Source organism: Nyctereutes procyonoides, unplaced genomic scaffold (genome assembly GCF_905146905.1).
Source record: "Nyctereutes procyonoides isolate TBG_1078 unplaced genomic scaffold, NYPRO_anot_genome, whole genome shotgun sequence".
NCBI lineage: Eukaryota > Metazoa > Chordata > Mammalia > Carnivora > Canidae > Nyctereutes > Nyctereutes procyonoides.
Window position 1 is genome coordinate 39,553,793 of NW_026575048.1, and position 238,708 is coordinate 39,792,500.

At 45.3% G+C, this 238,708-nt stretch overlaps 2 protein-coding genes, 1 long non-coding RNA gene, 1 other non-coding gene and 1 pseudogene across 4 annotated transcripts; 2 read left to right on the top strand and 3 right to left on the bottom strand.

Moving 5' to 3' along the window:
* Nucleotides 1–433: 433 nt before the first annotated feature.
* Nucleotides 434–10,052, bottom strand: TGOLN2 (trans-golgi network protein 2). Its single transcript, XM_055327012.1, has 4 exons — nucleotides 9,807–10,052; nucleotides 8,226–9,586; nucleotides 6,604–6,687; nucleotides 434–5,120 (listed from the first exon to the last, which is right to left on the bottom strand). The coding sequence occupies exons 1-4, from the start codon at nucleotides 9,850–9,852 to the stop codon at nucleotides 5,115–5,117; spliced, it is 1,497 nt and encodes a 498-aa protein (XP_055182987.1). The 5' UTR covers nucleotides 9,853–10,052; the 3' UTR covers nucleotides 434–5,114.
* Nucleotides 10,053–18,361: 8,309 nt separating this feature from the next.
* On the bottom strand, nucleotides 18,362–179,136 carry TCF7L1 (transcription factor 7 like 1). Its single transcript, XM_055327240.1, has 12 exons — nucleotides 178,876–179,136; nucleotides 178,729–178,792; nucleotides 178,389–178,516; nucleotides 38,386–38,469; nucleotides 24,579–24,711; nucleotides 23,465–23,567; nucleotides 23,120–23,203; nucleotides 22,282–22,425; nucleotides 21,391–21,550; nucleotides 21,198–21,305; nucleotides 20,336–20,411; nucleotides 18,362–19,739 (listed from the first exon to the last, which is right to left on the bottom strand). The coding sequence occupies exons 1-12, from the start codon at nucleotides 179,134–179,136 to the stop codon at nucleotides 19,306–19,308; spliced, it is 1,779 nt and encodes a 592-aa protein (XP_055183215.1). The 3' UTR covers nucleotides 18,362–19,305.
* On the top strand, nucleotides 110,703–126,187 carry LOC129510911 (uncharacterized). Its single transcript, XR_008664716.1, has 3 exons — nucleotides 110,703–110,888; nucleotides 112,819–112,955; nucleotides 126,029–126,187. It is a non-coding gene; the product is annotated as an uncharacterized LOC129510911 (long non-coding RNA).
* TRNAR-CCU (transfer RNA arginine (anticodon CCU)) lies at nucleotides 116,749–116,821 on the bottom strand. Its single transcript has one exon. It is a non-coding gene; the product is annotated as a tRNA-Arg (tRNA).
* A 10,845-nt stretch (nucleotides 179,137–189,981) lies between the features above and the next one.
* Nucleotides 189,982–191,738, top strand: LOC129511163 (G2/mitotic-specific cyclin-B1-like; annotated as a pseudogene).
* Nucleotides 191,739–238,708: the final 46,970 nt, after the last annotated feature.

Sequence of the window (238,708 nt, forward strand, 5' to 3'; positions counted from 1 at the left end):
TCACAGAGGTAACTGGAAGACAAGCCATCTACATGCTAGACATAGAACATGGCTACCTGGTAGGGAGGAATGGGGCTGGAAATCAGACAGGATCAGAATGTAGAAAGCTACAGAATGTGTGCAAGGGCCAGGGACAGTGTTCCTGGTTATTGATACATGCAAGGGGATTAGATGGGAAGGTGAACAAAGGCTGAAAAAAAAAGTGGCCTTTCACTTCTATTAGGCCTTATTTCTATCAGTTTTATTACCATTTTAATAAATTTAATGATATTAGAGCTTTAATATTTGAAATTTATTTTGGTTTCTGTGCAATGATACAAAACTACATTGAAATGGCATTCAAAGCAGCTCAGTAAAACATTATGTACTGAAAAATACTTATCATTAGACCAAATAAGCTTTAAAAAAATAATTATATAGTTAAATTAAAGCTGAAAATATAAAACACTGCAAAAACAGTGGCACTCTAATTGGGTAAACAAAAAGGGAAACAACTTCAACAATCATTTAACATGAGAAACTTCTGAATTAAAGGAACATCAAAGAGTGTGAGGAAGCTGGCTTTGTTGGCAGCTTGAAACTACACAGCTCAGAACCAACACTGTTACAGAGGAGTTTCTCAACTGGGACATATTAAGGAAATTCATGTGTGACTTGTGGGACTAGCTGAGGTGAGATTTAGTCTTTCTCTGGATGAACAGTTAAATGGAACCTGGAAATCTCTTCCTGGGATTATTCCTTAAGCAAAGCAGTGTCAAAGGCAACCCTCCCAGCAAGACTTCAGAAAACAGCTGGCAGAACTATAGGATCTGGTGTCTGGTGTGTAAAATACTCTCCTCCCTGTTCAAATGATTCAGAACATGTGCAAAGTGTGCTAGCTTTCATCACATATACATAACAGCATTATGTATCAAGTTACCCTGTTAAAACAAGGAGCAGGCTTCCTCTTTTTGACTTAAATGACATGAAGTGAGAAAAAAATGAGAATAACCATCAGGGGAATTATAGAGGTTTATAATTCTATCACCAACTATTTCAATAAAAGCCATCACGGGAAAAGAAATGTCAGCATATATATAGTTACTTGTCAGAGCTTTCCGAGCCTTTCTAGATAGACTGGCTTTCACTACACTACCCCCAAGTCCAGAAGTGGATTCTTTCAATAATTTACTCAGTAACCTGTAGCAAGAAAACCAACACCTCTAATGACATCCATGACTGAAGCCTAGACTCCTATTAGAAATCACCCTTCAACCAAAAGGGGTGATTTCCTGGGGCAGGAAAGCCCATAGCTGTATAGATATAGGGGTGCCTCTCATGGCTCCATGTGCTTCACTGCCTACCTCTACCCTTCTCCCTGGTTGGAGAGGCCTTAGCCAAATTCTCCTCCTATACACCATCTCTAGAAAAACATGCTTCTGATTGTTTATTTTCAAAAGGACAACTATTGAGAAAACAACTTTTTTTTCTTAATCTTAAAGATTTTATTTATTTATTCATGAGAGACAGAGAGAGAGGCAGAGACACAGGGAGACGGAGAAGCAGGCTCCATGCACAGAGCCCGATGCAGGACTTGATCCCGGGACTCCAGGATCACGCCCTGGGCTGAAGGCAGGCGCTAAAACATTCAGTGTAATTTCTAAAGTGAAACTTAAATTCTATAGTCTTCCTTTAACACAATATTATTCAGATGCTCAAAAAATGGAACTATGTGGACTCCACAGAATACTTATTTTGCATCCACTTAGTGCCAACCTTGGTTTCTGAAACCAATCTCTGCTCTCCTCAAAAGCAAAATCCATCAAAAAGGGATGGCGAGCAGTAGCCAGGAAGAGCTTTATGAGACCTCAGTTAAGTCACATGCAGACTTCCTGAACAATGTCTCCTTTGCAAGACCCTGAACTAAGAGTATCTAGGGAATGTCACTACACTGTACGCAGATATGCAGATCGTGCCAAAGGCGCACCTACAAGTAGCTGCACTTTGGGGAAACAATCAGATATAGACATCAGAAAACATCTGCCCTGTTTTTTTTTCTTTTTTTTCTGGAGTTCCAAAATTTGTGATTGGCATTAGTACTTTTTAGAATAGAATGGAAAGAGCAAATCCTGTGAAGTGGGAGCAGTTAAGAAGGTGCATGGGAAAACTTGAGGTGGGCCCTGAAGGAACATTTGGAGAGGCAAGCAAAAGAAGAGAAGGGAGTACACCCTAATCAAAGAACAGCTGCGGGAAGCCAGGAAATGGAGGACACAGTAAGAACAAAAAGCCTAGATGGGCCTGACAAGAGGAGCCTTTGGCCTAGACAAAGGTAGATGCTCTACATCTCCTATCGAAAGGTACGAAAGTGCAGATCTACAGAGTCCTGAACACTAGGGTCTATAAAAGCTTGATTCTCTAAGTCACAAGAGGTAGATAATAGCTTTAGATCAGGGTAAGGATTTTGGAAAGATGTATCTGGTCTCATTATGCACACAAGAGAAGGTAGATAACTTATGATGGCTCTGGGTGGGTGTAGGCGGAGGTGGAGAAATTCAGGAGAGAAGTGAAATGGTGGGGGGGTGTGTGGCAGGAAAGTAAGGAAAATGGAAAGAAAGACTATATGGGAGACATTTTGTTTTAAATGGATAGGTCTTTTATAACAATAAAAATGATAAAAGACTATAGGCTGGAGCTGAGACAATTAAAGAAAATGGGCAGCTTGGGATGCCTGAGTGGCTCAGTGGTTGAGCATCTGCCTTTGGTTCAAGGCATGATCCCGGATTCCCGGGATTGAGTCCAGCATTGGGCTTCCCTCAGGGAGCCTGCTTCTCCCTCTGCCTATGTCTCTGCCTGTGTCTCTCATGAATAAATAAATATTTTTTAAAAAAATGGGCAGTGTAGTAGGTAGAAGAGAGAACTTTAGTTTTAGTGCCAATAGAACAAGCGAGCTGAAATATTTAGCACACCACAGGATTTGGTTCTTTGGGAACTAGGCCAAGGATAAACACTTGGGAGTCACTCGGTTGGAGGATGAAGAATAGATGAATTTCTGACAAGATGAAGGAAGACAGAAACCTGCCTTTAAGGGCTCTGTCCTCCACCAGCACAGGGTAAAGCAAAGTTCTTAGAAACCAAGTCAGTCAGAGAAACCAAAAGAAGGGGATTTCAATTTGGATGATCAATAGTGTCCTTTTCTATCAAGGTCAAGACTAAGCGGGCAGCGTACGTGGCTCTGCGGTTTAGCGCTGCCTTCAGCCCAGGGCGTGATCCTGGAGACCCAGGATCGAGTCCCACGTCAGGCTCACTACAGGGAGACTGCCTCTGCCTGTGCCTCTCTCTTTCTCATGATTAAATAAATAAAATCTTTAAAAAAAAAATGGTCAAGACTAAGCTCTGAGAACAAGTCATTAGATTTGACAATCTGAACCTCTGGAAAAACACTACCGGTAGGAAGATAAGGACCAAAGTGAGTGTGTAAAGGTTATGAAAGGAAGGAGTAAGAAGTAGAATGGATGGCAGCAGGGAAAATCTAGGCATGCATGAAGGTAGAAGGAAAAGTGCTAGTGTAGACAAGCAAACAGAAAACATTAGGAGGAGGAAAGGCAGGCAAAGGGGAACCATGGTTTTATGGAATGCTAGGAGAGCCTGAGAGAAGATTCCTTAGATAGAGGAAAGTATTATAAGATTGGTGTACAGGTAGAGAGAATGATGCCAGAAGCATTCATTCATTCCTTGTCTCCACCAATCTCAACTCAAAGCCATGCTCTGTTTTAAGCAAAGTGCCAGATATTGTGGCAACAGGATGGTCCCTTCTGCAGACTGACTTCTCAACAGCACAGAATTCATCCCACTGTCCTCATATCTCACATTATTTGTATTTCCCTGAGATCAGCTATTTCCGTTTTTTCTTTACAGAAACAGCTCTCTTTAATAGGTTAACACAACTAGACCAGATTTAAGGAAAACTTCAAACCACAGCATGATCTGAGACACTAACCTCAGTTACTGCAGAGGAACTCTGAATTTCTTAAATTTTAATAACCCCTGACATGGGTTACTAATTACCCTTGGCATTTTATATCAAATGAGAGAACCATTAACTAGATTAAGGTGGAAGAGAGTACAGTTGGATTCTGATTACAAGTCTATTTTTTCTACTTTAGGCAACAAAGGCAAAACAGAGTTTATGGGAAACCATTCATGAAAGCCTTTTGAAAATAATGTAGATCAAATCCAAAACGCAAAGCATGAGCTTACCCTATTTTAAAAAATTTCTGTGACGATTGTTGAGTATAGAAGAACACAGCATTGTAATAATCGTAACTGTATTTTAAAAATCTCTGATGGGAACCATGGCTTTACAGCTCTACTCCCAGAATCCCCAAGTTCAGTCAGTACAACCAAATGGAAACTGACTGACTTTGTCTTAAGTGATATGAAAATATTGGAAAAATGGGAAGAACTTTTTAGTCTTCTTTAAGAAGAAGACTAAAAGACTAAAGAACTTTAGTCTCTTTAAGAGTCTGGACTCTTTAGTCTAGTTTAGTACACTAGACAGGTTGGACTTGCAGGCAAAAAGCACTTTTTAAAAGTTGTTTTGGTTTGCTGCTGGAGCCTTTAAAAAGAGTCATGTGTTCCAGGTAGCCCTTTACCTGTCAGCATTCACCTCATCTTTTGTAGGGCACATCTCCCCAAAGTAAAAGGGCTTGGTACAAGAGCACCTCAACCTGCAGAGTGTTCTCCTAGGTCTGCCAACATAAATAGTGGTGGACACAATGCTATTTTCGAAGGGTAACACTAAATGGCCCACGCCCAAGGGAAGGCAGCCAGTGGCAGTAGCCTGCCTGGGGCTGAGATCTCCCTTTGGTCACAACTGGCTTCCCACATGCTTGCTCTACTCACACTCAGAGGAGGAAAGGATGGAAGACACCAGCATAGATAATGGGGACACAGGAGTACAAGGTTACCAAAGTGCAGGTGCAAAAATCAAAGCAATCCCCCCACCTCTGCCAGCCCAGACTTGCCACCAAACCCTAGAGGAGGGGGTGTCTCTTAGGTCACAGTATTTTTTTCTTCATTTCTCTTGATTTAAAAACAAATCAGCAGGGAGGACACGGTTCTCAAGAACGGGAAAATCAAATCTGAAATGAGAGCAACACAATTCATTGGCAACATTAATCTCCTTCTAGAGGAATATACCTCACTGCTATGATTCTAGGGGGAAAAAAGAACTTATCAGAGTTGCAGTTCGGGAAGAAATTCAGAATTAAGACAAGCTTCCCTCCAACATACAAAAAGCAACTGATAAAATAAAAGCACATAAAATTATTTTAAAAATCAGTTTGAAATTGGGGTGCCTGGGTGGCTCAGTCTTTTAAGTGTCTGCCAGGGTTCTGGGATCAAGACCCGTGTCAGGCTTCCTGCTGAGCCTCCCTCTCCCTCTCCCTCTGCCCCCCTCTGCCCCCTGCTCATACGCTCTCTTAAATTAAAAAAAAAAAAAAAATTAAAAAAAATTATGAAATCAAACATACTAAAACATGCACACTTGGTGAAAGGAATATGGGAATCTTAGTTTCTGTTTTGTATGATTCTACATTGTTTTGAATTGTTTACATGTGTATTTTTTTTAATTAGAAAAAAAGTGAAAGGGAAATAAATCCTTAAAGTCCATTATTGGGAAAGGTACTAGGCCAGGGCTAAATTGTGAAGCTGACCTACTGGGCTAGTTAGCAAAGGTGTTCTGAGCTGAGTGGCTTATTTTTGCCAGTGTGAGCTATACACATGAACAGTGTTCCCTGTAGGAAGTCCTGGAAATATTCACAGTTGAGTCACCAACTACTTTTTACCAATGTCCTGCCTGTCCCTACACAGAAGGCAAAAGGAGGGGGTGCATGATGGCAGCAAGGCAGTGGAAGTACCCTGTTCCCATTTAGACAGGATGCCCTTTAGGGAGAGCCTTGCTCCGATCCTGCACTGTGAGGTGGAAACAGGCTCTGCTTTCTGGTAGGCCTGCACTGGCCCCACTCAGGAAATCTAGTCCACAGTACTTGATAGAGCCAATCTGGGGAGTTGGAGGCCTTTATGTTTCTGGTCATTTGTGTTCAGGAAGTGTAGTCTAATGCTTTGCTACCTAAAGCCTGGTTCCTCAGCATTTGGCGTCACCTACAAACTTCCTAGAAATGTAGAAGCACAGATTTCACCCTATATGTAATGAATCAGATTTTGCTTTTTCATCACAATTCCCAGGGTGATTAACATGTCTACTAAAATTTGTGAAGTGCTGGTTCAGTGCAAAAAGTATAGGATAGGTGTCTATGGAGTTGCCATCAGGTCTTGATTTTGGCACAAACTTGTAGGAGGAACTTTGGGGAAAATCATGTTTCTGGGCCTCAGTTTCCTCCTCTGTCAAGAGATAGAGCTGATGTAGAACACATGAAGGCTTCTTCTAGTTCTCATATTGCAGACATGCATACATATGGATGTCTCTGCTTTGTGGTCCACAAAGGGCAGGGCAATGGCAGTGGCACCCAGAATCAGCTGCCACCACCAGTGCAAATCAAGTGCACTGCTGGGCCTACATGAGACTGCATATCCCTCCCACACACCTGGGGCTCCCTTCCTTACCTTCTGGTCCAAACGCTGGTAATCACTGGCTTTTGGCCGCCGAGTGACTTTAGATCTTTTTCCTTCTAGGACAAAAGCAATAATCTGGGGAAAGGAAAAAGAAATTAACAGATGATTCTACAATGGCTTATTTCAGTCTCTGAAATCAGAGGTCATCACCTGGTAGTACATTTTTTTTTTTAGATTTTATTTATTTATTCATGAGAGGGAGGGGGTGGGTTGGGCAGAGAAGCAGGCAGAGGGAGAAGCAAGCTCCATGCAGGGAGCCCAACGTGTGACTCAATCCTGGTCTCCAGGATCACACCCTGGGCTGAAGGCGGTGTTAAACTGCAGAGCCACCCGGGCTGCCCTGGTAGTACATTTGTTAATGACCCCGGCAGTGAAAGAGCCACAAACTCACAAGAGGCATCTTTAAATTATAACAGTTTTCAGGAGGACAGGGCCTCCAGTTACATCAGAATCTTTTATACTGCTAAACAGGAAATGGCAGATGAAGGAAAACTATTCTGGCCTTTAGCCTGTGGGAGTCTGGATGATTTACTCAAGAGCACAAAGATCTGCCAGCTGTGCCCCACACAGCTCTAGGATCAGACATTCCTTTTCTCTCACAAGCAATAATTATTTATCTGCAAATGTACTTTTCCTCCCCACACCTTGCTTCATTTTAACCTTACTGCTTTCACATCTAAGATTACTCTGTGGGACAAGCACTTGGATGTAGAATAAACAACTATTTTTATTAAATATCTTCCCTCATTCCTCATAGCCATAGACATACTGATATCATAAACTGAACTCTCCAATTTTAACCAGGCTATAGAAACTACTAAATTCTTAGAGCTAGGGGGATCCCTGGGTGGCTCAGCGATTTAGTGCTGCCTTCACCCTGGGGCGTGATCCTGGAGTCCAGGGATGGAGCCTGCTTTTCCCTCTGCCTGTATCTCTGCCTCTCTGTGTGTGTCTCTCATGAATAAATAAAATCTTTAAAAAAATAAATTCTTAGAGCTCAATAAGAAATGCAATCATTTTGTCATCAGAGTGGTTGCTAAGCAACACAGATATTACTCCACACCAAATCTGCTGTTAACAGTAAAAGACGATTATATCCATGCAATTTTTGGTCATTCTTCTAATCAGAAACTCAACCGATTGTAGAAGATAGTCCCTGGGCTCTCTGCTGCTGATGTCAAAGACTATGTAACCACTATTTCTGCCATTGCAGATGCAAGATAAAAGTGTGGGAAAGGAAACTAGAAATGATGCACTATCTTCAGAGTGGAAATAGGAAGTACTCTACTTACAAACTGTCAGGTACTCAGATTCTCGGAGGCAGTAAAATGATCTAAATTTAAGATTGTGGGAGAAGACCCCAATTCAGGTCAGATCATAAAAATGTCCTCACTTGGCACCTAATACAGCAGCAGAGGGCACTCAAAAGAATCGGACATGAAAGAAAATGATTTATAAAATGAGAGTAAAGAGACCTAGCAGAATCTGAGGAAAAACTGAAGTTTGACTTGAAATCTCCAGTGCTCACAGGCAGATGAATGACAGATATTGGCCCACACACCAAGCTTTCAAGGTGGAGGAAATCTCATTCCTCAAGACAGTTCTTGACTTACCTTCCGTTTATTGTGATAGGCAATATAGAGGACAGCAACAAGAATGGCTGCAGTCACCAGATAAGCAAAGAAGTGGCTGCTCTCTGCACTAGCACTTCCAAGACTGTCCTTATAAAGGTTATCATTCTGCCTACCCACAGAATCCAAAAGTGTCCCTTCACGGTTCTCACTGGAGGCAAGGCCAGGCATTTCTTTCTCTCCTTGGAGTGGTGAACCTTCTTCAGGCTCCGTATCCCCTTCCTCAGCCTTCTTGGGTTCCACATCTTCGGTAAGCTCTATAGACTTGCCTTCTCCCTCCTGCTGTGAAGTGGGGTCAGAGTCCAGTAATACTCTCTCCTCAGATTCATTTTTATAAGCATTCAGAGTGGGATCTTTGTCGGCTGGTATGTTTAAGTGAGGCTTCGTGGGCTTCTTGTTATCAGAAGAGGGGTTAGAGACCAGCTTGTTGGAGTGGTCATTCAAGGACTGCATCTGGGACTTCACCTTGCTAGTGCCATCTCCTGTGGCCTCAGACTTGGGCTTCTTGTCAGGGTCGTCTCCTGTGGCCTCAGGCTTGGGCTTCTTGTCAGGGTCGTCTCCTGTGGCCTCAGGCTTGGGCTTCTTGTCAGGGTCGTCTCCTGTGGCCTCAGGCTTGGGCTTCTTGTCAGGGTCGTCTCCTGTGGCCTCAGGCTTGGGCTTCTTGTCAGGGTCGTCTCCTGTGGCCTCAGGCTTGGGCTTCTTGTCAGGGTCGTCTCCTGTGGCCTCAGGCTTGGGCTTCTTGTCAGGGTCGTCTCCTGTGGCCTCAGGCTTGGGCTTCTTGTCAGGGTCGTCTTCTGTGGCCTCAGACTTGGGCTTGTCAGGGTCGTCTCCTGTGGCCTCAGACTTGGGCTTCTTGTCAGGGTCGTCTCCTGTGGCCTCAGACTTGGGCTTGTCAGGGTCGTCTCCTGTGGCCTCAGACTTGGGCTTCTTGTCAGGGTCGTCTCCTGTGGCCTCAGACTTGGGCTTCTTGTCAGGGTCGTCTCCTGTGGCCTCAGGCTTGGGCTTCTTGTCAGGGTCGTCTCCTGTGGCCTCAGGCTTGGGCTTCTTGTCAGGGTCGTCTCCTGTGGCCTCAGACTTGGGCTTCTTGTCAGGGTCGTCTCCTGTGGCCTCAGGCTTGGGCTTCTTGTCAGGGTCGTCTCCTGTGGCCTCAGACTTGGGCTTCTTGTCAGGGTCGTCTCCTGTGGCCTCAGACTTGGGCTTCTTGTCAGGGTCGTCTCCTGTGGCCTCAGGCTTGGGCTTCTCGTCAGGGTCGTCTCCTGTGGCCTCAGAATTGGGCTTCTTGCTAGGGCCGTCGTCTCTGGGCTGTGGCTGCAGCTCTCTAGGCTCTCCTTGTGGTGGGGCCACTGAAATAGAGAAACCAGTTCGCTCTGAAGAGAGGAAGTCCGGGAGAAGGGAGCCCTGAGAGCTAGAAGAGACGGAGGCAACAGGCAAACGGGGGAGGTGGGTGATGGCAAGCGGAGGGGTGGCTCCGGCAGGGAAGAAGCGGGTTCAGAGAGCGACCCGGCCGCGGTGAGGGCGGTGGACCTAGGGATGATAGTAGGATTATTGGGGGTGGGGTCTTACCCGCCACTGCGAGGCTCAGCAGGGCCAACGCAATCAGGAACCGCATCCTGCACTTACTACTCTTCCGCTCTCTACTGCTCTCGCGACATCCGCGCGCTCACTCTGGGCGCCCCTAGCCCCGCCCCTTCCTGCGCTCGTCCTTCCGCCGCACGCCCAGGCGAGGGGAGGGGCCTCGGAAAGGCGGGAGAGGACGGTGTTTCTACTCTAGCTGGGGCCGGCGCAGCGTCCGTCGGCGCAGGCAGCTTACCCCTTCTTCCTTTCCCAGGTCCACCACAAACGTCAGTCCCCTTTTTCTTCTTTGCCCTTGTATTTCCGAGACAATTTTGGCAGAGCCAGAGCTCCCTAGCCTGCGGATGGCCCCGTGGGGACTGACGTCGCTGGGACCCGGCGCCTGGGCTTCAGACTGCTCACATTTCTAACTTCTCTCTTTTCTCATGGTTCTTTGCTCGTAGCACACAAACGTGTTGGGCTCAGGTCTCTCCCATCTGGAAACAGAAACTGATCCCGTCACCTTTGTAGCGGGAACCTTCCCAGTCCAGTTCCTCTCTTTCCTGACCCCGCGGAAACTGCTCTCCGAGGTCTCCCCAAAGGTACATCTTTTTTCTGGTCATGAAAGTTCTTCACAGTCATTATAGAAGATTTAGTGAGCGTATTTATAGAAATAGAAGACAAAATCTTTGTCCCATTCTTCCGGGATAATCACTATTAAAGTTTTAGTGTGTTTTCTGCCTTGCAGACATTAAAAAAAAAAAGATTTTATTCATTCATGAGAGACAGAGAGAGAGAGAGAGAGGCAGAGACATAGGTAGAGGGGGAAGCAGGCTCTTCACAGGTAGCGCGATGGGGGACTCAATCCCTCAACCCAGGATCACGCCCTGAGCCCTGAGCCCTGAGCCCTGAGCTGAAGGCAGACGCTCAGTTGCTGAGCCACCCAGGCGTCCCTGTCTTGCAAACATTTTAATATATTTGATTTGGTAATACATTCTAATGGTTCAGTAAAAAAAAGCTATACATGAGAAAGTTCTTGCTCCCTACCATTCTACAGTTACCACTTAGTTTATTGTGTTTCTATGTAGTGTTTTATTTTCTAGTGTTTTTTTTTGACACTTACAGATGTACTTATTTTTTCCTCCATCTTATATTGGTGTATTTTTTGTTCTTTTCTATACATACTCATTTTCCTCCAAATTGGTATCATTGGGTAAATAGTTTTGTATCATACTGTTTTTTTTTAATTTTTTTAAAAGATTTTATTTATTCATGAGAGACACAGAGAGAGAAAGAGAGAGAGAGGCTGAGACACAGGCAGAGGAAGAAGCAGGTCCATGCAGGGAGCCTGATATGGGACTTGATCCTGGGTCTCCAGGATCAGGCCCTGGGCCAGGGGTGGTGCTAAACCGCTGAGCCACCAAGGGATCCCCATATCATACTGTTTAAAGTACTGTTATGTTTATACATTAATGGCTGCTTGAAATCGTTTTATAAACATTTGCCAGGTTAGGTGCTTCGTAGAGAGTAGTTTTAAAAATGATAGATCCTAACTTAAGAGTGTAGATATCTCCCAGGTGAAGTTGAAGAGAAGAGGATGAGTTCTCCCTTCAGCATGTGCGAAGGCCTGGAAGCAGGTGGGAGCCTAATATTTTGTGGAAGTCTAAAGATGAGAACAAGATTGCTAGATAACAGAGAATAAGGAAAATGGCAAAGGATGGGGCTGGAGCAAAGCCAGATTTAGGAGCAAATGATCTGGGAGTTGTCCAGAACATAAGTCTTTGTGTGACAGAAAACTACATCAGAAAATATTCCAGTTAACTCAGGTCAAAATGTAATCCCACCAAAAAGGACTACAGCCACCAAGGGAAATACTCCTCCTCTGTAGTCTGTTGAGTACAATATTTAGGTTACATGTCATGCAGTTCCAGTCAGTTGAAATTCTTCAGAATTTCAAGCAACGGGTACATGGCATAGAATGTTTTCAGGACCAGGTACTTTGTTATTTACAAACCCTTCAATATACTTCCCAGTGTTCTTCTGTTGTAAGAAAATCTCACACACACTCTCATTATTGAGGAGAGAATAAGAATCACATAGAAGTGGGGTCCCTGGGTGGTGCAGTGGGTTAAGCAACCAACTCTTGATTTCAGCTCAGGTTGTGATCTTAGAGTCCTAGGATCCAGCTCAGAGTCAGGCTCTATGCTCAGCAGGTAGTCTGCTCAAACTTCTCTCTCCCTCTGCCTCTTCCCTCTGCTTGTGTGCATGTGCGTGAGCTCTTTCTCTCTCAAATAATGTTAAAAAAAAAAAGAATCAGAGAAATTTTTTTATGAAATTATTTCAGAAATGTGACTCTGCTCTGGCTAAAGGATGTGAACTGGTAAATCAATCTGTTTCTAAAAGAAAATTCTCTCCACCTCCCTTAAATAAATATTTGGCTAACATGACAGGATATTGGCTTGGCATGTGTGTAAGGAAGGGAATGGAATTGTTCAGCTTTACCTGGCTCTATATTACTAGGCAGGAGAGTAGAGAAGTGCCCAAATCATGCAGTATATCTGGCATATAATTAAGACTCCCCAAAGTTATTATTATATAATTAATTACATGTTTATTATATGAAATTTTTAAGTATAAAGATAAATGAAAGTAAGAAAATAAAAATATCTTATAATCCAGAGCTATTGTCATGAATATTTTAATGGTTTTCCTTTCTTTATAGGCATTTATGTGCATATAATAGATTATTAACTGAAAATAAAGCCAGTTACAAAACATACGTACAATTCTTACCTTACAGGTCCTCTTTATAGTTTTAGTGCTACAAACAGTCATGCCACTTATCTTCTGGGACACAATCATCTTGTTTCCCACTTTCTTTACTCAACATCCTTTGAGAGTTCCCAGTTGTCCCAATTGTCATAGAACTGAGTGTTTCTTTCTTTTTTAAAAAAATATTTATTTATTTGAAAGAGAGCAAGCACACGTGCAAGAACATGAGCTGAGCAGGGAGCCTGATGTGGGGATCGATCCCAGTAACTTGGGACTGTGACCTGAGCTGAAAGCAGATGCTTAAGCGACTGAACTACCCAGATGCCCCAACCTGAGTGTTTCTATGAGGAAAGTGAAATCAACAAAATAAAATACAGCATAGAGTTGAAGATAAGGATTTAAAATTAGATTTTTTTTTTTTTTTTAGATTTTATTTATTTATTCATGAGGGACACAGAGAGAGGCAGAGACACAGGCTGAAGGTAGAAGCAGGCTCCTGGTAGGGAGCCCTATGTGGGACTCAATCCCAGGACCCCAGGATCACGACCTGAGCTGAAGGCAGACGCTCATCCACTGAGCCACCCAGGTGCCCCAGAATTAGATATTTCAGTAGAGTGTTGAGGGCAAACCTGGCTGCGATGGGATAAGAAGTGAATGGACGGTAAAGTGTAACTACACTTTTCTGGAAGTTTGCATGTGAAACAGTTTCAAGTTATGTAAATTGACTGAAGGGAAGAGGTCATTTAGAGTGACCAAGATTACAAGGTACAGAGACGAAGGTTTGAGTCTAGGGTGCAGCAGAGCAGTTGACTTTGGCTTGAACCAAAGTCAAACAGGTTGACTTTGAGACCTGTGGAAAGGCAGTTAAAATGGTTAGAGGGTGAGTGGAGATGGAGGTGGGGATATGAGGGTTCAAAAAAAGAGTATTTCAGTTGGCCTCAATTTTCTTGATAGTCTAAGAGGCAATGCAGTCTTCAAGACTGGGAAGGTAGGGTTTGAGATGGTGACATGGAGTTGTTGAGGGGATTTGAAGAGCTGCTGACAAAGGTCAAGTGTCATAACCAATGAGTGGCACAGGAGGCTTGGATGATCTTAGGCATCACAAATCAAGTGTGGTACCAATCAAGTTATATGGTTCTTCTTCAGGCAGAGCTTCTAACTGGAATAGGATTAGAGAAGGCAGATTTCAGCACTAACCCCTAACGCACACCAATTTTAGTTTAAGAGAGTGGTAGCAGGGATTTTTAATAAATCTTAAATTTTCCTTGCACCCTTTCATGATAAAGACACAACAAACTAGGAAAAGAAGGGAACTTTCTTAACCTGAAAGAGGGCATTGTACAAAATCTCACAACTAACATTATACTTAATGGTAAAAGAATGGAAGCTTTCCCTTTAAGATAAGGAACAGTCATTTCTGCTCTTACCCAACTCTGTGCTAGAAGTAGCCAGGACAATTTGGCAAGAAAATGAAATAAAAAGTGTCCAGATTGGAAAAGAAGTAGTAAAACTATATTTGCAAATGATGTGATGTAAAAATCCTGAGGATGGGCAGCCCAGGTGGCTCAGCGATTTAGCGCCATCTTCAGCCCAGGGTGTGATCCTGGAGACCTGGTATTGAGTCCCACGTCAGGCTCCCTGATGGAGTCTGCTTCTCCCTCTGCCTGTGTCTCTGCCTCTCTCTCTGTCTCTGTCTCTCATGAATAAATAAAATCTTTAAAAAAATAAAATAAAAATCCTGAGGATTTTCTAAAAGTTTATTAAAATAAGTTTAGCAATAGGGTGCCTCACTGGCTTAGTTGGTAGGGCATGTGACTCTTGATCTCAGGGTCATGAGTTCAAGCCCCATGTTGGACATGAAGCCTACTTAAACACACACACACAAAACTTCAGCAAGGTTATAAGATATGACCCCAATATACAAAACTCAATTTTATTTCAATACATTTGAAATAGGCAACCTAAAAATGTAAATTGTTTAAGAAGCAATTCCATTTACTATCAAAAAAAGAACAAAAGAAGTGCAAACTTGGGGCACCTGCCTGGCTCAGTATGCAACTCTTGATCTCAGAGTTGTGAGTTCAAGCCCCATGTTGGGCATAGAGCTTACATTAAAATAAAAAAAATAAAAAATAAAAAAATAAAAAGGTAAGAATTTTTTTAAAATGAAAAACCTATACTCTGCAAACTATAAAACATGGTTTCCAACTTTATTTTTTTTATTTTATTTTTTTAAATTTTTATTTATTTATGATAGTCACAGAGAGAGAGAGAGAGAGAGAGAGAGGTAAAGACACAGGCAGAGGGAGAAGCAGGCTCCAGGACCATCAGGCACCAGGAGCCCGATGTGGGACTCGACCCCGGGTCTCCAGGACCGCGCCCTGGGCCAAAGGCAGGCACCAAACCGCTGGGCCACCCAGGGATCCCCGCTTTCCAACTTTAAAACTTACTACGAAGCTATAGTATTTAGTAAAGTGTGGTACTGACATAAAGACATATAGATGAATTTTTTTTTAAGATTTTATTTATTCATTCATTCATTCATTCATTCATTCATTCATGGCAGACACAGAGAGAGAGAGGCAGAGACACAGGCAGAGGGAGAAGCAGGCTCCATGCAGGGAGCCTGATGTGGGACTCGATCCCAGGTTTCCAGGATCACACCCCGTACTGAAGGCGGCGCTAAACCACTGGGCCATCGGGGCTGCCCCATATAGATGAATTGAATAAAATTCAAATTCCAGAAATAAGCCTCTACATTTCTTTTTTAAAAAAAGGGCAGCCCTGGTGGCTAAGTGGTTTAGCACCGTCTTTTGTCCAGGGCGTGATCCTGGAGACCCGGGATTGAGTCCCACGTCAGGCTCCCTGCATGGAGCCTGCTTCTCCCTCTGCCTGTGTCTCTGCCCCCCCCCCATGAATAAAGAAATAAAATCTTAAAAAAATAATAAGCCTCTACATTTATGGTCAGCTGATTTTCAACAAGGGTGCTAAGACCATTCACTGGGGGAAAGAATAGTCTTCTCAATATATAGTCTGGGACAACTGTCTAATAAGCATATGAAGAAATGCTCAACATCACTGGTGTTAGGTAAATACAAATCAAAATCACACTGAGGACCACTTTACACCTACCGGAATAAAAAACAGAAAAAAATGTGTTGGTGAGGATGTGGAGAAATTGGACCCTCACATGTTGCCAGCTGGAATGTAAAATAGTACAGCTGCTATGGAAAACAGTTTGGCAATTCCTCAGAAATTTAAAACAAATAATTACCATATGACCCAGCAATTTGACTCCTAGGTATATACCCCGAAGAATTGAGTACAGAAACTCAAACATTATACTTACATGTGACATTCAAGGCACTATTATTCACAATAGCCAAAAGGTATAAGCAACCCATGTATTTATCAATAGATGAATGGATAAACAAAATGTGGTTTATATATACAATGGATTATTCAGTTATAAAAGGGAATGAAATTCTGACACATGCTACAATGTAGATGAACCTTGAAAGTATTATGCTGTGAAATAAGCCAAACACAAAAGGACACATACTGTAGGATTCTACTTATATGAAGGTAGCCAAAATAGGCAAATTCATAAATAGAAAGTAGAAGTAGATTAGAGGATCCTAAGGTGCATGGGGAGTTAATGTTTAACAGGTAGTTTGTTTGGGATGATGAAATCATTTTGGAAATTGACAGTAGTTAGGATTGCGTGATATTGTGAATGGACTGAATACCACTAGATTGTCCATTTTAAAATAGTTAAAACTCAATTTTATATTATGTACATTTTACCACAATAAAAAGAAGCCATGTCTGAGTAGGGTAAAAAAAACAAACAAAAAACTGGCAAGTATTCATAAAAAGGCAAAGGAAGACTTAAGTATTTTATCAAGTCTTAAAAAAAAAAGCGATGAAATGCTAATCCATGCAAGAACATGTATGAACATGGAGAACAGTGGGCTAAGTCACATAGGCCAGGCATAAAAGGACAGATGCTTTAGGATTTCACTTAAATGGACTCTTTGGAATAAGCAAGTTCATGGAAACAGCAAGGGGATGAGGTCACCGGCTGGAGGAAGTGGGACTGAGGGGGTTATGACTCCATGGTTATATAGAATCTGTTCAGGGGGGTTGAGAAGTTTTGGAAATGGTGGTGGTGATACAACACTGTCAGTGGAATGAGTGCCACTGAGCTGTACATTTACAGAGAGTTAAGATGGCACATTTTATGTTACAGATATTTTACCATCAAAAATGGAAAAGGGGTGCCTGGGTGCTCAGTTGGTAAGCATCCGACTCTTGGTTTCAGTTCAGGCCTGATCTCAGGGTTGTGAGATCAAGCCCCACATGGGGCTCTGCCCTGGGTGTGGAGCCTGCTAAGATTTTCTCTCCATCTCCCTCTGCACCCGCCTCTCCTCCCCATCTCCCTTTCTAAAAATAAATAAATAAAAAAGGGACTGAAATACTGATACATGCTACATCATGGGTGAAGCTTGAAAATAGTAGGTTGAAAGAAGTCAGTGAGATAGGACCACATATGGGGCACCTGACTGGCTCAGTCAGTAAAGCATGTGCCTCTCAATCTCAGGATCATGAGTTCAAGCATCACATTGGGCAAGGAGCCTACTAGTAACAAAAAAACCCCAATACACACACACACACACACACACACGCACACAGAGGAAAAAGTACCATATGATGTATCATCCCATATTATTTTTTTAAAAGTTTTATTTATTTGTCATCTCTACACCCAACATGGGGCTTGAACTTACCACCCGGAGAGCAGGAGTCGCATGCTCTTCTGACCCAGCCAGATAGGCAACCCCTGCACGATCCCATTCAAATCATGTGTCCAGGAGAGACAAATCCAGAGACAGAAAACAGATAGTGGTTGCTGGGACTGGTGTGTAAGGGCAAGATATGGGGGTGAATTCTAAAGGGTCTGGGTTCCTTTTTGAGGTGATTAAAATGTTCTAAGATTGTGATGATGGATACACAACTTTGTACATAAGAAAACCCATTGGGCAGCCTGGGTGGCTCAGTGGTTTAGCGTCGCCTTCCGCCCAGGGTGTGTGTGATCCTGGAGACCTGGGATCGAGTCCTACGTCAGGCTCCCTGCATGGAGCTTGCTTCTTTCTCTGTGTCTACTTCTCTCTCACTCTGTGTCTCTCATAAATAAATAAATAAATAAATAAATAAATAAATAAATAAATAAATAAATAAATAAATTTAAAAAAACTAATTGAATTGTACACTTTAAATGGATAAATTGCATGTTATGTGAATTATAGCTCAAAGAAGCTGTTTTAAAATTGCAGTGGTAGGGCGCCTGGGTGGCTTAGTGGTCGAGCGTCTGCCTTTGGCTCAGGATGTGATCCTGGGGTCCTGGAATTGAGTCCTGTATTGGGTTCCCTGCAGGGAGCCTGCTTCTCCTTCTGCCCATGTCTCTGCCTCTCTCTGTGTGTCTATCATGAATAAATAAGTAAAATCTTAAGAAAAAAAAGAGTTGCGATGCTAGGTACCATGCAAAACAACCAAAGGATGCCCTTACCTCTTGGCAATTATGAGAAGACAAAGGAAAATAAAGATGACTGTCTTTAGATCTCAGTTACTAATACTGACTGGTCTGTACATTTCAGGCTGGAAGTTCAGCTGAATTTTTCTGTCAGGCATGTTTTTGTATTCTCCCCGCCAACCCCCTGCAAAAATCTAGCACAGGGCTTGCTATGAAGATGGGAGGCCTGATTCAACAAAAGAACTAAAATACTCTGGAAAGGTCTTGCAACTGCAATTTTATTTTCTTTTGTGAAAATAAACTGGAAGTTTAAAATGCTCCAAAAATTCCCCATAAAAACAAAAAGAAATACACACAGAAGAAGCATGTGAGGTGATGGGGGGAGGGAGGAGGGAGTTTAGACTTTTGGCGGATTGTTTTAGCACTGACCCAGGGGACGGGAGCCAGGCCTTGGGGCCAGGTCCCATCTGCCACTCTGGGACTGTGACGGGAGGTCTTGACTGGTGAGGGGGTGGCACAGAGACTTCTTCACCAAGGAAGTGGCAGGCACCTTGAATCCCTTTCAGTGTGGGGAAGAACCATTTCAGAGGACCTCTTTGCCCACCAAAAGCTGGAGGCTGTTGTGTTAGGGCCCGCTGAGGGGAAGGGGATGCTGGTGGAGACCAATCAGGCAAAAGGTGGCTTCTGACATGATGACAGTCTTACACTGGGCAGAGGACGAAGATGAAGGCAAGAACCGACGGAGTTGAGTGAAGGAGAAAAACTTGGTGAGGTAAAAGGGAACGTCCAGGAATGGAATCTAGGTGAAGAGGCAGCAGGTTAGAAGGCCAGCCATGGCCGACGTGTGGCCTTGGAAGGGGGCACGTGGGAGCCACGAGAAGAGGGAGCGGGGCAGAGAGCAAGAGAGGTAGAGAGAAAGGGGTCTTCTGCCCAGGTCCATCCACCACTGTACGTACAGGTAGAATAACACACTACTTTTCAGTCCTCTTTCTTGTGAAGTTTTTTTTTTTGTTTTGTTTTGTTTTTTAAAAAAGCCTTAAGATCAGCTACTGGTTACATCTACAAAATGTAAAGTGCTGCTGTTACCAGTCACTTTACAGAACAGTCCAGAGGTCAAATATTGACCAATAAAGTTTCCTTTTTTTTTTTCTTCTGAATCATTACTACTCGACGAGTCACTTGACAGCCTGCATAGGTCGGGGCAGCTCAGTGGGCAGACTTGGTGACCAAGGAAAGAGGCTGGGCCTGGAGCACGGGGAGGGCCTGGTGGGCATGGAGTGTGGCTGGGAAGGAGGGGGGAGAGGTCAGCAGAGCTGTGGGCAGGGACCCAAGGGGGAGGGGCCGGGAGAGAAGGGGGGGCTGGCTGCCCATCTGGCCAGAGGAGGTGGCTGTTGCCTTAGCTGACAGGAAGGCAGCCGAGTGTAAAGCCAGCTGGGCCCGGCTCTCTGGCTTGGTGGTGAGGGAGAGGGGCTGGGCTTGCTCCGAGTGAGTTGCCGCGGGGGCAGCTGGTGACGCCAAGGCTGCGGAGGGAGTGGCCGGGGAATCCAGCATGCTGCCATGGGAAGAGGCAGGGCTGTCACAGGACTTCTCAGGGGGCAGGTACTGAACACATGGCTTCTTGCTTTTGGAGGCCAGAGCACCTACAGGGACAAAACACAAGAAAGACTCAGCAGCCAGTAGCCGTGGGTGAGGGGAAACTCAAGAATGCCTACTGGGAGGGAAGGAGGGGCCTGAAATCTAGGCTTTCAAGGTTAGGAAGCCGCATTGAGGCACACCTAGAGCATGGAGAAGGGGCAATGCCAAAATGGCAAAGACCGATTCAGTATCTGATAGGAGGGAAAAGAACTCAGGCTAGATCTTTATCATCACCTTTCCTGCCTAAATCTCACCACTTTTGGAGACAGATCTCCATTCAATCTGCTTAGCCACCAGGGCTGCCTTTTTTTTTTTTTTTTAAAGAAATGTAGAGGCTTATTTCTGGAATTTGAATTTTATTCAATTCATCTATATGGGGCAGCCCCGGTGGCCCAGTGGTTTAGCGCCGCCTTCAGCCCGGGGTGTGATCCTGGAGTCCTGGGATCGAGTCCCACATCGGGCTCCCTGCATGAAGCCTGCTTCACCCTCTGCCTGTGTCTCTGCCTGTTATCACTGTACTCTACAGACACCTGGGAGCGGTGAGGGGGCTGCCCCCACTGTGATGGTGGGAAGAAGAGCCAGTGCCCTCCTCAGGACTCACCCTCTGCCTCTTGGACTTGCTGCTGGGACTGTGTCTGTGACAGCTGCTTTTCTCTCTTCCTCTTCTTTTTCTTACCCTGAAAGTTATGGCCAAAGAAAGGGTAACCAGAGTCAGAATAGTTGGCTTTTCAGGGGAACTCCCAGCTACGAAGTGGAGGAGACAGGATATTGCCCATACTGCCCTTGACCCTCCCTGAGTGAGGAAGCTGGGGGTGGAGGGCAGCCACTCAGGTCACCCTCCCCACAGAAGCCTCTGAGGAGCCAGAATGAGCCTTCCTGGAACATGCCCTTGATTCTTCCCTCCAGCCTGGTGTCCTGGTTTTCTTAGAAGGCCTTATCCCTTCAGTGCCCTCAGGCTTATTTTTCCATTTCTCTCCCTGGAAGAGTGTGGTTCTTGATCTCTTGAGAGGCGACTCAGGCCCCACAGAAAATCTAAGAGCTCTGAAGTCTCTTACCAGAAAAAATGGCAAATGAGGACATATAAAAATCTGCCTAGAGATTACTGGAAAGAGTTACTGGAAATGCCAGGTGAAGCTCATACATTGTTCGCTGAGCCCCTGATTCAGAACCCCTGGCCCTCAACAGTCTCACCACCAGAGCCAGAACAGCTCCCGCTGCATCCTAAATTATGGAATCAAAGGCTGAGTCCACTCCAAATGACAGGGGTACAAATTTACATTGGTCCTTAGGACACCAGAGCCATGTTCTTGTTGGCCTCCTGAGCATTAAAATGCCTTCCTTATTTCTAGAGAAATACAGCCTCCTCCCTGGCCTCAGGAGTCCTCTGTCAATGTAGCCACTTTTCTTTTCCTGCTTGGTGTCACTGACAGATGCCACTCTTGGGGCCTGAGGGCAGCACTTACGTAGTTGTCCCGGGCTGACCAGGTTGGGTAGAGCTGGGAGTGAAGCTGCCGCTCCTTCCGGGCCAGTTCATAGTACTTGGCCTGTTCTTCTCGGGACAGGTTGTGCCACTGTGGAGAGAGGGTCAGAGATGACAAAGAATGAGGAACACAGGGGACATTGCCCCACACAGCCCGGGACGAGGGCAGATCTTACCTTTCTTCCCAGGATTTGGTTAATGGCTGCACTTTCCTTCAGGGTGCACTCAGCCACCACCTTGGCCCTCATCTCCTTCATATATAACATGAAGGCATTAAGAGGCTTCTTCACATGGGGTTTCTTTTCTTCCTCCTTTTTCACCGTGACTGGTGATTTCCTGGGGAGTCACAAAGCTGTAGGTTAGCACGCGTCAGTGGTCACCCAGCCCGCAATCCCTGCCTCTCTCGGAGGCTCAGGGCCGACCGCCCCTGGGGAACAGGGATGAGCTGCTTGGGCGTTCATCCATTCAAGCTGCCATGGCTTCTTGCAGCACCTGAGCATCTTCCACAAGTAGTTCCCAGCCTTGGAATGAGCTGAGGCCATATCCTATGAAAGGCTAGCTTCCCGAGGAAGGAGTAGAGGGTGGTGGTGGTGGTGAGGGGCGCTGGCCCCAGGGACAGAGAGGCCAGGGGACTGGGCACTCTGGGCAGAAGCAAGGGGGTGGGTCTTCTCCACCAGGAGGCACTGACTTTAGCTTTCCTGCTGTTTTATGGCTCAGAGGACAAAACATGGGCCTTGGGGACACTCTCCACTCTGCCACCAACAGCCAATTGTGACCTGGAGAAAATCCTCCCTTCAGGGCTCATACTTTCATGTGTATGGGGAGGGGAAGCAAGTCAAAAGCATTCTCAGGCTCTTTCAGCCTCCAATTCCTGATTGTAAAACTTTCCTTACTGTGAGAAAAGAAAGAGGTCTCCCTGAGAGGTTAGGAACACAGAGAGTCCAGGGAGAGAGAATATGGCTGAGGGAGGCTGCTGGCTGCCTGCTAAACGCCACCAGGAGAGAAAAATAAATGGCATGTGCTGCTCAGAGACTGGCTGCCGCCCATCCAGGCTGCCTGATACTCACGCGCTCACGGCTGGGCTCAGGCTGGGGGGCGCTGGCTCTTGCTTGACAATGGGGGAGACGATGGCGGGGTGGGGAATCCCTGAGGTGGGCAGACCAGGATGGGCGGGAGCCACCATGTGAGGAGAGAACCGACTGGAAACCAGGCTGTGTACCATGTGGAAACAAGCAACAGAGGGGTTCAGGCTGGTGCTTGTCACCTAGACATGGCAGGGCTGTGTAAATGCCTCTGCCATGGTGGACTTTGAGAGCTGGATGCCCATTCACAGACCTGACAGAACCAGGTTGGCAAACACCCAGCAATCCTCCCCTTCCCCCACAAATGCACGGGGTTCCTGTATCTGATGCTGGAAGCAGGTAGGATGAAACATGCAAAAGAAGGTATAGCAGGTCAGAGACCAGGGTCCACAATGGGGAAATAAGGGCATATGCTGTGGGTCGCACTTTGTTGTCACCAGAGGTGTCACTGTCAGAAGGATCCAGCCCCTGGGATAGGAGCCCCCTTTACTGTTCCCTCTCCTGACATCATTTCAGGAGAAACTAGTCTTCTCCCAGTCTCTGGCTTCAGTGCACAAAGCCTCGCATGTGGGGAGGATGTGGTGGGAGGCTAAGTGCTGGAGCCTTAAAATTCTTCCCTTAGGGTGATGGGAAGAGTGAGCCGAGTCTGTGGTCTCCATTCTGACCATGGGGCATGAGGGTGAGTGGGGAGGAAAGGTGGGCCTGTACCTCCTTGTTTAGGGCCAAGAGAAAGCTTTCAGTGGTCAGAAATGGCAAGCCTACTCGTAGAGGACCATTCCCTGCAAAGGCCGCTTCATGCTCACACCCCAGTCCTGGGACTCACCTGGACATTGAGGCGTTCATGGCGAGGGCAGGGTAGGGATGCCGGAAACCACCAGGAGGAAGAGAGTACATGGGCTGTCCTTGCCTATAAGAGCCAGGAGCAAGGCAAACTAGTCAGCAGGCTAGTTTGGGATGGTTCAGAACAGGGAAGGAGAGAGGGCTGGGAAGAAAGGATGATAAAGGGCAGGAAGGCAGAAGTAAGAGGAAGCTATGGGCTTTGGAGAGAGGATGCCAATGTGGGGTTGGAGGTGCTGCATACAGACCCCCCAGGGCTCACGGCAGGTACCGGAGGCAGAGCACAGCATACAGAAGGAAGGAGGGTGAGAAAGGCTATGAGTTTCCTTACTGTGGGACGAGCCAGCCAAGGGGATGGGGAATTTGTCCAACAGCTCCAGGAGACAGTGGGTAATATGGAGACAGCTCAGATGGGTGAGGAGGCCGAGGGATTCCTGCTTCAAAGAGAGATGTGTCAGACTGCTTCCTGGCCCTACCACGTGCCTGAAAATCACACCAAACCAGAAGTCCCTTCTTTCATTATCCTTGCCTGTCACCTCCCTAGCTCTGCTGGGGTCAAGGGCATATTCAGGGAAGGCAGGACTAACACGGCTTCTCTCTGGCTACATGGATCCCTCCTCTGTCATCAGGACTAATTTCCAGTTGCTTATACAGGAGTCATCCAAGAAAGGGACCAGAAATCCTAGACTGAGAGACCCAAGATATTCCCCAGAGTCATCTAACTATTCTTCTAGATAACCTGCCCCATTCATGGAGAAGTCAACTTTGGATTTCTATTCCATGTTTGTCCTCTTCGTTATCTGTTACTTATAGTAACTGTGATTTCTCTTAAGAGGGGTTCCAAAAATGCTTTGAGCCATGACAACTCTGGGAATTTGATGAGGCTGTGTCTCCCTGAGGTGGACAGTTCTGGTGAACAAGTTAAAAAAACAAACAAAAAAAAGCCAGCTCAGCCTTGCTGCTTTGTAGCTACACTTATAAGTCTGGCTAGACTGGTTACTCTATTTGAAAATGTTCAGTATATAAAAGGCAAAGGTCTTGGTTAAGGGAGGCACAACCCACAGCTGGGCTAGACTCAAGGCCAACGCAGACTTCCCCTCACTTCCAGCTCATTGCACTGCCAAAGTATTAAGAGATTCTAAACTAGAGAAACAATGGCAGAGCAACACCACCTCCTTAGTGGGGAGCCAGGCCTTGAGCCTTGCCTCATATAATTTCCTCTTATCTTCACAATGCCTCTGTGATGTGAAAGGGACACACAGGGAAGCACGGACGAAAAATCAGAAAAGGCTAAGGTTAATGGGCAAGGTTATGGGCTCTCGGGAATTGGAGACATGACCTGCACCCAGGGCTGCCTGATTCCAGGGCCATTATGTTCCCCGAGAAGACAAGCCTGCCCCATTGGAGTTCTGCATGGGGGCCAGCCTGAGCTTTGGATGACTCACCTGTCTTTGGATCGATCTCTGGGGAGAGGTGTGTGGGAGGGGAGCCAGGGGAAAAGTGGTCGTTGCTGTAGGTGATGAGGGGCGTCAACGGGTGCATGTGATGCGGGGGCTGAACAACAGGAACTTTATTAGACTGAAAGAGAGAGAAAAAGACCAGGCACAGTTGCCAAGGAGACAGAGAATACAATCTGCTGTTATTTACTGTGTTCAATATGTGCCAGGTATTTTCCAAGCACCAGCCCATCCAGCCCGGGAGAGAAAGGAGCAGTCTACGCAGCAGGGAAAAAACCCACAGAATCAGAGGAGAGATTACACCCGCCCTCCAACATACCCTCTTCCAAACAACATACACTCGATTCATGTATGCCATGCAGCCCTAAATGCTATAGGCTATTGAATTATTAACTATGCTCTGTGTAATCTCAGTGAGTTTTTTTTTTTTAAGATTTATTTATTTGAGAGAGTGCGAGCAGAGTGAGAGGGAGAAGCAGACTCTCTGCTGAGCAGAGTCACCTGATGGGGGGGTTTGATCCCAGGATCCCGGGATTGTGACCTGAGCCATAGGCAAATGCTTAACTGACTGAGCCACCCAGGTGCCCCTCAGTGAGGTTTAAAATATTCAACACACTCTTTCCAAATAAATATTTTTCATAGAAATAGGAGCTCACAAGTTCAAGTCTGAGACTGGGAACAGACCAGTGGGGAACTGTCACCATCAGACCTCATGGAACCAGCTGTCATGTTTAGTCTCTACAGACACAATCCAAGAGCACTTAAAACAGGTCTGTCTTCCTATAGCACTTCAAACACTGCTAACCTAATTACCACACTTCCTTTAAAACACCAGCAAATGTAAGAAGTACCGTTATTTTATAAAACTATTAAGAAGGAAAAAAATACACTGGCTTGCCATTGACACATTCTGACTTCAGAGATACTAAAATGGGAAAAACCTGTGTGTCCTAGAATTGGTAAACTGAATTGTTTTAATCTAGTCTGACTTAACAAGGAGTTTTATTATAAAAAGATAAGATATGTAAAAAGTTTTTTTTTTAAAGATTTTATTTATTTGTTCATGAGAGGCACACACACACACACAGAGTGTGCGAGCGAGCAGAGACACAGGCAGAGGGAGAAGCAGGTTCCATGCAGGGAGCCCGACGTGGGACTCGATCCCAGGTCTCCAGGACCACGCCCTGGGCCAAAGGTGGGCACCAAACCACTGGGCCACCAGGGCTGCCCAAAATATACAGTTTTTTACAAAGTTTTTATTTATTTGAGAAAGAGAGAGAGCAAGCTAGTGCACAATAGGGGTGGGGTGGGGAGGGACACAAGGAGGAGAAACAGCCTCCCTGCTGAGCAGAGAGCCCCGACGTGGGCTCCATCCTAGGACCCTGAGATCATGACCTGAGCCTAAGGCAGATGCTTAATCGACTGAGCCACCCAGGCACCCCAAAAAGAGCTACGCTTTATTGAGCACCCCACTAAAAGCAAAGCGCTAGGCAATACATCAACTCCTTATTATAACTTAGCAAAGAGGGGGATCCCTGGGTGGCTCAGTGGTTTAGCGCCTGTCTTTGGCCCAGGGCGTGATCCTGGAGTCCCAGGATTGAGTCCCATATCGGGCTCCCGGCATGGAGCCCGCTTCTCCCTCTGCCTGTGTCTCTCATAAATAAATAAAAAATAAATAAATAACTTAGCAAAGAAGCCATGATCATCCCCATTTGAGGAGAAAACTGAGCTCAGAATGACTAAGTGGCTCAGCCTAGGACCCAGAACTGGATTCGTATCAGCCCTTTATGGCTCTAACAAAGCAGAGTGTTTTCTCTGGTACTACCTGCCTCCCCAAGAGCCCAATCAAAATACATCTGTCAGGGAGAAAAGACTGACATTTTTCTGTATAATAAGGTAAATGCGTTTACAAGTGGAGAAGAGGTTTGCTCTAAAAAGAGGTCTGCAAAATGGATAATGGATTGGAGGCAGCTCAAGAGACGGAATACCGACCAAACTGCTGTCTTTCAATCTGAATTTTTTGTTTCATAGATTCTGGGAGCCATTTTTTCCTTTCTTATGGTGCCCATTTGGTGCTCATAATGCAAACTCCAATATTTATGTCTATGTATCCGTGCTGACAGTAGTCTTGCTCAATTTTCAGCAGGCTAAGCAGAGACCAGCGTCAGGGTACTGGAGCAAGGTCCCCGACCAGGAGTCCTTCAGCTCCCAGACCCGCAGATGCAGAGAATTCAGACTGTTCCCAACCACAACCACTAGGTGGCGCTGGCACATGACGAGGCGCTGTAACCCCGCCTGCAACAGCCCCCTATCACCTTCCAACCACAGTGGGCTTCTTTGACATTGTCTATTAATTCTAAAATTATTTCCTTTTCATTTTCTCACCGGTTCCCTTACTGGCTTTTGAAGATGTCTCCCTTTACACGAACATATCGCACAATCAAGAGTATAAACATTATTTTAAGGTCAGATTTCTTGGAACCTAACGTACCTAAATGATGCATTGGGGTTTCCTGGAAATAGCTTTGTCCAAAGGATGATTTTTTAGTATCATAAAAGCAACAGAATTATTACTAAAGTGATAGTAAGTGATAAAAGAGTTACACAGAATGATTGCGGGGTTTGTTTGTTTTTTTTTTTAAAGATTTTATCTGTGTGAGAGAGTGGGCAGGGAGAGGTGCTGAGTGCAGAGCCTGAGGTGGGGCTTGATCTCACAAACCTGAGATCATGACCTGAGCGCAAATCAAGAGTCAGTTGTTTAACTGATTGAGCCACATAGGCGCCCCCAGAATGATTATGAGTTTTAAAAGATACATAAATATTTATGTTTAGAAAAAAAAAAAAAAGACTAGATGCCAACAACACCGAAAAAGACTAGAAGCACACCAAACTGTAAATAGCAGGTATGTCTGAGTGGTGGAACTATGGGTGATTTTGTTTTTCTTCTTTCTATTTCTATATTTTCCAATTTTAGTTATTGTTTATATTAAAAAGTATACTTATGATGAATACAAAAGAAAGAAATACAAATTGTATTATAAAGCATTTAGAAAACACAATCAGGGCGCCTGGGATGGCTCAGTGGGTTAAGCGTCCCAGTCTTGGTCTTGGCTCAGGTAGGTCATGATCTCCTGGTGGTGTGATGGAGCCCAGCTTCCGGCTCTGCTTGAGATTCTTCTCCTTCCCTGTCCCTCCTCCTTTGCTCTTCCCCCGGGCTCATACTCTCTCTCTCTAAAATAAATAAATAAGATCTTTAAAAAAAAAGAAAAACAGAAAAGACAATCATACTAGTCTAAACCAGCTCCTATTCTCACTTTGGTATATCTCCTTCATTCCTACTTCTTGTAGATCTGTTTCTTTTTTTTTAAGATTTTATTTATTTATTCAGAGAGAGAGAGGGGGGGGGGGGCAGAGGGAGAAACAGGCTCCATGCAGGGAGCCCGACGTGGGACTCGATCCTGGGTCTCCAGGATCACACCCGGGCTGCAGGCAGTGCCAAACCACTGCGCCACCGGGGCTGCCCTAGATCTGGTTTTTAAATTTATATTGATTTACATCATTTATAGCCATCTTTTAAAAAATGATTTTCCAGCTTTATTGAAGGATAATTGACAAAATTGTAAAATAGTTGCAGTGTACAATGTGATTCTTTAATATATGTACATATAGCCATCTAAAAATATTTAATAGTATAATGAAATCCTGACTGCCCATGTGCTGTTGAGTCTGGCCTCATCAGAAGAAGATGGCAAACAGCACTGACTGGGTAGCAAAGTATAAAGCAGGGAAATATTGAGTTCTATTTAAAAGTGTATTATCCTCACTTAAATGCTCTATGAGTTATTATTGGTTCCCATTAGATGGCATCATTGTCCAGAGAATGGACTGAGAGGTGGTGGGTTTACAGAGAAAGGAGGGTAAACCTTTCCTTGCTAAGTCTGGGAAGACGTGGCCTCTGGGACAGATAATCGAGAATTGCTCTCTGGAGCTGACCTGAGGACGGCTCTCCTTGGAGTAATAGTCACAGCTCTTTTCTCTCTTCAGCTGCCCTCAGTAGCAGGATGTTCCTGGCATAAATTCAGGCCCAAGGGGAGGCATGTTGGGAACCACCCTACCCGTCCCAGTGGAAAACCCCAGCACCAACAGCATGCCCAGGCAAAGGTAGGGGGTTCACTCAGGACAGGAGCTAAGTCCAGATTCATCTAAGAAGGGCATCTCAGAGCCAGCTCAGACCTGAATCCTTCTGCAGTCATGCTGACCCAAGCTTCTCCAGTTCGAGTGTTTCTCGAATGTTGTGGTCTGCTTCTAGAGTTGCTCCAAGCCAAAGTTCTTTTAATTCCTTGTCCCCAAGGAAGCACTGCCTCCTCTCTCACTGTTTAGGATTTAAATTCAAGCCAAAGTAAAGCTAGTGCCACACAGCTCCAGCACAGCAGGACAAGCCACCTCCCTGCAAGTCATCCCTCCACCAGGCCTCTCTCTTCTAGCTGCTGGTCTCAGGAACTTGTGGAGGCATCCACAGAACCTCCTGGTCCCCTCAGTTCATGCACTATTCTCTTTGCTTCCTGATCCTGATTTTGGGGATCAGGAGAGGTTGTGTAGATTAAACACAGATGAGCTTTAACTTTGCGGTATCACTCAAAAGTAGCCACAGATGCGCCAACACACTGCCCAGAAAAGATACAGAGAGTTCCTTCAGCTTGTTGCTATATCTGATTTTTTTTTAAGATTTTATTTATTCATGAGAGACACAGAGAGAAACAGAGAGGCAGAGAAACAGGCAGAGGGAGAAGCAGGCTCCATGCAGGGAGCCGATGTGGGACTTGATCCCGGGTCTCCAGGATCACACCCTGGGCTGAAGGCGGCGCTAAACCGCTGAACCACCCGTGCTGACTGCATCTGATTTTATGCATTTAAGAACTCTCTTTTGTCTACATCCATTTGTCTGTTTAGTGATGGAGGTGACCTTCTCTGTGGGTGATCCTCTCAGAAGGGAACCTGATCCCCCCAAGACAGGGCTACCTGGAGGGGGGGGGTGTCTCCAAATCTTTTTTGACCATATAACTTAATCAATAAAAAGTGTCAGTTCTGCCGTGTTTGTTTGGTTGACTGGGGCTCTTAGTAGTAGCATTTCCAATCTAAGGATATCGCAGGAATCTTTTGAAGCTACTTGTACATTTCCTTGTGGGTTATTTTAGTTAAAACTCAGTAAGGTGTGGGACACCTGGGTGGCTCAGGGGTTGAGTGCTTGCCTTCACACCCAGGGCGTGATCCTGGGGTCCCAGGATTGAGATCGAGTCCCACATTGAGCTCCCTGCATGGAGCCTGCTTCTCTCTCTGCCTGTGTCTCTGAACCCCCCCCCCCGGTGTCTCTCATGAATAAATAAATGAAATCTTAAAAAAAACCAAACCTTAGTAAGGTGTAAATCCATGCAGATGGGCTCATGTGAACTGCAGTATGCTGAAAATCAACAAGTACGTCAAGTCCCTGCTATCGATCCCCTCATATCTTGTACAGCAACGATGAACTTCTTCCTAATGATTTTAGATGAAGACATAAGGGATAGTGTTTTCACCCCCAACCAGTACCTCAATGGAACATCCTGTATCTGCACAACTTTTTGGAGATAACCAATTGAATTCACTGCCCAAGCTTGGATAGAGAACAACTTTCTTTACACGCATCCCACTGTAGGTCCTAGGAGATCTCTCTGTGCATTGGCATATCACTCAGATAAGTAGTTCCTCAACCTAATGAGAGTTCATCAAGTGTTGGAAGATAAATACCTTGTTCTCTGAGACCTTCTCTTTGCTTCCCTCATTCGCCATAGTCTCTGGACTCACTATTTTCCGGCCACCTGTCTCTAATTTACCCCCATGTCTTTCTTAAAATTAGTAAAATATTTCAGAAGGAGATGGCTGGTTGGTAGTGTAGAAAATAAGATTGAAAGATTTACATATAATAGAACCAGGGCCATATAGGAACTGAATTTAAGTTGGGGGGGAAAAGTCTCAATTCTCTTTCTCTGTACACACACACACACATCACTCCGACAAATACTACTTGAAAGGCAAAATGTAACCTCTTTGGCACTCTATCATTGTATTCTATTAAGGAAAGGAAGTCTGAATGTATGTCTCCTATACAGAATTTTCCTCCACTGAGAGAAATGGCAATCCACATTTTCAGTTATTGGATGTTTATGGAGACTGTCTACACAGCAGGGACTGAGTTGGGCAGCCTAAGGGTTAGAGGTCGACAGAGCAGAAATGTAAAGAATCTGGACCTCTGATGACGTAGATGAATTGGTGGACTAACTGGCCCTACAGAAAACACCAATCATAACAATAAGAGCAACAAGATAAATTTCTTTCTTGTTTCACTACAGGGGGTGGGGAGGGGGCAACAGGGGGGCAACAGGTATTTCTGTTGTATCTACTATATGCCAGGTACCGGTCCAGGTCTTGTGAATGCATTACAGACTCATCTATTTAGACAAAAATATCTATTCTCATGGTACTTATATTATAATTGGAGATATAGAAAAGTAGGCAAAATTAAAAGGGAACGATAGATTAGATATTGAGAAATACTGCATACGAAGAAACACTAAGTTGGGGCAAAGGGATAGGGGATTGTGACACAGGTTGAACAAGGGAAGTCTCGAGGATAAAATGACTTTTAAAAGATGCCTGAAGGAAGCAGGGAGCTGGACCTGTGGACAGGTGGGGGAGAACATTTTGGTAGAAGGAACATCAGAGTGGTGTCTTTGAGATGGGTGGTCTGTTAGGCATGTTTGAAGAACCACAAGGAGGCCAGTGGACTGGAGCAGAGAGAAGAAAATGAGGATGGAGAGTCTATATTACCGTATTAAATGCTTTCTGAGCTCTTCACCTGTGGCAAGCCACGGAGGATGTAAAGACAAAGCAAGGCAATGGGTGAGAGATAATATTTAGGGAACTAGAATGGGTTTCAGGCCCTTCTAAGCAGTGTTACGTCTTTGAGGTCCTCGCAAATAGGGCTGCACATAAAATTCTTGGGATAAATCTTTCCTTATCAATACTCTCCTTGTCCCAGTGTTTGCTGGCATTGCAAGTGGCAAAAGTAAACCCTGATGTTACCTTTACTTTTGTTTCTTTGACACTGGCCCTTTTTTTCCCCTGCATAAATGCTTGTAGGAAAAAAAGTTTAAACCCTCGCAATTCAAATCGGTACCAAGATATACACAGGTGAATGTCAATTTTCATTTACTTTCTAGAATTTGGGTGAGCTCTTCCAACCTATAAATTCAAGTGCTTGTTTTTAAAGCCCAGTTTCCCTTTTATTTACTGCCTTTTGTTGTTTTCATTGGCTTGGTCTCTCTCTCCCAGGAACACTACTTGTTGATTGGCTTCTTAGTTTCTCTCTTCTATCCGTTGCCACCTTTCCAGGAGGGATACCAATACAGAGATATCAATACAGAGATTGGACCTTCCACAATGTCCATTCTGCTCTACAGTAAGATTCATGAGTGGGAAGAGTAGGAAGTCTCCAAAGCTAAATTCTCAGTAGTGGAAACTAACAAGGGGATGGAGGTAGGTAATCAAAGTTTGATGAAAACAGGACACTTAGACAACTTCAAAGCCCCCCTGCCCCCAAGGGCGCTTAGGAGTTACAAGCGGAAAGAGAGCAACACCACAGTGGAGACACATGACAGACCACCTTACCCAAATGATCGAAGCTGACATCCCGATATGGGCACAAACAGGATATGGTAGGCCTGCCTCCCAATGGGGTCCTTCACCGAAAAGGACAGGGCATCAGTGCGGTAGCATTCTTGCCAAAAATACATGAGCGGAGTCTGACCATGAGGAAACAGACAAACCCAAATGGTCTATAAAACACCTGCTCTGGACTTCTCAAATAACTTCAAGGTCAGAAAGGACAATGGCTGAGGAACTCTGCTACATCCAAGGAGAGAAGGGGCATGGCAAGTAAATGCCATGTGTGATCCTGGACTGAGCTCTCATTACATGGCTGTAATGGACATTATTGGGGACATTAGCCAAAATCATAATCTCTATTGTGGGTTAGAAAGTAATACGAAATGTTCATTTCTTGATTTTGATAAGTGTACTGTAGTCATTCTAAGATAGTATCTCTGTTCTTAGGAAATATATCCAAAGTATTCAGGGAGTAGAGGGGCACAATAGCTCCAATTTACTTTCAAGTTGTTAAAAAAACATATAAATATATGTAGATGTATACACACACACATACACACAGAGAGAGAGAAAGAGAGAGGGCAAAGCATGAGGCAACATTCCTGAATCTAGATAAAGAGAAGATGGGAGTTCCTTGTATTATTCTCATAATTTTTCTGCAAGTTTAAAATAATGTAAAAATAAAAAAGTTAATACTGTGTAATAAGAATTGAAATCAGTATTGGAGGCAGACCAGAGTGGCAAAGGGCTATGTGATGAGTTTTGAACTGTTTTGGGTCCCCAACAGGTGCTGTTGAGAAAATGGAGAAACCAGGTATATATATATATATATATATATATATATATATATATATATATATTTTTATTTCATGAGAGACAGAGAAGGGGGGGGGTGCAGAGAGACACAGGCAGAGGGAGAAGCAGGCTTCATGCAGGGAGCCTAACGTGGGACTCGATCCCAGGTCTCCAGGATAATACCCTGGGGTGAAGGCGGCACTAAACCGCTGAGCCACCCGGGCTGCCCCAGGTACAGTTTTAAAAAGAAAACCTCAATAAATGTTTTCAATTGAGAACTTGCATGCTAAGCAAAGCCAGACTAATAGGCCCAAAGGCAGAGCAACAAGGTGGCCATTCTTCAGAAGGGTTTCCAAGGCACTGGCTTGACAATCAGACCTTGGACATGAGGCTAAGCAAGTTGCTTCTCAGAGTGGCCCAATATTTAACAGCAAAATGAGGTGTCTGCTATTTAAAGGAATCATTTTGGCCATCTTCTAGAAAGCACGTCAGAGGGGCATGCACAAGCAGACAAATACAGAAGAGAATGAAGTTCCATATAACAAAACTGCAGGATTACAGGTCTTTTTCTGTGTGCATTCGCATCTTCCCAAGTGTTTTACGCAGCACAAACATTACTTTCACAATTTCAAAAAAGACTCAGAAAAAGTCCTGTATGAAAAGAAGGAATGGAGCAATAGGGAGAGAAGGGTTTACAAGGGGTACCACCTTTCCCCTGATCAGTTAGGCTTCCATTCATCCACAGATGCTCTGTGAGCACCTACTCTGTACTAGGTGTTAGAACAGGTGCAGGAAGAACAAACATGAGCAAAATAGACGTTGACTCCTCTCTGAGTTGGTTATATTCTGGAAGTGCATGAATTGGTTTTGTGCACTCGGCACAGTCCTCCAGGGACAGAGGAGGAAAAGACCGGGACAGGCACATGGGGCCACAGTGAGGGGTCTGGGTAACAGTCTACACGCAAGGAGATTACAGTGATCAGATACGACAAGTTGTTACATAAAAAATATCACAGCGATTCAGTTTTTAGAGCTTGTTTTTAAAGCATAAAATCCAAGCAGTAATAACACTTAACTCCATCTCCACCCTGGCCCAGTTACGGCTTGTTTATACACATTTCCTTGACAGGCAGCTTTGACGTGACTCACTAAATCCCTGCCAAGTATGCAGGCTGTTTCCTTCATTTGCCCTTCTCCCAGGGCAAACCCCATCTTAAAATATTTCGCTCGTGATTCTAAATGAAGCCCATAATTGAGTGTTTTCAATTTTCTAATAAAAACGCCAGGGTCCAAACCTTCAAGTCCTACTTATACCTCCAGCCCAGAGAAGGCAGCACCTGGTAAACTGCATTCTCATCTCTAGCTCCTTCTTCTCATTTGCCTCTGATTTACAATTAGGGCAAAGATTCTCCATTCTGGCTACCCCTTAGAATCTTTTAGGGGGCTTAAAAAACAAGGATACCAACTCTACCCCAGACCAATTAAATCATATCCTTGGAACAGTAGATGTGAGATTCTATAGGTTCATTATCTCTATTACCTTTGCGATCTGTCCACTTGAGCTGGCACCTAATGCAGGCCCTCATCACCTCAGTCTGCTAATTAAACGGTATTTTAATCGTTCTTTCCTTGTTTTAAAGAGTATTGGTGGTGGTGGTGGCAAACAGCAGAGAGCTGATAGTCATCGAGGGCTCACCTCATACTGGGCATAATTCTAAAATCATTATAATGCATTGGCTCATTTGGACACAATTCTTGAGATCAAGTCCTCTTCTGATTCCCATTTTAGAGACAAGAAAACCAAAGCAATGCAAGATGAAGTAATTTGGCTAAAGCTGCACCAATAGGAAGAGGCCGGGTTGGATTCAAACCCATGGTGTTAAAACACCCTCTGACACATAGATGGTTCTCCTCGGTGTCAGGTTTTGCTCCTACACACACATAATGTGTCTCAGAAGTCAGAATGAAATGCTCTGACATGAAAACTGAGAAGGGTGGTCTTCTCCCAATCTGTAGCAGCGCAAGTTAATGTTAAGGTCTTCTCCCATAAATATTTCTTAAGCTTTTGAGGGCTGTTTCTGCCCTTTAAAAAAAAATTTTTTTAAAGTAATCTCTAATACCCAATGTGGGGCTCAAACTTATAACCCGAGATCAGGAGTCACACACTCCACTAAGCCAGCCCTGCTTTTCTATATTAGAATATAGAATGTGATCATACACAATTTGCTAGAAAATTAGCCATTTTGTTATCTGGTGCAATGTGTCAACTGTTCAAACTTCTCTGCTCTGACAAAATAGGGAGCCCCTGCTCCACCACCATGCTGAATTAGTGTCTGCAGAGCACGTATTTGCACTGGATGAATGACTGGCTGTTGGAGATACAGGCATGGAACCTCGAGAGTTTAGGGATTTCATATTTTACGGGAAATAGTAAGTGAGAATGACAACCCTAATTTATCTAAAGAAAAGAGTCTATGGGGATCCTCGGGTGGCTCAGCGGTTTAGCACCTGCCTTCAGCCCTGGGCGTGATCCTGTAGTCCTGGGATCGAGTCCCACATCGGGCTCCCTGCATGGAGCCTGCTTCACCCACTGCCAATCTCTCTCTCTCTGGTCTCTCATGAATGAATAAATAAAATCTTAAAAAAAAATAAAAAGAAAGAAAGAAAGAAAAGTCTAGAAAGAATGGAAGCTTAGAGAAGGCAAAGAACTGTTAGTGTCTCAGAGTACAGGTTTCTGAAGCCATGAAAGGAGGATTCCAGGAAGCAGAGGGCTGAAAACACTGCCTGATGCCACCTGTGTTGAGAAAAAGCAGGAGCAGTGCTTGGACTCAGGCATGAGATGGCAGTTGCCAAGCTGAGCCAGGCTGCAGGGGATTACCAGGACAAATGATGTAGTGATGGAGGTGGGAGTCCTGCTCTTGTGGGAGAAACCAGGGATGAACACCACAAGGGAAATAAGATAATGCTTGCAGGAGGAGGAGGGCTGGACACAGGGCTTTTATTTTATTTTTCAGAGACGGATGGCTCTGTGCGATAGGAAGGATGGGAAGCTCAACAAGTAGCTGTGCTAGTTTTAAAGGGAACTTACTTCCTCTAATAGTAGATGGAGATTTCATTTCATTTATTTATTTTTTAAATATTTTATTTATTTATTCATGAGAGACACAGAGAGAGAGAGAGGCAGAGATGCAGGCAGAGGGAGAAGCAGGCTCCATGCAGGGAGCCCAACATGGGACTCGATCCCGGGTCTCCAGGATCACACCCCGGGCTGCAGGAGGCGCCAAACCGCTGCGCCACCGGGGCTGCCCTCATTTTATTTTTAAAATCTATTTATTTGACAGAGAGAGAGAGAGAGAGAGAGAGAGAGAGTTGAGAGAGTGAGCACAAGCAGGCAGGGCAGCAGACAGAGGGAGAGGGTGAAGCAGGCTCCCTGACGAGCAGGGAACCTGATGTGGGACTCAATCCCAGGACCCCGGGATCATGAGTCGAGCAAAAGCAGATACCCAACTGACTGAGCCACCCAGGCACCCCTAGATAGAGATTTTAGACAACATGCAGAGAGACAGTTATGTGGAGGGAGGAGAAGAGGGAGGGCCATGCTGTCTCAGGGTCCACTGGAGTGGGCTGGAAGATGCCACAGGATGGGTGGGAGGTGAACAAAGACTTGAAACAGTTAAAGAGAGATAGCTGTGCCAGGAGGGGACAGGCCAGGTTTGTGGCAGAGAGGATGTGGGATGCCAGGTCCTCCACCGTGACTGACCACTAGAGGGCATCAAGACCTCAGGCTGGGCCACGCCAAATGGGACTCTTGGGGACCAGAGAGATACCACCCGGGCCTGCTGCTGGGGCTGCTCAGGCCTTGGTGATTGACCACAGAGCCTCCCAGAGGCAGCCTGCAAGGGACAGCTGCCTGGTCACTGTTCCCTACACCGTCACTGGTCTCTCCTCGAGACGGTGAGAGATGGCTCTCCCCACCTGTCTCACCAGTGGATGACAGCGACAGTCACCTGAGAACTACACATGACATTATAAACTTCCAAGGGCTCTGCCTCCATAAGCTGCTCTCATAATTACTGGAAATCATATGGGCTCATCGAGCCTTTATTCATCTTCTATGTAGATCTTCTTTCAACTAGACTCTAAGTTTTTAATGAAAAAAGGCTGTCAGAGTATCTTAAAATGAGATGAAATAATATGTCTGGGATTAACTTTAAAGCAACCCAGGGTAGTAGGAGGGGGAGTGTGGGTAAAGGGATCAGGTGAAATTTTCCATAACAATATTTTAAACAACACCACATTGGAGCACTGGGGTGGCTCAGTCGGTTAAGCATCTGCCTTCGGCTCAGGTCGTGATCTCAGGGTCCTGGGATCAAGTCCCATGCTCCTCCCTCTGCCCTTCCTCCCTGCTCATGCTCTCTCTTTCTATCTCAAATAAACAGATAAAATCTATCTATCTATCTATCTATCTATCTATCTATCTATCTATCTATCTATCGCCATGTTTTCCCAGGTCTCCTTGTCTGTAGAATGTGTAGGTCATGCCAGTGGGGTTCCTTTTAGCTGCACCCTCTATGATTCTGAGGCTCACCATACAGTGTGTACCACCAGTTACCTTAGGGGTGTGTGGGTCTTAAAGCTAGGGATGAGGATGCCCGAGCTCCTAAGAAACGCCCTGGAAGGCAATGTCCTGGGACCATCTCATGGACATCAGTCCACTCTAAGTCCTGAGGAGGGGAGACCTGCTCGGACCCCATTGCTCCTGCCTCCCAGGACCAGCCAGATCTTCCTCCGGGGCTTAGCTGCTGCAGTGCTTGACACAAAGGCCTGAGCTGCCCTGAGCTACCCTGCTGGGGTTTTTGTTTGCACGTGTTTTAATTAATTCTTTCCTATGACATCCTATATAAAAGAGCCTCTTCAACTGCTGTTGCCTGTAGCTAGGAGGAGAAGTGGCAAGGCAGAAGGAGCTCCAGCAGAGAGAAAGGACACCACCGCTGCCCAGGTGGAAGGGCGGAAGGATTCTGAAGGCAGCGGGAAGGACCAGGGGCACCAGTCAGGGTCAGGCCAGGCGTTTCTAATCACACAGCATCCTGGTGGTACGTGTGTGTGTTCAGGTGGAAGGGGTGGAAGAGCACACAGGTAACATCACTACACCCCTGCCTGCTCAGCTCTTCACCCGAGGCACACCCCTGGGGCAACACTGCTAGACCCCATCGGCTTCGGGAAGGTGGAGGGGACGCCTGGACACCAGGTGAGGCGAGGGAGAGTATCCCTCTGGCACTTGAAGGGGAAACAGACTTACCAAGTGTGCTGGGGATGGTGACCTGGTGTCCTTGACCGTGGCACTGGAGGGGACATCGAGGAGGGGCCATTTCATCTGCAGGTACTGCACAGGGGACAGAAGACACAAGGCATCTGGTGAGCTGAGGTCCGCGAGCACTCCGAGAGGGCAGAGGAGGCCTCTGCAGTTACTACTGTTGGTTTACTGCTCCTGCACACACTCCTTCCTGGGCAGCGCCCAAATGACCATCTCTGGGGAGGGCACATGCTTATAATCACCCCCACCCCCACTAGCCCCCCCCCCTCCATCATTTTGTGGGGGACACTCACAGCAGCTCACCAACCATTGTATCCCAAGAGCCCATCGCTAAGGTCAGGTTCCCCTTGCTCCAGTCATGGGACAAGCAGGGCTCATCAAGGGACCAAGAACTCCCAGATGGTGATCTTGTCCCATTCCCATCGCTTCTAGCATCACACACAATACTACCTAAGAAATGGCCTCCAGGAGTAGCTGGGGGAGTGAATGGATAAAAACCATCTGCCCAACACTCGAAGAGTCATGAGTCATATCTATCCTTACTCAAAGATGCGGATTTAACTTCAAGCTACAGCGTTTCTTAACCTTGAAAAGATGACCCCGTACCTTACCCTGTATTATTGCAGAAAATCCAAAGCAAACAGTAAACCCTCAACATTACACACACATGCAAACACACTTTCTTGGAATAAAACGCCTCTCCTCAACCTTGGCGTGGCAGTCTTTGGCAAGGGCCTGGAAGAGAATGAGTGGGGAGGAAGTGAGGGGCCCTGGGTGAGCTCGTTTGGGGTCTGGAATCAAATGCTCATGGGTTTAGGGTCTCACTATGTCCAATGGAGGCTGTGCAACCCTGTACAAGTGTCTTAACAACTCTGAGTCTCGGTTTCTTCATCTGTAAAGCAAGGCTAGGTCAATGACTTTACTTGTTGTGAGAAGGATTAGGGACAATGTCAAGTATGGAACACAGCGCTTCACACGTGGGAGACATTTGATAAACGGCAGCTATCATTTCCATAAGCAAACCATTAGTCTTTGCCAGGGGCTAAAGCACACATGTTGTCTTAGTGTCAACACTGATACAGTGCTTCTGGGCAGCAGACCAGCTATGCAGCCTCTTCACAGAATTCTTGAGGTTACTTTGAAAATTACACCTCCAATGAGAAATGATGGCTCCAGGAAGAGTTTCAGAGAGACAGAAGTAAGTCTCTGAGTTATCCCTTGCTCTGGTCATTCAATTTCAGGGAAAAAAGAAATTGTGATTTGGTCTGGAGCTACGTATGCAGGATTGGAAAAGTAGGATGGGCAGCGCCCCTTTGCTCTTCATCAGCCACAAAAAAATGGGCTGAGAGGGGCAGGCTCTGGGCTTTCAAAACAATGTCCACAGGCAAGGATAGTAGCCATAGAACACACCTACAGAAGGCCAGTGAGTCACACACACTGCAGGTGGGATGTGCCAAGTGGGCCTGGGCCTGGCTGTGGGAGGCGTGGGAAGTGGGAAGCCTATAAAGAACAGTCTCCACTCCGGGCCCTCGGGTATGTACCCCTCTCCCGCTCCCCGCTGCCATATTGACTACAATTCTGTTCCTGCCTCTGCTGACCCTTTCCACCCCCACTCATCCCTTACCCTGCCCAGAGCCAACACTTCCTAGATGAATTAACTGGGATTTCAATGCCTTTGGCAAGTTAAAAGGACTGGGCAAACACTGGAATCATTAGTTAAAACTCATTTCCTCAGTGAATAACCTGTGTGCCACGCGAGCAGTTTCCAAAGCCTTTTCACATATGTAAACTGGTTTCATCTTCACAGCAACCCTGCTGTTACAAGTAGGGGTAACTGTCCCAAGTTTTCAGAGGAGCTAATGGAGGTAAACACAGGGTGACTAGCCCAACTTTATGGGAGTGCTGCCGCTGAGGTCCCTTGACTTCAAACCTCACACCGTTCACTGCAACATGAGTCAGAACGCTTCCCTCTTGAAACCGTGTCCCCACCCCAGCTTTTTCTTTGCTCGAATGGATTTTTCTCTCTCCCTTTCTGGCTTGCACAGGGCTGGCCACCTCAGAGCTGAAGGAATATATACACATCAACATTCTCCTATAGGGATGTTTCTCTAGAAGCAACAACCTGCACATTTGTTTATTTTTGGAAGTTGAACTACAATCACGAATACCACATGCTCAAGTGTTCCAAATCCACCCCCAACATGAAACAGAGTAGGAGGGTTCCCGAAACCCACCAACTCTACCAGCATCTGGTTTCCTAGTTGGGAGTCCTAAAGACACACGCTGAACATCTTCAGCCTTGTTGGCTTACCAGAGATGTTCTCAGATAAGAACCCATCTGAATCCTAGTTTGGGAAAGAACATTATCTGCTGACCTCTGGGGTCGTGAGCCAGAGCTGGCTTATGGAGTCTAGTGCAGGGTTTCTCAGCTGTGACACTACTGGCATTTTGGGCTGAGTATTGTGCGGGCTGTCCTGTGCACTGCAGGATGTGTAGTAGCTTCCCTAGCCTCTACCTACCAAATGCCAGTAGCTCCCATTCTCCTGCCTATTTGTGAAAACCAAAAATGTCCCCAGACTGCCAAACGTCCCTCAGTGAGAATCACTGCTCTAGAGGCTGGAGAGCTGGTACTCCTAGACTATGAGCTGCATGAGGGTTTGCCTTCGGGCTGGGGCTCTTGAGGTGTAAACATGCAGAGACACACATACTCAGAGCAAGTGCTTTTAGTAATAGCTACTTGTTTTCGATTGTCTATCACACACTTGATGTCTGATCTACCCACTGCCCGGAATTCCAGTGGGTGGAAGAGACAACACTGTCCTCTTTTCTCTGTAGGGTTCCCTCTCACTCAATGACTTTAACTGAGACTTGGAAGCTTAGAGGTAGGTGAAAACCTTTAGCCTTATCCAGCACTGAAGCCTGGCTCCACAGAGATCCGTCAGACATTTGGAGAGAGCAGTTCTGGTCCAGAACTGTTCCTGCTGCAGCCAATGGGGGTGGGGTGGAAGGCACCAAGGTGCAGGTGTGCTTGTGCACAAGTAAGGATTCATTCTGGGAGGCGGGAAGATGAAGGATTGTCTCCTTCCTCTTTCTACTTTCCTGCCTTTTTAAGATTTTGAAACAAGTGATGAGGGGGGGAGGGGTAGACCTATAAAAAGACATTGGAGCCCACTGTAGCTTAACTATCAAATGACTCTGGATCGCAATTCTGAAGAAAGGAGCATTCAAAACAGATAGCTGAGCTTCCCAGAACCATGAATCCAGACAGCAGGAGCCAGCAGCACCCCTGTAATCCTCTCCCACCTCAGCACCAGAAATGTGGAGGTGGCTGGGCAATTCAGAATTCCCGGGTCGGGCCTAACCCAATGTTTAGTGGCAATAAAATTCTCTTTGTCTGCACTTTTTATCTGAAGCCAGCCCCACAAATTACCATGGGGCCAGCTATCAGTGGGATCATGTCCTTGGGGATTAAGACAGGTGTGGTTAAGCCTACAGTCTTCACATGGTAGTGCCATGTGGGCAAATTAAAAATTCAGGTTTCTCCAAGCTTAGTATAGGTTCCATCCCACTGATTATACCTGGCTCCTGACCAGTGCATCATGCTCAGGCTGCAGCATAGTGGAGATGGTCTGGCTACCTCCCTGCCTTATGTAAAATACAGAACCTGTGTGGCATCAATGCAACTGATGGCCAAGCAATAGCAATGGCTGGCGCTCATGAGATGCTGTCTATAAGTACTCTCTTCTGATGCTCAGAAACAGAAAGAAAAAACCAGTCCTCAGGCACCTGGGTGGTTCAGTCGGTTAAGTATCTGTCTTTGGCTCAGGCCATGATCCCAGGGTTCTGGGATCCAGCCTCCAAACAGGCTCTGCTCAGTGGAATCTTCTTCTTCCTCTCACTCCGCCCCCCCCCCATCTCTGTCTCTCAAATAAATAAATAAAATCTTTTTTTAAAAAAAGAAAGAAAGAACCAGATCCAAATGGCGAGTATTACCACTCTTGATTTACATATGCTGCTTATTATGCTACTGTATGACTGAGACCTGACAGAGACACAGTTCCCTACTCTTATGGGATCTAGAAAACTCTTTCTGGGGATTGGCGTTCCATAGAACACAATTGGGGAGCTGACACTATTGTAGTTCCCAGTTAAGTAGACTGAGGCTATGGTTTAGAACCTGTCTTTATTAAGGAAGGACGGTTCTGTTCATACTTTTAAATCGTTTTCCTTGAACAGTTGTTGAACTCTCCCAGAGCCACCAAAATGGTCATGTGCTCTCTCTTATTTGACTCAGCTGTAATGTGTATACAGTGATGGATTTTTCTTACACGAAAGCACTCTTGCATTTCCCAGGTAAACCTTGGTTTGGTGATGGTTGCCTGTTCATTCTTGCTCTGTATTGTGGAATGCTAACCACGAGTGTCTTAAGACTTTTAGTTTTCCATTCATTCCTAAGGAAGAGTGAACAAAGGTTTTCCTTTTTGTGATATCTTTATCAAGTGTTGCTATCCGTGTTATCTTGGCTTTATGATTTATAAGGGGGGGGTGCACCTCTTTTCCTTCATGCTCTGGCTCCCTTTCTGCTTCTTGGCCCCTCCTCAGTGGCCTCCTTGGGGTGAATGCTTGGCCAGGTGGGCTATTTCCATTCGACTCGGGCCCAGGGAAGGGTGCCTCTGAAGGGTGCTCTAACCAGACAGGCAGAACCCCCTTTCCTGCAGGGCGGTGGAGAATCGTTCCTACAGGATCCCTGCTTAGCTTGAAGACTCTGCAGCAGATTAATTGCAGCTGTGCCCTGGAATTTCCCCAACATACAAATCTTCATGATGTAAAACAGCTGGGAGGAAATCCCAGCATGCCCCGTACAGAGGCAGAACTGCCAATGAGCTACGGAGATTAACCCTCCACCTCCCAGAAGGCAGCAACGCGCCCCCCCCTCCCACCCACCCCTGGGCCAAATCTGCCCCTTCCAAGCTTGCAGTGGTGCGGACAGGACTCTACAGGACTCTGGGTAACGCCCACATTCTCCCCATTCACATGTTCTCACAGAAAACCCTTTAGGCAGGGCCCAGGCAAGAGAGGAAGCAAAGCTTCATGTTACAGAATCAACAGCGGTGCTCCCAGAAGGGGTGCACTACATTTAGAAGGATGGAAACTAGTCATCTCCAAAAGCTTCCCAGGTGAGAACATCCCACCCCACAGAATTCCTTCCGTTTCTTGGTGATAGCGACAGGCCAGCAGCACAAGGAAGGGCCTTTCCTCAAACTTTCCTGTCCCGCGGTTTCTGTGCTACCACAGCAGAAGCCTCTCAGTTTAGATGACCACTCTTTCCTGCCTCTCAGGTCCCCAGTGATAAACAGACACTCTGGAACCCCAAAGCCAGAGCCCCTCGAATAGAGAAGAGGGGTCCCCCAGACCTCCATCTTAGGAAATCATATGGTGCATGCAGCCACCCAGGAAGACAGGATAGAAACCCAAGCCCACAGGCAGACAGCTATCCACCACACAGTGACAAGGACATTGGGCAAAATGCAATATTTTAACACAAAGAATCGTATTATAAATGAAAACTTACGAACCAGTGATCAATTGCTCTTTACATTCTGCCACAGTTGGGGATGTAATCATTCCTCATCGGGACTACTGCAAGGGCTCCCCAAATTCTCTAAGAGTTTAGCTTCTAAAAACTAACTCATGGGACACCTGGGTGGCTCAGTGGTTGAGCATCTGCCTTCGGCTCAGGGCGTGATCCTGGGTCCCGGGATCGAGTCCCATATCGAGCTCCCTGCAAGGAGCCTCCTTCTCCCTCTGCCTCTGTCCCTCTCTCTCTCTGTGGGTTTCTCATGAATAAAATCTTTTAAAAAATTTAAAAATAATAAAAACTAACTCATCAGGGGGTGCCTGGATGGCTCAGTCAGTAGGGCAAGCGATCCTTCATCTCAGGGTCATGAGTTTGAGTCCCACTTTGGGCATGAAGCCTGCTTAAACAAAACACCAAAACAAAATCCAACTAACTCATCAGATCTCCTCCTTGCTTAAAATCTTTTCCTGGTTGGCTGCTGGGGGCCAAGGGATAAAGTCCTCAACTCCCCAGGAATTTGGGGCCAACCTATACCTTCTAGTTTCAACCCTCCCGGCTCCCCTATCCATCTACCCCCTAGCACCCTCTCAACCTCCCTTCCCCCACCTCGACACCAACTGCACTTCAGTTTCTACTACTACACTCTGTGCCATTTGCTCGGCTGCTCTCCAGCCTGGAGTATCCTTTACTCAAAGGAAACTCTAACCCCTTCTTCAAAACCCTGTCCCAAGGTCACCTTCCCAGCTCCCCACAAAGTGCCAGTCACTCTCACCTCTGGGCTTCAGCTGTTCCCATGGCACTCGTCATGCTGTGTTGTTGTTATCCATTTACAAATGCTTTCTATCCTTTGGACCATAAGGTCCTCAAGGGTCACATCCACATCCCCACTTTCTCGCCGAGGAGACAGCATTCATGATGCATCCAGCCCCTGTCCCATGTTAAACCTTAAGTACTTATCAACCTCCTAAGCCCTAGGTTCCACATCTCTAACACTGGGTTGTCCAGTCTTTTCTGAATCCTTTAGAGATGTGGAACACACATAACAGAGCTCCTTTCACTCTTGAGTGATTGGCTCTCCGGTTAATTGGCCTACTATCGCCAAGAATTTGTAAATGCAGCTTGGAGGCTGTGACACCCAACCCTGCCAGTTCCTGGAGGCCTGTTAAAGATCCTCTATCTTCTGTCAAAATGGACAGAAGTTGATCTAAATTTGAAAGTCTACCAACATTGAGCAATGGGCTCATTAGTGGGGAGACAGAAATGCTCTCCCAACTAAGAACAAATGTTTCGTTTCAGGAAATCACTGAAGATAAAGTGAAAGTATTTAGAACTGGTTTCCAAACATGATGAATTAGACAATGTTCTGGGAGAAGTATAAAAAGCAAAGTTTATACTCTTATGCCTTATTTTCTTTGCTAAAGATGAGTAGTTTCTACACTCGCTTAGTTTTGTGGGTGGCACTAAATCCCAAACACACAATCACCTTCTTTGTTTTGCTCATGTGTAGAAGGTGGAGTTCCTTCTTAAGTTTTTGTTAATAGGTGAGTTGTTACAAATAAATCCAAAATGTCTTAATACAAGCTACTTTTCATGAAATAAGACATATATAATTTTCCTTGGAAAAGTTATTTAGAACCACATTTCTGCAGTGTTTTAAACCAACAAAATAACTTTTTCTCTGAAGCACCTGTCACAGCATTTAGGTCAGCAAATATTTTTGGAGCCCCTCCTTTGCATTGGCAGTGGAGGGGCTCTAAAAATATTTCATGACTGAAGAGTAAACTCAAAAATAAGAGTGGATTGGTTAAGTTTCAGTGTTCCCATAAACACCTATTCCCTGCCCATTCTGTCAAATAATTCCCTTCTTTCCTGGATGTTCTTCAACTATTCTCTTCCTCTTCCAACTCGGAGAATCTGGCAATTCTGCAAACCAGACTTGACCAAAAGTTGGTTTTGCATTTGCCTTTGGCTCAGGTCATGACCCCAGGCTCCTAGGATCGGGTGCCTGTGGGGAGCCTGCTTCTCCCTCTGCCTATGTCTCTTTTATTTGAAAGAGAGAGAAACAGCTCGGAGGGTGGGAGGCAGAGGGAGAGAATCTTTAAGCAGACTCCCTGGAGCCTAACAGAGGGCTTGATCCCATGACCTGAGATCATGCCCTGAGCCAAGACCAAGAGTCAGATGCCCAACCGACTGACCCACCAGGGTGCCGCTTGATCATTTCACCTTTAAAATGGGGGTATTTTACTTCAGTGGCCTGCAGGCAGGGGCCTGGACCAGATGGCCTCCCATGGAAGAAAAACATGAAATGTCTGTCTAAACCACAGTGGGTTCCCAAGAGTGGAGACTGCATGGAGGTACTGAAGAAACAGACTCTGGAGTCCTCACTGGCCTCTGCTCACAAGCTGGACCTGAGGAGGCTACCCATCTTTCAGCATCTCTAGTTTCTCATTTGTAACATGGGAATAATAGCAGCTACCATCTGGAAGAATTTTTTTTATCTAGTGCAGAAGTCACTTGGGAAAGGACCAGGCACAGGGCTGAGCACCCGATGAGCTCTCAGGAAATATGTGTGTAGTCATTAAAATTTAAAGTTACTTTTCTCAAAGAGCCTATTACCTGCACATTCCCCAGGGACAGGGAAGAGCTAATTAAGAGAGTCGACCACTCACTCATCTCTGGGTGCTACATGTGGAGAAGTCCTGCTCAGTGGTTTGCTAGTGAATGTGTGATGACCAGCTCTCCAAGCAAAAACCCAAACACAAACCCCGCTCTGCAGCAGTTGCCGGTATCGCAGTGCAAATATTCCCACCACAGCTGATTCCAAGCTACCACAGTGAGTCCCTGACAGCAGGGTTGGGGAGAGGAGCTGATGATTGGTGGGGTAGCAACTGGCTCTGGCACACATTGCCCACAGGCAGGGGCTGAGGGGGGCTCTGGCTTGCTGGGGCTGTTGGCTCTGTTCACAGACCCTGGAAGGCCGATGCATGCGGTCCTTGGCTAACGTGGGCCCAGCCCAAGGTCTGGATGCAGGGTTGGGCCCTCTAGCAAGGCAGATCTCTCTGTGTGCTCTTTTCAGAAGGCACAGGGAAACTCTGCCCCTAGAGCACTGGGCATCCAAAACAAAGTCAAAGCTACACAAATCGCTACTGGGTCCTCATTTCTGAAGCTTAGAACTACAGGCCTTCTCCATCTAGGCAGCCTCTCACACTGGCTGTGATCTTGGGGTCGGCTTGGCCTGGGCAGTTTCTGTTCTCACTGCTGGACACATATGGTGACATAGTCACCATAGGGCAGCTTTGTAGGAAGTGGCCTTGGACACCTGGCCCTCCTTTCCCTCAGCTGAACCCAGCCTGCTCCCTCTTCCTCTCCCTTCTGCCTTGGGCCGTGTCATGGCCATGTCTGGTCTATACTGACAACACTCCCCTTTTCAGGTACGATCATCTATCCCGGCCCCCACTGTGGGCTCAGACTTGGCCAAAGAGCCTAGGCCCCTGCACAGAGCTTTGTGCCCTATTCTCTGGCCTGCACATATGCACCCCCACCTTGCTCACCTAGCACCATACTAGAGCGGATTTATTCTGTGGAATGGCTCCATGGTATCCACTGTACAGAAATGCTGTAATCTACAAAACAGTCCATATTCACAGACATGTAAGTGCTTCCCAGTCTTTGCTGCAGTGAATATCCTCGAACACTCATCATATGCTCACGTATTAACACAGCTGTAGATTACTTTCGCAGCTGGGAGAAGAGCTGCCAGGTCAAAGGTTTAGGTTTTGAGAAGTATTATCAAATTTCTCAGTCTACACTGTTACCAGTAACATAAAAAAGAGCTTATAGCCTTGCCCACAGGGTCATCAAACATACTGATCTTTGCCAAACTGACAGGTGAAAAACGGTAGCTCCTTATACCAATTTGCATTTCTCCTGCTGTGAGTGAGGCTGGGAATTGTCACATGTATAGGTAATGATCTGAAGGACAGGCAAAAGATGTATGTGGCCAAGAGGAAGTAGACTTACCACCTCCGGAGCGGGGGTGGGGGTGGGGGTGGGGGTGGGGGGGTGGGGAGGAGGGAAGGTATGGCAACTGCCAGGGCAATGGCAGCCTTGGTGAGCTGTGCAGGAGAAGGATCTCCGTGGCTCCTCAAGAGTTACAAAGCATGGTGCAACCTCTACTGCATTGCCCATCTGAAGAAGGGCTGATCTGAGGGCATAGCCTGTGGGGTGGATGACTGTGGAAGTGGGGGGCAGGAAGCTGCCACTGCTGCTTGGAGCTTAGTGGGCAGGGGAGCTGGTGCATGGCCATCTCCCTGCTTCCCTTCCAGTCCTTCTGCTGGCTGGCTGCTCCCCTTCCTCACCACCTTCCCATCCATGCCTCAGCACTCAGTGGTCTGGCTTTTGTTCCAGTCTCTATCACTGCAAGGGCATTGAGGACTTGAGAAAGAGAGGTAGCTTTGTATCTACCAAACCCTGCAGGCCTCCTGCAGACCCCATATTATTTGGCAGATCTAGGGGAACATGTTTCCCACCCGGAAGCCCTCCCCTCCCTTACCTCCTATGGTCTCGAGCTCTGTGTACCCTAAGGTTGATTCACCTGTATCGACCTGAATAAAAGTCTCCCATGAACTGTTTAGGGAGAAAAGCCAGTTAAAGAACCTGGAAGGACAGTTACCAAAATGGCATCACTGGGTTTTAGAATTTCGGGCAACTTCCTTACTTTCTTCTTTGCATTTTTCTTATCCCTTTGAAATTTTTACAATGACCATGTGCTGTATCATAGCAAGAGTAAGCAAAGCTACTAAAATGTGTCCTAGATTTAATTTTCTTTCCCCAGCCCGTCTTCAAGATTCCCCAACTACAAACCTCAAAATCTGCCTTCATGTCTTTGCTTCTCCACCTTCTGTTAGCCAACAGCTTCCATGGGTTCTAGACCTCTTTCTAGACTGTAGGGATTCAAGACCTCCTTATCTCATGGCTGGGCTACTGCAGCAGCCTTTTTTCTGCTTCTGGTCTCCTGGCTCTGAGTCCGTTCTGCTCCAGACTCCATCTAGGGAGCACTAGGAGGTAGCCAGACAGTCTGAAGGGGGAGGTGGTGCACAAAGGTTACTATGCCCCGGACTGACACAATGTCCAGTGTCCAGCTCAAAGAATAGGGTGCTAGATCAACACCCTAATCCTCCTCCATAATGTCACTACTGCTTCTGTCTCCCCATCTCTAGTTCATCCATCACTTGCCCCTAGAGATATCTTTCTTCATTTTTAAAAAATATTTTATTTATTTAGTTGAGAGAGCATGCTCACAGAGGGAAGAGAAGCAGATGCCCTGTTGAGCAGGGAGCCCAGTGTGGGGCTCCATCCCAGGACCCTGGGATCATGACCTGAGCTGAAGGCAGACACTTAACTGAGCCACCAGGCACCCCTAGAAATACCTTTCTAAAATACAAAAACTAAGGTATTTAAAGGTAGCAGGTGGCTTCCTATTCTTATAGAACTGCCAACTTACGCAACGGATTGCAATGGAGTGAAAGCTCTGCCTGGAGCACCCCATTAATATGATGTGGGCACCTCCTACAAAAGGTATCTGTTTCTGTGCATGATATGCAATGGGAGATTTTTTTTAAGTGCTTAAATAACTAGAATGTAAGTCAGCAAATGATAGGCTCATAGAAGAGAGGGGTTGTGGCAGACAGGATTCTCACAGAAAAACTGGAAAACTTCATGCAGGAGGTGGCACGAGAGTTGGGTCACATGGGCAAGATACACTTCTGTAATCATTTTAGTTTTTAAAGCATTTTATATTAATTATCTCATGACATTTTAATGACCTCTAGATAAAGATAAGGCAGGTATCATCAACCTCACTTAAAAAAAGGGGGAAAACGAGCCTACTGGAAGCTTCTGGATTTAGAATTTCCCATGATCATAAACCAGTTGATGCCCAGTCGGCACTAAGAAACAGACCTTTGGACTTTTATGGTATGACTCAAAGGGTACAAGAGCATGCTTTTGGTCTTCTAGAAGCTCCAATCTCACCTTGGAATTTTGGGGTAGCAAATACAGAGCATGAAGGCTGCCCATGGTGGACATGGCTAACAGATCATAGCATTCTTCATTATATTTGTTATGTGAAGACCTCAGAATCCTTAACCTAATACACCAGGCAGCCACTAACAGTTGATTAAAGTTGATCTTGGAGGTGCAGTCTATTTATTTGGTCTGACTTATGCTTCAAGGTAGATATAGATATTTTGACTATTACGAAGAGAGGGTAAGACCAGGCCTCAGGAATATTTGTCTCTAGGCTGGCATAATGAGGAACAAAGTTTCCAGAGAGAGGTGAAGGAGCCACAAAGAATGTGACCAGACAGTAAAAAGAATAATGGCTTGCATGAAGCCCATTGACCAAAAAGCAGGCCTGGGAATTCTGAAGTTTATGGATTTCCCCCCGTGGGAGGAGAAGCTGGAAATCATCCCAGGTATTGAGGAGAAAGGAAGCAGGATCTGTGTATAATCAATGGGGAACAGGAAGTGCTTATCGAGGGCCAGTAAAATACACAACACAAAAGAACAGCCAGGCGGCCTGGAGCGGCTTGGAGCGGCCTGGAGCTGCCTCCCGGGGCACAGAGCTGTGAAAGCCTCCCTCCAGAACCCTTCTCCAGCACTCCGGCGGCCAGGGGCTGGCCAAAGTCAACAACTCCAGAGCACCAGGAAGTGGGAAATGTCTGGGGAGGTCCCTCCATCGGTGAGCAGTTCTAGGAGAGCTCTCTGGCCCCACAGGCAATAAAGGATGCTAAGAATAAGGCCACACCAGCCACGTCGACATAGGGCCATCACTGCTGATAAGGGAGCCTGAGGTATAGAATCCTGTGTCCCATCCTTGTGTGCATGTGTGCGTGCAGCGTGTGGACACAAGTGGGTTAGTCACCTAGGGGGCACCACCCAGTGATTGTGCGGTTGTCCTGAAGTGAGGGCAAAGAAACTAGGATAGGACAGTAGAAGGGCTATAGGAACATTTATTGTGGGTACTCTTTGCATATAGATACTCTATACACACCATCACATCACCCACTCACACGTCTACTCCTCACTTCCCGAGATGTGTTTGCACCTCATTCTCAGTTCCCATTTCAATTCTATTAAATAACATCAATTTGTTAATCAACTTAAACTATTCATTTTAATAGGCATTCAAATATACATATACTGTAGATGTAAAAAACGAAAAGTGATTTCTTGAATGCTTTTAACAAAGCATTATTTACTTATAAATAAATAAATAAATAAATAAATATTTTTTAAAAAATTTATTTATGAGAGACACAGAGACACTGGCAGAGGGAGAAACAGGCTCCCTGCAGGGAGCCTAATGTGGGATTCCATCCTGGGACCCCAGGGTCACAGCCTGAGCCAAAGGCAGATGCTCAACCACTGAGCCACCCAGGTGCCCAATGAAGCTCCTTTTTTAAGTTTTTATGTTTTTTTTTTTTTAATTTATGATGGTCATACAGAGAGAGAGAGAGAGGCAGAGACATAGGCAGAGGGAGAAGCAGGCTCCATGCACCGGGAGCCTGACGTAGGATTCGATCCCGGGTCTCCAGGATCGCGCCCTGGGCCAAAGGCAGGCGCCAAACCGCTGCGCCACCCAGGGATCCCTCCTGTTTTTAAAAAAAAGTGAGTCAACTCAGAGAAAAATATTAGGTAAATAATGTAGGTGCTATGTGGCCAAGATTATGCAGCTAGGTGCCATTACAGAAACACTGTCACAGAATCACCTGTTATGGCCATCCAGAGGCTACAGCAAATTATGAGGATATCCTCAGGAACCAGAAAAGGTTCTGCACACGAACCCAAAAGTCAGTGTGTCCCAAGACACAACACTTTTTCCCAAATGCTTCTCACTCAGACCCACCACTCTCCAGTGCTCTCCCAAGTAAAGACCTTAGAAATCTTTCCCTTCACCTTCTCCCTCACTGTCTGCTGGCCAGTAAGGAAGGAGTCACTAAGTCCTGTCCACCAACTTCCACAGTATATTTTTCCCATTTCTAACACCCTTGATCTTGCAATGGTTTCCTAACCACCCCTTGCCTTGGCTCAGTCCCTCTTCCTGGTCACACATTGTGCTGCTCCACTGACTTCCTAGCCCATAGCCACACTCATGGATCCTGCATCACCTCCACCTAAGCATTTTGGGCACAGGAATCAAAACTTATTTGTGCCTTGGATCCTCACAGCCTGTGGCACAGCACCTCATTTGTGTGAGCTGCTTGGTAACTATAGCACTGCATTTTAGAGTTAATTAGAGACACAACTGCTTCTACCTCCAAGTGTTGCTTCTCAGCCAGTTCCAGGGAAGAGGGTGGGGGAGGGGATGTATTCAAAAGCCAAAGGCCATCTGTGACCATGCTCCTGGGGGTGTTGCCAGAAACCTTAATCTTGTTGGTCTAGGGTGAGGGCGGTGATAACCACAACCTTTTTGGGAAGACGACGGATTGGGTGAATGGCTGTCCATGCACCCTAGTGCACTGGCTAATCAAGACTCCATTTACTTAAATACAGTAAGACTGATGAAATCAAACATTCACTGCAATCATATCTGCTTCCAATTGTTTTCATATGTACCTTCTTAATATATATGTTGATTATAAAACATAACGTGATATATCTTACCTCTTCTGTAGAGGGGGCCACAATGGTGGGAGTGTGTTGCTCAGTGCTGCTATGGGATATAATATTTCTGAAATCATATTGTCTGACACTAGTATCATTTCAGGTAAGCAGATAAGTAGGTGCAAGAGCCAAGGACACCAAACTGTCTGTGTAGAAGAGTAAACAGATTTCTCTAAAGATAATATTTACTGGCAAGTTAACTTGTGCCAGGCACTGTCCCAAGCTATTTCCATGTATTTCATTTGACCCTCTCAGCCTTATAAGTTGATGCCATTTTCCCCATTGAACAGATGTAGAGACTAAGGTATCAAGAGTTTAATAAGTCCTGCCCAAGTCCTGTCTCATCCCTAAAGCCACATTCTTTTTTTTTTAAAAGATTCCATTTATTTATTCATGAGAGAAAGAGAGAGAGAGAGAGAGAGAGAGGCAGAGACACAGGCAGAGGGAGGAGCAGGCTCCATGAGGGAGCCTGATGTGGGACTCGATCCCAAGGCTCCAGGATCACACCCTGGGCTGAAGGCAGGAGCTAAACCGCTGAGCCACCCAGGGATCCCCGCAAAGCCACACTCTTAATAACTCTTTCATTTGTACTTGTGTTGGAAGAGGAAAAAAAAAAAAACTACATCACCCTTCTAGCCCATCCTGGCATTTGTCAGATTAAGGGCAGTCGGGCCACTGGCAGAGTTGGGATTAGAATAACCCAGGTTTTTTTTTTTTTTAATTTTTTAAAATTTTTTTATTCATTTATGATAGTCACACAGAGCGAGAGAGAGAGAGAGAGAGAGAGAGAGAGAGAGAGAGAGAGAGGGGCAGAGACACAGGCAGAGGGAGAAGCAGGCTCCATGCACCGGGAGCCCGACGTGGGATTCGATCCCGGGTCTCCAGGATCGCGCCCTGGGCCAAAGGCAGGCGCCAAACCGCTGCGCCACCCAGGGATCCCAGAATAACCCAGGTTTGAGGGCTTTTATGGATCAAGTTATTTTTTGCCATATAAACTATAGGGTAAATATAAAAATAATTAGGAGATAAAATATTACTCTAAGCAAATCAACATTATGATTGCCAACCAGCAGAAGTCATGTAACACAACAAAGGAATGACTGTTATTAAAGATTTCACTATGGAGAGTGTGGTCAAAGCTCCACACTGCCCCCTGGTGGCTCCCATGCAAACACCGGAAGCAGGCTGGAGCAAGGAGTAGTGGGAGCAAAGGCTCTGGATAAGGATACCTGCCATACAGTGAGGGTGATAAAACATAAGAGACACCTAACCCTGGGAAATGAACAAGGGGTAGGTAGTGGAAGGGGAGGTGGGCAGGGGGTTGGGGTGACTGGGTGACGGGCACTGAGGGGGGAACTTGGCGGGATGAGCACTGGGTGTTATGCTCTATGTTGGCAAATTGAATTCCAATAAAAAATTTTTTTTTAAATGAATAAAAGGTTTACACACACACACACACACACACACACACACACAAAAGGATACCTGCCATATTGAAAACCACATCAGGGAAAGGCCTTGGGAAACCTAGTGGGTTGGACAAACAAGATCCTTCAGGGCCAGGCACGTATCCAAGCACTCAAGGAAAATCTCTGGGTTCCACTTCCATTCGTGTGCAGAATTTGAGATAAAGAAGTTATGAACTCACTAAGGAGTTAAATACTTTTAGTCTGTCAGATTGGCAAAGGCTTTTCTCCTTTTTAATTACCATGGGCACTTTTCAAACCTCGTCGGTGGGAGAGTAAATTAGTAAACCTTTCTTGTGCAATTTGGAGGCATGTATCAAGTCTTCCAAAGGCGTACCACCCGTAGGAATGTATCCTAAGGAAATAATTAAGGATGTGAGCAAAATGTAGCTGGGAGAAGGCTCGTTGAAGTGCTGTTTATCACAGCCCAAAGATATTAAGTACACTGTGTTGCAATGATGATATCTGAATTTATGAAGTAGATGAGTATTTACAGACACGGAGAGGTGTTTACTGTTAGGTGAAAGAGCAAGATACAGAACATGTATAGATCCTACTTTTTAAAAATATATATCTTGATATATGTGTTGAGAGATCTGGAGAGAGATACACTAAAGGGTGAATTGAACTCATCTCTGAATGACAAAATTATGGGTTATTTTTATTTTTCTCTCTCTCCTTTTCTAAGATTTTATTTATTTATTCATAAAAGACAGAGAGGCAGAGACATAGGCAGAGGGAGAAGCAGGCTCCCCATGGGGAGCCTGATGCAGAACTCAATCCCAGGACCCTGAGATCACGACCTGAGCCAAAGGCAGATGCTCAACCAGAGTCACCCAGGCGTCCCTTATTTTCTCTTTTGACTAAACATGTATTGCTTTTCAAATGCTAGAAAAAATACATGCAACGAAAATAACTTTTTTTTTTGCGTAGAAATCTTAGATAAAACCAATCAGAAAAAAACAGTAGAATCTATACCCAAATCTCCAGTCTCACATTTCTGAACTAAGTGCTATTTTCCCTTCAATGGCATCCGGCCCCTGACAATTCTTTCTAACCATCCGCATTAAGGGCCTGAAAAAGGGTGATCTCAGCCACTTAGGAATCTCTGCCGGTCCCTGGACAAGATGTGCTGGGCTAGCGGTGCTGTGACCGCCAGCTGCACACGCCCTTCTTTGGTTGGGGAAGGGTCCACTCTGCAGGCCCTGTGCTTTGGCACTCTCCTCTTGCTCCTTCCTTTCCCAGAACATAGGAGGGGGCCCCAAAGGGGGAAGATCTGAGTGCCATTCTGCTCAGAGGAGAAGCACTGTAGAGCTGGTCTAGTGTACTGGAGAGTCTGGACCTTGCTGGGCATCAGAGCTGCTGGGAGGGGCACTGAAAAACTGATTCTTGTCCCTTGTCCCCATTATGGTCTAACTGTTCTTGGATAGGGCTTAAGCATCCGTGTTTTTAAAAGTTCTCCAGGTGATGCTAATATGGGCTCTCTTCCAGATGCTAACAACCTCTCCTCCCCACCTCCCCAACAACTTTCTGTAGTTCTACACACTGTTTGGGCTTCTCTTCCAAAGATGGCCTTCATGGATCTGTGGTTCTGTCCCTTGTACATTCTCCTTATCCCCCAGAGCAAGCATCCACCCACCTACCCACTCAACGTTTTTTTGTGCTAGTGTAATACCTGGTCTCACGCCTGCTTCCATCCTTGCGCAGAATACTATCTTTATTACAGAGGAACGATTACATGGATAAGGCTCAAAGTGGACGTTTCTGGTAAATATGGAGAATACAAAATCCTCCCTTGCTTGGGAGGTTAGAGGGGAAATGCCCACAGCCATGATTCTTGCTGATGTTACTGAGCAAATTCACTGTATTCCTTTAGCATTCCTGATGGCGTTAGCACATTACATGCCTCCTTTCTGGATTGGGAGAAGAACCGTGTCACATTCCCCAACCTCTCCAACCAAATTGAGGGCTTGGTCTTTATGGAATTTCAAATATCTGGGGTTGGGCTAGTTGGGTTGGGGAAGGGGGTACATTTCAGAAGCCCCTAAAACATTTCTCAAATCTCATGTCATTTCCCAAGTGACTGGTACTACACCAAATCTAGGCACAGCCGGTGCATGAAGCTGCTTACAGAACTTGATTTTCTCGCAGCTGTTTGGGGAGCAGGGCTGGGAGGTGGTCAGGCCGTGTTCAGGGCCTGCATCTGACGACCCCGAGATTTCACATCTCTGCCACTTCCTTCCTGAGGCCCTGCTCCCTATACACTGGCTCTGAAAGGCAAACCCTAAACTGAGTGACAATGATATCTCTGTGTCCCAAGATCCATGATGCATACAGAGCCAGGCTAGGTAAGTGTGGCTCATGCGAATGCTTTTTTCTAAGTTAATTGGCCAAATTCTCTAGATGATCCATCTTGATTTTCTCTGTCACATTCTTAAATGTCCCACGCTACTTAACAATTCCTTGGAATCAGGCAGACTCAGAGTCACTCAAACACATGCTGAATTAAACTCAAGAGTCATGGTTTGAGTGGGTCATTAAATTTCTTCCTCCTCAATTTCCATTTGTCCTCCCAAAGAAGGAAAACCAGTGCAGGTGGCCAGAGTCCCACTACTGGGTAGTCCTCTGTGGTGCTGCTACCGCTCCCTTGTAGTGTTTTTATAAAAACCAAAGACACATATTCTTGCCCCTTCCACTCCTGATGCCTTGACCCAGGGCAGTCTGACTTCCGTAACACTGACACTGTTCTTTTTAAGATTGCTGCTGTTAGCCTCCTAACTACCAAATCCAATGTCATTTCTCATGTCTCATCCCTAACAAGCTCCTATCTTGTGGGACCCCTGCTTTCTGCTAGTTTTTACTCACCTCCTCCTACCGTTTTTAGGTGTCTTGGCCTAACCCTTCAAATGCTGGTGTTCTCAGACCTCACTGTGTCATCTCACCTATCCCCGGGCTGGCCAGCAGACACATGGTGGTCACGCTCATCTCTGTGGTTGCTCCCAACCTTTTGCCTGCACCCCTCACCCTTCATTTCCAGCTGCCCACTCTACATCTTCCCACAGGCAGCGTAATCCCACACGTATTCATCAAAACCCAGCATTGATCCAGTTTCTAATATCCTACAAACCAGCCTTCTTTTTAAGTAAGGGGAAACATTTGTTTTTAAAACTTTATTTATTCATTCATGAGAGATAGAGAGAGAGAGAGAGAGACAGAGAGAGAGAGGCAGAGACACAGGCAGAGGGAGAAGCAGGCTCCAAGCAGGGAGCCCGATGTGGGACTCAATCCCGGGACTTCAGGATCATGCCCAGGCCCGAAGGCAGGCGCTAAACCACTGAGCCACCCAGGGATCCCCAGGGGGAACATTTCTAACCACTACATTGGATGGTTAATTTTAAGTGTCAACTTCACCGGGACATCCGCTTCCCAGATATTTGCCCAACATTATTCTGGGTATTTTGGAATGCAGTTAACATTTCAATTGGTAGACTAAGTAGAGCAGATTGCCTTCCCTCAATTAGGCGGGCCCTATCCAATCAGTTGAAGGCCTGAATAGAACTAAAAGTCTGACCCTCCCCTGTATGAGATAAATCATTCCTGCCTCATGACCTGAAGTGAGACATGGGCTCTTTTTCCTTAAGATTTTTAAATTTATTCATTCAAGAGAGAAAGAGAGAGGGAGCATGTGCAAGAGCTAGAACACGAGCATAGGGAGAGAGAGAAGCCGATTCTGCTGAGCAGGGAGCCCGATATGGGGCTTGATCCCAGGACCCCAAGATCATGACCTGAGCCAAAGGCAGACTTAACCACTTAGCCACCAAAGCATCCTGGGACATGGGCTTTCTTCCTGTGTTTGGACTCAAAACGTATTAGCTCTCCTTGGGTCTGGAGTCCATTGGTCTTTGGATGGAAACCACAGCCATGGCTCATCTGCTTCCCAGGTCTTTGGCCTCAGAATGGACTTAAACCATTGGCTTCCCTGGGTCTCTGTTGACTCACCCTGCAGACCTTGGGGCTCCAATCTCCATAATTGCATGTATGCATTTGCGCGCACACACACACACACTTGTTTCTCTGGAGAACGCTGACTATTATACCAAACAACCAACACAGACCACAGATACAGTCACCCTGACCAATGTACAAACTTGGGCATAGTATTGGTTTCTTCTTTCCCTCCCTCACCCTCACATCCGATGGAGGACCAAGTCCTGTCATTCTAACTCTGGCTCATCTCTCAAATCATTCTCCTCCTCTATTCTCCTCTCTGCTGCTTCAAACCTTGGCAGAGACTCCTAACTGACCTCCTGCCTCAATCCTTCCTCGGACCAGGCAATGTTCATGCTGCTGATGGAGTCATCAAAAGCTCTGGTGACTCCGATGTTGCAAAACAAAATGCTCGGTGGGTATGAAGGCCCCAGTCTGCTCTTGGAATCTCCAGCTATTTGACCCCAGCCTCCAGGGATGTCCTCCTTCCATGTTCTAGTTGCCACACATTATCTGATTCTCTGAGTGTCTTACTGTTCCTGGCCCTGAGCTTTTGGCAAAAAAGCTGCCCTGCTGTTAGCAGAGGCTGGACCACCATCCCGGGCATCTTTGGCGAGTGGCCCAAATGCTGGTGAGGCAGTCCTAAGGGACCTATGCTCTCCCCAGGTGCATCTGAAGGATGTGCAGACAGACAGACAGACCCTTATAGTGGCCTCTGTTATTTCTGGAGATCCAGAGCAAAGCTAGGGCACAGCAGAAGCAAAGGATCAAGTTACTCCCCAGTTCCCGCCCTCAGCAGTAAGGCTCCCTCCTCAGTCCTCAAGTGGTATCCACAGGGACCGTGTTTGAGGGCTTGCTCATGTTCGAGGGCTTGCTTGAGCGCAACCTCAGGCACCTCTCCACACTCTTGCTCTCTGTCTCCTGAGGTCCTAGGAAACCAGAAGGTGGCCACACATCCCCCATACATGTTAATGGCTCATCCTTCTACTGTTTGTTCTCTTTCCCTTTTTTTAAAAAAATATTTTATTTATTTATTCGTGAGAGACACAGGAAGAGGGAGAAGCTGGGTCCATACAGGGAGCCCAATGCGGGACTTGATCCCAGTACCCTGGGATCACAACCTGAGCCAAAGGCAAGTGCTCAACCACTGAGCCACCCCGGTGCCTCTGTTCTCTTTCCCTGTTGGCAACATCTTGGGGGAGACATCCTCCTGGGAGAGACTTCGAACCTAGACCTTTACCAAGTCCTTGAGGGAAGAGCCTGGAACCTGCCACATCTGCACTGGAGACCTGAGGCACACGATGGCTTCCAAGCTTCATCCCTCACTGCATGTGGCCCTTCAGAGCTGCTCAGTAGAGGAAGCCCCAAGCCCACAGCACAGTCTTCGCAACTTTAACAACTATTTCTACTGGCCCTGATCACTTAGGCTGGATTCTGGGTACAGTGGAAGCCTATATTCTGGTCCTTATGACCTCTGTCAAGACACATGGGTACGGGTGGAGTCATCTATCCCCCACTTCACCGCGTCCTCTCATGCCAATCAGGGAGGTGTCAACAGCAGACTCTTCAGTGCGTTGGTTCTGTGGCCCAAGCTCGTGTGCTCCATAATCACAAACCCCACTGAAATGCCTGCAGTGAGTGGCCACTGGCATGGGGAATTCAGAGGTTTTGCCTGAGGGCATTCTAGTATTATTACAGTTAACTTTTATGGTGGGTTTTAGGGGCTTAAATAATTGTACTGATATTATTAAAAGTAAATTTTATAAGCTCTGGCTTTGGAACACACACACACATATACACACACCCCAGAAATAATTCTGTAAGTAGTTGGAAACCATAATAATACTCTTGAGTATATGTTCAACTACTACACAGTAACTGTAAACTACAAAGATACTGATTAGAAATGGCAGAAAGGTTGTTGGCAAGAAGGATCTCAGCAGACCTCTGTGGGGCCTTTCACAGTAGATGTGATCATCAAGGGTGAGCAAATGTGAGGTGATTATAATAAAACCCCCAGAGGGGGGTAGATTACTTCTACATCCCAAAGTGGAGGACAATCTGCCATTTGGATGGACCTGTTCTACACTGTAAGGGTTGAGGTGATCCTGAGTTTCCTGAAGGCAAGAAAGATGACGATCATTTTTACTTTTGTATCCACAGAACAAACCATAGCACGGTGCTAAATGGCCACTGAAACATCTTTCAAACAGGTGTTAACAAACAGCTAAGAAGACCTCATCTGAACTTCACAAACAAGGTTTCTTTCTTTTTTCTTTCCTTTTTTTTTTTTAAGATTATCTTAAAGAGAGAGAAGGTGAACACAAGCGAGGGGAGGGATGGGGAGAGGGAGAGAGAGAATCTCCAGCAGACTCTGCGCTGAGCACCAAGCCTGATGTCAGGCTCGATCCCACGACCCTGGGATCCTGACCTGAGTGGAAACCAAGAGTAAGAATGCTTAACCCAACTGCGCCTTCCAGGCGCCACTCCCCCAAGGTTTCTTTCATGATGATCAGAAACATCAATCTCTTCCTCAGTTTAAATTCCAGCCTCCTTGGCCATGAGACGGGTGGCAACAGGGCCTAGGACAGCACCTGGTGGGGCTGAATGAAATGGGGAAATGCACTTGAAGTGCTGGTTCCTTGTAGGCACCGGGTAGCTGGCCATTCAGCCTTACCAATCACTTCTTCCTGTGGGTGTCATTCTAGCGTGGGGGACAGAGCACAGTCTGTCTTAATGAACGAGGGGAGTTTGCAAGGTATGCCCTCTGGGGAGGTCTTAGTTCCAGGTGTAAGAACATGAGGTCCAGAATTGAAGCAGTGGGAGAACCCCAAGGTTTGGGCGAGCCCCGAGTGGTCTGCTGGGGGCCTGCGGGCCCTCCATGAGCTCCAGGCCTGGTGTCTGGAGTCCCCGGCCTACGCTCAGGATCCCCTTGGCGCCTCCGATCCACCCACTCCTATTTCTCAGGTCTCCACTGGCCCTGCTTGTCACTGAACTGTTCAACGGAAAAAAAAAAAAAAAAAGGCATCGGGTCATGGCTTGGGGCTGGAGTCCATCTTTAAAAAATTGTGTGGTTCTAAGGGTGTCCATTCAAGTTTTTTTCCAAAACACTATATTCCCCAAGGAAAAAAGAAAACAAAATGGCTAAGTCTCACAAATTTTTAGTCTCCATTATCCCATGGCTCTCTTTACTCCTCGAGACCCAGTTTTCAGTAGTAAACTGGGCTGAAGTTGGAGGGCAAGGCCTAGAGAAGCTGTTTAATTTCTACCACCAAAGACAAATTCGGATTCTTTCACAATTTCCCCTCAGGCCGGCTTCATGGGGCCAAACCACTGAAAGGATACATGAATGCAAAAAATTCGCCTCCCAGCAGCAAACACTAAGATTTTCTACAGATGCAAACCCGCCCCAGAGATAATAAAAATGAGCGTTGGGTTTACTGGGCTTGTTAAGGGGCTGGCTGCCTGATTTTCTTTAGGGTCTGAAAAGGTTTACATGGAAGGGAGGGGGGAGGGAGGGGCTCTTACTGACACAGCAGTTTAGGAAAATCAGCACAGGCCCACAGGACGCTAATTAGTCTGCAGTGAGCTCACCCCTCATTCCACAAATATTCCGGGTGCATCTAGTGCGCTCAAGCACTGCATGAGGTGATATGGGGGGCAGAAAGCCAGTGCGCCTTGGGAGGCAGGCTTAACCCAGCAGGGAAGACTGGCCTGGTGTCTCGATTGATACATGCCACGGAATGTGTTGAGTGAGGACTGAATGCTAAGATGTGGGATTTGACCTAGACCTTTGAAGAATGGAGAGTCCAAGGTGCCACCTGGACCATTTACACAGAGCAGGGCTCTGTTCTAGAACTAATGTTATTAATAAATAAGCAAAAGTTCTAAACTAAAAGGATACGGGGCAATGGAGGAAGTCTCAGATGTCAGTGGTTGTCAGCCTCTGGAGAAGGAAGGGTTCACAGGGAGGCCTACCCCTACTATCTGTGGGGCCCAGGGCAAGAGTATAGACAAAAGCCCATATGCTGACAAATTTAAAAGTTATACCTTAAGCTAACAGATCATCAAAAACACTTTACCTTCTTACTTAGTCCGATCTACCTTCCCAATGTATTTGAGCGCCTAGTCTCAAATTCAGGATTCCTAGAGTTCTGAGTTCTGGACCAGAATGTGGTGCCAGTGGGAGAGTCTGACCTGGCACCCATTCTGTTCTCCCCCATCCCCAGTTCCATCCTGTGCCATGAGGTCTCGGGACCACACGTGGGAACACCCAGGACACCTCGGCCTCCATTTCTAAGGGTGTGCACACCAGGGGCTCACCCCACACACCCAGGAAGGTGGACCGGAAGGAGTCTCAGAAATCTTACTTCTTGGCTCCTGGGCCTCACGGCTGCTCTAGTCTGAAGAGAAGGTAGGGAATGAGGGTGAAAGGGCAGGCTTAGTAAAGAGAGGGTCCAAGGCAGAGGCCCCTCCAGCGCAAGCCTAATGGTGGCAGAGTCCTCTGTGGGCAGAGAAGGACTGGGTTTGCCAGACCATGATGCATAGTGTTGTGTGGTTTTGATTATGATGGGGCTGAAGGCTAACCTTTATCCCAGATAAGAATACAACATTAGATTCATTTCCACTTAATCCTCTCATTAAGCCTTGGAGTGCAGTATTGTTATTATTCCCATTTCACATGTGAGGAAACTGAGATTAGAGAGATTTTAATTTAACCAAGGCCACATAGCCAGAAGGGGTAGAGTCAGGATTTGAATGTTATTCTGAATGTTGTGGCTGAAAAATACTCAGGAAAATCATTTCCTTATCTTGAATCATGGAACCAGAAGCAGAAGGAGCCATGGAGATTCATTATGTCAAATCCTCCCAATGGTGATGTGCTGGTGGACACTGGCTGAGGAGGAGTCAGGGTCCTGTCTGCCTGCCTGCAGAGCCATCTCCACTGTGCAGGGAATGCAGGCTCCCGGGGTGGGGGTGGGGGTGTTATAGACAGAGAAGCTACTTGGGGTTGGGCATATGGCCAGGGCATGTGTGGCTGGGAAGGTGACCTCACTCCAAACAGCCCTGGGAGTATTTCCTAAAGCTGCCACCTTTGGTGTTTTCTTCAAGTCCCAAGAGCAAAGTGGTGGGCTATAGCGGGGAAGCCCCAGAATCTGGCTGAGTGCAACTTCATTCTGTTTCCAAACAATGGGGTAGGAGCTTAGACACCCACACCACTCAGAGCTCTCAGAGATGTCCACAGCTATCTCTGGAAGGGGATTTTTTTTTTCTCTTTAAAAAAAAAAATGGTTAAAAAAAAACCCTTTAGAATAGAGGTATAAAATTTATATAGGGAAATGAAAATTTAGGACAAATCTTGTATACAGCTCAGTGAATTTTTATCAGGTACATATTATGTAACTACCACCCAGAGCAAGATAGAGATTTTTTTTTTTAAAGCCTACACCCAGCACATGGGGCTCTACCTCATGACCAAGAGATCAGGAGTCCCCTGCTCTACCGATTGAGCCTTACAGCCAGGCGCCCCAAGATAGAGAATGTTTCCAAAATTGATTGTAAATTGAAGAAGTTAACACATGAACACATTCTCTTTGTAATGCATTAACACAGGACATGTGAGCTGACCTCTCTTCGGACCCCCCTACTAGCGACCCCCATACATACACAAGGCCCCACTGTTACAATTCAGTGTGTCCGGAAGCAGGGGCTTCCTCCCCAGCATTCCCAGGCCTTCAGGCATGGAAGCAGCCCAACCAAACAGGTTTGGGGTCTTTCTCCTCCAACATTGTCCTCTGCCCACTCCCTCCCCCGCACACAATTCCTGCACCAGATAAAGAACCCGTAGCTTCCCCTGCCACAGATAGTACCCTTCCTCCTGAGCAGTGGGGAAGGGTAGGGCTGCAGGAAGTTTTCCCCATCCTCCCAACCTAAGCTGTTGAATTCTCGCCCCCAGAGTTTGGCTGCCCAAATAAAGAGTGACCTTCTGGTGCCTGGGCTGCTGGGCCTACACAAGGTGGAGGGGCTGTGGGGACGCCCAGCTCCAAGAGGCAGGGGCACACTGAAGCCAGAAACTGCCCAAACTGGTTACATTCCAGCAAGATTAGCTAGCACAAGGCCTGGGCCTGCTCCCCAGCCCACCCCTCCCTCCTCTCCTGGACCATGAATAGGATTTTAACTATTTCCCTCCCACTTGCTGTCCAGCTTCACTTGCTGACAATGCTCCCCGCTGTTTGCACATTAACCTCCCATTTGCCAGGCAGCAGCTCAGGGGCTGTGGATTAACACCCACCAACCTGGACAATGGTCTCCGGGGAGGGATGCAAGGGGCTCAGACAAAAGCTCCAGGCGCCAGGCAGCCAGGCCCAGTCAATCACGGCGTGGTAAGCACTGCCCACAGGGGCAGGGGCTCCCAGACTCTGCCCTATGTGGGACCACGGAGGGCTCGGTGTGTTTCCCTAAGGAGGGCCTAAGAAATGGGGAAGTGATCCCCTCTGGGTCCAATCTGGATGTTCTGGCCCTTAGGCCTGCCTGCAGGGACCAGGGGTGGGTGCTGGGATGGGGAGCCCTTGGGTAGGCCTGGCCGACCCAGCCCCCCGTGTTATGTTTTCTCCTTTCTCCATGCAACCTTGATTTTCAGGAGCTACCTTAGGACAAAGATGACTCTGGTCCCACACCCCAAGGCTTCCCAGGAGAGCTGACCATTCCCTTGGCAAGTCCTGACTGAAACAACTTGTAGATATATTATTTCATGTCAATGCCATTTTCTTAGCCTCTTGTATTCAGGTGTGCACGCACCAGCATGAATCTGGAAAGGCTGCAGCAGCAGGCAGAGGGAGAGGAAGGGAAGAGAACCAGGGTATCCGGCATGGAGATGGTCCTTAAACATCCTACCGTACCAGTTTCTCAGCCCAGCTAGGCTGCAGGATAAAGGTCTGGCATAAGGATTTTAAAAACCTCCTCCAAGTGATTCTGATACAACTTTGTCAGAAGGCAGCAGAGCCTCTCAAAGCTAAAGTTCCTAGAAATCAGCCTGGATCTTGTTGAAATGCAGATTCTGGGTCAAGAGGTCTGGGGTGATGTACCTCTAGCAAGCTCAGGGATGCTGCAGGGCTGCTGGTTGAGGATCACCTTTGTGCACAAGGCACTGAACCCAGCACGTTCACCAGGAGGCTGAACCCTCTCAGTACTCTTCCACCCAACACTTGTCTAGCTTCAGTGTCAACCCTTCCCCTCAAGGCAGCTGGTCCTAGCTGTTCACAGCTCTGTTGGAGTCCTTCCTTATATTGATAAGACCATCCACTGACAATCCCTCTTCTTCCTCTAGGGCCCTCTTCTCTTGACCTGGAAGTTCTCATGAGCACACTTTCTGGGTTTGCCCTCCTGTTTTCCCCACATGTCTGGCCTCCTAGTCTAGGCTGATACAACCATTTCGACCATTTCTCTGATCCTTATTCTGTTCAGAGTACTAATACCAAACGGGCAGTGGGGGCAGGGTGCAGACTGGTGAAGCTCTTGGGGGTAGGGGTGGGAAGAGAGCCTCTAGTGGAAACAGAAACCAGAATTCAAGCCCTGAGGTAGTTAACATCCAAGAAACGTTAGGACAATTAAAAAAGCAACAACCACAATTAATATGGTTTACACAAGCAAAACTCATTAGTGTGGGTTGAGGTCTTAGAGTTTACCTTTACTGGGCAAACCCTTTCCTTACAGATAGCACAAATTAATTGCCAACAAGAACTACAAAGCTGGCGGGGTTGGGGGGTGGGCGCCTAGGCGGCTCAGTTGGTTAAGCAGTTGGGTTAAGCAGTTGAGTGGCTGACTCTTGGTTTCGGCTCAGGATCTCAGGATCATGGGATGAAGCCCAACTCATACCTGGGAGGGAGCCTGCTTGAGAGTCTCTTCCTCGGCCGCTCCCCCTGGGCACTCTCACTCTCTCTCTCTCAAGTAAGTAAATAAAAAAAAAAAAAAAAAAAAAAAAAAAAAAAAAGACCTGCAATGGGGATACTTAAAAGGCTGTACACGATTTTTGAGCGCTCCAGATGTAGGTGACAGACAATACAACGAACGTGTAATGGACACACACAGGTCCTTGATCAGAGAGCCTTGGCCAGCTTGGCTTTAACTCCTGGTGAAGTTCAGATGCAACCAACCTGAACTCCTTCAGGAGGTTTTTACAATTCAGAAGACTCCCACACTTAACAGACACATACCCTGAGTCTGAGTTAACTGTTTCCAGGCAGTCCCCAGGGCCCCTGTACCCTGCTCTCAGAATCACTTCGTGGTCATTGCTGCAGAGATTGGAGCAGGGCTCATGGTCTGCAGTGGCAGCAAGTCTACAAATGATTATCCCCCATGAGATGATATAAGAGCAACCTCAAATCAAGCACTCATCTGGCTGCCCTGTTCTCAGCAGGGCTTTCTGCCCTTCCACAAGCTACATGCCACAAGCCCTTCACTGCCTAGGGCTTCTAAAGTCTAAATTGTCCAAAAGACCCAGGGTTCCTACTGTTGCTCCTGGTTCCTAACCCCTGTAAGGTCACAGATCATAGAGAGGGTCCGGCCAAGCTAGGATTGAATCCTGTCCACATCTCTTATTAGTTGTGTTACTCTGGTCTACAGTTACTCTTTTGGGGTGCTTGGCTGGCTCAGTCAATAGAGCATGTAAGTCTAATCTCACAGTGTTGAGTTCGAGTGCCACATTGGGCATGGAGCCTATCTCTTACCCTTTCTGAGTGTTGGCTCCTTCTTGCTAAAAAGGTATTAGTATCACTTAGGTTTAACTGAACTAATAATTAGCAAGGATAGGGCCTGGACTTGGTAAGCTCTTCCAGCGGTAACAAAAAGAGGAATTTTCCTAAGGTAATAGAGATGGTCTACCACCTCTCCTCTTTGAGGCTCCAAAGCATCAGTCTTCTCTTGAGATGCTGACCTTTTTCTGCCTGAGAGTCGGCTCAGCCACTAGTCTTGTTGCCCTGATATCTGCCTGGCAGATAGAAAGCTCTCGCATAAGATCACAGTCTTACTTATCTTCAAATCTCCTGCAATGCTCAACCCAATGCTTGTAAGCTGTAGGAACCTGGTCGGCACGAGCCCAGATTTTCCATGTGAACCAGCAAACATGGGACAAAGCATGGACGCCACCACCAGGTGGGTCCAGTGGCAGCACAAGCCAGGCCTCCCACCCATCGTAAGCAGGTTCCGTGTCTGTCCTTAGGAACAATGGTAAAACAGGAATTGCATTTCCGACCTGGTGCCAAACTCTTCATGAAAATGACCACCAACACCTTTTTCTTTTTTTTTTTTTTTAAAATGAAACCCTACACGGTATGTCTGCCACACAACAGGTAATCACAAACCTCTGTGGTTTCGGGAGCCTTCAGATTCTTCTCCAGAAACCTGATCCCCAAGGTTTATACTCAGTGTGACACAGGCTCAGACAACAGTCTTATTCCACCGTCCATATGTCCTACTTTGTTTTCAAGGAAATGGGTCATGAGGTCAGGGACCACCTCTTCCAGGCCATGACATACTTGGGTTGGACAGTATTGACCTCTTTTGGGGGTGGCGTAGGTCTAATTTCAGGCCTTCTACAAAAATGCTGTGCTGTTTCCCCAGGCTTCCTTTCCTATAGTTATGTAATGAAGATCAAGTTTTTCTGAGGTTTTAAAATCAGAAAGCACTGTTCCCTTGAGCTCTTATCTCTTCAACCCTAGAGGGTTGAGCCTGCACTTTGGGGCCTAGAGAGGGGTGGGACTAGCCCTGGGGAGATCCTCCCAGGGGAGCTGGGTACTAGTGGCTGAGTAGGGACTGGGGCTCCCCAGGTAGAGGTGGGTCTAGGCAGAGAGGCTTGGGGTCCTGGCAGAGCTTATGGTGTGGGCTGCTCAGAAGATGACACTGTGTATAGCTGTCTCTGGAAATCTTCTCCATTACACATAACACTCTTCTGTGGACTTTTCATCCTCTCTCTAGGTTCTGTTCAGCCTGTTCCTCCCTGCAACCAGGGACTCCCCAAACTCCCAGGAAACCACAGTGCTCAGCATGGGCCTCTTTAGGAGGGCTTGTGCCAAGGGGCCACACTCAGGCTCTGATCAGGGTGTAACGGGAAGCAGAATGATAACACACACTCATTTTATGTTGCCTGCCTGGAGAGCTGCCTGCATGTTATAAAAAGGTGTAACTGCCTGCAGTAGTGTATACAAATTATCTATAGAAGTCCTGACACTGCACAGGAGCCCATCCCCATAGCTGCCAATTCAGGCCCATTGGCTATGGCCTCAACAGAAGGCGTAAGTGTTTCTCAGTTGAGAACCACTGGGAAACCACAGGTGCAGGGGAACATGCGTATTTTGTCTCCTTCGGCCTTCCTGCTTTCCCCTCCTTTCTCCCCTCCTAACACATACACACTATCTCCAACAAGGGAGATGCTAGAGTCTCTCTCAACTGCAACCTGAACAAGAATGAGAAACAGTCAGCTAGTTTAAGGCGCAAGCAGAACATAGCTCCTTATCATAACATTTTCTGAAACAGGCATCAGCCACATGGAGCAAGCAAGCAGCAGAGACTTCCAAGAGTGATCCTAGACGAGGGATGAGAAGCTAACACACACCTGCTGTCTGGTCCTCTCCTGCTTAGCCCTTCTGACCAGCTGGTCCCTTGTGGGGTGCTGAGGCCAGAGCCAGAGACGCAGCTTGCAGCTCGCCCAATCAGCAGTGTGACCTTAGGCAGGTCCTGCCCCTCACTGAGTACAGCTGCTGAGAAAAGTCTTTACTGAAACAATTATGTATTGAGCACCCACTGTTTTTTTTTTTTTTAAATCTTTTTTTTTTATTTATTTATTTATGATAGGCACACAGTGAGAGAGAGAGAGGCAAAGACACAGGCAGAGGGAGAAGCAGGCTCCATGCACCGGGAGCCCGATGTGGGATTCGATCCCGGGTCTCCAGGATCGCGCCCTGGGCCAAAGGCAGGCGCCAAACCGCTGCGCCACCCAGGGATCCCGAGCACCCACTGTTTACACTATACACTATGTATAATAAAACTCAGAGACTTTTTATTTCTTTTCTACAAGCCTTCTCTTTGTGTGTACTGAGAACGGTACTGGTTATCACTCTAGACAATAATACTAGCCGGATATGGGTCATTAAGGGGGGGCAGTGACCTACCCACTTGGTACACTGACCTATTCCTAGTTATTCCAAAACATTATTCAGGCAGCATGATAATTGCTTAATTTTTCTTTCCACTCCTAAATTGTTAAATTAGACCAAAACCCCAGAACAAACAAACCACACAAACCTCCTAAACACAAAGTAGGACCTTGATGCTAACATCTGTTTGACTCCTACAAAGGGGCTGGTGGAGCTCTCTCCCCCTACCGGTGGCCTCAGGCCATGTTCTCGGCCTTTGGCCCCTAACTTAACAGCTCTTGAGAATCAGGCTGTTAATTCTTTCTTCACCGCCTTTCCAAGGCTCCATCTGAACATCAAGTATCCTCTAGAGACTCTAGTCTCTCCTTTCCTTTTTCTGAAAACTGTTTCAAAGGTTCTTTTCCTGTCCCCCAGATGTGCCTAATTCCCCCTATTCAGGACCTCCCTTGGAGTGGACAACACAATGTGGGTAGTTACACAAAATTCTGTAATACAAAGTTACAAAGGCTTATTAAAAATCCCACTTTTGAACCAGTCTATGTTCAAGATCTTACCGTTGAGTTCTTTTTAAAAAGCCCAAATTACCAGTTCCTATGTGAGGTGGAGGGAGAAGGCCAGGGGAGGTGAGAGCTGTCTGCTTTCTGCTATCACAGATGCCTCCCATCTGCCCACCACTACCACCACACCACCACCACCACTACCACCACCACCCCGCCCCCCGCCTCCTGTTTGGGCAGGGCCAGCTGGGTCTGGTTCATGAGCACCTTCCTAATTTAGTGTGCAGGGCTGCCACCATAGCTTGAAATTGGTCATGTGTGAGTATTGACACTGTGGAAAATAAACACTACAAGTCAGGGCACCCTCCACCACATAAAAACACAGTAACATTGAATTTTGTCTGTCTGGCACTACCCTTTCTTTCCATATGCAAACTCACTTAATCCTCATAACCAACAGTGTGGGTATTATCATCTCCTTTTCACTGATGAGGAAACTGAGGGCTCTTGCCCAATCCAGGAGTTTCCTACTGTCTCATAAAAAGGCCCGGGTGGAGGCCCACATGCAAAATACTCAAGAAAATGCTCCAGCAATGCTCAGACTCAGGAGCCAATCATTTCAGGGAGGCTTTGTTCCAGGCAAGGTTCTTGCAGGTGGCAACAGTTATGTAAGCTCTGAGGAGGGTTATGGAGACCCCAGGGAACACTCAGTTGAGTGGCAGTTTGGGCCAGCTAGCAAAGAGGGGTTTTGCATACAACAGGCTCCTTGTAACAAACCCCCTTCTCTTGGCACACTTTGTCAAGCCAGGGAAAACCCTTCCACTTCTGGAGGAGAGAAAAAGAAGGAGGCAGAGTATGCAATTCTGAGAACAAATGCATCCTTAGATTCTCACAGCAGAACAACCAGGGAGAAACCCAACCCTTATAGCATCAAGAACCTGGGTGTCGCTGGAGCACATACCCAGAAGGCCTCGGCTCACTGTTGCAAGGGTAACACTGCACAAGAAACAGGCCCCACACCATCAGGGGACAGACCAGGGCCACTTTTTCCAGGCTGCCATTGCTGGCTCAACAGCTGGTTCTCCCACTGGATTCCCAGTTGGAAACTCTGGAGGGAATAGCTTTCTGCCTTCAGCATCCAAAGAAAGAAACGGCAATTAATGAATAACAAAAATTTAATTTCTTAATGCTACTTCTTAAGACCAAAATAGCCATATCCTGCAAACAATCAGACATTAGGCTGGGCCTTTCCTTAGGATACTTAGAAGAGTATCGTAAGTCCACTCCCCTTCTCCCTACTTCCTCTTTTTTTCTGCCCAGAGAATGAGTCAAGTCAGTCAACAAATATTTATGGAGCGCCCACAGGATTGCAGAGTCTGGGAGGAGACACGGGTTGCTGGATGAAGCCCAGGATAGTTCTCCCTTGAGACAGTAAAAGGAAATGTCAATCCTCAGGCCAGGTCTAAACAGGGCAGTAAGAATCGACTGCCACCCTGGGTGGGTTTATTCTGGGCTAATCACTCATTTCTGGCAGAGTGGCCTCTGTTATCCTAATGCCAAAGTGGGTGGATCCATCATGATCATGCACATTTTTGGAAAAATACAAGCTGCAATGCTAACAATCTTGATGGTTTTGGGGGTGGGAATTGGAGGTTGGCTGAGATGCTCTTCCTTCAACTCCCAAAGGGCCCCAAAACAATCAAAATTGGTTAAACAAACGTCAGATGTTCACCATTTTCTCTTTTGCAAATGTAAATGTGTGTGAACTAGAAGGGGAGGCTAGGAAAACCTAGGACCAATGGAAAGTCTTTGGGGCGCCTGACCCTGATCTAGTTTGGAAACTGGATCCCATTGGCTTAGCACCAGAGCCTTGCTACTCAAAGTGTGCTCCACGGGCAAACGGCATCAGCGTCACCTGGCGTATGCTAGAAATGCAGAGTCTCAGGCCCTGTCCTGACCTATTAAATCAGAATCTGCATTTCAGTACGCTCCTCAGGTCACTTCCATGCACCTGCAAGTTTGACAAGCAACAGTCCGGGAACTAGGCAACTGTTTGTTATTAAACCCCACAAAATCCCCCAAAGTCACATTTGGGGAACACCTGTCCTCCATATTGCAGGAGCCAGTTAGCAGGTTCCCAAGATTTTCTGTTCCCAAAAACCAAATATGACTAAAGCCTACAGATTTCTAACTATATTATGATTCCTGGTTTAAAAATAAGTCACCTGGAAAGATCCAGGTCAATTACACATTCATTTAATCAACGGAGGAAGCCAGATTGTTAGAGCCTAAAAGAACTGAATGCTACGTGCCACAAGGCGTCCTTCCATTTCCATTTCATTCAGCTAACTGCGCGCTGGCCTAGATTCTCTTCTGTTTTAAATAACCAAGTATGTTTGAATAACCTGTATGGTTACAATTAGGGTCAGCACATCTGGGGAAGTCACCGCAAACCCCCACACATAAATATGGTGATTTTAATAACAAATAACACATTTGGAGACTGGTATATAAGTATGCAGGCGGAGGGAGCCACTGAAGATGTTAATTTGCATATTCACAAAGGAATAGAATCCAGCTGCAACATTAATGCTTAATTCTACAGAGCCATAGGACACATGAACAACCTCACCACGGGCTTGCTCTAAATTTGAAGCCGATTTTCAAACCCTCATGATTTTGGCTTAAACTTAAATTTAGCTGCTTGAAAAGGAGACTGGATCTTATTTTGTTTTACTTTTTCTGTGAATCCTGAAACAGTGAAATTGAAAAAGTCCATTTGTTTAAGTTTTTGCAAGTTAAATACAAAATATCTGAAGAGATTTGATGCAAAGTTTCTCAAAATATCCATGTTGGCACAGAAAAGAAGATCTCATCATTGGAAGAGATTTCTTCGAATAAGACACTGGAATTTCAGGACTAAATTGGAGCTTAGCTGTTGGATTCTGGTGTTCTATACAGGTTTTCAGTCTTAAGTAAAATGCACAGGTATATTAGCTTTTAAAAAGATAAATCATCAGGGGGTGCCTGGGTGGCTCAGTAGGTTGAGTGTCTGATTCTTGATTTCAGTTCAGGGTGGTGAGATTGAGCCCAGGGTTGGGCTCCAGGCTGAGTGCAAAGTCGGCTTGGGTTTGTTTTCTCCCTCTCCCTTTGTCCCGCCTCTCTGTGTTCACACATGTGTGAGTGCATTCTCTGTCTCTAATAAATAAATCTTTAAAACAGAATTAAAAAGAAATAAATCTTCTGAAATAGGGTATATAGGGAGCAAATGTGCGCATAGGAGGGAGGGGCTATTACTAACAGAGGTCATATTACTATACTCTGGTAATTTTCTACTTATACTAGAATATATGTCATATACTATAATAATAACAGGTATTGTGTAAATTTGGCCATTCTGGGGCGAAACAAGATCCTAGGAAGCTTTGTTCACTTTTATCAGTTTCTCCAGGAATATGGAGCCTGTGGAACTGCTCACAGCATGTGTACTCACTCAAGCATCTGCATAAAGCCAGAAGAGGCCCCCTGTAGCGATACAAACCTGGTAGGGACAAACAAACAGAACTCGGTAATAGCATAATTAATCGTTCCAGTTATGAAGGCAACAGCTACAAAATCCTCCCACTCAAATGGCATATACCTCCTTGAACGTTGGTGGCATTTACACCTTACAGAGAATGGTGGGTAGCCAGGACTTATGGAGACGAGAGCCACTCTGGTCCTACAAGCGACCAAGAGGGAAGGAAGGTTGTTAGTCACCCTCACCCCCATGCTGATGCACATCAAACCCTTCTTGGGGGGGGGTACGTATCAGATAATGACTACCCGGAATGATTTCACGAGATTAAAAAATGTTTTGAGAGTCACATGCTCGGGAGTCCTCAGAACCGCAATTCTGCAGAATCCTTGGCCCATCTGTTATTAATAAATGCCAGTGGCGATATCCGAGAATACACTTGCCAAGGGGGCTACTTCGTCATTCCCTCCCCCACCCGGCAATGGACAACGAGGCAATGGGAAGGCCTGGGTCAACAGCCGGGTCCTGCCAGGGGCAATTCTGTCGCCTTGATAAAGCCTCACTTCATCACCTTATTAAACAGCGGTGATTATACTAGCTTCACTTAATTCTTAGAACTATTTTGAGGCTCAAATGAGATAATGGGTGTCAGTCCCCAGGTATGTCAATCAGCCAATAACCCAAGCATATGGGATGTAATCTGGGACATCCGTGGGCGAGAGGCTGGGTATGTTAGGGGCTGAGCTTTCCTCTTTGCTGTCATAAAAGGCATGTGACCATCCTCCTAGTACTTTCCTGTCTCTGGCCCCCAAACAAGCTTGCCTTTAAATTTTAACATATTTAGAATTCATTAAGCAATTAAATCCATTTTGATCTAATTGAGTTTCCTCTGAGAGCAGCTTAAGGTTCCTTTAAGCCTGTGAAGCTTATGAGTAATTGGAAGGTGGAGACCCCACCCTGCTCACTTGGATTGAGATGTCCATCATTTTTCTTCCAGTGTAAGATTTAAGCTCCCTAGATGGCTCTGTTACATCTGGAGACCAGAACCAAGCCAGCCTCCACCTCAAGCGGCAGCAATAAATAACACCATTGCATCGAGTCAGCACTGGATGTGGATGGTTCTGCCCTAAGCCACTAGTCAAAAGGAACACCTGGCTGCCATTTAGATGCAGACTGTCCTGTGGGAAGGACAGCTGGCCAGTCATTTGATAACCATGCAGGGCATGGCCATCCTCTAACAGCTTCTATCAGAGAAACCACCTTCAGTATATGGACAACAGGGAGCCCTGGGCTTGATCTCAGAGCTCCAGGACACACTACATGGTTCCTGGTCCCCAGTCTGGGGCTCCATGTTTGCATTGTGGCCAGTGCAAGCCTCTTCACCCAGCTGCCCCACCAAAGATGGCAGAGGGAATGGAGGCTGAGGCCCATGAGGAAGACCTGTCCTCTGCTTTCCACTCTAGGGAGGAATTCCCTAGATCACACGCTCTGAAGCCAGTCCTGGGCCCGACTCAGCCTCACCATGGGAACGTGCAGCGCAGATTCCAAGGACTCTCCTGAGGCTCCTCAGTGGCCTGGCATGCCTGGAATTTTGGAGAGAAGCCTCCTTTGCCCAGTATCTGCCTTGACTCCCTGCTCTGGAATCCATCCTGCTACCCAGCAGAGTGCCAAGTCCATCTCAGGAACTCCATGACCATAGCTCTTTTGAGGACAGCAATGACTTCCATTTGTTAAAACTCCCACCTTACTTGGCTCTTCAGCAGTACCTGACTCAGGTGATCCCTCGCTCTTCCATCATACACTTTCTCTTCCTTGGATCCGGGTCTCTGAACCTGCTAGGTCCTCCTCCTACCTCTCTCTGGCTGCTCCTTCTCAATCTCCTTTGCCAGGTGCTGCTCTTCTCTCCCATGTGCGAAAGCTGCAGGGCCCAGGACTTGGCCCTGAATTACCAGGATCTCCTCCAGTCTCACGCTTTAGGTGCCATCGACATGGGAATGACCTTAAAGTCTCTCTCTCCAACCTGGACCCCTTCCCTGAAATCTAGACTCAAATTACTCATTACTCCTCACCTTCCCCAATGGATGGCAAAAAACCTTAAATGCAACATGTCCTAAACAAAGCTCTGTTATTTCACCCCAAGATCTGCTTGTCCCAGGCTTCCCCGTTTTAGTTAATGGCCTTTCCATCCTTCCTGTTGCTCAGGAGATATTCTTGACTCTTTTCTTCCTCTTACATCCCATCAAGAAAATCTTGCCACTTCCCCTTCAAAATGGATCTAGAATCAGACATTTCTCACTCCCATTTCTTCGGCCACCATTTAAACTACATTGACACCCTATAACTAGACTCTGATTTTCTATGCTTGCCCCACCTCTAATCTACTTTAAAAAAAAAAAGATTTTATTTACTTAATCATGAGAGACACAGAGAGAGGCAGAGACAGAGGCAGAGGCAGAAGCAGGCCTGATGTAGAACTCAATCCCAGGGCCCCAGGACCATGCCCTGAGCCAAAGGCAGATACTCAACCACTGAGCCACCCAGGCATCCCACCTGCAGTCTACTTTTATCACAGCAGCCTGAGAACTTTGTTAAGACCTAGGTGAGGGCAGCCTGGGTGGCTCAGCGGTTTAGCGCCGCCTTCGGCCCAGGGCCTGATCCTGGAGACCCGGGATGGAGTCCCATGTCAGGCTCCCTGCATGGAACCTGCTTCTCCCTCTCCCTCTCCCTCTGCCTATGTCTCTGCCTCTCTCTCTCTCTCTCTCTCTCTGTGTGTGTGTGTTTCTCATGAATAAATAAAATCTTTTTTTTTTTTTTTTATGATAGTCACACACAGAGAGAGAGGCAGAGACATAGGCAGAGGGAGAGGCAGGCTCCATGCACCGGGAGCCTGACGTGGGATTCGATCCCGGGTCTCCAGGATCACGCCCTGGGCCAAAGGCAGGCGCCAAACCGCTGCGCCACCCAGGGATCCCAATAAATAAAATCTTAAAAAAAAAAAAAAGATCTAGGTGAGATCATGGCACCTCACTGCTTAAACCTCAAAAGCTTTGCATCTTGCTCACAGTAAATGATCCAAGTCCTCACTGTGTTCTACAAAATCCCACAACTGCCCTTCTGTTCCCTTTCTGACTCTGCCTCCTTCAGTGCCCTCTCTGCCCACTCTGCACCAGCCACACCGGTTCCCTTGCTTTCTCAAACAAATTCTGCCTGAGGACCTTCACACTTGCCATTCCCTCTGCCTGGAATGCTTTTCCCCCCTGTGTCTAGACAAGGGGCTCCTTTCTGTCTTTACTGAAAAGTCTTCCTCCAGCCCTCCAGTGAGGTCTTCAATAAATATTTGTTAAATGAATGAATGAATAAACTGGTGGCTTCTCCCTGAACTCTCACTAGTGTGCTGGGACTCTAATATGCCTCCTCTGCCTACCACATCGCACACTTCCAGGGGGTGCTTTTCACAGTGTGGCCCATGACTGGCCAGGGTCTGACACTGAAGGCCAACTCTGCTATCCTGCACTGTCCATGAGAACAGGCACCATTTATCTTATGTATCATGAGACACATATTTGGCTCCTCACACAGTGCAGGACACAGAGAGGAGGTGGCTCAATATGTACCTACTGGATGAATGAGTGACCTGAACCATGCCTCGCCTTTCACACTAAACAAGAATCCAGTCCACTTAGACCCCTACACCTGTGCCCTGGACCTGCCTCTTTGGCAAAATAGCTCTCCTCTCCCTACCTCACATCCCAGGTATCTCATGACCTTCCTTTTCCTTGCTGACCTTTCAATGCCTCTTATGCTGTTCAGATGCAGACAGAGGCTTCACAGGAGAAATGGGTTATCTCTCCATTTAGTTTAAAAAAACTGTGTCTGTAAATAATGCACACATACATACACAGATTACATATTCTCCATGTAGAGTCATTGGGCATGTCTCCACAATTCTTTTCTCCTCAAACATAGTATAGAGGTAGGCATGATGTCACATAATGCCTCCCCATGGATAAGGTACAAAATGGCCCTGTAGGGATTCAAACAAAGTGTGAAACCCCATCAGAGTTACTGAAAGCCTCCATTCAGCTTCACCATTCCTGTCAATAAGCTAACATAGCCCAATTCTCTGTTTTTACTACTGGGTGATAGCTAGGGATACCAAAGTACTCCATCTCATCAAAAATACTTAAGACAGCAAGGGAATCTCAAGCACTTAATGATGCCAATGAGTAGCCATAACACATTACAGAATTAGATCTTTTGAAATACCACACCAAATGATTATTAATAAGCTACGAAAATACTCTGAGGGTGGAGAAACTGCAGCTGAATGCATACCAATCTTGCACACACTATAACCAAGATACATGAGGTTCAGGTAGAAGCTAATTCAAGTAACTCATTATTGAATAACCACTAAGTGCTGACACTCGGCTGCGGTGAGGTCTGTAAGACTTGTAGGAGGCTTCACCTGAGAGGTCTGTAATCCAAATGGGAAAAGGGGGAAAAATGCATGTCCTTTCACTAGAGAGTTTAAAAAAGAATTGCAGCAGCATACTAGGGAAGTCTGATGCAAAATAGCTGCTTCTAACAATAGGGAAGCAGAGAAAGAAGGGAGAGAGAAGTGTCAGGGGAGACTTCTTGAAGAAGACAGAAAACTAGAGATTTGCAAATAGAAGGAATGGAAAGAAGCAACACATTCTGCTCAGGAAAGAAGACTGAGTAGAAGGGATCCCGCAAGCAAGAGGCTCACAGTAAAATGTATTCAAGTAGTGTGAGCCTGGGAACAAATGGTGCCCTTAATGCTTACCACAGACGGTCACAGTGACCGCCCCCTAGAGGAAGAGTGGACATAGAGCCCACAGAGCGCAGCTTCTGAGGTCTTAAGAGACAGGGTTTGTCCTCATATTGTTATAATGGCCGTGGTCAGGTTTGGATGAGAAAGTGAAGCTGCCAAAACCTCAAGGCGATGTAGGACCATTCTTGGCATTATTTGAGGTATCCCACAGAAAAAGAAGTGGAGGAAATTCTTGAGTGCCATGTGTTAACAAATGGATAAGTGTGGATCTGGTTGGATGTTAAAATTTTCTCAGGCTGGGGCTTTACCTAACATGGGCTCCACGTTGGCAACTGGTAGCCAAGGGCTAGCAAAAATGCCCTGGGGAAGCCAGCGGCCATAAGGTTTCCAGCCTCATGGTACCCATGGAAGAATTATGGGATCACAAATATCAGAGATGGGAGAAGCTTGCTGGGTGACATCTGAATCTCCCTCCTGCTGGGGTCCTGTAGGTAAATGCATGGCTGGATTTGAAGTGATCCAGATAGAAGTTCTCATCAGCTTCTTAAAGCTCCATGTTTTTGGATTCTGTATAATTCAAAAATGCCCTTCGCCATAAAAAACGAAAGAAAGCAAAAAGAAACTTGAAAGGAAAATTTACAGAGAAATAGAAACAAGCAACTCCTAGACCCATGCAGCTGTCTAGGTCCTAAAGCACAAATAAAGTCCTCATAGAGACTTTTTGTTAAAATACTAAAAATAAACAGGGCCTGTGTTTAATTTCTTTTTAAAAGTTTCTAAGGGATCCAATTAATTAAAAATATCTTAATTATTTCACAGGAATGAGGACTCCTTAAAAATGCATCCTGTCTTCTGGGCCTGTTCCTCAAGTCTCATTCTGTGAGTCGGTCAACAAACTTTTATCGCGTGCTATCATGTAGAAGGCACTGAGGACTGAGCACTCGTAGAGTCCAACCAGAAAACCTAGTGTTCCAATTTCTGTTCCCACACTGAAAAATGCTGAGTTCAGAAAGGCATGCTGTATAAAAATGTTGAAAAGGAAGACAAACCCTTTAAAGGGTGACCTTGGGCGTGCCCTTCCCAATGGAGTTAAATGTCACTGCTCTGAGAACTTGTACTTTCTGATTTCCTGATTTTGCAAAATCCAAAGCTAGCATAACGAATTTAAACCCTCCAGCTTCCTTCCTTTCTCCATTTCCTTAAAAACAAAAACAAAAGCCACAGACTTAATATTTCTGTTAAAATACAACAAAAAGCATCACTAATTTTTACTGTTGCCATGGTTTATAGAAAAAATATGTTTCCCCCCTCCTGTTTTTTGCTCCAAGATTACTTTTTCAAATTTCGGCGAGACACTAAATCCTGCCCCTGCATAGTTTAGTCCATAAGCATACACACCATTTTAGGCCACTTATGGTTTTCTCAGTTTGTTTCTCAGTTATCTCTCTTAGTTGTAACATGGCAACTGTGAGAATCAGCAGGGAAATTCCCACAGGATCCTGAGTCTCCTTCTCAGGTTTTACCCATCCACACCTTCAGAGGTGACAGCCTAAGGTTTATAACATCCTCCATGTCCACTGTCCCCTCAGGCTCCCTCTTGTTTGTATTCCAGAAGAAGGGAGGTGAAGGGACATTATCTCCTCTATCCCACCCCCGAGGAAGGGCAGGCTCCCAGGGCCCTCCTGTGTAGCCACACGTGGCTCAAGCTCTTCAAAAAAAAAAAAAAAGATCAAAAACAAAAAACATGATAAAAAACATGATAAAAAAAGTGTTTTTATATTGATTATATGTTGAAATGATAATACTGTAGACAAACTGGGTTAAATAAATATATGATTAAGAATAATTTACTAGTTTCCTTTTAATTCTTTTTTAAGGTGGCTCCTAGAAAATTTTAAATTACCTCTACAGCTCACGTTATGTTTTTTGTTTTTGTCGGACAGCATTGCCCTACAGGGGTTGATGCGAAGTCACCTAGAGGGCCAGGGATAGACCTGGGCTAAATTCACTGCTCCTACTGCATTTGGGAGACACAGCTTTCCAGGGCTTGAGAAATGGGGGAGAGCTTTGCATACAGATGAGAAACAGTCTGCGTTGTGCCCAGGAATGAGGGGAAGAACGCTGCCTGTCCAGCTGTGTACATGGCAGAGTGGGGCTCCAACCCTCATAGCAGCAGGGGGAAGAGGATACAGGGACCCCAAGGGGGAGCCAGGCTCCCACTACCTGCCTGGATGGGAGCCGGCACAGGAGTGGCAGGGGGTCCTCAGCCTGTCGGCTGGGCCAATGAAAGAGGTAGGGTGCCCACAACCTCCAAAGAGGCATCCTCTATGGACCCAAGTCCTTTTCCATCCTTCCAATCCTTTTCTTTCTTTCTTTTCTTTAAAGATTTTATTGATTTGTTCATGAAAGACACAGAGAAAGGCAAAGGCACAGGCAGAGAGAGAGAATCAGGCCCCCTGCAGGGATCCCAGGACCCTGGGATCGTGACCTGAACTAAATGCAGACACCTAACTGACTGAGTCTCCTTCCTCCCTTTTCCACACAGTAGAGAATTATTTTAAAGTTTATATCAGGGCAGCCCGGGTGGCTCGGCGGTTTAGCACTGCCTTTGGCCCAGGGCGTGATCCTGGAGACCAGGGATTGAGTCCCGCATCGGGCTCCCTGCATGGAGCCTGCTTCTCCTTCTGCCTGTGTCTCTGCCTCTCTCTTTCTCTCTCTCTCTCTCTCCTGTGTATTCTCATGAATAAATAAAATCTTAAAAAAAAAGTTTATATCAGATGAAGTCATATCCCCTGCTTAAAATCCTCCAATCAATTCCTCTGCACTTAGAATAACATCCAAACTCTCCAGTTTGACCCGGGCTCTACCCTCCTTTCTAACTCTATCCCCTATTCCCACCCCCATGGCCTGGCCTCTATCGCTATTCCCTCTGCCAGGGACACCCTCAGCCCAGGAGCTCCTCCCAGCCGGTTCCTTGTTACTCCTGTCTCCCCCTCACCGGCCTGAGTCAGCCCACTTAATGTAGCCCCCGGACCACTAGCATGCCACCATCCAGTCATCTGCATAGCACATCGTCGCTGTCTGGGGCTGTTTAATCTGTTCACTGTCTCCCCACAGTAGAAAGCGATGTCCCCTAGGCAGCCCCTGGACTGTCTGGTTTTCCGCCCGACCTCAGATCTGACGACAGCGGCTGACTCACACGAGGCAATCTGTAGATGAGTGCTGAATGAAGGGTGAGCAAAGGAACCCGAGTGGCCACCTGGCGACCAAGGACCTACGTTGTATGCAGCATGCAGCTCTGAGAGCTCCCCCACCCTTGGAGCTGTCAAGGTTATCGGCATTTCAGAGGAAACAGAGGTGTCCAGTGCACACAGGGTCTGGCTCCAGAGCAGCTCTCATCCCTCTACTGTCTCCCTTTCTAGCCAGTTTGCCCTGGCCCCTCCCTCAGGACCTGGAAGACCTGCCCCAGCTGAGCCTCCTCAGCCTTCCTCCAAAAGCCCTCAAGGGACACAGGTGTGGGCGGGGGTGGGGGGGAGAGGCTGGAGTAAGCTGTGTTTTGGCCTTTCTTCTCCACCTGCTTAGGGACTCTGTGAATAGGACCCAGGTCAAACAATTGAGTCTCCACACCTGAGTCAAGGAGAGCCTCTCCTCATGTTGACCCCAGGAGTGTGGACCCTGTCCAGGGGAAAGAAGCTCTCATCTGGAATGCGACCCCCTGCCCCAGCCTTCCGACATCACTTTCTTCTCATTCCTCTTTGCTTAGGTCAGTATGGCCCAGACCGTTCCCACTTTCCATCACTTGGCATCATCATCCCTACTTTTGTGACACCCTCTGCATGTGAAAAATTGGGGAGCCCGTGCACCCTCTATGGGTCCTGCTTGTGCCCACTCCTCCCCCACGCAACTCAGAATCCTGGAGGGACCGCCATGGAGGCCCCCTGATTGGGTAGTCCCTGCACACAGCACCACTCCCTCCTCCCCCATTATCCTTAGCTTCAGGCTGTCTCCCCCTGGACTGTTTACACAGCTGCAGATTGAAGGGACTTTCATTTCTCCCCCACCCCCCACCCCCCAACCCCAGCTCAGGGTTAATGTATGTGTATTTCCGGCTCCCTACAACTTGGGGCAATGAGAATGCTAACCCAACCCAATCTCCTGTAAATAGTCCATACACACTGATAATGTTACTTTCTGGGGATGGCAAAGCAGTGCTGAACTGCTTACTTACAGCAGACCGGCTCATGGGTGCCTACATGGGCTGCAGGGAGCCTTTCTGCAGTCCGAGGCAGGGCTGCTATTCCACACCATGGAGGCCCCACAAGTTAGGGACAGAGAGGTGACCATACGGCAGACCTCCAGGTGAACAGGTTCCAAACGGGAACCAGGAATGGGCATCCTTGAGTTGGGTATGGTTGAGTCCAAGACTTGACCAACTATGGTAGGCAAGTTGCAAGGTGGGAAAAAAAAGCGCCCCCTAGACAAGCTATCTAGTTCTTTTAAATATCTGAGAGCTGTAAAGACCCTGAGGGTCTTTTAGGCCTCTCCATCCTAAGAATGTCCCCAAATAATTACCTCCCCAACCACACTCCAGGCAAGATGGGAGAAACAACCAGACACGAAATGCATCACTTACTAGCCTCTGGCTAAAGGTGTAAGGGTGGTTTCCTCAACTACTGTGGATTATACAAGATCTGAGTTCTAATACAAGAACTCAAGACAATGAATCAAGGTCTTAAGAATAACATATAGGATGAAGCTGCTGCTTCGATGCCCCCACAGTGGTTGATAGGTTTAGGGGATAGAGCATAGGGAAATCTGTCCCCTGCAGACCTTCTTCTCCTTCTGCCCCCACTCCCCGCCTCTATAATTCTTGGAAAATCATGGAGCTTTTGAGGCTTCTGTCTCTAAAGAAGGAATTGTCACTTGCACTCTAACCTTCTTCAAGGAACTCAGACTGGGCTGTTACCTCATGTTCCCATTCTCCTGCCAGGATGACACACTGTCCTATGGATAGATGCCTACCACCAGCAGCCCCCAGTATAGGAATTCCAACTGTATGAACCGAAGGGCACTTACCTTTCCCACTTACAGAATGGAACATTTTCCTTTTCAAGAGACAACCTGACTTGTGGGGTAGCTTAGTCACAAACCTGACAAGCCCAGTACCTCCCTGTCTCTTGACACACTTTCTCCTGAAACACTCACTCTTAGACTCTGGGCTCCAGGGACACAGCAGCATGTTTACACCATCCCATCGAGGCATCCAACCATACCTAGGAGAGGAGCCATCAGGGTCTGACACAGGTCAGAGGCCCCTCTCCAAGGACACCTGGGGCTGGCAAATCTGATTCTGTCTGTGATGTCTTCATGGGGTCCCGGATAACCACAATGACCCAAGTTAGCTCAGAGCAAAGTATGGAGCCCAAGAAAAATCTGCTTATATGCAGTGTCACAGGGACTAAAATACAGACGGGCCTGCGCTGTGTTACTTCAAGTCTGCTAAGTCATTTTGGCCTGACCCATCAGGTTGTTGTGTGGCCAAGTTTTTGTGTTCATCACCACCAAAAAGGTGCATGGTTTACTTGCCCTTGAGATCCTAGTGCCTTCCCTGGCTAATGGAAAGCCTACGGTTGTGTAGGGCTTGAGTCACATCTTCTCAGCTGAGTTCCTCAAGGGTCTCGGTTGTGTGTAGAGCATTAGCTCTATTGTACAGATGAGGAAATCTGTCCACGGCCACAACACAGTGACTCCCTGTATAGGGACCTGCCTCCTTTCCACACTGCCTCTTAGGAACTAGACTTGTGGGCATCTCCAGAGAGTGATGATAAACCAATCCTGCCACACATGTTTGAGTTCTGCATTGTAGGGGAAGTAAAAAGCTTGGGGGAGAGTCGGGGGAGGAAATAGACAGAATCTATAAGTAAATTAAAGTCATAATATCCAAGCACTTTGGACTAATATTGGTGTGTTATTTCTACTTAGTGTGGGTCCAGGCTTAAACTAAAGGAAAAGGAAAACAACTTTGACAGCCTTTTCCTTGCTTTCTTTCTCCACCCAAGAGGCACCAGTGGTTAACAGTATGGTGGCAACAAGTGGGTCAAAGGTCAGCCCCTCAGCCAGCACTGGTTTCCATGGAGACGGGGGCTATTCATCCAGCACACAGAGCCTCTTCACAGTCACTTACACACAATTGAGCTATTACTGAGAGCCCAGGAGAGCAGTGTCTGGAGCACAGTGCACTAGACAGGGCAGGGTTTAATGGAGCTGATTAAATGGTAGTTGGGGAATTATTCCAGAGCAGGATTTAGGAATGCCCTTCAGAAACAAGTTAAATCCCCAGGTCTCATCCCATTCCCAACACTCTTTCCTTGTACTAGAATAATGCCAGTGTCTACACACTCTGGCTCACTTCACCCTTCTTCCCACATGTCCAAAGTTGAAGGGATAAACCCTCGTTCCCAGGTTCTTGGACTTTTGGCATCCATGTCATTTGCTCAGCACTGTGGTACATTTGTGACTTAAAAAGATTATCAACTCAAAAACAAAGAAGGAAAATTTAAGCACACAATCGATTTCAGGCATAAAATAAATTCCAGTGGACGGTGAATGTGGTTTAAAACCAGTACCTCTTAGAGATGGATTCTTTGGCATCTGTTAGGGAATACTTGAAATCTCTCTCTTTTTTTTAAAGAATAGACACATTCCTTCGAAAGTTGCATTGCCATCTGTAATTTATCAGACATTCTACTAAAATTCCTGCAGCCCTTAAAATCAGGGTAGAGCATGAGAAGTAAAAGTAAAATCAGTAGAGAAACAAAAAGTCTTATTAAAAAATTATTTTCTCGCATAAAAACTTCAGGTGAGTGTTTTATACATACCACCCCAAACTAGAAAGTATACAAATGTCCTTCACAGGTGAGTGGATCAGCAAATACTGGCTCATCCATACAACAGAATAGTACCTGGTAATGAACAGGAGCTACTGATACAAGCAGGAAGGTGAATGAATCTCAAATACATCTTTTTAAAGATTTTATCTATTTATTTAAGAGGGTGTGGTGTGTGTGTGTGTGTGCGCGCGCGCGTGCACATGAGAACAAGCATGGGCTGGGGAGAGTGGCAGGCACAGAGGGAAAGGGAGAGACCCTCAAGCAGACTCCCTGCTAAGTAAGCATGAAGCAGGGACCCATCTCAGGACCCTGAGATCATGACCTAACCAAAGTCAAAAGTCAGATGTTCGATTGACTGAGCCATCTAGGTACCCCTCAAATACATTTTCTTATGTGAACGAAGCCAGACTCAAAAGGCTACACACTGTATGAATCCACTTATATGTCATTCCGGAAGAGGCAATACTATAGAGTCAGAGATCAGATCAGGAGTTGCCAGAGTTTGAGACTGACTATAAGGACAGTGTTGACTGAACGGGGATGCCAATGGGGACTTAGGGGGTGGGGTGGATTTGCTCTAGATCATGAATGTGGTGATACAGTTTGTTAAAGCCTATAGAAATGTGGGCAGCCCCGGTGGCTCAGCAGTTTAGCGTCGCCTTCAGCCCAGGGCGTGATCCTGGAGACCCGGGATCGAGTCCCACATCGGGCTCCCTGAATGGAGCCTGCTTCTCCCTCTGCCTGTGTCACTGCCTCTCTCTCTCTCTGTGTGTGTCTCTCATGAATAAATAAATAAAATATTAAAAAAAACTATAGAAATGTACTCCACAAAGAGTGAATTTTATGGTATGTTAAAAAAAAAGTCTAAACTTAGTTCTTTAGAGAACAGGCAGGAAAACAGTGTGCTGATTCTGCAGGCCAGGATAAAATAATCAATCTGCTTAATTCCCTTAAATTACACCTGCCAAACTCTAAGTGCAACCCACTCTTAGTTAAATCTCTGTTGCTGTCATCTGTAACCAGGCTGAGGTGAAGATAAATATATTGAAGAATTGAAGCACCAGATGGATGATGACAACTATTCTAATGACACCCATGAATGGGTGGGGAACATCAATATTTATCTTTTCTGAAATGTTGTTCTTTGTGAGTATGACAACAGAAGAAAAACCAGTGGAGATGTTCCTTAAAGAAGAGGAGAGAAAACAGTGTTAAGAAGGCTGAGAAGACAACAGTTATGATCTCAAGTGGGTTCATGACCATATGTTGAACAGGAGTGAGCAAATTCAAGGTCTTCATGCAAAGGATGAACGCAACCTCACAGAAGCCATCCAGACTGGAGGCAGAGACATACAGATGCTATCCGTATCCCTGGAATGACAGCTTCCCCCAGAAACTCAGATCACTCCTCTGGCCCATGTCCAGAACAACAAGGTGCCCATTGGAGGTGCACAGTCAGTACCAACTGAGTGATGAGTAAGTGAAGGCAGAAGCTCAGAGGAGAAAACCTGATTCAAGAGAAATGGCAAAGAATTACATGGAGGATTTATACAGATCACTTGGTCAAGCTCAGTATCATGAAGCATTCTGAGATTTAAAATAACATTTACAGAACACACAAAAAAGCAAAAAACAAAAACAAAATAAACCTCAAAATAAAAGAGGGCAGGCTGGAAGGAATGGCGCGGGAGCCTTACTTCTCAGCTTTAGAGCTGCTCAAGCCCAGGTGCATGTGCCACATTGGCTGCTGATCTAGGAGGTTCCCTGGTTGGCTTTCGAGGGAACACCGTAGAAACACCAAAGAATTTCAAAAGGGCAACAACAACAAATGTTAACTAACTTTTCTATTGTCTTTTGATGTCCAGGCACTGTTCTAGGTACTGTGCTAATATTAACTCAATCTTCACAACAGCCATTGCGTGAGGAGGGGGTGGCGTTGGAGTACCACTGTAGGCATGAGAAAACAGGCACGGGGAAGCTATATGACTACCTCAGGGCGGATCTAAACCGACCCTGACCTAAGGGTCTGTGCACGTACCTCTTATGATTATGGAAAATGTGAGGCAGGGACGCCTGAGTGGCTCAGCGGTTGAGTGCCTGCCTTTGACTCAGGGCGTGATCCCACATTCCCAGGTTTGAGTCCCACATTGGGCTCCCTGCATGGAGCCTGCTTCTCCCTCTGCCTATGTCTCTGCCTCTCTCTCTCTCTCTCTCTGTGTCTCATGAATTAATAAATAAAATCTTAAAAAAAAATAGAAAATATGGGGCAAACCCATGGTAACAGGAATTAACAGAGATGAAGTACAATAACCATAGACATCCTACCACTGCGGGCATGGAAGGGGGACACGACTGAACCAACAGCTACACATGTGACAATAATGCTGAAGGTGGGGAGAGGTGTATGTGTGTCAATTCTGTCCCATGCGTGCCTGAAACAGGAAGCTCCTTCAGTGGCTGACATCCTCCAGTGGTGCCCAGGGAATGGTGTTCTGCTCTTGCATACACCCCCTTCCAGAAGGTCCAGATTGGAGCAGCGGGCTAAGGACATTCAAAACTAAATTGTCTGGAGATGTTTGGTATGAAGAGAAGACAACAAGAGAAGGCTGTACCACGTGGATAAGGAGGAATTCAATTTGCTCTAGGCTGCCCCCATCACTGCAGGTGTCCAGGCAGAGGCCAGACAACAAATTGTTGGACCAGATAGCCCTGTGATCTCAGCCAGTGATTAATTATTCTCAGATGCGAAGTGATTCTCAGGTCTCCAAGAGCCATTTAGGAATGGAAAAACCCACTTCCAACTCAAAGAAGAAATACAAACAAGGCTGCTGGGAGGAAGCATCAGCTAGCGGAGAAGAGATGCTCTTCTGTCATTGGGCCAGGACTGCAGCCCTGGAGCCCAGGGCATCCTAACAGACCTGATTTCCCCAGGACACTGACCATCAGTTAACAGCAAGAGCTGTTCCTTCGCGTTAGCTTCGCAACCTCTTCTGTCAACAAGATTCCTGCAGGCTTTCAAAGTATTTTCAACATACCCTATAATGTTTCTGGGAACATTTATATGTTCTTCCCTCCCTGAAGAGAGCAATCCTGAGGGAACCGTTATTTCAAAAGTCAAGGGATCTATCCAAGCTTAGACTATGTTTTGGAAAGCTTAAGACTTTTGTTCCTTTACCACAAACTAACAGCTAATTAAAAGGCTATATCCACCCATCCCCTCAGGCTTTTCCTCTGGCAACACAATTAAGCCAACTTTACACTGTGTAGGGCCAAGGAAAAACAGTGAAAACTTGAAGCTATTTTTTTAAAGGACTTGTAATCCTCTTGACTCTGCACCACAAGAGTGCCTTGAAATGGGGTGCAGAAGGAATGGGTACTCTACAGTGACCCTAGGTCTAAACTGGTTCACTACACTGCAAGGAAATTTGACAATGGAGAGTTTTTAAAATGTTCCAAGCTTTTTATGTAGTGAGCCCTAGGAATCCACTCTAGGGTAATAATCCTAAATTCAGAAAAGGCTTTGGAAATAATAGATGTACACTGCACTAATATTTGTGAGAGTAAAATGTCAGAAAAACCTGAATTTCCAAAAATAAGGGGATTGTTAAGTGTGCCAGTTGAAGATGATGCTTACAGTAGAATGTTGCATGAAAAAGGCAAAACTCCAAATAACACCTCAGTATGAAGACACTGATGTTTGAAAAGAAAGAAGTACAAAACTTATACACCACCAGAAAGGTCTGCCAGGAATAGGACCAGTATATTTGAATGGCTATGTTTGGGTACAGGATTATTAAGTGACATTTAAAAAGGTGGGCAGGGGGGTGGATGGATGGCGCAACAAGTTAGGTGTCCAACTCTTGGTTTTGGCTCAGGTTGTGATCTCAGGGCTATGGGATCGAGTCCCGAGTAGGGTTCCACGCTCAACCTAAAGTCTTCTTGAGGGATGCCCGGGTGGCTCGGTAGTTGAGCATCTGCCTTTGGCCCATGGTGTGATCCCAGAGTCCCGGGATCGAGTACCACATTGGGCTCCCTGCATGGAACCTGCTTTTCCCTCTGCCTATGTCTCTCTCTCGGAGTCTCTCATGAATAAATAAATAAAATCTTTAAAAAAAGACAATCAAATATCTATTTATTGAGAAGCTTCTCAATCAAGATAAATTCCAAGAACCCAAAACCTTTCAATAAGATTGGGAAATAAGACACAGATGCATTGAGAAATGTGGCAAACACCAGTGGTACCTGTCAAAATGGTAGAAATAAGGACTAAGAGAAAGTTATTTCTAAAGCTAATAAGTTCACACAACTTTAAGGACTGTCCAGTACTTCTGGGTCAATTTCTTTTCTCTCTCCTTTTTTTTTGATTATTATTAAGATGTTCTTTTCAAAATGAAATTATGGAGATAGTACAGGGTAGTTTTTTCTATTAATATCTTTACTTGGTAATGATACAAACTGGTATTTTTCTGCTAATTCCTCTCCTTACCCAAGTTTTCTGAAATCCGAATGGTCCAAGAGACTTAGAAATGGGGTCCACATGGGCAATTGCTCTCGTAGTTTGTGGAAAGAATAAGATCCCCATTGCCTCAGAGGGGAGACACTCTTTGAGTTGAGTCCTAAGGATGGGTTTGACTTCATAAGCAGAGGGGAGACCAAACCAGTAATGAAAGCTGAAAGTACACTGGCATTGGGCAAGTTTTTGTAGTTAGCTCTTATGGCAGATATTGAAAAATAGTAAAACCACTTAGGAGAGGAAATTCAGTGCAAATCCACTCCAAGACCAAACACTTGTCTTGTCCCAGGCACGTTTTGCAAAATTTTCCCCCACATCTGCCCATCTCAAAGCCCCTGTCTTGCAGAGGACACCATGCATTAGTCTCAGGGTAAGAAACTGGCAGAGGCAGTATTCGAACCCAAGCACCCTTTCTGCTCACCACCTTAGAAGTGAGACCCTGTGTTCATTCCAGTTGGTGCAGATGCTTTGGAGGTTCACCGGCAGGACAGTGATCTGAAGAAAGTAGTGCAGGAGTAGGTTTAAAACCAATGAGATAAAGAGAAAAGGGAATAGCTGGTGTCAGTTCTGATTGGAGGACGGTTTTAGAGACTCAGCAGGACCTGGGGACCAAATGATGATTACGGAACACAAGGGAAAGAGGAACCGAAGACACTGACATGGATGATCAGAAGGAGAACTGAAGTGCAATACAGAAGCTGGGAAGACAAACATTTATAGTCTCAGATTTCCACCAAAATATAGAAGTGGCATGGACATTAAGGAGGGTAGCAGGGGGCGCCTGGGTGACTCAGTTTGTTAAGCATCTGCCTTCAGCTCAGGTCATGATCCCAGAGTCCTGAGATTAAGGAGCTTACTTCTCCCTCTCCTCCTGCTCGTGTTATTTCTCTCTTACTTGCTCACTCTCTCAAATAAATTTAAAAAAAAATCTTTAAATATCCCCCTCCCCCAGCCAAAAAAGGACAGTGGAGCACAGAGGTTAAGTAAGAACCCTGTCTCTAGGTCTGCCCAGTTTCAAATCCTGCCCTTGCCACCTAAGAATAGGCAACCTTGGGAAACTAAATTATCCGCGCTTCAGTCACATCAAGTGTAAAACAGAGATGAAGACCAGCACACACCTCGCAGGGGGCCAGCTTTGAGGACCAAAAGATATGTTAGTTGCAAAGAACTGGAAAAGCACAGGCCATGCAGTGTTAAGTTGCAATCTGCCATATTTCACTGTCAGTGGTCGTCCCCTGCGCACTTTTCCCTGGGCTTAGCTTCCTTCTCCCGCCTTTAGATTCTCAGCACACCCACATCCAGTCTGAGCTGAGGAAGCCCACACCCTCACATCTGCTTCCTGGAGACCCTCCTGCAGCTCTCCTGACCAGGCCACTGATGCTCACTGGGCTCTTCTCACTTCTCCCTCCCCCTTAACTGGTCCTGAGGGGTCCTTCTTCAAACACTCAACGATCCAGCAAGAACTTCAACTCCTATCATGGATTATTCCAGGGGAATACAAATGAGACATTTAAAACCTTTTATTTTGGTGATTTTCAAGCATATACAAAAGCATAATAATACAGTGAACCTGGTTAAACCATCGCTCATGTTCCATGGCTAGCTCGTGGCCTGGGTCACCTATCCCCCCAACCACTTCCTGACGACTCTACTCTGAACCCCAAACTATACAATATCATTTCGTTGGTATGTATCTGTAGGAGACAGAAATTTTTTAAACTTCCAATAAAGTAATTATCACTTTTTAAAGAGTTAACAATAATTCTCTAGTATTATGAAATACCTAGTTATCCTTTATACTGTCCTGTTTGTCTTATAAATTATTTTTTTCCCTTACAGTTTATTTCAACCAGGATCCAAATGTGGCCCATGCGTTGTGATAGCTAAAGTATAGCTCTCTTTTTCATAGCCTTTAATCTTTTTTTAGCCCTTTCATCTTTACGGGATCTCTCCTTTTCCTTCTTTCTCTCTCTCTCTTTCCTTTTCTTTTCTTTCTTCTTCCTTTCCTTTCCTTTCCTTTCCTTTCCTTTCCTTTCCTTTCCTTTCCTTTCCTTTCCTTTCCTTTCCTTTCCTTTCCTTTCCTTTCCCTCTTTCCTTTCCCTCTGTATCACTTCTGGAAAAAAACAGGTTATTGATCCTGTAGAGTTTTCTACAGTCTGGACTTTGCTATGCATACCCACATGTTGTCATTTAACATGTTTCCCTGAACCATGTATTTCTTGTAAACTAATAATTAGATCTAGAGGCTTGACCAAATTCAGGTAGAGTCTTAGTTTGTTCAGGGGAGAAGGAACAAGGCTATTTCTTCTTTATTAGCTGGGATACTTCTGTAAAGAAAAACTTTCCTGGTTACTACTTGGTGGTCCAGTGGCAAAGAACACATATCACAGGCAAAACAAATGTCTGATCTTTTCCCTTTACCGTTTTAAAATAAGGACTTAGTTCACTCTTCTCCAAAAGAGACCACCGTGTTGCTGTTTGTTTAGTTTGTTTATTTGAGAGTCATTGTGAACTTAAGGGTTTAAATAAATATGATGTTACTGATGCTCAAATTATTTCATCTTTTTCTTCTTCAGGTTGGCTCCTGGGTCTTTTCAACCTAGTAGTCCTACCACCTGAATCCCTAACAGTGGACCAGGAAGCTCAAGTCTCTAGTGGTCTTTGACAGCTTTCACACTTTCTTACATAACAACATGTTCAGGGTTCATCTTGCACAACAAATCATCCATTTCTTGTAGGGTCCATGTTTTAAGTGGGAAATGATAGTAAGATAACACAATCTGAGCACTAGAGTTGCTCACTGCTGCTGATTGTTTGTAGGCCTTTTCAGTGGACAGAATGACGAAAGGTGTTTTCTATATATAAATTTGAAAATAGGAGTTTACATTGGTCCTTCCAATTCGCATTCAAAATTCTAAGATCTTTTCTTCACCTCCTTGATCTTTCATTAGTACCTCCTTTCCTCCACACTGAAAATTCCTTTTCTCAGTAACATCAACATAATTACTCATTTACTCCTTACACAATACATACAGTACACAACAGACTCAGAATAACACCAACATCCTCCTCATCATCATCATCATGGTTAATGAAACTGGTATAGGATTTTTGCTTTTTGGCACTTCTTTTGGTCTTTATTTTATATCCACTAGGGACAGACAAATAACAGTGTTTGTATAACTGGGTTCTGCCTACGTCTGCTGATTTCCAGTCTGGCTCTGTCCTTGGGACTTAAGCCTGCCCAGCTTTTAGCTGAAGGTGTGACATCCTGCCTACTCATAGCCAACTCTACCCCAGAGTTGGACCCAGTGCAAAGCAGAGAAGCCCAAACCACTGTAGAAATCTGACTTTAGACTTTGCTCCTCTAGAATTCCATGCACTCAGACAGGCTTAGATTTGGGGTGGGGTAGAGCCTGAATGTGCTTTGCCTTTTTGACACCGATTTTGGTGAAAGGCTGTCTCCCGCATGGGGATCTGGTCTAAAGTTGACCAGTCTCCCTGCAGTCCTGTTTACTCCCATCTGGTTCTGGGAACCTATAAAATAACACCCATGGGGACATCTGACAGGTGTGTATATCAGAGAGAAATATTTATTCAGAGAAGTATCTATTCAAATATCTATTCATATCTTCCCATTTTAATTTTTTAAAGATGTTATTTATCATTCATTCATTCATTCATTCATGAGAGACAGAGAGAGGCAGAGACATAGGCAGAGGGAGAAGCAGGCTTCCTGCGGGGAGCCCAACGTGAGACTCGATCCCAGGACCCGGGGATCATGGCCTAAGCTGAAGGCAGACAGACGCTCAACTGCTGAGCCACCCAAGGAGTCCCATATCTGACCATTTTTTAAAACTGGACTGTTAACCTTGCAGCTGAGCCATAGGAATTATCAGATATGTGTTTGTAAATATTTTCTCCCACTTAGTAAGTTGCCTTTCCATTTTGTTGGTTTCTTTTGCAGTGCAGAAACTCTTTAGTATAAAGTATCTATTTTATTTACTTACTTATTTTTGCTTTTGTTGCTTTTGCTTTGTCTGATGCAAAAAGTCATCACCAAGACCTGTGTCAAAGACCTTACTGCCTATGTATTTTATGATTTCAGGTTTTGCATTCATGTCTTTGATCCACTTTGAGTTAATTTTTGTGCATGGTATAAGATAGCAATCCAGTTTCATTCTTTGCATGTGGCTGTCCACTTTTCTGAACACCATTTATCAAAGAGAAAGCCTTTTCCCCCTGTAAATTCTTGGATCCTTTGTTATAGAATTGACCATATATACATGGTTTATTTCTGGGCTCTTTATTCTGTTCCATTGATCTATGTTTCTGTATTTATGCCATACCATGTTGTTTTAATTATAATAGCTTTGTAATATAGTTTGAAATCAGGGAGCATGATGTCTCCAGATCTTTCTCTTTGTTCTTTCTCAAGATTGCTTTAGCTACTTGGGGTTTATGGTGGTTCCATACAAATTCAAGGATTATTTGCTGTATTTCTAAAATGCCATTGGAATCTTCATAGAAATTGCACTGAATCTGTAGATGATTTTGGGTAGTGTGCACATTTTAAAAATATTGATTCTTCCAATTCATGTACAAAGAATAGATTTCCATTTATTTGGGTCTTCAATTTCTTTCATTCATGTCTTATGGTTTTCAGCATACAGGTCCTTTCACCTCTTTGGTTAAATTTACTCAAATATTTTATTTTCTTTGATGCAACTGTGTATGAGATTTTTTTTAAGATTTTTTTAAAGATTTATTTATTTATTCAGAGAGAGAGGGGGGGGGGAGAGAGGGAGGGAGAAAGGCAGAGACACAGACAGAGGGAGAAGCAGGCACCATGCAGAGAGCCTGACATGGGACTCGATCCAGGGTCTCCAGGATCACACCCTAGGCTGCAGGCGGCGCTAAACCGCTGCGCCACCAGGGCTGCCCTGTGTATGAGATTTAAAGCATTTTTTCCTTCTGATAGTTCATCATTGCTATTTAGAAATGCAAACAGATTTTTTGTGTTGATTTTATTGAATTTGTTTATTAGTTCTAACAGATTTTTATTTATTTATTTATTATAGTCAGAGAGAGAGAGAGAGAGAGAGAGAGAGAGAGAGAGGCAGAGACACAGGCAGAGGGAGAAGCAGGCTCCATGCACCAGGAGCCTGATGTGGGATTCGATCCCGGGTCTCCAGGATCGCGCCCCGGGCCAAAGGCAGGCGCCAAACCGCTGCGCCACCCAGGAATCCCAGTTCTAACAGATTTTTAATGGAATTTTTAGGTTTTTTTTTTTTAAGATTTTATTTATTTATTCTTGAGAGACAGAGACATAAGCAGAGGGAGAAGCGGGCTCCCTGCAGGGAGCCCGATGTGGGACTGGATCCCAGACCCCAGGATCACAGGACCTGAGTCAAAGGCAGATGCTCAACTTCTGATCTACCCAGGCACCTTAGGGTTTTCTATATATAATGTCATTTGCAAACAGTGACAGTTTTACTTCTTCCTTTCCAATTTAGATTCCTTTTATTTCTCTACTCTTGGTTTTTTGTTGTTGTTGTTGTTGTTGTTTTTTTTTTTACTCTTGGTTAGTTGCTCTAGCTAGATGTTCCATACTATGTTGAATAAATGTGATGAGAGTGGGTATCCTTGTCTTGCTCCTGATCTTAGTGGAAATGCTTTCAGCTTTTTACCATTCAGTATAATGTTAGGTGTGGGCTTGTCATATATGGCCTTTATTGTATTGAGGTATGTTCCTCTATACCCAGAGAGGCTTTTTAAAAATCAAACATGGGGCAGCCCTGGTGGTTCAGCGGTTTACTGCCGCCTACAGCCCGGGGCGTGATCCTGGAGACCCGGGATCAAGTCCCACATCAGGTTCCCTGTATGGAGCCTGCTTCTCCCTCTGTCTGTGTCTCTGCCTCTATCTCTCTCTGTGTATTCTCATGAATAAATAAATAAAATCTTAAAATAAATAAATAAAAATCAGAAATGGATATTGAATTTTGACAAATGTTTTTTCTGTATTTATTGAGATAATCACATGATTTTTTATTCTTTCTTTTGTTAATGTAGTCTATTACACTGACTGATTTGCAAATATTGAACCACCCTTGCATTCCTGGAATAAATCCCACTTGACCCAGAGTGTATGACCCTTTTAATGTATCATTGAATTTGGTTTTGCTAACATTTTGTTGAAGATTTCTGCATCTATGTTCATCAAGAATACTGGCCTGAAATTTTCTTCCCTTATGGCGCCCTTGTCTGGTATCAGGGTTTTGGTACCAGTTATCTAACAATAACATTTACTTATTTTATTTTATTTTAAAAGATTTTATTTATTTATTCATGAGAGACACAGAGAGAGAGAGGCAGAGACATAGGCAGAGGGAGAAGCAAGCTCCCTGAGGGAAGCCTGATGCTGGACTCAATCCCAGGAACCGGGATCACGCCCCGAGCCAAAGGCAGACGCTCAACCACTGAGCCACCCCGGCATCCCTAACAGTAACTTTTAAAAATGAAACTAACTCTTCTACCTTCTTTTTTGTAGTTTTTAAAAACATTATTTTTAGTTATGGAACTATCTATAAATAAAACTATATTTAATGTAAAGAAACAAACAAGTAACACTAATATATTCCTTATCCATATTAAACAGTGTAACATTTTCCCATATTGATCTTAGAACTTTCACCTGACTTTTTTTAACAAAAAGAAATAAAGTGATATTAATACAGCTGAAGTCCCCAAACTCAGCCATCCATTTCCCCAGAAGCAACTATTGTCCAAACATGCTGGTTGGCATGCCTCTGCATTGTTTTAATACTTTAATTATGTATGAATTATCTATAATTTACAGGCTCAATTTGGGTGTTTTCTCCAACTTCTTATTTTGAAAAACTCCAAATTTACAGGGAAGTTGTAGGAGTACAATGACAACCCATCCTTCCTTTAACCAGATTTACCATCATTAACAGGTTCTCAAATTTGCCCTAGGTTTTACCTCTCTCCCCTATATATGTACACATACACACACAATTTTATTTTGCTGAGCCAGTTTAATGTAATTTGTAGATACCACGACACCTTATCCTCCAACATACATCATCATGGATCTCCTAAGCACCGGGACATTCTCCTACATAGCCACAATATGATTATCATTCTTTTGTGAGTTTTAAACATTCATATAAATGGCACCACGATTTAAGTAAGCTTTAGCAACTTGCTTTTTACAGTTAACATTAGGCTTTGGACTTTGTGCTAGTATACGTAGATCTGGTTAATTCCCTGTATTCTACTATATGGCTGTGTTTACTTATCTATTTATTTTATGTATCGATGGCTACTATGTTCTAGTTTAAACTCCTACGTACAATGAACAGTGGCCGTTCTTATTTATGTCTCTTGCGCCACATGTGAGAGGTCTGCTAGGTCATAAGATCTATGCATCTTCAATTTTACTAGATAGTACCAAGTCATTCCTCAAAGTATTTATACTAATTCAAGCATCATTTATTAATGTATAGCCTCACTGGCACCTGCATTCTCCTATTTTAATATTTGCCATCTCATTATGGTTTTAATTTGCCTTTCTCTGATTCTGCCTCTTTCTTTAAATGGAAAGCAAAGAACAGATTTAACCTTTTCTGAACATCTTATATACCCTCATCACGGTCCTCCATTACAATATACCCTTCTGTATTATTACTCCAGTTTTTTCCTTTGCCTAGATGGTCAGCTGCCACTTAATCTGCAAATGATCAGGCTGTCCAAGAACCAAGTACTGTTCCTAAATCACGTCAGTAAACCCTAGATAAAGGTCCAGGGGCCCCTTCTACAGACAAAAGAGCAAGAACTATACAAAAGGACAAAATGACCAGTTTTCCAATGAAACTAAGCACTTCTCGGTTCTTGGTTATATAATAGATGTTTAACCCACTAACAGTGTAATATTTAGATGAGTAGCAAAAACTCTCAACTCTGGGAATTAGCAAAAAATGGACAAGTCAGAGGTTAGAGATCTCATTGCCTCACCTCAGCAGAAAGGTGTGTAGCCTCCCAGCCAGAGGCAGTCAACAGCACATAACACAGAGCAGCCTCATTTCAATTACTCAGGGTGGGGGCGGGGGGCAGAGAGGAGAGATGGAAGGAGGTGTGGGATGATGGGAAATAACCCAGCTAGGAAGTAAGACATGGTTGCTGGCTCCAACTCATTTTCCTAGTCTGTAAAAGAAGATAAAATAGATGGCTTAAAGTTTTTGTTCTTGCAATTCAAACATTTAATGGGTTTACAATACCATAAAAGCCCGAGAAAAATTCATTTCACTTCAGCCTTCCACAAAACTGGGGTTCATAAAGCTGATCCTGAGTCATCGAAAACAAAACAAAATGCAACAGAAAAGATTCTCTCTTCATTCTTTTAGAAGTTAGAAAACTGCAGGATGAGTTTTAGAATACTTTCACCAAAATCGCTAAAGTTAATTTTAGCATTTTGACAAGAGAGCATTTGTTGCCTGGAAAACCAAATTTCTTAAGGGATAAAAGACATTTATGTGAAAATTTTACCCCTTAAATATACACAGTAAACACCTCTCAGGTACTCTAATAGGCCTGGGAGAGAAGAACACTATTTTTTACCCCAAGGAATTCATTATCTAATGAAGGAGGCAAACAGGAAAACAACAGTTTTAATATAAACTGGTGCTAGTATAATGTTAGTATATAGGCTACTGGGGGAAAGAGTACAGAAGTCAATCATGGGCAAGGAATTTCTAAGTCAATGGTGAGTAGAGGTGTCAAGAAACTGTTCCAAGAATAAACGATGCCAACAGAACCCCAAGCACAGTGTCAGAGACTAATAAGGGGTGTTACATTGCAAGTCCATGTGGCTTCAGAGCATGATGCTCACCAGGACAAGCAGGGACACAGGCCAAGGAGCTCTGAAGCCCTGATACCAGTAGTGACACCAAGGGTAAACAGAAAATGGCTTCCCTCCTTTAGACCCATTCACTTTAAATGAGGATCTTGGAGGTGCACCTGGGTGGCTCAGTGGTTGAGCATCTGCCTTTGGCTTAGGTTGCGATCCTGGGATCCTGGGATCAAGTCCCACATTGGGCTCCCCAAGGGGAGCTTGCCTCTTTCTCTGCCTCTCTGTGTCTCTCATGAATAAATAAATCTTAAAAAAAAAAAATTAGGATCTTGGAAATGAAGAGTATAGAAACCCTTTCACTTTCCTCTCCCGTGAACAATTAGTTATGTGAAGATTAAATATCTCATGAACACAGCAGGTTAAGTTTTTCAAGTGAAAATCAGTATAATGCACCTGGTTTGTTTCAATCCTACCTATTTTGTAATGATCAAGAATAGTAAATTCATGGGGCACCCGGGTGGCTCAGTCATGATCCCAGGGTCCTGGGATGGAGCCCCACAAAGGGCTCCCTGCTCAGTGGAGAGTCTGCTTCTCCCTCTCCCTCTGCTCCTGCCCCTGCTCATGCTTTTTCTCTCTTTCTCTCAAATAAATAAATAAAATCTTAAAAAACGAAAAAAGAATACTAAGTTCAATGGGTGATTTGGTCAAGTCATTTATGAACATGTAGGCTGAGTGAAAATGCCCATAATGCAGAAGCATGCTCTAAGTTGAAGAAGTTAATATCTAGACACAATAATGGCAGGAGGTGTCTACACCATGAGTCATGCTCAACACACAAGCAATTCACCTTATGAATGGAAGATAGTTAGCCTCTGAAAACTTGTGGTGAATCACCAGCATTCTAGGGACAATGGGGTCATGAAAAAGACATCTCTCTCCCCTCCCCAGGGAGCTTCCAGCCACTGGGCAGAGGGAAGGAAGGCTAGTGGGCCCCAGGCTGCTATGAAAGCCAGTGCTTGGTGTTCTCTTACAAAGCATGGCTCTGAATACCTCCTCACCAGGACCTCCCCTCGCTTCTCTAGGCTTGAGTATTTCTTTTTCAGGTATTCCAGGTAACATTCCACTCTGTTTTGCCGGCCGCTTGTCACCTGTATTGTAAAGACTGGTTTTCTTGTTTGTTCTCCGCATTTTAAGCTCCTGAGGGCCAGGACCCTATCATATTCTACTTGGTAACCACAGAAGGTGTTCAGTAATTGTTAAATGGATGGACGGATGCGTGCACACCAGGCATTCTTCCAAGACAGGCAGGCAGGGAGGGAGGGAGGAAGGGGGTCAGTAATGTTGGCCTGATTAATTTCTCAACATGTACACATTCTAGAAGCAAAAGAAAGCATGGAAAATGTGGATTGGTAATGTTTGCTTTGCTTTGTTTTGAGGCAAAATGAAGAGGGTAGGATGAACTGAGTTCACATCGCTAACCACTCCCTGGAAATTGTTTGGAATCCATTATCTGGGAAAAGTCTGAGCACAGCAGGGTGCGAAGTTCCCAGATGGCAAGAGGGGTGGTGGGTCCTCACAGACAACAACAAGGGGCAAATTGCATTTCGCAGAGTTACATACCTTCTCATCAGATCTCAACTATTATTTCCCCACCGGTCCAGTAATTCAGGGGTGGGAGTGGGAGACGATAAAAGGTGCCTGGAGCTTAGGGCCAGGAAAAGGCTGGGCACAGAGGGGCCAAACTTGCCCACACTTTGTGAGCTCCCTTTCATCCCGTTTGAATACAATCTGCATTCCTTTTCTCAGAGAAGGCAGCCCTGCTCCCCACCTAACAGCCCTGAATGTGGTCGTAGACTCAGTACCCCCAAGCCAAGCTTCGCAAGGCAGCTGAACCCAGGCCAGCGTTAGCACAGAGGAGAAAGGGAGATTGTCCCCCTGGCCCAGCTCAAACATTTCATTCTCTTCCTAGGCCTCAAAACCCTAATTTGACCACAAAAACCTGGCCTCTGGTGTTTCTGTTATGAGTATCGGATTCCTTCGGCTGAACTTGGCTGTTCACTGCCTGAACAAATTACATTAACAATACAGAGAAATGTATACAGGGCCTTAAAAACACTGCTGAGCAGAGACCAAAACAAAGACGGTGGTGTCCTAGCAACAAACCTCACCCCCCAGCAGCCTCTGGCCCTGCCAGGGATTGTGAGCCATTGAGCTCCTCTCTTCTCTGCAAACAATTAGGGACAGAGAAGTCACAATTAGAGATGGGATTTACAGCCAGAGGAGCAATCTATAAATCACGGAGCTCCCACCCCCAGCCATTCCCAGCCAGATAATCAGAGCCAGATGTTCGCCACAGCTGCTTCGACGTGGGTACACTGTCGTCCAACTCGACCACGCTCCTACTCTGAGAACCAGCAGAGGCTCCAGCCAGAGAATCCTGCCAAGCCAGAGGGGGCCTCTGCACCCTGGAGCAGTCTCAACTGTAGGAAAAGTTGGGTCATGTGGGAAGTGTTTGGTGGAGCGACTACAGAGGTTTGCAGCATGGCTCCCGGAGTCCCCTCCGGTCCCACACAATTCAGTGGCGCTGGCAGCATTAACTAGTCACTGGTTTTTTGTGAAGTACTAAGCACTGAACTGAGTACTTTACAGCTACTCCTTTGCTGAAGAACACTTAGTTCACAGATGGAGAAATGGAACCTTCGAGGGGGGCAACACTTTTCTAGAAAGTCCCTAATGCTACTGAGTAGCAGAGTCACAAGTTAAAGCTGGGTCAGCGTGACCGTGATGCCCCAATAGCCTCAATAAACTGTGGGATGATGGAGAGACTAATTCAGGATGCAGGGCTGGCAGTTTCCAAGTCATTCTCCTGACTGTCAAATTTGGAAAGGGACTTGTTGTTATTTTATTTCTCCATAGGTGGCTGGTGTTTTCAATTTTGGGGCTGAACCATGCCAGATTTTTAGGAACCGAGGGCCATGAAACAGCAAACTCTAAGTGTGGTAAAAGCTAGACTATTCAAACGTCACCAGGGTGTTTCTCTTCACGGACCTCCTTCTTATGCACATACTTTTCTTCATATTCTTATTTATTTAATTGAGATGTACATATAGTAATGTATGCATATCTTAAATATACAGCTTAATTTATTTTTCTCCATGTATAAGCCCATGTAACCACCACCAGATGAAGATATGGAACCTTCTAGGATCCATTTTACAAGGTTCTCTCACATGTCTGCCAGTCAACATTCCTCTGCCCCCTGTAGCCACTGTTCTAAGCTTTATCACCAAATAGAATTTTGCTGGTTTTCGAACCCATAGAATCACACACTGTGCCTCTGGTGTAAAGACAGGTCTTTTGTGGAGCTTTGGTTAGTCTTGGGGTCAAAGCAAGGTTCCCAATTCAAAATTCCCACCGATGAAAGCAGCGATAACATTTCTAGTTCTGTCTGCTCCATAAGCTGTGTGAGAATATTCCATGACACTTGCAGCTAGCTCCTCCTCCCAGAATCCTGCTGGTGGTGGCTAAGACGCCCTGTCCTCCAGGGCTGCACAAGCCCCTGGCCATTGAGCTTTGAGCACCGTCGTCAGTAACTGAATCTGGTAGTAACAAGCTGTGTTTACCCCACTTGTCACCCTCCCGTCCTTTACACGCTGACAGCCACCACCTTTCATTCCTCAGGAAGGGCGGCAGGGCATGGAGGATGTGGCTGAGGCCCTTCCCGGGAGTGGAAGGATTAAATGGTCTGGAATGTCTGGGCTCCAAGTGCTCTCCAGGTTCGGGCTGCTGAGGCAAAGCGCCCCCCCCAGACACCCTCACACTGCTCAGCACCCCCGGGGAGCCTCAGGGGTGGCACTCGAGCAAAAAGAAGCCACCCACTCACCGTCCCCACACAAGAGGAGCCCCTGTCCGGTTGGGCCTTTCACTGGGAAATTCAGACAGAAAAGCTAGGTTTGGGGGTGGGGATGGGGAATGCATGAAGCTTCAGTTCAGAGGATGAAAACAGCCAGTACAACGGAAAAGAGATTCTGAGAAAGGCAGACAGCCCTGAGGGCTCAGGACCCTTCTCTTCTTGCCTTACTCCCCACAGTCTTGACCACCTCCTGAAGCACAGTGCGCTCACCTCAACTCCTTGGCCTGGCCCCAATTTCACTTCCCAGGGTAGTTATTTTTAGCTGCATCGAGCACCTGTTTGTTTCCATGACTGCTTAAAATTCTAAATCTGTTGGTCTATTACGACATAGGACACTTCCCGAGGATCTAATACTATTAGCCGGAAGTGGCAGACTCTTAGGAATTCAAACTCTCATCCAAGTATTTATGGCTGACACATAAATACTGTGACCCTACCTTCCAAATAAAACATCAGGGCATGGGATTTCACTAAGGATATTTTTGGAGGTGTCACTTGGATGTAGAAGTGGGTAAAATCGCAGCATATTCTTGATTTATGGGGATTTGACTGTGAGGAAGACTGTTTGATAATTTCAGAACTGGAAATTGAGGTAGACAAAGGCTACTCCCAGATTCAGCATATTGAAGCCCAAAGTGGGCTCCTATCGACGCTGCTAGGGTCCAAAAAGAGCTAGAGTGCATCCCCCACATCCAGTCCTACAAGCCCTCTCTTGACTCCCGCACACAGAACTCTCAGAGATTTTTCCATCCTTCTCTTTGTTCTCCTCTTCTTCTGGGCCACCCTTGGGTTGCCTTGTTTCCCCCCAACCCACCCCCATTTCAGCCTGTGCACCTCCCTTCCCCCCACTGCCTACTCCACCAACTGCCAGGACTCCTCCATTCAAAGTCTCTTCTGCTAGGGCGAATGAGTCGTATCTTGTTCTAGTCCCGGAGGGGGAGGAGGGTGGATTCTAAGGCTTCCTAGTCCTGTAACTGACCCAGGCAGGTCTTCTGACCCTCCGTATGACGCCATCTGGACCCCGCAGTGACCCTGACCATAGCCTGCTCAGTGGGTTGGTGCTCTAGTCTCGAATACTGGGCATACCCAGCCTGGGAACAAGCACATCCTTCCTCAGGGGCTGACGATACTGACCTGCACCCAGGCCCAAGCCTATTGCAGTTCACATGGAAACGCGAGAAAACACTCAACAGTCATAAGAAGAGTGCATGCATCTGCCACCACTTCAGTAACGCACACTTTCCCATCTCCCAACTTTTATTCTTACAGGTCCCCCTGCCCAGTCTTCTCTCCTCCCCCTTCCAGGTCAGGCTCGTCAATCCATAGATCCTTGGAAAACACCATCAAGACCCCAGGCTTCGATGAGCCTTCCTTCCTCAGAACTACAGGTCAAACATGGGAAGCCTTCCCAGAGGCAGGTAGAGCATAGTCATGAAAATAACAGTAGCCACAATAGTAATCATCTGTGTACCAAAGGAGGCGGGCCCTATGCCTTTTCCATGGACTAACCCATTGAATCCTCACAACAAGACTAGGTGGGAGGCACCATCACTGCCTGAATGTACAGACAGGACAGGTAACCAGCTCAAGGTCATGCCCACTGCTAAGTGGTGGGGCCAGGGTTTGAGCTCAGCCTGGCCTTTAGCCCAGACAATGTGGCTCTGCTGGAGGGGTAGGCACAGCTCATCGGAGGGAATGCTGTTGGCTGGTACCATGCAGCAGCTTGCACCCGGCATCGCTACACCTGTGAGAACCCCTATACCTCTTTTGTTTTTTTCCAAGAGGTGCTGCATTTTTACATCACATTTTTTAACTTTGTAAGATCAGCGTTCCAGTTCTAAGCCACATCTGAAAGGAGATTGGGACAGTGGGCACAGGACATGCATGCACTCAAGAGTGCATCATGCATCTGACCAGGCATTGTAATGTGAGGTCTTTCCTTCCACACCTGGAATTAGGACTTAAATGTCTGTGGTTTCAGACAGCCCTTCCTACCTAAATTATAAGCTAATGGAAGACAGGGAGCAAGTCCTATGAGTCATCAGGTTTTGTGAAGCCCTTCACAGCCTCATGTCCTCCTGGTAGAACAGGGAGAGACTTACAAAGGAAGTCTTTGCAAAGACCCTACTATGTGCCAGCACTGTTCTAGACCCTTCCACGTACTGCTTTGTTCAAACCTCACAATGACCTGTTGAGTTCAGTACTATCGACCTGGCCTCTTCTATTTAAATGAACGAAGATGGTGACATTCAGAGGGGTTTAGTCTCTTACTTAAGTCACAGACTTTAGTGGTAGCTCCTTGTACAACCCCTGCCAGTTCATGGAACAGCTGTAACTAACTGTCGATAGCTCTAACTCAGTGGTTCCGGGCAGGGAAATCAATCCCTAAATTAATTAATTAATGAAGGGACTGTTTAGGTTTCAAAGGCTCTCAGAAAATAATAAAGCACTTGGGTCCTTAGATAACTAAACTCTCTGAGCTCCTAGGGCCATACTGGCTGCTCTGAAGCCTGAACACTGCACTAGAAATACAGGTTTATTCAGCAATGTTTAGCAAACCCCAACTATGTGTAGGGGTTGTCCTTAAAATGAAGGAACAAAGCTGAGTCTGGGAGCAGACTCACCATGCTGTGTGGCAGGAGGCAGTACTGTGGGTAAAGCCTTGTGTAGAATCCTCGATCCTACGACTTCTCAGCCATGAGACCCTTGGCACAGTTTCCTCGCTTTTCCAGACTTTGGTTTCCCTACCTAAAAATGGGGAAGATGAGGGTAGTAGTCACTAGTAGTCCCTGCCTCCCAGGGCTGGTGTGAGGATTACTTTTGTTGAATTGTATGTTTAGAACCTAATCTGGTATATGGCAGGCCCTCCAGAAGTGATGTCATTGTATAAGACCCCAAGGTAGTGCTCCTTTATCATCCACCATGGAAACAAAAGGTCCTACTAGACATGGATAGGGGTCGGGAACAACCTGGATGAAGTCAGCCCTCCACACTGTCATCTGACACTTTCTTCAATGGCTTACCAGAAACTTTTCCTGCCTTGACTATGTCTCATTGTTTATGGTGGGTTTTTCCTTGATCCTCTAGGGTTTTCCAGGCAGACATTCTGCAAAGAGTGGTTGTTTTCTAATCTTTATTTTCTTCCCTACTGTACCAATGCAGCCCTGCTTTCTCCCTCCCTAGCCCTTTGCACTTCTAGTCCATCTTGTCAACCTGACAATGACCCTGAGGCACTGCTAGAGATCCCTGCTGTCAGCAGAAATGTTAGGGTGCTGGCGAGGAACTGCAGCTGCGCTAGGCTCAAGGCCTCCCCAGCAGAGCAGACAGTTCCCAGGAGAAGCTAGAATGATGATGGGGACACTAAGCATTGTGTGGGGAAGGGGCAGGTGAGAGAGGAGGCCCCGAGGTAAGGAGGAGGCAAGGTGGAGGTCACTATGAGCCGATAACGGCCATATCACGGGGAATGTCCCCCATGAGGCCTGATACAGGGCTGGAACTCAAGAAGAACTGGTGAAATCAACATGACCTGTGAAGATTATGTCCTGTCCCCATGGGTACAACCTAGGACAGGCCCTTCCATATCCCTTCAACCTCCAGGACCTCAGGTATATGGAGACCCAAATGCTGTCTTTTCTTAGCAAGAGATATCCACATCTCAAAGACAGATCCCTTCAACGAAGGTAGACAGTTTTCTAATTCATGAACCTTCTAACTGACTTCCCTGTCTGCTCAACTGCACTCCTTGGGAATGTGCATGTAGGACACATTTTGTGGAAGAAGTCATCTTATAACTTGAAAATGCGGTAATTGCAGAACTAAGTTTCCAGGCAAAGATGTTGCTCCCCATTACCCAGACCAACTTCCTGAGTCAGCCGTCAGAGACATTCCTTCAATGCAGCAGCTTGGGGTGAGGAGGTATGTGCATCTCCACAAGCACCCAGGAGGATTCTGAAGCAGAGGCCCAGAGACCATACTTTGAGAATCACTGTCCTGATGGTTCTGCAGGTTGGATGCCTCTGAGCATCCTTCCCATATCTCCCCCACTCCCTCTTCTGATCCAAGAAGCCCCTCCAGATATTCACGTAGATCCTTCTAGTACCACAAGCAATGGGCAGATCACAGGAAAAGAAGCAGGCCCACCAGCAACTCCTGGAATGGCAGCCTCCACCCTCAAACTATGGGAGATAGATCATCCAACAGGGCCCTCCTGTCTCATTCACATACTCAAACAGGACAAGTGCCAGTGGCCTCATAGTAACTGTGTTCACACTCTTGAGCAAAGGGAGGTGAAGATGCCACCTGCATTTCCATGCCCCAGTAGGCTCTACATTAGACTCTCGAACCACCCCCAGGGCCTTACGGCCTTATTCACAATCCAGGCCTTTCCTGCTTGGCTCACCTGCTTTTTCATTAGATGCATACATTCATCTGTCCCACCTGGAGAAAACTCTCATAACTAGACACTGTTTTAAGGGGGTGCTTTTTAGATTAAGAGAAATATTTGACCCTGTTATTTAATGACTACTGTAAAATTCTATAAAAGATGTGGAGGAAAAAGAAATCAATGACCTGCAAAGCCCAGAATACATTTTTTTTTAGCCCAGAATATTTTGAAAAGTAACCTTGCTCTTAATAAATTTCATATTGACTCCCAAGGGGAAAAAGGGGGGGGGATCAGAATTTTATGATCCGTCACTTCCTCAAGATAATAAAAAATGAACTGAAGATAAAAAAAAAAAGTAGACCATAAACAGTTTTTTTTTTTTTCCTTTCTGGAACTATCTCTTCCACAAAAAAAGGCAGCTCCTATCATTCCAGAGGCTCCCTCCCCACTGGACTGGAGTATTCAGCTTCAGACTTGTGGCAAAATTAAAACCGCTTGTGTGACAAGATAAACACATACCTAGAAATCACTCTGAAAACATGGAATGGTAAGAATTTAGCTTTTTGCAATGATTTAGATATGGCTCACTCCCTCACTTCCTTCATGTCTCTCCTCAAACACCTCACTTCTGTGAGACCTTTCCTGACACTCACGTGCAAGGCATCCTGACCTTCACTCTCCATGTGCCTCCCTCTGCTTTATTTTCTTTATCACCACCTGACACACTGTGTATTTGTTCACTGTCTCTCCCCTCATCCAGAAAGTAAGCAAGTGGAGAACTGACATTTTATTCATTGCTACATGCCCAGTACCTTGAAAATGCCTGCCTCGTCATTGCACTCAAGTGGCTGTTTGGGCAAGAAACCCATCCACCTGCCAATCTGCCCATCAGGCCACCCATTCACCCAGATACCTACCCATTTAATAACTGCCAGCCATGATCTAGATGCCATGATGGATGTTCTGTAAATGGAAGTAGAGACTAGACATGGTTTTTGCTCTCGGAGAGACAGATACGTGGCAGATGTGTATATACAAAATACCTGATAAGATGGGTGTATGTTTGAGACAAGTGCTTGAGCAGAATAGGTAGGAGTTATAAGAAAGAAAAAGGTAAGAGCTATTTAAGATTAGGGGGCCAGGGAAGTCCTCCAGAGGAAGGGACATGGAGGCTGAGAGGGGGTTATCCAGATGGAAGAATGGGGTGAACGGGAAGCACAAGGGAAGGTCCAAGGTGGGAAGAGCTTGGTGACTATGAGTGAGGAAGAAAATGGCAGAGGAGACAAGGAATCAGACCATACCTGGCCTCTTATCACCAAAGTGCTATGCACATGGCAGGCAGGCAGGCAGGTGGTAACCTGGACCTGCATCAACCAGTGATGATGGAGCGTCAACTCTGCTTACTAGATTTACAGAAGCAAGGAATAAACAATCCTGAAATGTTTCTTCGCATACTAATTATAAAAGAGTACTAAAATTAATTTTAAAATACAGGTTGAAATCCCCATTTGTTTCTGCATCAGTGAGGATGCTTCTTAAATATCTGAGAAAAACCTTGGTATGAGTTATCAACGTAGCCAACGCATTTTTTTGGTGATAGAATACCATGCAGCTCCTTCACACTGTCACTCCATGAGGCATTTCTTTTTTTTTTTTAAGACTTTATTTATTTATTCATGAGAGACACAGAGAGAGGGGCAGAGACACAGGCAGAGGAAGAAGCAGGCTCCCTGCAGGGAGCCCGACATCAGAATCAATCCTGGGACTCCAGGATCACACCCTGGGCTGAAGGCGGCGCTAAACCGCTGAGCCACCACCAGGGCTGCCGCCATATGGCCTCACTGACTGGAGAGCGGAGCAATTGTTTATCGTCAGGAGACTGATTTAATGTATATTGTCTTGAAGACAAATCTTTAAAAGTCTGTGTTTTCTTTTCTGCCAGAACAAAATATCTTACATCAGATTGTGTTCTGGGTTTATTTTCGCCTACTAAAATTATAATACATGCAACCATTTTATGTTGTGTAAGATAAATTAAGGCCTCCTTACTGAATTATAAGCTCCTTGAAGTGAGGCATTATCTCTGGATCCCCAGCACCAAGAACAGTTCTCAGCTCATAAAGTTCCTTTAAAACAAGTTTAATGAGGGGATCCCTGGGTGGCTCAGAGGTTTAGCGCCTCCCTTCGGCCCGGAACGTGATCCTGGGGTCCCCGGATCCAGTCCCACATTGGGCTCCCTGCATGGAGCCTCCTTCTCTCTCTAGGTCTCTGCCTCTCTGTGTCTCTCATGAATAAATAAATAAAATATTTTAAAAAATAAAACAAGTTTAATGAGATGAAAGGGCCTCAGTTGGCCAAGATTTTGCTAGTCTGATTTACCATAAATCCCGCTCTCAATCCAATATCTGCCACATGCTAGCTGAAGGATTAAAGGCTCTGGAACTGACTTTTTCAGAAATTAAATGCAACAGTAACTTATGAAGAATACCCATGCAGAAGCCCAGGACTTGGCAGTTATTAAGTGCGTTAATCAGTAAGAGAGATTATTGTTTGGTCCCTAAAACGGAAGCAAAACCAAGATTGTTCATAGAGGTTTTGCATTAATACCTTAACCATCTTCTATCAGAATCTGAACTTGGCACAAAACCACTAACCCAATGACACATTCTGAGGTCACACAGCCCACAGGGCCAAAGAGGACTGCAAAGCCTGTCTGGTCAAAAACAAACATAAGGGATCCCTGGGTGGCGCAGTGGTTTAGCGCCTGCCTTTGGCTCAGGGCGCGATCCTGGAGACCCAGGATCGAATCCCACGTCGGGCTCCCGGTGCATGGAGCCTGCTTCTCCCTCTGCCTATGTCTCTGCCTGTGTGTGTGTGTGTGTGTGTGTGTGACTATCATAAATTAAAAAAAAATTTAAAAAAATTAAAAAAACAAACAAACATAAAAGGTCTCAGGGATAAAAGGGCTACTAACAAGGCAGGTTCAGTGTTGTAGGGCTAGAAGAAGGGCATGCATTGTGTGACTCCATTTATATGAAATGTTCAGAATTGGCAACTCCACGGAGACAAAAAGTAGATTAGTGGTCACCAGAGTTGGGGAAAGAAGATGAGAGAGAGGGAATGCTAACAGGTAAGAGTTTCTTTTGGGGATGATAAAAATGTTCTGGAGCGAAGTGGTGGTGATGACTGCACAATTCTGTGAGTGTACTAAAACCACTGAATTGTTCGCTTTCATAAAGGAGTGAATTTTATATTATGTGAATTATATCTCAATTAAATAAATAAATAAATAAAATTTTTAAGCCATAACAGAAAGAAAGAAAAGGAAAAATGAGCTGGCCCAGCATTTCTGGAAATAAAGCCTGAAATCTTTACATCTAACTGGCATACCCCAAACGATGGGTCCTAACCCTGGCTGCCCATTAGAAGAATCACTCAGAGAGAACTTTTAAAAACACATTTGAAAAAAAATAAATAAATAAAAAATAAAAACATAGTTGATGCTTGGGTGGTTCAGTCAGTGAAGTGTCTGCCTTTGGCTCAGGTCATGATCCTGCGATCCTGAGATCAAGCTCCACATCGGGCTCACTGCTCAGTGGACAGCCTTCTTGTCCCTCTCCCTCTGCCTGCCACTCCCCCTGCGTCTCTCTCTCAAATAAATAAGTAGAATCTTAAAACACACACACACACAAAGTTAATGCTAATATGGAGCCAGAACTGAGAACTTCTGCCCTAGAATTTGAGCTTTTAAAAGGGTCCCTAGTGTTGGTTTAGATATCTGTTATTTTATCCTTTCTCATAAACATGAGACAGACAAAATTTTAAATGGCTTGCAGTTTCTGGCTGCTAGAACAGGGATTTTATTTTATTGTCTCTCTCACATTGAAAAAAAAAAGAAAAGAAAAGAAAAGATCAGCAGGTTGCCATTTTATAGACCAAAAATTTGAAGTACAAAATGTCTAAGACACATACCAAGGTCACCAGAGTTGGGGTGGGGATCGGATTACAATTTTGTCCTTGGGACTCCAACTTGAACCAGTAGGAACAGCCACTGGGCACGGGTGGCAGGGACAGGCAGCAGGCGGCAGGGATGAAGCCTTAGTCTGGGAAAACTGCAAACCCTCAAGGCCACCGTCTTCACCTTCTGACTTGGTCAAATGGAATCACCCCTCTACGGCCCGCCACCTGGCCTCCCCCAAACAAACCTCTTCTCCTTCCGGGGCTGGAAAGAAGAGGTTCATTTCACCTCCTCATCTCAGGTAAGCTACCCCCAAGTGTTCACTTATCTGGAACACTGCTTATCTGATATTCATTATATTCCCAGAAGCTGGTGAACCCCCCATCAGGTCTGCATTAGGCTCCACACTCGTGTTGGGGCCCCAAAGCTGTTTCCAATTGGCAAAGTCATGGCCGGTGCGTGCTGTTCATTAGTATGTTTGTGGGAGGCTGTCGGGGCCCCAACCCAGCACTGGCCGTGGGAACTTCTTCCTAGATCAGAGGACCCTCCAGCCTGAGAGCAGAAAGGAGGGAGCCACCTCCACCTCTCCCGGGGCTCGGGCTCGCAGCTCCTTCACTACCAGCCAGGAACACCCACAGATGGCGCTTGTTGGGGTTCTGATTTGGGGGAGTGACCCCTCTGTGCCATTCCCTGGCTTCTCCATCCCACTCTCCCTCTCCCAGCTGTTTTATGAGTGGAATTCTAATCTGAGTTTCTTCACAATGTCGCCTTTGACTACAAGCTAATAAAACCCCAAATGGGAAATTCAGGAGTAATAGGCCACGTGACTGTAACCTAAGGTTGCTGGTCAACTTGCTTTGGTTTTCAGGCTTGTACCCCATCTGGGGGTTTCAGCCCCCCACACACCTCGGTGGCAATAAAGAGGGTCTTTGTCTTTCATCACGCTGAACACGGGGCCCGAACTTTTCTGAGGAGTCCCGTGGATGGCCTCACCTCGTGCCAGGACCTCTGCCCACCACCCTGCACGTCGGCGACCATGCCCGGTGCTCACGCGGCACTTGCCTCTCCAAGGAGCCGGGGGGGGGGGGCACCACCCCCCCTGCCCCCACCCGGCCACAGGCAGGCTCCCAAGCAGAGCCCTTACCTGCCACCTAACCTGCCAGGACTCACGACGGGGGGCTGCTCAAACCCTCAGCAGAGGAAACTCTTGTTGTACGAGCACACAAATCCTGAACATAAGAATCAGATAAGTCAATGAGAAGGACAAAGGTGTTTCGCAGCGCACCCTGAAATCCACAGCTGTAGAGGAGCGTTGTCTTGTAAAAGCCACATCATATTGTACTTTTTTACTGAATTTTGTATTTAATTGCAGAGAACTGGGAAAAATCTTGATTTCCACAGGTAAGTGGTAGCAAATGCTAACAGGCTTTCAGGAGAATGCCTTGTGATCTTAGGAGAGTCTTTCGTTAAATCAGGGTTTCTCAACCTTTCCTTCATTATTGCCCCCACCTTGGTAGACATTTTTGTCTATTGTGCTCTCCCCCTCCGTGAAATTTTAATACCATAGATACGCTGTGTATTTCTTTTTTTAAAAAAAAGATTTTATTTGTTCATGAGAAACACACACACAGAGAGAGAGAGAGAGAGAGGGAGGGAGAGAGGGAGAGAGGGAGAGAGGCAGAAACATAGGCAGAGGGAGAAGCAGGCTCCATGAAGGGAGCCTGATGTGGGACTCGATCCCAGGACTCCAGGATCATGCACTGAGCCAAAGGCAAACGCTCAACCACTGAGCCACCCAGGTGTCCCACACTGTGTATTTCTTTAAGTGCAGTGACCCTCTGGAGGGCCGTGCACCACTACCATAGCTAGAATTTTTTGTCCCCTTGGAGGCAATATTAGTCTGGTTGAGAATGCATGAGTTCAATCTGTCCAAGGCTTGAAATAGTGGTAGACTATTTTGGTGTCAGAGGGCAATCATTAGAATGACAGCAAGACTAGAAACAACAGAAAATTCTTAGATGATAATTATTATTTGCTAGACACTGTTCTAAGCACTTTACCTGCACTTATATAAACTCGTGATATTATCATTTAATAGATGACAAAAAGGAGGCACAGAGAGGTTAGGTGACTTACCCAAGGCCACACAGGTAGCACGTGGTAGAGCTGGGAATCATGCCCAGGCTCCATACCCTGAACCTGCCTTGCTTGTTTCTTTATCACAAATACAGAATTCAAACAAGATGCATCTAAACCCTGCAATGAAACCACCCATCATGAGACACTTCCACAAAGTGACACATCATATGTTATTAAACTGGCCACTGAGCTATGAAGATACCCCAAGCCAGGCCCACCAAGAGCATGGGTGAGTACCTGCAAAAAGGCATGAGAGGAGACTACGCATGCCTGAATATTTAACACACCTGAGGTATCGCTACAAGCTTCCTAACCAATACCACACTTATTATAAGAATTCCAACACAGACATAGGCAGGGGACTTCTCTGCCCCAATGTGGGGTATTTTGGCAGCATCATTAGTCTCTAGTATGTTGAAATGTGGGTTATTTAATTGGTCATATTTTATTTTGGTTGCACATTTTTACACGGTGAAAAGAGAATTTAAAAAAAAAAAATCGGGATCCCTGGGTGGCGCAGCAGTTTAGCGCCTGCCTTTGGCCCAGGACGCGATCCTGGAGACCCGGGATCAAATCCCACGTCGGGCTCCCAGTGCATGGAGCCTGCTTCTCCCTCTGCCTGTGTCTCTGCCTCTCTCTCTCTCTCTCTGTGGACTATCATAAATAAATAAATAAATAAATAAATAAATAAATAAATAAATAAATAAATAAATAAATAAATAAATTTTAAAAAAATCAAGCTCAACATTTGAGAAACCCCCAAAGCACTGACCCAGGGCAGAGACTTGGAAATCACCTGATAACCTTCCAGGGCTCTCTGGCTGAGGGTGTCTGCTTGCACAAGCTGGGGCAGATTCAACCCAGCCCTGCACCCAGGTCCTGCTAGGGCATCCCACCTCACCTCCCTCTGACCTTCTAGCCCATGTCACTCAGCCCTACTGCCTGTCATTCCCCACTTTCAGAAGGTGACTCTAAGTCTGAGCAAGATCACAGCCAACTGGTCCAAGCCCCTCACCTGCCTCTGAAAAACAGGTCACTTTCATATCTGTTCTTATGCCCTATCAGAGTGAGAGCAGGGAATTCTCTTGACTTTCCACCTGTGTGTGCACTGCTTTCTTCCCATTCATTCATCTCTAACTTATTGCATGCCAGCAACTGGGGAATCGAAACAGGCAAATACATCATCACACAGTGTTTCTAGCATTATGAAGGAGAAAGAACAGGGGGCCTCATTCAGCATGGGGGCAGGTGAGTGGAAATCATCTCAGGAGAGAGGGTAACAACAGGAACTGCCTTCCTGGCTGTGTAATACTGTCTCAGACCTGGTTTTCTATCAGTAAATTAGTAATAATCCTAATCCCTGTCCCAGATGGGGGTGTTGACTAAGTGCAGTTATCTTCTAGAGCAGGGGTTCTTGACCACGCCTGCACACTGAAATCACTTGGAGCCTTATGAAGTCCTGATAATGAGGCCCATCACCAGACCTGGCCCAGACATCCCGATTGTCAAAGTTCCGATGGTGGCGATTGTGGGGCATGGCTGCAGCAGGAAGCACTACACGAGCGGGGCAGGAAGCCAGGCACACTGGAAGTGCTCAAAAAATCTGAACTATTACCGAGGGTGGTGTCTCTGCTTCTCACTCCCACCCTCTTCAAAGATGCTCACGTTCTCAAATCAAAATCATCCCTTAGCCCTCCAGCAATCACTCCCATGTGGATGACTTTTGTGATAAAACTATAACAACTGCTTGACAGCCAAATTCATAAAGACACAAAGTAGAAAGGGAGTTGCCATGGGGAGGAGGAATAGGAAGCTGTTCACTGGGGAAAGAATTTCTGATTGGGAAGACGAAAAAAGTCCTGGAGACAGATGGTGGTGATGGCTACACATTGTAGGGTGGTATTTAACTACACACTTATGAGAGGCTAAGAGAGTAAATTTTATGTTATGTGTATTTTACCACAACTTTTTTTTAAGACTTATTTCTTTATTCATGAGAGACACAGAGAGAGGTAGAGACACAGGCAGAGAGAGAAGCATGTTCCCTGCAGGGAGCCTGATGTGGGACTTGATCCCTAAATCCTGGGATCACATCACGAGCCAAAAGCAGATACTCAATCACTGAGCCACCCAGGTCTCCTTACCACAATTTTTACTTGTATTCAAAATGTCTTTTGATGTCCACAGAATGTAAGAAATGTTACCTTGAACAATAACGAAAATACATGTATACTTTTTCATCTCTAAGAATCTATCCAACAGAAGAACCACTTTGCTGTCAAGATATATGTAACAAGTGTGTTCAGTGGGACATGGTGGGATAGGGCAAGAAGCATCAACAGCCTACAAGTTCAGCACTACAGGAGTGCAGGAATAAGTCAAGTCCATTTTGGGAATACTATACAACCGTGAAAAAGACTGAGATGTAGGTGGGTCTCCATGGACTCCAGCAGCTCAGGCAAATAATACACTATTCGGGGAGACGCTGGGCCCCTGGCATCTGAATCCCCCTCCCCATATCTAGGAATCCTTGCCCCCTTCAAGTCCTGGTGGGAGACAGGGTCCACCCCCCACACCCTGGGGGCCACATGCCAGCACATTAACTGTAGCAGTGGCATCAGTCCGGTTTTGTGGCATAATGGTGGCCGTGGTCTGGGCTGCTGCCTGGTCTCCACAGACTGAGCCCATAGCCTCCTCAGCAAGTCTGGGAAGCACCCTGATGTCTTTGAAAGAAATTCCTTCTCCACTGCTCTCAGCCAGCTGAGAGCTGCTGCTTGTAACTAAGAACCCTAGTGATGAAAATAGAATAGGACTTGTTTTTTAACAACCACCAAAAAATAGGTCTTTATTATGTCAATAGATGAGGGCAACGAACATTTCTCGAACAGTTACTACATGCCAGGCCCTGTTCTAGATACTTTTCATGTGCCAACTCACTTAGTGTCCACAACACACCTATTTGGTCTGTATGATTAATCTCATTGTACAGATGAGGGAATGCCGGCTTCGATGAGGGTAGGTAACGTGCCCAAAGTTACAAAGTTTGTAGGTAGTGGAGTGGTTGTGTGAACCCAGGAAGTCTGGCTCCAGAGCCCATAAGCCCAACCCTTCTGCAAACATGACACCGCAGAGATCTGAAGAGGGACCATAAGGAGCTGTCCACACCTGTTACTTCTGGGATGGGACAGGGGTGGGGCTGGAGGAGGCCACTGGCATGTTCCTTCTGTTTGGTTTGAATCTTTTGCAACAAGAACCATTCGTGTGCTATTTTCAAATAAAGTAGCACTGTGGAGTGGATAAACTTGAAGTAGGGGGGTCTGCACACCACCAGGCCTCACAACAGACTCCACAGGCTGCAACAGCTTCCTGCTGCCATCTCCATGGACCTGACGAGGATTCAGCCTCAAGTCTCATGCCAGGGGTTCCTCCTGTTCTGTGACAACCCACTCCCAAGGTGTCTACTGTGATGTGGCACTCCAGGAGATGCTAGTTGTGTAAATCACACAGGTTCTTTGCCCTGGGTTCAAGGGCACCTCGGAGCCCATATTCTACACCCCACCCTTCAAGTCTGACTAGTCTTAAAGCACCATGTGGTCCTAGGCACCCTTCTAGGATCTTCTCACCTACCCATCCACTACCCTGTACATCAGAAAGAACCTGCCTGGTTCTCCTACAGTTTCACTCTCCAAGGCCCAAGTTAGAGCTAATTCTCCTATTCTCTACCCACACCACTGCCCTCCGTTTCTGGTAGAAAGGTATCACGTTCGCAGGCTACTTCTTTCTCAGTTTATCCACCCTCTCCTCCTTTCCTCACTCAGATGGCCTTTCCCACTCCACTCCTAGGGGCCACTGTACCCCCACCCTTTCACACGAATGCCCTACTACCACACAAGGGTTGGAGTCACTAGAAACATCATCTTGATCATGGGTCTATTTTGCAATGACTCGGACACCCAAGTGCGATCATTTCATGTGAGCCCTAACCAGATGAGGGCTGGTTTGTTTGTTTGATGTAGGCTCTATGCCCAACGTGGAACTTGAACTCATGGCCCTGAGATCAGGAGTCTCATGCTCTACCAACTGAGCCAGCCAGGCACCCTGAGATGAGGTGTTTTTTGTTTTGTTTTGTTTTTTAAATAATTTTAGCCCTACTGACATGTTCGAGAGTAAAATGGATTCCATCCACCTAAATACCCCAAATGTTAACATTTAATCTGTCCTTTCTCTCTCCCCATGTAGTTTATTCTCTGAACATTTAAGACTAAGTTACACAAGATACCCCCTTACCTCTAAATACTTCAGCATACATCTCCTAAAAAAGACATTTTCTTACATTACCAGTTTATTTGCCTAATCAGGAAGTTCACATTGATAACAACACTATCATCTCATCTACATACTTTATTCAACTCTTGCCAATTGTCCAAATGATGTCCTTCAGAGACAGAGAGAGGGAAAAAAAGAAAAAGAAAGAAAAAACCCATGGTCTGGGATTCAGTCTGGGCTGAACACTGCTTAGAATGAACTTCCCAGTTTCTAGACATGTCCATCCAGATTGGACAAGTCACTGTCCTCCCCAGGCTCCACCCTCCATCACCCATGAGGATATAAGGGCAGAAAAACCAAGGCTATTGTAGCCCAACTGCTCTATATATATTTAAGGCGGCCAGCCAGTGGTGTCACAGCTACTGTAATAACCATCAGCTTCCCCCAGGCCTAGACACAATCCATTCGACTGAAAAAACTGAACTCATTTCACTAAGTCTTTACTAGGTGTCAGAGCACTACATGTGTCATCTCAGCGAAGCCTCCCCATTTCTACAGTCATTCCCATTTTGCAGATGAAACAACCAAGTGTGCAGTGGTGGAGTCATTTGCTCAAGGTCTTTCCAAGGCTTACAGAATGAGAAACAAGGATGGCAGAAAACATGCCTTGTCCCTGGCAGTCTGACCCACCTTATCTAGGCTGAAATAGTCCCATAGGTGCAAGGGAAGCAGAATCTCTGCAGAGAGACCACCAAGGCCTCAGCAGCAGGGCCCACACAGTTGCCTGGCAGTGGAACACTCCAGTCAAATGCAGCACACAGTCCCTGAGGCAGAGGAGAAAGGGGTTCTGGGACCACAGTAAAAAAACAAAACTATGCCAAGTTCCATGCTGCAAAATGATTTCGCTTGTGGCCTGGGGGTAAATCTTTGTCCCCTCCCTGTGCATGGCTTCGCCCTATGCAGTTGAATATGAAGTCTCCTCCCCTTGTAGGACATTGATCGTAGCCGGTGAAGAACTCAACTTCTGATGCTCACGACAGAAGAGCACCAAGCACACACTGCCTCAAGTGCTGACTATACCTACGGGAGCACTATCCCATCTCACAGCCAGTCCGGTGACTCACCCCGGTCTGAGCTAGCACGGAGCACTCGTCTCTGAGTCCTTATGTCGTGCCAGTGCTTTGCAGGAGAAGCTGTGGGGGCTGATGTCTTGAAGCTGGTATCATGTTAAGTGGAGCCACATCCTTCCATTCACCCTGGAGCAAATCAATTCCTTTCTCAGGAGGAAAGGCCATGCATTTGTCCCAATGGGCTTGTGACCACCTCCCCAGGGGATGTGGGAAAGCTCTTTCCTTCCTGTCCTCAGCACAGATGCCACCACCCCTCCAGCTGCCAGCAGTTTGGAAAGTTTCTGGGTTGAAACATTTCCCCAGCTAAATTGTGAGGCTCTGAAAGCCTTGGTAGGATTCATATATTTTTTAATGCCATGGCTCAAAAAAAGGTATGTGCTTCCCTTTCTCCTCTTTTTTTTTTTTTTAATTTAGTTTCTACTGGGGGAGCCTGAGTGGTTCAGTGGGTTAAGCGTCTGACTTGGTTTCAGCTCAGGTCATGATCTTGGGGTCCAGAAATCGAGCCCTGCGTCAGGCTCTGTGCTCAGAGAAAGCCGGCTTCTCCTCTTCCTCTCCCTCTGCCTCTCTCCCCACTCGTGCTCTTAGTTTTTACTAAGGTAGAAATTATGACAATCACTTGTTTCTCTGCACCAGAGTACTGCTTACCACAGCCCTCACCCTAACTGCTAAGAGCTGAGCCCTTGTCTCCACTGAATCTCTGCCACAAGCCTTAGGAAGCCACTTAATGTTTTTGACCCTCAGCTATTCCATCTGTAAATGGGAATAATAATCTTTCCTACCTCAAAGTGCTTAAAGCACTTTATGCATATATTTTTACAAGTGTGTGTGTGCATGTGTGTATGTAAAACAGCTTAACAGCTTAATTAAGTCAAATGAAGTATTACATAGAAATCACTTAACCCAGTAAACTCCCAACAAATGGAAGATTCTATTTCTTCTGTTCATACCACTACTGCTACTATGATCACCAAATACAACTTTGCAATGCTGGGGAACACCAGGGCCCCTTGGCATTTTGGTCTGTGCTTTTCAATCCCCACTGCTCACAGTATGATCCCAGGGTGCCCGAGCCACAGAAAGGACACAAGCCAGAGCTGAAAGCCAGAGGTTTCCAGGGTGCTGGCTGCCAAATGGCACAAGCCTCGGGGAGTCAATTAAGTCCATGCTCCCAAATCCGCATCTACCACCAACTAGTTCCAAGCCAGCCCAAGGTACTGCCCCTTCCTGCAAACCAGCCTCTGGTTGATCTTTCAGATTCCAGAGGCAGGTCCCTGGCCTCCTCAAGATCCTTCTCTATGGCCACTTGCCGCCTTGAAAATACTCTTTCGTCCCTTCAGGGTCTCAATTCTACTGTCCCTCCAAAACTGAGGCAACCCCAGTTGAGGAGACTGCCTGCAACGCAAGCAGTACAGCCTCTTCCAAGAACAGTAAAGTGCGTCTACATCTGTGCCCTCTCGGCCTACATGGAAGGAGCACCGACCCCGTTCACCCATCCAAGAAGCACTTCCTGAGAGCCTAGGGGACAGAGGACTGTGAATTAAAAAAAGGCAAGGTCTACATTCTCAAGCAGGGGGTCAGATGGATGATACACAAAGATAAAAGCTGAAGGTCAGAGCCAAAGATAAGCGTAAGCAGGTCCATGCTGGCACATTCCTCCTTTGGTGCAAGGTATTCCCACCCCTCCCCTCCCAAGCCCCCGAGCGCACAAAATGAATGTGCCCCAAACGGCTGTCGGGCGTCACCCCTCCGGGCTCACTCGCGGGCCCGGGCTCCGCCGAACAATCGGGGCTTCTGGAGGCAGGCCGAGCAGGCGCATTCTCATGTGCAGAGCCCACAGCGCCCTTCTCAGCTGATTGTGTCCAAGCGGCCGGGGTCTCCGAGGCGCATGAATGCCCTTGAATGGACCCATTCAGACTGACAGACAGGAGCTGAAAGCTGCACACACACAAAAGCCACTGGGCAGCCGAGAGGACTCCAGCCCACTCCACAAAGAGCGGGGTGCAGACTTCTCTACAGCTTCAACGGCATCTCTGGGCACCAACTACACAGTACCCCTGACTCCGAGTGGGTGACAGCAGCCGACCGTGGCCGAGCATGGAGGAGGCCAGGGGGTAGAGGCAGAAATTAAAAGCCAACCAACAATAAATAAACAGAATACCCTTTTCTTGACCAGTGAGATGGGGCTCCGGGCCAGAGGAGCCGAAGGGCGCCTCCGTGTGCCTATCCTGTACACTGGTTAGGGCTGCATTCCTGACACCCACGGTGACCTTTAAGGACTCCGGCTGACCTGAGATTGTTTAACATGTCACTAAGAAAAATGATCTCGAAAGGGCGCAGCCACTATTTAAATGACGATTGGAAAAACCTGGCCCCATTCTTGTGCCACTCGGTATTTTCCAGGGGGAGAAAAATCTCTGAACCGACATTTGTAGTTTGAAATAGGACTTGGAAGGGGAGAGAACCACCCACCTGGAATTCTTTTAATTGCTTCAAGGGGAGGGCAGCCTCTGCCAGTCAGAGGAGCAGAGAAGTCTGTTTACACTGTTGCGCACAAATATTGTACGTTCACAGTCAGGTGGCTACTCTTGGAAACGCTGATTCTCAGCTCCCAAGATCACATTACTTTAGAAACAACCCCCCAAAAAGATAATTAAAGATAGTTCCTCCTCATAATGCAATACTATAAAGAGCAATTAAAATTAAATTAGCTTGTCATAGTAAAAAAGATGGATGATATTCTTAGGCTTCCCGACCCAGAGCTGGTAATTCATGGAGAGAAGGAAGAAGTCTATGAGTGAGTAGCAGTTTTACTACAGAAATATTAAATGTTCAGATAAATTCTGTGAACAAATCAAGATAACAGGAGACAGGTATGTACCCTGGCACAATTATTGGTTTTCTTACATTTATTTCATTTTTTAAATAAAGCAATAATTCAAACATATAAAAAGAAAGGACAGAGAAAAACCTAAAAACCAATAAACTCATCAACCCAAATTCACAAATGGTAACATTTTGTCATATTTGCTGTTTTCCTGGGGTTTTTTTAAAGAAATAAAATGTTATAGAACCAGAAGCCACTTGCCCTCCTTCTGCAGAGGCAACACGTCCAGATTTTTATAGGTTTGCCATTATTGATGCAACATAAACAGACCATAACATTGTTTTCTTTGAGGTTTTTTTTTGACTTTTCAGTGTGAAATAATTATAGACAGGAAACTGAAAAGCAATGAATAGGGAGTCCCACGCATTCTTCACCCCACACTCCCCTGATGTGAATACACTGCATAAATAACTATAGTACACTATCAAAACTAGGGTAGTGACACCGGCACGACCCACAAAGCTTATTCAAATTTTACTAGGGTTTTTTTTTTCAGGTTTTATTTATTTATTGGAGGGAGGGATAGCAGGGGGAGGGGCAGAGGGACAAGCAGATTCCCTGTTGAGTGGGGAGCCCAACCCCAAAACCTCTAGATCCATGACCTGAGCCAAAGTCAGAGGCTTAACCAAGCCAGCCAGGCACCACAAGATTTTATCAGTTTCACAAGCACTCATGTGTGTGGGAACCCATGCAACTTTATTACATGTGTAACTTTGTATAACCACCACAATCAAGACACTAAACTGTACTATCCCTACAGGACTCCCTTGTGCTACTCCCTCCTTCATGGGGAGGATGCCAATCACCTATCCCACCTCTAGCTCCTGACAACCACTAACCTGTTCCCATTTCTAATTTTATTATTTCAAGAATGTTATATAAATGGAATAGTGCAGTATGTAGGCTTTGAAGATTGGCATCATTTCCTTGAGGTCCATCCACATTGTTTCTGCGTTGGTTATTTGTTCCCTTCTACTGCTAAGTAGTGTTCCATGGTGTAGATGCACTGGTTTGTTGTTGAATCACTCATCATTGAAGGACATCTGGGTAGGTTCTAGTTTGTGGCTATTTTGAGTAATGGTGCTATGAACATTCATATATGTTTCTTTGTGAACATAATAGGAAGGCCCTAAAAGAGTATAAATAATTTTGAAAAAGAATAAAGGAATCTTTATTCCCAATGTGAATTATGAATTACTATGTAACTAGAGTAATTGTGACAGCATGGTAGTGGTAGAGGAATAAACACATAGGTCAATGGAACAGAACAGGAAACATACAATCAGCCCCCACACAAATATGTCCAGGTGACTTTTAATAACACTGCAATGAATTCATTGGGGAACCTATAGCCTTTTCAACAAACGGTGCTGGAGTGACTGGACATGAAATAACATCAACTTCAATTTCATACTTTACACAAAAGGTAACTCAAAATGGATCACAGACAAACATAAAGTATTAAACTTTTACGGAAGAAAAATCAGGACACATGGAGATAACTCGAGTTCTGTTATTCACAGGATACCAGGAAGAACCTCTTAACACATCTCTGGTGTGTCCCAGATGACTGAAATTCCACTATTAGACAGTCATACCTTTTGCATAGGAGCTCATCCAGAAAATTCCTTTGGGAGAGATAAGATATGAGCTTTAAATCCTGAGGTGAATCAAATTTCAAGAACTCTCCAGCTAACAGCCAAGAGGACATTCTAAAAGGAAGTAAAATGAAAAAAAAAGCACTATATACTTGGGAGAAAAGAGATGGTTAGAGAGGAGTCAGAGGGATAAAGATGACCTTCTGAAAAGTTCCACCTACTTGACAATGCCAAAGTCAGTTCTTCCAAAATCTCTCTCTGGTCCACAATCATTGGTGGTGGTGATGCTGGTGATGAGTTTCCACCAAACTAAATTTGCCCAACATGAGCAGATATTCATACAGGGTGTGCACCAACTTACACACAAAGAAGAGTGCGTACATAAGTGTAAAAGGATGGAGTTGCTGATGTTTCTTCAGTTTAGTATAAATCTAGCTCAAAATAAATAATTTCCATTCAAACAGGGGAATAATATGGAAGATCTATTTACTGCCTATCTAGCATCTTCCTTCCTGAGTTTCCTATTTCTTTTACATGGCTGTCTTATGGAATTACTCAGGTAAATGCCTTGGGGGGCACTTGTTTCTGGAGTTTCCTAATTTCACCAACTTCAAAAGAATCAAGAACAATCAAGAGCTTTTAACCCTACAACTCTGTAGAAGCAAAATTTTCACCTATGGTAATTTAGGAGGCACGACAGACGCCATATGGTCATGTAATCATATTTACCAAACCATAAATCTGTGTCGTATAATCTGAGGGATAAGAATCCTAGAAACAACAGAAATGAAAATTTTAAATCCAGGAAATGTGGTCCCATGAGATCTCAGGCTACCGTTGCTTGTTTTTCCAGTCCACGCAGGAAGAGTGTTCAGAGAGGAGGCATCCAGTCTCCGCAGCGCCCCCTAGGGCAAGGAGGAGTCACAGCAGGCTGGAGCAAGCCCTCAGCTTTTCCGTTTCACTTTGAAGGGGCCCTGAAAACATTTCCCCCCACCGGGGATCCTCTCCTGACTGGAGTAAACCCTTATCTCCCAGCCAGGCAGCTCGGAGAACATGACGCTCAAATTAAAATGAGCAGCAGAGCATACAAACAGACCAGGAGGCTAAGTCTATGAGCACCACACGGAAAATGAGGCCCTCTCAGTTCTGACCATGAGCTTTTCTACCAGTTAGCCACAAAGAGCCGCCACCGGCCAGGAGCTGCCACAGTCCTAGTGCAGCGTGGCACCTCAGGCTTGGATACAGTCATTCTCTTGCTCAAGGCAGTCTCTTGAGAAAACTCGCGAGCACAGACCATACAACCCTCATGGAACCAAAGGCCACCAGGAGCCAAGTGAGCTTCTGTGAGGTGCCTGTGCTGCCCTGGGGTTAAGTGTGAGGGCTCTAATGTCTGACACCTGCTCAGGACTGGGCAACCCACTTAGCTTTCCTGTGCCTCAGCAGTCTCATCTGTTAACTGCTGTGGTGTGGATTCATGCGTCAATCCATGGGCCTGGCAGAGTAGGTCCTCAGTGCAGGCTGCTTATTATGACCTCACTTCTTGTTCCTAGAGCACACTCACCTAAAGCTGATTCCCCAGGCGTTCCTTAGGCCCTGCCTAGGCAGTCACGCAAAACTAAGAAGGATCCCGAAGGCTGGAATGAGCTCCAGATGTGGAGCTGGAGAACTGAGACACAGGCAGACCCTGTCACTCAACTTTGCTGTGACATCTTAGGGCAGGGCCTTGACCTCTCTGAGATGGTAAGAGTCTTCACCTTGCTGTGAGGATCAGAAGGGAGGGCTGCCGTGAGAGACCTCACACCTGGCCAGAACAGGAGCTCTTGAGCCGAATCAACTGGGAAAGGCCCGCTTCCTGACACGGGAAGGCCCAGGCAGAGCAGCAGAGGGCTGGGCGTTGAAACAGAGGGAAATACAGTCACTGAGAGCCTGCCTTGCCCTGGCCGACCCCCAAACCAAGGGCAGGGAGCATCATCAGTGGGGCCACCCTCTCGGTCCACACACAATGGCATCTGCTGTGAGAAATTCAGTGCTGCAGTCTTGTGCTTGTACCTGGCAAGGATGCACCAGGAGAGGGTGGACTGTTGATAACATCCTCCACTGGGCTCTCCAGGTAAGGAGGCCTCTTCGTAATCACCATCACAAAGATGCCAGAACTACCAAAGACTAGAAGACCTTTCTCCTGCAAGTTGACTCTTATATGTATGTGCCCCTTGTCCCTTCATTCCCTCATCATCAAACTTTTTTTTTTAAGATTTTATTTATTTATTCATGAGAGACACACAGAGAGAGAGAGAGAGAGAGAGAGAGAGAGAGAGAGGCAGAAACACAGGCAGAGGGAGAAGCAGGCTCCATGCAGGGAGTCTGATGTGGGACTCGATCCTGGGTCTCCAGGATCACACCCTGGGCTGAAGGCGGCGCTAAACCGCTGAGCCACTGGGGCTGCCAATAAACTTCTAAAGTCACCTTCAGGTGACCTTTCCCCTTGAATATCCCACAGTCCTCAGCCAGACTCTACTTTCCATAACTTTGCCTGTCAGGCCTAGTCCAGCCCCTCTTCCTGGTTGTCAAAGCCATCGGGCCATTCCTTAGGCCCTTTCTTGTGCCCTACCCTACCCTCAGGGTCCCTCTGCTGACTGGAATGGCTTCCCCCCCCCCCCATTTTTTCCAGATTCATTGAGATAGAATTGACATAATATGTTGTTAAGTTTAAGGTGTACAACATAATGATTTGATTGTGTGTTTGCTGTGAACCCCTGTCCTCCTTCTATCTACCTAGGTCTTGCCTGGGTCCTCCCCTTGTCCTCCCCCTGGAACCACTTGTTATATAACACCCCTGCCCATGACTTGACAACATCATGGTGGCCAACATGCCCCATCACCTTCCACTTTCTCCAGACCTGGGCCTCTGTTTGTCTCACTATCACCTGTTTGTCTAAGACTTGCTAAAACTGCAGCTCCCAGAGCTAAGCCTGAAGCTCCAGAACTGAGGTTGAGCAGCACAGAGTTTTTAGGGCCATTCTCTGCCTTGAGCTGAGCTCTCTCATTCAACCATTGGCCGACACACTTACCATCCCCCCTTAACACTCACTTCTTTTATTTGGATTACAATGGCCTCTATGCCTAGGTAAGCTCACTGAAAATGGCCTGGAGGTGTGTCTTCCTGAATCCTCTAGAGTACGAGGCACAGGCAGGTGTACAACTACCCACTGATTCACCCACTAATTTTACCCCAAATCAGGTCTGAACTAAATGACATGCCTATGCAACATGGCTAGGATTCAGACTACCAAACACCTCTTGCCCTATACAAGTATAGGTCTGAGAGTCAGCAGGCAACAGAGATGAAGAAAGACACTGAGAAGGAGCCAGGAACAGCTAAAATAAAGTCCACCATGTACAATAATGAATTGACTACTGTTTGCAGTGTTTTCCCCAGGCCTGAGACAGAAGTTGGACTGCGGACACCATGGACCATCCATCACAGGAACCTGAGACTCAAGTGACTCAGATTTGTACTAACATGGAGAGACAAGTTGGAAATTCAATAATGACCTCTGTTAATGTTCTGCCTTCCAGAAAGGCCTTTGTACCATGAGTAAATACAAATCTTGGTTGATTTTGTCCACACGTTTGAAATGATTTCTGTAATCTATTATTTCAGGTGTAATCAGGATGCTTTTTAAAAAAGATTTTACTGGGATGCCTGTGTGGCTCAGTGGTTGAGCATCTGTCTTTGGCTCACGGCATGATCACGGAGTCCCAGGATTGAGTCCCACATCGGGCTCTCTGTGGGGAGCCTGCTTCTGTCTCTACCTCTCTCTCTCATGAATAAATAATAAAATGTTTAAAAAGAGAGAGAGAGGGATCCCTGGGTGGCTCAGCGGTTTAGTGCCTGCCTTCAGCCCAGGGGCGTGATCCTGGAGACCCGGGATTGAGTCCCACATCAGGCTCCCTGCATAGAGCCTGCTTCTCTCATTGCCTGTGTCTCTGCCTCTCACTCTCTCTCTGTGTGTCTCTCATGAATAAATAAAAAGAGAGAGAGAGAGAAAGCACGAGCAGCAGGAGGAAGAGAGGGACAAGCAGACTCCCCATTGAGCAGGGAGCCTGACCTGGGGCTCGATTCCAGGACCCTGAGGTCATGACCTGAGGTGAAGGCAGATGCTTAACCAACTGAGCCACCCAGGCATCCCCAGGATGCTTTTTAATCATGGCAAGACACCATCATTTTACTTTCGTCCTGGGACGACAAAAAAAAACTACATTTCTCAGGCTCTCTAGGGGTTTTAAGTGGAAGCACTTTGCCTGACTTCTGCTCTCTCATCCCTCCTCCCCTGACTGGATGTAGAAACTTCAGTGGAGAACCATGAAGCCCTAGAAGGGCTGTTTTCCAAATGCAATCCCCAGACTGGACCGGCGGCAGCAGCAGGTGGAACTTGTTAGAAATGCAGGCTCTGGGATCCCTGGGTGGCACAGCGGTTTGGCGCCTGCCTTTGGCCCAGGGCGCGATCCTGGAGACCCGGGATCGAATCCCACGTCGGGCTCCCGGTGCATGGAGCCTGCTTCTCCCTCTGCCTGTGTCTCTGCCTCTCTCTCTCTCATTCTATGTGACTGTCATAAATAAATAAAAATTAAAAAAAAAAAAGAAATGCAGGCTCTGTGGAAATGGGCCCAGCAATCTGTCCTATTACAGTGATTCTGACACATACTCAAACTTGGGAACCACTGCTCCAAAAGATGGCAGAACCTTTATATGGAAAGATCTAGGTCCCAGAAGGAAGTGCAGGGCTACCGACTGCAGTGGAGATAGAAATTAACTTGTCTTGGGCAGCCTGGGGGGCTCAGTGGTTTAGCGCCGCCTTCGGCCCAGGGCCTGATCCTGAAGACCAGAGATCGAGTCCCACATGGGGCTCCCTGCATGGAGCCTGCTTCTCCCTCTGCCTGTGTCTTTGCCTCTCTCTGTGTCTCTCATGAATAAATAAATAAAATCTTTTTAAAAAATAAAAGGAATTAACTTGTCTTGGTTAAGCCATTTGAGGGGGGCCCCTGGGTGGCGTAGTCGCTTAAGCATCTGCCTTCAGCTCAGGTCGTGATCCCAGGATACTGGATAGGGCCCTGTTGTCTGGCTCTCTGCTCAAGTGGGGAGCCTGCCTCCCCTTCTCCCTCTGCCTGCTGCTCCCCCTACTCTCTCTGCCAAGTAAATAAATACAATCTTTAAAAAAAATTAATAATTGAGGGGTTGTTTTGTAAAATAGGTGTTCTATCCCAACAAAAACACCACTGATCACTGGGCTTCCACTCATTAGGGCCATTTCCCAGCTGGGGTTTCCCAATGTCAAAGGCTGGCAGGGCAAGCTCTCTGGAGAGCAGTGAGCTGGGGTTATTTTATCCCGGCTGTGATAGCCCACACAGGGACCCTTTCTACCCACTCATTCATTCGTTCACAGTTGGGTTGGTATGTTAACAATGGGGAAAGCGGAAGTCACCCAGAGCCAGGATCAGATAGCAGCCAGCTGCTGGTGTTAACACATTCCTGCCACCCTCCAGCCCTCCTGCCTGGCACCCCAGGCCAGCAGCAGCCCATTTTGTCTTTTCAGGGCTTCCAGAGCCCGAATCTTGGCCCCCCCATTCACAGACGGCCAGTGTTGGGAAGCCTGTGCCGGCAGCGCCTGCAGGTGCCAGGCTGGCCTGAGACGCTTGGAGGTCCACCTTTCCATCCGTGACATTCAAGTTCAGGTTTGAGGGCCTTGTCTCTCCTTGCCATCTTTGCCTTTCCTCTTCAAACGAAATCCCACTTAACCCCTCAAGCTCTGCCTCACATCCTGCCTCCTCCATGAGTCCATGGACTGACTGCTCCCTTCTCCTGTGTCCTTAGGCATTCTATGTCTGAGACTCTGGGTGTAACCTGACATCACAGGGATCACCCAATGCCATATAACTGTGACACAGAGTTCCATGTCTCCCCAATAAAAGACAATTTTTGAGGGTAGGGGCTATGTTTGCATGCCTTCCCTGTACCCCCCAGTCCTGGCACCAGACAAAGGGCACTCATTACACTCATTAAATAAATGCCTGCTTAGTGATCAGTGACTGAGGTACTGGGGAGACCAGTGGCACCCAGGTGAGTGCCCTGAGGATACTGTACATAAAACCACAAGACCAATAAACCTAGATTTAAGATGCAGACCGGTGGGGGGGGGGGGGAATGAGGTAGCTGGGTGATGGGCATTAAGGAGGGCCCTTAATGTAACGAGCCTGGGTGTTATATGCAACTGATGAATCACTAAACTCTAAACTCTACCACTGAAATAACAGTATATGTTAACTAAATTGAATTTAAATTAAAAAACAAAACAAAACAAAAAGATGCAGACCAGTTTTCTTTGCTGGAGGTACATGCTGGCCTCAGACTTTCTCTTCCAAGCAGAGTCCCCTACCCTCTGCGCCAGCCAACCTCTTGCTCCTCTCTGATTATTCCATCACTAGAGAGTTAATGCTTCTCCTTGGCTCCAGGGGCTGCCCTGGATTCTCTCACTATGCTAAACTCTCTCCCTATCACATATTCTTTGCTCCCATGGGCTATCTGTTCCCTCTGCTGCCATTGGCAGCAAGCAGGGCCTGGGCCCAGCATGGACGCACACGTTCTTCTGAGAGCCTCCCAGACCTTCTCCAGCCTTCCAGAGCAGTCTCTCTCTCTCTCTCTCTCTCTCTCTCTCTCTCTCTCTCTCGGCACTTTTCTTTGTTTTAAGATTTTATTTATTTATTCATGAAAGATACACAAAGAGGGGCAGAGACACAGGTAAAGGGAGAAGCAAGCTCCTCGCAGGGAGCCCGATGTGGGACTCAATCCCGAGACCAGGATCACACCCTGAGCAAAAGGCAGACGCTCAACCGCTAAGCCACCCAGGCGTCCCTCTCTCGGCACTTTTAAAGGATGTGGCTTCCTTACTTAATACTTCATTTTTGGCCACACACCAAACTGGACAAGGAATGCATTCCCTCCACACTTTCCCCGCCCCCAAGGCACGTTGGCCACTCTTGTTAGGCAGGTCTGCTCACCAGGTGATCTAGCCCTTTCGCAGGTACCCCCTGCTCACCAGACTTCCATCTTTTCTAAGTCTCTTCCCCAGTCCCCTGAAAGGACCTCAAGCCAGGCGGGGCCCCAGGGCAGCTTGCCTCATAAATTTATGAAACCTGAATCTACCAGCCGCCCCCTCTCTTTTTCTATCAGGAGAAACAGTTGATGGCCCCAGTCCAGGGGCAGCTATTCTGTATGAGCCCTTGGCAAAGTGGGACTTACGGCCAGGCCTGGGAATCATGTGCTTCAGACCTGCAAGGGAGGAGGCAGTCTAACTATTTGTTTTTTGCTGGCCATGTGGCGTTAAGCAAGTCACAAAACGTCAGAGCACCTCGGCCTCCCTACCTGTAAAACGGGGCTAATAGGGCTGATAGGTACTAACCTCCTAAGGCTGTTATAGAGATTAAGTGAGGGAATAAACAGAGGCACCTGGAACAGTGCCGGATGCATAGGGAACACTCCAGAGAGGTCAGCTCTTAACTCTTATTATGGTTATTATTTCCTCAAGCCTCACCTTAGGAGGTCACTAACCTCTTTAGAATATGAAAGTCTAGGAGGAGAGACCCCCCCCCCCCCCCCCCCCCCCGTGAGCTCCATAAAGGCAAAGGGATGCTCAAGACCACAGAACCCTCTAGAACCCATATCCTCCATAGAAGAGCATCCCAAAAAACTTCAGGATTATGATGCTAGATGCATCTCAATCCTTTTAAATCCCTTATCTAGGAGCTGAGTAATTGAGACCATTTAACTAAACATTAAACTCAACAGATTGGGATCCCTGGGTGGCGCAGCGGTTTGGCGCCTGCCTTTGGCCCAGGGCGCGATCCTGGAGACCCGGGATCGAGTCCCACGTCGGGCTCCCGGTGCATGGAGCCTGCTTCTCCCTCTGCCTGTGTCTCTGCCCCCTCTCTCTGTGACTATCGTAAATAATAAAATAAACTCAACAGATTGATTTCAATTTTGTAAATTTGTTTTGGAAAAAAATACGTGTATGTGTGTGTATATGTATTCATATACATAGATTTTTTTCAATAAATTTTTATTTATTTATGATAGTCACACACACACAGAGAGAGAGGCAGAGACACAGGCAGAGGGAGAAGTAGGCTCCATGCACTGGGAGCCCGATGTGGGATTCGATCCCGGGTCTCCAGGATCGCGCCCTGGGCCAAAGGCAGGCGCCAAACCGCTGCGCCACCCAGGGATCCCCTAGATTTTTGAGCTTGAAAATATTCTCTACTGATAAACACCGTGGGGGGTGGGGGGAGGCACCTACATGGTATCAAGAATGTTACGGGGGGGGACGCCTGGGTGGCTCAGCAGTTGAGCATCTGCCTTCAGCCCAGGGTGTGATCCTGGGGTCCCGGGATTGAGTCTCACATCGGTCTTCCTGCATGGAGCCTGCTTCTCCCTCTGCCTATGTTTCTCATGAATAAATAATTAAAATCTTAAAAAAAAAATGTTACAGGGGGCACCCGTGTGGCTGTTAGTTAAGTGTCCAACTTGTGATTTCCACTCAGGTCATGATCTCATAGGTCATGGGATGAAGCAACACATCGGGCTCCATGCTGAGCAGGGAGTCTGCTTGTCCCCCTCCCTCCCTCCCACTTGTACTCACTCTCTCTAAAATAATAAGGGATCCCTGGGTGGCGCAGCGGTTTGGCGCCTGCCTTTGGCCCAGGGCGCGATCCTGGAGACCCGGGATCAAATCCCACGTCGGGCTCCCAGTGCATGGAGCCTGCTTCTCCCTCTGCCTGTGTCTCTGCGCCTCTCTTTCTCTCTCTGTGTGTGACTATCATAAATGAATAAAAAAATTTAAAATAATAAATAAGTTTAAAAAAAAAAAGGAATGCTACATTCTGAGAGAAACTCAAAGGACCTCTCTCCTTTGTGGAAACACAGGAGAAAAGGTTGAGGATGTAATGGGCTGGCTTAAAGGGTCAGCAATATCTAGCATAGGGCCTGCCATACTGTCACCATGCAACAAAAACAGGGGACTTGTGTAGCAGAAGAGGTAGAGGAGCGATCCACCTTGAGGAAGTGGTGTAAGCAAAGGCTGGGCAGAGTGAACACATGCAGCGTGTTTAAAGAGTAGGAAGGAGTCTGGCATGGCCACACTGCAGACAACGAGGAAGGCAGCAGGCGAGATCAAGGTAATCATGTCGGCAAATATCAGCACATGGACTCAGCAAACGTTTGTCGAGCCCCTACTGTGTGGCAGGCACTGGGTGGGGATCCAGTAGTGAACTTGACAGGCAGGCGTCCCTGCCACGTGTGGTGGACATTGTCCTATGGATGTTGGGCAGACCAACCAGCTGCCTGAACCCAATGGATATTTCTGGGCCCCTCCCCCACAGATGCCAATGCACCAGGTCTCCCCAAACCCCAAGATACTGATTTTTTGTTTTTGTTTTACTGCCGGGCCTATGTTTTTGTTTCTCCAGTTTCTTCTAAGAGATCTTTTTCTTCCATGCAACCTCCTCTTCTGGTTTAGGAACAATGTGCTCTCTTTCAGTAAGAGTCATCCCAACATTGAAGGAAGAGCTTGCGTGTGCGTGAACCCAACTGTGAGCCTGTGAAGTTCTATGCCACATCTTGGGGGTTTTATTCACCTGGATGTGCTCAATGACCAGAAAATCTACCTCAAAACTCTTTTAAATTTTTTTTAAATTTATTTATGATAGTCACAGAGAGAGAGAGAGAGAAAGAGAGAGAGAGGCAGAGACACAGGCAGAGGGAGAAGCAGGCTCCATGCACCGGAAGCCTGATGTGGTATTCGATCTCGGGTCGCCAGAATCGCGCCCTGGGCCAAAGGCAGGCGCCAAACCGCTGCGCCACCCAGGGATCCCTACCTCAAAACTCTTTAAGTTCAGGATTACTCTCTGCATTTTTAAGCATGTACAGAGAAAATTCAGCACTTTTTTTTGGCCACCGACCCTATGTCCAGCAGCACCATTGGCCTGTGCACTCCTACCAGCTCCACCATTGCAATGATGGAATGGCACACAAAGAGACATCCTCCAGAGTTGGTGCTTTTTGGATATGCATACCCCGGATGGCCTGGGCCGGTTCAAGTATGTTCTTAAAGTGACCTCGAAGATTTGAACCTCTTGATTTGCATGATTTTTGCAGGGTTTTCTGGGTCAAGTGAATAGTAACCATTTTCAGAGATCACCTCCGGCCACATACAGAAAGAGGAAGGATACTGAATATTTTGAAAGCAGAATTCTGATACACATTTGGGAAACACCCATCTGGATCCATCTAACTCTCAAGAGGGCCTGAATCCCCTCAACAACATCTCTCCCTGGACTTGAATCTCTCCAGAGAAGGGAAGGGAGCCTGCCACCTCCCATGTGAATGCTTTGCAAACTATAAAGTGTCCCATAAAAAATATAAGCTATTATTATGATTGATGCTGGGTTGTCATTCCACCTTTGGACAGATCTGACTTTCTAAAGAGACAAATTTGCAGCCTGTGACACTCTTCAGCTGTCTGAAGCATAGCTCCCATCACCTCTTCTCTCTTCTTTCCCTCCAGAGCTCAACAAGTGCCTTCTCCTCTGGTAAGACTCAGGACTTCATGGCACACTGACCACCACCACCACCCCTTACCACACCCAGGGCAAGCTCCAGTAGTTCTAGCTCCCTCTTAACATCTGAGTCATGGCAGTGACCCAACATTCACCCCAGTGCTCAGATAGGGCAGGAGAACACTCTGGCAGCCCCTTCAACAGGCCTCCTAGACACAGACCACGTTCCCCTCTCTGTTGTTTTCCATTTCCCTCCTTAACAGAGGTGAGATAGGCTTTGAGAAGCTCCTATTTTCTCTATCAAGATGACATTATGGGGGTGCCTGGCTGGCTCAGTCAGAAGAGCATGTGGCTCTTGATCTCAGGGTCATGAGTTCAAGCCCCACATTGGGTGTAGAGATTACTAAAAAAAATAAACTTAAAAAAAATTTTAAAAACAACACAAAAACCCTCAAGTTAACTTAAAAAAAAAAAGATACCATGGATCCTAAGCATCGGGAACACTGACTTTCTACTTACTCAAAACGAAACTAAAAAGCCCATCTATTTTCTTCAGCAAAAGTTTCTCAAGCTCCAGCTCCTTCTGGAACCTCATCTTGTCGGCCTGGCGGTCAGCAGTCTGGGCCTGCCCTTCTAAGGGTTAGCATCTCAGAATGCTCGAAGGGGCCTGGAACAAGCACCATCAAAACCAGATGCTGGAAGTTCCCCAGGCCTCCTTAGCTGTCCCCAGGGAGAGCCGACTGCACGGCATGGAGTCTTTCTTAGCCAGCCTCCTTCAATACTAGGCCCTTCTCCCTGGCTTTCTCCCACTGCCTGTGACATGGCCTCTTCCCCTGCCCCCTGCTGTGCCAATATCTCCTTCCCCCTCCTACTTGGGTCCAAAACAGCAAATCTTCTCACTGTGGGCTCTCCTCTAAGTCATCAGCTTGCCAAACATACTTTCAGGAGCTGTTGAGACTGTCAAGGGCTTCACAAGCATCCTCGCTCTTACTCTGGCCAGACACAATGGGCCCAGATGGGAAAGCTCAGAAGCCAAGAAAATGAAAGTTTTCTCATGGGCCATGGGAAACTGTCAAGGGTTTGAGGGAGCAGCCTGGGCCCCAGCAGGCGATATGATGATATGGCAGTGGTAGGAAGAATGGACTGGGAAGGGGATAGACCAGAGACAGGCTGGGAACTACTGTAATTGTCTAGCTGAGAAACAAGAGCAACCCGGTGGTGGCAGAAGCATTAACAGAAACGGTGACCTCGAGGTACCTGGATGGCTCGGTGGTTGAGCATCATGATCCTGGGGTCCTGGGATCGAATCCCACAAGCTCCACAGAGAGTCTGCTTCTCCCTCTGCCTATGTCTCTGCCTCTTTCCCTGTGTCTATCATGAATAAAATCTTGAAAGAAAAAGAAAGAAAGAAAGAAAGAAAGAAAGAAAGAAAGAAAGAAAGAAAGAAAAAGAAAGGAAGGAAGGAAGGAAGGAAGGAAGGAAGGAAGGAAGGAAGGAAGGAAGAAACAGTGACCTCAAGAGGGTAAGGAGTCACTGGTACGAGGACCAAGGGGGAAGGAAGTGTGGACAACTGAGGATTCACCAGGATGGGGATTACAAGGCACACTTGAGGCAGATTATGACAAGGTGGGTCTGGCCACAGGAGGCTGAGATGGCCACAGGTCTCACAAGAGCACACACAGCCAGGTCCTTGGCTGACGTGTTGCTGGCCCAAAGTTAACCAAAAAAAAGCACTTTGCAGATCGAGAGCCTCGCAACTCAAATCAGATTCCCAGCCCCACATCTCTCCTCCCCTGCCCCCCACTGGGGTCTTCTCACTGACCCTCTCTCCGGTGGGTGCCCCTCTGCCCCACCTGGCCAATCACCGGCTTGGAGCTGGGTTGGAGCTGTGCCCGGAGCCTCACTGAGCTGCAACCTAGGCAGGAGAGTGAGACTCCCCCACATCCTTGAGACCCTTAAAAATTAACTCTAGAGGTCTTCTAGTGCTAGAGAATTTGTTTAGAAGAACAGAACATTAACTGCTTTTTCTTCATTCGGCATCTAACAATAGTTATGACTCAAGTGAAAGGTCATATTTCTTCCTTACGAAAAAGGATAAGAAATCTTTTTTATGCACTTACCATGGAAAATGCTTAGCTTGTCAAATTCCACATGCTGAAAGGAGGAGAGCCACACTGCACCAGAGCCCTCTCTCCACACCAGGGCAGCTCACTGAGCTCTGTCCTAATCCCTGCTTTGGGTGGCAGGTGATGGAGGGGTTCAGCGGGGGGTAGGGGTGGGTGAAGGGCAGGGCCAGGGGGACAGTTTAGCTCTGGGACTTAGCCAAAGTCTCAGAATTACTCTACACTGAACAGCAAATAAATCCTCTTTTAGAAAATGGCTCTCTACCACACTCACTGTGTTGGTTTTGTAGGAAAGGACTGGAGGTAAGAGATGCTCTAGTACAGAGGTTCTCAAAGGTCCAGATCCTGGACCATCAACATCATCCTCGCTGGAGAACTTGTCAGAAATACAACTTCTCAAGGCCCCAGTCCAGACCTACGGAGTCACACACTCTGGGGGCAAGACCCAGTAACATGTCACAAGCCCTGCAGCTGATCTGGATGCCTTTGAGAACCATTATTCCAGCCTTTAGACTGTTTCATTCCAAGGAAAGCCAGAAACTGTTCTGGACCCAACTGGGAGGAAACAAACTTCAGGTGTTCCCAATTTCACTGGAAAGGTCAACACCAGGTTGAGTTCAAGGTAAGTGGCTCCACTGATTTTAACAGGCAGGAAAGGCAACTAACGTTATAAAGTGAAAGAAGACAATGTCCAAAGAACGCAGGTGGCTCTGGAGGGAATTTGGCCCCAAAATGTCTGGCTAACATTAGTTCGACCTTCTGGGAGCCACACTCTTCTCAGCAGGGGACTCTGCAAGGCCTCACCACCATTAGTGGCCACTTTTTCTCCTCTTGGGTTGACAACCCCTTTCTCCTCCTGCACACCCTCTTCTTGAATGGCCTCCTCCACCTACACTCCACTCATCCACATCAGGCTGCAGTCAGGAGGCCCACACCCCAGCACGGCTGGCTGAGGCTCCACCATGACCCCCAACATGAGACACCTAAGACAATTGTGTTTTGAAATGCCACCCTGACTGGGTCTGTGATTCTCAAAACTCAAACAGGATAGGCGGCCACCACAGCTAAGCCAGAGCTTTAGTTGAGGCCATGCTAATCTTTGATTCTAGTGATTCAACTAGACCTCAATTTCCCTATATGTAAAATGGACAAAAACTATCTAGTAAGTGTTCATTAAATATCAGCATTTCTGGCCTGGACAGAGTGAGCCCTCAGAGAGGGTAGGTGGAAGCATCTAGATGTTGGGATTCCAGCACCCACTGCCCTCCTACATCCCCCCTCCCAACCACAACCCCTTCTGGAATCTTTAGTGCATAGCAGGAGCTCAATAAATGGAGTGAATTGAATGGTGAGAGGTGGAAGGAGAGACCCGTGAATGTGTGACTTAGGCAAAGGCAGAATTGATCAGTGATGGTATTTGAGGGGGAAGGAAATTGCTAAACAAAACAGTGTTTACTACCATGAAAGGAAGCCAAAACAGTAACCAGCTAATATGAAACACAGGAAATTCTAGAAAGTATGTAAAAAGGGCACTGTTTTCTTTTTTCTTCTGAAAGATTAAAACAGTTTAAAAAGTTATTCCTTCCCGGTCTAAAGAGCTCATGGTCCTACACATGGAGATGTTCCTGGGACACCAGAATGTGGTGCTACCTCCCATAGACTTCCCCTCCCACCAAGGTCTGGCCACAGGAGGCTGAGATGGGCACAGGGATAGGGGACACAACATCACTGATCTGTCCAGTCAGAACTAGTTAGTATCACTGGTTAATAAATTATTCTCTATCTGTTCCATAGAATGAGGTGCCGTCATCCCAATGCTTATTGTGACCACAAGATGTTTGTGTTCTTCAGCCTTCCTAGGACTGTGGGGCAAACTGTTGTACTGTGAATTGAGAAACCACCAAAATCCTGTGTATATACTCTTGAGTATAACTATTAATATGGACTCATCAGAATAAAGACAAAGGAAACATTCAAAGGAGAACAGGTTTGTTAGGCGAGTGGATTATCACTGTTTTTCCTTTTTTTATATAATGTGATGGATATTGACTTTGGACTTCAAATTTTTATTTTTATTTTTATTTTTATTTATTTATTTATTTATTTTTGGACTTCAAATTTTTAAAAAAATATATGGTAAACATATATTTTGGAACATGTAACTTATAGAAATTTGTTACTTTTGCCAGGGTGTGTAAAGGTAAGAAGGGCACAGCCACAAAAGGACCAGTTACTCTAAGGCTTGATAGCCAAGGATATGGAAGACAATGAGACCTACCATGGGGGACTCTGGGAGCAGAATGGAGAAGATAATAGGTTAACGGAAGGCGGAAATCACCCCACAAATGGAGCTGTATAACATGGGAAGAAATTGCCCAGCCCCATATCCCCTGACCATGCAGATTCAGGGGAGGGAGGTACTGAGCAATCATCCACCTGCAGGGACTGGTGGGCTCAGGTGCTTCCAGGTATCACTTTCTTACCACTATGTGCTTCAAGACAGGATGGGAGACTCGGACCTAGATCTTAAAACTCAGACTGCTACATCACAGCCTCCTATCCAGTTGTTGCGTCTTGGCCCCACAATGGGGTACGATACACCTGAAGCAGTCAGGAAGACCCTACTCCTAGTGCCTCTGAGGTTGGCTGCCTCCGCCAGTCTTTCCACCCACCCTAATAAGCCCTACAGATATCACCATTTCGCACCCTTGCCATAAAGGGGAAAGGCTGACAGCACCTCTCATCACAGCCAAGAGGAAGAGATGGCTTCCTACCAAAGCTACTAAATATTTTATCAGAAGGAAGTTGACATTGTCCCTTCCAGTCTCTAACTCTGATTCTAAGAGATCCATCTGGTTCTTTTTCTTCAGGAACAATAGCCAAATAAGAAAGGGAAAAGAAGACTGACCTAATAAACATGTCTGATAACAGTGAGGCAGGGAGACAAGCCAACCAACACGAAAATGTGGAGGGCCAGCTCTGAGGTGGTCAGAAGTACCTGGTCACACTGCCATATCCTGGCTCAGATTACAGCCAATGTTTGTTTACCAGGCCTACAGATTCTCTTCCTGGCCTTCCCAGCTTCCTATTTTAATTTTCTTCTTTCTCTGCAGAGAAGAATATCTCTCAGCAGACAATGAATACAGACAACTGAGAAGCAGTGAAAACACTCATCTGAGTTACCTGCTAATGTCAGATTACCTGATCCTCTGGGAAAACAGAGAGTGATAAATCCAGTAAGAATGGGGCCTCACCTCATCGTTCCTGATTTCATTATCTCAAGTCACACCCTACCCCACCCCAAGCCAAACTGCAAATGCTCAGGTCTGTGACCAGGAGGAAGGAGAACAGGAGAGTCAGCAAAAGTTCCACTGAAGGGTGGCCGGATACCAACTGTTATTCTGTGAAATATATATAGATACACATGGTCAGAAAGAAAATGCACAGTTCAAGTTTTGACCAAACTTCAGGTTACTTTTCCACTAGTTCAGCCATGCACTTTGAAGAATCCACAATGAGAGATTAAAGCAGGATTCAAAATGATTTAAACCCGATCCCTGCTCCAAAGACCATTATACAGCTGAGCAGGTGCCTCCATTCACACCTTCCACCTCTCGAGTTACATGGCAAAGGGCTCATAACTCCCAGACACCAAAGCAGGCAGCATTCACAGAGAGCCCACTGTGAGTTGCTCTGGGCACACCCAGGGACAGGAGCGTTACATGACATTGTCTGTGCCATCCTGTAGTTATGGCTTGGTCGAGGCCGAAAGGCAAGGCGACAACGTCAAAGGAGAAAATAATCACATGTAGAAACGAGAAAACACACATTTAAAGACAGGTAACAGTTCGAGGCAGTAATGTCAAAAGGGCCTGAGCAGCTAAGGGTCCCGAGGAGGAGAGCTGGGTCCGGACTAGGAACTAAAGTGGCTGCTGCAGAATCCGTTGGCCCAGCAAAGGAGAACACACAAGAAGCTGGGGGAGGCTGGAGGTGCTCATTAGGAGGCTGTGAAGAACCCAGCTGGGCAGGCATGGAAAATGGAAAGACACTGAGGAGGCTAATGAATTCAGATCTGACTCACACGTTGAAGGAAAGGAACACTCTGGTCATCCTACCCACTGTACACCAGCACAGAAAGGCCACTGAAGTGGAGAAGGTCTACTTTTGGAGTGGACAACACCCAGCTAGATGAAATGTCTGTACCACTGTGGATCCTCATATCCATATGGGCAACACCACCTTGGTTTTATTTTTTTAAATATTTCATTTATTTATTCATGAGAGGGAGAGGCAGAGACATAGGCAGAGGGAGAAGCAGGCTCCCTGCAGGGAGCATGATGCAGGACTCAATCCCAGGACCCCAGTATCACGCCCTGAGCTGAAGGCAGATGCTTAACCACTGAGCCACCCAGGAATCCCATCACCTTGGTCTTAGGAGCCAGTAAAGTCCATTCCGATCAAGCCTTTCATTACATTTCAAAACGGCTCAGTGGTAGCCAAACACTAAGAAAGACCCAAATGTTCAAAATGCAGCCTATCCATACAATGGAATATTATTCAGCCATAAAAAGGAATGAAGCACTGACATAACTACATGGATGAACCTTGAAGACAGTATGCTAAGTGAAGGAAGGCAGTCACGATGATGCATATCGAATTATTCCACTTATATGAAATGTTAAAACACAGAGAAAGAATGCAGATTAATGGTTGCCAAGGGCTGGGGGGGATAGGAAGAAGGGTGATGAAAACATCCTACACTTAGTGGTAATGGTCCCACAACTCTGTGACTATACTAAAATCCACTGAGTCGTACCCTTAAAAGGATGAATTCTATGGTATGAGATTTATATCTCAAAAAAGCTGTTATTTTAAAAACTGGCTTGACAGGACTCTTTCTAATCCCCTATCTTCATATACAGGCATATTTGATTCAATATAATCTTTATTAATAAGTCAAAGTCATTCTTTCAACAATCAGTCAATGGGCACCATGTGCTTTACTAAAAATAATATGCCCTCACCAAAGTGCTTCTCAAAATCCTTGGATGATGCCCCCTTTTTAGTTTCTGTCTCCTGCCTCCAATGTTCACTGTCAGGCTGTCAGCCAACACCTCACCGCTGTTGGGGCACCTCCTCCCCCTGCACCTCAGCTGTTGCAAGTGCAGGTTCGTGCTTGTGTCAATGTCGGAGTGGACCGTTTCAATCAGGCACCTGGGTGAGGCTCCCCTCTGCTGAGACTGAGCAGGAAAAGGCGCCAAGAAGATCGCCTTATTAGCTTCATTCTTTTAATTTTTTAAAAGATTTTATTTATTTATTCATGAGATACACGGGGGGGGGGGGCAGAGACACAGGCAGAGGGAGAAGTAGGCTCCCTGCAGGGAGCCCGACATGGGACTGGATCCCGGGTCTCCAGGATCACGCCGTGGGCTGAAGGCAGCGCTAAACCACTGAGCCACCCGGGCTGCGCTTCATTCTCCTTTTAAAATGGCAATTTATGTGATAAGTTTAATTTTTCTCTGGAAACAAGGTTTGTGTGAGAGTGGTAGGTGAGTTTGAATATTTTAAAATACCACTGCTACTTATTTATTAAATATTATTTATCTGGGGGTGCCTAGGTGGCTCAGTCACTTAAGCATCTGCCTTCAACTCAGGTCATGATCCCAGAGTCCTAGTATGGAACCTCATGTCAGGCTCCTTGCTCAGGGGGGAGCCTGATTCTCCTTCTCCCTCTGCCTGCTGCTCCCCCTGCTTGTGCTCTTTCTCTATTTCTCTAATAAATAAATAAAATATTTTTTAAAAATTGTTTATTGAGCACCTACTCTGTACCCAGCACTGTTCAAGGTGGAGGAGGCCAAATGGTGGTAGATGTTAGGGCAGATAAAGCAGGGGAGGAAGAGAAAGAAGGCTGGTGGATGGGTACTGCAGTTTGAAAGAGGTGGTCAGGGAATTGTGGAGGTTACTATTACCAGAGCCACACAGTTATGGCAAAACATGTTCTTAGTGAAGGGAACACAAAACGGAGGCTCTGAGCAAGAAAGTGCCAAGCAGGTTGGGAACAGAAGTATGGATCGAATAAAGAATGTGAAGGGGGGGGGGGGCTCATGGTTACCTGAATGTCCCTTCATTACCAGAACATTGTCATTTGGTACCTGTCATACCACCCTACTGGGTGCACTGAGCTGGACATACACAGAATGTGACTTGAGGTGGGAAGTACCATGGTGGTCTCACAGTAGGTGACTAAAATCTGCCTTCTGGAGGGAACATCAAAGAGATGTTTCAAACAGGCCCTGAGGGATGGCACTGTCCATCTCACTGGACAGTCCAGAAGCCACAGGAGTGGTGAGGACCAAGAAACTAGTCTCCCCAAGGTGACAGCAGGACTCAAGCACCAACAAAGGATGTGTTTTAGAGCCAGAAGTGAGGTGGGGGGGAGTTGGGGAAGGTTATTCCAACAGGATAAAAACAGCAGTTACTGAGCAACATAGACACTTGACGTGTGTCATCTCCACGCTTTATGATAATCAGGCAAAGGTGATATCACAATCCCCTTCCTACAGATGACAAGATAGAGACTTGAAAGGCCACATGGCTTGGCCAAAGCTGCAAAGCTAGCAGATAGGAGAGCTCCATTATGACCCATGGGTCTTTCCACCAGTCCCAGTGTATGGAACTGTTGTTTACCAACAATTTTTGAGCTAGAAGAATGGCTGTTTCCTGTGGATCAGACGGAGATGCCTGGCACTCTCAATATTTACCTACAACAGAAGCTCTGAAGGTTCCTGAGAGGGGCAGAACTTCTCATGAGTCTCCTGTAGGGCCCCATGAGTCGGAGCATACATTCGTAAGCTTTCCAAGCCTGGCTGTTGTCAGAATCCCCCTAGGAATCCTTAGATATCCCTAGTCCTGGCCTATCTGGATCAGAACATCCAAGGGTGAAGTCCAGGAATCTACATTTTATTTTTTCTTAAGATTTTATTTATTTATTCATGAGACACACACACACACACACACAGAGGCAGAGACACAGGCAGAGGGAGAAACGGGCTCCATGCAGGGAGCCCAATGTGGGACTCGATCCCGGGACTCCAGGATCATGCCCTGGGCTGAAGGCAGGCGCGCTAAACCGCTGAGCCATCCAGGGATCCCCGGAATCTACATTTTAAAACAGAATCCCCACCCATCACCCTGCATTATTCTGACACAATCCTTTCCCAAAGTGTGAAAAACCACCGCCTTGCTATTCTTCTGGCCAAGTGTAAACAAAAAATTTCAAGGAGTGCATTTTCTGAGATATTTCATTGGGAAGACCCAAGGGAATTCTGCCCACAGGCTGCCTGCCCATCCTCCTGCTAAGGCTCCAGTCCGGAATCAACTATGGGGAGAGAAGAGAGAGTCCTTTCACACCTACTGGGGAGCTGGCTTCCTGAGCAGGTAGGAAAAACTAATTCTTAAAACTCCACTCTGTGTGAGGTTCCTGGGCCCTGTTTTTCTTTCTTGAGATGTTCAGTACTAAGATTTGTATGAGAGAGAAGCTGCTCAAATTAGCAAAGAGGTCAAGAAAAATCAGAGAGAACTCGAGCGCTTTACAATAAGGGAAGTCTTTGGATAGCAACAGGGCGGCAGTGGCAAAAATGACCAAGAAGGAGCTACTGAAAGTAACTGGAAAGTCTGGCTTGTCTTAGAGCAGTATTATGGCAGCCAGGAACGCCCCATGATTTGGTACTCTATACTATGAGCAGGGTTATTTGCTCCTTACAATTTTTTTATCTCTATTTTCCATATTGCTCAATTTTCTTTTGATGAAAATATAGGACGTGTCCCCTCCTGCCCCAACTGACTTAATCCTATAGGCAGAGACTGCTCACTTTGTTGAAAATGCCAGGCTTGATGCTTCTGAAAATGACGCCCACCTAGGGAACACATGGTCTCTGCCCCAAACCTAAGATGGCACAGGACAGCAAAATTAGTTCTTGTCTGCACGCTGTAGGGAAGGCCATATGGAGCATCTCCACTTGCTGGGCTGGGGGAGCCCTTCCACAGAGTTAGTGAGCTGTCGGTTGGCCCTTGGAACCTCATCTTTCTCCCTCCAAGATACTTACCCCTTTCAAATCTACCTTGCCATGTTCTAGACTCAAGTGTGCAGAAAGGTTTCAGCTACCTCAACTTTTAATTACAAGAAAATACTGTTCTTTTTTTTCAATTCTGATCTTTAACAGTTATCTCAAACTAAGTTTAACTATCTCATGCTCAAGTAGAACCAAGCCATTTGGTAAAATATCCTGATTGCCAGTCCCTTGCATTCCAGACTAGCGACTACCAAACAGGGAGCCTATAGTTATACATCCCAGTCTCCTTTGGAAGAGCCAATGGAATAAGAACCCAGACCAGAGCCATCTGGCACTTCATGATGGGAGTTGGCTGTATCCCTCTGTCAGCAAGCACGGATGGAGAATGCACACTTGGTTCCCAGGGCAAACCAAAACTATAGCACAGGGGCCCTGTCCTCCCCCTAGTTAGAGAGACAGCCGAAGCACAGAAACAACTAGAGATTCACTCATCCCATACAGATAAAACCACAGATGTCATAAAGCAATACAATGACATAACGTACAAACCAACTGTGTTGGACTTTGAGGTACATAGGAGGAAATGTGACAGCAGGCCAATCTGGACTTCAGGTCATCAAAGCCAATACTGTTAGAAAAGGGGCCAAGGGCAGCCCCAGTGGGTCAGCAGTTTAGTGCCGCCTTCGGCCTAGGGCGTGATCCTGGAGACCCAGGATCAAGTCCCACGTCAGGTTCCCTGCATGGAGCCTGTTTATCCCTCTGCCTGTGTCTCTGCCTCTCTCTCTGTGTCTCTCATGAATAAATAAATAAAATTAAAAAAAAAACTAAAATGAAAAGGGACCAAATGTTGTGGGATAGCATCCGAAAGGGAAGGAGGAGCACGCTAATTGTGGAGAGGGGCTAGAGTTCATTTGGGACTGATTAGAAGTGAGATATGAAGGCAGCCTGGGTGGCTCAGTGGTTTAGCGCCGCCTTCAGCCCAGGGCATGATCCTGGGGACCTGGGATGGAGTCCCATGACGGGTTCCCTGCATGGAGCCCGCTTCTCCCTCTACCTGTGTCTCTGCCTCTCTCTCTCTCTCTCTCTGTCTCTCTCATGAATAAATAAATAAAATCTTAAAAAAAAAAAGGAAGTGGGATATGAGAGGCCTGGAGAATCAGGCAGGGGAGTTCAGAGTCGGTACATATGAAGCCACTTTCCCAAAAATGAAGTCACAAAGCGATGGCATCTTTGGAAGATGATACTAATATGAATGGGCAGGGTAAGGTGAGTGAAGGAAACAAGAGACAGGATGTTATCTCAATTCGATTTCTATCCCAGGATAGTTGGCAACCTTGGCCTCCTGCCACAAGCTGTTTCAAAGAGTATGTTTAAAGCAGCCGGACTGGCTCAGATGTTGAGCGCCTGCCTTCGGCCCAGGGTATGATCCTGGAGACCCAGGATCAAATCCCATGTCGGGCTCCCTGCATGGAGCCTGCTTCTCCCTCTGCCTGTGTCTCTGCCTCTGTGTGTGTGTGTGTGTGTGTGTGCGTGCATGTGTGTGTCTCATGAATAAATAAATAAAATCTTTAAAAAAAAAAAAGTATGTTTAGGGCAGCCCAGGTGGTTCAGTGGTTTAGCACCTGCCTTCAGCCTAGGGCGTGATCCTGGAGATCTAGGATCAGGTCCCACGTTGGGCTCCCTGCATGGATCCTGCGTTTCTCTCTGCCTATGTCTCTGCCTCTCTCTCTCTCTCTCTCTCTCTGTGTGTCTCTCATGAGTAAATAAATAAAGTCTTTATAAAAAAAAAAACAGAAGTATTTTTACAGGGGCACCTGGGTGGCTCAGTCAGTTAAGCGTCCAACTCTTGATTTCAGCTCAGTCATGATCTCAGAGTCATGGGATCAAACCCTGAGTCAGGCTCTGTGCTCAGCACGGAGTCTGCTTAAATTTCTCTCCCCCCGCCCTTCTGCTTGTGTGTGCGTGCATGCGTGCACTCTTTCTCTATCTCTCTCTCAAATAAATAGATCTAAAAAAAAATTTAAGTATATTTACAAATGGGTTTGAGATCCTCCTCTGCTAACCTGCCTGGGCCAGGGCCGTAGCTCCTACACCTTACCTACACTCAGTCAGTGGATGGTGCTCATACTTGGCAGCACTGGCCCCATATCTACTTGGATTCATGGAGTCCCAACAGGGACTAGGGGCCTACCTAACCAGGCCATCCTTCCCCATACTGCTCTGTATCTTAGCCTAGTGTCCCAACACTTGCTGAAGGGAGCTGGTCTTGTACCAGGTACTAGCTTTTAGTAATCCAACAACCCCACGTTGCTGGCATCAGCCAGACGATAAGGAGGGTGGGATGCGTGACTACAGGTATGGAGCAGAGTGTTATCTCTAACTGTAAAGGTTAAGTAGTTAGCTGAAAACCTTAACCAAAGAAACTGGAAAAACCCTGCACACAAAAAAATAAAAACAGATACATGTGCACCAGCATCCCCAAATGGTTAAAACCATAAACCCAGATATGTAAAGCATTGTTACCCTGTGTGGTTGGAGAATGGATGTCCTGGTAAATGGAGAGGTGCCAAAGAAACAATAAACACATGGCTTTGGGAGAAAGTTACCACCTTAGTTTTGAGGGTGTGCTGGAATTTCTATCAACTATCCTCCCTTCTAACATGGTAATCAGACCTTACAACAGCACAGGCAGTGGAGCAACTATGATTCTTTTTTTTTTTAATAAAGACTTTATTTATTTATTCATGAGAGACACAGAGAGAGAGAGGCAGAGACACAGGCAGAGGGAAAAGCAGGCTCCATGCAGGAGCCTGATGCAGGACTCGATCCCGGGACTCTAGGGTCACACCCTGGGTCGAAGGCAGGCACTAAACCACTGAGCCACCCAGGGATCCCCCGCAACTATGATTCTTATCTTGCATCTGGAAGCCTGGCCCAGTAGTGCAGTCAACTCTGGGAAGCAAGGAAGGACGAGCCAGGCCCCCAGGTTCCTCCATGCCCACCAAAATATGACCTTTCTCTACAACCCTCACCATGTCTGCCCAGGCCTAACCAGGGTGTCTCTTTATTCCCTAACTGTCCACTCACCCCCCATGAGGCCCTGGAACCCCAAGAGTTGGACACTGCCCTTATTCCCTGACTCTTTCTTGCTTTACCCTCACTCCTCAGCTCAGAGAGACACCCCAATCACAAACCTGGACCACAGAATGCTGTGCCTACAGAGCCTGAGCCCTACTGCCCCCTGGGACTCCTGCTGCATGGGCTCTGGGTCTAGACTGGACCTTGTAGATGGCAGACACACCTGGCATGAGGTCCAAATGCTATCCAGGCCTGGGGATGCATCAAATCACTACCTCCAGCCTCAAGGCTGATGGGCAGTGCTTTGATTAACAAAACCAGCAATAAATCACTATATTGTGTGCCTCACAACTGTGTTTAAAAAATATGTTCCAGGGGCACTTGAGTGGCTCAGTCAGTTAAGTTTCTGCCTTCAACTCAGGTTATGGTCCCAGAGTCCTGGGATTGAGCCATGAGTCAGTTTCCCTGCTCAGTGGGGAGTCAGCTTCTCCCTCCCTGTTGGCCCTCCCTTGACTCGTGCTCTCTCACACGCTCTCTCTAATAAATAAAATCTTAAAAAAAAATAATATGTTCTATGAATGGTTCTGTGCTATGATTGTGGTGGTGGCCATATAAACCCACGCATGGGATGAAACTGCACAGAATTAATACAAACACATGAATAAGTGAAGGCATGAGAAAAATGGTGAGTATTGATTAAGGCCTGTAACCAGTTAGCGGGAACCACAACATAACCATTGTCAATGACCTGGTTTTGATCTTGAGCTAGAGCTAGAGATGTCTCCACTAGGGGAACTTGGGGAAGAGATCCCAGGACTCTTAGGTACTATTTTTATAACTGTTAGTCTAATTATTTCAAAAGGAAAGTATAAAAAACAAAAGCCCACAAAAACCCCCATAAACCTAATCATCGATGATCAAATCATTTTTACACCTGCCAGGACCTGGAAGCCGACACCATCGACATTTTCCCAGGCCACCTGGAACTGGTTCTGTGAGTCCAGCTTTGATGTCCAGCATTGGCAGCTCAGGCAATGGTGTGATGCTTTTGCATTTCCAGAGTGACCAAGAAAAGCCCATCCCAGCGCACTGGGCTCTGGGAGGAGTAAGTGGTTATTTTGCCAAAAGCCCCACTCAGCAGAGAATGGCAGAGACAGGGAGCAGCTTTCCCAAGCAGGACCCAACAGCACTGGAGGGCATATTTAAAGCTGGGCTTGTTCTAAAATGTTTACCTAATCCTTGTTGTCTTTGAAAAGAAGACAAGTTCAAATCCATGTGAGTGCACATGCACATACATACAAGCTCCGCTTAGCCCCAAGGAGCCAAAAAAAAAAAAAAGATACAAATATCAACTAAATCAGTGATCATCAAGATTGCAATCTAAAATTATCTCCATTTATAGGATTTACCTACCCACTGGGGACAGGAAGGGGTTATTGGGTTATTACAAACACAAACCAAGGCTTCTTAACCTCTTTAATGACACAGATACCACCCCCATTCCTACCCCTGCTTTGGGAGCCTGGGGAAGCCTGCAGATCTTCCACAGAATGGCATTAAATGCACAAATTAAATATACAGCATTACAAAAGAAGCCAATTACAGTAAATTGTAGTTATCAAAATATTTTAAAATTTTTGCTATGGTAATATTTAGTTTAGTTAACATATTAAGTAAGACCTGTGAGTTTCATAACCACCTTAACTCTGAAGTAGTGATGAGGTGAACGATACTTAAGAGACATCTATGTGAACTCTAACGTATTGGAAAAAAATCTCTGTAGTTCCTACTGGTAGTAGTCACAGGTGCTGCTAATGTCACTATGGTTCATTATCTCCATGCATAACTGAAGGAAATGCAAATTTTCAGTTGGTGAGAATGAACTATAATTTTTTTCCATCCAAGTGTTTGGAACCTCCCTGAATTCTGTCCGTGGTAGACTCCAATGAAGAAGGGCTTCTAGAATAAGCAGTTGATGTGTAACTTCCATAGGAATGAAACACTGCTTCACTCTTCACTCGTTTGTCACTCCCTAACCTGTTTATCAATGACAATGTATGTATATTCCGGAGCACTACCATCACCCAACACAAGTCCTGTCCTCCAGTCTAAATGCATCCACTCAAACTGATGTTTAACGTCCGCATGAGACTCTGGCCTTGATCTTGAGTGGGGGAGGCCCACCCCTCATAGCTCACCTCTCCTTTCAGGCTCACAGCTGCTCCTGCCACTGTGAGGAAATTAGAGGAATTCTATCCATCTCTGGGGGAGCCTGAACATAAACCATAATCCTCCAAGTGTTCCCAGAACCAGGAGAAGAGACGTCAGGATGTCAACAAGTTAGTGCTGAATGCTGATCATAAACCAGCCCTGGGCTTTGTGCTCTGAGCAATATGAGGGTATAAAGAAAAAAGTATGTGGCTCTACCCATTAAAAAATATAGTTAAGGTAGAAAGCTTGGATGATAATAGTTATAAGTTGAATTGTTTATGTCTCCAAAAAGATACACTGAAGTCTTTACCATGCCCCCTACCCCCAATTCCTCAGAATGTAACCTTAGATGGGTCTTCACTGAGGGAATCAGTGAAGTGAAAATGAAATCAGTAGGGTGGGCCCCAACCCAGTACGACTGGTAACCTTATAAAAGGGAGAAATTTAGACAGATACACACAGAGAGAAGACAATGTGAAGAGACACAGAGAGAAGGTGGCCATCTGAGAGCCAAGCGGAGGGGCAGGAGCAGAGCCTCCCCTCACGGCCTTCACAAGGAACTGGCCCTTGATTTCAGACTCCTAGTCTCCAGAACTGGGAGACAGAACATTTCTGTTGTGTCAGCCGCCCAGTTTGTGGCATTTTGTTATAGCAGCCCTAGCAAATTAATACTATATATGAAGTTAAATATACGGCCTGGGAAAAGAAGATCTTAATTCAGAGCCCAACATGCCATGTCTCCTGATGTGTGCCACTAATCGGTTTAAAATAAGATTCTGCTCAGAGTCTGCTTCTGGTCCCTGGGAAAGAGGGGAAGGTCCAAGGCCAGGTATTTTAGAGGGTTAGGACTGGAGCAGGGAAGGGGGTTAGGAAAGCCAGGATTGCACCGTTGGTAACTCTACCACTAGCCCCGGACTTACTGGGGGGCCATCACCTCAGCAGGCAGGGATCTTTTTAATCCTTTCATTCAAATATTCTGTGAGGAGTTTTGGCCCAGGGCAGTGGTTTACAAACTTGGCTGCCTATTAGAAGAAGCCCTTGGGGAGCTTTAAGAAAATACCACGCAAGCTTGAGCCCCACCCCAGACCAACGGAATCAAAATCTCAGGGGGTGGGGGCTGGGCACGAACATTTTTTAAAAGCTCCCCAGATGATTCTAATGTGCAGCCAAGGTTGAGAGCCACTGGACCCTAATGACCTTTGAGGGCCTTTCCTTCTCAGAATTCGGCGAGAGTGCATTTTGTGTTTATCTTAGTGGTTCTCAGGAGCGTGCTGGGGCTGGCCTTGGGTCTGATTTCTTCCAGGTCCATCTATGGAGGCCTTTCGTGGGTGTAAGTGGAGGAGTAGTTCTGATAAACAGGGGGGATGGTGGCAGAGAGGGAAGGGAGTTTAAAATGCTTTTCATTAAAACATCAATTTAATAAGATTTGCTTAGGAAGTTCTTATGTGCCAGGAACTCAAAAAATGATCCAGAAACAAGCTGACTGCTATTAAAGTGAGAAGTACCACAACTGAGGTACATACGGGGCCAGGGAGGCAAGCCACCCCCATGGCAAGAGAAATTGCTACCAGAGATCATTCTAAAGGAGAAACCAGAAAGTCTTCTGTGAGAACAAAAGAGAATGGGAAAGCTTGACCCATGGACTGAAATGATTTTGTTTAGCTAGAAAGAGAGGAGACAATACATCTGCAGAGACCAGGCACACATGAAAATCGCTGGTTTGGGAATCTGGCATTTCACAAGGGGTAGCCCGGTTGAGGTAAGGCAGTGCTAGACTTTGCTGCTCTCTGACCTTCCTGCAGGGGCTGGCTTCCGCCTGGAACCACAGAAGAGCCAGCAGACCCCACCACTGCCCAAGGCAGAGGCTTTCAACCTAGCTATGCACCAACTTCTAAAGGGGAGCTTTACATAAATACAAGTTCCTGGGTCCCCTGAGCTAGAGATTCTAGGCAGAGGGGTCAGGCGTGTGCACTTTCAAAAAAAAGGGTGAGGGGGGCCTCCAGGGAATTCTGATGGGCCAGTAACTCTCAACGTTTGGGGTACCTCACAGCTCTGATCTCCAAACTTCTGTTTCTTTTCTTTTCTTTTTTTTTTTTTTTAAGATTTTATTTACTTATTCATGAGACACACACAGAGAGAAGCAGAGACAGGCAGAGGGAGAAGCAGGCTCCCTACTGGGAGCCTGATGGGGGGCGGGGAGGATTCAATCCTAGGACCCAGGGATCATGACCTGAGTTAAAGGCAGACGCTCAACCACTGAGCCACCCAGGTGCCCCAAACTTGTTTCTGAGGGCAGTCCACCAGGGCTGTGGTCCATCACTGCTGCATTGCAGGGCCGGCCTAGTGAGACCCCTGTCTCCCATGTGGGATTGCTCACCTGACTCCTAGCTCAACCTGGCCACCAGAGCTGGAGTTCCTGGAAGGATGCAGCCAGGCCCAGCCCTCCTTCCAGCTCTGGCTCCTACTCTCAGGCCAGGTCTTGACACCAACCTGGCTAAGGAGCTGCAAACCCTTGGTCCACCGTGTGGAAAATTGTTCTCACCCTTTCACATAGATTCAATCTGCATAAGAGTATCATAAGGGACTTCTTGTTATGGCCTCATGCTTCAGGTGTTGACCTGGCTCCCCAGACTTAAGACCACCACCACAGGCGGTCATCCTCTGCTCACCAAAGTCATTCCCTTCCTCTGACATGAACCATCTGCTGCCAGAGGCAGGAAGGGCAACCCTCCAGGCCCAAGGGAGGGCTTGGAGCTCAGAGGACCAGCCCCACCCACCCAGAGGCACCTCCCCTCTCTAAGAGCTCAGCTTTTCCCCAACCATAAAAAAACTACAGACCAAAAAAAAAAAAAAAAAAAAAAAAAAACTACAGACCCACTTCTGTCCCCTTCCTACAAGGGCCAATCACTTCAAGTTCTGGCACCGAAACCAAATACCCAAATCCCATTTTACAGACTTGATGTATGCTGAAAAATACCCTGAGTTCATTCAAGCCTCCAAACTATCTAAGATTCTGAAAATTTACCAGGATTTTAGGCACCTGCAACCTATCCCAGGACAATCTGTGAAGTCCACACTTCATTTAATGGAAAAAGTCTCTCGTGAGGTGAAGCTGTTATAGTGCTCGGAGGACTTGGGCAGGCGGGGGTAGCAGATTTTTGTCTGAGCAAGGTGGATGGTAAACCCTTTGCTAGAAGGACACCGGCATGTTCCCCAAAGCAAGCCCAGCAAGGGCATTCCAGTGTGTGGGCTGATGGATCGTATGTCTGGTCCTACTTCTTGCATGCCAGCAAGCAGAGGCCAGACAGACCTCGACAGCCACCCCCGTCCTACACCAGTTCAACAGGAATGAGGTGTGGGTTCTCATGTTTGCGAATGATCCTCAGGAATGAAATTAAGCCTCTTAGCTTTTTTAAGATGTACCAAGACTTCAAAAATAAAAGATGGGCTCAAATCTACTGTCAAGAGTTTCCTATGTACGTTTTTTTCAACTCCTTTTTCTTCCTTGGGCAATCTCCAGCTTAAGGTTATTATTATTGACAGCATTCCTTTACACTTAGAATTCATCTGTGTCTTATCACACATAGTTTTGAAGCACTGGGCTAAAAGAAGTGTTTTGACTCTAAGCCGGAAAGCAGGGGTGAAAGAGATAAAAAATGTCATGCTGTAGACTACACGGCTGAGGCAGGTGGGGAGGAGGGAGGCTAGGTTAGCACTGGCTTGTCCATCCTGAAGGAGCAATGGTAGGTGTCGGAGGACAGTACAGTCAGGATAAAGTGCAAAGATGGGAGGCTTTCCAGAGAGTGGACTGGATGGTCATGTTTTTCTCTTATACCAGTAGGGACCAATGACATTTCTGGTAAGATGCCCATAACATGGCCAAAAAATCTTTGGGAGGAGTGTTAGTTAGGACAACAGTCGCCAGTGTAAAGAGGGATAGGAGGGCAAACCCCAAAAGGGTAGCATGAGGAGCTTTTAGGGATTTGCAACTGTAGTGGTGGCTATGAGTCTATATATGTTAAAATTCATAAAACAGTAGGCACCTGGGTGGCTCAGCCAGTTAAGTGTCTGTCTCTTGATCTCAGGGTCATGAGATCAAGCCCCCAAGTTGGGCTCTGCACTCAGCAGAGTCTGCTTGGGATCCTCTCTTTCCCTCTCCCTCTGCCCCTCCCCATGCTCACACATGCTGTGCATGCTCTTTCTCTTTCAAATAAATAGATAAAAATCTGGGACACCTGGGTGGCTCAGTCAGTAGTTGAACATCTGCCTTTGGCTCAGGGCATGATCCTGGAATCCCGGGATCAAGTCCCACATCTGGCTCCCTGCATGGAGCCTGCTTCTCCCTCTGCCTGTGTCTCTGCCACCTCTCTGTGTTTCTCATGAATAAATAAGTAAAATATTTTAAAAAAATAGATGAAAATCCTTAAACAAAATTCATAAAAATATATACCAAAAAGAGTCAATTTTCCTGGACATTAATTTTTTTTTAATTTGAAAAGAAAACAAAACATAATCTTTAGAGGGAGGAAAGAGACAGCAGAAGATAGGACATGCAGCTTCTTCCCTCATGTGACAGTGTCCCAGGGCTCCACCTGGGCACACGTGCATGCTTCAGAAAGCTCTCTTCGAGCCGTGGGCTCTGAAACCCAGAGAACCAAGTGACCATCAGTCAAAGCACATGGGAAGAAGAGTGAGCAGAGCCAACCAGGGAGCAGGAGGGACACTTTGAGAGGAAACTGGGCCCCTATGCAACAGATGGAGAAACTCAGCCAAAAAGAACCTTGTAAGGGGCACAATGAAAATTGGTAGGGCAAGGCAGGAGGTTGTCAGTACAGCCTGGCCAGCAGGACACTCAGTCTAGGGCCAGACCTGCTGCCAGGGGGTAGACCAGATGTCACACTTCTCCTTAAGTATCCCCTTTATCAAGGCCTTGGGCCAAGAAGGCCTAAATATGATCTTTAATTTCTTCCAGGCTTCTCCCATCTCTGATGTCAAAAGGCCTATACACTCAAATCAGCCAGAGGGAGGTGCCTGGCTGGCTTAGTCAGAAGAGCATGCGACTCTTGATCTCAGAGTCGTGGGTCACTCCACTGAGTGTACAGATTATTAAAAAAATCTTTTTCATTAAAAGGAGAAAAAAAAAACCTAGCCAGAGGGGAAGCAATGATACAGAAAACAGAAGGAATGCATGAACCTCCCCTCGTACCCCACCAGATATTCCAAAGTACAGACAGCCACGTATGCCCTTCTTGGTCTCCAGGGCTCCTTCTGGAGAGAACATCCCTGACTAAAATGCAAGGAGTGAAGAAAACCCAAAGTGGGGCAGGCATCTCCCCAACTGGGTCTTGAGCAACCCGGAGCAGCCAATGGCTAACTCTACCAAGGCTACAGTTGAGCCTTTCAAGAAGTAAAGCGCACCTCTTTGGACCATAAAGAGGGCACAAACTCCTGAAGGTCAGCAGTTGGTCCAGGGCACCTAGGGAGGCGGGGCAGCTCCAGAAGGACACCAGGCTCCAGGGCCGCCCAGAAGTCACAGGAAGGACGACAAGCCTAGGAGAAGCTGCAGAGGCTGCAGAAACACCAGGAAGAGAGTTTCCTGCCTCGAGCACCAGTCTCTCTCATTCCAGGAATCCCCTTTTCCTGAAGCTCACTTACTGTTATTTATTTATACAAGGCTGAACCCCACCTTCCAGAGCTCCACAAAGCACTCCTCATCACAAAGCCCGATTGTGCTTCCACATCCTCACAGCCAATGCTGAGACAGAAACTTGCCTGAGGGAAGACGGTCTGTACCAGAGATGGAAATGCAGTCAGATTTAAAGGCGCGGTTTCTCCAATGACAGAGAGCTTTGTTGGGATGGAGAACAGCCTTCTAGCAGACAGCGCGGCGTGGCGGGGGTGCCGGCCCATCCTGATGCCAGGAGGCCCTTCAGCAGGTGAGCTGTGGCTATTTGGTTTTGGACCATCTCCAAAGAACCAGGTCCCACCATGGGCTGACTTAGAAATTAGCATGCTATTCTGCTCGTTATCCACTTACAGAGAGGCACAGCCACATTTTATTAAAGCAGGACACACAGATGAAAGATACATCGATAACAGAAAACCCCAGAATGTTTTTTTTCCCAAAAGGAGATAGGAAAACTATTGTCCCCCAGAATTATTCTGGCCCAAATGACAGTAATTTTGGCAATTCAAAACACAATGATTCTTCTTAGGGCTTGCAGTGTGGGTTTTCTCTCTGCCCCAAGCCTCTCAGTAAAAGGTTTGGTCAGAAATTATCCTTAAACAGGCTCATACCTCCTCACAACAAAATACATCCAGAAAGTACCAAAACAGCCCATGGGAAAGTTTGGATCTTGACCATCTGGACAGGTTACAGCTTCATACAGAGTCCTGTAGATGGTCTCCTGGACACCAAACCCAGAAGCATAGAGGGGTCCCAGAGGAGTGGATGGCCTATGTCTAATGCACCCCTGCCGGAGGGGACAAAGGAGGAAAATGAAATCTGTCCACTGGTCTGTTCCTCAGTGTGGCTACAGTACTAGGCTGAGGGGGGGCTCTGGGTGCTGTCACAGCTGGATCCCACTTCCTGCCAGCTCTCCCAGCCGCTGCCCACTCAGCCAGCGCATACACGGCTATGTGGCTGGGCCCTCACTTATATGTGGGAATATCTAAAGCTAACCTCCCTAGAGGGTAACTGTATCCCCCTTCCTTTCCATAAAATGTTCACTTTCCTCTGGGTCCTTGCAACATTCTGACAAGAGTTCCTCAGCCTCTCATCCCAGAAGACACCTCTAAAGCCATGTTCCTGGTCTACACAAACGAGGAGTAATTACCGCTAATTACCCCTCCTGTCCTCCTAACCCCAGGACCTCCCCTGAGCAGAGAAGGAGGGAGAAAGGAGGGAAAGGCCAGAAAGCCAATCAGGGTCTTCTTTCTCATCCTGGCCCACCCCACTCCCCACCCACCCACCTAGCGGGGGTGCTGATAGTCCTACTCTCCAGAAAGAGGCCTCCCCAGCACTGCTGGAGGTTCTACAGCTCAGGGCTTCTTAGAGACAAAGCTCTGGCACTTTGGCCATTATCAAACTGCAGCTTTAGAATGCAAACCCTGGAAGGAGCTGAGCTCCCCGGGTCACCCGGTCTTCACTGTTCAAGTCACATCCCTCAAGCCCACACAAGCCACCAGTGTGGCTCAGTGGGAGGTGGTAGCACTTAACAGAAGCAGGACAAATCTGGGTTCTAGGCCAGTGCCTGCCTCTGGAATGGTAGGTGGCTTCAGACAAGTCTGGTTTCCTCTAGAATAAAGCAGGAAAAAACACAGTCCCCACAGGGTCATTCTGAGGATTATATGAGTAAATGTGTGCAACACTTCTCTGGGACATGAAGAACCCTCAAAGAATAAAATTGTTATCACTGCACAAAGCACTATTCAGACAAAAGAGAGACTCAAGGAGCAGTCCTGCTATGTTTCTCACTAGCTCCATGAGATCAGCAACTCTCTCCACCCCTCTGGGCCCAGCTTCCTTCCTTCCTTCCTTCCTTCCTTCCTTCCTTCCTTCCTTCCTTCCTTCCTTCCTTCCTTTTTTCTTTCTTTCTTTCTTTTTCTTTCTTTCTTTCTTTTTCTTTCTTTTCTTTTCTTTTCTTTCCTTCTTTCCTTCTTTTCTTTTTTCTTTTCTTTTCTTTTTTCTTTCAGATTTTATTTATTTATTTGTGAGAGACAGAGAGAGGCAGAGACATAGACAGAGGGACAAGCAGGTTCCCCGCATGGAGCCTGATGCAGGACTCAATCCCAGGACACCAGGATCACAACATGAGCCATAGGTTGATGCTCAACCACTGAGCCACCCAGGTGTCCGGTTTCTTTCAACTGTAACTAAAATCCAACTAGTATCTCCAAGGTCCCTTCTTAAAACACACACACAGACACAGTCACACAGTTTATTTCACGCGTGTATGTAGCATGGGTTGTTTATCAGGGTTTCTCAACTACAGCACAATGGACATTGGAACCACATGATCTGTTGTGAGGACCCATCCACACTATATTTTAAAAGGTTTAGCAGCAACCCTGTCCTCTACCTGCTAGATGGTAATAGTTCCCCCCCCTGCCCAGTCGTAACAATGAAAAATGTCTCCTGACCTCGCCAACTGTCCCCCGGGGGGCAAAACTGCCCCAGTGGAGAACTAGTCACATAGACACAAACACACACAGGTACACATGCACACGTGCATGCACACGGAATAATATGATGTCTACTTTGAAAGTGAAGAGCTAAGCAGGGAGAGAAGAGAGGAACCACATTTCCAGGTACAGAGTCCTTGCACTGTGCTCAAGGCAACTTTACAGAGACTGAGACCACAAATATACAGTTCTCGTGAGTGTCTTTGCATCTATAAAACAGTTACTGTGCTCATAAAGACTGCCTGCAGACTTAATTTGGCTCGCACATACAGAGCCCTATTTAGTGCATAAACTTGCCAGGCCAAGCTCCCCTGGCCCAGTCCAAAGTGCGCTCAGGAACTTGGCCTGCGGGAGAAGAACACAGGGGGTTCTGTGTGCTGCCTCCCTGCACACTCACCTCGAGATACTTGAGGAAAAGGAAGCCGCCTTGAGGCACCAGGCGGTGGTGGGTTATTCTTAAGGAAGAGGGCAGCTTGCCACGTTTGTGCTTCCCTTTGACTTGATGTGTTAGTGGATTTGACGAAACTTCGATTTTCCCAGTTCAGAAGAGCTAGTGGCTTGGTAGACAAGGCTTGTGTATTCACGGACACGAGACCATGTGTACACACTCACCCGCTAACTGAAGGAAAAATGAACAATGATCATAAAGATGGAACATAAAGGTAAATGGAGGAGGGGAGGTGAACATCTACCTTAAAGAGAGGTCTGTTTACCCCCAAGTGTTTAAAAACAAGAATCCTGAACTCCCTTCCTATCTTATTATGACTTATTTGATATTTGTTTTGGGGGTACCTGGGTGGTTCAGTCCATTAAGCATCTGCCTTCAGCTCAGGTCATGATCCCTGGGTCCTGGGATCAAGCCCTACATTGGGCTCCCTACTTAGCAGAGTCTGCTTCTCCCTCTCCCTCTGCTCTCTCTCCCTCTGCACACCCCACCCCATCCCCTTCCCCCTCCTGCTCATGCTCTCTCAAATACATAAATAAAATCTTAACAACAACAACAACAAAACATTTGTTTTTAATTTACCCAAGATCATAATCTTCACTGAGGACCACATATAAGCCAAACTTGAGCTTGAGAACCAAGCTGGACCTTTGTTCTGCCTGCATGAATTAGTGTACAAAGGGGCATCTGATTTCTCCCTCCCCTAACAATCTGAGACACTAGTCCCTATATATATAACTAACCCTGGTAGAATGGGCTGCAGCCAGGCCTGCGCGTAATGGGCCCTAAGATAGGCCTCAGAAAACTAAGGCTCTAATCCTGGGCTGATTCACTTGTTTGCCACAGAGACAAGTTATTTCAAGTACTGAGCCTCCTCTTTAAATACACTGACAGTTCCCTGCTAGCTGGATTCATGGAGTAAATTAAGTAGAATTATGAAGAGCTACAGATTTCTAGTTATTCACACTGAAAATCAGATGGTAGCACAGACCCATCCATGGTTCCCAAAGTGGGTTTTAGTGGAACACCAGTCCCTTGAGATGCCACTTGGAAATAAAGCATTCTGTGGTTGCTTCATTCATCCAATAATACTTACTAAGGGCCTTCTAGATACCTGGTGCTATAAATACAATAGAGAACAAAACAGACCCATTCCCTGACTTCTTTAGTAAGTTTAAGATCCAGAGACAAGTATCAGACAATTACTAGGCCACCTCTTTCCCAACAGTAAAGAGAGTTCATAGGGCAGCCTGGGTGGCTCAGCGGTTTAGCACCACCTTTAGCCCAGGGCATGATCCTGGGATCCCGGAATCAAGTCCTGCATCGGGCTCCCTGAATGGAGCCTGCTTCTCCCTCTGCCTGGGTCTCTACCCCCCTCTCTCTCTCTCTGTCTGTCTCTCATAAATAAATAAACAAACAAACAAATAAATAAATAAATAAAATCTTTAAAAAGAGAGAGAGGTTGCTCCTATGGGGAGCTGGGGAGCTGAGAAGACGTAGCAAAGGAACCACATCTGAGGCTGGGAGGTGGAAAGCAGGAGGGGAGACTTCTGCTGAGCCAGAGGAATTCTGCACAATGCACTCCCCTATAAGAGATTCATGGTACACTGGCATGTGAAAGCCAAGAAGTCCTGCAGAAATAGAGCTGAACACATCCTACCTATTAACATCCCAAGGATGTTACTCTGGGAAATGCTGATAGAGGCATTATTGTTCTCATAGCCTACAAGAACCTTCCGTATGAAACAAAAGCTCTTGTTCGTATAACTGGAAAACTATGTGTCCTCTTAGAACAGCCAAAATATCTTGGAGTTGCTAATGTAATTCTAAAGTATTTTCCTTGGCACAGACCTATAAAAACATATGGCTTCCACAACTGCTGACAGATGAAGGAAAATTCGCAGCTACAAACCAGTGGGCCAGAATCAAAGGTCTACCTCCAGCACAGGCATCTGCTTTATTTTTGAAAAGATGTAAGTACAGCCTAGGGGCACCTGGGTGGCTCAGTTCGTTAAGCGTCTGACTCCTGATTTTGGCTCAGGTCAGGTTCTCAGGGTTGTGAGATGAAGCCCCCATGGGGCTCCATGCCAGGCAGGGAACCTGCTTAAGATTCTCTCTCTCTCTCTCCCTCTCCCTTTGCCCCTCCCCACTCAAAAAAAATATATATATATACTAGGACGAATTGAGAAAACTTTCAAAAAAGTAAAACTAAGATGATCAGACACCAATGATCAACTTATCAAAGATTATACCCTGAAACATACCAGAAGTGAACAATGATTGCCCTTGCTGGCCTAAAATATCCAGGAGGAAGATAGATTTTGCTGTTTATTTTATATGACACATAAAGAAGAAAATGTAAATAAATAACAAATATACATGTGCAGATTTTGTGTATAAAGCACTGTGCTAGGGGTGACAGTGATCAAAAGGGACAGATGACAGCCAGAGTCCTTAAGAATAGGGGTTCTAGGGATCCCTGGGTGGTGCAGCGGTTTAGCGCCTGCCTTTGGCCCAGGGCGCGATCCTGGAGACCCGGGATCGAATCCCACATCGGGTTCCCGGTGCATGGAGCCTGCTTCTCCCTCTGCCTGTGTCTCTGCCTCTCTCTCTCTCTTTGTGTGACTATCATAAAAAAAAAAAAGAATATGGGTTCTAGAAAAGTAGCAATTCAAAACTGAGTATCAATAAGTGCCCAGGGAATGGTACACTATAAAGACTGGGGAGGTCCTGAAAATCCAGGACTGCTAATGCTGATAAAGAGTTTCCTTAACCATGCTATACGGTACCAGACATTGTTCTCCATGCTTGGGTACAACCTTATTTAATCTTTGTGACTATGAAAGAGGTCCTAGGAATATATCTAAATATGGCCTTGGCCTCAGCATTCAATAGAAATCTATTATTCAGCTTTGGTTCCAACCTTCCAAAGGCCTGAATTTCTGCCTGAACAATGATCATGTGGTCAGAGGGTGACCAAAATGTTTAATTAATGTAACAATGTGAGAAATATGGAAATGAAGCATGTTTGGATTCATCATCATTATCCGAATATGCCCCTTCAAAAACAGGAAAGCATTTTATATGTAAAGTTTTTTTTTTAAAGATTTCATTTATTTATTCATGAGAGACACAGAGAGAGGCAGAGACACAGACAGAGGGAGAAGCAGGCTCCATGCAGGGAGCCCGATGCGGGACTCGATCCTGGGACCCTGGGATCACGCCCTGGGCCAAAGGCAGACGCTCAACTGCTGAGCCACCCAGGCATCCCACATGTAAAGCTTAGTGGAAATCTCCTTATGAGCTTTATCTCTTGAAATGTTAGCAGTTGGCAGTAATATGTTATTTTTTATTGGAAGGATAAAACATAAGCATGAAACATTAATCTTATATAGAAAACTATAATGTACAAATACAATTATTAAATAGATTAATTGCATTAATATTACAAGTACATTGAAAAAGAACAGTATATACTTTTTGAGCAAGCATTTATCAATGTTTTTAAACTATAATAGGCAGACTATATTCTACTTCTAAACTTTATAGAATCGCATGGCATGCTCATAACTTTAAATAGAATAAGCTTTGGAAATAATATATGCACCCTTAGCATTCAGACTATGGTCTCTAAATAACGTATTTCACTAAAAGAAATCAGAGCTCCTTCTAAAAAAAGTTGGTCTGGGAGAGGAAAAGCACGAGATAAGCCTGGAACATCCTACCATAACAGTAAGCAAGGAAACATCAAAGACCACTAGGATTATGTCAAAAGAACTCAGGAGCCACCTTGAAGAGGCTTCCACTAGCCAGAGATGGAATAATTAAAGTAGCAATAAGAATATATTCGTCAGAGCACCTGGGTGGCTCAGGTGGTTAAGTGTCTACCTTCAGCTCATGTCATGTTCCTGGGGTCCTGGAGATCGAGCTGCACACTGGGCCCCTGGCTCAGCAGCGAGCCTGCTTCTCCCTCTCCCCACTACTCTCTCTCCTACTCTCTCTCTCTCTCAAATAAATAATATAAATAGGGGGATCCCTGGGTGGCTTAGCAGTTTGGCGCCTGCCTTTGGCCCGGGGAGTGATCTTGGAGTCCCGGGAATGAGTCCCACATCGGGCTCCCTGCATGGAGCCTGCTTCTCCCCACTGCCTGTGTCTCTACCTCTCTCTCTCTATGTCTATCATGAATGGATAAATAAAATCTTTAAAAAATAAAAAATAAAAATAAAAACAAAAAATAAATAATATAAATAAATAAAATAAAAAAGAATAATACTTGCAAATGAACTAAAACATATGAATAGGTTGGAATTCATAATATTTTAAAACATAATTTCACTGGTTACCTTTGCAGGTTATAAGAAACCAAATGGAAAACTAGTAAATAAAGAGAAAGAATCAAGCACTTAAATTGCTCTCCCCCATATGATCTACAGGAGTCAGCACACTTTTTCTATAATGCGCCTGATCCTTCCAGTTCTGTGGGCCAAATATAGTCTCAATGGCAATACTCACCTCAGCCCTTGTATTGTAAAAGCAGCCAGAGACAATATGCAAACGAATGAGCATGGCTGTGTTCTAGTGAAACTTTATTTACAAAAGTAAGTAGCAGGCTGGATTTAGCCTGTGAACCTTAGTTTGCTGACCTTTGATCTAAAGTAACTAATAGTTCATGAGGGACTTTCTCTTTTAAAAAGTAGTATAGACTAGGGGCCCTTGGGTGGCTCCACTGGTTAAACATCTAACTCTGAATTTCAGCTCAGGTCATAATCCCAGGGTCCTGGGATTGAGCCCGGCTTTGGCCTCTGCATTCAGCAGTGTCGGCTTGAGGATTCTCTCTCTCTCCCTCTCCCCCTCTCCCCATTCATGTGCACGTCCTTTCTCTCTAAAATAAATAAATAAATCTTAAAAAAAAATAGGGGATCCCTGGGTGGCGCAGTGGTTTGGCGCCTGCCTTTGACCCAGGGCGCGATCCTGGAGACCCGGAATCGAATCCCACGTCGGGCTCCCAGTGCATAGAGCCTGCTTCTCCCTCTGCCTGTGTCTCTGCCTCTGTGTGTGTGTGTCTGTGTGTGTGTGACTATCATAAATAAATAAAAATTTAAAAAAAATAGTATAGCTCAGCACCTGGGTAGCTCACTTGGTTAAGTGTCTGCTTTCAGCTCAGGTCATGATCCCAGGGTCCTTGGATGAGTCCCACCATCGCCTCCCTGCTCAGTGGAGAGTCTGCTCCTCTCTCCCCTCTGCCCTGCCCCTGACTTGTACTCTCTCCTCTCTCCCTCACTCTCCCTCAAATAAATGAATCTTTATTTTAAAAAGTATAGCTGATAAATAAAGGAGGAATGACATAAGTTATCACCATTTTGAAACTGCTAATGTAGTAATGGATATAAGCGATAATCATTGGTGGCTCTAATTTCAGAGACAATCAGAGCTTAAGTGTCTCATGATATAAGGACAACATCTATGAAAGAGAACTGCAAAAATAAGTTAAAAGGTAGAGAGAAAAAGAGAGAGAGAGAACCCTGAGGCTTGATCAAGAATCTAAATCCAGGGGCAGCCCGGGTGGCTCAGCGGTTTAGCACCACCTTTAGCCCAGGGTGCGATCCTGGAGACCCCGGATCGAGTCCTACGTCGGGCTCCCTGCATGGAGCCTGCTTCTCCTTCTGCCTGTGTGTGTCTCTGCCTCCCTCTCTGTGTCTGTCATGAATGAATAGATAAAATCTTAAAAAAAAAAAAAAAGAATCTAAATCCAGGGAATTCTCCTCTACTTGTTGGATGGGATGCCTGAATCATAAATCACTTAATAAAGCCAATTAGATTTTCAAATTAAGAGAGAAGGTAAAGAATAAGAAAAGAAAAGAAAAGAAAAGAAAGAAAAGAAAAGAAAAAAGAAAAGAAAAGAAAAAAAAGAAAAGAAAAGAAAAGAAAAGAATCTAAATCCAGCTAACCATCTTCAGGAACTATAAGGGACAGAAAAACATGTTACAGGACATCTTAAGGTTGCATTTAACAAAACCCAGACTGTGATAAACTCCACAGGAGTCATCAGATAAAAACCTAAAAACTAATTAGGAAGTTCTTTACATCCTATGAAGAATGCAAAGCAGGATGTCAACTTTGCTACCTCAGTATTTCAGAAGATTTCGAAATCATGTACTACACTTTCTTGATAAATTACCTATAATCCAGGTATAATAAAGATGATGAAAACTATGAAAAGAAGAAACTGTCATTAAAGAAAAAAACAACCAATCATCTTACTTAGTATTCACAAAGATGCCATAGAGCATCACAGAAACAACCTAGGTGCTGACAGAGTTATGAAATTATTCTTCTTGCACTACAATGTCAAACTTTCAAAACATGACCATCAATTTGGCTACCACAGAGTAATAATCGTTTCTGACAAGAAACATCAATGGATACAAAAAACAATGGGTGAAAGTTTGATAAGAAATGGGTTTTTTTCCTAGTCACAAAGTATCTTCCCACAAGATACTAATTACAAAGAGGAAAGATAGTAACTTCCTTGGAGAAACCTGGCAGATGTAATTTTTACCAAGTGACCAAAATTAACATCAACTGTAATGGGAAAAATAAATGGTGCTTCCTGAGAAGCAGAGAAGAACATGGTAGCAATAACAACTACGTAGTGTTCATGCCTAAAACATAGAACCTGAATCTATTCATGAAGAAACATCTGGGGAAAAAGCAAACTTCAGTCCTTCTACAAAATAAATGGCTTGTAATCTTCAAAATTCAAGAACACAAGAAACACAAGCCAAACTGAAGAGCTGTTCTATACTGAAGGAGACTAAAGAAAAGTGTAACACATGACCTTGGCTCATCCTGGACACCTCTCCAAAAAAAATTTTTTTTGAGATTATAAGTAATCTATACAACCAATGTAGGACTTAAATTCACAACCCTGAGATCAAGAGTCAAAGGCTCCATGGAGTGAGCCAGGCAGGTGCCTCCCAAATTCTTTTAAATGTTTTCTTTTGCCACAAAAGACAGTGGGAAGACAAGTGGCAACATTTGAACAAGGTCTATAAATGAGGCAATAGTAACGTCTCTATGTTAATTTCTTTTTTTTTAATAAAGATTTTATTTATCCATTCATGAGAGACATAGAGAGAGAGGCAGACATAGGCAGAGGGAGAAGCAGGCTCCCTGCAGGGAGCCTGATGCGGGACTCGATCCCAGGACTCCAGGATCACAACCTGAGCCCCTAAGACAGATGCTCAACCACTGAGCCACCCAGGTGTCCCTCTTGTTAATTTCCTGATTTGATAACTACATTGTAGTGATGGTCTTTGGTTTTAGGACATACATGTGAAGTTACCTGGGAGTAAGGGAGTACTGTATTTGCAACTTACTCTCAAATGGCTCAAAAATAAAGTTATGAAGAAACAGAAAGATAAAGAAAATACAGCTAATGGGGCACCTGGGTGACTCAGTCAGTTAAGCAGCTGCCTTCAGTTCAGGTCAGTCTGGGACTGCCCAGAGTCCCAAGATTGAGCCCCACATTGGGCTCCCTGCTCAGCGGGAGTCTGCTTCTCCCTCTACCCCTCACCCAGCTCTCATGCTCTTTCTCTCTCTCTCTCAAATAGATAAGTAAAATCTTAAAAAAAAAAAAACAAAATATAGCAAATATTAATGTTTAGAAAAATCTAGAGGAAAATACATGGGAATTCTTCGTACTATTTTGTACTTCTGTGTCTGAAATTATCTCAAAGTAAAAGCTTAATATTATTTAACATATATATTCCATATATTTGAACTAACAGTATATGTATCATTCTATTGACAGCTATTTGATTAAGAATTCACACAAACTGGCAATTCTGTTACAGTGATATGTAACTCTTTCCAAAGGTAACTGATAACCATATAAATTCAAAACCTTCACTAAGTACAAAAAGCTGATGTGCTAATTACATTTGTTGAAGCATTTCTGGTTCTCCTATATAACTATATCATTTAATCATTTCCTATAAAAATATTTTCTAATTCTGCAAGGAAACATTCGCTTATTAAGATATTGGTTAAAATTTTTGGCCACTAAACATCTTAATAAAGTTGTAATAATACTATAAATTATTTTAATGACATTTCTCACCTCTTTTTACATCCCAGAGATTCATTCTATGATGCATTTAGTCTTAGCCTCGTGCAAATCCTGGTTTTAAAATGCAGTCTATTCAGCTAAAATGTTAATTCAGTAACCTTCAAATACACCATTATCCCCATTTTGCTGAAGAATGCCCTGGGGCACCAAGGCACAGAGCCAGACCAATGCTGGGCTGGGATTCAAAGCAGAGACCAATCATGGCCAAACTCAAGTCCCAGACCCCTTCCTCCATACTGCCTCCCCAAGGGAAAGGAGTGGCCTATCAGTGGGGTGTGCTCCTCTATCCCTCAGACCTTGGGCTTCTCTCCACACAGTTCCTCTCTTCTCCTTCAGTGTCATATACAAGCAATTTAAGGGCTCTCCCCAACTCCAGATGCTCTCAGCATCCCAGCCCCTCCCTACATTAACTCTTCATACAAGGGCCCTGTCATTGTGATCCATTTCCCTGTCCAGGAGTCAGCGCCTGAGTCTCCCACCCTGACAAGCATTTTATAACAGAAAAGCTTATGTTGCAAAGTGTTTTTGTGTCATGTATCTTTAACACTTCTACTCTAATACCTCTTCTCTATGCAGGCCTCACAGAAAACAGTCAGATAATATAATGGATAAGCAGAGACCATATCCATTTTACATAGAAAATAGTATTCAGGGGCGCCTGGATGGCTCAGTGAATGGAGCATTCAACTAAGGGTTGTGGGTTCGAGCCCAATGCTGGGTGTAGAGATTGTTGGAAAATACATTTTTTTTCTTTTTTAAAGATTTATTTATATATTCATGAGAGACACACAGAGAGAGAGAGGCAGAGACATAGGCAGAAGGAGAAGCAGTCTCCCCGTAGGGAGCCCAATGTGGGACTCAATCCTGGATCCTGGGATCACGCCCTGAGCCAAAACCAGATGCCCAACCCCTGAGCCACCCAGGCGTCCCTGGAAAATAAAATCTTAAACAAAGAAAAAGAAAAGAATATTCATGCATGTACAAGCAAACAGGACTGGTCAGGAGTAGGAAGAAGGCAATAGATCAAATCAACAGATGCACGTGACAATATTTTATATCATGGTATCTAAGGAAACAAGTTTACCACCTCAAGATACGAGAAGAAAAACACAAAGGAAATTGGAGGAAACAGATTAAATGGAGCTGCAGAGCACAGAAAAGCAAAGAAAGATCAGGACGCAATGAACACTGTCTCTGAAACTGTAGAGAGACCAGTCATTCAAGCTATGCCCACCCCAGCCAGTAGCAGCGATTCAAAGTGCCTCCCATGGGAAAGAATTGGAGATGCCACCAAAATGAATAAATAGAGATGTTACACCTCACTCCTCTTTTACTTGTACACATCATTTCTTTGTGCCTTGTTCCAAAGGTAATTGTCACATTAATTTGGTTGTCAACTCTCAGAGAGACACTCTAGCACTGTGGCTGGAATGATGGCTCTACCACTTTCCAGAAAGAGGACTCTCTGGGTCCCTCACTTCCACTGTCTCAGCTTCCTCCAGGATAAAACAGATCATGATATAAGACGTGCAAGCATTCAATGTGGTTACAGTTGTAAACAGTGTGATATACGGTGCCCTGGAACAGTGCAGGTGCCCACAGGGCTGTTTTTTTAAAATGCTGATGTTTAAATATTCATGCTATCAAACATTCAACAAATGTCTGTGAGTCACTCATTTTAAGTCTAGTGTTATGGTTTATTTTTTTTAAAGATTTTATTTATTTATTCATAGAGACACAGAGAGGCAGAGAGAGAAGCAGGCTCCATGCAGAGAGCCCAACATGGGACTCGATCCAGTGTCTCCAGGATCATGCCCTGGGCTGCAGGTGGTGCTAAACCGCTGCGCCACCAGGGCTGCCCTAGTGTTATGGTTTAATAAAGAAGTATTTTGAGGTGCACTTTCTCTGCAACACTGCTTTCTGCAGGGCTCATGGTAGATCCCCTTGAGTAGTAGAGAGAGTAAAGCCCAGTGATGCAACTGAGCCCTACTCCTGTTTCAACCCTCATAACTGATCCTGGCAAGCTCACAATCTCCCTGAACTTGTGCTCTTGAGGCTCCTCACAGGTGAGGTGGGCTGGATGCTCCCTTCCAGCTCAGAGGGCTACAAGGTGCCCAAGCAGGGTCCTTACAGAAGAATCGCGGGGAGGAATACCCAACTGACCCCTAGCAGGTATGTGTTATAAATCCATCAGACCTTAGCAACCCCGATTAATCCTTTTGGGATTTATGAAGGATGTAGTCCCAAACATCAAAAATCATTACTGCCAACACATCTGGACTTCTAAACTGATCAGCTTTTCCTACCACTTATTCCTACTTTTGTTTTTCTTCCTCATTGTTAAAATTCATCCTTTTTTCTTTTAAAGTAAGCTCTCTGCCCAACATAGGACTTGAACTCATAACCCTGAGATCATACTCCACTGATTGAGCCAACCGGGTGTCCCTAGATCATGTATCTTTTAAATCATAGTTACCTTTCATATCTAAGTCTTTTTGTTTTCCACATTTTTTTATAGATGTTCCTGTAAATAATGACCCCATTCACTGTATGAGATATAAGACATTTATCTCACAAGATCTGGTCTCTTGTAATACCCAGATCTCCAAAAGGACTTAGCTAGGACCCCAAGTGCCTCCCCCAACTTCTATAAACCATACTCAGAAGCCCTTCCTATTGGGATTCCTGGGTGGCTCAGAAGCTGAGTGTCTGCCTTTGGCTCAGGGTGTGATCACAGGTGCAGGAATTGAGTCCCACATCGGGTTCCCTGCATGGAGCCTGCTTCTCCCTCCTCCTGTGTCTCTGCCTCTCTCTCTATGTTGATCATAAAATAAACAAATCTTTAAAAAAATCTAAAATATATATATATATATATATATATATATATATGGTATGCCTGGGGTGGCTCAGTGGTTGAGTATCTGCCTTCAGCTCAGGTCATGATCCCAGGGTCCAGGGATTAGGTCCCGCATGGGGCTCCCCACAGGGAGCCTGATTCTCCCTCTGCCTATGTCTCTGCCTCTCTGTGTCTCTCATGAATAAATAAAATACTTTTTTAAAAAACCTTCAGGGCAGCCCGGGTGGCTCAGCAGTTTAGTGCCACCTTCAGCCCAGGGCCTGATCCTGGAGACCCAGGATTGAGTCCCACGTCAGGCTCCCTGCATAAAGCCTGCTTCTCCCTCTGCCTGTGTCTCTGCCTCTCTCTCTCTCTCTCTCTCTCTCTCTCTCTCTCTCTCCTCTCTCTTCTGTGTCTCATGAATAAATGAATGAATGAATGAATAAGTAAATAAATAAAATCTTTTTAAAAAAAAATCTTCAAAATAAATAATTTTTAAAAGAAAAAAAATAAAAATAAAAAAGAAGCCCTTCCTATTAATCTTTCGACCATGCAATTGTTTTCAGAAAGAGACCACCTGAAAGGTAATTTGTGAAGTAAAAGAAAAAGCACTGAATTACCTGAATCCTAATTTCAAAACATCACACACACACACACACACACACACGCAAAGAAAGGGGAATAAGAGACTAACACATTCTCTGCAATTCCTAAAATAATTCTGTGTGTAAATGTTGAGTATTTATTTCTTTAATAGTCAATTTACTGAAATAGTTATAAATGACTGGTACTGATTTTTAACTTAGAGAGCTTTGAAAAGGCCACTTATTTATACAATATTTTATAAAATAAACAATAAGGACATAATATTTGCACACTTGGTTCGCCAGAGCTTGGTTTATTAACCAAACTATGTTGTAATACAAATTGCAGGGGTAGCAAGCAAGTTTACTCGTCCCATCTTCTTCTACACCAAAGACACACTTACGTATTTCTCTAGCCCTCCCCAATTTTAACAAGGAAAAACCGCCCCCGAATTCAAAAAAATTCTGTTAGTAGATAACCACTTTTTTTCTCCAAGGAGGTTACCGTGTGGTGGTGAAGTTCTGTGGGCCTGCCACTAAAGGTTATTTAAGTCCTCTGGAGTTGAGTCCTGGTAGGATAACTTAAACCCTAGCCATGCACTTAGACAACTGTTTATTTGGGAAGGTGCATTACCAGGTCCAATTTGCAAAGTCGGAACAAACCGACCCACCCTCCACCCCAACTGATAACTCACATCAGAATTTCTGAACAGAGAAACAAAGGTCAGCTGTCCTCCCAATAGGAGGAGGAGTTAGTTACATCAGGCATGTGAGTAGTCACAAGGGTGGAATGGGAAGACCTAGACTTTAAACTCACAACCAAGTTCAAATCTTTGCACTGTCAATTACCAGAAGTGTGACCTTGAACGAGATACTTGACCTCTACTAATCTGCCTGCACAGTAGCAAAATGGGAATAACAACTACTTCCAAGCAGGTTAGAAGCAATGAGAAATATTAAGGTTTTAGCAGCTACTGCCAAGTGCTTTCCAAATAGGGTGGAGCTATTTACACCCTTCAGGAGCAACAAATGAGAGCACCTTTACCATACATTTGCCATCATTTAAGTCTTATTTAGACAAAACACTGGGGGCACCTGATTGGCTCAGTCAGTTAAGCATCTGCCTTCAGCTCAGGTCATGATCCCAGGGTCCTGGGATGGAGCCCCACATCCAGCTCTCTGCTCAGTGCAGAGCCTGCTTCTCCCTTTCCTCCCAACTCATGCTCTCACTATCTCTGTCACTTTCTCTTTCTCCAATAAAATAAATAAATCTTAAAAAAAAAAGACAAAATCTCTGGTAATTTGGAGGAGGAAAGAAAAAGATTTTCATTATTAGCATTTTTTGACTACCTGGGAGACTAGACTGAACATTAGTTTCATATATGTGGTTGTTATTTGTAGTTTCTTCTTTTGGGAATTTTTTGTTTATCTTATGGTTACTCTCTACAATTATGGTGAACACTTGGGGCCTTGTTCCTCTTGAATGAAACAGATTTCTTTCTCTTTATTTTTTCAAGATTTATTTGAGAGAGTGCATGCATGTGCACACACGTGCCTGGGGAGAGGGGCAGAAGGAGAGAATCTTGAAGCAGACTCTCTGCTGACATTTAAAAAATGCTACAGCAGCACAGTTTGAGAGTCCGAGTGTGAGTTCATTGCCTGTCCAAAGGATTCTAGGTAACTAGAGTTATCACCCCTTATCACTTTCACAAAAGCTCCTGCAAAGGGCCATGTTTAGGAAAACATTTTTATGGTTGTACTTTCAAAGTCTGAAATGTATTTCTAACCTGTTTACTTTCCCATGAAAATCTGTAGGCTATATAATGAAAAGATCTAAGATTCTGAAATTTATTTAGAACCTTAAAGGTATGTCAATTGAGGTAACTCAGAGCATCTCTGACATCTTAGGAGTCTAAGAAAGCAAGTCTACATTACCCAGAGTAGTTCAATGAGCAGCACATACAGTACAGAAGAGAAAAGGCGAGTCCCCTTCACTTCCCTAGTGTTCCCTTCATTCCTGAATGCCAGGGTTTTGGCAACTGCAATTTATTTCATTGTCCCTGAAATCCAATCCAGTTTGAGAGAAGAGAAGACAATAAACATAGGACATATAAAAACCTCCTCTAAAAATATATGATCAGATTAGCCTATTTGGACATTTTCTACACTCTTTTAAGTGGCCAGCCTCCTTTCCCATCCCAACTATCACATCCCAGTATCTGCCCCTGACAGCAAAGGAGTTGTGTTGTTTTTTGTTTTTTTAGTTGTGTTTTGATTCCCATCTTTGCCCTCCTTCAAATAAGCCAGCTGCAGACATTTAAAAAAAGAGGAAACATTTCCCAGGTGTGCCCTATCTTTCGATCAATGCACAATGTTTCATTATTTAAATGTAGCTAAAAGGTTCCCAAAGTTTTTGAGTTTTCTAATGGGGTGCAGACGAGCAGCTTGCACTACCAAAATGTCCAGGACTCTCACCCTAGCCAACTGGCCCTTGGTTTGAGAACACCAAAGCTAGCCCTCAATTTCTGCCAACTTCACCTCTGCATTTTTCCACATTCTCATCTTCAACTCTTGGTCTACTCTGTAAAAGTGGGAGAACATCTACTGCTGAGTGTCCTCCATCAATGAAATAAGACTGCCTTCTGGGATCCCTGAGTGGCTCAGCAGTTAAGCATCTGCCTTCGGCCCGTGGTGCGATCCTGGAGTCCCAGGATCAAGTCCCACGTCGGGCTCCCTGCATGGAGCCTGCTTCTCCCTCTGCCTGTGTCTTTGCCTCTCTCTGTGTCTCTCATAGATAAATAAATAAAATATTGGGATCCCTGGGTGGCGCAGCGGTTTGGCGCCTGCCTTTGGCCCAGGGCGCGATCCTGGAGACCCGGGATCGAATCCCACATCAGGCTCCCGGGGCATGGAGCCTGCTTCTCCCTCTGCCTGTGTCTCTGCCTCTCTCTCTCTGTATGACTATCGTAAATTAATAAATTAAAAAAATTTTTAAAAGAAAAAAAATAAAATATTTAAAAAATAATAAGACTGCCTTCTTCCCAGTTCTAGCCCCATCGCCTCCTCCTGTCTTCTCCCCCATTTATCTTCCACCCTACCCTCCTGCCCTACAAACAAGCTCCCACTCCAGTATCCCAAATATACTTTGCTCCGTGGCCTTGGCTCTTCCTTCCCCCTTGCCATGGCCAAACTTCTTAAATAGGTTGTCCAGAGTCTGGTTTTCAACATCTCCCAGGTTACGGTAGACAGAGGCAGACAGGAGAGGCACCTTGCCACTGGGGGCATCTGGTGTCAGGTTCTGGCTCAGTGAGGAACCGACCACTCCCTGGGACCAATCCACAGCACAGCATCTGGGTGCCCAAACTAGGAAGTGCTGAGCTAGTAAATCTGCCTCCCTATCTTTATCAACCCCACTCACCTGGATTACTTGTTTTACTGGGCACCAGTAACTTCCTAATTGCTAAATTCCCAAAGCTCCGCTTCACTCCACCATCTTCTTGTCCCCTCTCTTTGTGGCATCTGACATTGAGGACTAGCTTCCAGGATGTCACAGGACCTAGGCACTCCTCTTACCTTGGCAAAGGCTTCTTTCCATGCTGCCTCAGTGACTTCTTTCTCTGCTCTGAGCATCCTGTCCTGGCTCCCTTGCATCACCTACCTGCTGCAATTTCAACTATCCACTCATCATCCCCTCAAAACCTATGCATCTCCAATGAACCTTAGCAGTTCCTCCAAACGAAAGCCCCTCACAGCCTATGTGAATTCTGTAACTGCGGAATTAGTTTGTGAGTATCTGTCCGGCATGGGGCAGGCAAAGATGGCACACCGAGGCCCCACCTGGAAGAAATCATTTATTTCCCCCGGGGTCACCAAGGCTCAGACAGCAAGAGTCAATTGCAACATCAGTCACTTTCTGCCTCCAGTTACTACCCCTTCCCACATAAATTCAAGCAACCATTCCAGTTTTTCCCATCCTATCCTTCCTTTCCATTCAGATACTTGTGGGCACTTTTCACCCCACCCCAGACTCCTATGAGTCTCCTAATCCTCGCAGCTGCTTCCAGGTCCTCTCCCTCCAATCACTATGATCTAAGCACACATAACCAGTCACATCACTTGCCAGCATAACTTTCAATTGTCCTCTGCTGCTTCTTGATTAAGACGGGATTCCTGGAGTGACGCTGAAGGCCTCCCATGCCCTGGCCTCTCATCTTTCCAGGCAAATGGAGTAACTTGTATTACCCCAAACAGCCCTGAACTTTTGGTCTCCCAGTACTGGCTTCTACCTCATGATTGGGGTGCAAGATGACTATACGGTTTACATTTTTTATAATGAACAAGAATCACTTTGAACTAATGAATAAGTTTGGGGACTAGTTTGGGTTCTTTGGGGTTTTTTATTTTTATTTTTAGATTTCATTTTTAAGTAATCACTACACCCAGTGTGGAACTCGAACTCACAACCTTGGGATCAGGAGTCACATGCTTAATAGACTGAGCCAGCCAGGCACCTCAGAGACTCATTTGAAACAACTTCCTCTCCCAATGTTCCTTTATCATGTTAGCCCAGAACAACTTTTCTATTTTCTTTGCTCTGAAAATTGTTTTCTGGACTTTACAGACTCTTAACATAGACTTTCTATTAGAGTGGTCTGCGTTAACACCACTTCAATTTTTAAGACTGTAGAGCAAAGCTGGGTTTACTTCATCCTATTTCCCACTGCCCATGGCAGATCCTCCATAAATATCAGATGAAGTTGAGGAGTTATGAATTCATCTTAAAGGATGCCAATCTAAATTTCCCCAGTTGGAAAAGTTCAGTCGACTCTAAATTGGAATATCTAAGTAGGGCAGCTGCATATTTGGATTATTGCATCTTTCAAAGAGTTACTCATCGAAATTATTTTTTAGGTCCCAATTTTTTTGTCAACTTTGCACATCACTGTAAAACCAGGAATATTACATTAAAGGTTAGATTTTTGTCTTCTAGCGCCTACCTTCTCCTCAAGAATCCCAAGATGTGGGGCACCTGAGTGGCTCAGTGGCTGAGTGTCTGCCTTTGGCTCAGGTTGTGATCCAGGGATCCTGGGATAGAGTCCCACATCAAGCTCCCAAGAGCCTGCTTCTCCCTCTACCTATGTCTCTGCCTCTCTCTCTCTCTCATGAATAAGTAAATAAAATCTTAAAAAAAAAAACCCAAGACATGAAATCAATGAAGAATAAGTCGAACCTGTAACTTTCTAAAAGTATCTACCCAATGGAAAAAGCCTGATAGCGTTCAAGCACCCACCCCAGAGTTTGTCACCAGTTGTCACCCTAGGAATCCGAATGCCAAAATTGTAACAACTCAGGCAGGGCCCCTGCAAAAGCTTATTCCATGTAAAAAGCCCTCATTAAACCCTGAGTTAGGGCAGCCCGGGTGGCTCAGCGGTTTAGCGTTGCCTTCAGCCCAGGGCCTGTTCCTGGAGACCTGGGATGAGTCCCATGTCAGGCTCCCAGCATGGAGCCTGCTTCTCCCTCTGCCTGTGTCTCTGCCTGTGTCTCTGCCTGTGTGTGTGTGTGTGTGGGGGGGTATGTGTGTGTGTGTCTCATGAATAAATAAATAAAATCTTAAAAAAAATAGAATCTTTAAAAAAAGAACAAACAAACAAAAAAAAAACCCTGAGTTATATTTAGTGGGGAAAAAAGACAAGTTATATTTAGACGAAATGGCTTTACAGAATTTTACCAAAAGCAGCATGTTTATACTGACCTTCCAAAAGAAAAGGATTTACTTATTCACTTTTACACACAATTCCTAAAGGCAGACAACTTCTCTATCTGTACACAAGGATTTCTGCTGGGGTTCCTTTGTGTCAGGAAGAAAACAGGAGCATCCGGGATACTGGCAAGACTTGCCATGGGCAGCAGTGGGATACGAAGGACTTAAAACAAGCATACATTTGGAGAACAGAACCTTCTCCTACAGAAACCTGAGTTGAGCTGGTCGGAGGAAGGCACCAGCAAGTGATGCTTGAGCTACAAGGGAGTAGCTCTTAAATGTAGAAACTGGACCCAAACACCACAGACTCCCTTGGCAATTCTACCCAGAACTGTTCTTTCCCAAAATGTCGTCAGTGCTCATGTCATGGTCAAACTACTCTCTACCAGGTCATAGTTAAGTCGCCAAACCACATTCAGCATTTTCGGGTGGACTCTTACTAATTAGTCTTACACTATTTTTGACACCCACTTTCTTCTGGGTTGGCTTACATTTTCCTAACAAAAAACTAGTCAACAGCACCAAGGTGGTTTAATAAATTTGTGAAGTCTTTTCATGAATGAATATATAATTTCAGGGTGGCTATTTGAAGGAGTGAAAGTCGGTTTGTGGCGGTTATTCATCTCTTCATAGGCCACAGGGTCCCCAGGGCTCCAGAGGAGAATGAATCATGGCTTGGAGGCTTGGCACACACCCCAGACTAAGGGGACCTCTTCTCTAAAGAGCCTCAGGAAGAGGCCACTTCCCAGCCTCCCAGCCAAGCCAGAGTGCAGGGCAAAGGTAATGCATGGGGAAGAGATGGCCAGCCCCCAGTCATCCCAGCAGGAATGATGCCAGGGGATAAGGGTGTTGCAGCCCTGCCGCTTGCTATTCCAGGGTCAATTAACACCCTGAGAACACTCCAGCCAATCCCTACTTTTGCTTGTGGCTTGGTATTTCCAGAAAGTGTGAGAGCAGCGGAGAAGTGAAGTCACCCAATTTTATACTACTTACAGGCTTTAGACGAGCACCGCCTAAGGTCGTGAAATTTATTAGTAAAACAAAAAAAGACCCAGGATGCCAAAGACAGACCAGATCATGTATTCTAGGCACCCCCCTCCCCCACTTCAGTACCTCCCCCACCCATCCCCAACCCCCTATCTATCTTATATTCACTTTACCAGGCTTGGACCCCAACAGAGGGCCACTTTGTCAGCACCTACTGTTTGCCTACTGTGAGAACCACATTAATTACAACAATATAATCATCCACAGGAAAAACATCATCTCAACCTTACAGTCCAGACAATCAAGTGCTTAAGTGTTTCCTCACTTGCTTTCCTAAAAGCCCACGATGCTCAAGGATAGGGTCAAAATTAGCAGGTTCTACGGAGCTCATCTAACTGCAGGACACCTTCCCAGTACATCCATGAACTTTGTAACCAGGCAGGCCTAAGGTAGCTCAAGGCAGGCACATAAGGGGCTCAGAAACAACAGGAAATTGAAACTACTTCTGTCAGGGCAGTTCACCAGGGAGACATGATTTCCTACAGGAGTGGGACAGGGCAGACTAAGTCCCTGAGGAAAGGCTGCCGGCTAGAGACTCCAGTGTCCCTGGAGGCTTCAAAGGAAGACGGTGACATGGGCCAGGGCAGGGAACAGCTGCAGGAACGAGCAGAGACTGTCAGAGACAGGCAGAAAAGGGTTGGGTTCTCCAAGGAGGGCTCCAACATTCCCAGGCAGCCCTGGATTTGGGAAATCTGGAATCCCCAGCGCCAGGGAGAACTGGCCTGTGAGAGTTCTTAGGCAAAAGAACATGTAAGGTGAAAGCAGGAAGGCAGGGCAGTAGAAGATGGTAGAAAGAAGGGATCGGAAACACACACAGAAAACCTGTCCCCTGGGGTGGGGGTGGGGAGCAAGCAATGAAGCCAGGCAGTTGTTAGAGTCGCCAGAGTCGCCACTCAAAGAGGAAGAATCAAAACACCCTACGGAGAACTGGATAGGTGGAAGGAATATCCTGCTTGAGGGAAATAATTGGTCATATTTGGGACATTTCTGGTGACTTTATCTGTACCACGACCTGGATCAGTGTTGACTCACAGACCTTAATGCCTCCCAGGCTCCTCTTTCCAGATGTACATCTAATGGCAAATGGAAAAATGGGACTTTGTTAGTATCACCCTCTCACACACAAAGTTCCAGGGACCCTAGCAAAACTTGGCTTTCAAAACCCTTTGGGAACTGAGCTACCTCGGCCCACAGGAAAAAGAATCAGTGAAAACCTAAACAAAGTAGCTGGAGCTTGTTTTGCTCGACTTTTACTTTAACCACTTTCAATATGAATAAGAAAAGGCACCAGTCAGATGCCCAGATCCAGCTTATATTCAGGACTGCCTGGGGTGCTCTGAAGCAGGGACAAAGCTGCTGGGCTTTCCCTGCTGGAAAGGTGAAGGTGTGTGGTCCCACGCCCCTCTCCCCAGGTAGGAGCGCCCTACCTCCCCTCTCACATCCCTTCCGGCCAGGAGAGCGCCTTCGCTGAACCCACAGCGGGGCCTCCACTCTCCACCGACCCTGTACCATGACAGCAGGCAGCGCCCATTCGGCACCAAGCACTTCTCAGCCGGCCCTTTCATTGTGATCATTATTTAGGCATAAACTGAGTCTGTCGGGCCTGCTCCTGAGGCGCCAACACCTCCCGCCCCCCACATCAAGAACGAACTGGTGGGCACCGGGAAGCAAAGAGAACCACGACGGTGCGCGTGGCGCCCAAGAGACAGCGAGTCAGAGGCTGACACGCAGTCACAGTAGATGGGTGCTCTGCCATGGAACCCAGCACCTGGGCAGCCGACCCGGGGATGGGGAAAGGTGGTGCCTCGCGGGTACACAAAGGCCTCGCCGGCCCAGGGCTGCGCCCCTCGCGACGCGGGGGGCGCCAGTTTAGGGCCGGGGAGGGGGCGATGGAATCCACCCTCATTTGCACGTCGTCTGGGGCCCGGTCAATTTGCTTAATCACGGCTCTAAATGCCAGCGCGCACCACACAATGCGCGCCCATTAACAGGTTTAAAGTGTCGCTGCGCTCGCTTTAAATGAGAAAAGCCGGCAACAAAGGGGGAAAAAGCCAAGTTCCTCAACTTGAAGAATGCCTCGGGTCACCCTCGGAAATCATCTAGGCCAGTTTAAAATCCCAAACTCCGCAGAACAGTTGAGGCCCTGCCCGAAGGCTGGGGGTGGGGTGCGGAGGGGAGGGGGTGTGAATAATCCGCCACGAACACTGGGTTTCTTAGGAACCGACTCACAGCCGCGCAGTGAAACTGAGGTCGGGGGCAACGTCGCCAACCCAGCTCCCCCGGCCCATTGCCCAACTGCCAGGGGAAAGCTGACGGATTTCCAAGAAGGAAAGCGAGACGCCCCCCGCCCCCCCCCACCACCACCAAAAAAAAAAAAAAAAAAAAAAGCCGGCACAAATCCAAGTTTTCCTTTACTGCCGGCAAAGAATTTTGGAGGCCAGGGAACACCCCCAGAAGTGGACCCCAAAACGTCTCCCCAGCAGAACAGGAAAACGTAAAGGAACTTAACTTTCATCCAGACACTGACCAGCGCAGCCTAACCCTGGGCCGCCACGGAACAGTTCAACTCCCAACTCCGCAAACACTTTCTGCCCAGGATCCTCCCGGGACGGCCCCATCCCCCACCCCATCGCCGAGCCTGGGGGCGCATCCCGCGGGCTCCCCCCCCCCCGCCCCGCCGCGGCGCAGCCCCACGGGCACTCACCGTGCGCGCTCCTCCGGGAGACAAGGGTCCGTTGGAGAGGTACGGGCTGCTCAAGTCCGGGATCATCAGGAACGGGTACCCGGGGTACGGGGGGCCCTTAAAGAACGCGCCGTCCTGGGGCCTTCTCACTGCGGGCAAGACCGAGGCGGGGGTGAGGCCTGGCCCCGGGACGGCGCGGCGGCAGGGCCCCCGGGCGGGGACCGCGCTCCAGGACGGCCGCGGCCGCGGGGGGCGGAGAGCAGGGGCTCGGCCGCGGGGCCAGGGGAACCGGGGGCGGCCTGAGGTCAGGCGCCCGGCGCAGCGGGGCCCGGGACTGGGGGCCGCCCCGACCCGCACGTACCTTCGGCGAAATAGTCCCGCGGCTTCTGGAAGGCGTCCCGGGCGGGCTGCGGGCGCCTCTCCGCCTGCGGAGGAGACACAAAGGCGAGGGCGGGTGAGCGGGCGTGGGGCCGGGGTCCCCCGAGGTCGGCCGCGGGAGCCCCCTTACCTCCGAGTCCGAGCTGCTGCTCTGGTTCTCCGACTCGTTGACCAGGGACGACTTGACCTCGTCCAGGTCCCGCTGCGCGGAGGCACTGTCGCTGCTCGGCTCCTGCTCCTCGCCCCCCTCGTCTTGGAAGGGGATCAGCTCGTCGTTCGCCCCGAGGTCGTCCCCTCCGCCGGCCGCCCCGGCGCCCGAGCCGCCGCCGCCGCCGCCCCCGCCGCCGCCGCCGCCCCCGCCGCCGCCGCCGCCGCCGCCGAGCTGGGGCATGGTGGGGCCGCTGCTCTCCGAGCCCCTCGCCGCCCGCGCCCGGCCCGGCCCGGCCCGGCGCCCGCCCCTCCCTCGCTCCCTCCGGCTCGCCGCCCGCTCGGCTCGCCGCCGCGGCGGCCGCAGCAACAAAGTTTGACAGGGCGTGGCCCGGCGGGAAGCGGGCCCGCGCGGCCGGGCCGGGGCGGGGGCGGGGGCGGGGGCGGCTGCGCTCGGGCCCCTCCGGCAGCGCCCAGCCCAGGGCTCCCCAAGTCGCCGCCGCCGCCGCCGCCGCCTGCTCGGCCCGGGCGTCCCAGCGCCTGGTCCGCCGGGGAGGGGCGAGCGGCGGAGGAAGGAGGGATCGCCGGTCTGGGCAGGGGGGCGGAGGGAGGAGCCCCGGCTGCAAGCTGACACCCGCGCGCCTCGCGGATCCCGGAGAGCTCCGGCGCGCACACCCTCGCTCGCACTCCCCTCGCACACCGCTCGCTCACACCTTCCGGGGGCTGCGCCTCCCCGCCGCGCGGCCCGCCCTCGCCCCCCGCCTCGGCCCGACCGGCTCCGCTGCGCTGCGCCTCGCCCGGCCCCCGCGGCGGCAGCCCGCGCCCTCCGGCCCCCCGCCCCCGCCCCCGCCCCCGCCAGGCATCCCCTAACTTTCTTCCAAAGAACCCCCAGAACTCCGCACCGCTTCCACACCCCCTCCCACCGCTTCGGCGCGCTGGCGGGCGGCACTGCCCCCTGCGGGAGAGCTGCGGACGCGCAGACCCGCGGCGGCGGCCCCCGGAGCTCGGGACCGCGCCAGCCGGCTCGCCCTCCCGGAGGCGTAGGGCGGAGGATCGGGCAACTTGGCGGCTCCCTGGAAGATCCCGGGCGGCCTTCCGCTCCTCAACCGGTGGGGCTCCAACGCGTCCCCTCCCTAGCCTAGGGTTTTTACCTTGCTCAGGTGTCTAAAGTCACTGGGCACAGAAATACCGAAGATCACCTTCGCCCCATAGTTCCGGGCCGGGTCCGTAAACCACTAACTCACAGTCTTGGTTTCAGAAACCATCCGGATTTGGTTCGTTGAGAAGGAAAATTGTGTGCCTGTGACCTCAGAAGCCATTCACAAAGCTGCCTCGGAAGCCAAGGAGCATATATAAAAAATAACCCAACCAGGGCAGCCCCGGTGGCGCAGCGGTTTAGAGTAGCCTGCAGCCCGGGGTGTGATCCTGGAGACCCGGGATCAAGTCCCACATCGGGCTCCCTGCATGGAGCCTGCTTCTGTCTCTGCCTCTCTCTTTCTCTCTGTGTCTCTATAAATAAATAAATAAATAAATAAATAAATAAATAAATAAATAAAATCTTTAAGAAAAGAAAAGAAAAGAAAACCCAACCAGCCTCATGCTTGGTTGCCTCTTATAATTCCATTAACATAGCATCCCTCTCCAGCCAGTTTGGGAAAGTTTTAAAAAGTGGATCTCGGGGATCCACAGTGAGGAAGTGTTGGCGAATGCATCCATTTAAAAAGCAAACTGAGAGGCAGTATGGGAATACCTAAATCTATTTTCAGCACAACTGGCCAGGGGTCTTTTCTCCAGCGATTCCGCCCCCCACACACACACACACACACGAACAAAGTCAGAGATACAAGTACAAGAAGTTCAAAGCAGGGAGGTTGAAAGGATGAGTTCTGGGTCTCACAGTCAGTGTACGTGCAGCACCCGGCTCATCAGAATGAGGCCCCTGCACATGTGGATCCTAGAATGATTTTGGAGAAACATTAAATGAAAGTATATATGACATCCACTCTTTCATTTTGTTCTTTAAAAATTAAATATAAAAAAATAAAAATAAAAAAAATTAAATATATATGTTTCGGTACAGAAAGAAGTCTGCAAAGATACACACCAAGTTATCAAATACATCTGAGAAAGGGGATAGAAGAGAGCCTGTTTTGTTCCGTTTTCTACATACTTTACTGTTTATCACAACCAAAGATGCCTTACCTCTTTTTACACAATTGATACATGAACAGTCTCAGAACTTCCAAGCAATATCCATGGATCTTGAATAGTATCTTGAGTAAAAAGTAAAAGTCCTTCTGTCCCGGTTTGCTGTACCTCACTCTGGTTAGACACTGTTACTGGTTGGGTGTATCCTTCCAGACATTTTCCCAGGCACATGTAAACACATATACAAACATTCAGATTTACTTTCACATAAATAGAATTATACTGTTCCTATTATTGTGCGATATTTCATTTTTACAGGTTTCTAAAAGAAAGCTTTTCATGTGGCCCATAAACATGAAAACCCTACTGTATTAGTTTTCCATAATTGCTGTAACAAATTACCACAAATTTGGTGGCTTAAAACACTGGAAATGCATTCTCTTGCTGTGGTGGAGGCCGGAAGTCCAAAATGAGTTTCACTAAATCAAAATCAAGGTGTTGGCAGGACCAAATTCCCTCCTGGGGCTGTAGGGAGAGTAGTATGTTCCTTGCCTCTTTCAGCTTTTAGTGGCTGCCTGCGTTCTGTGAGATCTCTTCGCTCCAGTACCTGCCTCTGTGGCCACACTCTCTCTCCTCTGTCAAATTTCTCTCTGCTTCCTTCTTATTAGGAAGGACACTTGTGATCTCATGTAGGGCCCACCCAGATAATCTTGGATAATCTCCTCACTCAAGCCCCTTAATTTAATCGCATCTGCAAAGACCCCTTTTCCTTATAAGGTAACATGCACAGGTTCTGGGATTAATACAGGAACGGATCTTTGGGAGGAAGCCATGATCAGCCAGCTGCACCTATCCACCTTGGAGAGATCCAAACTGAAAGAGCACAGAGATAACACGTTTTTCTTCTATCAGATTGGCCAAGGCAGAAAACAGTAACACCCAGCACTGGTCCCTCTGCCGGGAAACACACAGCTGCTGGGCATGACTGTGTGTAACATTTCTGAAGGGAAGTTTGGCAGTAGCTATGAAAAACCTTTAAATGCGTATACCTTTGACTCATCTATATACTTCTAGGATTTTACACCAAGAAAGTAACCAGGTGCACGGGTAAACCCTTACCTTACAAGTGTGTTCATCACAGAAAAAATGGAAGCAACGTCATTGTTCCCAAATTGGGAATTGTTAAATAAAATCATGATACATTCATTGGATGGAATGCTATGACATTGTGGAAATATGTTTGTCAATGTGGAAAGAGGCTCATCTTAGTGAAAGTAGCAGATTAAAATGAATGTATGTAGGGATCCCTGGGTGGCGCAGCGGTTTGGCGCCTGCCTTTGGCCCAGGGCACGATCCTGGAGACCTGGAATCGAATCCCACGTCGGGCTCCCGGTGCATGGAGCCTGCTTCTCCCTCTGCCTATGTCTCTGCCTCTCTCTCTCTCTCTCTCTCTCTCTCTCTCTCTCTCTCATGTGACTATCATAAATTTTAAAAAAAAAGAATGTATATAGATTTCATGGGTGCCTAGGTGGCTTAGTTGGTTAAATACCAGACTCTTGATCTCAGAGTCCTGAGTTCAAGTCCCACATTGAGCTCTATGTTGGGTGTGGCACCTACTTTAAAAAAAATTAAATTAAAAAAATGTAAAAGGACTTCTGCTTTCCATTCTAATGGAATATTAATGTCAGATTGGCTTCTCCATCAAGAACCACTGTAAATGCTGGTTAAAATACTAAAGTAAAACAAAAACAAACAAAACCCAGCTGATTCCAAGGCATCAGAGTCAACCAATTCAGCCAGGACTTAAGGAGTCAAGATACCAAAGAGAAGCGAAGTTCATTGAAGTTTATATTTACTATTTTATCCCCTGAGAGCATTTGGTAATTTGCAAATAATGCAAAGAAGCCAAACAAAAATCAATTGTCTACAGCAGGCAAGCTATAGCTTCCTGCTTGGTCCATAGGGTCTGTGTGCTAAGAATGATTTTTACATTTTTTTAATGGTTCCCCACATAAATCAAAGAAGGTTAATAGTTTGTGACAGGAAAATTATATCAAATTCAAATTTCCGTGTTGGTAAATAAAATTTTAATAGAACATAGCCATACTAAGTTACATATTGCCTATGGCTGATTACAAACTAAAATGTCAGAGTTTAGTATTGCAGCAGAGACTGCGTGGTGTTCTCATTGTTTTACACCACCACTTTCTACACTACAAAATAGAGATGAAGTGTTTCAAGTGCCATGTTGAATGGTCCCTCAGACCAATTTACAAAACTTGTGGAAAAATAAGGTGTTTATAGCCTGTAGTATTATATTATTCGCCAACAAGTACTTTGCAGAAAATATTTACTTTCTGCTTTTGGATTCCTTTTACAAAGCATTCATTACCTGAAGAAATTTTTCCCCAGATTGTGTTTTTTTGGTTTACTATTTCTGGAGGAATGAATATTCCTTCCAGGTGGTCCAAAAGTTGCCTGGCATCTAACACCAGCTTAATATAGAAGTATGTGTTTGAAGCACTGTTCATATTGCTACAGTCTGTTCATGATGTATCTGCTGTGGTTCATAATGAATTTTCCCAGCTATGTCATTTAGTCTTTTTGCAAATACAGAGTTATATCATTTTATGGATGAGCTAATATTTGAGCAAGAGGACATACCCTACTCATTCCATGAGTTTTAAGAATTTTCCCATGTATTAAAAATCCCACTGAATCATCCTAATAAATGGTTATGAAGCATTCTTTGGATTTAAAAATTAAAGTTGTGCAAGAAACCCATCGTCCCCGCTGTTCTTAAGATGGAGAACTATGCAAAATCCAAAGTCATGAGGATTTTGGTTTGCATTCAGGTTCTGCTCATTACTATGTAACTCTGGAAAGGTCAAGTTCACATCCTGAAACCTTGATTTCCTCATCTATGAATCAGGGAAACAGAGCCACGGGTTGCCCTGTCTACTCTTGATTTTACAGCCAAATCAGCTGTCAAGGACACTTTTGGCCTAATTTCCAATTGGGGAGATGTGAAATATGAGGTAGAGGAGAGATGACAATCTATCAGCATAAGTTTTATGCTTCCATGTCTTCCTCTACCAAGTTCACTTTCCTTTTCAATTTACTATGGACTTCCCAGCTATTGATCACTTTGAGTTATTGTTCTCAGCAAAATTACATATGCTTTATTTTCCTTTTCTCTCTGATTTTGAAAGAGGAGGTGGCACTCTAGTACCTTCCTTTAGTAGCAGCTTCAAAAATATTCCACTATTGGGGCACCTGGCTACATCAGTTGGTGAAGTGTGCCACTCTTGATCTCAGGATTATGAATTTGAGTCCCTCACTGGTGTAGAGATTACTTAAAAATAAAATCTTTTTTTTTTAAGATTCATTTATTTTTTAGAGAGAGAGCAGCAGGGAGGGGCAGAGGGAGAGGGAGAGAGTGTCTCAAGCACACTCCGTGCTGTGTGAGGAGCCCAATGCAGGGCTTCCTCTCACGACCCCAAGATCATGACTTGAGCAAACCAAGAGTCAGACACTTAACCAACTGCGCCACCCAGGCACCTCCAAAATAAAATTTTTAAAAAGAAAAGTATTCCAGTATCTCAAAGTGGGACATATCCGGTTTTGATAAAGGGAGTTAATTTTTGCTGCCATAGCCCTATGATTAACCAAATTCCAATATAAACTTTCCAATCCCAATTCTTGTCATCTTTTGGATTACTCTTTTCTTTATTTCTTTAAAGGAGGCTCCACACTCAACATGGGACTCAAACTCACAAACCTGAGATCAAGGGTCACATGTTCTACCAACTAAGCCAGCCAGGTAGCCCATTTTGGGGGTTTTTAAATAGTGTTTATTACTATTTTTCCAAATTATGAAAGAAATTTTGGTGCCACCAAAAATCTGAAATGATAGTTACTAAGCAGTAAGCAGTGCTATTTTCTGGAGGTAAACTGATAGGGCACTTTTTACCGTCTACATTTTGTGCGTGTATGTATGTGTACATGTGTGTATACATGTATTAGGTTCATAAAATATATATATATATTGAAAAAATTCTGCTTTATTACAGAAAATGGACAATTCACAAAATGTTGAAAGCATGGTGAAAGAGAAAAGGATGCAAAAGTGTGTTGCAGAATTGATGTGGACAAGACACATTTGCCATGACTGGCACTGTACACCAGTTTCCATCTCACACATTGCTGGTCTTTTTTTTTTTTAAGATTTTATTTATTTATTCATGAGACACACACACAGAGAGAGAGAGGCAGAGACACAGACAAAACAAAGAGAGAAGCAGGCTCCATACAGGGAGCCGGATACGGGACCTGATCCTGGGACTCCAGGATCACATCCTGGGCCGAAGGCAGATGCTCAGCCATTGAGCCACACAGGCGTCCCGTATTGCTGGTCTTATACACTGGCTGGTGCTGCTGCCCTGCTGCCCTACTCCCCAGGGGAGCACCACCAGTCTGCAACCACCAATGCACCAAAAAGCATGTGCCATGATTCTCCTTCTTTGCATTATTAACCTCTGATCTGATTCAAGGGTGATTCAAGGTAAATGTATCTGTTTGTCAAAGTCTAGATCATATATCCTATGGCACGGCTGCAAGGAAGAGTAGGAAAATGAGAGCTAGAAGAGCAGTTTTAGGTCAGGTTGTCAGGAACCAGAATCTGATAAGGAGATTTGTGCTCAGATTTATTGGGGAATGATCTCAGGAACACTATCTGCAAGTGAGGGAGTGAGGCGGGATTAAGTTCAATGAAAAAGTTGAACTGCAAAGCAGTCACAACAGAGAACTCAGTCAATCCCACAGAGAGCTCTAGAGCTGGAATATTCTTTTAGACTTACCCCAAATTGAGGCAAGAGGCCAGACCTTTGTTCTCTTGCACTGAGTAGTTCTTGAATACGGGCTACCACCAGAATGGGGCCATACTCTTCGGCAAGCCAACTCTCCTTTGCCCAGAGCAATTTCTAGGAAAAGATTCAGCGGTGAGCCAATGGGAGCCAATACTGCTGGTGGCTGAGGAAGTGAGCATCTCAGTCCTTAAAGGGGGAATTCTATGTGGCACACCACAGCTTCCACTACAGCCTATCCCTTGCACCATTTGAATCTTCTTCCTTTCTTTAGTCCGTTCACTTCATCTGGGAACTGCCTAATGGTTCTGAATGATCTCATTTCCTGGGAAAACTTTTGTGAGAAAAGTTAGCAGGATAAACTACAGCCCTCACTGCTTTAGCTCATCTCATGTCACAGTCTCCCTCCCTAATACACATTCCAGTCTAGAATTCTCACCTTCAATCTAGATGGTTTATCTGATGGATGGCCCAGACCCTGAGTACTGGAGTGGTCTGAGCGCATCATCAACCGTACTTTTCTTAGACTGCAGCTGCTTCCTTTGTCTATTTACCATAAATATTAAGCAAGGAAAAAATATTAAGCAAGGAGTAGAAAGATTTTTCAGTGAATCACTCGGGTGCAAAATGCATTCTTTCCTACCTGGATTGAGTAACAGCAATCCTATCTCCTCATGATCACAATCAATTAATTACCCATGACAAGATAGTTATTTCTTTTCTTTCTTGCTAAGTCTCATGTCATGAGAAACCCAAAGTGACTGGGCAGTAGCTTTAGGGAACTTTTACTCCATCCCCTAGAGGAAGCAATCTCCTCTGGGAAACAGGAGCTCCAGAACTAAACATTGAGGGGACCGAAGGCTCAAATTTCCCAAGTTGGTCAGTGGAAGTGATGAAAGTGGAGTCATGTAGTTTGTCTGTTTGGACAATACACCATATAATGGTTATTGATTTAAGGTGTGTATTGCATCCTGGAGGATGATGTCCCATTCTTATTGAGCATCATCTCTCAAATGGTACCTCAGCCATACCTTCCAAAGACTATTCCATCACTTTATTAGTCCAGAAGCTTTTGGGTGACCTGGTATATGTTAGGAGCTGTGATCTCTTTATCATGTGGTCATTGCCCCATCTTCCTTGCTGTAAATTGAGTTTCTTGGGCCAGAAGTGATGTTATGCAGAATTAATTCCCTACTGGTAGATCATTTCATAAGTCCTCAGATAGGTTATTCCCCAAGGCACTGTAGACAGAAAAGCAAGCAAGACTAAATCCACGACCTGTATTACTTCTATTCAAAGGGAAGGAAGCAACACTCCTTTCAGAGGGGCCCAATAATCAGCTTGGCACCAAGCGGCTATTTGGTTTCCTTGAGGAATGGCGCTACAGTGGGGACCCAGCATTATTGGCCTCTGTTGCTGGCAGGTTTGGGCACTGCATAGCAGTAGTAGCTAGATCAGCCTCAGCGGGTGGAAGCTCCTTCTTATGTGCCCATTCCTTGTCTCCAAACATGCCACGATGACTATTCCACTCCTGAGCCAACTGTGTCAGCACTGGGGCAGATTACAGAGTTTGGCTGACGGTAACCTGCCTGAATCATTTGCCTGTTTAGTTGTCTGGTGGCTCTTCTGTGGGTGGATGCTCTTTTATGGTCAGTGAAATGCAATACAAAAATATTCACACTTTTTGCCCACTTCCTTAGGTCTCTCCATATGAGGCACTGGCAAACTTAAAGCCCACAGACGAAATCCACCCAGGACCTGTTTGTAAATAAAGTTTTATGGGAACAAAGCCATAATCGTTTATTTACATATTGTTGTTTAGGGCTGCTTTTGCACTACAGCAGAACAGAAGAATTGTTTCAACAGCCATGATATGGCCTATAAGTCTAAAACAATTGCTCTGATCCTTTACATAAAAACTTTTGCAGCCTACTGATCTACTGGTTTCTTTCCAAGACTTTGTCCCCAATTTCCTTTCAGGTTTTTGATAATTAAGCCATTTGACACTGCCTTCAACTCTGTGTATATTTTTATCTTTGGTCACTTCTCTTTCTACACAGGGTAGATGACTAGATGTATCACCCAAAGCTCTCACAATTGAAAGGACCTCCCCCAGATATTTTTTCAGGGTCACTCCTGAGTAAGACAGTAGTGTATCAGCAGTCTGCTTTTGGCTTATACCCACATATCAAGGCAATTCACCCAAGAATCAACCTCAGTCCTTTGCTTCTGTCAGCTTGTAATCTCAGGAAGAGGCATCAGGTCATCAGGGCATCAAGGGAGGATGAAACCATGGTCTATTTGCTTGAGTAGCTTACTTTGGCCTCCGGCCCCACTTGATCTGTACTACTTAAATTTTATAATGGATTGCTGCTAGGTTCACTCAGCCTTATGACTTGGCAGGTCTGAGAGACCAGCTCATGATGGGCAGTTCTGGCCACATGGTCACTTGATGTCTCAGAGTCATTATGTCCCATCTTTGTTATGGCCCACAAGTATTCCAGGAGCTGTTTATAGTCTTGGACTTGCCATATACTCCTCATAGGTCTCCTTTCTCCATAGAAACCTCTACCATCACAAAGTCTCCTGGATTACATGATCCAAGTAGCAGGATTGCTTATGATGTCATGTGAATCAGGTGTAGAGACTTTTTTTGCCTTGGGCTCCACTTGATGTTGTCAGCCTTCCATGTGATCCAATAAATAGGTTGGATTAGTTCTCCCCAGTATGAAACATTCTATCTCCAGGACTCAAAGAGGCTAGCAAAGTGTTGTGTCTCCTTATCAGTGGACCCCTAAACCCTTTATTAATGTGGTAGGCCCCAGAATCTAGCTAGGATATAAACCCCCTTCTTTGGAGAGCATGGACAACAGACTTGCCATTTTTTCCTCACACGGTCCAATTAACATGATATGTTGTCATAGTGGACCAAAGTCATGTTCTTCAGGATGTTCAGATAGTCTAGATCTATTGGGACTATATTATGATGGTGTGCTGAATTTAAAATATGTTCACAAACTCAGTAGAGCACGCAACTCTTGATCTTGGGGTTGTAAGTTTGAGCCCCACATTAGGTGTAGAGATTACTTGAAAATAAAATCTTAAAAATAAATAAATAAAATAGGGGATCCCTGGGTGGCGCAGCGGTTTGGCGCCTGCCTTTGGCTCAGGGCGCGATCCTGGAGACCCGGGATCGAATCCCATGTCGGGTTCCCGGTGCATGGAGCCTGCTTCTCCCTCTGCCTGTGTCTCTGCCTCTCTCTCTCTGTCACTATCATAAATAAAAAAATTAAAAAAAAATAAATAAATAAAATAAAATTTGTCCTTCATACTCCTTGCTTCAGGAGGTAGAGCCTAATTTCTGTCCCCTCGTAGATCACCTGTTCTCAGATGGTCCCACAGAATCAAGCATTAATTACCTATTGTACTGGCTTTCTCTGTTTCTCTCTTTTATTTTTAATTAAAAATGTTTTTAATTTAGTAAACTCTACATCCTGTGGGGTTTAAACTACACCCCTGAGATCAAGAGTCATGTGCTCTCGCCCTAGGTCCAGGGACCCAGGGACCCTTCCCTGTCTCTGTTTCTTTCTTTTTTTTTTCTTCTTCCTTTTCTTTCTTTTCTTTTCTTTCTTTCTTTTTCTTTCTTTCTTTCTTTCTTTCTTTTTTGTTTAAAGATTTTATGTATTTGAGAGGGGGAGAGAGAGAAGGAAAAAGAGAGAGAGAGAGAGCATGGGTGGGGAGAGGGGCAGAGGGAGAGAGAGAAGCATACTTCCTGCTGAGCAGGGAGCCTGACATGGGCTCCATCCCAGGACCCCGGGATCATGACCTGAGCCCAAGGCAGATGCTTAACCGACTGAGCCACCCAGGTGCCCCCCCATTTATTACTTCTCTTGTTCCCTAGGCTCACCTTCCTCAAAATACTATCTGCACACAATCTTTTGTCTACTTTAAGGAAGACCTACAAGATAATATAAAAAAGGGGCGTGCTGAGAAGGAACAGCTGTTGACCCAGCGGCCTCAGCTCCGGCATATCGGTGGCTCCCATGCTCTGCCTCTCCCCTGGAGAAGATGCGACCATGGCACTCCAGGTCACCAGGAACACCAAAGTTAATGTTGAAAATAAGACGAAGATCGGTTGGCAGGGGCAAAGTGGGTGCCTCTGGCCTCTGCTGCAGCCTCCAAGCCTGGCCTGAGGCCAAGAACTGCCCTGGAAGACATTGGTAACAAAGTCAGTGAACAACCAAACCACAGGCCAAACTGCCTCTGAAAAAGGAAGCAAAAACTTCGGTTCCTGGCTAAGTCATCGCTAAAAAAAATACCAAAGCCTCTGGAGAAGGCACCCAAGCCTGTCCCTGTACCTGTGCCAGAACCAGAGCCGGAACCTGAGCCGGTTAAAGAAGAAAAACTTGGGGGATCCCTGGGTGGCTCAGTGGTTTAGCTCCTGCCTTCAGCCTAGGGTATGATCCTGGAGACCTGGGATTGGGTCCCACGTCAGGCTCCCTGCATGGAGCCTGCTTCTCCTTCTCTCTCTCTCTCTCTTTCTCTCTAATAAATAAATAAATAAATAAATAAATAAATAAATAAATAAATAAATAAAATCTTAAAAAAAAAAAAAAAAGAAGAAAAACTTTTGCCCAAGCCTGTTTTGGTTGATACTCCCTCTCTAAGCCTGATGGAAACATCTGGATGTGCCCCTGCAGAAGAATATCTGTGTCAGGCTTTCTCTGATATAATTTTTTAAAAATTATTCATTTATTTATTCATGAGAGACATGCATGAACAGAGAGAGAGGCAGAGACACAGGCAGAGGGAGAAGCAGGCTCCATGCAGGGAGCCCAATGCGGGACCTGATCATGGGTCTCCAGGATCACACCCTAGGCTGAAGGCGGCGCTAAATCCCTGAGCCACCCGGGCTGCCCACTCTCTGATGTAATTCTTGCGGTGAATGATGTAGATGCAGAAGATGGAGATGATCCAAACCTTTGTAGTGAATATGTGAAAGATATTTATGCGTATCTGAGACAACTTGAGGAAGAGCAAGCAGTCAAACCAAAATACCTTCTGGGTGGTGAAGTCACTGGAAACACGATTGCCATCCTAATTGGCTAGTACAGGTTCAAATGAAATTCAGGTTACTGCAGATCATGTACATGACTGTTTCCATTATTGATCGGCTCATGCAGAATAACTGTGTGCCCAAGAAGATGCTGGAGCTGGTTGGTGTCACTGCCATGTTTATTGCAAGCAAATATGAGGAAATGTACCCTCCAGAAATTGGTGACTTTGCCTTTGTGACTGACAACATTTACACTAAACACCAAATCAGACAGATGGAAATGAAGATTCTAAGATCTTTATTTATAAAATGGTCTGGGCCGCCCTCTACCCCCTGCATTTATAAGATCTTTATAAAATGGTCTGGGCTGCCGTCTACCCCCTGCATTTCCTTCGGAGAACATCTAAGATTGGAGAAGTCGATGTTGAGCAACATACTCTGGCCAAATACCTGATGGAACTATCTATGTTGGACTACGATATGGTGCACTTTCCTCCTTCTCAGATTGCAGCAGGAGCTTTTTGCTTAGTGCTGAAAATTCTTGATAATGGTGAATGGACACCAACTCTACAGCATTATCTGTCATACACTGAAGAATCCCTTCTAAACGTCATGCAACACCTGGCTAAGAATATAGTCACAGGGAATCGTGGGCTTACAAAGCACATGACTATCAAGAACAAGTATGGCACCTCTAAGCATGCTAATATCAGCACTCTGGCACAGCTAAATTCTGCAGTGGTTCAAGATTTAGCCAAGGCTGTGGCAAAGGTGTAACTTGTAAACATGCATTGGGCTATTGTAATATTTGCAAATAAAATTGGCACCATGTGCCATCTGTACATATTATATGTTACCTTTACTTACTTTTAATAAGGTTTGTGGTCCTTTTTAACGTCTTATACCTTAAATATATATATATATATATATATATATATATATATGTTGGCATAATTCATACCATTGGCATCTTATCTTACTTATACAGCAATATTGAAGTTAGGAATAGTGCTACTACCTCTACTATGATTTAACAGGATTATGGAAGTATTAGCCAACACATACATAAGAGAAAGCATTTTAGAAAAGAAATATAATAATGGAAAAGAAGGGAGAAAAGGATCTATATTTAGGAGCTTAACTGGCAGTCAACAGATCTGTCTTTTCCTTCAACAGTGTTTAGATGGAACATATCTTCAGAATCCCCTTCTTTCTGCCTTGGAACACTTCAATATCCTCTCCATTCCCAACCTCAGGACCATCTTCTCTTCTCATCCATCCCCTTTCTCCCACAGTAGCTAACACCATTTTTTGTTCTTAGCTACACATATTGCCAACCAACCTGAGCTCCCAAATTAGAGTTACTCAGAATAATTAAAATAATTCATGATTATTCCATTGACTTGGAGGCCGCTGTCAACCACCTAGTTAATCTGCATCAGCTGGCCTCCACCTATCTTTCTTGGGTTTCTGTTTTGAGCATGACATGTCTCTGAAAGAGGGCCATACCCTCTTTCAGATGTGCAGAAGCCACCCCAAGAGGAGTGGGACAGAAATCCTGGACCTCATAGAAAACACCGTGCCCTTGGAGAAAAACCCAAATGAGACCCTTCGGCATCTGCAAGTCCTGGGTTCTGCCTACACAGACCTCCACCTCCTGAAGAACAGCTTCCTAGATGAGGAGGTGAAATCCATCAAAAAGATGTGACCACCTGAATCACCTCCATGGGCCAGCCAGTCACCAGGCTGGGTGATGATCTCTTTGAAGGCTCAGTCCTCAAATAAGACTAAGAGCTCAGAGGGCCTGGTGGCCCCTGAGAGGCCCCTCTGGCATCCCCTGCTGTCTGGCCTTCTGCCTGAATCTCTCCCTGCAGCCATGGGGCAGCTTTTTAACCACCCTGGAGCCATGGCCCAAGCCCTGGACCAAATGGAAACAATAATGCTTTTTGCAGAAAACAACAATAGACACACACAAAGAACAAACCAAAATCTATCTCTGTTTGCAGATAATATAATTATTCAGTTGGAACATTCCAAAAGGGTTGAAAGGAACACAATCTTGGGATGCCTGAGTGGCTCAGCAGTTGAGCGACTGCCTATGGCTCAGGGAGTGATCTTGGGGTCCTGGGATCAAGTCCCACATTGGGCTTCCTGCATGAAGCCTGCTTCTCCCTCTGCCTATGTCTCTGCCTCTGTGTGTGTGTGTCTCTCATGGATAAATAAATAAAATCCTTGAAAGAAAGAAAGAAAGAAAGAAAGAAAGAAAGAAAGAAAGAAAGAAAGAAAGAAAGAAAGAAAGGAGGGCAGCCCAGGTGGCTTAGCAGTTTAGCGCCGCCTTCAGCCCAGGGTGTGATCCTGGAGACCTGGGATTGAGTCCCACGTCAGGCTCCCTGCATGGAGCCTGCTTTTCCCTCTGCCTGTGTCTCTGCCTCTCTCTCTCTCTCTCTCTCTCTCTCTCTGTCTCATGCCTAAATAAATAAAATTTTTAAATAAAAATAAAAATAGCAGAGGGGTGCCTGGCTGGTTTAGTTGGTAGAGTATAAGACTCTTGATTTCCAGGTGCTAAGTTCAAGCTCCACACTGGGCAGAGAGTTTACTTAATTTTTTTTAATTTTAATTTATTTATTCATTTGAGCGGGGGTGGGCATGAGCTGGGGGAAGGACACAGGGAAAGGGACAAGCAGATTCACTGCCCAGCACCAAGCCTGGCATGGAGCTTGAACCCAGGACCGTGAGATCATGACCTGAGCAAAAGGCAGATGCTTAACCCAGTGAGCCATCAAGACACCACTCTTTGAAAATCTTTAAAAATAAAAGCAAAAAGGGGCACCTGGGTGGCTCAAAGGATTAAGTGTCTGCCTTCAGCTCAGATCATGATCCCAGGATCCTGGGATGGAGCCCTGCAACTGTGCTCCTTGCTCTGCAGGAAGCCTGCTTCTCCCTGTCCCTCTGCTCCTCCCTCTCACCTGTGTTCTCGCATGCTCTGCTCTCTCTCTCTCAAATAAATAAATAAATAAATAAATAATCTTTAAAAAAAAATAAAATAAAATGTCCTTTGGCTCAGGACATGATCCTGGAGTCCCGGGATAGAGTCCCACATCGAGCTTCCTGCATGGAGCCTGCTTCTCCCTCTGCCTATGTCTCTGCCTCTCTCTCTCTCTCTGTGTCTCTCATGAATAAATAAATAAAATCTTAAATAAAATAAAATTAAAAAATAAATAAAAGCCAAAAGAAACTAAAATATCTGGTGTAGACCTAAAAGAAATGTGCAAAAGCTATTATTAGTGAAAACTACAAAATACACATAAAAGACCCCAAATGGACTTGAACAAATGGAAAGATGTGCCATCCTCTTCAATAGAAAGGCTTATTATCACTAAAGATGTCAGTTCTCCCTAACTTCTGTGATACATTAATAATGATTTCAGGGACACCTGGGTGGCTCAGTGGTTAAGCATCTGTCTTCAGCCCAGGGCGTGATCCTGGAGACTCAGGATCAAGTCCCGCATCAGGCAGGTTCCCTGCATGGAGTCTGCTTCTCTCTCTGCCTATATCTCTGCCTCTCTCTCTCTCTCATGAATAAATAAATAAAATCTTTTTAAAAAATCATGATTTCAATGGAAATTACCACTGGGTTTTGCTTGTTTTATAGAGCTGAACAAGTTTATTATATAAATATATCATGGAAGAATAAACAAGGGAAAGGAGCTAGTACATTTCTTCAAGAAAGAGAAACATGGAGAAGCTAGCCTCCAAGACATTAAAACATTAAAGTCTCTATATTTAAAACAGTATAGAAGTGACACATGAACAGACAGACAGACCAATGGATTGAATAGAAAATCCAGAAATAGAACTAAGTGTAAAAGGAAATTTGGCATACAAGAAAGGATGTATCTCAAATCAGTGGGGGAAAAGATAAACTTTTAAGTAAGTGGTGTTGAGACAACTGTGTACCCATATGGAAAAAGATAACATGAGATTCATTCTTCTCCTGTACTGGAGTAAATGATAAATGAGTAAGAGACCTAAATGTGAAAAATGAAAATGTATAAAAATACTAGAAAGAAACCAGAATGCATTCCTTTATAACTTGGAAGTGGGGAAAATACTACTAATTTTAAAATCAGAAGAAACAGAAAAAAAGATTAATAAACTTTACTATGTAGCTATAAATATGCTTTTGCAGGGAGAGAACGTAAATTTTCAAAAGACGAATCGACAAACAAGAAAAAGGTATTTACAATTTATATCACAAAGGGCTAATACTCCTAATATATGATATGAAGTATTCCTGGTTTTTAAAATGAGATAAATATATGAACATAGAAAAAAATGCAAATGGAAAAGATGCTCAATGTTTTTTATAATAAAGGAAGTACATATTAAAATTATCCTGAGATAACATTTCTTCCCTATCAGATTGGCAAAAAACCAAAAGTTTGACAACATACTTTGATGGTGAGATATGGGGAGTTGGGCTCTCTTATATGTTTCTTATGGAATGCAAAATGATACACTCTTTATGGAAGGCAATTTGGCAAAATCTAGCAAAATTAAATATGCATTTACCCTTCAATTTAGCAATCCTACTTCTAGGAATCTATCCCAAAGACTCACAGGTAAAACTGTGATCCAACATACAGTCAAGGAGCATTTTGTAACACTGTTTAATAAGAAAGATTGTACACAATGCAAAAGTCTATCAGTAAGGAACTGGTTGATTGTTATATTCATGGAATCAAGTACCATATAGATGTAAAAAACAATGAGAATCTCTATTGCTATGGACTAAATTATGTCCCTTCAGAATTCTCCTCTTGAAAAAATTAAAAAAAAAAAAAAAAAGAAATCCTTAGGGATCCCTGGGTGGCGCAGCGGTTTGGCACTTGCCTTTGGCCCAGGGCGCGATCCTGGAGACCCGGGATCGAATCCCACGTCGGGCTCCCGGTGCATGGAGCCTGCTTCTCCCTCTGCCATGTCTCTGCCTCTCTCTCTCTATCTCTCTGTGACTATCATAAATAAATAAAAATTAAAAAAAAAAAAGAATTCTCCTCTTGAAACCTTAACCCCCAATGTGATCATGTTTGGAGATGGGGCCTTTGGGAGGTAGGTTTAAATGAGGTCATGAGGGTAGGACCCTTATGATAGCACAAGTGTCCTTATAAGAAGAGATGCCAGAGAGCTTACTTTCTTTCCCTGCCATGTGAGGACACAGCGAGCAAGAGGCCATCTCCCTGCTAGGGAAAGAGCTCTCACCAGAAATTGACCAGGCTGGCATCTTGATGTTGGACTTCCAGCCTCCAGAACTGGAAGAAAATTAATTTTTTTTGCATAAGCTATTCAGTCTATAATATTTCGTATGGCAACCTAAGGTCCCTTAGATACCTATCTACCTTTATGAAGTGATTCCAGGATATACTGCTGAATGGAAAAAAGCAAGATATAGAATGGTGCATAGTGTGCTATCCTTTGGGTAAGAAAGTGTGGAAATATGAATACACAAATGTATTTGCTGATACATCTTTTTCATAAGGAAAAAGAATGAAAGCATAAATAGTCACCTCCAGCACAGTCTTTCCCAATCTTTTTGCTCCAGAGGAACTCTTGGAACTTTTTTTTTTTTTTAAATAAGCTTTTTTTTTTTTTTTAATAAGCTCTGTGCCCAATATGGAGCTTGAACTCACAACCCTGAGATCGAGAGTCACAAGCTCTACTGACTGAGCCAGCTAGGTGCCCCTCGGAATGATTTTTAAGTCTCAGGGAACCCTTACATAAAAAACGTAGTTACAACTCATGATACATTAGCATGGTTAGTAAAATATAGATATAATCATCCAGTAATAATCAACCATGCCCTTTTGAATAGAAAATATTTTTTCTTGTGAAGTGTACATTTCACTTAACTAGTTAATACACTTTTTTGTGTGTGGTTCCTCCAATCCACAACAGATGTCAACTCCAATGCAAGTCACTAATGTAAGTGAAGAGAGCTTTAGTCTTTGCTTTAAAAGAAATTCTTGGGGCAGCTGAGGTGGCTCAGGGGTTTAGTGCCTCTTTCAGTCCAGGGCCTGATCCTGGAGACCTGGGATCGAGTCCCATGTCAGGCTCCCTGCATGAAGCCTGCTTTTCCCTCTGTGTCTCTGCCTCTCTCTGTGCCTCCCATGAATAAATAAATACAATATTTTTTAAAAAATAAAAATAAACAAAAAAGAAATTCTTGCTTGATTACATTATCCAAGATCTCAAGTCTTATTACAAATTTCTGCTATAGAAGGTGTTAATGAGGTGTGATCTGTGGTATGTGTTTTTCCCCATTAAAACCTCTTTTCAGGCAGCCCTGGTGGTGCAGCGGTTCCGTGCCGCCTGCAGCCTGGGGTGTGATCCTGGAGACCCGGGATCGAGTCCCACATCAGGCTCCCTGCATGGAGCCTGCTTCTCCCTCTGCCTGTGTCTCTGCCTCTCTCTCTGTGTGTCTATGAATAAATAAATAAAATCTTAAAAAATAAAATAAAACCTTTTTTCAAGCTTCCTTGAAAAAAATGGTAAAAAAAAAGTTAAACTCAACATAACTGATTTCTTTACACAGAATCTTTATTTTTACTTACTTTTTAAAAGATACTTTTACATAATTTGTTTTTTTTTTAAGTTTATTTTAAAAAAGATTGATTTATTTATGTATTTATTTGAGACAGAGAGTTTTGCAGAGGGAGAAAAGCAGACTCCCTGCTGAGCATGGAGCTGGATGTAGGGCTCGATCCCACAACCCTAAGATCTCCTGAGATCTGAGATCATGACCTGAGCTGAAATCAAGAGTCAGATGCTCACCTAACTGAGCCAGCCACCCAGGCGCCCCAACAGTGGACATCTATTTTTAAGTCATCTCTACACCCAGTGTGGGGTTCAGATTAAGAGATTGAGTCACATGCTGTACTGACTGAGCCAGGGGCCCCTACACAAAAATTTTAAACAGGTTTATTGAGATGTAATTCACGTACGATGCAATTCACCCACAACATGTGTTCAATTCAATGCCCTTTAGCATATTCACAGATAAGGGTGACTATCACCACCGTGAATTTTAGAACATTTTCATCAGCTCAAAAAGAAGTCCCAGCTTGATGGGAGAAGTTGCAGCCATATTGCAAAGGGGCGTGCATACAGGAATGAAAGGAATGTATGACCGTCAAAAAAAAAAAAAAAAAAACCTATTGGACTGCCTGAGTGGCTCAGTGGTGGAGCATCTGCCTTCAGCTCAGGGGATGATCCCGGAGTTCTGGGATTGAGTTCCATATCAGGCTTCCTGCATGGAGCCTGCTTCTCCCTCTGCCTGTGTCTCTGCCTCTCTCTGTGTGTCTCTCATGAATAAATAAATAGAATCTAAAAGAAAAAGGACACAGAGGCCAACCGCTTGCCTCAGATAGAACAACTAGAATTTCCTTTAAAATACTCCAGGAAAGGGATCCCTGGGTGGTGCAGTGGTTTGGCGCCTGCCTTTGGCCCAGGGCGCGATCCTGGAGACCCGGGATCGAATCCCACGTCAGGCTCCCGGTGCATGGAGCCTGCTTCTCCCTCTGCCTGTGTCTCTGCCTCTCTCTCTCTCTGTGACTATCATAAATAAATAAAAATTTAAAAAAAATAAAATAAAATAAAATACTCCAGGAAAAAAAAATGAGTTGAGGTATGGATAGATGGAATAAGATTGGCAGAATGTTGAGAAAAGTTGGAATTGGATGATGAGCGCATAAAGGTTCCTTTTACTAGACTCCTTTACTTTTGCTATATTTGAATTTTCCTAAATATAAAATTTTAAAAATAGTATATTTAGAGTCAAAAAAATCTTTTTTAAAGATTTGTTTATTTATTTATGATAGACATAGAGAGAGGCAGAGACAAAGGAGGAGGGAGAAGCAGGCTCCCTGCCGGGAGCCTGACATGGGACTCGATCCCGGGACTCCAGGATCATGCCCTGGACCAAAGGCAGGCGCCAAACCGCTGAGCCACCCAGGGATCCCCCCTAGAGTCAAAAATTTGAGAGGGGCATCTGGGTGGTTCAGTCAGTGAAGCATCTGCCTTCAGCTTGGGTCATGATCCCAGGGTTCTGGGATCCAGCCCCGTGTCATCAGATTCCCTGCTCAATGGGGAGCCTGCTCTTCCCTCCCACTTGTGCTCTTTCACTCTCTCTCATGCTCTCTCTCTGTAATAAATAAATAAAACCTTTTTTAAAAATTTAGAAAATACAGAACTATAAAGAGTATAAAAATTATTGGTTAATCCCACCACTTGGAAATATGATTGGTAACATTGGACTGTTCTTCTAGGCTGTTCCTATTCACATTTGCAAACCCTGGCCTCTCTGGCATTGCTCAGGAGTGTTGTTAATCATCATCAAATAAACACAGCCTTCTCATACTCTCCAAGCAACTGCACCTCAAGGTTACCTGTGGGAGAAGCAACTTGCTTGCAAATTGGCACCTGCAATTTGGAGACTGTCCTTGGCGCTGTGGTTTGGGGGCACATGTCTGAAACCAGTTTTTTTGCCCTGACTCAGGATCTTATTTGGGCAGGTCCCTTCTGGCCCTCGCACAGGTCTCTCCTTGAACCTGGTTAGCTCTGCACAATCTGCCAGGCCCCACACCCACAAAGGGAATTGTGAGTATGCCATAAACACATACACGAACATACACACATACACACACACACACACAAATAAATATATATTTTTAATAAATTAATTTTTTATTGGTGTTCAATTTACCAACATACAGAATAACACCCAGTGCTCATCCCGTCAGTGCCCGTCACCCATTCACCCCCACCCCCCGCCTCCTCCCAAATAAATATATTTTAATGTAAGCTCTATGCCCAACATGGGGCTTGAATTCATAACCCCACTACCGACTAAGCTAGCCAGATGCCCCATAAAGCTATATTTGAATTCAGTACATGCTAAACACATCCTATACATTTGGAGACCCTCTGTCTCCCCTCTTTATATATTACTGGGTAACAAGACTGGAATTTTAAAATTTATATGGATTTATTTTGCAAACTTGACAAATCGAGATCATACCCTACTTGGTTCATGTGCCACGAAATGTACTTTATACTATGATTTTTAGTGCTGGCATCATTTTCTGAAGTCTGCATGTTATACATTCAAGTTTTTCACAGCTCTAAATAATGCCACACGAATGGCTTTGTAAATAAATAAACCTTCCCTACCTCTCTATTTCCTTAGGATATGTTTCTAGAAATGGAATTACTGGATCAAGGCATTTGAACATTTAAAAACTCCTCATATGCGTGTGGGTATAATTTTTAAATGTTGTCAGTATGTTACATGAATATCTTCCTTTAATTTGCTTTTCTTTGATTATTACTGAACATAAAGAAGCATTTTAATGATGTTGAGGAAAGCTCAGGAAATATTAAATGGAGAAAGGACACTGAACTCTCTCTTTTGAAGGACAATTCTTTTCATGTGTGTCATGTCAACTTCAGCGGTTGGTAGAAGTAAATGGTAGAGTGTTGGGCCAGATAGGCTTGGGCTTCAAGTCTAGAACCTTCCAGCGGTGATCTTTGGCAGGTTTCTTTTTCTTTCTTTCTTTCTTTTTTTTTTTTAAGATTTTATTTATTTATTCTTGAGAGACACAGAGAGAGGCAGAAACGCAGGCAGAGGGAGAAGCAGGCTCCCTGTGGGGAGCCCAATTGGAACTTGAGCTCCAGATCACGGCCTGAGTCAAAGGCAGATACTCAACCACTGAGCTACCCAGGGGTCCCCTCTTGTCTGTTTCTGCATCTGTAAGAATGGAGTCATGGGGGAGACCTTCCCTCCTTGTGTCCTGTGGAGATCTCCTGAGGCACACACACACACACACACACACACACACACACCCGCCCAAGGGCTCAGCTTTCTGCTGCCCTGGAATAAACACACGACACATCACTGTCAGGGTCATGACATGTATGGACATTTGGAAACATTCCAAAACATTAAGAGGGATTATAAAATCATAATATAGCTGGATGGTAGTATTTTGTGTGATTTTTGGTGGTTTTTTTTTCTTATCTCGTTCTGTATTTTTGAAGTTTTTTGTATCGATCACATGTTACTGTAATGTATTCAAAAAACCTTTTAAAACATGTTTTTTTAAAACTTAGCACCTCCCAGCTGGAAGTCCTCACTCCCCAAGGTTTGCAAACGTTTCAGCCCTGAGCCGGGGCCCCAGAGCCCCAGACGGCTGACCCCCGCCCCGTCCTACCCGCAGCTGCCTGCCCCAAGTCTCAGCAGGCTGCAAGGATCAGCATCCCGGGGCTGCCTGCCAGGTGCACAGCTGTGACCCCTCGCAGCCTGAGCTGCTCTAGCCCCGGCACATCGAGGGCCTGGCTGGCCCGAGAGACAGTCCTGCCGCACTTGAGCAGAGATGAGGGAGCCAGGGACTGCTGGGCTAGCCCCAGCCCATCCGGTACCACCATCTGTGTTTCTGGCCTGGCAATCTCCAGCAGGCCTTGGATTATTTTTAGAATTGACAGAGGCCTTCCAGACCACCTAGCCCATGGTTCAGCCTAGGCCGCACTTGAGACTCATTCAGGAAGTGTCTTGAAACAAACGGATGCTCAGGCCCCACTCCAGACCTCTTGGATCTGAACCTCTGGAGGTGGACACTGCCATCAGCCAGTGATTCTGATGGGCAGATGGTCCAGACTCTGCATTTCACAGTCATGGAAGCTGAGGCTGGGAAACCATGGAGCATCTCATGGCACACTGTAGGACCTTTACCTAGACCTCAACCTGGTAATTCAGACAAATCGTCATCATCCTCCTGATGTAGTAAAAGGCTTGAGTGGTTTAGAAAGACTTCCTCAGACATCATCTCTGTTAGTCCCCATAACATGGCGTAAGGAAGGCAGATCCATATTCTCTCTGCTTTGAAGACCAGGAAACTGAGGCCCAGACACGTGAATTCCAAGTCTGAGATGGAGCCAGAACTATAATCTGACTTAATTCCCAAGACACCCAGAGGCAGGACTCCATCCAGAGGGAGACACTCAGGTGAGACTGCCTTGGAGGGCTTGCATTCCTGAGCCCAGCCCCAGACCCACTGTATCAGTACATCTAGGTGTGGAGAGAGTATGTGCAGTTTCTAGAAACTCCTCAGGGGACTAAAGCTTAAGAAACATTTCAGATGAGTCCACTGTGGTGACCTGAGGCTAAATAGCAACAGAATATGCCTATTTAAAATATAATTTCAATATGGGGGAAACCTCAAAAAATTATAATGAATACTCTCAGATAAGATTCTACATTTATTAAACTGGAATAGAATGGTATGTAATTTTAAAAGGAACGACAACATTGAAAAATAAACAAAATTCTGAGTGGCAGTGCTTTTTAACCCAAAAAGTTGGCCTTGCCACACTATCAATTAAATATACATAAAGACATTTTCAGACTTTCAAAGTAAAAAAATGAACCAACCCGCAAATAACACACAAAGGAGGGATCCCTGGGTGGCGCAGCGGTTTAGCACCTGCCTTTGGCCCAGGGCGCGATCCTGGAGACCCGGGATCGAATCCCACGTCGGGCTCCCGGTGCATGGAGCCTGCTTCTCCCTCTGCCTGTGTCTCTGCCTCTCTCTCTCTCATTCTATGTGACTATCATAAATAAATAAAAATTAAAAAAAAAAACACACACACACAAAGGAATGTGTCCTTTCTCAGAAAGCTACGTGCATCACACCTAGAAACCAACAAGTTCAGACCGGAGCAAGGGGACAAAGGACAGAGGAATCTAGGATGGATGTCTTTGGGAAAACAATGGACAGGATACATGCGAACCTACGGAAAACCGGAAAATCTTACTAAGAGGCATCATATGGAGCTGTTGGAATGTAGGGGAAGCCTTGGCCAGGAGTCAGAGAAAACGTAACAAATGAGAAGGAAGGAGGCAGGGGCTGCCTGGCTGGCTCAGTCATAGGAGAGGAGGAGCGTGAGACTCTTGATCTCTGGATTGTGAATTTGAGCCCCACGTTGGGTATAGAGGTTATTTAAAAAATAAAATCTTGCCCCCAAAAAGTAAAAGAAATAATAAATTAAAAAGAAAGAATGAGGCAAACACAAACAGCAATGTTAGAAAGGTAATGCAATTAAAAAATAATCAAAAAAAAAGAAAAGAAAGGAAATGTAATCAATCACTTGGCTTAGTTGTGAACAGTGTTTCGTAGGCAGAGTGATGGATTAGTTAGTTGGTGGAGCATGCGACTCCTGATCTTAGAGTCATTAGTTTGAGCCCCACATTGGGTGCAGAGATGACTTAAAGAAGAAAAACATTTGACCCAATAGCATCTTTGGTTGAATATCAAAAAGGAAGGAGATATTTGCTGGACATATGCCAATAAAGGACTTGTAGGGAGAATATATGAAGAACTCTTTTTTAACCCATCAATAAGGGCAAGGGAGGGAGGTGCTGAATCTGAAAGGAAAATGGGCAAAAGATGTAAATAGGAATCCATGAATGACTAATGGGTCTATGAAAAGTTTTTCACTAGATATCAGAGACACAAATAAAATAGAATAAAAATAAAATAAAATGTCATTAATAAAAATAAAATATCATTTCTTTCTTTCCTTTTTTGTCTTTTTTTTAAAACAATGACCTTTTAATTTTGTTTTGTCTTCTGCTAGTGGGGAACTTATATACACTTTTATTTTCTAATTTTATTTATTTATTTTAAAGATTTTATTTATTCATGAGAGACACAGAGAGGGAGGCAGAGACATAGGCAGAGGGGAGAAGCAGGCTCCCTGTGGGGAGGCCGACACAGGACTCGATCCCAGGACCCCAGGATCATGACCCGAGCCAAAGGCAGATGCTCAACCACTGAGCCACCCAGGTGCCCCTTATATACACTTTTAAATTCTTTTAGTAGCCACCCTTGAAAGTTCACCAGGCATACTTAGAAAGGTCCAGACTTAGTGTCTTAACACTCTTGGTGAAAAAAAATCCAAGGATCTTATATATTTGTCCAGTACTTTAGTTTTGTGGTTTTTATTTCTACAAGTTACAAGTTTTATTTTTACAAGTTAAGTTTTGTGGTTTTTATTTCTACAAGTCATTATTAATTATAATATACAGTGGACACTCAGATTTCCTATATATTCACAATTTTTCTTTGCTCTCTATTTCTTTTTGCACTTCAGGTCATTTTTCTTCTTCCTGAAGTGTAGTAGGAGACACAGTGAGTACCCCACCCAGATCTCTCTCCCTGGGTTGGTGTGCCCACTCCTCCAGCTGCTGTGAGCATTAGCTGCCAAAACCTCACAGCTACATCCAGCATTGGAAAATCGTCCTTAGCCAAGAGGAGCAATTTCACCTGGAGAGGCCTGTAAAATTATACATCCCTTGAGGGGGTGAAGCCAGTGACTAATAGCCAACGAAGAGAGGGGTAGGACATAAGGCCAACCCCCTTTCATCAGAGTAGGACAACTCTGGCAGGTGGTCCTCCTCTTGGCACTTTAAAGAGATCATTTCATGGGATTCCTGGGTGGCTCAATGGTTGCATGTCTGCCTTCAGCTCAGACCGCAATCCCCAGGTCCTGGGATCGAGTCCCACATAGGATCCCGACAGGAAGCCTGCTTCTTCCTCTACCTATGTCTCTGCCTCTCTCTGGTCTCTCATGAATAAATAAATAAAATAAAAAAAGAAAGATGATTTCAAATAAGCATGTGAGAAGATGCTCAATATCACTAATCATTAAGGAAATGCAAATCAAAATCACAAAGAGATGCCACTTCACATTCACTAGCATGGCTGTAGTGAAATAGACGGACTGTAACAAGGGTCAACAAGGATCTGGAGCAATTGAAACCCTCACACATTGCTGGTATGAATGCAAAGTAGTGTGACTATTTTGAAAATCAGCGTGGCTGTTCATAAAAAATTTCAGCATAGAGTTATTATATGGGCTGGTAGTTCCACTCCTAGATATATATTCAGAGAAATTAAAACATGTCCACATGAAAACCTGTATGTGAATGTTCAAAGTACCATTATTGAGAACAGCCAAGTGGAAACAACTTAAATGTTCATCAGCTGATGAATGGATAAGCAAAATGTGGTATGTCCATTCAATGGAATGTTTTTCAGCAGGAAAGAAAGCAGAAGGAACAAAGAAAGAGGTATTGATCCATACTACAACATGGATAAACCTTGAAAATAGGCAAACTGAAAGAAGTCAGACTCAAGGACCACATTATATAAATTGTATATACATATATATAATTTCATATTAAGATTTCAATTAGGGATCCCTGGGTGGTGCAGCGGTTTGGCGCCTGCCTTTGGCCCAGGGTGCGATCCTGGAGACCCGGGATCGAATCCCACGTCGGGCTCTCGGTGCATGGAGCCTGCTTCTCCCTCTGCCTATGTCTCTGCCTCTGTGACTATCATAAAAAAAAATAAAAAAAAAAGATTTCAATTATATGAAATAATCAGAAGAGGAAAATCCATAGAGATAGGAAACAGGTTAGTAATTGCCTAGGGCTGGGGAGGAAAGGCAGAGCAGAGAGTGACAGCTACTGGATATGGGTTCCTTTTAGGGAGGATAAACATGTTCTAAAATTGTGCTGATAGGGCAGCCCCGGTGGCGCAGTGGTTTGGCGCCGCCTGCAGCCTGGGGCGTGATCTTGGAGACACAGGATCGAGTCCCACGTCGGGCTCCCTGCATGGAGCCTGCTTCTCCCTCTGCCTGTGTCTCTGTCTCTCTCTGTGTTGCACATGGATAAATAAATAAATTTAAAAAAATAAAATTGCGCTGATAAAAAAACCCCCACAAAATTATAAATTAAAAAAAAATTGTGCTGATAGAACCCCTGGGTGGCTCAGTGGTTGAGCGTCTGCCTTTGGCTCAGGCCATGATCCCAAAGTACTGGGATCCAATCTCGCATCAGGCTCCCCACAGGGAGCCTGCTTCGTCCTCTGCCTATGTTTCTGCTTCTCTCTCTGTATCTCTCATGAATAAATAAATAAAATCTTTAAAAAGCTAAGATAAAATTTAAAAATAATATTGTGCTGATAGCTGCACAACCTCCTGACTATACTAAAAACATCGAATTGTGTACTTTATTTTTTTAAAAAGATTTTATTTATTTATTCATGACAGACATGGAGAGAGAGGCAGAGACACAGGCAGAGGGAGAAGCAGGCTCCGTGCAGGGAGCCGGATGTGGGACTCGATCCCGGGTCTCCAGGATCAGGCCCTGGGCTGAAGGCAGTGCTAAACTGCTGAACCACCTGGGCTGCCCGAATTGTGCACTTTAAATGGGTGAATCACATGGCATGGGAATTATATTTCAATAAAGCTACTTACAAAAAGATATCATTCCAGCAATTGAATTCCTTGGTATTTACCCAAATGAATTAAAAACTTATAACCACACAAGAACCTGCTGCACAAGGATGTTTATAACAGCTTTATTATAATGGCCCAAAGGGGGAATCAAACAAAATGCCCTTCAATAGGTGAATGGGCAAATAAACTGTGGTACATCCAGACAGTAGAATATTATTCAGTGCTAAAAAGAAATGTGTTATCAAGCCATGAAAAGACATAGGGAAACTGAAATACTTATTACTAAGTGAAAAGAAGCCAATCTGAAAAGGCCATATACTGTGTGATTCCAGCTATCTGACATTCTGGAAAAGGCAGAGCTATGGAGACAGTAAAAAAATCAGTGGTTGCTAAGGGATTGGAGGAGGGAGACATGAACAAGGGGAGCAGAGGGTTTTTTAGGACAGTGAAACTACTTTGTATACTACAGTGGTGGGTACATGTCATTGTACATTTGTCAAAACCAATAGAACGTTCAACATCAAGAGTAAACCCTAATGTAAACTCTGAGCCTTGGGTGATAATGATGTGTCAATCAATGCAGACTCATCACTTGTAGCAAATGTACCACTCTGGGACATGGGTGGGGTGTATGGGAACTCTGTACTTTCTGTTCAATTTTGCTGTGAACCTAAGACTGCTCTAAAAATAAAATCTATTTTTAAAAAAGGAAAGAAAAAAGTGACAACCATTTATATTTTTAAGAAAAAGATACTACCTCATCTTCTGGCCTCCATACTTGCTTTTAGAAATCTACTGCCTGTCTAATTGTAGTTTCTTTGTAGGCAACGTGACTATTTTCTGTAGTCTTTTAAAAAGATCAACTTAGATAAGCTCTATCTTAGGACTTCTGCAATATCACTGCATTGTGTCTAGGTGTTAGCTTCTTTTTATTTGTCTTATTTCCTGCGGCTGTGACTCTGGTCTGTCCTCGGCACTAGAAATCTCTCAAGGCATTCTTCAAAAATGCCTCTCTTCCATCCTCTCTAGTCTCTCCTCCTGGAGTTCTGATAGGTGTAGACTGGATCTTCCCATTCCACCCTTCTTGTTTTATAACTTTCTCTTTGTATTTTCCACTGGCTTGCTTCTCTCTCGTTCCATTCTGGATCACTTTTTTCTTCATCTTTGTGTAATCTGTTTAACCTTTTCATTAAGGTTTTTTTCCCCCAGTTTTTATTTTGAGACAATTGTAGATTCCCATGCAGTTTTAAAAAATGGCCCCATTGTCCTCTTTACCGACTTCTCCTAATGGTAAGATCTTGCAAAACCAGCATGGATGAACCTAGAGGGTGGTTATGCTAAATGAAATACTAATGTTAATTACACTAAATGAAACTTGTCAAAGACAAATACCATGATTTCATTTGTATGTGGAGTCTGAAACAAACAAAAAATGAACAAACAAATCCAGAAACACCTTTTTTTTTTTTAAGGGGTGGAACACAGACAGAGAGAGAATCCCAAACATGCTCCACACTCAGCACAGAGCCTGACACAGGGCTCGATCCCAAAAGCCAGAGATCATGACCTGAGTCCAAATCAAGAGTCCGGTGCTTAACTGACTGAACCACCCAAGTGCTCCCAGAAACACAGAGAACAAACTGCTGGTTGCCAGAGGCAGAAGGGATGAGAGATGGGCAAAGTGGGTCAAGGGGAGTGGGGGGGGGGTACAGGCTTCCAGTTATGGAATGAGTAAGTCACAAGGATGAAAGAGAGAGCACAGGGAATACAGTCATTGGTGTTGTAATAGCATTGCATGGTGTTCCATGGTGGCTATACTTGTGAGTATTGCATAAGGTATAGACTTCTCTGGAGTTGTTCAATCACTGTGTTGTACGCCTGAAACTCTTGTAACATTGTGTGTCAACTATTCTTCAATTTAAAAAATTGTATCTGTGTAGTACAGTATCATAACCAGGATATCAGCATTGATTCAGAATATTTCCATCACACAAGGAACCCTCAGGTTGCCCTATTATATTCCCACCCACTCCCTTCTCACTGCTACGTCCTCCTTAGCCCCTGGCAATCACTAATCCCCAATCACAGTTCCCTATTTCTAAAACTGTGCCATTTTAAGAATGTTATATAAATGGCATCACACAATGTGTAATCTTTTTGAATTGACTTGACTCTTTTTTTAAAAGATTTTATTTATTTATTTGAGTAAAGAGAAGGAGAGTAAGAGTGACACCGAGAGAGAGAGAGAGAGAGAGAAAGAGAGAGATCATGAATGGGGGAGGGGTAGAGGGAGAGGGAGAAGTAGACTCCCTGTTGAGCAGAGAGACTGATGCAGGACTTGATCCCAAGATCCTCAGACCATGACCTGAGCCGAAGGCAGATGCTTAACCAACTGAGCCACCCAGGAACCCTTTGACTCTTTTTACTCCGAATAATTCTCTGGAGGTTCATCTCCTCCTTATTCTAGTTTTCTAAATAGGTGCTGAATTTTGTCGAATACTTTTCCTGTAGCAATTAATATGATTACATGATTTTTCTACTTTAGTCTGTTGACATGGTGGATAACAGTGATTGATTTTTGAATATTGAACTAGCCTTGCATTCTTAGAACTCCACTTGCTCACGGGGCTTGATTTTATAGGTTGCTAAATTCTATTTGCTAATTTTTGTTAAGAATTTTTTATGTCTATATTCATGAGGGAGCTTGGTCTGCCTGTTGACATTTTATTTCAATAATTATATTTTTAATTTCTTTTTTTATATATATTTTTAATTTCTAAACATTTTTAGTTTACTTTAAAAACTGCCTTGCTATTGATAGTCTCTTATCACTTTCTCATTTTTGTGTTCTATGATGATAACAGATCATAAACTTGTGTTTGGTTTATCTTAATCTGGGGAAATCCCAACACTGTACATTGGGTATGTTATCCTCCAAATAGATTTGCATTTCTTTCTGCTAGGGGCAGCAAAGGCAGTCTCCTGAGGCCACTTCAGCCCCCTTTTACACCCCTGTCCACCAAACTTTCAGGCTGAACTCCTATCCCAACCATTTTGCTGCTGGCCCAAGACTCACTCTCCCAACTACAGGGCTTCTGTCAGCATTTACTGTCCAAGCAACACTACCTCTTAGGATTCTTCCCCTTTGAAGATTGTTATTATTTCTGGCAAACTCAGCAAAACAATACAAATAATGGTTTTTGTGGGAGGTCCTCTAAGAATATCTAGTCCATGACACATTCTGGCAACAGAATGAGATTCCATTTCACATCTCTCAAAATGGCAAACACTTCAATGCCTGATACCTAAAGTGTTGAGAGCATGAGCAAATTAGACCCCTACGCATGGTTGGTTGGAGCATAAACTGGGACAACCTCTTTGAAAAGTTAGCTTTATTATCAAGAAAAATTTAAGATACACATATTCTTCATTCTATTCCTGGTGCAAATTCTATAGAAACTCTTCCACACATGTCCTAATAGTCATGTACAAGAATATTCGTCATATACTGTTTACAAGATATTTCATTAGAAACAGGCTAACTTCAAATATTTTTTTAAAAAAATTGAGAGGGTCCCTGGGTGGCTCAGCAGTTTAGAGCCTACTTTTGGCTCAGGGTGTGATCCTGGAGTCCCAGGATCAAGTCCCACATTGGGCTCCCTGCATGGAGCCTGCTTCTCCCTCTGCCTGTGTCTCAGCCTCTCTCTCTCTGTAAGTCTCTTGTGAATAAATAAATAAGATCTTGAAAAAAAAGAAAGAAAGAAAAGAAAAGAAACAGGCTACCTGGGGATCCCTGGGTGGCTCAGCAGTTTAGTGCCTGCCTTCAGCCCAGGGCATGATCCTGGGGTCCCGGGATCAAGTCCCACATCAGGCTCCCTGCATGGAGCCTGCTTCTCCCTCTGCCTGTGTCTCTGCCTCTCTCTCTCTCTCTCTCTCTCTCTCTCTCTGTCTCTCATGAATAAATAAATAAAATCTTTTTTTAAAAAAAGAAACAGGCTAATTGTTCTTTAAGCACATACATGATGGTATACTTATGCAATGGAATATCATGCAGTAATAGAAAGGAATCAACCAGAGTCTCATGTGTCAATATGGATAAATCTCTGAAACATAATATAAGCCACAAAAAGCAGTTGCAGAAAAATATATATAATATGATTATGTTTGCATAGAGATTGAAACAGCCAAAATCATAGTAAATACGACTTAGGGATGCATATACATAGTAAGAATATGAAGAAATGCATAATACCAATCAACACCAAACTCAGAACAGCAGTTGCCTCTAAAGAGAAGAGTAGGGGGCAGCCCGGGTGGCTCAGCGGTTTAGCTCCGCCTTCAGCCCAAGGCCTGATCCTGGAGATCTGGGATCGAGTCCCATGTCAGGCTCCCTGCATGGAGCCTGCTTCTGCCTCTGCCTGTGTCTATGCCTCTCTCTCTCTCTGTGCCTCTCATGAATGAATGAATGAATGAATGAATAAATAAATCTATCTTTAAAAAAAATAGAAGAGTGGGGATATAAGTAGGGAGGAGGACCCAAGGGCTTCAACTCAATTAATATTGTTTTATTTCTTTTTTAAAAAAGATTTTATTATTTATTCATGAAAGACACACAGAAAGAGGTAGAGACATAGCAGAGGGAGAAGCAGGTTCTCTGCGAAGAGCCTCATGTGGTACTCGATCCCAGAACTGCAGGATTATGCCCTGAGCCAAGTGCAGATGCTCAACCACTAAGCCACCCAGGTGTCCCTATTGTTTTCTTTCTTAAACTGGGCAGTAAGTATATGGTTATTCACTATATTATTCTTTGTATCTTTTCATAAGTCTTGCCTTGTCATCTAGCCAGATTGCTACCTCTAAACTACTTCTGATGGAGGGAACTCCAGAGTCACCAGTAGAAATATTAAACCCAGTCAGGGAGAAAGTTTGCTGTGAGGAAAGAGGACAGTTGAGGTCCAGAAAGATCTCTGAAAGCTGAAACATGGAGGACTTAGCAGGTATGGTGCTTACAAATCCACAGAAGAGAATTTCAAGAATTTTTACACAGTCAGTATCTTCTGAAATGGCTCCCAATGATCCCCATCCCCCTGGTATTCATGTCCTGTGTAAAAACCTCCCATTGACTATGCGCTAAACCTATCATTTGATTCTAACAAATAGAATATGGCAGGGCAACTGGGTGCCTCCATCAGTTGGGCACCCAACTCTGGATTTCAGCTCAGGTCATGATCTCAGGGTTATGAGATCGAGCCCCACATCAGGCTTTGTGCCTAGCACAAAGCCTGCTTGGGATTCTTTCTCTCTCTCTCTCTCTCTCTTTCCCTTCCTACCTAAAAAACAAAACCAAAACAAAACAAAACAAAAACAAAGAGAATACAGCAAAAGTGGCAAAAGTGATGGGATGTCCATTTCAGCTTAGGTTACAAAATAATGTAACTTCTGTTTTGCTCAAATTCACTCTCTCTCTTGCTTATCTCCTGGCTTGCTCTGATGATGTGAGTTGTTATGTTGTGAGTTGTTCTATAGAAAGTCCCACTGACAAGGATCTGGGGGTGCTCCAGCCAATAGCCAAAGAGGACCTAAAGTCCTTAGTCCAACAATCCATGAGGATTCATCCTGTTGACAGCTACTTGAGTAAACTTGGAATTGGATCTTTCCTTAGTCAAGCCTTCAGATGAGACCATAACCCCAAGAACCAGAATCAATGAACCTCTGCCTGGATTCCTGGCTCACTAAAACCAGGAGGTAATCAATGTTGTTGTTTTAAGCCACTATGTTTTGAGATAATTTGTTTTGCAGCAATAGATAACTCACACAGATTTTGGTACCTGGAAATGGGGCTCTGCCATAAATAATACCCAAAGGTATGGGAGAGGCTTTGGAACCAAGTGGTAAGATTTTGAGAAACATATTAGAAAAAGCCTAAATTGCTTTGAGCAGGCTGTTAGTAGAAATCTAGACTTTGGGCAACCCTGGTGGCTCAGTGGTTTAGTGCCACCTTCGCCCAGGGTGTGATCTTGGAGACCCAGACTCAAGTCCACATCGGGCTCCCTGCATGAAGTCTGCTTCTCCCTCTGCCTGTGTCTCTGCCTCTCTCTCTCTCTGTATCTCTTGTGAATAAATAAATAAAATCTTAAAAAAAAAGAAATCTGGACTTTGAGGAGACTGCCAGTGAAAGCTCAAAAAGAAATGAGGAAAATACTAGAAACTAGAGGAGGTGGGGCACCTGGTGGCTCAGTTGGTTGAGGGTCTGGCTTTGGCTCAAGTCATGACATGTTATCTGTAACCATGGGGAAGATAGACCATATACCTGATGAACTCCAAGGTCTAGCTGAGGAGATTTCTAAGCTAAGTGTTGAAGGTGCCTCCTGGTTTCTTCTTGCTGCTTATAGTAAAACATGAGAGGAGAGAGATCAATGGAAGGAAAGACTGTTAACGAAAAAGGAGCCAGGACTTGATGGTTTTGAAAGTTCTCAGTCTTGGGTGTCTGGGGGGGCTCAGTCTGACTTTGGTTTAGGTCATTATCCTGGGGTCCTGAGATAGAGCCCTAGTGGGTCTCCCTACTCTCCCTCTCCCCCTGCCCCAACCCCTCATTGTGCTCTTTCTCTCTCCCACCATCAAATAAATAAATAAAATCTTAAAAAAAAAAAAAGAGGAACACCTGGGTCTTGGCCCCATGACAGAAATTAGCAGTCACTTTTTAAAAAATATTTTATTTATTTATTCATGAGAGACACACAGAGAGAGGCAGAGACACAGGCAGAGGGAGAAGCAGGCTCCATGCAGGGAGCCCGATGTGGGACTCGATCCTGGGACCCCAGAATCACACCCTGGGCTGAAGTCAGATGCTAGACCTCTGAGCCACCCAGGGATTCCCTAGTTCTGTCACTTGATGGGATGAGCACTAGGTGTTATACTATATGTTGGCAAATTTAATTTAAATAATGAATGAATGAACCAATCACTCAAACGAAATGAGTTCTGAGCACTCTTAGAAACAAACACAGACTGCCCCTTCAAAGCAAGAGTCTAACTATACACTGATTTACCAAGACCTCAGAAAAATCAAGTCATCGGAGTAGTTTTCAGTGCACGAAAGGACCTTTCAATAGAATAAGGACGTTCCTCCCAGATCCTCTCCAATCAAGCCACAGGTCTCTGAGACGGTTCAGAGTACTGCCTGCAGCAGGAGGCCAAGGTAGAGAAGGCCTCGTCTGGGAGATCTGTGGTAATGACTTGGCCAGATGGAGTGAATCTGAAAGAGATTCTTAGAAGACCCAAAAAGTTCTTGAGGAAACTGTATAAGCAGAAACACTGCCAGCTTGGACTGAAAAAGACAGAGATGTACAGAATGAAGAAAGGCTATTTGATTTCTAAAATTTGACTGGGGGGTGGCCCCGGTAGCCCAGCGGTTTGGCACTGCCTTCCACCCAAAGTGTGATCCTTGGAGACCCAGGATCGAGCCCCATGTCAGGCTCCCTGCATGGAGCTGGCTTCTCTCCCTCTCCCTCTGCCTGTGTCTCTGCCTCTCTCTCTGTCATGAATGAATGAATGAATGAATGAATGAATAAATAAATAAATAAATAAATAAATAAATAAATAAATAAATAAATTTTGACTGGTGGAAACAGGCTGAGAAAATTATTGAAATGCAAACATAGATTATCTCTCCTCTAAAGGGAGGATGGGCTCAGAGGCAGAGCTAAGAGCCCATAAGGCAAAGCCAGAGTCATGTGAAATTTTTCCCAGGCTTCAAAACCTAATCAAGGAACTCACAATGTCCAGCAAGCTGGATTTCAGGATTTCTGTGGACCAGTGATTCCCTTTGCCTCTTTGTTTTTTGGTTTTGTGTTTTGTGTGTGTGTGTGTGTGTGTGTGTGTGTGTGTGTTTTGGTTTTGATGTCTATAGTAGTTACAGTAGTTGTCCTCCCACCTCTGCATGTGGGGGCAGGAGGGCAACTATCTTTTCTCCTTCGTTTTCTTTTTCTTTTTTCTTTTTTTATTGGAGTTCAATTTGCCAACATATAGCATAACACCCAGTGCTCACCCAACAAGTGCCCCCCTCAGTGCCCATCACCCAGTCACCCCCACCCCCCCCCGCCCTCTCCTTCGTTTTACAAATTCATGAGCAGAACCACATTTGAGAACCGGAACTACACCTGAGGAACTTCATCCACACCTGGACCTGACGTAGGTGAGGAAATTCTGGACTTTGAGCTGTAATGGAAGGAGACTTTGGGGGACCTTTACAAAGAGGGAATGTATTTTGCATGGGATAGGGTCGTGAATCGTGGAGGGCTGAACATGGACTGCAGTCTGCAGCTTCTAAAAAGGCCCTACAAGTATTCACGTCTCGCTCCTTGAATGGGCTGCAGAACTTAATACCCTTCTTGAAACCAAGGGCGCCCAAACAAGGTGCTCCAGACCCGGGTGTCATGGTGGGACGCAAGGCCCCATGGCAGCAGGTTCCCCGAGAAGGGCTGACAGCAGGCCATGATGTCTGCAGGTGGCTCCTGAGACCCGCTGTGCTCCGGCTCTCCCCCAGCCTCTCTGCCTGCAGCTTCACGCCTCCTGCCAGGCTCTCTCCACTCATCCCTCCCGGGAAAGCACTACCCCCTTAGGCCGCAAGCTCCATGCTCTCCCCCAGGAACCTCACACTCTGTGGGACCCTGGGGAAAAAGCAGTCTCCGCTGGCTTGGAAGTATTAGGGAAGAAAAACACTGATTTTCTGTGGCTCTAGCTCTCCTCAGGGCCCGGGAACCACATCCCTGGTGGTCGGGACAGGTGCTGGCCTGTCGGCAACAATGCCAGTCCTTGGTCACTGCCCTCCTGGCCAGCCCTCCTGCTGCTGTGCCTGGCATCTTTGTTCACAGCCTCCTCCTGATACGAAGGTCATGCTGGGAGCCGGCTGATTGACAGCTGGCGCTGCTCTGGGGCTCATTAAGGGAAGCTGGGTGGGGATCCAGGCGAGCAAGCTTTCCCCTGCCAACCCCAGGCCCCGGCAGTGGGCTGGAAGCAGGGAGGACCAGTGGTCGGATCCTCCTGGGTTAGATGTCCCCTGCATCCTGCCAGCTCAAGGCCCAGCTGTGCCCTCTGCTGAGGGGACACTCTGCTCCTAAAGGCCCAGCAGCTGGACCGGAATATTCAGAAGTGCCAATGCCTCCCATGCAGTGGGTCTCATCTCCTCAGAGCCCCAGCATATGCCCTGCACTGCCTTCCATTCTAGAGGTCCACAAACTACTCAGCATCACTTCCAATTCTTCTTCCTCCTGGCCCAAACCCTCTTTTTCCCTACTTCCTGGCCTGTGACACACTGGGCCTGGCTGTCATCATTATGATTTGCTGATTTAATCTCCAAAGAGCTGATTATAATCTGTTAAAAAACTAGTTGTAGGGACACCAGGGTGGCTCAGTCAGTTAAGCATCCAACTCTTGACTTTGGCTCATTCATGGTCTTGGTCGGGGTCCTGAGATTGAGCCCCACATTGGGTTCTGTGCTCAGTGGAGAGTCTGCTTGAGATCCTCTCTCTCCCTCTGCCTTTCCCCCCTACTCGTGTTCTCTCTTTCTCTCTTAAATAAATAAATAAATAAATAAATAAATAAATAAATAAATAAATACAATCTTTTTAAAAATGAGATGTAGATTCTACATCCACATCTCTGTTCTTAACTCGGGCTGATCTTCCATTTCCATTTATATCCTTTTATTTGCTCAAATATTTTTATGTCTCTTTAATTACTTTCAAAATCAGGGAAAATAATAGATATTTCCCATTTGGAAGGTCATTGTTTTCTCTTCTGGTGATCAAAAGCAAGTGCTTCAGAGGCTGACTGACAGTATTTGGATCCCTGTCCTGGGTAACCTTGGGCAAGACACTTAATCTCTCTGTGCTTTAGAATCTTCACATGTAAAATGGAATTAATGACCTTTCCTCCCTCAAGGTTCTTGCAAAGATTAAATGAATGAATGTGTAGAAAGTGCTTACTGATATAGTAAATCCTAAATAAGTGTTTGTTAAATAAAAATGAGAAATTCGGGCAGCCCCTGTGGTGCAGCGGTTTAGCGCCGCCTGCGGCCTGGGGTGTGATCCTGGAGACCCGGGATCGAGTCCCACGTCGGGCTCCCTGCGTGGAGCCTGCTTCTCTCTCCGCCTGTGTCTCTGCCTCTCTTTCGCTCTCTCTGAATAAATAAATAAATCTTAAAAAAAAAAAGAGAGAAATTCATGGGGTACATTGCTGGCTCAGTCAGTAAAGTATGCGATGTTTTTCTTTTTAAGGTTTTATTTATTTATTCATGAGAGACAGACAGAGAGGCAGAAGACACAGGCAGAGGGAGAAGTAGGCTCCCTGGGCAGCCCTGGTGGCGCAGTGGTTTAGTGCCATCTGCAGCCCAGGGTGTGATCCTGGGGACCCGGGATCGAGTCCTACATCGGGCTCCTTGCATGGAGCCTGCTTCTCCCTCTGCCTGTGTCTCTGCCTCTCTCTCTGTGTCTCTCATGAATAAATTAAAAAATATATATATTAAACAAACAACAAAAAAAAAGAAGTAGGCTCCCTGTGGGGAGCCCGATGTGGGACTCGATCCCAGGACCCTGGGATCATGACCTGAGCCAAAGGTAGATAGATATCCAACCATTGAGTCACCCAGGTGTCCCAAGTATGTGACTCTTGATCTTAGGATTGTAAATTCAAGCTTCATGTTGTCTGGAGAAAATTTTTTTTTAAGATTTTATTTATTTATTCATGAGAGACACACACACACAGAGAGAGAGAGAGAGAGAGAGAGAGAGAGAGAGGCAGAGACACAGGCAGAGGGAGAAACAGGCTCCATGCAGGGAACCCGACGTGGGACTTGATCCCGGGTCTCCAGGGTCAGGCCCTGGGCTGAAGGTGGTTCTAAACTGCTGAGCCACCCGGGCTGCCCCCTTGGTTGGAGAAATTACTTAAAAAATAAAATCTTAAAAAAAAAAAAGAAAAGAAAGAAAGAAAAGGAAAGAAAAGAAAGGAAGGGAGAAAGAAAGAAGAAAGAAAGAAAGAAAGAAAGAAAGAAAGAAAGAAAGAAAGAAAGAAGAAAGGAAGGAAGGAAGGAAAAGAAAGAAAGAAAGAAGAAAGAAAGAAAAAGAAAGAAAGAAAGAAAGAAAGAAGAAAGAAAGAAAGAAAGAAAGAAAGAAAGAAAGAAAGAAAGAAAGAAAGAAAGAAAGAAAGAAAGGTTAGTCATGGGTAGGTTCAATGGCTCCCATCTTGGCCACTGCTCCTGATTCTCCCTGTTCACTTCTGGCTCCTTCTCACCAGGGTCTAGATGTTAGAATTTATGCTAGTTCCAGGTACTACTCCAAGCTATTGGCAGCTACACTGCCTAGCCCCTAGGCCCCAACAGGTCCTATGCACCTTTGTCCACTTCTACCTGTGAATTCCACCCTGATGATCATCAGAGCCTGTGGCTAGACCACCCACACCCGGCTCCCTGACTTCCTAGTGTCAATGAATCCTTCCCTGTCCCTCTAGGGCCATCCTAGGGTCATAGGACTGTTCTGACCTTGAACCCTGACTGTAACCACTTGATCCTCCAGCAGCACCATGCCAGTCCTTTAGCTCAGCCAGCTATGCTGACCCCTCACCATGGGGCACGGTCTAGGACCAAGTCCCAACCTTCTTGCCATGCTGAGTTTGAAGGCCACCCCTTGCTTCTGGCGAAGCCTGTGGCTCCTTCCTGGGGGCACACCTCTGTCATCATTGTCTCTCAGGAACCCCCCCTCCACCCGCCCATGCCCTCAAGCCTCTGCTTCTTTTGGGACAGAGAAGAACTTGACGATTCACCCAATACTTGACTGCAGTTGAAGGATCTGCTTCTGAGCTCTGACATAGTTGTATCCCAACTATCATTCTGATGGTCTCAGTTTCTTTTTTCTTTTTTTTTTTTTTAACGGTCTCAGTTTCTTACTGGCTATTGGCTAGAGGCTTACCATAGTTCTTGGCCATGTGGATCTTTCCATAGGGCAGCTCATAATATGGCAACTGGCTTTCCATAGAGCAAGTGAGAGCACCAGAGGGAGCCCGCAAGATGGAAGTCAGAGCTGTTTTGTAACCTGTGATACAGTTAGAAATACATATTTGGTCGTTGTCCACTGTTCCTGACACAGAGCTCCTAAATCCCAGGGAATTTCCTGGTAGGAGAAATGAGAGGATCTTTTGTTCTAATGGGACAATTTGTTTTAAGTAGGCTCCACTCTTAATATGGAGCCCAGTGCAGGGCTTGAACTCATGAACCTGAGATTAGACCTGAGCTGAAATCAAGAGTCAGATGCTTAACCTACTGAGCCAGCCAGATGCCCTTCTAATGAGGTAATTCTTAGCAGGCCTCAAGATAGCTTCAGGATGAGCACTGGTCACCTGAAAGACAAAGGCATGATTAGGGGGCTGGAACTTTCAGCCTTACGCCCGCCCCCAATCTTTGGGTAAGGGAAAGGGGCCAGAAGTTACTCTTGATCTTGGGATTTTGAGTTCGAACCCCACATTGGATATAGAGGTTACTTAAAAATACAATCTTTAAAAAAATAATAAAATAAATCAAACTGATATGAAAAGGCAAAGAATAGCTAACAATCTTGAAAAAGAAGAATGAAATTGAAGTAATTGCACAACCCATTTAAAAAATTTGTATAAAATAAAATAAAATAAAATTTTTATTTTATTTTAATTTATTTTAAATTAAAATGTAATTAAAATTTTATATTAATTTTTAAAATATTTTATTTTATTTTAATTCAATTAATTTACATATAATATGTTACTGGTTTCAGAAGTAGAGGTCAGTGATTTAACAGTCTTATGTAACACCTAGTGCTCATTATATCATATGCCCTCCTTCATGTACATCACCCAGTTACCTCATCCCCCATCCCTCCCCTCCAGCAACCCTCAGTTTGTTTCCTACCATTAAGATTCTCTTATGGTGGGGATCCCTGGGTGGCTCAGCGGTTTGGCGCATGCCGTTGACCCAGGGCGCGATCCTGGCGTCCCAGGATCGAGTCTCACGTTGGGCTCCTGGCATGGAGCCTGCTTCTCCCTCCTCCTGTGTCTCTGCCTCTCTCTCTCTCGAGGTCTATCATAAGTAAATAAATAAATCTTAAAAAAAAAAAAAGAGTCTCTTATGGTTTGTCTCCCTCTCTGATTTCATCTTGTTTTATTTTTTCCTCTCTTCCCCTATGATCCTCTGTTTTGTTTCTTAAATTCCACATATGAGTGAGACCATATGATAATTGTCTTTCTTTGATTGACTGATTTCAGTTAGCATAATATCCTCTAGTTCCATCCACATCATTGCAAATGGCAAGATTTTATTTTTTGGATGGCTTACTCTTCCATTATATATAATATATATATTTATATAATTATATATATATAATGGAATATATATTCCATATAATATATATGTGTTATATATTTTATATATATTTGTTATATATAATATATGTTATATATGTGTGTATATACATATGTGTGTATTATACATATACATATGTATATACATATATGTATATATACACACATATACATATATATTCCATGATATATATATTTATATTCATATATTTATACATCACATCTTTATCCATTCATCTGTCGATGGACATTTATGGCTCTTTCCATCATTTGGCTATTGTGGACACTGCTGCTATAAACATTGGGGTGCAGGTACCCCTTCATAGCACTACATTTGTATCTTTGGTAAATACCCAGTAGAGCAATTGCTGGGTCATAGGGTAGCTCTATTCTCAACTTTTTGAGGATCCTCCATACTGTTTTCCAGAGTGGCCGTACCAGCTTGTATTCCCACTAGCAGTGTAAGAGGCTTCGTCTTTCTCTGCATTCTCGCGAACATTTGTCGTTTCCTGATTTGTTCATTTTAGCTATTCTGACTGGTGTGAGGTGATCTCTCATTGTGGTTTTGATTTGTACTTCCCTGATGCTGAGTGATGTTGAACATTTTTTCATGTGTCTGTTGGCCATTGGTATGTCTTTTCTGGAGAAATGTCTCTTTGTGTCTTCTGCCCATTTCTTGATTGGATTATTTGTTCTTTGGGTTTGATAAGTTCTTTATAGATTTTGGATACTAGCTCTTTATCTAATATGTCATTTGCAAATATCTTCTCCCATTCTGTCAGTTGTCTTTTGGTTTTGTCAACTATTTCCTTTGCTGTGCAAAAGCTTTTTATCTTGATGAAATACCAATAGTTCATTTTTGCCTTTGTTTCCCTTGCCTTTGGAGACATGCAAGAAGTTGTTGTGGCCGAGATCAAAGAGGTTGCTGTTTGTGTTTTCCTCTATACAACCTATTTTTTCTTTAAAGATTTTATTTATTTATTTGAGAGAGAGAACAGAGGGAGAGTGAAAGAGAGACGCAGACTCCTCACCGAGCAGAGAATCCAGTGTGGGTCTCAATTCCAGGACCCCAAGATCATGACCCAAGCCAAAGGCAGGTCCTCAACTGACTGAGCTACCCAGGTGCCCTACACAATCTATTTTAAAGCTAAAGTAGAGATCCCTGGGTGGTGCAGCGGTTTGGCGCCTGCCTTGGGTCCAAGGGCGCGATCCTGGAGATCCGGGATCGAATCCCATGTCGGGCTCCCGGTGCATGGAGCCTGCTTCTCCCTCTGCCTCTGTGTGTGTGTGTGTGTGTGTGTGTGACTATCATAAATAAATAAAAATTAAAAAAAAGATAAAGTTAAAGTAATCAAGATAATGTGCTATTGGTGAATGTTTAGATATACAGACAAAGGAAATACGGAGATTTGATTTTTGACATTGTTACAACGGAGGAAGGATAATCTTTTCGACCAATTATATTGGAACAGTTCTATATCCATTTGCAAAAGAAGCCCAGTTTGAATTAAACTTCATGCCTTATTTATTTTATTTTATGTTAAAAATTTTATTTTGGGGGCAGCCTTGGTGGCGCAGTGGTTTAGTGCTGCCTGCAGCCCAGGGCGTGATCTTGGAGGCCCGGGATCGAGTCCCACATCGGGCTCTCTGCATGGAGCCCTCTTCTCCCTTTGCCTGTCTCTATGCCTGCCCCCCCCCCGCCAATGAATAAATAAATAAATAAATAAATCTTTTAAAAAATTAAATAAAAATAAAAATTTTATTTTTTAAGTAATCTCTACACCCAACTTGGGGCTCGAACTCACAACCCAAGCTCGAGACACGTCTCCACTGACTGAGCTAGCCAGGTGCCCCCTTTGTGCCTTATTTTTTTTAATTAAGTCAAAATTGATTATAAAGACATTAAAAACATTTGTGCACCAAAGCACATGAATGCCTGCCTTTGGCCCAGGGCGTGATCCTGGAGACCCAGGATCGAATCCCACGTCGGGCTCCTGGTACATGGAGCCTGCTTCTCCCTCTGCCTATGTCTCTGCTTCTCTCTCTCTCTGTGTGTGACTATCATAAATAAATAAAAATTAAAAAAAATAAAAAAATAAAGAAGATAAGACAAATTGCCAATAATGATGTGAAAAGATGGTTAACATCATTAGTCATTAGGAAAATGCAAATCAAAAGCACAATGAGGTACCACTATATATCCGTTAGGATGAAGGTAATTTAAAAAACTGGGACGTCTGGGTGGTTCAGTCAATTAAACATCTGCCTTCAGCTCAGGTCATGATCCTAGGGTCCTGGGATGGAGCCTTGCATTGGACTCCCTGCTCTGTGAGGAGCCTGCTTCTCCCTCTCACTCTGCAGCTCCCCTGCTTGTACTCTGTGTGTGTGTGTGTGATAAATAAATAAATAAATAAATAAATAAATAAATAAATAAAATTTAAAAATAAATACATAACAGAAAATAACAAGTGTTGGCAAAATGTGGAGAAATTAGGATTCTTCTACTGGCAGTATAAATGTAAAATGATGCAACCACTGTGTAAAAACAGTTTATCAGTTCTTCGAAAAGTTAAATAGAAGTATCACATGACCCAGCAGTTCTATTACTATTTACACAATAGAATTGAAAACAAGTACTCAAATAAATATTTGTACATATATACTGTACTCATAGCAGCACTATTCATAACAGTCAAAAGATAGAAACAATCCAAATATCTATCAGTGGATGAACAGGTAACTAAATAGTGGCATATATAAATAACAGGATTATTCAGTCATAAAAAGGAATGAGATATTTAAAAACATTTTTTTAAGTAAACTCTACCTCCAGTGGGGGGCTCAGACTCTCAAGTCTGAGATTAGGAATCCCATGCTCCCTTGACTGAGCCAGCCAGGTGTCCCAAAAGGAGTGAAATATTAACACATGCTACAACAATGACGAGCCTTGAAAACATGCCAAGGAAAAAAATACACATTATTTGATTTCATTTTATGCAATGTCCAGAATAGATAAATCCACAGAAACAGAATTCAAGTAGGTAGTTGCCAGGAGTTTCAGGAAAGGAAAAATACCCCCTACCTTTTTTTTTGAGAAGTGAAATGTTTTGGAACTAGACAGAGGTGGTGGTTTCATAATACTGTAAATGTACTAAAAGCCATTGAACTATATACTTTAAAATGGTTAATTTTATGTTATGTGAATTTAAACTCAATAAAAATAATTGTTTAGTTCTTGGATGACAGAATTTGGTGGTAAAATAAATTTGATTATAGATATAAATACATAAAGTAAGAACATAAAACTTTTAGAAGAGAACACTAGAGACAATCTTTGTGACCCGGGTTTAGGCAAAGAATTCTTAGCCACAATACTGAAGGAATGATCCATAAAAGGAAAAAACATTGAACATCAAAATTAAAAACCTTTGCTCTGGGGACGCCTGGGTGGCTTAGCGATTGAGCATCTGCCTTTGGCTCAGGATGTGATCCTGGATTCCTGGGATTGAGTCCCGCATCAGCCTCTTGCATGGAGCCTGCTTCTCTTCCCTCTGCCTGTGTCTCTGCTTCTCTTTCTGTGTCTCTCATGAATAAATAAATAAAATCTTTTTAACACCCCCCCCAAAAAAAAACCAACAAAAAAAAAACCTTGCTCTGTAAAAGATACAAGAAAATGAAAGATAAGCCACTGGGAAAAATTATTTGCATGTCATATATGAGATAAGGGCTTGTGTCCAGAATATATAAGGAACTGAACTCAATGAACAAACAATCGAATCAAAATATGGGGAAAATAGGCATCACCAAAGAAGACATACAAATATCTAATAAGCATATGAAGATGCTGAATATTATTAGTCAATTTGGAAAAGTAAATTAAAACCACATTGAGATACCATTACATACCCATCCAGATGGCTATAATGAAAAGAACCGTAGGGATTAGGCCAGCTTTCAAGGATGTCTGTTACTGATACACACTGGGAGGCTGGGGAAGTGACCGTGGGTAACACAAACCTTAAGGCAACTACTCTGAACTGGACTTTGGCCAGAACTCCACTTATTGTCATTTATCACCTGGCCCCTATATGCTCCTATTCATTTTTTCTTTAAGGATTTTATTTTTCTTTTAAAGATTTTATTTATTTATTTATTTTTTATTTATTTATTTATTTATTTATTTATTTATTTATTTATTTATTTATTTGAGGGAGAGAGAGTGTGCAAGCAGGGAGAGAAGGACAGGTGGACTTCACATTGAGCGAGGCTCGATCCCATGACCCCAAGATCACAACCTGAGCCAAAATCAAGAGTTGGACGCCCAACCGACTGAGCCACTCAGGCATTCCGAAAAGGATTTTATTTTTGAGAGATCTCTACATCCAATGTGGGGCTTGAATTCACAACCTCGAGATCAGGAGTCACATGTTCCATCAACTGAGCCAGCCAGGTGTCCCCTATATGCTTTCATTCTAACCAGGGACCATGATTACACTTCGAGTCTCAGGTTATCAAAGTCAGCTGGGAATCTATGACCAATTGTCCTCAAAATGTTTAAGTATTTTCCTTTTCCCAGGACTCAGTCACCCAAGTAAATAATCATAAGTCCCTCTGGGAGAAGGCTAGAAGGAATCATTATCAAGTTCAATTGCCATGTGTTGCAGGGTCCTTGAATCCTGGAGTTCCCACCTCTTCTTCAATCAGTGGGTTCTGGGGTTGAAAACTGACTTTGTGTAGAAACTGGGCAAGGGAGTGTGACCTTTTTATTGAAGCAATTGCTCTAATCTTGATCATCATCACCTTTTATTTTTATTTTTTATTTTTTTGGATGATTCAATTTGAATAGTACCCTTGTTGGCTAACCAAACATTTTGCCCATGATCATGTCAAGTTCTATTAACTACTTCTGTAACTCTCCTCTGCTCTGACCCTGCTGGCAGCCATTTCAATCTCGCTGCTCCCTGTGATAACTGCAGCCCCCTGGCTTCAGGTAGTGAAGCTCGGCCACCTGTCCCTTGTTTCGGAGTCCTCTCGGGCCATTGCTAAGTGAGCCACTGTAGAGAACAGGTCCACAGGGTAAATGATGGAGCAGCTTTGATACCAGGCAGCCGGGCCCCAGACACCACACTTTTACCCAGCTCCCGCTACTGCGGCCCAAATCTGTACAATAAACGTTAAAATGACCCCTTGAAGGCCTTCAAGGGCTGAGCTGGGCAAGGGGCTCACCTTCCGTTTAGTGTTGATGCACTGCCCCCATGTGGCCACATCCCAAACTTCATCCTTATTTGTCCCTCAACGCGGGCCTGCCTTCCAGATTCTGGCTCTTGCTGTAAAGACCCTCCAACCTCACCCTGCTGGGAAGCACACCCCTGTGGCCTCAGGAAGCACCATGTCACCTCGGACAGGTTACTTGCCCTCCTGAGCCTCAATTCCCTCCTTTCTAAAATGGGGTAATGATAGCAAAATAAATGAAACGATGAAATAAAATAATACAACTAAATTCCTGAATTAATAAAGGCCCAATAAACATTAGCTCTGGTGCTGTAATGCTCAGTTCTTTTCTCTCTAGATCAGGGGTGGCTGGGGCGCATGGCTGGCTGAGTTGGTGGAGAATGTGACTCTCGATCTTGGGGTCATAAATTTAAGCCCCATGTTGGGTATAGAGATTACTAGCAAAAATTTAAAAATAATAGATAGAGGAATGCCTGGGTGGCTCAGTCAGTTAAGCATCTGCCTTGGGCTCAGGTCATAATCTCAGGGTCCTGGGATCGAGCCCTGAGTTGGGCTCTCTGCTTGGCGGGGAGCCTGCTTCTCCCTCTCCCTCTGCTCCTCACCCCTGTTCATTCTGTCTCTCTGTCTCTCTCTCTCAAATAAATAAATAAAATCTTTTTTTAAAAAAAGATTTTATTTATTTATTCATGAGAGACAGAGAGGGGCGGGGCAGAGACACAGGCAGAGGGAGAAGCAGGCTCCATGCAGGGAGCCTGACATGGGACTCGATTCCAGGTCTCCAGGATGACACCCTGGGCTGAAGGCGGCACTAAACTGCTGAGCCACCCGGGCTGCCCCATAAAATCTTAAAAAAAAAAAGATCGATCAGGAGTGGCAACACTCACCCTCACGCCTGTGCTGCAGTGGGTGAGCTGCAAAATCAGCTGCCAATGTTGGGACACAGCATTTAACGTGAGGCCACCTCCCTTTCAAGAGTCCTTGAGAAATGCTTTATTAGACTAGTTTGGTTCTTGCTGGCTTACTCTGATCATGGTTGAGTAAAAGGTACAGAAGTTGCTAATATAAGGGGAGACCTGCCTCAGACTCCTGATTTTGAGACTCAGGAAGAGAGGTCCCTCACTAGACAATGCTCTACTGCTCTGGAAGCTGGAAGGACCTTCATCCCCATGGCTGGAAGTGTGTGTTTTCCTTCCTGCACCAAATGTTGGAGCCTCCCAGGTGTGGGACTGCCAGGTGTCTTCCCGGACAGGATTTCTGCCCTTAAACAGCCAGCCTGGGACAAAGCTGGTAGTGCCCTCTGTCTCACAGAGCAGGAGAGTCAGGCTCAGGGGTAAGGAATCGTTGCAACCCCACACAGCCAGCCCGGGTCTGAGCTGGGGTTCAGTCCCAGATCTGGCTCTTCCTGTGCTTGGCGCTGGGTCACCCTGCCTCCTTGTCAACGTGGAGCCCATTCATCAAGACTGGTCACCAGCCTTGCATACCAAGAAAGGGAGCCCTGCCCCCATTATTGCTGAGGCGATCCCTTCAACCACAAACACAAGCAGAAATGTTTCAGGAGTTGCAGCCTCTTGCTCTCAGCAACTAGTCCAGCTTGTGCGTCTTAAGGACTGAAGAAGCAGCTGGAAAATTGGGCTGGTAATTGAAGAAGGCCTAGGTGAGGTGCCATGACTTAAATGTTCCTGATGGGTGATGGCCTCCAGCCTGTGGAATGCTCACATTTTGGAGGCAGTGTTCAAATATAGCATAAAGGCCACCGGTTGAATTCCTAATCTCGAGAAAGACGTTTATGTGTATTGCTGGGCCAGTTTGTAAAAGTTATTAAATGGATTTTAAGTGTCTACCCAAAAATTTTCCCAAGGATGACTTTCTAAATGCTCCCAGAGAGACTTTTCTGAATTCTTGGCTCCTCTGGATTTGTCATAGTAAAGATAAGGCAGAAATTTTGAAGGGGTTAGAGAAGGCCATTAGAAAGACAAATCATACTTTCTAGAAATGTCCTGATTTTAATTGACCCTCATCTCCGATGTCACACCAGATGGATCTCACTCTCTCTGATTGGAGTCAGACCACCTGGGTCAGGGGCCCGGCTTTGGCAGCGACAAGACCCGGAACATCTATTTCCTCTCTGCATCTCAGTGTTAAAGCTCCCCCGGCAGCGGCGGTGGCCCAGGGCCCGAGGATGGTCCCTGCGGGGCTGGCCTGGGAGCCGCGAGGGCACGCGGGGCAGACGGGCTGTTCCCCACAGGGCAGAGGCTCAGCTCCTGAGGGCCTGAGTCCCAGCGACTCCCTGAGTCCTGGGCTGGGGGTCCAGGTGGCAGATGGCGCGGGCCGCGAGCCCTGTGCTGTGCTGTGCTGTGCGGAAGCCAACTGTCGCCTCTGGCCTAGCGGCTTCGTGGGCTGGGCAGAGGCCCGCAGACATCGTGTGGAGAGGCGGGCAGGCGGGGGGAGGCTGCACCTGGGGGACTGGCAGAGGGACCAGAAGCGGCCTCCCAGGGGCTCCTGAAGGAGAGGGAGATGCGAAGACCATCTAACATTGTGGGGCGCCGGGCTGGGAAGAATGTGTGACTCTTGATCTCCGGGTCATGAGTTTGAGCCCCACGTTGGGTGTAGAGATTACTAAAAAGTAAATAAATAAAAGTTAAAAATAAAGGAATCTCTAACATCATTTTTTAAATATTTATTTATTTATTTATTTATTTATTTATTTATTTATTTATTTATTTATTTATATAAAGATCCTGTAAGGAGTGCCTGGCTGGCTCTGTCAGAATGAGTTTCAGCCCCACCCATGTTGGGTGTAGAGATTACTTACATAAAGAAGCCTTTAAAAAAAGTTCACAGGGCAGCCCTGGTGGCTTAGTGTTTTAATGCCACCTTCAGCCTGGGGTGTGATCCTGGAGACCTGGGATCGAGTCCCATGTCAGGCTCCCTGCATCGAGTCTGCTTCTCTCTCTGCCCCCGCCCCCCCCCCCGTCTCTCTCTCTGTCTCTCATGAATAAATAAATAAAGTCTTTAAAAAAAAAGTTCACATGGAATTCAGCATTTTATTCATTTACTTAAAGGTTTTATTTATTCGTGAGAGACACACAGAGAGAGAGGCAGAGACACAGGCAGAGGGAGAAGCAGGCTCCATCAGGGAGCCTGACATGGGACTCGATCCCGGATCTCCAGGATCACACCCTGGGCTGAAGGCAGCGCTAAACCACTGAGACCCGGGCTGCCTAGAATTCAGCATTTTATTTTTATTTATTTTATTTTATTTTTTTATTTATTTATGATAGTCACAGAGAGAGAGGCAGAGACACAAGCAGAGGCACAGGCAGAGGCAGAAGCAGGCTCTCTGCACCGGGAGCCTGACGTGGGATTCAATCCCAGGTCTCCAAGATCGCGCCCCGGGCCAAAGGCAGGCGCCAAACCGCGGCGCCACCCAGGGATCCCTAGAATTCAGCATTTTAAAATATGTACAATTCTGTGGTTTTTAGTATATTCACGGAATTGTGCAACCATCACCCCTACCTGTTCTAGAACATTTTCATCACTCCAAATAAGAACCCTTTCCCATTGGCAATCACTCTGCACTCTGCTCCCTTGGTGCCTGGTGACCACAAGCCTACTTTCTGTTTCTCTGGATTTGTCTATGCTGGTCATTTATTTAAATGGAATCATATACAGGGGCCCCTGGGTGTCTCAGTTGGTTAAGCATTCAACTCTTGGTTTGGGTTCAGGTCGTGGTTTCAGGGGTCAGCTCCGGGCTCGGCAGGAAGCCTGCTTGAGTTGCTCTGTCCCTCCCTTTTTGTCCCTCCCGACCCCACCACGGGTGCAATCTCTAACTCTCTCTCTAAAATAAATAAATAAATATTTTTTAAAGAAAAGATTTTTAAAATTTATTCATGAGAGACACAGAGAGAGGCAAAGACATAAGCAGAGGGAGAAGCAGGCTCCATGCAGAAAGCCTGATGTGGGACTCGATCCCAGGACTCCGGGATCATGCCCTGAGTCAAAGGCAGATGCTCAACCATTGAACCACCCAGGCATTCTTCTTTTTAAAAAACAAATAAGAAATAAAAATAAATATAAATGGAATTGTACACATGCAGCCTATTGTGTCTGACTTCTTTCCCTTGGCGTACTGTTTTCAAGGCCCTTCCAAGTTGTAGCACGGATCAGTACTCCACTCCTTTTTATGGCCACGTGATATTCCATCGTGTGGATATGTCATGTTTGTCCGTCCCTCCATCACTTGAAGGACACTTGGGTTGTTTCCATTCTTTGGCTTTTATGAGTAATACTGCTGTGAACATTCATGCAGGAATTTTTGTGTGAACATGTTTTAATTTTCTTGGGTGAATACCTAGGAGTGGAATTGCTGGGTCATGCAGTCACCCTATGCTTCATGTTTTGAGGAGCCAGCAGACTCTTTTCCACAGTGGCTGAGTATTTTATATTGGTATGTACTGTTAGAATCATAAAAAACCACTCTTAACTGAGCCTGGCCCATAATATTTATTCTTTCATCCCTTAGTTGTGGAGTGCCTACTAGGTGCTGAAAGTTGTTGTAGATACAGTGATGAAAAATAGCCGGCAAACGTGTGTGTGCATATAGATGTGTATGGGTATATGAATGTATGTATGCGTATGTATGGAGGTGTGTGTGCGTGTGTGTGTGCATGTGTGTGTTGGGGAGGTGATGCTGTTAGTTATTGGGAAACAGTATAACGAGAAAGGGGCTGGGGAATTCTGGGTGGGCATGGGGTGGCTGTTTGCACTTGGAAGGTCAGAAAGGCCTCAATGATAAAGGGAAGAAGGTGAGGGACCATGACCATTTCCAGAAAAGGCAACTGCGAAGGCCGAAGTCCCCAAGCTGTGGCATGCCTGAGGAACAGTGAGGCGGCCAGCAAGGCAAGGGGGAGGGAGGAAAGAGCAGCAGGGGACGAGCACAGTGCAGCAACAGGAACCCCATCCTGCGGGGCCTCAGGCCACCGTGAAACTCCAGGGTGCTGGGAGCCATGGCAGGAATCGGGGCTTGTGGTGACAGGATCTTCCCAGGTTCTAGCAAGATCATCCAGCTGCTGTGTTGACTGTGGTGATGACCCTGGTGGCCTGGGCCAGCGGTAGCCCTGGAGGTGGGAAGGAAGGGGCCAGTTCCTGTACAAGTTGTGGAAAGCGAGCCAACACGATTTGCTGATTTTTTTTTCTTTAAAGATTTTTTATTTATTCATAGAGACACAGCTAGAGAGAGAGAGGCAGAGACACAGGCAGAGGGAGAAGCAGGCTCCATGCAGGGAGCATGCAGGGACTCGATTCCGGGTCACCAGGATCATGCCCTGGGCTGCAGGCGACGCTAAACCGCTGTGCCACCGGGGCTGTCCCAATTTGCTGATTAAGTTGATGGGAATAGGGGGAAATAAAAACTATTTTCATTGATGCAAGAAATAAATAAAATAGAATAAAATAAATGGATGGGAATGAAGTGCGAGGAAAAAGAAAAGGAGAAAATGATCCCAACAGGTTCTGTGTTAAGCAACTGCAAGGACAGAAAGCCATGCTATTTAGAGGCGCAGGGGCTTCTTTGCTTTGTTCACGACAGAACCCCAAGTGCTGAGAACAGTGCCTAGCACTTAGTAGGGCTCAACCAACTGAGTAAAGGGAAAGATGGCAGGATCCTCAGGAAGGCCTTGATCAGTGTTTATTCTTTGACACCTGTGGTCACCAGACCTAGGATGATACCTGCATCTCTCTGAGCTCAAACTCTTCTGGTAAAGAATTTTGGGTTTCTCTGATTTTTACTAGGTCACTGATTCTCCTGGACATTTTTGCCAGAATCTCTTACAAGTATTTGAAGTAGGGCAGGCTAATTGAACCAATACATTGCCTTTACCCAAGTGCATGTGTTCAGTCTTCTGGAATGTGGTCCCGTGAGAATCTTGTGCCTAGTCTCTGCCTTCTGACTTACCACCTACCATTTACTGAACGGTTACTTTGTACCCTGCACTGTATCAACACATTATTTAGTACTATTATTAGTTTCATTTAATAGTGAGGAAATGGGCATACTTTTTAATTAAGATTAACTTGACCAAGATCACACAGCTAGTAAGTGGGAGATCCGGAACAGAAACCTGTCTGCGCTTGCAGCCTCTGCATTTTATCTTTGCTCTGCTCTGGGGTGGACATTAGTGTTTCAGGAGTGTTTCCATGGGAACTCTTGCATTCAGAGGAAAACTGGACCTTTCCCACTCTAAGCTTTAATTCCAGAGGTCCAGGGTTTTTTAATTTTTTTTTTAAGATTTTATTTATTTGAGAGAGAGAAAGAGAGAGAACGAGCAGGGAGGAGGGGGCAGAGGGTGAGAGAGAAGCAAACTCCTTGCTGAGGAGGGAGCCCAATGTGGGGCTTGATCCCAGGACCCTAAGATCATGACTTGAACTGAAAGAGACCTTAATCGACTGAGCCACCCAGGCACCCCTAGGCGTTATTTATTTATTTATTCATGATAGACATAGACAGAGAGAGAGAGAGAGAGAGAGAGAGAGAGAGAGAGAGAGGCAGAGACACAGGCAGAGGGAGAAGCAGGCTCCATGCCGGGAGACCGATGTGGGACTGGATCCCGGGACTCCAGGATCACGCCCTGGGCCAAAGGCAGGCGCCAAATTGCTGAGCCACCCAGGGATCCCCTCCTAGGCTTTTTAAAAAAATATATTTTATTTTTGGGACGCCTGGGTGGCTCAGTGGTTGAGCAATTTGCCTTCAGCTCAGGGTGTGATCCCAGATACAGGGATTGAGTCCTGGATTAGGCTCCCTACGAGAAACCATCTCCCTCTGTCTGTGTCTCTGTCTCTCTCTGTGTCTCTCATGAATAAATAGAATCTTAAAAAAATAAATAAAACTATTTTATTTTTAAGGAATCTCTACACCCAATGTGGGGATCGAACTCACAACCTCAAGATCAAGAGCCACACTCTACCAACCAGGCACTCCCCATTCTCCAGGTTTTCCCCAAACTTCACCTTTAACTCAGCTTGATTTCAAGTGTCATCCATTATCCTTTTTGACACAAAATTGTGTATCTCTTGGTCCTCACCATGAATTTCCAATTTTTAACCTTTGATCAAGGGATGCCATCTTTTTTCCTCTTCCTCCTCTGGGGGGAGCAACATCAATAATCCAAAGAATTCTACAAATTTCAGACTGCTGCCCAGAATGAACTTAACAATTATTGCCCAGGACTTGCCTCCTAGTTCAAGCATGATTGGGGTACTTTTGAGGTGGGACAGAGAACCTTAAGATGATGAGCTAAACCCTAATTTTTTTTAAGATTTATTATTTTATTTTTAAAATATTTTATTTCTTCATGAGAGACGCACACAGAGAGAGACACAGGCAGAGGGAGAAGCAGGCTCCATGCAGGGAGCCTGGATGCGGGACTCCATGGGGGACTTGATCCCTGGACCCGGGATCACGCCCTGAGCTGAAGGCAGACACTCAACTGCTGAGCCACCCAGGTGTCCCTAAAGATTTTTTTTTTAAAGTAATCTCTTAACTCAATGGGAGTCTTGAACTTCAAGATCAAGAGTCGCATGCTCTACCAACTAAACCAGACGTCCCTAAACCCTAATTTCTTTTTTTAAACCCTAATATCTAATACTGAAAATTCATATCAATTTTCATCATTCATTATAATCTTTGCAACCACTTCTGCTTTCTACCAATATTATTCCATTCTTTCTCCTGATTGCCATCTTTTATGGTTGGTTACAGAATTTAAAACATCTAAAAGCTGAGCGTTTCCAATACTTTGTCTAACACTGCCCTAAATTCTACCTGAAATACCTCATAACAATGTATACAATGTCTACCTGATAGCAGAAAAATAAGATGTGAAAATCAGGATTTGTTGCATCCTTTAAGAAATCTTAGGGTCTCATGGCTGGCTGAGTTGGTAGAGTATCTGATTCCTGATCTTGATTTTAGGAGTTTGAGCCCTGCATTGGGTGGGGATCACTTTAAAAAAAAAAAAAAAAAAATATATATATATATATATATATATATATATATATATATATATATAAAGATTCACTGAAATATGCTAAAAGTGTTATTAAAACATACACTCCACCTCCCTTCCCAGACACCCTACTTCATAGCCTCAACCACTGCAGCCCCAGGTTAAAGTGAAAGCCCTTGTTTAGGCTAGATTCCGTAATTGTTTAATTTCCACTGCTTTTTAAAAAAAGATATTGGGATGCCTGGGTGGCTCAGCGGTTGAGCATCTGCCTTTAGCTCAGGGCGTGATCCCAGAGTCCAGGGATCGAGTCCCACATCGGGCTCCCTACATGGAGCCTGCTTCTCCCTCTGCCTGTGTGTCTCTGCCTCTCTCTGTGTGTCTCTCATGAATAAATGAATAAAATCTTAAAACATAAATAAGTAAAAAAAGATTTTATTTCTTAATGATTTTATTTATGAGAAAGAGAGAGAGCAGGGGGAGGAGCCGGGGGAGGGAGAAGGGAAGAATACTGAGCAGACTCCCAGCTAAGCCTGAAGCCTGACTCAGGACTCTATCCCACAATTCTGAGATCATGACCTGAGCCGAAACCAAGAGTTGGACACTTGACTGGCTGAGCCACCCGGGTGCCCCTAAAAATTTCATTTTTAAGTAATCTCCACATCCAACGTGAGGCTCAAACTCACAACCATGAGGTCAAGAGTCGTAAGTCCTACAAACTGAGCCAGCCATGTGCCCCTCCACCATCACTTTTTTTTCTTAAGACTTACTTATCTGAGAGAGAAAGAGAGACCACTAGTGGGGGGAGGAGCAGAGGAGGAGAGAGAAGCAGATTTCCTCTGAGTGGGGAGCCTAGTGTGGGCCTGGATCCCAGCAACCTGAGATCAAGATCTGAGCTGAGATCAAGAGTCAAGGGCAGCCCCGGTGGCGCAGCGGTTTAGCGCCGCCTGCAGCTCAGGGTGTGATCCTGGAGACTCTGGATTGAGTCCCATGTCGGGCTCTCTGCATGGAGCCTGCTTCTCCCTCTGCCTGTGTCTCTGCCTCTCTCTCTTTTTGCATCTCTATAAATAAAAAATCTTTAAAAAATAAAAGTCAATAAAAGTCAAGAGTCGGAGGCTCAACTGACTGAACCACTCAGACACCCCTCCACCATCACTTTTAATCCTCTTATTACCTGGAAGCAGTTAGGTGTCCAAAAAGGGAAAACCAACAACAACCAAGAAGCCAAGAGGGACCCTGAGAAGGAAAAACATTAATAAGGAGCAAAGTCTTTTCCACTCTCTGGTCCTAGGTGGGACTCATATCCATGCAGATGAAGAAATTCTGCAGGCTCTTCCCAATTCCCTCTTTCTAGTCTCACTTGTCCTATGAAGTTGTAAGTGTAAGTCAGAGTAGTAAGTATTCCAAAGTCCTTTTCTGGACTGAGGACCAAGGCCACACCTCCACCTGTTAGGCTCAGCACCATCTTCTTGGTCATCCCAAATGACATCGGCAATGGGTCTTAGGGTAACTGGGGTGGGTCCTGAAAATTCTGTAGGCAAACATGACTAAAATTCAGGTGTCACTGGAAGCATTCATGAAACACACACACACAGAAGACAGAAGGAAACGAGAGGAAGCAGAGAGGGTCAGAAGTAAGATATTCATGGGGTGCTTAAAACTACAGTAATTCCCTATGGGACAGCTCAGACCCTGGTACCACAGATGTCTGAGTCTGTTGTTGGGCACTACTTACCTGTTAAGATGTTACAATATAGCCATTGAAGTCAAGCTCTGTTCACATGAATGAAATGGAAAATGATGTGTATAGCACAAAGTTTATTTATACACGTACCCATGAATATATTCAAATTAGAAAACACAGAAAAGCTGGGTGGCCAAGTGATGATGTTATAAAAGATAATCCATATAAGGGTTCAGTGTAGTCTGGGAGCCTGTTCTAATGTCTTTAATTTATTCTAAAATACTACTGTATACTCAAGTGTGATATTTTCCAAGGTAGCTTTAATTCTAAGAGAAGTCAGCTAACAAGGTGGCTGCCATCCAACTGGGCCACACTCCAGTGGCAGCTCCAACATGCTCTTTTGCAATTCAACAGACTTTAATTAGCATACTGCATATCCAGAAATTTTTTTTCTAAGATTTTTATTTTTTATTATTTATTTTTTTAAGATTTTTTTAAAATTTTAAAAATATTTTATTTATTTATTCATGAGAGACACAGAAAGAGGCAGAGACACAGGCAGAGGGAAAAGCAGGCTCCATGCAGGGAGCCTGACATGGGACTCAATCCTGGGTCTCTAGGATCACGCCCTGGGCTGCAGGCGGCACTAAACTGCTGTGCCACTGGGGTTGCCCCAAGATTTTATTTTTAAGTAACCTCTATACCCACATGGGGCTCGACCTCACAACCTCAGGATCAGGAGTCACATGCTCTACTGACTGAGCCAGTCAAGTGTGCTCCCCACTCATGGCAAAATGGGTTTATTGGTGAAACTAGAGTCTTGTTAATTGTCATGACAGGTGGTCATAGGCAAAATTAAAGGCATTCAGGACTGGTCAGAATAGTTTACATGACTAGGGTAAGAATCCATAAAGTTTTCAGGGCCTGGAGATAGTGGCTGAGGCCTGCTTCCCAGTGACCTGGTCCACTTGCTGATTTAGGAGGATTACAAAATCTTACCCTAGGAATGTGGTTGCTTCTACCTCAAGTAAACCTTTTATGTAGGGTGTGGTCAGAACATCTGAAAGAAAGGTTGGGAGCTCATCCAACTTACAGAAGAGGATGTCCCGACTGTTTTTGTGCCAGCTTTGCTATTAAATGCAGACTGATGTTTTATGTATACAGAATTCTAAATGTGCTCATATTTAGCAGCAAGATTTAAAGAAGTAGCTCATACACCAGATCAGATCAGACACATGATCTACCAAATACAACAGGCTTGGTGACCCTGAAACACGCCTGGTTGGGACATGGAGAAGGGCTTTTAGGAAATTGTTTCTGAAAAATTCTCTTACAGGGAAATGTCTATAAAAATTGCAAGTTGTAAATGATGCTTAGACTTAGACCAAATCTTTGTACCTACGGAGAGCTCAGAAAGTATGAATGATGAGAGAGGGCAGTGGTAATAGCGGTTTATGTAGACAAAAGGAGTCAACAAACCACAGGCCACATCCAACTGTCCACAAAGGAAACAAAATGAAGACCAGGTCCCTGGTGCTTTGTAAAGGATTAGTAAAGACCTCTTAGACTAGAAGACACAAATTGTCTTGGCCTGAGGAAAGCAGCCCTTAGAGGAGTTTGTGCACACGGCTGAGGTTTTCAAATGTATGCACACTCATCAATGTCCGTGCACAATCTGTATGCCAAGAACAGTCCCAGGGACACAAAATCATACTTAAGGGTTGGTGGTTGTTGTTTTTTAACTGAATGACCTTTTACCAATTGCTGTAAAGTACAATTGACTTTGTAAAAATTGAGGACTTGCAGGGAGCATCCTACTTTGTAATTTGAGGAACCTAAGTAGGGCACAACCCACCTGGTAACAAGGGACTAAAATGCTAATGTGGATTTTAGCGTCTGGGCCAGGTTACTGAGAGACGAATCAGCTTTCAATTTTGACTTTGTTAACTGAATTGAGGAAGTGGCAACAAACGTCTATATACAAGATGTGCTGTGGGGTTCCTTAAATAAGAAACTTCTCTAAAAAAAAAAAATGAAAAAAAAAAGATTAAAAAAAAAAAAAAGGATGCCTGGGTGGCTCAGTGGTTGAGCATCTATCTGCCTTCGGCCCAGGGAATGATCTAGAGTCCCGGGATCGAGTCCCACATCAAGTTCCCTGCAAGAAGCCTGCTTCTCTCTCTGCCTGTGTCTCTGCCTCTCTCTCTCATGAAAAAAAAAAAATTAAAAAAAAGATTTAAGGAATTCAAGCTCATAGATTTATTTATAGGACAATTATTTAAACAGAGACAGGCCGATAAATAGAAGAACCAAGAGTTACTGAGTACTACTCAAAACAAAGCATCGCTTAAATGCTGAGGCATGGTTGAAGATGATGGATATAAAAAATTAGGTTTTTATCCTATTCTGAATAACCAGTCACTCAACAGGACTTCGGGATATTGGGATGAAATTATTCAGATAAAGCCATGTTTAAAGCCACAGAATTTCATACTATGGCCACAAAGAGCAGAAAGCCTGCAGATTGCTGCTCGTCCTGCATTCCAACCCTAATGTCTTCCCACTCCAAGCTGGAGACAGGGCTTCAGTTCCCACGCCCCAGGGAGAGCTCTGTGGTGGTTTTAGCATGTCTAGCGGAGCTTTACAAAGAGCAAAGAAAAGCAGGACCTTAGTGCCAGCATTAACACCACCATTAGCGTACAATTCTGGGAAACTTTCGGAGCTAGTGTTTACTTATTACTGCACATGAAATAAATTTTGCATGTGCCCCCAAAACTGTGTGAGCACAGTATTTAAAAACACGGTATGTATATACAGTAAACATTGCTGTAAGCTTTCCTCTACCAAACAGATACGTTTGTTGAAGAGCTTTTAGTGCCTACTCCTCTGTTTCTCGGGTTTTCTACAGTTTCAGAGGGCTGTACTAACATTAGCCTCCAGTCCAGTTACATTAGACTTTTTACTGAACATTTTTCATTGGCAGGGATCCTACCCTGAAGACCTTTTTTCTCCAACCACCTCCGACTACCCTTCCTCTTGATCACCTACCTCCCTTTTATTTGCCTTTAAACAGATAATGGGATGAAAATAATGTGTTACTTCTGTTATTGTAATAATGTATCTGCTATCCTCAGCTACATTTCTTTGTGGCCATAGGGAGAAGGGCTTTCTTTTATATTGCCTGGGTCTAATAAATGGAGTAAGAATGGACTACTCTGTTAACAAACCTGGGTTCCAATTCTGTTTTTTTTTTTTCTTTTAAAAAATAACAATACAATCTAAATACAAATCCATCTATTTCACTGTAGTCAACCAGAGAAATTGAATCTTAGGACTAGTTATAAAAGCACAGGTATTTCTACTTGTTCAAAATAGCTGAAACATTTTAGGAAACTTTATGAATGAAAAACCTGAGGAAGTAATGAGGTAGATAGATTCTACATTTCAAATTCCAAATTCCATTGTTGTCCATGATGAAATATCCAGGAGTGTGAGGTCTATTGCTAATCTACACACAATTATGGCTTAACATGAATTACTCTGGGCTTCTTAAACACACTGTATGTTCTATTCCATGATTCACACAGAAATAGAAACAAGTATAGTTTCCAATATTCTCTGTAGGTCTCCTTCTTCCCTTTAATTTTTTTTTGGGGTTCTCTATGAGTCATGACATTAAACCCCTAGAACACTGAGCAGAAAGACTTAAATTATTTCCAAGCAGGAAGTAAAGACAAGCACTAGAGAAAGAATGCTTCAAACTTATACCCTAGACACTCAAAACTTAACAAAAACCCTGCAAAAATCAGGATCTGGTCCTTAGAAATCTGAAGGTGTAGTAATGACAATGATATATCAGTCTTGTCTCCTCTACATCAAAATCTTCGTAATGACTTATATTCAATAAATCCAATAGTATGATGTTAATTCAGAAACTAAAGAAAAAGGACACAAGAATTTGAAGGGCTTAAATATATTTTTTATATTGATAGTCTGTGTCTTTCTACCCTAAAATACATTATTATTGATTACATACAGGATGAGGTGAGGTATTTGTAAAATATCTGGTAAAAAATAATTAATATACAGTATTCTAC

What these genes read in the sequence shown, in the direction of transcription:
- TGOLN2 (XM_055327012.1), bottom strand. Translation starts at nt 9,852, where the DNA reads ATGCGGTTCCTGATTGCGTTGGCCCTGCTGAGCCTCGCAGTGGCGG. An exon ending in GCTGAGCCTCGCAGTGGCGG is followed by an intron (nt 9,587 to 9,806) that starts GTAAGACCCCAC and finishes TCTCTATTTCAG; the next exon opens with TGGCCCCACCACAAGGAGAG. An exon ending in CCTATCACAATAAACGGAAG is followed by an intron (nt 6,688 to 8,225) that starts GTAAGTCAAGAA and finishes TCCTTTCCCCAG; the next exon opens with ATTATTGCTTTTGTCCTAGA.
- TCF7L1 (XM_055327240.1), bottom strand. Translation starts at nt 179,136, where the DNA reads ATGCCCCAGCTCGGCGGCGGCGGCGGCGGCGGCGGGGGCGGCGGCGGC. An exon ending in GCGGGACTATTTCGCCGAAG is followed by an intron (nt 178,517 to 178,728) that starts GTACGTGCGGGT and finishes TCTTGCCCGCAG; the next exon opens with TGAGAAGGCCCCAGGACGGC. An exon ending in CTTGGCTGGCTCGTCCCACA is followed by an intron (nt 23,204 to 23,464) that starts GTAAGGAAACTC and finishes TGGCTCTTATAG; the next exon opens with GCAAGGACAGCCCATGTACT.